The following is a 284,733-nucleotide window of genomic DNA, read 5'->3' as shown; positions in this document are numbered from 1 at the left end:
GGCAACCAAAATGTTGCCAAATCTAGCAATAAAGTCTCCAATTTGGCAAGTATACTGTATCTCAGCATCTGATCTCTGTCTTTTGTTTACATCTTTGACACAGTTAGCAGGAGGTAAGTCTGGACATATCTCACTATTGGGAGAAAAAAATGGATAGACTTGAAATGAGTCTCATAAAAAGACTCATTTGTACTAGTGTGACTGCGAGGCAGAGTTGTGGCTGTAATTGCCTTTTGCCTCACAGGTAATCAAAAAATAGGCCGGAAATCGAGAGAGGGAGAAGATGCGGGTGAAAACGCAGGAGAAGTGGTGGAAACTTTCATAAACACAACAGGCAAAAAAGAGAAAATGATTGTTACTGGGGAGATGAGCATGAGCAGTCTGCCTGAGAGGGAATAAAACACACCCACCCACACACACACACACACACACACACAAAATGAACCCCCTTCTAACACAGCGGATTTAAGAGAGATTACCTGCACGTTCTTCAAATACCTTTTCAATGTGTAGGAGGCTTTCTAGTGGTAAAAATGCAACACTGCAGCTTACGTCCAGACTCCGGCTCAGTCTGAAACCGTCTCCTGCTTAATCACTGACCTTAAGTATGATTAATGTGGTAGACGGACATGCACTCGGGTCGTTAAAGTGTCAACCTCTACTACGCTGTCTTTGGCAGACAGGCCCACATACTGTATGAGAGGCCCTATAGGTTACGTCATGTGTAGGTATTACGCTTCTGAGTGACCAATTTGTCTCCCCAGTGGGAGAGGGAGTGGTGCCATCTCTGCTGTCAAGACAGCGGCTGTGAAAAATCAACTTTGACTGCGCTGTATATGATACTACAGCTAATCCTGCGCATCAGAAAGAATTACAGATGTAGCCTGCAATGCTTCTCTCCCTATTATGATCATACATTAACTGCAAATCCTGCACAGAAGAAATATAAATTGCAATATTACCATGCTACGGCAGGTTTCTTAAATTCAGGGATTTATTTACAACTGCTCTGCTAGAAATAGCCCCGCCCATTTTTCTTAAAAGGCAACCCGTTTAAGCAAAGTGATATTTTTCATGTTATTTTTGCAACTGCAGTTCACTTTACATGCAGCAGTGGGCTCTATAATTCACAAACCGTCCCTTTAAAGCACGACATTACAAGAACAGTGTTGGGAAGGAGGCATTGTTCTGAGAATAGGAACTTTAAACAAGACCAGAAATAAATCTGCAAATAATAATGATTGAATTGAGTGTTAGACAAGATGTGCTAGGGGTTATTTATTAATTATACCCTCCTCCATAAGGAGATGGCAACTGAAGTGCCTAAGAGTTAACAAGAATATAAAAAGAATAAATGAGAGGGGAAAATAGCTAAAGATGTTCATTTAGCAAAAAATAGAAAGAATATAATCAACAACAAGGTTATGTAAAGCAGAGTGACCCCAAAGTGAATTATTTTCCAATACCAGCATGCCCCAAACTGTTTTATTCCTTTTATACTGTACCACGCCAACTTTGGAGACTTTGGAGATTCCTTCCATAAATATGTTCTAATGGAAAACTTTACAATATGATTATCTATAGGTTTTTCTTTTAAGCATCTGCAATACATGTCCCTGTTACTATAGAAACAGTATTAGATCAAGCATGTTAATATAAACCTGTGCCTATAGGTGTTATAAGTTATTAGATGAAAATTATTCTATTATTCTATTATTCTACTACTTCTGACAGTAGTATAAATTTTACTAATAAATTTGTATAGCATTTAGTAATCTAGGAGCCCATTACATGATGTCAGGAAAAAAGTTCGCCTGCGGTAAACAGCAAACTGGTGTTTCAGCCACAGTAGAGCATCAGGTTACGGAAAGTAAATCAGCTTCATGTATGAGAAACAGAAACAGTGTTTTTGCTCATACACGAAGATTATAAAAAGATTACAAATCCTCGTACTGCACTCCGGGTTGCGAGGAAAATAAATGCAGACCGAAGATACTGTTTCATGAGGTATAAATATCTTGTGGCTTACTGATTAATCAGAGGAGCAGGACGAGTGATGAAGAACAAAAGCTGCTGTGAATCACCACATGATGAGGCTGATTAAATAAGTGTAAATGAGCCCTCTTTGTCTTGCTCAGTGTTGGCCTGAGATGTGTTTTCCTCTTGGGGTACAGCTCAGCTTCCTGTTTTTGTTGGAAGGCTGAAGTCAGAAGGTGAAATGATACAGGCATAATAACACTCTGATCTCCTGCAATTCTCCTGCCTCTTCCATTTCTACACCCACTGTTGGCGCTGTTGCCTGCTTAACTGACACAATGTGACTGATTATCTCAGAAAGTGCAATTTCATGCTTCATTGTCTAAGGTCAATGTATAGAGTCATGATGCCTGTGGATTCTGATACACAGTCCATCAGACATTGAGCAAAACATAAACTCGGCCATGCAGCCACACACATACATATATATCTAAGTTCAATGTAAATGCTCAATGATATTGATCAGACTTAGACACAGATGCTCAAAAGTGCCTCCTGGAATCTTCAGGCCTTGGTGAGCCCAGTTGCCTTGATTGTCATTGGTCGGTGTGGTCACTGAGACGGAGAGGAAGACGTCATACTGCTCAACCCTGCTGTGCTTGTAAATAACAGCTGCAGTGCGGAAAGAAACAGCACGTTAAAGCAGTGTAATTATGACTATCATGGTCTGGCTAAACTGCAACATGCACAAGCAGTTTGGAAAAAATGATGCACCATTTAGAAACATTAGAAAAAGATCTAAGATGAGTAGCAAATCAGAGAAACGCGGACGTGCAGGGGCAAAAGTGACTCGCCGCTAATTCTACTGCTATGGAGCTAAGTATTGTCTGTGAGACGGTTTAGTTTAGGAAACCTAAGCCGTCTCATTTATTGTTACGCAGCAGTGAAGGAGGACGTGAATGCCTGGCACGTGTGTCTAATCCACTCCAGTGACCGTCATGAACATCAAAACAAAGACTTAACTCCTTGTGTGTGCACTGTATGTGTGTTTACGGTAAGTCGGGTCAATGTGATGAGCCGAACGCAGTCTTGACATGTAACGGGAGTGTAACTCAAGAATGCAGCATGAAGAGGATCTGGTGCTGAATACATTTAGCTTGTTGCCTTTATTCCCGAGTCCGAGTAAACGTTCAGCCCTTATTCGAGCATGATTAAACACTCTTATATAAACCGCCAAGTTATACCCTCCTTCATCACGGAGAATGCAGCTGAGGTGCCTAAGAGATGACAAGGCCAGGAAGAATATAAAAAGAATAAATGAGAGGAAAAGGGGAAAGAAGCTCAGAAGGAGGTCATATATCAGCTTAAGCAGTCTCCATTTGCCTCCAGCTCTTTGTTAATGTGATTTATATTAAAGCAGCTGGGTCTGATGTTAATTCCTAGAATTAAAACAATATTTACTGACTCGCAGCAGAGTTCTGTAAATGGCACACATAACTGCAGGCTTAGTGCTGATGGAGATGGAGAGGCACTGTCATTTTCCTGTCACTGTCACTGCAGACATCATGAGTGAGCCAGAGGGGATATCATACATGCATAGTTGAGAGCTAAAACAGCGAGAGAGAGAGAGGAGAGAGAGAGAGAGTAGGTGCATTGTTGAAGTTCAGTGAGCGCATGCTGCTACTTTTAGAATGTTTTGTTTGCTTCCGCTTTTATCGTAAAGCAGACGGTGAATTATTATCATGGTCAAATCACTTTCATTGATACGACTCCTCAACTAAAACAACTTCCACCAGATGGTTTGCTAGGTTTTGGTCAGGGAGTTTATTTTTTATATATATATATAATATTCGGTAACATGCTGGCATCTATTCAGAAGACAGAAAACAGTTCTGCTTCATATATTGTCACAGAATTTTAAACTTGGCATATCTAATTGGCTATCCTTTCTATTCCCTCTCAGAGCTGTTTATTTTAGGCATTTTGCCCAAGGCAGTGTATGCTGTGTTTTAGGGAGCGGCTTTGTGAGCACTTAAATTTTTCATTTTCATCTTCCATCAGATGCTCTATCCAGATTAGAATGTGGCAGTTCATAAGAAAGCATCATGTCCATACCCATTCGATACAGATTCACCACTAGTCAGCAGTTTACCTACTGCCATGTCTTTAGGAGGTAGGAGAAAACCGGAGAACATGGAGGAAACCCATGATGTAACCTGAGCTCAGGACCGAACCAGAACCAGGCGTATTCATCTTTACAACTTTACTAAAATCGCTTAGCATGCATTTAATGAGTTGTGAGGCGGCTCTGTTGAAAAAGAAAAGGAGGGCATTTTGTGCTGCCAGTTTTAGTGCACTTTTATTTACCTACGGAACTGCAGTGATGTTTGGCCACAAACTCTACGGAGGTGTGTGTGTGTGTGTGTTGTGTTCTTGGATTCTTAGTTGGATATTACAACCAAATAATCTTCCTTTGTTGTTACTACCAACCACAGTTACATCATACGTCCCACTGTTTTACTGAAGCACACAAAATGTGAGTTCCTCAAAGACAGAATTACAGGGCTTTCAGTAATTGGCTGAAGAATTAAAGGTATACAGCCAGGAGGCTGCAAAAAAGGCAGAGGGACCAAAAGCACAGTGTTTTAATCCTGTTGTTGGAGACGAAGGAATTTTTCTCTGTGGCCCGGTCCCCTACTGTTTCCCAAACCCACGTGCTATACAGTGCATCCATAAAGCATGCCGAATCACCTCAGGAGGCTCACTACACATCTATACACACACAACTAGCTATAAACACACAAGCAGCATTTGTGCTGGGTCTAATGCTCGTACATGTGTGGGGGTTTTTGGTTAAAGGAGTGAGAGGAAAAGCAAAAAGAAGAAAAGAAATAAAGAAAAGAATCCGTAATCAGATGTGCCAGGCATCTGTTGCTCTGGCTGACTGAGAATGTGTGGATGAGACACACATACTCTATGCCCACAAACACACACACACACACACACACACACACACAGCTATGCTTAATCACAAGCGCATGCCCACACTCCATCTCAAGAGGAGAGATAAGGAGAAGGTAGGAGGGCATCTGTCAAAGCGGATTTAAGGCAAAGGAATCTGATGAGAAATGTTTAGGAAATGACTAAAAAGCCAAATAGATGTAGGCTGTACGCTGTTACGATTTCACAAGCAGTCAAAGCACTTTGGTCAAGTTTCAGCCAGCTCTTATTTTACTGTGTGTGTTAAAATAACACCCAGCTCTTTTTCTATTCCTAGCCAGTGCATTTTATTTAAGATATTAAATCAGACGACAACGAGAACCAGAGTCACTGACCTCTGACCCTGGCATAACAGCAGCCACACTTTGCCAGGACTTTTCGGAACAAGTGTTGGCAGGCGCAGCCCCGGTGGTGGTGGGCGCCCTTCATGTTGTATCCCAATCACAGGCAGCCAGTCTACCAGGAACCAGCATGACCCATGGCACCCACACTCTCTACCCCAGATACACACACTCCTGCTCTGTTGAGTTAATCCCAAAGTAAGAACCTTCGGAAGATGACAATGGGAGGGTTGATGATGAAAAAAGAAATCAGTCCAGAAACCAGGTTTAGGTTAAGGTTTAGGTAGTCCAGACTTATAAGTGAAAGAATCAAGATTAGTCGAAAAGCTCAGCTCGCTTTCTGTTTCTTTCTCCACGCCATGTGCAGCAATCTTCCCTCTGCCCTGTTGTCTTCTGCTCAGCGCCTGGTCAAATGATCAGACAGCACCACTGGCTGAGAGCACGAGGTAGAAACAGAGAGAGAGAGACACAAGACGGGAGGGGGGAGAAGGTGGAGCTCAACTCCGCAACTCCACTCACTGGCTAGTGCACAATACAGCTCCCACTCCCCTCTTTTCTTTCTTTTCTCGCCCCCTCGCCTTACAGCTTATGTTTTCTTTTAGGGTCTCACTTCCTGATGCTTTTTTTGTTTGTTTGTTTCGTTTTGTTTCAAATCCTCATTGTATCATTTAGCCTTTGTGTTTAAGCAGATTCCTTATTCGCTGCTTCCAGACCGTCGTCAGTCAGCTGGAAAGTCAGATCCAAAGATAAATACGTGTCAAAAATAGCTGCACATGTGTTTAATGATATAATTATATCTGTAGTGCAAGACAAGAGCTGTCGCTTTTATAGCCAGGCTGAATTCTGAGAGCTAGTGGGGGGTATGGGGTTACTGTATACACAGAAGTGAGCTGATGGCAACAGAAGGACAGTGCCACACACACACACACACACACACACACAACTTGTGGCTAGTTTCTGACTCATTGAACTCTAATAGACTTCTTAAAGTACTGACAGAAGGAATGGAGTGCATTAAGTTGAGGATATTTAAATCCAACATAATCCAAAAATGATGTGCAAACAAGCAAAGTGTATATATGTAAATATTAGAAATTCATGAAAAATGTTTTCCGCTGTAGGTTTGAAACAATTCTTCTGCCACACAATGTAGTCTGTTATCAAGATTTAGATTCGTTGCTAGACAAAGATCGCATGGACATAATAATGATATAAGTGTTTAATGTTGAACTGGTTTAAAACAATTAAATAACAGAATGGATACAGGTACACATATTTCGAGGACTTTACAAAAGCTTTGAACGTGGCTCGGCCAATCAGAATTTCTAATGGTAGTTATATAATATCCAATGAAATCTTACGGGTTATAGGAGGTTTATGGAAGTGTCACTTCACTCCTGTTCGAACTATCTGGAATTTAGGTGTCCTCTATGGCAGTACATGGAAATGCCACACATTTTTCCAGGGATTCCATATATACCCCATGATTTCCCACGAACACACCACAGCATCTCATGGGGGCGCCATTCATGACCCATGGATTCCAATGAAAATCCCATGGGAATTTTCCAATAACGAGACCCAAAGAAGCCAGATTTACTCATCCAGATGAATCATCTTGCTAGCTGGTCTTTATTTCGTTACTAAAATTATGTTTTAAGATTTGTTCAGAAAAAAAAGAACATTTCCATGCTATCAATATGACGCTTGTAGTGACAAACTGAATGATAATGCCAAATAGTTGGGAGCCAAGAAAGCAGTAGGATTCCAGGGCTGCCACCTCTTAAATCTCTGTTTAACCCCTGACCCTGTGTTGAAAGTGACAAAAACGGAGCAAGATAACCAAAGCAACAGTCATATAATAGTAGCCTAGTGATATGGTATGTGCTGATTTTATAGCCTTCAGTTATGAAAAAGCAAAACTTTGTAAAATAGACTGTGTTTAGCAAATGCCTTGAAGCTTAGTGTTGCGTATTTCTGTCTTATTAATAGTAGATAAATAGTTAAAGATAATTATACTACAGCGCTGTTGTGTTCTCAATTCTTGATAGCCAGAAGATGTTGATTCATTTTCTGTAACAGCAGCTCTGATAGCAGTTCTTGTCTGCAAGACAAACTTTTCTATAGTAACATGACTTGCCTAGCTCACATACCTGAATTTTAAAAAGTGTGTAATTGGTCCTATGGCAAGGTTTTCTGGGAGAAGATGTTTATTTAGCATTTGTTTTTTGGTCTCTAGTTTGTCAGTGCTTTGTAATAGTCAGAGCTTAAACCTGAAGACACAGAAAGTTCACCAAGGACTGAAATGAAATCAGAAAAAGTGATGAGAGCGAGATTGGTGAGGGAACAACTGGTTATAGCTTATGTGGAAACGTTAAACTTACCCATTCATGAATTAATAACTGTTTAGTAAGTAATTAATAACTGTTTCTAAGAAGAATGAACCACTCCAGTATGTGTTGATCAACTTCAGACACCATCCCAGTGATTCATTTTCTTTAACAGCACAGCCATTGTGTCTTCTTTGTTTTCTGGGGCTTTTTTTTATGTTTAATGTTTCCACGTTGTTAACTAGGGTTAGGGTTAGGGTTAAATGTAAATGTAGTGATATACATAGTGTATGTGTCTGTCTCATGAAGATTTATTTACATTTACATTTCGGGCATTTGGTAGCCACATTTATCCAGAGCGTGTTAACAGTAGCACTCACTTTCTATCAATGAATACATCCATTCTGGTTCAATACGAATACTGAAGAGTCGCCACGTATTATGGTATATTTGTTATATAGCCCACCCATAAGGACACATGGGTAACAATTCAGTGACATGTCAACACAAACAGTGTGACAGGTTGAGGGGGGAGCAGGTTAGGAGAGAATTCCTGCCTAATTGAGCCAGCATGTGTGCTTGGGGGGAAAAGTGTGTGTGTGTGTGTGTTGGAATGTGGGCTATTGCAAGCTACACCGGGAGAACTTCATGAGACGGAGCATGTCTGTACGTTCTACTCCGAGGACACCATCAGCCAAGGATTGTGCTGAGTGAGTTAATCCTCTCTCTCCTCCTCCTCTCATCCATCTACATCGTCTCTCACTCTCTTGTTTTTTTTTTATCTTTTGTCCTGTTCTCCTTCTCTCTCGCTCACAGCCAAACTAAGACGTTTCATGTATAGGCTAAAGACCATTTTCTCTTCTCGTCCTTTTATAAATGTGTGTGCAATTCTCACTATTAAATCTATCACAGAACAGCAAGTCGTCCAGTGAATTAATCAGATAAGCACGGATTATTAAAGGAACTGTCGGTAACACAGGTACCTGTACAACTACACCCACAAAACAGACTAGCGCAAGCAAAGCTTACAGACTTGACACACAACATGATTGATAGGTCAGCAGAGACGCCACCTTGAGCTGATTGATTGATATCGGTGGTCAATATTGCATGCGTTTTCTCCGGTTTACAGTCTCCTATGTTTATACAGAGACCCGAGTTTCTTCTCTGTGCAGTTACTACCCAAATGTGAGGAGTAACCATTCAACCATAAAGTACTGATCCTCAAATATTTATATTTTTAAGCAATATTTTATGTGAAACATCTCTGATATATTTATTCCTCGTTCATCTTCAGTAGCCGCTTTATCATTCTGGATCCGGAGCCTATCCCATGGTCACTGGCCAGAAAACACCTTGGATGGGCTGCTGATGCACTTATGCAAACATGTTTTCTCACATTTACTGGCAACTAAGGGCAATGTCGCTGAGATATTCCACCGACCAAGATATTTTTTGGATGTTGGAGGAAACCAGAAAACTTGAGGGAAATACATGCAATCAAGATGCAAAGCTCAAGATAAACAGTAACCCGAGCTCAGGTATGAACCAAGGACCATGGGGCTGTGAGATAAATTCAGTAAATGCACCTTATTTTTGAGGAAAGATCAGAAACCTATAATTCCAAATTATAAATGCTCTTTAAGATCATTAAGGAAAATTAAATAAAATAAATAAATAAATTATAAATTTAAAAAAAAAATTATAATAATGAAAAAATAAATAATTGAATGACAGATAAATAAATAAATAAATAAATAAATAAATAAATAAATAAATAAATAAATAAATAAATAAATAAAGGGAAGAAGGAACACATCCAAATTTGAACAAGAATACGCCTTGGTTATTTCATCAAGACATATTGATAGGTTAACCATTTAAATATTCATTCTAACTGTGTTCTTTAACCAAGTTGTAGCAGAAGAGCACTAATCATCTCTGCAAATGTGCTGCTTCAAAACAGTGACATTGCAGAACCTCATTTTTTCAATGGTCAACAACTTCTGCTGTCAATAAGAGAGTCTTGAAAACATCGCATTGTCCGTGGCATCAGAGAGTCGAGGATTCAGTACATTTCAAACAGTCCACCGAATTTCCCAGACCAAATGGAGTCAAGCTGTAAGCAAAAGGTAATCACACACACACACACACACACACACACACATCAGGAACATCTTGTGCATTCTCACATGTTATGATCCTGATGGTAGCTAAAGAAGAAAGAAAGTAAGAAACTGGAATAAATCTTGAGTGAAAGCTCAAAGGATTATGGGTAATGAAAAATTTTCATCATAGAAGAGCGTAGGTAATAAAACATTCCCCCGCCACTGATAGAGATATATAACATAAATCTAGCTCCTACACAGAGGAACCAAATCCACCCACTCTCTCTCTCTCTCTTTCTCTCTCCCTCTCTCTCTCTCTCTCTCTCTACATCATCTTTTTTATCATAGATTCAAACACACACTCGGAGAACACATAAGAATTTAATAAGAAGTTCATAAAACTACTTATGCAGCAGTAATTTGGGGACATGTGTAGGTGATAAATAGGAATCAGTAGTAGTTTATTTTTCCAACTAAGATCATATTACTTCTATGAAGATTGATGATATTAAAGAAAACACACACAAACACACACACACTGAAAGGCCAGACAGATTAAATCAAAGAGATCTGATAGCACAGTAACTCGCTGGTGAATATCATTTAGTAGATGAGAAGAATATCATTTGTTACTAACATCTCAAAGCAATTAATTATTCACATCCTTACATACCATAAGATTATGTCATCTTCATATCATCTGCAGGAGGATGTCTGAAAAGCTTGCATGATGTAATTGAGTGCATTATAAATTGGCATCAGTAGGGGGTGTGTGCCCTATAAAACACACACACACACACACACCCTGCTGATACTGAGGTTGATGCATCTGCTGCTGTTGAAGCCCAAGGCTGAAATCTTCAAAGATATGAATCACACAATGACAGAAATACTGTTTATAAGCTCTTTATTACAGATCCACAGGCCATGATCACCCTGTACATCTGCTCATTCAGGTAATTATCCAATTCAGGCAATCACATGGTATCATGCAGATACAGGGTAAGCACTTCAGTATTTATTGACATTAAAACTTTTATCTCTGTGGATTTAACCATGGCATGGCTGATAGTGGCAGATAGGCTGGTTTGAGTATATTTTTATAAACTGCCGAATTTTCACACACAACAGTCTTATGGTTTATACAGAATGGTGCGAAATACAAAAAAACTATCTATTGAGCTGCAACTCCTTGATGATGAGAGAGGTCAAAGCTGACTGGGAGACTACAGTAACTCAAATAAACACTCTTTACCATCATCTCAGAACACACAACCTGTCAAGCCATGAGGCTACAACAGCACAAGATCACATCAGCTTCCACGCCTGCCCATCAGGAACAGAGGCTACAGAGGGCACGGGCTCACCCAAAACATGGGCTGATTTTTTCTGGTCTAGGAAAATTTGATAAGCTTTACAGTTTACACTTTTAGCTTTAAAACAGCGTATTATTTATAGTGCTCACAAATCAGAAATGAAAAAATAGCAGGAATTAGTCATAATGTTGAGGAGACACTTAATGGACTGCATATGTGACGGTTTTCAGTATATGGAAAATGTTCCTATGCTAGTAGTCAGTAATAAAGCATGTCTGCATTCTGGTGCACTTATTTAATCACCCTGTCTGTCTCTCTCTCTCTCTCTCTCTCTCTCTCACACACACACACACACACACACACACACACACACACACACATATATATATATATATATATATATATATATATATATATATATATATATATATATATATATATATATATATGTTCTCTAAACACAGATGTGCAAACCGCACTAACCACCACCATTTGAGGTGTAAGATGTAAGTATCTGTACAAGCTCCCAGTTCTCAGAAGACTGGATTAACAGCCCTGCTTGTGTGCCCAGTAGTCGAGCAGCATGGCACAGGATGGGATCAGGGCTAGAGGAAAAGCTCTTCTTTTCCTTATCCCTGCGTCTGCTGCATGCATTGAAACCTATTCAATTCAGCTAGACTGCTTGATCCTCAACGGAAATCAAATCCTTAGCCCATAAATCACAAGAGGTCAAGTCCATCTGCACAGAAACGGGCTTCTGGAAAAGCCATAAATGACATGGTGAAGCTGATGTTTTTCGAAACACTGGAGCCTGACACTTCCTGGTTGAATATCAAGGATGTGACAGGTCAAGTCCTAGAACATCTTGAAACATCACTGCTGAGTGAGATAGTCTGCCTGGGCAGAGAGTCAGAGTGAGCCTTACTGTAATTGGCTTGAAGCTTTAGCAATTGTATAGATTAAAGCAGGAAGAAAAGAAAATATTTTGAAGTACTCCTTCTTCATTTTATTTTTTACACATGGTCCATATTTCTGTATTTAAAGATGCAATGTGTCATTTAAGAAAAAATAAACCTTGCATGATCAAAGAATGTCAAAAAATACCGAAAAAAAAATCGAAAAAAACATTGCTCTGCAAAAGGATCTGGCATTATTCTTCATTTTTTCAGCTCTGAAACAGTATGTACTTCAGGCCACAGCACTGCCGAGCCAATGCTCAGTTCACAGGATCTTTTCCTTAAAAGACAAGGTACAAGGCATAAATCATTCCATTCAGTTGCAATTGCAGTTCAATTCATAGCCTGCAGGGGGTGTTAAAATTACAAACTGCTCCTTTAAAGCTATACAATCTGTTCATGATCTGAGAAGAAGGGACTGATGACCATAATTAATACTGCAGTTACCTAATGTACAACTAATAGATCCACTCTAAAATATGATAGCTGGATTAAGTTATGTGAATTTTTCTTTAACTCTAATTATCGTGACATGTTTTGGATGTTGAGCTCAAGTTTTGACAGATGAAACTAATCCATTATCCTGACTACTTTTGAGTTAAAACAAGTTCACTCATGTGTTAAAGGCAGCAGATGACCTTTTGTTTAAGTTTGACCACGTGTGTATGTTCCTATATTAAAGTAAAATAATCAAAATTACAGTCCAACATGAAACTGTTGCGAGCTCAAAGCTACTAAAAAGAAAGTCAGTAGTTCCTGTCCCATCACTGCCAAGCCGGCCTTGACTCTATACGCTCCAGGTCCAGTGTATCATGGCCGAACCCTGCACTCTGACCTCATCCTCCTAACAAGATGGAATATGTGAACAAAAGAATTCCACTCTATTGTAATATACATGTGACAGATAAACTCCTCAATAAATATCTGACCAATTGGATATGGTAGTGTGGTACTTTTATATTTAACATGGAGTCCATGTGATGGACAGCAACCAAACCAAGAGGACATAAACATACGCAGAATGAAAGCACAGACAGTAACACAGATGGCTAGAGGACAGCGTAGGACACAGAAAGACTGTGTGTTTCCTTCACAATCGCTCCTCACCAGAAGGATAAATTCTCCAGCACTATACTGAGGCTGTAAGCCTACTGTGAACCCCAGACATAACAAACTAAGATCCAGATTGAGAACTAGAGAGCTTTTATATTATCCCACTGTCTCGCTTCACTGTCTTTCTTTACTCTCTCTCTCTCTCTCTCTCTGCCTGTTTCTCTTTTTCTTCCATAACTGATGCCCAATTCAGTATTACTTGCACAATAAGCAATAGTAGGAAGGCAAGGTTTGGAGCACTAATCCAGTGCCATGGGCTCCAGCTCATTTTATGTAGTGTAAACTGTTTACTAGCTTGTCTGCCAATGTCATCTGTAAGTCCATAAGATGTATGAATTTTCACACAACCACACCCAACCTTTCAGACACACATACACACAAGTACACGTCTGCCTAAATAAATGTTACTAGGAGTTGGTACCAAGTGGAATCTTTCACAGTTCCTCTTGGGCTCAGTATCTTTCATTCCTATCTACAATCAGCCCCACACACATCAAGGCTCAAACAAGTTTCCACACATGCATTAAATCTACCACCTCTTTTTTCTTCAAACGGTTCAGAAATTTTCTCACAGATGTTATCTCATATAAACACAATCCACACAACTTTCTTGTCTGAATTCTGCAAACCAAATGAAGGCCTCGCAGATTACGTAAGACATTCTGACTCCAACCTTGACCTAGTGTCATTGCCTTATAAAGCATCACTCATATAAGCAGCTCATTAAAGTCCTGCGCTGAGCAACACATCGATTCTTCCGCCTCCTCTCTGCAGCAGTTCACTGCAGTTTGGTCGTTTGGTACATGCTGAAAAAGACCAGTGTGGGCAGAAAGGAGGAAAACATTTTGGGATTCTTTCAAAGACCAGTCCAAGACACCACATTCTCTCTGTGGGCCTGAGGGATGGGTGGTGAACCCTGTGGCTTGTAAAGATGACACCTGGTCAGTGTCAGAAGAGTCAGACAGAAGACAACCCCTCGATCCCAATGACCTGGATCAAAGCTACACCTCCAAATGGAGAGTTCACCGAAAGGACTTGGCTGTGTACTTTGTGAGACACAGCACAGACCATGTTGACTCTATTGAATCATATTTTATGAATTCACATTTATAAAATTAGTCAGAAGCATTTCAAAGAAAAATGCTGCAGTTGAATGTTTTTGACCATTTACATATTTTTGTTTTTTTATTTTATTTTATTTTATTTATTAATTTATAACCATTATTAAAATACAAATGATGAAAGCCTTTATATTTAAGGACAATGAAATCATAAAATGATTAGTGTAAATTAGTGTTTTAGTGAGAAAAAAAATGGAGCGTAAACCAGTTAGACTAGCATTATTTGTAAGACAAATCTATGTTAAGTGCTTGACGTGCCTAATTAGTGTGATCTATGTAGATCTAGGCCTCAAGCTTAGCTCAAGATCCAAAAAAGAAGTGCTCTAAACATTTCAGGGAAGAACTAGAATGTAAGTAAGGAATAAAACACAATGGGCATAGTTATATAGCAAAATAATTAACAACAGGATGTCTTCTAGCATGGCGATTTGCCAGAAATTATATAGATTTTTACTGAATCTTTACTTTATTTATTGAAGAACAACACACTTTGTATCTGTTTATAGTTTAATGTTGTGGCTCTGTGACATGGTGGTTTAGTGGTTAGCACTGTTGCCTCACAGCAAGAAGGTCCTGGGTTCAAATCCTGGGTTCAAATCCCAGGTTCAAACAGGCAGGGGCCTTTCTGTGTGGAGTTTGCATGTTCTCCCTGTGCCTGTGTGGGTTTATTCCGGGTACTCCAGTTTCCTCCCACAGTCCAAAAACATGTACATTAGGTTGATTGGGAATTCTTAATTGCCCGTGTGTGTGTGGTTGTCTGTCTATATGTGGCTCTGTGATGGACTGGTGACCTGTCCAGGGTGTTTGCCCAATGTGTGCTGGGATAGGCTAATTAGGACCCTAATTAGGAATAAAGCGGGTATAGAAAATGGATGGATGGATCTGTGACTCTTCTTAGCACTTCCATTTTAGAAGCTATAAACAGCCAGACTTTCTACAGACTTCCTACTGAAGTTAATAAGACATCAAAATGCAGCTTGTCATGTTACAGAGAAACCAGAATGCCAAATTGCCAAATCCCAAGTCTGATACCGGAGACTACATACTTCCATAAAATGGAAATAAATGGCTCCTTACAGATATCTGATAACGTCATCATATCAGCGATTCCTTTTTTCACCCGCCTGTTTTTAATCTGAGATTATGAGCGACTTCTCCCATACAGGTTCCTTCTGAATTAGCAGTCGCTATAGTAATAATAACATTTTAGACTGAGCGCAATAATATAAACCTCTGATCTGAATTACAGAGATAATGAGATTATAGAAAATGAATCAATGTTTTGGCCAATTAGATTTGAGAATTCCACAGCACTATTGTGTATACTTTGCTGAAAATGTAAAAAAGAAAAAAAAAATGTCTAGGAAACGACTGAAAAGAATTAAAATGTTGAAAATTTGGACCCAAACATTTCCATGGTTTTCTCAAGGACTTTTCCCCTACGGACGCCGCCTACTGAAAGCATATTTCAGTCAATATATAGACCATATATAACAGTTTTATACTTTTTATTTGTTGCCCACTGAATTTTGTGAAGTCTTGTTAAAAGACCCAGCTTGTTAATAACCTTGTAGTTTTTTATCCATCAAGAATTCATTAATTAACGCTTGCAATGAATGTATTTTTAAAGCATAAAATATATATTTTTTTAATCATTGACGCTCAAGTACAAAAAGCTAATTAGTCAAGCCTTAAATTTCTGTTTTGATTTACAGTTTTGAATATATTGATATTGAATTAATGTACATGTGGTGAAAGATAAAAGGAGGAGTCTGGCTTTATGAATTTGACACAGGCTCATCCCCGCTCGTCGAGGCGTCTGGATGCTTTATGGCTGACGTTTCAAGCTGTCTGGTTTGGCCTGCAGCCCAGAGCAGAGGCGCTGAGAACAGCAGTCTATCAAAATGTCATCCACTCAGGAGCAATGACCTGGGAATCTGTCTGCTCTCTACAACAACCCTGGTTTATTTTCAAGCCTAAAAGTTTGCACTTTTATTTTATTTACATACACTCTCATTGTTTTAACACTAACATCTGCTTCTTATTTTCTGACACACAGTTTATGTTGCTAACTGGGACAGCAAGGCAGGTGGTGAATAATAGATTAGTTAGAAGTTAGTCTATGGTCTAATCATGATGGGATAAGTACAGAAATAGCTACGTTCACTTACTTACTCATACAAAAAGATGCAACATTAAAGCCTGACGCACACAAGTGGGATTTCAGGGCAAGCCAGCTGGAAGACTGCTGTTAGCCCTTTTAAGGTCAGGCCTGGCTTAGCCACCAGGTCCGCTGAGAGGCCCAGCTGTAGATTCCCGTAGCTATTTTTTTTTTTTAAGGCAATACAGGGATTTAATGGACCATAAACCTATGAATGACTGAATGTGCCATTAAAGCCGAGTCATGAAAGTATCCTTCAGAGCAGGGATGTCAAACTCTTTTTAGATAACAGGCCACATTACACTTAGTTCGATGTCAAGTGGGCTAGACATCAGTCTTGTTCATGAATATTCTGAAAACACAGATGGGTTGAACATTGGTACATAGGTACGGTGTAAAAACTGAAAAAACCTGCTGAACAGACTGTAATTTATTAGAAAATGAGGGGGAAAATACGGAAGCCCAGAGAGGCCATGTGATATTATTTTTTTTGCTTTTGTTTTCTCGTGATCACGACTTAATTTTCTCGTGATCTCGAGATAACAAAAGTTGTTTTCTCGTGATCTCGACTTAATTTTCTCGTGTCTCGAGATAACAAAAATAGTTTTCTCGTGATCACGACTCAATTTTCTCGTGTCTCGAGATAACAAAAGTTGTTTTCTCGTGATCACGACTTAATTTTCTCGTGTCTCGAGATAACAAAAGTTGTTTTCTCGTGATCACGACATAATCAGAACCGCGGTGAAGTTAGTTTGATATTCGGAAATTAGACAGACATTCGGAAGCGGTAGTTTAGGGACCGTCAACAAATTTCTGTACGACTGAAATGTGGTACTTGTTACTTAACTGACTACGTTCCCCAGTTATTCTAATTTCTTCTTAAATATACATATGGCATGCGGCATTGCAAACAGCATTTGTTTATTTATAAATAAAAATTGAATTAATTGATAGTATTAATTATGTATCATGTGAATTAATTTGCTATTATTAATTTATTTTTTAATAAAAAAAAATATTTCTTCAATAGCTTCTAGGTCATGTGACCCTGTGACCCCAATCTAGTACAAAAATAATCTACTTGGACACCTCCACAAGGTACACCTCTTTGTATCCCAAAGAATCTCTTCTTTTATTTTAATTTTTATTTTTATTCTTAAAAAACACTTTTTCTTCAATAGCTTCTAGGTCATGTGACCCTGTGACCCAAATCTAGTACCAAAATGATCTAATTGGACACCTCCACAAGGTACACCTCTTTGAATCCCAAAGAATCTCTTCTTTTATTTTTATTTTAATTTTTATTAAAAAAACACTATGTCTTTAATAGCTTCTATGTCATGTGATCCTGTGACCCAAAACTAGTACTAAAATAATGGATAATGCTTTTAAATAGCTTTTGTGGTACTTTGATATCTTACGCCAATTGCTCTCTGCAGCGTAATTTAAAAAATAAATTAATAATAGCAAATTAATTCACATGATACATAATTAATATTATCAATTAATTCAATTTTTATTTATAAATAAACAAATGCTGTTTGCAATGCCGCATGCCATACGTATATTTAAGAAGAAATTAGAATAACTGGGGAACGTAGTCAATTAAGTAACAAGTACCACATTTCAGTCGTACAGAAATTTGTTGACGGTCCCTAAACTACCGCTTCCGAATGTCTGTCTAATTTCCGAATATCAAACTAACTTCACCGCGGTTCTGATTATGTCGTGATCACAAGAAAACAACTTTTGTTATCTTGAGATCACGAGAAAATTAAGTCGTGATCACGAGAAAACAAAAGCAAAAAAAAAAAATATCACATGGCCTCTCTGGGCTTCCGTAGGAAAAAATGCAAATTATGCCTTTACTTAATTGGGTTATATGCCATAAACTTATACACTATAGTCTATAATATTTAAATAGAATTATATACTGTATATGTTGCAAAATTACACATTCAAATGCTGTGAAACCCCTTATTTAGATCCATTTTCAAGAGACATAGTTATAGCATCAACTCTGTAGCTTGAAAATGAGGAATTTAGTGCATTTTGTCAGTAGTTTCTGAGTTTTCCCATAAAGGAACAATTTCTTTCTAATTTTTCAATACAAATACGATTTTAGATTCTAAATTCACTTGGTTGGCCAGTTTCCAACCTTTAAAGGGACGGGTTCTGGCTCAAAAATTAACACCGCAGCTAAACATCTGGTCTGGTATCTATTCACTGTTTTGATCAGTGACTCGGCTGCTGAAAGTAATATACAGTAGCCGAGCGGTACAAGTACAAAGGTTTTGTTAATAATTTCTTTCACATATTTTTTTTACACACTGCCAGATTTACATCCACAGTGAAATGGAAAAGAAATGGATCGATTATGCAACATAATACGAACCACACTGGCAAGAGTATGACATGCAAAAGAAAGATTAAAAGGCAGTAACTGATTATAGTGAGTATGAAAATCCCATGGAAAATTGGGACAAGGAAAGATTACGCATCCAGCTTTGGGGAGAAGTCTGCAATTCCCAAAAGCCTTATTGGAAACTACTGAAGATAAAGTCTTATTCCGAACGCATTTCCACAACTCTTCTTCCCTTAAATCCTTCAAGAATTGAAGAATTCGAGAATTCTGCACCTTATAGCCTCTCTTCTCTCACTCACTTCATCCTATTACTCTAGGTTTTGTGATTCTTAGGAAATAGGTAACTTGGTAACAGGCTGTTTCCTGTTGCTGTGTATTTAAGCTTTCCACTCTGACAAAGATCAGCTACCTCTGATGCACTCAGCGCAACCTGGCTTGTTGTGAAAGAGCTGCTAAATGACTCGATCCAAATTTGAGGAGCTGGCTTATTCTGTTCATGGGTGGGCTGTAAAGTGTGCCGAGTGAAAGAGGCGATTTGAGGGAGGAATATAAATATTAAGGAACACCAGCACTATGGGACACTGCATGGGAGTAGGAAATGGTAAAGAATGAGTGCGGGATCAGTGCAATCTCACTTCAAAATACAGCTTCTGCTTGTGATTTAGAGAATACTTGCACAGTCCTGTAATTCCAGCGAAGCCACCAGAAGGCATATTGTTCTTAATCTTTAACAGATGGGTGGTCTCCAGCGCTTCTATCCGTCTCTGAAGTAACGAGAGCCAGCGGCTCCCTATCCTCAGCAAAGCATGGTAACTCCACCCTGACCCTTTCAAATCTTATTAATGGGCCACTTAAATTGCATTACCGCAAAAAAAGAGAGCAAAAGAGAGAGACAGAGAGAAAGAGCGAGAGAGAGAGAGAGAGAGAGAGAAAAAGGCGAATCCAACTAGACTGGTCTTTCGACCTTTCGCTAAAGTAGATACAGTTTGTAAACCATTATACAGTTGTCAGCAATTAAATCCACAACTTAAGCACAGCTTTGAGAAATCTGAACCCACATAATCCTTTGTAATTAGAGTGCAGAGAAAGTCACGTCAGTAGAACACAACACTGGCTGGTTGTGGTATCGTTGAAGGTAATATTTAGTCGATGAAGTTTTGGCAGCATAAACCATATAAAGTTGCCTCGTTTGAAATCAACTTTGTCATCACTTTCGCCCCCACCACGCGCAGCACGTTGTATGTCAGCTCACCATCTGTCCATATGGTGCAAACCTTAGTACCCAGTTCCCTCAAGGCACGTACAAAGCTCCTTTTGTTCCATTGCACTCAAGGAAAGAGCGAATGCACGCAAACAGTTCCTAGGCAAAATAACTATGGCTGCATTCGATAGGCTTTTTTTCCCCGGATTTTAAAGAAAGTCAAGCTTAGCTGCCTTTTCCGGGCATCTGGAAGTTGTTCTCAGCAGCTACTCATCAGATTTTTTTTTTATCAAAAATTAGAGGCCAGTCTGATTATCGGCATAGGCTGTGCAGTTAAAGGGTGTGGTTCATTAACCTCAGGATTACCAGTGTAACAATCCAATCTGATAAAACCCACACTACCGCTACTTATCTCTACAAAGCACAGTCACGCCCACAGCAAAACCAAAACATACGGGTTATCTCTTAATTGTGCGGTTTGTCTGCAAAGCTAGAGTTGCAGGTCAGGAATGAGTTGTACTGAGATACGTAGCGGAAACTATTATAAGAGTCATGGGCGGATTTGGCAGCTTGCGTTCAACACGAGGCTGTCCCGATGACGGAAATGCTGCTCCTAGTGGTGATTAAGAGTATTGATGAGCTTGTCAGTAAGAGCTTTTGCCTGGTCAGGCTAATAGCTTTCGGCTGATCAAAACACTGAATCATGTCATATAGAGTGGAGAGTAGATGACACTAAACTATGGCTATTCTTGACTCATGTACAGAGTAACTTTTCTATTTCTGTTGACTGCAGCATGTCACCATTCTGTTCTCAGCTGAATCTGGAAACTTGACCACTGTCACATAAGATGGATTAAAAATCTTGAGTCTGAGTTGAGCTGAACAGGACCAAATAAGGCCTCTAAATCTTACCTTCTTTGTCTCTTTGCCCTCTCTCAGGGCTTTCCCGAGATGCCTGCTCCCACTCAAGCCTTTCCTGATCCCACTGAGACTGGCTTGCTGCCTTGTGTTCGCCATCCACTGGCAGCTCCTCTGTGCCCTCTGAGTTCTGCAAAATACATATGAGAACATAAATGCAGGGAAAATATCTGCAGAATCAGTTTCCTCAAGTTAATAAAATGCACAACATTAAAGCCAACACTTGCCTCATGTTTGCAGCATCCAGTCAAGGGGCTTAGTAAAGGAAGTAGCCAATCTACTACACTGCAATTTGTGGAACATAAAAGCCCTGCTGAGCTTCAACATCTCATAAATGTCTTTAAAATGTCTCTTGTGTCTATAACAGACTTTATTTTGGCAAAGTGAATGGAACTCTAGTTCACAGTCCAGAAGTTGAGGTTTATTAGATTCTGGGTGTATCTATAGCACAAAAAAAAGTGCCTATAGCAAGCAAGAATCCGAGTCATGCCCAAGGTTAGCACAAAGACCTGACAATGGATCCCTTCTTTAAATGCAGAACCAGCTAGCTGCCTTACGAGCAAACTTAGATAAAGTAAGAATGCTAAACAACCAAAAGAAGTGAACATTAGCTAATCAATAGATAAAGTGTATGCTAGCTAACAGGAAATGAAAGATATTCTATGGTTAGGCATGTAGCTAGCACATTGTTAGCACTTCGTTTATCTATTCTATTTTTTTAATCATCCTTGTAATATTGAATCACATTGTACTAACATCCCAATAAACTGATGGCTGATTTAGACTGCTGGTACTTTCCATCCCTGACCTAGTAAACTAGCATGACAAGGTGTTTTGGATTTTCTTCTTTTGTTTGTTTTTGTTTTGAGATGCTCTGGATAACAACATCTGCTAGAACAAGCTTAGCATTATTTATTTTATGTTCTAGCTAACATGTTTTCCTGTAACTAGTTAGTCGGTTTAATAATTAATATCCTACAAAACTCATCAAGAACTTATGTAAAGTTAGATCGATGTGTGATTTCTTTTCTAGCTATGCTAACCTCCCCCTTTCAGGGATTTAGCTCTATGGTATTCTTAGAGGCTGACATGTTGAACTAGCATGAGGATGCGTTTTGATAAACACTACAAAGCACTTCTGTAAGTCATTCAGGATAACGGGGTCTGCTTAACGTAAAGGTATAAATAGTCACAAAAAAATACATAACTTGGGATTTTGCAAACTGTGCAGAAGAAAACAAAATCCAACCCTAAGCCTCACTAGCTAAACAAGCTGCTTAGCGAACCTCAAAATGTGTTACTTTTTAAAGACTAGCTAACTAGCTACTTGATAAAGATTTTCCTAGTGAAATGTTTATTGCCCTATGTAGTCTTAAACACTTTTCTGGTCCTTTCTAATGCTAACAATTCTAATGCTAGCTGTCAGAATTGCTATACTGCCTCACATGAGATCATTACAATTTACCAAATCTTAGTGTAAGAAAACATATAGGATTGATATTCCTGGTAGGAATTTTTCAAATGGTCAGGTCACCGAGTCTTATTTAGCTTCTTTGCTAGAATCTTAACAGCCAATTCACATCAGGAGCATTGTTGAGGTAAGGAACATTACATTGTGTTTTGTTCTGTCGTCCAGAGCAACATCCTGTTCTAATGTTTTTGTTTTTTTAGTGTCGATTTCCGACATAATGTTGCAGGCCAAAATGGACTCACAATCTGGATTAATAGCAAAGCCCAGGAGGTAGAAGTCACTGAACATATCACAATCTGAGTGATTAGTACCCGACGCTACCAAATGTGAGCATGCCAGCCATCTTCTCAGATTCCAAAAGTAATTCAAAGTCTGAAAGAAAGCCTTAAAAGCTTTGTGGTTACCCAAAATTGGCTGTTGTCAAAGCAGCAATAGGATCCAGTGGGAACACCAGACCAAAAAGTGAAGAGGAAGAGCAGAGCAAATGGAACAATAATGCTATCCCATATGTGGCACGGTGTCAGAGAAACCAAGGAGGATTTTTTCAGTAAACACCACGCTCCAGAGTACGTCAAACCCAGCAACACATTCAGACAGAAACAGTCCAGTGGCGTAAGGAATGCACAGATCAGAACATTACTGAAACAAAACAACCACTTCAGTAGTGCATGTCCCAACACAGGAAGGCAAATTCCTGGACAAGCACAAGGTGCATTGTTTTCGGGATGACAAAGTGCATGTTATGGACAGAGAAGCCAGCTAGTCTGAAAAGTAGACCGAAGAGACCGTTTATGTCAATCTGGCAGAGCGGACCACCTATTAGCCAATAACCGTGCTGTCCTGACACGTTGAACACTGCAGTTTCACACCTCTGACCCTGATGTCGCATCAATCTCATGACCTAACAGGTGAAACAAATACGCTCCTTGGATGAATTTCACCAAGACTTCAGGAAAAACCCTAATCCAAAAAAACTTCTAATTCCTAGTCAGGAAGATGTCTTCAACCCCCAATTTCCTGTTAACATGGCTGCTCACACTGCCGAAATTTAAGCAAAACGTTAATTTAAATGTGTTTATAGTAGCATTAACTTTAGTTCACTCAACACAGACATGTTCATTTGTTAACAGAGTTTTAAACGTAAATATATTATAAATACCTGATTACTAATATTAGCAGGCTAGCTTGTTCCTAACAAAATATGGAGGTTTTTCCACCTCGGAGCTTGAGCTTACTTCCCCTTATTTAAGAAGTCCCACTTTTTAGTTCATTATGAACGCAGCATAATTATTACATGGCATACGACGTGTCCTGAATAATTGTAAACCATTACAGGTATATTGACATCGAGTTGCCAGATTCTTTGATACCACTCTATGAGTGTATCAAATAATGTAGCAGCTGGTATAAATAAAAAAGATATCAATGAAGTTCAGATAATTTGCTATTAGTGTGTTATTATTTATTATTATACCAGCAAGACCTCAGGATATATTGCATTGCTCAACCCCTAGTCTTTTCATTATCGAGCTATTGATAGTTATTGATAGCAGATTTTAGCCTTATCAACATGACCAGCTGTCACTGTGACATTTATTATTTAAAATCTGTTTCATTGCAGTTATTGATCTACCGTAGGTCCTCGTTACACAGAACAAGGGGTTTTGTTTCTTGCTTTAATTAATTTTTTATTACTCATTACTGCTTTTAAAACAGAAAACCAAAATACGAGAAGCACTCAGACAGTCCGATTTTGCTGGGATGCGAGCCTGACGGCTGCGGTGAGGAGCTGGGCCTGCATCGTCTCTATGGTCATGGACCGATGTCTTAATCAGTGTTACTCGGTTTCCTAGGCTTGTAGGACATCCAAAATTCCTCCTAAGCACTGAGGAGAGACTGGCCTCAACATTCGTCATGGTACCCAGCCAGAACCTAATCTCTCATCAGCTTGCCCACTACTCATGTTCAAGCTCGCTCTGTCTCTGAGCCCAATTACAAATGTGTTTTATTTACTTTCCCATTTTTATCCCTCTAAAAAAATCCCTGAAAATGATCTCCTTATTTCTTTTTCTTGAAATAAATCAATACATGTTTGTTCTAGAATTAATGGATTTTGAAATGAATAAGACATGATTATCCTGATGGGCATTTTTGATAATCTATGCTACGAATATATTTTAAAATTCCCTGCTTTTTTCTAATGGACAGGAGAAAGAGGAGGAGGAGGAGGAGGAGGAGGAGGACTTGCTGCACATTTTTGTTTTGATTCCGGATTCGGTCTCCTTATCTTCTTAAGCTCCTCCACACATAACCACACACGCCGAATTTCATCTTGTCTCTGGAATGTGTTTGTAATTACAAATGGTTTCCCTGCAACGAGGTCATGCCAAGTAGGCAAGTGGTAAGGATAAGCAAGGATAGCGATAGCAATTGTTTTTTATTAGGGATTGTTAGTAAAAAAAAATAAATAAATAAATAAAATAAAATAAAGAGAGAGAGATGGTTCACAATTTATCTGATTTGTCCAGATCAGAAATGAAAAATTGGTCAGTGAACGTTATTTGCAAAAACAACTTCCAGTCTCTCTGATATGATGACAGTAATTTTGTGTTGGTTTAATAAGTAAAAAGGGTGTATGTGCTTTATTTACAAGTCATCATCAGGATATACATGTTTAAAAAGTTCTATATTTTGTCGTTTGAAGAAACACACTCATATTTCACTTAACAAGCACCTGGTGTTTATCATTTCACAGTGTCTGTCATTTACTGATTATAATGATGGAAAAAACAAACAGTACATTAAAATGAAGGCCTGGGGTACTTACCCAGTGTTGGCTAGGCATGGCCAGGGAGCTCAGCATGTCTGCCATGGCACCTAAGATATGATCAGTGCGGCCCTGGTTCTTCTGAAGAGGTTTCATTATTGCAGCAGTTCTCCCGTGTCTGTTTCTATCTTCCTCCTGTCTTCCAGAGTCCCTCTTTCTTTCCTCCAGCACAATATGGCACAGCTTTGAGCTGCAGCCCAACTCCTATTTGCCTGGACCTCTGCAACTCTCCTGTACATAAATAATTGATTGTGGAGGAGCTGAGGGTGCTTTTGTCTGGGATGACACGTGCCTTCTTTATTCCAGCACTCCTTTCCTGGCTGCTGCGTCTTGGAGAGATCGCAAGCACAACTCAATTTACTCAGGCCTCGTCCCGAATTTCTGTCCTCCCTCACTGTGAGGTCACTTCACAAAGCATCACGGCATGAGGTTAAATTCATTTCTTTCAATTCTTTATCCGTCACAGTGTCCCATTCCTTTCTCCTCATGCTCTTTGGCTTTTTAGTACCTTTCTTGCTATGTGAGGACTGACTTTCTAAAGTCTGGAGTCTCTGAAGTCTCCGTTTCTCTAGGCTGTTATTGGCTGCACGCATCTACCACCCCTTCAGAAGTCCACTCCTCCCTCTCTCCCCCCATCCATCGCTTGCTCCCTAGTGCTCACTCTTACACAAGACGCTGATTCTGAGTGTGGCTTTTTGTTTCTCCTCCTCTTCTTGGTTTCTTTCTGACATCCACAGATCAGATCTTCTCTCCTTATCTCTCTCCTGAACCCATTTAGCGGCTCATGGATTGTGTAAACACCAAATAAGGTAGCTGGATACTACAACGCTACACTAGGGAACAGGGAACCACAGTCAAATCTGTCATGAGTTATAAACAGCTTCCATATCCGAGGATTTAACTCACTTCAAAACAGGAATCGTTGAACTTTTGCCACTATCTTGCTATAAGCTGGAACAACAAGTGTATGGATATATGTGTGTATGTGTATATGTGTGTGCTACTGCATTCCAGTATCCATTATCTGTTATCAGGACTCAAATGAGTAGACTATGAATTTTGTTTAAACTGCTTCACCTTTTCCTGCACAGAGCAGACATACACATTCCACTGTCTGCAGCTTGTTCCTTCCACATCTGGCCCAGAGTCAGAATAACACCAAAGATTTACAAATGTTAGTGTGATTGCTCATTCTCAGCTGCCAAAGCCACACACAGGAGCATCAAATCTAACTTTTCCTACACATAAATATTCCTAGGATCATGCCCATGATGAGTTAAACTGGATGATTAGGAGGTGCAGAGGAACACATTTTTTTTATAAAAAAAAAAAAGGAAAAGATTTTAAAATAATTTGCTCCAGCCACTCCAAGCTGGAGCGGAGATGTGTTAAAATGGCTCATGGAAACACCACCAAGAGTCTAATAATAGTTTAGCACATGGTTTTGTTTAGAACTGGCACCGTGTCTAAACTTAGAGCTCTTCTTGTTCATCCCCCAGCTCAGCCACGGATCAAACACCAGCCTTTGAGAGGGCAGAAGAGCAAGCAGAGTCAACCCTGTCATGATAAGGCACTCTTTTACACGGACTTTCACTGACAGCTTGCTTTATTTTTCCGTCAATGGCTTTGTAATGGGTTGTAATGGCATTTCGTGTTTTGATAATGTCCTAACTGGAGAAAACAGTTTAGCAGATCTGTGATTGATTTTAGACACGTTTGATTGCTTTGGAATGAGATTCAGTCGCGTTAAACAATCTCTTGCCAGTCTCTGATGGAGGCCTTGCTGTAATACGATGTGGCTCGATGCTGATTCGGTGAACTTAATGGCATTTTGTGACATCGGAATTTCAAGTAAATGAAAACACTGACCTGGTTGTTCGACAAATAGTTCAAATAAAATATATATGTATAAAAATATAATGTATGAAATGCAACAGTTTAGTTGAACATATTGTAAATCTGGATCTGGATTCTATTCAAGTTGGATTTTTTTGATTTCGTAATAGGTTTCAGAACTAGTTTAATCACAAAACAAGATATGTTCAACAACAAAAACTGGAAAAATAACTTAACGTTTTAAATTTGGGGGTTTAATTACAGGTTAGTGGTTCTCATGTTGCTATCATGTAGGTTTGTCCTGGTCATTTGGTCATCACTACTGCAACTAGCGTCTCCCTGCACTCAATCAGACTCTGCTACTCATCAAGAATGCAACTGCATGACGTGTTTTCAACCTCCTCAAGTTCTCCCCATACAACACCATTAGCCCGCACTGGTTCCCGTAACTGTCCGGATCAAATTTAAAGCATTGATGCTTGCCTGTAAAGCCAAAAATGTAGGCACTTCCATTAAGCCTCTAGCACGGTTCGACTTCAACCGCAAGATGCAAAAAAGAGCACGAAGGCTCTCAACTGGCACCCAGATGGTGAAATGACCTTCCCCTGGATGTCCGGACATTTGAGGCACTGTCTGTCTTTAAACGAAGACTGAACACCCATCTGTTTTACCGAAGCACCTAAATAAGCACTAATTACAAATGGTGTGTATTTTTTTTGGACCTGTGACACTATTTGGCTTTCTTAGACCGTGTACTAGCTTGAGGATCTGTTTTTGATGAAGACGCAAGGCACTTCTGTCAGACTCTCTGGATAAAGGCACAAAATCCTCTAAATACAAATGTTCAGCATAAACTATTACACAACGCAATGACATTCTTTTGAAATTAGGTCAACAGAGGCACGATGTTTCAGTACCTTTGTGTTGACTCCCTCTTCTGGCACAACAGTGGAAAGACACAATTAAAGTCTAGACTAGAAAACTGATGATACGGGTTACTACAATTTAGTAATGACAAACAAGGACACATTAAAACATAATAAAGCACATCTATCAATATAGTAGTAGCAGCGCTCTTTTGCTTATTTAAGGATGTAACATCTTGCAAAAACAAACCTAAATATAATGTTTTTTCACTGGACCTGTGAGTTAAACAGCCTCTCTCTATTAAATAGCAGGTCAGCCATACTTCCTTTCTCTCCCTGTCATTTCCTGCTTCAGGTCAGCCATGGGAGAAAAGGGCAGGGGCGTCTTGCTCTCTTCCTGCTCCCTCCTCTTGTTGTCTCCTAAGTTTGGGTGACCCCGGCTGAGCAAGAACACACTCCCCATACACGTTTCCTATCATCCATCATCACGTCTGTTGATCAAGCTGTACCTCCTCGAGCTGAATAATGAGAGGAAGTACAGTGCAGAAGAACTACCCTGAGGGGGGAAACATAAAATAAACAGTAATTAAATTACACTTGCTTGATTTTTAAAGATGGAGAAGAAGAAAATGAAAACAGGGAAGGGGGGTGTGATATACAAGTTATTTAAACAATTATAAATAAAGAAATAAGTTGTTTTTTTTTTTTAAATAATATAATTAGAAGAAATCATTTCTGATGATTAATTAATCAGTACCAGACTAAAAGTACCAAATAAAAGAGAGAGAGAGGAAAATGAACTTATTTTAACTAATATCGTCACTAGTGACTGATGAAAAGTTTATTTTTAAAAAATCCTCAAAAAGACTAAGGCTGAAACATTTTAATAAGAAAATGAATCTCATCGTAGCTGTTACTCAGTTCTTGTTCATCAGAAGAAGAAAAAAAATGTACAAATGTCCGTCACTGTGATAGCAGTAGGGGGCAGTAGGATAGCAGTCTGGTCATCAAGTTAATTTCATAGTTATATATATATATAACTATATAACTATATACATATACCATTTTATTATATAATAATATACATTGTATATTTTCGTATATTTATAAATATTTACATAAGTGTATAAGTGTGTGTGTGTGAGAGAGAGAGAGAGAGAGAGAGAGAGAGAGAGAGACTATAGAGATAAATTGTTTATATCAGAAGCAAACATATTTCCCTGGAGACCCCATGGTCAGTACATTCTCTTTCTCATCTCCTCTCACTGGGATTGAAAGGGAGAAATAATCAGAGACAGATTCTTGCTTTAGCAAGCTATTACACTCAACTTTTACTTGCTAGTCTGGGAACAAATGAAGTGGTTAAGACATTGGAAGATGGAGAATAAGAAGAAAGAAAAATTCAAAGCGCTCCGAACTCCATTGTAACTGCAGAGAGAGGAAAAAAAAAAAGCCTGTTGCTGTTTCGGACAACTAATCCCCAAATCTCTTATAATCAGGATGAGCAGGAGCATGTTGCCTGACTTAAGACAGCATCTATGTAAAGGTTTGGGAAGGTTCTTCAGCTAAGTGACCTGACTGACTCAGAATTGTGGTGGGAATTGGAAACAAACAGGAGCAAAGCCTATTGCTGTGTGAATTACAAGAGACTGCCTCATTTTATCAGGAGGACAAGCAGGGGAAAAGACAAGGCAGCAAAGGGGAGAAGCGTGAGTCCAGCAGAGACACCTGGACCTTCTACTGAGTACATATTATGGTAAGGTAACAAGAGACAAGCTTTCTTTGTTTGTCAGGTAAAGAGAGAGAGAGAGAATGTGTTATTTAAAGCACCCCTTCTTTGTGATTTTTGTGATTTAGTTACCGTGGTGGAACTCTCAACCCACAATTATCAACTTATTATTCTTATTATCGAATTATAGAAGCTATTAGCCTGGCCCCTTAAATTGACAAAATAAATAAATAATCCAAAACTCAATAACTCAGAAATAAACAGAATGCTCGATAATTCTCTAAACACTGTCAACTTGGACCATAAAGTGTTCTGTCAGGGGTAGATTTAGGAATGGAAAGCTGTATGGCTATAATAAAGTATCACGACTGAGCCAGAAAGCCTTTAAAAAGCTAAATTGGAAATATATTTGTTCGAATAAATTAACTTGAATTAATTCAGCTGTCAATCATTCAGTAAGGCTAAGACAGATATTCTGTATATTTCCACACATTATTCAGTTTTAGCATCTTGCCTGAGGAGCACAGCAGGAGGAAAGGCTTGCCTAATGTTTGCTAGAGCTGTGCTGCGTTTGTGCTGCCAGCTGAACAAATCTGTTATTGGAACTGCGAGTCAGTTCTGCAAGAACAGACTGTTTATGGAAATCAACCACAATGTTTTGCCATCTTCACCCGCTGTCCGTCCCCCATCACGACACCCCTCTCCATCACCCTGCAACAGTTACAGCATGTTATCATCAGAAAGAGTTAAACATAGCCAGTCATTGGAACTTGACCAAAGGCTTGATTGGCTTGCAACGCTCTTGGAATATAACTTTCACTGATGAAAAAAACACATTAATTCAGTCCAGATAAAGGGCTTATTGTGTGTTGTGAGCAAACAGCACTTGCTGAGCTATTGCTCGTCATTAGACTTAGCTGTTTGATGTCAAAGAATGCAATTAGAGTAAATTTCATCAAGTCTCCTTGAACTAATACCTACTACTACTACTACTACTACTACTAAGAAGAGAAAGGGAGGAGAGTTGGATCACTGATGATTTTTTTAGTTGCAGAGTCATCGTGATGTGCCTGGTAAACATTTTATTACATTACCTTTTTTAATTTATCAAGAAAAATATACAATTTTTCAGCTGTGACAATCATAACATGTTCTAAGAATCATCCTGTTCATTTATAGTTTTATTCGGGTCACATCTAGGTTACAGCAACAGATTAGCACTTGTCAATCACATCTCCAGTCACCTCATGTGCACCTCAGGCTCTTTTATTCTAAGTCCATAGCACTCTTCGTAGTCTCTAACAGATTGAAAAACAAAAAAAAGCTTCAGGATGCATACCTGCTGTCTGGGCCATTTCTGTATGTTGTAATAAATGAAACTACTCTACATTGGCAAGATGTGATCTATGACTGCTGACAATTCCAACACCATGATTGCAGGTGTCTGGTCTGGCTGCAGCTGGGATACAGACTGGGATGGAGCTCCTGCTCTGTGTGTGATCTGTCATTGGTGGGACCCAGATGGCTAAAGTTAAAGTCATTGTACATGATGATCCAGACCTGGGCTTTGGTCCAGACGAGCATGACTCTGAGTCTATTTCTTGGGATGACTCAGACTCCGGGAGCATACTCTCGGATGACTCTGCCCTCCCGGACTATGAGCTGGAGGACAATATGGAGAGTGTGGTCAACACTCTGTATCAGGCATGTGCTAAGAACCAGGCTTCGTCCCTGTACAAAGTCCTGGAGAGGGGCGTGACTCAGGAAGAAGTCATGGAGCTGGATGCCAACGGCAGGGTAGGAGTTCTGCTGACTTTGTAATATTAATCTAATGACAGCAAATCTCTGAGCATTCATATCACAGTCATAAGACTTTGGGTTGTGTCCTGCTTTTTGACAGAACGGCCTTATGCTGGCAGTTTCCAAAGGCTTCGTAGATATTGTGTACGGCCTGAATCAGTGTCCATTTTTGGATATTAATCATCAAGATAATGACGGAAACACAGCACTCATGATTGCAGCACAAGCCGGTAAGCACACATTTAAATGGTTTCACTTAGAAATAATAAATTCATAAATAATCAGGGGGAAAACTAAAAGCCCCATTGTGTTGTCCACTGCAGGTTTTGTGACTATCCTAACCTACATTCTGAACTACTATTCCGGTGTGGACATTGAGCTCAGAGACCACAGAGGCTTCACTGCTCTCATTAAAGCAGCCTTGCAGGGCAACAACGACTGTGTGGCCTCGCTCCTCATGGCTGGTAAAATTGTTTAACGCATTTTCTCCCTATTTAGTCATTTCCCGTCTCCACCCTCAAGCTAGTTCTCCTTTATCACAGTAGCTATCGAGCCAAGAATTGAAATTCAATTACAATTTATTTATAAAGCATTTTGCAACAATAGGCATCGCCACAAAGCCGTTTTACTGAACTTCTGGTCTAAATCTAGATCTTTATTGAGCAAGCCAGTCACAGCAGCCTCAAGGAAAAAGAAACTCCCTGAGAAACTTTAAGCAAGGAAACCATGTGGGAAACCAGACTCTAAATGGAACTGATTCTCTACTGAATGACATTGGACACTGAGATTTTGATTATAGTTTACAGTCCAGTGAAAAAGCAAATAGTACAACGTGTGAATCTTCTACAGGACTGTTTCTAAACCTTTGGGGACCCTGAGGGACGTTCTGCTTGACATTCACACTACCCACCTCAATCATATCTCCATCTGGAGAACTCAAGGCCCCCTGCAAATCCCCCTAGTTATTTTAATGTGTTAATTACCGTATACTTTATCATTTCTGGAGTAAAAACCCATTTGTAGGAACCGGTGAGGCAGATCTAATCTTATCTGTCTAATCATATAAATCATCTGTCATTAATTCATACATTAAAGTTGTTGAGAAATGACTGTGGTATAAGAGGAATAAAGCACCTCTTACACCACCTAGCTGTTATAGGAAAATAATCCATTTCTCGGTGGTAATGGGGAAAGTGTTTTATTTCTTATTTATATATAAAATCCAGCATTTGTACAGAGCCCCCTGGCAGCCCTGAAGTCCTTAGCAACCACTTATTGTGCTTATTTCTTTCAGAAATTGCCTTACAGTATTTCTTTTGTAGACATGCATCATCATAACAGCATGCTTGAAGAAGAGTGCTAACTTATCTATTTTTTGTACACATGTGCTACTGGACTGTGATTTCCTGTATGTCACAGTTTGATCTAATGACAGGAAGGCCAATTTGATTACTTTCAACACACAGGAAATCTATTCTGGAGAAGAAAATAAATATCTAAGCTACCTTATAGCAGTGCTCTGTAGGTAAAGTTTGAGTGCTTTATGTTTAAAAAGGATATACAAAGTAATGTATCTGGAATTAAGTGCTGTCGTCTGCGTCTGCAAAGCTGAAGAACTTTGCCAAGCATCAGATGATGACACAAACATGGGGAGGTTTAAAAGTCAGATCTAAGGACATTTCTGATCCCTTTTGCTAATCTAGGAGGACTGGATTAAGAATGCGTGGACTTATCGGGACTTTAAAATCCCTCTTCATACCAGCAGGGCCTATTTCGAGCTAGAGTTCAATAAAGGCAGCAGTTTATTTACACTCATCTATTTTGGGCCAGCAGCACAGGCAAGAGAGTTGATTTATATAAACGTTACTTTTACAGAAATGCCAATGCAGTTAATACTAACATAGAATAACAATCGCTAACCCATTTTAAGATCAAATTCTATAAAATTCAACTTCACTTGCGTAACACTATTAACATCATTACACCAGAAGGTTTGCTTTATGTATTTCTGAGACTACTCTGGTGTCTTCACTACAATTTGTGTATAAATACTTATATCTTACCTTGTCTGTTTTGATTTATATTTAAGTCATGTTCTTCAATAAAAAGGCCAGAAGGGGGCGCAATGATGTTGTGTTGCTGCTGTACTATGAGTCTTATCACTACTCATGAGATTTGAAGATCAAAAATAACTGTATGAACTTCTAATATGATCTGTGATAAGGACTCCAGTAAACTTTAGTGTCATTTCTCTCATCACATGTGCTACATTTTCCATGGCATAACATAATACATCGGATGAAAAATCAGGAATAAATAAATAAATCAGTAATAAACAATAAATACCAATAATATATAAAACTATAAAACAGACTACACTATGCTGTAACTATACTGTAAACCTTAAAAACGACAGAAAAACCAAATCTACTGCACAGTAGTAATATTACTAGTTACCACTAGTAAACTTTATAAAGTCCTGAGCGGCAGTATGAACATGTAAAGTGACTTGTGCACAAATTATATATATCTTGTAAAGTGGCTACTAATCCCAATGATTCATTTTAATATAATTATAATGAAACAAAATGAATTCCGATTACTATGTGATAAGATGTACAAAGAAAATTGGGTGAGAGCCAATGTACAATAAAACATGATTTCTCCCAGGAACTTGGCCCTGTCTAACATTTCTCTCTTTTGTATTTCAGGTGCAGATATAAATTCAGTAGATGCGACACAGAGGAAGGATGTAAGAGAATGGGCACTTAAAACAGGACACTTTGAAACTTTTACAAGGCTGAGGCTACTGTCCAGCCGGCCCCGTGCTGAACAGTTCTGTGAAACGTACATCCCGGAGTGGCCAGATCTTAAAGAGCTGGTGAGAAAAGCCACAACCACAAAAAGTGCAGGGCAGAAGGTCGCCTGTCGTTTGAAGTCCACGTTCACTTTCAGTTTCCCACAGGATCCTCAGGACAACGGCGTCCTGGATCACATGGTGCGCATCACCACAAGCATCCACAGTCCACTGGTGGTCACAGGTTGCCGTCCAATTTGTCCCTCGAGCACCCCAGAGATCGGCAAGAGGCCTTTAGCCATGTCTGGACTAGTGCAGCAAAACCCTGAGCAGAAACTTAAGAGCCACATGACACACAACAGCAATGGTTCCATCTTCTCAGCCTCTTCCACCATCAGCTCCGAATCATCTATATCACTGTCCTCATGCTACTCAAACCCAGAACGTAAGAGCAGCATGTTCTCTTTGGCCTCCAGCAGTATGCGTAGACTGGTCCCACGCGGCATAGCACGCCATAACAGCATCTTCCCCACCAGCTGCATCCCTCAAATCAAAGTGACCAAGTCAGCTGACCCGACCCCTAAGAAGGAAAAGAAAAGGAAGATGTCAAAAGGTTACCTGGAACCACCTGTTTGGAAGTACAAGGAGGCGAAAATGGAGAAGAAAAAAGAGAAGAAGCGGCTGGAGAAGGAAAAGGCTCATAAGATGAAGATGGAAAAAGCTGCCAAGAAAAAGTCCAAAAACTGATAAAGAATTTCCACACACACATTTATCTAGAGTTTTAGTTCCCATAATATGTTCTAAAATCTAATGGGACAGATAGTGGCTCTGTGAAATTTAATTTTGTGTTATTTTGGATGTTTCGTTTTGTTTTTTTAACGCTGAAAGTGAAGTATGGCTGCCAGATGTTTGCATAAGTTTATTCTCCAAACAGCCATGAGAAAGAGACCTTTATTACATAAAAAATAGCAGCTCAGAGATATGGGTTTATCATGACTGTTATTTCAGTTCATGAGTAAATCATTTGCAAATGGTGTCCTATTTATTTAAAATGTTATTATTTCAAATGCAATGGGAATATTACAGTTATCATTTATCCTTGTTTGCGTTTTTGCTGATGTTCCTCTTTAAGAAACATATTTTCTTGGGTGTGTATTACAGATGAGGACAATTTCTGTCCTTCCGATCTGTAAGACACCTTCGTGATCTTTCTAGGCCTTGCTCTAAGGGGTTTATAATGTAGGAACGATTTAGAAAAATACACTCTGTGCCGTTTAGCTGTCTTGCTGTGTGTCTCAGGGATGATAGTACATTTATTTGCTGCAGTACTGTTAAAGAGCATGCTGCTCAATCAGCATCTCTATGCAAATGTTTCTACTGTGCATTTGCAATCATTTGTATTTGTAAGCCAAAAAAATGTAAAAAAAAATGTCCTGCATTTTCTTATAGCATTTTTTATAAGAAAATTTTTTTTTGGAGTAATGTGCGTTTTCCATTTTGTTTTCACAAACAATATTTGCAAAAGCTATATTTAAATATTCAATAAGTATGATAAACAAAATATTAAAATTCAAAGCAGTCCTTCGAGGCCCTAGAAACACATTTTCACATGTTTAAAAATCATTAAGATGCATTTTCATGCATGCAGAACCATAAAAATAATTTTTAAAAAATTTGACGTGCATTAACGCTCACATCTTTATCACTCTTTCTTCATGAAATCATCAGGATTGTGAATCTAGTTATTGTACCAGGCATATGTAACAAACAAATCTGTAAAAATAAAATGCGAAATACACATTCACCCAAAAAACTATTGTTTTTCTGTTGTTTTTCCCCGAACCATTGTTTCCCGTTTAGCTAGTTATCCATTTCAATGGTAGACAAAAGTAATACCTAACTTGATATCAGTAGGGGAAAAATGATTTAAAATTATAGCTCATTATTTATAGTAGCTATAGATCTTTCATTTGCTTCAAAATAAGATGTCTGAGACATCAACAATTAAAGCACAGAACAGACATTCGTCCTCCAGGGGGGAAAAAAAAGGAGGGCAGTTTGTGCTGATCACTAGGAAAATAAGATAGTGTGTGCTAATGACTGCACGCATTCATGGGAACAGCAAAGAAAATAAAAAATTCAGATCAAATAATCGTTCTTCCTCTCCTCGTCCCACTGATGTGAGCAGTTCCAGCTGGTCCTGCCACACATCAGCCAAGTGTGCAGATTACAAGCTCTGGGAAAGGAGGAGAGTCCTACTGGGAAAATCAATTCTGCTTTAAAATGCCTCACACTCTATTACACAAACAGTGTGTGCACCATATAGAACTGTTTCGGCGCTATTACACAATGTGATGCTTCACTGTCATTTTAATTGTTTTTGTTTTATTCTCCAGAATCGGACTTTCCCAACTTTGTTTCCCAACAACAATTTTCTTTACCTAATAATAAGCAGAAGTTATGCATCATCCTTGGCTTACCCACATCCTCTTGCTCCTGTCTGAGTACTTTCTTTTCCCCCCGGAGACGTGATATGTAAGCCTGGCTCCCTCACACCATTCCAGCTCTGTCTCCGTGTCTTTCTCTATATCAGACTTTTGACCTGAGAGTTAACTTGATTTAATGAGTGTTATGAAATCCATAACAGGTTTGTCTGAAAAAAATACTGTATGAATGATGCTGTTTACCTAATGAGCAGAGGTTTTACAAGACTCGAGATTTTATATAATGAAATGGAATTAGATGTTTTTAGATCAGGGGCTGATCTTAATAAATAGAGTGCTGAAAACCTACAGCATGAAATGAAGGCATACAGTGTTGAATTACTTAAGCTGTTAAACTTAACTGCAGTTAAACTTAACTGCCTTGTAAGCAGGGTCCTTTGGATAAACTCCAGATCCACCGCAATCCTGAGCAGGATAAAGCAGTTACTGAAAATGTTGATGATATGTTGAGCTCAGTCTTGCAGTCTTATAGATTCTACATAAAAAGAACATTTCCTTATGTTGTGTATTGCTTACAAAGCCCAACAATATTCAATATACGTTTAGTGTTGAATTAGCAGTGTGAATTAACTGTTTTGTAAGGTTAAATTAGCAACTAGTGTTGAATGATGAAGCAGTGTGTATTGCTGCTGCCACACAGCTCCAGGGTCCCAGGATCAATCCTGAGATCAGGTTACTGTTTGTGTTGACATGGAATTCCTGGAGAATTCCTACACTTTCATGCTAGGAGTCTCCCATTCTATCACATCCCAACGGTTTGCTATTAGATTCAGATCAAGTCCTACTGGGAAGCTCACTGAAGAACCCTGAATTCATTGTTATGTTCATAAAGACTGCTTTGGTGCATTATCATGTTGGATTCGTTGATATTGGTACGGGACCAAAGTGTGTCAAGAAAAGATTCCCCACACCATTACAGTTCATGCTGTTACGACAAATTCAGACCCTACCAGCTGTGTGGCTCAGCAAAAATCAAGATTCATGAGACTTGACTGTTTTTTTCAGTCTTCAGATTTGGTGAGACTGTGCCCACTGAGGCTTGGCTTTCTCTACGTAGTTGACAGATTTGGAACCGGATGTGGTCTTCTACTGTTGGTACATATCTGCTAAATCTGCCTCAAGGTTCAATCTGTTGTGCATTCTGAGGTGATCTCTTCTCACCACAATTGTACAGAGTGTTTATATGAGTTACTGTAGCCTTTCTGTCAGCTCCAACCAGTCTGGCCATTCTCAGTTGGCCTCTCTCATCAACAATGTGTTTCTGTCTGCAGAAGTGCTGTTCATTTGACTTTCTTGCACCATGCTGACTAAATGACTTCAAACTGTTGTGTGTGAAAATCCCAGGAGATCAGCAGTTTTAGAAATACTCTAACCAGCCCGTCTGGCACCAACAATCATGCCACGATGAAAATCACTGAGATCACATTTTCCCCAGATGGTTGGTGGGAACATTACATGAAGCTGCTGGCCTGTATGCATGATGTTGCTGTTGCAACACGATTGGCTGATTTGATTATTTCATGAATCATGAATAAGTCTGTGTAAAGGTGTTCCTAATATATTGCTCACTGAGTGCATGGTGTTCATAGATTCATCTCCAAATTTTTCTCTTTATCTAAATTTACATTTCTGGCATTTGTCAAACGCTCTTATCCAGAGCGACGTACAAAAATTATCTCAAGAGATTTCAGCTGTGGGAATGTTTTTGACATAATACAGCTACAATAGGATGCTTTTAGTTGTTTCTCTTTTTTGTGAAATACAGCTTGAAAACCAGACACTGATATCACCAGCACTACTTTCCACTGTCGAATTTATGGAGGTATGATATTGTCATTTTGTCCTTATATTTATGTGAGTTGTGTTTAAGCATGCACTGTAACAAACATAACTTTTAATCACGATAACCTGATCACCAAAAAAATGATAGATTAAAAAAATTTCATCTATCTCTAGCACTTATACTATACAGGGGCTTTGACTTACATGGAAGCAATTATACATAAATTTTTCCCCCTTTTTTTTTTTTGCTGTTGTTGTTTTTGTTTTGGGGACGTTTTCTTTTAACATCATTGTTGAATTCTCTTTGGAAATGGTTAGAAAGAATAGAATTTGAGACCTCAGGTTCATATTAACGGACTCTTTCTCATGCTATCATTTATATAGTAACAACGTTATATAACGAAAGGGCATTTCCTCGTGTTTTATATGGTTTACAAAGCCAAACAATGTTCTATATACCCTAGCAGTGTGAATTAACTGTTGACATTTTGTAAGATTGAATTAACAACTAGTGATAGATAAAAAAGAAATCTAATTTCTCTTAGCACAGGGGCTTTTAGTTACAAGGCACGGGGACACCCTAGACAGGGCGCAATAGACTATTTAGAGATGCCAATCACTACGTCTGGAAGCTAGAGTACCCTGAAAACAGCAAAACACAGAGCACATGGTGGAGGTGGGAATCAAACCCTCAACCTTGTGGGTGTGAGGTAGGCATACTAACCACCAAGCCACATGAAGTAAATGGAAACAGGCACTGGATATGTGGTATACAGAAGGTAATAAAAGTCTTATAGAAGGGTTCCTGTAAGATTGTAATTAAATTCTCATGAATGTGATCCAGTGACTATGAATTTACAATATCATGTGCCTGTTAAAGGGTAAATTGACTCCAATGCAAGTCTTAAATAATGGGACTTTGCTAAATAGGATATGGTTAAAAAAAAAATAAATAAATAAATAAAAAGAACTGTACACAGACTCTTGGTAGAAGTGTACTAAAGCAATGAGCTGCTCGTAGCAACAACACACACTCTCTCTATTCATAGAAAATGACAGACGTGAGGAAAATGAAAGGTTTGTGAGCGACAGGAAAGCAGCACTGAGGGAGCGCATTCCAGCCCTCCGGCCCCACCGGGCTACACAATACGGGGCGGGAACTGCACTGGATATTTAACAAATCAGTTATCTTAACTCTAACATCAGATCGGATCTTGCTTATCAAGAGTGAATCCGAGGAAAGGGGATTGTTTATAGAGGAACGGAAGACTGAGAGCCTGAAAGTCCGGCTGCATGAGCTCCACTTTGCCGCTTCCATTTTATCAGTTTGGAAGATTGAGCTGAAGATACCGCGCCTTGTCCACTCTTGTCCATTTCTTCTCCAGAGCTTCATTTCTTACTCTGCGTTCATTTTTTCCACAAAATGAAGTAGAACTAAAGGCTGTGGAACTGAGACTGGTTTATTTCAACTCGGCTTTATTGTTTTAAAAAGTTTTGTCACCGACGCTGAGCAGCAGGAGGAGGAGGAGGACTGATGTGGTGGTGGTGAAGATCCAGGAGCAGCTCTACGAGGCGTTTTTAATCTGCTGGAAAGGGGGGAGAAAAGTCTAAAGTTATTTTACTTAACCAGGATCAGTAGTAGTATGTGTCTTAAAAGTGCTGTTTCGTGAGCAGATGGATTATTGAAAGGATAAGGAAAGGAAGAGGAGATACGAGGAGCAAATCTTGAGGTAAATCACCAACCAAAACAAAAAAAAAGAGGCATGTTTTCGATTGTCAAATATTTCTATTAAAGATATTTAGGTTCGTATGGTTATTGATGTTGGGGTAGAAGTGGTGGGCTGAACGAAATATTAAAGTAAAACAAGCATTTTTGTTCGTAGGTTAAGATTTAAGGCTGAAGCCTAAATAGCTCCCTACTCCCTATACACGGTCACTATGTAGGGTGGAAGAGAATGGGTTCTACAGCTCGTGCAAGTTCACTGTGTCTCTAATAGGAAGCTATTTGGGCGGGACTCTGTAGCCTATATTCAGGTTTCCACACTGTAATGTTTTCTACAGGTGAGTTACCTGGTTTCATCACCTTGTCTACTTTTTGTACAAGACTACAGTAGGAAAACAACACATTAAAGTATGAGCATTTCAGACAGTAGGCGATCTGCAAGGAATATATACATTGCCTTGCAAAAAATTTTAAGTTGTAATGTGTCATAAAGTGATGTTGATTTTGTGAAATGAGCATCACTTTGTTCTTGCAAGAGAGAATAAGGAAAAAGGAGTCGGCGCCCAACAGACGTGTGGATGAACGCGAGGCTCTTAAACATCTGGTGCACAAGAAGGCAATCATGTCATCCCGGTCCTTCCTAACTGATGTCAAGATGAAGACTGCAAGATGGAGCTACCGATAATGTCCTTAAAACCTTTCGTTAATGTTAATTTTTGAATATTTGGGTTTGGGCACTGAGTCTCAGTATACAACTGAGTTACAAATGCACTCCAATGGTTTTCATGAACTGAGATTCATGGGAGCATTCACCGAATTTCGTACTTTATACCACATGGAATCATGGCAGATGATAATAGCAATCGCTCTGAAAGAGAAAAGTCTCAACAACAACAACAAGAAGAAAAAAAGAAAAGAGGAAGGTCAGAGAGCAAGTGTACAAGTTCCCATGAGTCTGGTGACTGCAGCTTGTGACAATAGTGAGAGGGACAGAGAAAGAGGAATTGCTATCCAAGAAGTCTAAAAAAGAAAAAAAAAATTGTGATTAATTGGATTGCTAGCCTGACCTAGTCTGATCATTTAGCAGTTTTAGTTTGCTGACCCCAGTGCACTCTTAAAGCACATAGCATCCGAAGGATTCTACTGGAAACCTTCTCTAATATGGAATCGCTTTGTTGTAGGATTCTACATTAAACTTTGAACCATTTCAAGGTTCAATGTAGGATGCAGTTGAGGGAAGGCTTTTGCTCAAGGTACAACAGTGGCAGCTTGGTGATGCTGGGATTTCATTTCATGACTTTCTGGTTAGTAGCCCAATGCCTTAACCACTGTGCTACAACAGGTAAATTGCAGCCATAGTTTATCTTACACTACATGGAAACTACATGTGCATTCTCCCACTCTTTGGAAAGGCTCTTTCTACAGGTTTGGGAGGAAGTGGACCTAACCCCCAAATTAGACATTCTCAATGCATTATCATTGCATTTCTCATTACATTATTCTGTTTTGATACTGCTGGATGTTGAAGTTAGCAAATATCACATGTTTAAAACGATTATAGTTTATTCAGGCGACTATAGTTTCTGTCCGTTATTTTTTCTTCTCATATCCAAAAGACTGTTTGACACTAAAAACTGTCACCGTCTCTGATTTGACAGTTTCCGTTTCCTTCTGTCTGTTTGCGACTGACACTGAAACCCGAGGTAAGCTTTGTACAGAGAGTGAGCTTCTGCAAACTGTCTAGATTAAACAGGAAATGCTAATGCAGCCTAGTAGGCTGTCTCTGTAGGCTTTTGCATTCAAATTTAAGATAACACTCCAACATTTGGCCATATATCCATCAGTCAGTACAGTCAGTATTCAGGATTGAAACCTATATCGATGGAAATTGCAGCAATGCCTAGTTAAAGTGTGCACTGAATCGGAAGTAAGCAAATGTTGTGTCCCCAATGTCCTCTATTAAATCAAGCACTGTCAAGTCATTGTTATTTTGCCTAAGTGCAGACCTGAAGTTTGACCTAGGGGGTTTAGAGCATCATTTGGGAAATGAACGGAGTTAGCTCTAATAGTATGATAGTGTAATGGCTGTAACCTGTTCACAAAGTCACACAAATTATTTCTGACGTAATATGGTAAGAATTATACCACTTTAACCTTATCAACGTCATGGTAGAGCTAATGTTCTGGGAACACTGGGTGCGAGGCATCACTGGGCATCACACACAAACACACACACACACATGCGGCATGTCATTGTACATAAATGCACATGATATGGCTGAAGGCTATTTGAAATCATAAACTGAATTGAAAATTCACATTTTACTTCTACTGTAGACCCTTCTGTCACTCCTTTTCCTCAAGTTGCTTTCAGCCATCACTAGGGAACGTAGACGCCTGCTCTAACTGAGGTCATAATATTTGGAAAGATAATAATACATCAAAAGCAACAAGGAGGATAAACTCTGATAACCAAATCTGAAATGCCTCTGATAACAGCCTGAGAGAAAATCTAGCTAAAGGCGCCGGACTGACCAATGTATTGTTAGACTAATGTGCAGCATTAAAGCTTTGTGTAATTAGCTTGAGCTCCAGCACTATCTACATAGGATGTGTCTAATTGTTAGCTGTCTGGGTTTTTTGTTGGTTTTTTTTAGTGTTCATGTGACCACACTGTTTTGGTAGCTACTCTGGGTTGCTTTTGCAAACAGTTTTTTGCGACGAAGTATAGATTTTCTCAGCAGTCAGCGCCTCGGGCTGTATGACAGGAAGATACAGTAAGATATGGTACATGAGATAAATCAACGTAAGTGGAAAAGTCTGCAATGTGATGCACACCGTATACAAAATCAGATGATATGCATCAGCCGTAATCTTGGGTTTAAAAATGTCTAAGTGTAAGGGAAGAAGCCTCTGTAGCAGAGTTAACATTCTGAATAAATGTGGAAAAGATATAACCCAAAGCATATGTTTTATAGAATACATCAAAGCAGAACAATGGCATTTTTGCTGTGTCTTTGGAAGAAAAGATTCAGTTCCAACCCCTGCCTGGCTCTTGATACCCATCTATTTCAAAGCAGTATGGTTGACTCCTTTTTTCCATTACATAAGATGAGTAAACTGTATACTTATGAAATTACAGTCCCAGAGCCACACACAAATGCTTCCTGATGTTTGATGAACCGTTTATGAGCACAGACACACACAAAAAAAATCTAAACCTATAGTGGTTTTCTGTAACCAAAAGCTGCAGAAAGAGCATGACTTAAATCAAACCCAATGCTTATCCGCCATGAGCTAAACGTTATGTGATTCAGGATGTCGTTTTTTCTGTCTCCATGATGTGAAATGTTAACAGCAGCCAGGTCGTCGCCTTTCCAATGTTTTATCATCCGACGATCTCATGGGACAAACAGCTGCATGCGGCCATCTTGTTTGCGTGCCCAGCAGCCTCGTAGTCTTTAAGGAATGAGTGCGGCCCCTGTCTCCGGCTGCCTAGCGCTTCTCAATGGCAGGAAGCATAGCCGTCAATATTTACTCTGCGTGCCGAGCAGCCAGCGTGTCCATTTCTAAAGCCTGTTCCCACCCACTCTGACTACAGCAATTAGAGTGCAGGCAGACTGACTGGACCCACTGCCTGTTGCTTTTTCAGCCCTTTGACTTCCTTTACCACGAGGACAGGGCTGCCTTGCTGCCAAGACCATCTAGGGACCTCGCGTCCGGGTCACATGGCATACCAGCAGGCTGCACATCAGCTTTAAACCACAGCTGGGCAGGACAGGAGAGTAGAGTAGAGGATTCGAAGTTGCAGGGATGAGGGGGGCAAGGTTGACTCTAGCAGATGTGAGCGTAACGTAAGCTACAGCGTCTCACAGGCCTTTGATGTCTTTCTTTTTTGTCTTCCCCACAGAGATGGAGGCTTCTGCAGGATTCCTGCTGCTGCTCACTTCGATGGCTTTAAGTCTAAACACAGTTCACTCCGGTAAGATGAGCTACATCTAGCGTGTAAAGCTATGTTTTCGCTGTAAATTGCTTACATGAAAGGCTATGATTTCGTGTGTTTCTGATCGTAAATCTGCTAGGTACAGATGTAGCGAGTTTGTCTCTCTAGCAGTGAAACAATAGCGCAAAGGAAACGTGCATCTTCCTGCCACGGCCAAGCATGCTGTGCTTGACAGGACACATTTTAATATAAACTCACTTAACCTTAGCTTCTGTGTTGTCTAAATCTACTCCATGTGTTTGTCAGGACACTTCTACACTCACGTGCGCTGATATTTTTCTCGGTGATATTTTAGAAATATACCCCCAACCTTCTCGATTGCTCCAGTGCTCACAGCACAATGTGGACATCTACAGGTTTATATTAAAGTTCACTTTGTTACGACTTGCACATGGACACGTATAATGGATGTAAAGAAACAAAACTGATTTTAAAACGTGTGTAGTTGTGTTGTGATGATAGATAGTTGTGAGGTTTTTTAGCGAGATTTTAGCATTTTTGGAAGGAGTCTCCAGTGTCAGCATTTAAAAGTCCGAGGCTTTCCACCACAGGGAGGAAGTCTTCAGGACACTTGTCTCCTTAACAAGACAAGCTGCAAATTTTTGGTCAGTTTCAGAGAAGAAAAAAAAAAGAGAGAGCGAGAGAGTAGTAGTGAGAGCAGTGAGGAAATGACTGTTAACAGCTGTTAGACAATAAGTGACACAGGAACTAACTTGTTTCTCTGACATTCCACAACAGAGCTATAAATGAATAAAAAACTATATCCTTTAAATAATAACATGTTGTGATATAGCAATTTGCTGCAGAAGAATAATACGTTACAGGACATGCTGTTATTGAAAATAATTTATCACACCTATCACAGTAAACCCCTGTTGGTAATTTTAATTGAATTTTCAGCCTGAAAGAGAACTACAGTTTCAATTAGACCTGTTGAATCTATATGAGCCAGCTATGACTGTCATCATTGTCGTCTCATGCTTTCTCTTTCCCTTCACAGCCCAAAGCAAAAGCAGAAGGGTGAACTGTGCGTGTGAGGATGTGTACACAGACACCTGTATAGGGTATGTCTGCTTCTTCATATGGAACAATGGGCATGTTACGAGGGGCAGCTTTGAGAAGGAGCAAATGGAGCAGTGCATCGTCGGTGGGATTAACAACGTGTTCGTCGAGTGTTGCTACACCGACTACTGCAATGCCAACCTAACATTACCTGTAAAACCAGGTCAGGAATTATGAATGACTTATTAATAAGAAAATGTGTTTGGAGAATCTAATGGTCAAATCATGATGGTTGATCAGAACAGTCATCCTCTGCCTGTTCAGATCCTCAATGGTCATAGCTACATTTCCGGTTAGGGATTTTAATTCTCCTTAATGACTCCTATAGAAATGACAACCAAAAAAAAAAGAAAAAGATGACACTGTTGCCCTCTAGTGGTGTAGTAGTGTTAGCGAATAATACAGTCACATAATTGCATTATTATTGCTTTATTATGCTGCATCTTGTAAATACTGATATCCTGGTGTGTGTTTGTGTGGTTTAGAGAAGCCAGTAGAAGAACCTACTGTGATCGTCCTGGTTGCCGTGCCTCTGCTGGTGCTGTTTTTGTTATCCACAGCAGTGTGCGTCTTTGTGTTGTGGCTTCGCTCCAAACGACAGCACCACCATCTGCAGGAACATGACCCCCCCATGCTTAAACTGCCCAGTGGAGGAGACCCAACTTATGGGGTATGTGCTGCTCATGATCGACAGTATTTCATCCATCCTTCACAAAATATTTATAACTTATATTAACCTATATATATATATATATATATAGTCTAAATATGAAATAGAATCATTGATGGTGATTTATACCTCAGCAGTGCATATTGAGTTGTAAGTTATGTGGAGAAGGTGGTCCTTCATTTCACCATCATGACTCTGACATCATGGCTTGACAAGACCAATCACAGATTTATATTAAAGCCCTTGTTCGAATATGTTATCATTTCGATATTAAAAGCTAACACAGAGAGGACTGTATGACTTGTATGTGTCACGATAAACTGCTAAAACATAATAGATAATGCATCACACCACCTCACGTTAGGACACGTATAACAGCACACGTGTTTTATTCTGTACTTAGAGCAACCATGAGGTTAGATTCTAATAAAATATCTTGAGTTTGATATGTGAATTTTGTTTTATTTTAGGATATTTTTGACGAGTTTTGCACATCAGGCAGTGGGACTGGCCTGCCTTACCTGGTGCAGAGGACCGTGGCTCGGCAGATCTCCTTAGTGGAGTGTGTCGGTGAGTGAGCTACATTTGAAAACGTAATGCTAATATAATGTAAATGAAACTGTCCTAATTTTCCCATTTGGTTAAAGTGTTAAGACTGTATGTTTTGTGGGGCAGGTAAGGGGCGTTATGGAGAGGTGTGGAGGGGAACGTGGATGGGGGAGAACGTGGCTGTGAAAATCTTCTCATCTCGAGATGAACAGTCCTGGTTCAGAGAGAGTGAAATCTACAACACTGTTCAATTAAGACATGAAAACATCTTGGGTAAGATCCACATACAGTACATGAAAAAATTCATGTTCAGTAAGAGCTTACCCCTGATCAAGATCGTGGAGGATCCGGGGTCTGTCCCAGTAACGCTGGGCGTGAGGCAGGAATACACCCTGGATCAGACACCAGTCCATCACCAGCGCAATTTATCTTACCCAATTCACCTGAAAAGTAGTAGGAAACTGAAGAACCCAGATGAGAACAGGCAAATCTCCTTACAAGATGGTTAGGATCAACCCTGGAGCTGTGAGGCGGCAATGCTACAGCTACACTAGTTCAAAAAATTAATATACAGTTTAATGTGCCCTGTTCATTATTGTCTAATATTGCTTCTGTATAGTCATAGATGTAGTCACCAATGGCCCATGGAGCTATATCTCCTATATTTGTAGACTTAGTTGGATAGAAGCTTCAGAATCTCTGCATACATATGCACAAAAATATCATTTTAAAATGTTTGGCATCACACCTTTAAAGTTATTTTTTGCAATACCAGTCAAATAGCATCTTCCCAAGAAAGTAGGCAATTCTTGGCAGTGTAATGAAATGTCTGGCTTGCATGACTGCATGTAGATATTGTTATAGCGTCTGTTTTCCCTCTGTGTAAGTCTAGTGCATTTATCCGGTAGAACTCCCTGTAATTTTGATGGCTGAGTCCTTCAGTAATTGTGTGTTGAGCAGTTTCCAACATGCCAACGATAATTTCTGTACCTAACAAGTACTGGCGCATAAATTGACTCCATTTCCAATTACAGCTCGCAAACCGTAGGAAGCTGAAAATCTCATGCTTTTGACCACACAGTTATGTATTGTCTCTCAACCTTTGTTTTCAGGATTCATTGCTTCAGACATGACATCGAAGAACTCCAGCACTCAGCTCTGGCTGGTGACTCATTTCCACGAATTGGGCTCTCTCTATGACTACCTGCAGTGCATCAAATTGAAACCGGAGGAATGTTTGTGCATGTGCCTGTCAATAGCCAGTGGCCTGGTGCACCTTCACACAGAAATCGTCACCAAACAGAGCAAGCCAGCCATCGCCCACCGTGACCTCAAAAGCCGCAACATCCTGGTGAAGAGGAATGGGCAATGCTGCATCGCTGACCTGGGTAAGGGATCCATTCTTGATGCTTTAACTGAATGTTCACAGTCGGTTCTTATTGAAATCACTGAAGGGGTTCTCTTGGGTGTCCTAATAGGCCTGGCTGTCACTCATTCTCAGTCCAACGACTACCTGGATGTAGGGAACAACCGACGGGTGGGCACCAAACGCTACATGGCCCCTGAGGTCCTAGACGAAAGTATCCGTGTGGACATCTTTGAATCATACAAGCAGACTGATATCTGGGCTTTGGGACTGGTTTTGTGGGAGATCACCCGTCGAACCACTGTAAATGGTTAGTACAGTGCCCGGATTCAGGGTCCAGGCTTTCCCATCATTCTCCATAAGGAGCACTATTAAAAGTCATTTCATTCGAGATTCTACCCATAGGCTTAAAGAAATATGTTTAAAAATCCATAAAAAGCCATCTGCTGCAAAATGTTAGTAATATTTTAGTCGGTAACAAACTCTATCCATTACCTACTTTTGTATATATTGCTAGGATAAGCAGTATAACCCGGTGTCCAGATATTAATATTGTTATTCAGCACATGCTGCTATAGTATCATGATTAAATGCTTTTAACTAAAGCAAAGCCATTATTAAGTTTGTGAATAACATCTTTTGTGCTGTGTTACATCATGGCGTAAATGAAGTCTCTCACATCACTCCACAGAATCAGCATGTCTCACTGTCTTGCCGGCCCAGTCTGTCCTTTTCTTCTATCTGTGTCTGTCTCCACTATCCACCCACGATTAGCAGTCCAGCAATTACAAACAATCTTATCAAGTGTCAGCACTCCAACTCACACAGACCAGATGCTTTTTATCTCTCCCTCTCCGTTTTCTTTCTTTTTTTCAAACACATTATGCTCACACAAATACTCTACATGCTCACCGTGCATGATGGGTAAATCCATTGAAAACAATCTATAGCCACTATCATTTTTTTTATAGCTTTGCCGCTTTGTTGCCAGAAAACTAGTGGCAAGCATATGTCCTTTTATTATGTCCTGTCAAATAGTAAAGGACATACAGTTTTATTGTGTCCTGCCCCCCCCCTTTTTTTTGAAGCAAAATTATGCTCTTGAGTATTTTTTTTTGCCCCGAAATGTCAGCTACCACAAATACACAATCTTTCTGGATGTCATCCAGTCCTCCTCCCACAGAACTATTAGCTGTTCCAAACTCCTTAAAAATTTCAAATGGCTGTATTACAGATACGATATGACCCTCAGTCTCAACAAATATCTGACCTTTTTGTCAGGAAAAAGACCCTGTAGGTGACGGTAAATATATAAACTGAACGCCTCCGAAAATGTTTGACGGAACCTTTCTGGTGTAGGAATTGAAGAGGAGTATCGCCCGCCTTTTTTCGACGTGGTGCCCTCCGACCCCAGTTTTGAAGATATGAAGAAGGTGGTGTGTGTGGACCAGTACAGGCCGTGTCTTCACAACCGACTGCACTCCCATCCGGTACACATTTCTCCTCCGTTAAGCTCGAAAAGTGTCAAGAAATGCAGTTCAGTGAACTGCCTCAGTCAGCTTTATGACAAATTAAATCTTTTTTTAAAAGCTATTTCTGCTGATGGCGTATTCATTTAAGCTATGAACAATGCGTCAGAGGTCCAAAATCCACTTATTGAATCATAATGTCTTTGTGTCCAGATTCTGTCTGCTATAGCTAAAATTATGAAGGAGTGCTGGTTCCAGAGTCCCTCAGCTCGCCTCACTGCCCTGCGTGTGCGTAAGACCCTGGCAAAGCTGGACCAAGACCAAGACTGCAGCACAGACAAACTCAAATTGGATGTCTAGAGGTCTGCTCCTGCTTAATGGACACAAGTTGCAGAACAGGTGCCAGAACCTCTCTTAGCCTCTTGTGTCTTTTAAGAGCAGCATCTGCCCTGAGTTGATTCCTGGTGCTTCAGCCGAGGAGGCCATAAAGCTGATGGACTGACTGAACTCAGAGCTGTTCTTCTCCTCTGGACTGCAATATTGCCTTTGAAGGATTTACTGCGTTTTTCAGCACAGTGACTCAGTTGCAAGTGAAAGTAAGCCATGGCTGAAAGTACTCCTTTGGGTCGAGAGATTTGCACATGTTTTTTCTGTCAGTGTGTTTTTTATGAATGTGTTTGTCAGGATATGAGCCATACTGGACTTCCCAGTGGAGGAGTTTCCTGAAATTCCTTCATGATTTTGTCTCCCTCCTCCTCTTAGGTTCTGAATGTCTTAAATGAGGACACCATGTACTTTGTTCCACCATGTACATTTTATCCATTCCATAGTCATGATGGAAACATTCACAATGACTATATCTTAAATACATATCCATGGATACATAATACTCAAGCAATATTCATTCGAATGTAAGACTTATACTGTATCTTATTGCTAAATAATTATGTTTCAGACTAGAGGATATTTTATACTCTATATCCAGAGCATGCAATATATACATGTCGTCCACAGGGCAATTTGGTGCCCCTTAGCGACTGCTTATACCACTTATGGTCATGGGTATAACTATTAATGTCTCTCTTATTATAGTATATTTTATATAAGACTTCATTTGTACTATTTTTACACAAAAACAAATATAATTCTCACCCAAAATTACAAAAAAATAAATATATTTTGGTTATTCAACATGTCTCATACCTGTTGATGTAATATTTCACTGATATTAAAGTCAGTAATAAGTAAACACCCCAGGCATACATACAGGTAATACATTTTGTTCTGTGTAGCTTTAAAAATTAGAAGACGTTCAAGGCAATTCCATCCTGAAATACATCCATATTGCTGGGTTGGTTGGTGCTGTATTGTTGTTCCTGTGGATAGTTATTCCTGTGTGCTGTACTGTTGTCACAGGGGCCTTTGCAAACACAGTTCCAATGGTGTTTAATTGGAGAAAAGGCGTGTTAATTCCTCGGGACAAAACAGCAAGTGCTCCTTTTCTCACTCACCATTTTTAACGTCATATATGTATGAAAACTCCAGCAGCGTTCGAGACTTTGGTGCAAATGTTAGACTCAGAATCCCACAATGCAATGAAGCTACACATATACTGAGACTCACAATGGCTAGTTAGTAATCTACGAGATGATAAACACAATGGCCTTGACAGTGGCCAAAAGTTTAGAATCCTGATCTGAAGGTACAGGTGAGGAGGGGAGAAAGCTGAACAAGACGAATGCAGCTGCATTGCTGTCTTGGACTGGAGATGAAGCAAAGGCTCCTTGAGACCACTAGACTACCAGGTTGTCAAACAGCATGGTTAGTTATGTATGATTCAATGTAAAAACAGACCATCATGACGATGAAAGGTGTTTAAACTAAAGAAAAAAAACACTAATAAGCTCACTTTAAAATAAAGCATGGAAACCTTTTACAGTCACATGTTTATTATCAAGATTAAGGTGGATTTTCCCGTTAATATAAAAAAGACAAACATGTAGCGCATACTTATCAACACTAGGGGGCATCAGAAGCTCCAGACTTCATCAGAAGGTCTTCAGTTTTTTTTTCTTACTTTGTTCAGCAGTAGACTTCCTGAACTTCCTGAACTCACTGTTATCTTTTTTCTTTCTTTTTTTTTTTTTATGTTATAAAGTGTCAGCCGGCTTATTATTGTCATCACGAATCCATTACATTTTAATCTGATCTATTTGTTTTTTCTTTGTACATGTGGTGTTTGTGCATCATGTTACTGTTCAAAGCAACACAAAAGGCACTCAAGGACCCGATATCCCCAGGGAGTAACCGAGACGCACCTCGGTGCTCCGCAAGCATTCATAGATACAATGTTGAATGCATCCTCCCAGGTAGAGTTTCACCCAGGCCTATATTTACCCTGCACAAACAGATCTCACATCTCTTATTCATGGAAATGTGAATTCCAAATAAGTGTATTTCTAGTATTAAACCCTGGTCATGAGCACTTACACTTGCACACACACACACACACACAAGGCCACGAGATCACACTCTCGATTTCACCCGGACACACTTACACGCAGCGCTGGTTTCACTGTAGCCTGATCTGATCTCAAAGGAAAAGGTTGTTATAATTACAGAAATCACTTATAGATGACTAGACTCGAGTTTTTCCTGAATAGTCATCATTTTTTTAAAAAAACCCTGTACAATTAGTCAAGTCCTCCAACCAGTACTATTAGTCAAAGTGTCCAGTTCCCATTGTCGGTGAAAGAGTATCGCTTTGTGAGTCAGTAAGGGGATGGACATTGATTTCTGTCTGCCTTTTTATCTATATCTGTGCTCGCATGTGTCTGTTCTCTGTATAGCCATCTGTGACGGTGCTCACGCAGACTTTAGGGGAGATAAAGTTCCCCGAATAGCCAGTCTGTCTGTTTGGTCAAATGGAGTGGGGGTTGTGTAAGGAGTGTATCTGTACACTGCTGTACTGGACAAACTTATTTCATACTCTCTTCCTCCACTCTGTTGTCTTAGCATACTACATACCTCTCTGTGTTTCATACGAGCCAGGCTCAAGTGGTCTTGTTCACTTCTTCGGATACGAATCCATGCCTGAAATATGTAGATAAATTTGAAAGTGTAATCTAACAACGTGAAGAGTGCAATAAAAAGCATTTTTTGGGCACCAACCTCAATTAAATTTCCATTTCTACAACAGAGGCTCTAACAGTGTCATGTGGTTAATAAACAGCATGAGGAATGGCATTAAAATGGCTTTTATTGTATGAAATTGAAGTCACAAGCTCCTTCCTCCGCCCTGCCATCTTAGCATCCTGGTAACAAAGAAACATTTAAAACTTTTCTAAGAAACATCAGTTCATTCAGTCCTTAGGGCAAAGGTTTCAGCTGCGTAATAAGTAAATAAGGAGATTTCCATGTGCTTTGATTAATCCTTGGCTACTGAACACCGTCCATAGGTCTCCAAATCTTCATTCCTCAAGATATGACAGGCATCTCTTTGGGTGCCGCTTTGGGGACTAGCAGGGGACCTGTAAGCTCATTACAGTCTCGTTATGTTCACAAAAGTGTTTAGGACAATTCTGGCAGCAGACAAAGAGGAGTAAACAGACAAAGCATCATTCACCAAACTACGTCACAAGCAATATTTCTCTCTTGTACTTGTCCAGAACAGGGCTTTCAACCAATGATTCACTCTGTGCAAGAAATTACAACAAGGAAATCATCCATAACAGAAATGAAGTCCTGGTTATAGTTAATCAGCTACATAAACACATTACGCAAATGCAAAGAGAAACTGTGAAAATGGGTGCAAAGTTTTTTGCGTAATAAAATTTTTAAAAAAAGACACAATGATAGGTACAAAAGAGACAAAACTTTCATTTCTGCCAACATTTGTTCCATTCCATGTTTCACAGATGTTCCTTAATTATAATTTACGATTACTGCAGGTGGTGGTTTGATTCCTGCCTCTCTGAGATTGCATGTTTCTCTGTGCTTCAGGGGTTTCCTCCAGGTACTCTGCTTTCCTCCTCTAATCCAAGTCATGCGTTGTAGGCTGATTGCCATCTCTAAATTGTCTCTAATGAGTTTGTGAGTGTGTTCCCTGCCTTGTGACCCGAGTCCCCGGGGGTAGGACTCATGCTCCCTGTGACTCTGGATGGATGAATAATATTTATTCTCCATTTCTGAATGTTATACAGTCTATATATTATCTAATAATAGACATACCCACCTTTTGCCTTTATAACCTTTATTGCCATGTTTTCTGATCAGCTGATCAGCTTATCCACTTTCTATTTTCCCGAACATGTGTTAGACTGCAGATACTCATTTGGCTTTAGAGCAAAGTCTGGAGATTTAAGAGAAAATGCAAAAAATTTGACTTCTTCTTTCCTTCTTCTTTTTACAGAGTACACCTTTACAGAGTACATTTGCTTTATTTTCATGTAGATAAATGTACTTTTCTTACAACCAGACACCACAGAACTTATACAAATGATATCTCAACGCCTTTGTGTGTGTGTGTGTGTGTGTGTGTGTGTGTGCATTCACCCATGTGTGATCACTTTTGAAAGGGTCTATTTGTTAAGTGTATAGTATCAGGTTTGGGGTGTGTGTGTGTGTGTGTGTGTGTGTATTTAGAAAGAAATGTTTGCAGTAGCCTAGTAAAAGCTATTTCACGAGAACGTTGTTCCTCATTACTCACTCACTATTAATGGGTAGTGCTACATTCATAAATAAATAAATAAAACAAAACAAAACAAAACAAAACAACACACAAATGCATAAGCCACATTTACTTTAAAGGAAGATGCACAAGGACGCGCTCGAGCAACAACAAAGGGAGCGCGCGCGCGCGCGCGGAGTAAAACCCTCCCCTTTAAAAAAAAAAGGAAAAAAAAGGTGCGCGCGCCCCTTTAAGCGCAGCTGTGTGCGCGAGACTTTATTGCCGGAGTGCCTACCTGCTGGTGTGAGAGTGCATGAGTGAGTGAGTGAGTGTGAGAGTGTGAGAGGGACGGAGAGTGAGTGTGTGTATATATATGTATATATGAAGTGTGCTGTGCTCGCACTGTCAATACCATACCACCAATGCGTTAAATGCGAAGCGATGGGAATCTCGCAGTCATGTCTCTGCGAAGAACCGTGTTAGCTTTGCTCGTGCTGATTGGATTAATAGCGCCGGGTGATGGTGAGTACACGGTGGTTGAATTTACGCTACTCCGGTTGTGTGTGTGTGTGTGTGTGTGTGTGTTTATTTAATAGCACTGCTGTGTGTGTGTGTGTGTGTATGAAAGAAAGAGAGCGCGAGAGCGGCGAGGCGCTCATCATGGCGCTGCTTGCGATTTATAGCCTGTTGGCTAACGCGAAAGTATTTTATGTTCGTTTGAGATGTCGCTTTCTCGTGGTCTCCTTTCACTTTGACACAATGTTCCTTGTGTTTTGTAGAAAACACATATCCGGTTTGTTCCGGGTGAAATCTCTTTAATTTACAAGCGAAGTGAAGCGCGGTGTGCGTAAATGTGTTTCCAGGTTGCCTTGGGCTTCTTTTGTGGTCAACGCGACCACGAGCACTTCATAACAAACCTGTAAATATTGTGGATACTAAGTGCTTTCTGGGTTTTTTTTATTATCATTATTATTAAAGATATTTATTTCCAGAACCGTCACCAGGCCTGTATTTTAACCCGACACAATGTGAAGTGGATTAATATCCTACATGTGGTTTATTTAGTCACCCATGTCCCACCACAGACTAACGCCTCTGTAAGGTTGCTAAGCTGAACATAAGGAGAATGTTGTTTTCCGGTTTTGGATGAACAGACACGTTGTTGAAAGGGGTTTTGTTTTTTTTTTTTTTGTTTGCATTTCCCTACCTTATGATCTCAGACTGAACGATACAATTGCAAGTTCATTACAGGGCCACTATGCCATCTGCGTTCATGCGGCTCCAATCAGCGGGTTAAAGATTACTCAGCAAGGCGAGATAGGAAGCTCTTATTTCTAACATATGGTATTTGTTTAGGAGGGTTTGCACGGTTTAATGACACGTTAATTCCTCAAAGTTTCCTTAGCTAGCCATGCATGTATAAATGACTCCTGGTATAAGGAGCTAACACTGAATAATTGCTTATACTTAACCAGATTTTTATCAGAGACATTAGGGCAGGCATTTAAAATGCAGTTCTTCTTGATTGACCACAGTTTGGACACCAACTAAACCTGCTTTAGGTACACACTTTGCTTTTTTGGACACCAAAACCTTTACTAAACCTGTTTAGGTACACCCTTTGTTTTATGGACACTAAAACCTTTAATAAACCTGCTTTTTGGACACCAAAATATCTTCTAAACCTGCTTTAGGTACACGCTTTGCTTTATAGACACCAAAACCTTTACTAAACCTGTTTTAGGTACAAACTTTGCTCTTTGTACACCAAAACCTTTACTAAACCTGCTTTAGGTACAAACTTTGCTCTTTGTACACCAAAACCTTTACTAAACCTGCTTTAGGTACAAACTTTGCTCTTTGTACACCAAAACCTTTACTAAACCTGCTTTAGGTAGACACTTGGCTTTTTTGGACACCAAAACCTTTATTAAACCTGTTTTAGGTACACACTTTGCTTTTTTTGGACATCTAAACCTCTTCTAAACCTGTTTTCGGTACACGCTTTGCTTTTTTTGGACACCAAAACCTTTACTGTTTTATGTACACACTTTGGTTTTTTTGGACACCAAAACCTCTTCTAAACCTGCTTTTGGTACATACTTTGCTTTTCATGTACAAGCAAGGAAATCTCTGGACACACAAGATTAGGTTTCTGAAATTACGGTACCCGTTTCTCGTGATGGACATGTTGTTATATTAGCAAGCTTAAATGGAGATAAAATTTTCTAGCATTTAAACTGCTTTACAGACATGCCCACAATGCACCAGGGCATGACGTGGATTTTATTGCGTTGTGGAGGCGAATTAACAATCATGATTTATTTTTTCCGCTTTATGACAGGCAGTATAACTCCTATCTATTTTTTTATATCTAAAATATACAAAGGTTACTGTTTAGTTTTTGTTGTCGTTGGCATACAGTGTTGATCGACAAAGTCCATAATCCTGCTGTAAACGCTTCTTGTTTTTCTTCTTTTCTGAAGAAACTGATTTATTAATCAGTAGCTGACTGATGTGTTGATACAAGTCGGAGCAGTGAAACATCCCTAAATTATGACAGCCACCCGGGAGAATTTGCCAAGAACAACACGAAGAAGGAATTTTTTTTTTTTTGCAGCGGTGCCACTTTAAACATGGTACAACACTAACCTAGAGATTGTGGTTAATAAGTAAATTCTCAATGTCCATAAAACCGAAGTGCAGTTTTATAACATGTAGGAAGCGTGGGGTGGTGTTTGTATGGGCCAGTTGCAAACTGTTCATTCAACAAACCCAGACAGAAGTCAGAGTTGAAGTCTGGCTCTTTGTGATGGAAATGTGGGCAATGGCCCCCCATTCAGAGGGCTGTCAGAGAAGTCTGCGTCTCCTTTGTAAGGCCAAACGAATGTTGGTTACATTTGGTGCATACATAAACATGGCTGACGTATGGTCAAGCAACGTGGTCTTCTGTGAGCTTTATCTCACTCTCTGAGGACCGTACTGGGCTTTAAAGTTTAAAGACCTGACAATCTGAACCAAATCAGTTTTGGGAAAGCTCAGCCAGTAAGTGAGGCTTGAAAAACAACACTTTCTTGTGCAATTTGAAAGTTTTCCCTTGTTGTTTCAAGCTATGCTAGTGATGCTTGATAAGGCTGAGCAATGAATTTCCCATCATTTTTTAAGTAATAGCTTCTAATCGTTTTGCTTTTTTTAAGGATTACTCATCTAATTTCCAAGAATGTTTCCTCCCTCTGTTCACACAAGGCCATTATGTGCAAAACTCTGGCACATGTTCCAGTACCCGGCTTAAAGGAAAGGTGAAGGCCACATCAGTCCCACCTGCATCCATGCATGCTGCTGATGAGAAACAGCTCAGGGCTACAAGCAAGCGAGTGAAAGGGCCGTTGCTTTTTGAGAGGGGTATCAGGCTGCTCCAGAGCGGTTTGCACAGCTGCTGTGTTTTTGTCCTGGCTGAAGGAGGGGTGAAGGTGCCCAAAGTGTCAGTCCCCCTGCTGAAACCAAAGAAGCTGAGGAACGGTAATGGTGTAGAGCCAGCCCACACTTACCACTTCATTTGGCCCACATGCTGAGAAACCCCAGATCTGGCCACCAGAACATGGCCACAGCTCACACTTTGCGGACCAAGTCTCAGGCATGACTGCTGTCTGGCATCCTTCGGCGAAAAATTAAATGCTGAATAGGAATTAAATATGAATTGGCGGCTTTGTAAATTAAATTTCAAGGAAGTTTATAAACCTTAAATGTAATTATAAACAATATGTGGCCAAATTTTGACCGTCCATGTTTTTATATATTGCTGATTATGTGAGGAAATTGCCATATGTGGCAGCAAAATTGCTCTGTGTATACTGAACTGTATTTTTAGTGTTACATACTGGTCCTAGTTTGTTGGCATCAAATCCCTGCTGCGGTTTTAGTTACACTGCTGTAACTAAACATTTAGGAGTCAAAGCTCTTCATTTAATTAGCTTTTCCACATAGCTGGCTAACTTTGCCCGGTTCCTTATTAGCAGTACAGAGCAGCAGGGATGAGGTACTAGCTAGCTGCATGTATTAGCTATTTAGGTAACTAGCTAGTAGGTACTAGCCCTGAATTACTTAATGCAGCAAGTTTTTGATGAAAAGCTGGTTACTGTTTGTAATTTTTATATATATATATATATATATATATATATATATATATATATATATATATATATATATATATATATATATATATATATATATATATATATATATAATATATATATAATATATATATATATAATATATATATTTTTTTTTATTATTAAAGTAGACTTCTAAATGGTTTCCCTGTTTAAACTTGGATTGCTAGCTAGCAAACATTAGGCATTTGTGCCAACACGTCTTCTCCTGTGTCTCCTGTTAGCTTAAACTTCTTGCACTGGTGAGATGACGAGATATCGAAACGTAAAATTCGAAAATGTTAATGAAAGAAAATAGACTATTTTTATAGTTTCCTTATTGCTGGTTTTACCATAAAGCTACACAGTAATCTCCCTACTGTGTAATCTACTAACGCTTTAAATATTTTGCCATGACGCATTCAAAATATTGGTACCGGTTTGAGCAAAGTCTTGTTTTGTAAGAATTGGAGAAATTCTTTCAAGTGCACGTGTGGGAGAGGAGTGCAGTCCTTACTCTGTTCTCAGCAGCCTTGCTAACTCGATTACTGCGTAATCAGGTTGATGGGCCTGAAAGCAGCCTGTCATGAAGGATCGGAGCTCTTACACGACCGTGTGACGCTTCTCACAGTGCTGTGTGAGAAAACGGCATCAGTGTGATAGAGGAACAGTGAGCCAGGCAAACAGCCTGGAGGCAGGGTGCATCTGTGTTTTCTAGCCGTGTTTCACTCTCCAGCAAACTGAACAAACAGCATAATGCTTGCCTGCATTCCACTGGGCATTGTCTTGTTTAACAGAAGCACTTTCTTTTGTACTGTTATCACATAGTCCAACCGTGAAGAAGAACAGCCAAAAGAAAAGGATTTTCTCCCTGATTCGGTGGTAAAAGTATGATCTATGAGCTGGTCGTGGGCTTGTTGGAAATGGTGTGAAAACCACCGAAAGGGTGTGTCTGGAAAGCTTTGAATTTATAGTGTAATTAAGACCTCAAGGGTGAGACAACTGACAGACAGCATCAAGGCTGAGCCAAAAGCATGGCAGCTGCTGTGAGAGCATGCTAATGTCAGAGTGAAGTTCTGAAAATGAAATGAAGGAGGACATTAAGCTACAGTATATTTTGCATGTGTCTGCTTGTTCAGGAAGTCAGAGCCCGAGCTCCAGAGGAAAGGGATATATGTGGGTTTACGTGGGCGGAGATTTGTGTGTATCCAAGTGTAAGTGTTTTGAATCCGAGGCTGCGGGTTAGCCTTTGTCTAGGGGTTGAGTTCACGGTCACAGCAGACCGAGATCTGTCTTTGCTTCTTTAATGACCTTGCTAATGTCCTGAATGGCCTGCAAGCAGATCGCCCTAACTGCACTTACAGACATGTTAGCCTTTACTTGACCCGACTCGCTCTGTCTGTTCAGAGGCTTTTTGTGTCTTTTGTTTATTTATCATCTTTTTAGCTTAATGACATAATGGCCTGCCTGTTTGGCCTCCAAATTATAGGGATATCACATGCACTCTGAATCAGGGCAAATAAGACGAGCAGCGCTACCGAATCCTGCGAAACTACCCTATTTGCTTGAAAAGATGTAGGCCAGTGGTAATCAGAACAGGCTCTCAGGGCCACATGGGACTCTTTGATTTTGAAAATGTGGCTTTTCCTGATGTAGTATGCATTCGTCATAGTCATGTGTTAAATTTAGCAATACTTGGAGGATGCCTCAGTAATAAAAGAGAAGCAAAATACGGTGCAAATACGGATGCTTAAAAAAGCTGCATCACGCATGCTTGCTTGCACATGAATGTATTGTACTGTGCAATGCTGTTAGGTTTATTGATCCTGAGATGCATATTGAGTGATTTTGCTAACGACATTCACTGAAATGATGTATAATTCTGTATAACACTACGTTATTTCTCGAGTTATACTGAGCAAGATCATGACTGAAACCCCAGGGGATGCATATTGGTTAGATGAGGACTTGCGATTCTGAAGGGAGGAAAAGATTTCTGCTTTTGGACCAGACAGGTAATTTGACCACGAGAACCGAGAGATGCTCCTCCTTCCCCTGTATTGATTTTGTAAGTGTGTGTGCGTTTGCGCACAGGCGTGTGAGAGTGTGCATACTCTGTCTGGTGGCGTCAGCATGTCTTAATCAGCTCCCTGTCTGGGGGCTCTATGGATCTCGTTTCAGCCCTTTGCATCTTGGGTAACAGCACTCTCGTAGTCAGCTTGCTCCCTCTGGCCCCCGGCATCCTGTACTCTACGACACAAAGGAGGATGATGGACTTTAATTATTCTGATGGAGACAGCGCAAGATAACAGCCACAGTTCTAATTGACCGAGAACCTTTTTCTTAAAAAAACAAACAAACAAAAAGTTGTAGTTATAGTTGTGTAGTTTTTCCAAATGTTTATACCCCCAGTTACACCACACATTTTCAGCTAGCTTGCAAGTAAGCTCCGGGGTTGGGGAAATATTTGGCCTGCACACGCCTTAGTCACTTTACCGGTAATATGCAATTATTTATGCCAGATCCATTTGCGGTTTCATCATCTCTCTAAACCCCACTCCGATCGTCCAGACTTGCACTTAATGTTAACAGCCCCCAACCACCCACCTCCCCCCACCTCCACCACTACCCCCACCCCCATGAACACACACCCCTTCTTCCCTGCATGTCTGTATGTCTGTCACTTCCTGTCTGAACAAGAAAGGAATGCTAGGCACTTCACACTACCAGCAAGATTCTGGGCCAGGGCCTTTACTGAATTCCCTCTTTCCTACGGGTTAAGTCAAAGTCTAGACTGGGTTTTAATGACGGTCGCAGCTGGCCCCTTGACCAAAACTCCACTATAATGGCGAGCGCAGTCTGCTCCCTGCCCCCAATCCTGTCCTGCATCTAATCCTTTTCTCCCCCCAGCAGCAGTGAAAAACCTAAGGTGGGGGGAGGTGGGGGGGTCCAGCCCCCTAACAGCCCTTCTCCTCACAGGCCATTCGTGCTCTTTGTTCAGGCACAGTCAGGCCAGTCCCTCCTCATGTCTGCCTAATCTCCAAACAAAGGGCCAGTGTAAGGCCACCAATTATGTGTATACAAGAGCACACTCGTTCACACCCTGCTTGGTCCCCCCCCATCTGATGCCATATTAGACACTTTTAATTGGCACAAATCGAAAATTGTGCTTTTTTTTTTGGACTGACATGTTCTCTAGGTCAACTCTTTCAGCTGGGTGAATTTAATACCATTGTTTATGCTGTGACACTTTTTTTTTATACCAGCATGCTATTTTAGACCTTTGCTCTATTTACTGTCTGTAGTCATTATATGTTAAGAGCTCATACGTTGACATCAGTTATTTGTAACGATGAGAAATTCAATGATCTCATTGCTCCTGTTTACAACATGCTGACAATAACTATATTCTATCTCTGTTATTTAATGAGGTGTTCTTCAGAAAGATGTTTGGCTTAGGGAGAGCTACAGCACTGTGTGTGTGTGTGTGTGTGTGTGTATGGTGTTTTTGAGGAATATCAACCCTGGACCTGACCACAGTCCATTCAGCAGCTGTACCACAGGCCACGTACGGACAACACATATGGCACTATGTTCATGGTGTTCATAACAATTCCTCTGCCAGTTCACTCTACACCACACTCATTTAGTTGTTGACATGCCTACCCTTTGAATCCCTTTTCAATCCAAAGCAATTATTTAAAAAGTGCTTATAATTTTTATAAGAATGCAGCAGTAGCGCTTTTTTTTTTTTTGTGCTGTTCAGAGTAATTGGACCCCAAGCTTGGTTTTGGGTGAGGTAATGTTTCCTCAGTGCTGTGTGTGCAGTTTTAATGGAATTTCATGCACCCAAACACAAGCGTGCCAGTACTTTTAATCTTTAGCAAATATACAACAGAGCAAAATTTCACTTAATGGTTGCCCCGCACCCAAACACAGCCAAGTGTGCCAATACTTTAATCTTTAGCGAAAATACCAAGATGTTCTGAGTGTGAGCCGGGCAACTGTTTCTCAAAGGTCTTTCTACACTATGTGAGAGTGCACTAAATTGTGAGTCCAGGTTCCTTGTAAGCATGCAAGCATCGTGAATTGGGAGCCATTTTGGATTTGGGCTAGAAGGTGGTGGATTTTGCTTGGAGTATGGAAAGAAGTGTAGGATTAGTAGAGATGAATAACAAAAAGATTTATTTTTAAATCGGAAGCATTATAATGTTGTTTCCTTATAAATCTACTAAGAGTGAACCTAGTAATTAAGAAACTTGAGCGTCTTGCCTACTGAAGAATTTTGTGTAGGAGTCATTCATTTGGATGTCTGTGTGATTGCGTTTGACCAGTCAGCTCATAACATGGGGTACTTGGACAAGAACGTTCATCATGGGTACGTGGTGCCGACGTGGAGAATTGTGGGTAATATTCCAAGCTGAATCATGCTGCCTGATGGAAAAGCTCTATACTGGTGCAGGAAATGGCACAGAGTTGTTTTTCCCACTTTATCTGGGCCTGGTCACCTCTGTGCAATTTTCAGGAAATTCCTGGTGCATGTGAACAGTTAACTTGGATCTGCTCCACTGGCAGTTACTGGCAGTACAATTTTTATGCCTTAAAGAATACAGCCATTCAACAATTACTGTGTACTCACTCGCTCTCTCTCATGTTCTCGCTCTCTCACCCTCATCGTTCCTCCGCCTTGAGCGTTATTGACATGACTGTTTAAATATTCAACATTGTCAGAGCTCTCAAATTAGATGAGTCAACAACAATAGTAACAAACACTCTCACTTGAACACATATGGAAGGGTGTGGTCAGGCTGCTTCTGTGTCATGTCTTGTGCAATCCTTGTGAGAGAAATGAAGAGGAAGTGCATTGGGTAAGATCAATTTTAAACCCAGCCTCTGGAGTCCAAAGTGTGAAAGCAAGGATACAACCACGAAGAAGTGAGTACACGTGTGTTTGCTGAGGACATGATCTACTAAATGTAAGGCTTGAACAAACATCACAGAGGCTGGAGCGTGTTGATAAACTGAGACCTAGAAGAAAAGAGAAGTAGGGATTATAGTGTAGCACTTCTGTCAAGAGCTACAGAAATCTTAAGTTTAAAAAAAGGACGTTCTGCATGGTGGTTTTCAAGTCGTGTTGTTTTTGAAAAACCAGTGCAATTTGTCCTAAGTGGCCCACCATTGTTGGTGGCTGAGCTCTGGGGCTGATAAGAGCAGGGTGTGAGTGAAGCATGACAGGCAGGCCTGCTCAACACCCCCCCCGCAATGACCTCAACCTCCCGCCTGTGCCGCCTCCGGGTGCCAGAGACGCCGGGCCCCTCTCTAATCCCAGCCACTTTCAGTCAGCTCTTCTGGTTGGGGAAACAAAATTCACGCCAGTGATGACAGATCAAAAATAGAGTTAGAAAACATGGCTTACATGCCAGGACAATGGAACCAGTCTGTTTGGATGCCCTTGAAAATCAGAGCTCTGCTTGTTAGGTGATCTAGTGAACATGTACATTTAAAAAAGCATGAAGTGGAAATGCTATTATTTATTACTATTATTATTATTATTATTATTATTATTAATAATAATAATAATAATAATTATTATTATTATTATTATTATTATTATTATTATTATTAACACTACTTTTCGCTACTGTGCATGCTGACGTACTGCTCCCTGCCGATAGCAGTGTACTGCAGTGTGTTTCAGCTTCACTCTGTTTGGGTTCATCTGCAGTGGCGGATTCGGTTTCATGTTATGCAGCCCGGTGGTAAACTGGTGCCTGCGTTCATGGCCTCAGCTTGAACTAACAGTGACACCTACTCGCTACTTCACCGCATGCTTCTGACTTTGCTCGCCCCCTGGTGGCGCCCGGCTAGTGCCTGCAACTTGTCTTGCACTGGGATCCATGAATTTACCATCTGTGCCTTAGTATTTGTAACGTCTACTCATGCACTGTTCACATCAACGACAATAAAGCTGTGTGTTTTTAAATCAAAAATGTTTAGCTTGTGGTCATTTTTCTTTCTCTGTTGATGAGCCTTTTGTATAATTTCCTGAGTATTAAAGTCTCTTCCCAGTCATTTGTTTCAAATTTTTAAGGTGGAATTCTGCAGTAGTTGATGAATTTGTTTGTATGATGACTGAATAGTTATCGTTAAATGCAAGATAAAGTGTTCAAGCTGTAGAATAACATCTCTGAATAATATTTCTCTTTCCCTCCGCAGCTTTGAAGTGTAACTGTACCAACTGTGAAAAAAGTGGCTATGAGTGTGAGACAGATGGAGCCTGCATGGCCTCCACCTCCTACATTAAAGGCCAGGAGCAGCATGTGCGCATCTGTATTCCACGCGAGAGTCTAATTCCACCTGGTCAACCCATCTACTGCCTGAGTGCTGAGGGAGTTCTCAACACACACTGCTGCTACACCGACTACTGTAACAGCATCGACCTGCAGGTCCCTAATGGTGAGCAGCTCAGAAAACATTGCTCTGTTACTTGATTAAATGGTTTCTCTTTGTATCTAGCTTGGATCCAGCTTTTAAGTGCTGCACTTTCTTTTTAACAACTATAGTGAGTAACCAAGTCTTCTTTCTCTTTTCCAGGAGTTTCTGAGCCTGAGAGCTGGACAGGTGCACCTAGTAGCTGGGGCCCAGTGGAGTTAGTAGCAGTCATAGCAGGACCAGTGTTCATTTTCTGCCTGTTGCTGATCATCGGCGTCTTCCTGTTCCAGCACCACCAGAGAAATTACAACCACAGGCAGAGGCTGGATGTAGAAGATCCCTCATGTGAACATCTTTACCTTGCCAAAGACAAAACCCTGCAGGACCTCATATTCGATTTGTCCACATCTGGTTCTGGATCTGGTCAGTCCAACCTCATTTCTCCATTCATTATTCCAGTGTGGTTTTATTTTTTTCCCCCCTGTGTGACTTCTGTTTTGCTGCACATCCTGCAGGTCTACCTCTGTTTGTTCAGAGGACGGTGGCGAGGACCATCGTGCTGCAGGAAATCATAGGAAAGGGCCGCTTCGGGGAGGTGTGGAGGGGGAAGTGGAGAGGAGGAGACGTAGCTGTGAAGATCTTCTCTTCCAGAGAGGAACGCTCCTGGTTCCGTGAGGCTGAGATCTATCAGACGATCATGCTCCGGCATGAAAACATATTGGGCTTCATTGCAGCAGACAACAAAGGTAAGTGATTGCATTCAGTTTGCAGATTTAAGTAATGCCAAACAAGATTATTTCCAGTTTGTTCTGATTTTTCCTGATTTTCCTTTTTTCACTCTTACAGACAATGGCACATGGACTCAGCTGTGGCTGGTCTCAGACTATCATGAATATGGCTCTCTTTTCGACTACTTGAACCACTACTCCGTCACCATTGAAGGCATGATCAAGTTATCTCTGTCAGCCGCTAGTGGTCTTGCTCACCTGCATATGGAGATCCTTGGCACACAGGGTAAATACAGATGCATAACCATGCACCTTTTACATAATTAATTGATAAATTTGTATTACATGTGCTAATCTGGTCTTTGATTTGTTCTTGTCCTGTAGGAAAGCCTGGCATTGCACACAGAGACCTCAAATCGAAAAACATCCTGGTAAAGAAGAATGGGACCTGCGCTATAGCGGACTTGGGCCTGGCCGTACGCCACGAGTCCGTCACTGACACTATTGACATCGCCCCTAACCAGAGGGTGGGCACTAAGAGGTACGGCTCCATAGCTGGATAACATGCATGTTTGAATTACACATTTTAAACAGTTTGAATAAACAAACATTGTTTTACAGATATATGGCCCCAGAAGTGCTGGATGAAACTATCAACATGAAGCATTTTGATTCTTTTAAGTGTGCTGATATCTATGCATTAGGACTGGTGTACTGGGAGATAGCAAGACGATGCAACGCTGGAGGTAAGACCTCGTAGTTCAACACAACTGAGAATCAACCCTGAGCCTATATACTGTTTAGAGAGTTGGGCAGTGTGTAAGATCAGGTGTCTCTCATCTATGTGCTGTTCAGCCAAACAAGCAGCCATGCATGCTGTTAAGGATGCTCAATATCCAGTGTGTTCTTTTTAAAATGTCAATGCGTGGTTTCCTGACGAGCACAGTTCATGTCCTCATTATATTTTCACTATATTAGGTTATGTATCCTATTAGATGTTTTTTCCTAGCATAATATTGTATGAAGTTCTCATACTGCAGATGTCAGGATTTGCCAGTTCCAAGCACAGTTAAATCATCACTGACTGTAAATCGTATTGTTTAATAAAAGCTAGTCGTGACTTGTTTCTGATCATTGCTTCATTCCAACAGGCATCCATGAGGAGTACCAGCTGCCTTACTATGACCTCGTGCCCTCTGACCCTTCCATAGAGGAGATGAGGAAGGTTGTGTGTGACCAGAGACTGCGGCCTAATGTGCCCAACTGGTGGCAGAGCTACGAGGTATAGACCCTGTTTAGCACACCGTTATTCTAAATATCTATTCTAAATATATTGATTATAACAATGTCCTTGTTTGTGTGTATCGTGAAGGCTTTGAGGGTGATGGGAAAGATCATGCGCGAGTGCTGGTACGCTAACGGGGCAGCCAGACTCACGGCTCTGCGCATTAAGAAGACGCTCTCGCAGCTCAGCGTGCAGGAGGACGTTAAGATGTGATGCACACACGGGTTGCCGCTTCCCCCCCCCACCCAGAGATGCACACTCGGAGTGACCTGCCAGTTTCAGACACAGTTTTATAACGTTGTGACAGGGACTACCTCACCTTTTTAGCCAAAACTACTGAGCTTAAGGCCACTCCAGCTGTTCTTCAATCCCTCCACGGGCTCCCGGTCCAGTCCGTCTCCATCAAGTCAAAGCTACACACCTCCACTGCATGGACTGTTTTCTTTCTAAGGCAGGATTCATTCATTAACTGTGATGGGACTTATTTTTATTTTTAAAGAAACAGTCTTGCTTTTGAAAATGGACTATTGTGTACTAAAGAGCATGGTTGTATATGTGGTCTTATTTTGTGCGTCTCTTTCATCCCTATACAATACGCAGTGCTTTGAATCATAGCCTGTTCTCTCCACTGTGGAGGCTGGATTGTGTTTCTTGATTTTTATCTGCCGTTAGTATAGCAAAAGCATAAAGATAAGGAGCCGTGAGATTGAGATTTACAGTGGGGGGGGGCAGGTTGCGGTGTAGTTCTTTCGCTGTCACAATATTTAGAAAAAAACAATGAATTAGATTTGGGGAATTAAATGTAAATTGCTGCAAAACTGCTCATTTATTTAACTGATTAATAGTGTGACCTAGACTTAGTTACTGTACAAAAAGGCATGTTTCTTATAAGCATTAAGGTTTATGTGCAGTTGACTGTTTTAACAAGGATGGGGTTTTTTTCCCTTTATCCCCCATGTATTATCCTCCCCCCCCTCTTCTTTATATATGTAATGTAGCTGTTCAGGACACTGTGAGATTAGTGCTCATTCAGGTTATGGCCATTAATGATACTAATAGCATATATACACTATGTAATGCTGTGCAAACACCAGATTCACGGCAAGAAATGTAGCATAACTTTCACTGTTTCCCACCCCCCCTTAAATTTTTAAGCATGCACTATACCCAATTTGTCTTCTGTCGGATTTTATGAACTGCACTATTGCTCCTTCGGGGAAATTGACATTGAAGGTGGCCGTTCACACCACTCTAAGAAGCATCCTGTAAATGGTTCGTGTAAAAAAAAAAAAAATAATAATAATGCATCAGTCTGTCTGCTTATTTATAATGTAATGGTTATAATCTACAACTTTCTATGATATGTTTTCATCTTCTTTCTTTTTTTTTCTTTTTTTAAATTCACTCCAATGGGGAAGGTACTACTGACTGCTCAGTTCCTTGCATGAATGAAAATCTAAGCTTTTAGGTTTATCCGTTTATCTGCCGAGTCGCTTCAAATGCCGGTGTCTGACACACTGCTCTATATCTGAATGCAGGAATCTACACTTGGGCCCCAGTGTGATTTGTAGAATTCTTTAAAAAGGAAAGTGTGTGTGTTTTTTTTTGTTTTTTTTTTTGTCCCCCCCCCCCCCCTCCTCCCTGTCTCTCCTGTCCCCTACAGGCTGTTAACTGGGCTGTTTGGAAAGGCCATGCAAGGTCTATAACAGTCGAATGAGCACAGTGGACGAATGCACACAGTTACATAATGAATCTCGTTAGTCTGGACTAGCGTAGTGGTTCTGATTATAGATTAACACAACAGTATCTATCTGGCTAAAATGAACTTGTCCCGGGATTTGCTCGGTCTTAAACGGGGTGAAAAAAATGTAACAACTATATATATGACACTAATCTTGTAAAGTGAGGAGGTTCGTAATTAAGCCAGCTTTCTTCGTTGCACCAGTCTGGTCAGCCATTTCACCAAGACAACAGTACTGTAAAGAAATAGAAGAACTGTAAAGTATACCGTCAGTAAGTGTTAACTTTATCACTTGATCGAACAATCAACCTGCAACTTTTTTTTTACTTGCATTCTCCGAGTCGAGCACTGGATTCTTTTGTTTTGTCTAATGTAAGGAAAATGGACTCCATCTCTTTCTTTTTTTTATTTTTTTTTTATTTATAACTCTTGTTTTGCAGCAGGAATTCACTTGAGGTCGTGAGACTTAATGCATACTCGTTATATAGCAAATACCTATGATGTAAGGAGGGAGGATCACTGGAAAAATCACACTGGTATGTAGACTAACTGCCCATGTTTGTTTGTTTGGTTTGTCACAATGACTGGATTCCTGTAATTTAATATACCATGTGTTAAACCCGTGCGAAATGCAAATTCTTTGGGGATTCATTGAAATTGTACATAAATAATACATTTTGTTTTCTTATCTTCCATGTCTGTGTTTCGTCATTTATGAGAAAAGATGCACATCTTGTTTCCGCTGGCACTTTAGTTGGACTGAACGTTTGCAATGGGGAATTATTTTTCTTCCACATTACAATGAATTAAGTTTTGGGGAAAATGAAACATGAAAACATTTTTTAAAAAAAAGAGCTAGGATGCATAAAATGTCCCAAACCTATAACCATCCCTGATTATTTTTTCATTTCATTGTCTGTACTGTTGCACTTATCCGATCTATCCTCGGGTCACGGAGAGCCTGTGTCTATCTCAGGTGTCATTAGGCATCAAGGCAGGATACACCCTGGACGGAGTGCCAACCCATCGCAGGACACACACACACACACTATGGGCAATTTAGAGACTCCAATCAGCCTAAAAGCATGCCTTTGGACTAACATGAAAACGCCACACACACAGTGAGCAGGAGTGAGACTCGAACCCAGGACACTGGAAGTGTGAAGTAAACGTGCTAACCACTAAGCCACCATGCCTAATTATTTTGATATATTTATGCATATCTGTCTTTTAATGATAGACATTGTCCAAATGAGCCTTTAATGAGCAAAACAGTGTCAAAAAGAGTTAACTCGGCGCCGGTCCCAAGCCCGGATTAAATGGAAGGGTTGTGTCAGGAAGGGCATCCGGCGTAAAACGTGCCAAATTGAAATGTGTGGACAAACTGATCCACTGTGGCGACCCCGGACAGGGAGAAGCCGGAAGAACAACATGCAAACGAGTTCCGATGAAGCATCAGTTAAAGACACTTGTGATGGAAAAAAGTTGCAATGCATTGCAGTTACAATTCAGGTATGTCATAAACAAGCTTCTAAAACTCCATACTTCCAAACAAGTGCCTGGAAATGAATCACATCCTATCCTGTAAACCGTCACGCTCTCGGATAAGTTGTTATTCTTTAAGCCTTTTAAAATGGTTCGGAACTGAATAAAGACTCAAGTAGACTTTCCTACAACCACCAAAACATCAAGATGACATGATTTATTTTTTTAGAGGGGGGGGGTTGTTTAATTCTCCATAATTGCAAGCTGATTCACTTTGTCATCTTCCTGAGAAGTCTGGAGTTGCCTGCACATGCCACTACGTCAACAGCACCGAGCACTGGTTCCTGACAATTAATAGCAGCAAGAAACCGAGTATGTATTTAAAATGCATTTTTATTTTTCTTTACAAGAAATTAAAAGCAAAGACAAAGAAAAACAGAAGAGGGAAGGGTAATGGGGGCAGCTGTATATAAAGTGATGCAACCTCTGTCATCAAAAAATATGTACAATTCAAAATTATATCCATACAAAACATGCCACATACAATAAAAATGTTTATTTAATCTTCGTCAAAGTAGCTCTGCTGTACAGATGCAGCATCTTTTGTTTGTTTGTTTTTTTTTTTGTGGTTTTTTTATTTAAAAAGTAGGCTGGGCTTAAAAAACAAAACGAAACAAAAACAGCAACGTATTTCTTTTAATTAAATTAAAATGATATGCAGGAAGGCTTTAAATTAATATAGAACAAATCGAAAGATAGGGGTTCGCCTAAAATCCAGTGAGTGTTAAATTTACACACGACACAAGGAGAAAGTTCACCGGTTCTGCTGTTAGTCGTCATAGAGGGGGTGGGGTGGGGGGGCATGAGCACGACTTGGGAGGTGAACTTCTATCTTGAAGATACTTTGGGGATGTATCACTGCCTATACTGCCATTTCACAAGGTCTATAAACACGTTCACTTCTACGGGGGATGGGATAAGACACTCGTCGAATCGTGGACAGTATCGGATCAGGAACCTTTTCTTTCAAATGAAAAAGAAAGAAGGAAGAAAGAAAGAAAGAAAGAAAAACCCCACTGGTAACCCAATGACCAATTTCAGTTATTTCACAAGCAGTAGCATAAATAATATTAAAAAGGAAGTGAACAAATATTACATAAATACACACAGGCTACACACCATTCTACCAATCATCTTCCAAACATGATCTATTTGCAAGAAGGATCAGGATTAATATCAAACATGAATCCGGTCTCCCGATTTCTCATTCACCTCAAACACTCATCCAAGATCATTGGTGAACACATGGTAACCATCACTAATCTGAATATGTCTGTATACGCTTTTTTTTTTTTTAATAGCCAAACAAAATGCTAATAGAAAAATCAGATAACTGCAAAAAAAAAAAAACCAAAAACACTCTGTCATATACATATCAAGATATTACTTCGTTTTTCCATTTTACATATATTTATAGATATATACACATTTAATCTTTCTGATAAAACGATATCCAGTGGTTTCTCTTAATTCCATCGATTTTTTAGTTTTATTTTTTTTCTCTAGAATTTTGATTTTTATTCATTAAAAACGGGTAGGGATAAACAGCTTTAGCCCCGCCTCCCCCCAAACCAATATTTACAGTTTGTACAAGTTGCATTACTTTTTCAAATATGAGGTCATACATCTGGGGAGGAAGGTAACAAAGTTATATGTGATCTGTGGAGACTTTGTTCAACTCCCTTCTCTGAAGATTAACTAGTTTATTTTTTTCGTTTTTAAATTATTTTTTTTAATATGAGTGAAAAAACAAATGCCCTTTTGAGAGAGAGAAAAAAAAAAAAAAAGAAGTCTTTCTCAAGCCTTCGCTTCAGCCTCAAGAAGACAGTGCCGACAGTTCTCACGCCACAAATTATACAGCCTGCCTGTGCTCGGGCAGAGAAAGGCTCACTACAGTATGTTTACAACAGTCCACTAAGTATTACAAAGAGAAATACGAGCTATATGAAGAGTCGCTCGGAGTGATGGGATGGAAATCTATTAAAATAACAAAAAAAAACAAAAAACATTTTCGAATTCCAATGAAGAACACGGCGAACAAAATAGTAGTCTTGCATCATAACTTACGATGTGTTATAAGTCGAGAGCCTCAGGCATCGATCTTTGTCAGTTGAATTGAACATGATCATCTGACAAGAAGAAAGGAAACAAAACAAAAAAAAAAGAAAGAAGAACAGCACCCTGGCTTCACTTGAAAGTCATTCTGTCACTCACTCTGTCTGGGTAAAGAGTGGATTTGGTTTTGCGGTTGTGCGCTTAAATAAGAGAAAGGGGAGAGAGGAAGAAAAAACAAAAAACCAAAAGCATGATTTCTAGATGCAAGTAGGCAGACAGGAAGGAAAAATGGCTACATGAGAACTAGAGAGAATTAGACACCCATTTGTTGGTTTATCTTTTTTTTTTTGATTGCTCTGAATAATGCATGATCGTGCTGAAAGACCGTCATAGAGGCTCTGTCGTTGTGTATTGTGTTAAGTCGCAATGGCTCACTACTGTAAATAATAAGCAACACAGAGAGGAGCAAACCAGCTGCTTAAGTTTCCCTGCTTAACCGAGAAAGGCGACTGCATCGAAAACATTCCTCCCTTTCCCCTTTCCACAGTAGCACTTTAACAGTTTAATACAAAGCAGTCACTTCCCACAAAACTCAATGAGGTAGACTGGGTCAACCAAACCCACCTTTAAACTCAATATAATAAAACATCTGGTGCCTTTTTTTTGAGCCACAGGTCAAATAATATTTAAACTTTATATTATCGTACATCTTGTTCACAATAGGTACATAGTTCTGATCTGAGCCACTCCAGGATTGTCTTGTCAATATCCATTTTGTCAATCTTCATTGCTGACTTGATGGGAGAGAGTGTTGTTCTGGGGTGACGAGGCGGTAGAGAAACAAAAACGGGAAACAAAACAATAAAAGATAGGTCCAAAGATAAAGTATTAGTTCATTTTCGAGTACGTGAATGGCTTTAATCAAACTTTACGTCACTGAGTTCTACCCTAAGTGTATTGATATGATACAGAATCAGACATTTTGGTAGATGTAGAGAGGATTGATTCCAGCCAGCTTATTGGAGAAGAACAGTAGAGGAAGTAGGAAGGAGGTGCTTTTGGCAGAGGCGAGTTTTCAACAAGAAGATTCAAGCAAACAGTTGAGCTCATCGGAAAATGAGTTGTAGCTTTAAATAGACTCTCTTCAAAGCTTTGGCTCCTGATGTAAATAACAAAAGTCTTTTCTTTTAGCTGATGGAGAGTAAAAGTTTGCCCTCCTCTTGTTTCAGAACAGCTTATGATCTGGGTAGTAAATGTTAAAACGAGGCTTTGGCGCAGAAATGTTCTGGCACCAGGGAGCAAAGGCATGTCTTGCACTATCTCTCCCCGTTAGTTCATCCACTTTCGGCAATTCCAGGCTCCGCAATGGCAAGGGATCTTGTGCTGATCGTCCTCAAAGTCAAACTGATAGTCGTACGTCAGCTAAGCGTCATTGGGGACAGGACAGAGAGAGCGCAAAAAAACACTTATTCAGAGATCGATGCAAAACATGTACATGATATAAATAATAGAAAAAGAATGAGTTCCGTCTACCATGCAGGATTCTTACCTCTTCACCCTTGGGGATTCTGCGACTGGAAATGATGATGATCTTGTCCTCTTTGTCAAACGTCACAACTTCCGCAACACAGTTAGGTGCACAGGAATGGTTCACATAACTGGAACAGCACATATACAAGCAAAGTGAAGTACAATAAAATACTCTATAGTGCAAGAGCAAGCATCGTGAGTGTCTTACCGAGCTGGGCCGCCAGTGAGGGTGGCATCTATTACATGCTCGTTATTAATACGGAACATGTAGATCCCACGGTTCTGATTCGGAACAATGATAGAGATGTCAGGTAATGCAAATATATGGGAAAAAGGAACCTATGTTGTATTAAATTCTACAAACCTGCTCTTCATAGATTTTTTCCCGTCGATTTGCCACCTCGTTACGAATGATGGTACCAATGTACTCAATGACCATTGTGTGTTTTTCCAAGTCTTTTGCTGCATACAAGCCCAGTCCTTGGATGCGGGAGCGAGCCAGGTACACGTTGTTCTTCCATTCTGTCTTTAACCGCCTGTACTGTGAGGACTTGGAGTGAACAAACTGCTTGCTGTAGGGTGTGTTGATTTCCCCTGTAAACGTGCTCTGGTAGGCTTTAGACATACTTGTGCTATTCAGTGTATGAGGCCTACAGAGACAGAGAAAAAGCTTCAGATACATGCAGGAGGCAATCTTGCCTCTAAAAAAAAAAAAAAAAAAAAAAAAAAAAAAAAAAAAAAAAACTATATACAGAATAGCCAGCATTAATAACTGCTAAAGCTACAGGCCTTACCGTTTGCAGTGTGTGAGAATCTTGGGCTCAGAGCGAGCACAACCAGTAGGATTAATCATAAGAGGAAGCTCCATGAGAGGATGGCGGCCATATCTGAATGTGTAGTTTTGACAGTTCTCCACTCCTGGAAGCTGTAACATAAGAGGCTTGTTAAATTATCTGCAGGAAAGTGAAATACTCTTATAATCATCACATGTAATCTGCAGTCGGGAAATCAGAGCTAGGAAATCGTGGCATACCGATTCAGTGATGCGCAACACTGCATGGACAGTAAGTCCATACATTTCCTCCCCCTTCACATGATCAGCAAACAGCTTCAGCATGGCTGCCTCATCACGCAGCTTGGCAACTGTCTGCACAATGTTGTTCCATATGCCTAATATTAAAAAAAATAAGAACATTAGAATGTGAACACATGAAGACTCGTGCTCACTTCAAAACATCTGCAATAATACACTTTACGAAGTAGCCAATTACCGTCTGGATTACTGTCCCGGAAATGTAGATCTTCCTGTCCATACTCCAGCACACGCACTTCAAACAAGGGTTTGCCATCCTGCTCACTAATGCGACACCGATAGCGACAACGCCGGTTTGGCACACGGGTGCTCCAGTAGATGCGTGTGGCCTCATAACCTGCGGGGTAGATGGCAGTAGGCGAGTGGAAAGCAGCCATCTGGGAAGGTAGGAGCTGACCCACAGCATGGAAGATGAGCCCACCAACTCGGAAAAGGTGTATGCGGTCACCGCGCTGTAGGATGCTGGCAATCTGCTTTACTTCATCTCGCTCGATGTAAACTCTTCGGAAGACAGCAAAGTTGCTGAGCTCCTCCTCACTGGGGCCTTTCAGCTTATGTTGTGTACACAGCATGGTTTTGTCCTTGAAAAACATACAGCGTGCTCGGATGGCACAGGCAAAATGGTAGACATTGGGGCAGCGGAGACGGTTACAGCTGTTGGTGGCACCAGTCTTCTGGCAGCATGCGCAGCGTGTGCGAAGTCCACGCCTAAGTGCTACTTCTACATTGATGAGTGCACCACCCTGAGTCTCATAGACCTCAGTAGACCACAGAGCACAGTTGAGATGCACCCACAGATCTACGTCAATGTTAAGAAGACGAGCTGGACCGTCAGTAGTGCCATCGCCTTCTTCATGGCAAAAGCAGCATTTGCGCTTATCACGTGGCAGCTTCTCTGGTCTGAGTGTGATACGCAGGCGCTCCATGAGTTCTGAGACCTCTCGACTGTTCTCCTTCTTGGAGCTGCCCTTACGTATGGTGATGACCAAATGAAGGCGCTTCCAGCGCACACCTTTCCACTTCTTGATTTTGGGACGTACTTCCTCTTCCTCCGAGAAAGGCCTGCGCTGTTTAATGGGTTTGGGGCAGACCTCCATTATCAGAGACTCCTGAGAGGCTGAGACAGAAACTGAAACAGAAGCTGCCTCCTCAGGTGGTGCAACTGGAGGGGCTAATACAGCCTCCTCAGGCTCAGTTTTAACAGGAGCGCTCTGAGATTCAGTTGTCAAAGGTTCACTTGTCAGAGGCTCACTTGTCAGAGGCTCACTTGTCAGAGGCTCACTTGTCAGAGGCTCACTTGTCAGAGGCTCACTTGGTGCCTCTGCTTTAATGGGAGCATTGGGGCTAGACGAGGCTGGAGACTTGGGCTGAGCAGGAGCCTCCGGTTCTGATTCTTGTTGAGCGCGAGGATCAGACTGAGCGACAGGTTCCGGTTCAGCACAGACGGATGGCGGTGGTATTGGTGGTGGGGGTGAAGGCGGTGGAGATACCTCAACAGGAATAATGGGAAGATGGCGCACATCGAGGTCTGACACATTGGTCATGTAGCAGTGCTGAGCTGGTTGATCCTCTTGCTCTGTGTATTCCTGGGGAATGAAAAAAGAAAAGTCACTCATTTTTTGAGAATTTATAATCAGATTTTAAAAACCTCATATGGAGTAAAAATAAACCAGACAGCCAACCTGTTTGATCAGAGACAAAATGTCGACTTGCTTCTTTAGAGTACAGCCTGGCAAGGTGACATCAAACTGCTTAAGCCATTCTGCATCTTGGTTTGCTGATGGATCAGTCTTTACAAATATAGGTCCTAAAAAATTTAAATCGAAGAAAATTGTAAAAAAATGTTAAGCAGCATGCTTAAGCTACAACTTCAAGCATATGATTCCACTGTTCAAAGTTTTCATTAAATAATGTTAGGGAACAGAACAGAGAAATGCAATTCAGTTACCTGGGTTGGAGTCAGGTGTTTTCCCAGGGCCAACACCACCTGCTCTACCAGGACTCCGTGGGAAAGCCACTTCATAGGACCCTGGCATACGGGTGTGCAGTAGCTGGGCAACTGCCACCATCACAGAGTTCAGATTCTGTTGAGAGAAAAAATGCACTGGTGTCAAGAACATGACGAGACTCTGCCTGGTAAGCAAATTAAAACAGCCTCAAGTGTAAATACCTTGGCTGCAGCTGCTGACAGAGTAAAGGTTACAGACACTTCATTGCTCTTTGCCTTGTCCCAGGAACCAGATGAGGAACCAGCCTTTCCCTCTCCAGCCTCAAATGGTTTAGTTTCTGCAAAACCTGGACATAAGGGTAAAAAAAAAAAGTTCAGACGGCTCAATTATATGTGGACAGAACAGTAGATCGGTTTTAGCAAAAAAAAAGCAACAAGAGGAACATTGTAATAAAGCATACTAGGAATAGCGGAGCGTGGAATCATTGGAATAACAGGAGAAATAGCTCTATTTTCCTCCTCTTCTTTAAGCTCCAAAAGGTGAGGGAAGCGGGATGTCTCGTCCCCCAACTGGCTCTCAGGTGATGATGCAGGAACAATGGTGTCTGGAACATCACTGTCATCATCACTCTCCATCCTAAAAGTAATTAATCCATGAGTATACCTTCATATGTAACGGAAATTATTTTACAATTCAGTTAATAGCCTTTCTGAATTCTACTGCATACCTGACATCTTCATTCTGATTATGAGGAGGAGTGGGAAGTGCTGCTAGTATGTCTACACTCTTTACCTCTTCAGGAACAGGGTCTACAAGGAGACAGAAAAGGTACATTCAGGTTCATGTCAACATAAATTACAGCATTTTAACTTCATGTTATCTTTACATAGCTTTTAACTTCATGTTATCATGTACATCATTACAATGACCTGTGATGTCTTCTGAAGTCGCTCTCTCTTTTTGGCTTTCTGATAGCTCCTCTACTGCAGTCACTCCATTTAAAAGCTTGTGTTGCACCGAAGGAGGTGGAGTTGGGGGAAGTGATGAAGGTGGTGTTGGGGGATTGCTGAGGTTATTCTAAATGAAGAGGAGAGTTAAATAAACCAGCAAAAAACTCAGCATATACATTTATCTTACAATCAACTAGACACCTGCAGACTCTTATAGGATAGTGGTCGTCATATTCAGAAATTCACAGTAGCATGACAGTAGATTGTACCTTAGTAAGGAGCTGGGAATAGTAGTCTGGAATATTGTCTATTACTGCATTTCCAAAAGAGCCCTTTAACTGTGTTTTGCCATTGGCTGGACTGCTGCCAAAAGGAGCAAACAAATCCAGGCTAGCAGTAATGGAGGGTTCCATTAAAGGAAGAAGAGACAGTCCCTGAGAAGAAAAATTGATTACTGAATACTGCTCAAAACTGGGGTCATAAAGTGCTATATAACAATTATTGCTACAGTATATATTGTATATTAATTGCAAAAATGGTACAAACATTTTTAAGAAATGTGCTCTGATGAATAATTCTTTCAAAGCAAGTCAGCACATATGTATTTATGTATGCAACCAAATATGCACAAATGCATGTCTTTTTACAAAGCAATATAATATTTATGTTTATATTGGAAGAGTGTTCCTTCTCTTGCTTTTGCAGTCCTTACTTGTTTAAGCTGCTTCATTATTGCTTCAGTTTTTCCAGCCTCGTCTTTTTTGTTCTTTTTTCGAGCATTTGTTCCACGCTCTCCAGCTTTTGTAGGCCGCTTAGCTTTTGTTACAGGCGGTCTTTTAGTGATTGATTGGAGATCCTAGTAAACAGTAGATTAAAAAAAAAGGTGAGATTAATTGTTTATTCAAGAATAAATTCTACCACCTTACATTATTGGAAAACTATGTGGACGTTTTACCTCCATGTTGCGCGGTGTCTCCTGAAGCTTCTGCTCCAGCATTGCGAGCTTACTGTTAATATGCCCATTTATTTCATTGTGGATACCATCAGATGTCCTTTGTGATGGCAACTGAAGACTCTTGGTTCGAAGGAGCTTCTGCAGAAGTTGTTGGCCCGTCTCTGTTCTGGGAATTTGGCTCATAGGATCACCTGGAGGATTTCCAGGGCATGAGATATTACTGGTGTTAAGTGAGTCACCAGTGATTTCTCGCTTAATAGTTGCAGAAGAAGCCTCTCCACTATCTCTTGAGTCACAATTAATCTCTCTAGGTTCTTGCTTTATATTTTGTAGGGAGATCTTGCACAAATCCCTTTCATTAGACATTTCACCTTCAACTACAGCTGCTGAAACTGATGGCTGTGGCAGGTTTGATGCTGATTTAGGAGATGGGCCATTAAGTGGAATAAAAGCTGTTGGCTTTTGGGCACCTTGAACATGAGGCTCAGACTTGAGGCCTGCTACTTCCTGTGGGGTCTTAGCTATAGGTGATCTTAACGGAGAGGCTCCTGTCGCTCCAACGTTACTAAACGGACTATTTTTTCCAGGCCCACAGTCTGATCTAGATGCAGGTGAAGGTTGGTTAGAGATAGAAGTAGTGCCAAAATCATGTTTATTAAAAGATGCTGGACTGGAGGCAGATTCTTGAACAGAACCAGCAGGAGAACCAACATGAGAAGGGGAAGCCTGAAAAGGGCTAAGTGCTCTCACGCCAAGACACTGCCCTTGGCCTGGTGGAGTCTGGCGCATACCCATGATTTGTCTTTGCTGGCTAGAATGGGGACTGCCAGGTGATCCCTGGGCCATAAGCTGACGAGGAGACATCGGTCTCGCCATGTGACCTAGAGGTGTTGGGCGAACCTGGCCGATCACTGGTCGTGCCAAAGGTACCTGGCCTCTCATCATTTGGTGCTGCTGCTGCTGCATCATCTGCTGCTGTTGTTGGGTGGTTGTGTTGTATTGAGGCGAGACTCCTTGTGAGGTTTGTTGAGGGTGCAATGATCCAGCATTCTGAAACTGTGGAGCCATGACAGAGGGCTGACATATTACTCCTTGCTGCTGTGATGATCCAACTGGACCTTGCTTAGCAGCAAATGCATAAGGGTGCTGCTGCTGTGCCTCAAGCCCTGGCATTCTTGGACCAACAGGTTGTGGGCCTTGTGGTCGAATCTGGCCCTGTGTCTGTCCCTGCAATTGAAGCATCTGACCCTGCTGTTGAGCCTGCCGCTGAGCAATTATTGCCTGAATTTGCTGTAACTGCTGGTTAGGAGGTAGGTGACATAACTGAGGGTTCTGTGCAATTAAGGCTTGAATGTTAATAGGAGCTCGTATTTGCCCAGGAGGTGCACCTGACCTCTGATTCATCATTATTTGTTGACTTCTATTTAGCTGTTGTTGGGCCAATATATCTTGTTGCTGATTTGGATTACCAGTTATTACAGCCTGATTCTGGCCACTCTGCTGTGCTAGCATGCCCTGAATTTGTGCAACGTTTTGACCTCCCTGCTGTAGCTGCTGAGCAACATAACACATTTGCTGACCTTCCTGTTTAACTTGTTCTGTATTGAGTGAGTTCTGCCGTTGTAAAGCAAGTTGCATCTGTTCTTGAGGTTGTATACCAGTCTGCTGGCTGTTCACATAGCTATGCTGTTGTGCTGGTCCAACATTTTGTCCTGGTTGCTGCTGTGTTGCTTGTTGTTGTGGAACCATATAAGCAACAGTTGCTGGTTGCTGACCAACTGCCCCCTGCAGATCCCCACTTGGCCCTTGTTGAATATGGACTGGAGTTGAGGATCCAGCTTGCTGGGGTGGAGTTTTAGGGCTAAGGATTCCACCATCTTTAGGAGCTGGGCTTTGAACATCTTGAGAGAGGCCTGGAGCTCCCTGCTGCGAAATATCAACATTCCCTTGAGCGCCACTTGAAGGGGATGTTCCCAATGTCCCTTGTTGTTCCGATGCACCCATTTGTGGCAGTTGTCTCTGTTGGGGTATTTGCTGCTGTTGGAGCTGTGCCAGATTCTTTGCTGTATTCTGTTGTTGCTGTGAAAGAAGCATACGCTGTGCCAGGACAGTCTGCTGCTGAGCAGTAAACTGGCCCTGAGGCCCTCTAATAACATGCTGTGGTTCACCAGGAACTTGTTGGCCCATCAAACCCTGAGGTCTCTGTAGCTGCTGCACTGGTTGATTTCCAGCCATGCCTGTTTGACCAGTCATCAAATTCTGATTAGGAGTCATTGGCTGTGCCATTAAATTTGACTGCGTCTGTCCAACTGCCTGGTTTCCCATGATGCCCTGAGGAACCTGCATAAGGCCTTGTTGATGTTGCTGGTTAGTTATTAATCCTGGTTGCAAGTTTGGCTGCTGCTGACCCATTAATGCATTGGTCATCAATGCCTGGGGTGCCTGACCTGCTATCGGTCCAGCCTGCTGATTTATAACACCGGGCTGTTGGCTTTGATGTGTGACAGGCTGCTGTCCCATCATAAACTGCTGTTGCAGTTTTTGAACCATCTGCATCCTTTGTTGCATATGCCTTTCCTGGAGGAGCCTTGGATCTGGTCCTTGTGCACCAGTCGCTTGTGGAAAAAATCCACCAGTTGGGCCAGGTGGTCCAGTGCCAAGTGCCCCAGGGTGAGGAGTCTGGCCTGCTGTAAAGGGATGCACTTGTGGCATTCTAACTGGCAATCCCCCTTGAGGAATGCCTCCAGGTACTTGACCCATCATCAGTCCCCCTTGCTGACCCATTATCATCTGTCCTGGCATCTTAGAGAGCATGTGAGGTCCCTGGTTTGAGGGACCTGGTGCAAGCATGGATGAGCCTTGTTGATGTTGCTGCTGCTTACTTCTGTATTCAGCAATCAGATTGGTGTGCTCCTTTTGTTGCTTACGAACCTAGGAGAAACAAACACTTTGAAAATCTACGAAATATACAACAAACATAAGGCATAGACTGATTAGTATGAAAGAAGGCTTACCTGATCCAGCTGTTTCTGGATTTTACTTTGCTCTTCAGTGACAAGTTTCAACTTTTCAGCATCTGCTTCTGCAAATTCACGTCCTGCTTTCTTAGCCGTACGTTGCTTAGCACAAAGTGCTTTGCGGGATTTACGATGTGCTCCTATCTGTTCCTCCAGACATTTTAGCTGCATCTGCAGCAGTTGCTGGGTGTGTACAAGCCACTCTTCATACTGGTGCTGTTCAGCATCATCTAATGTGCATAGGGATTAGAACATAGATACACTGAAACTTATGCTATATGATAAAGCATGCTCTATAACAAACAGAGAAAAAAAGACCATATTATTTAGCTTTTAAATATTTTAGGGACAGAATGCAGAACATACTAATGATGCCTTGGACAAATTGTGGAGGATTAGGTCGTGGCTGGGCTTTATCACTGCTTTCCCCCTCCTGAAATTAAGAGAGAGTGTGATGATCAATGAAACAACCTTGCAACCAAGCAGGGGGGAAAAAAAAGACAAAATCACACTGACCTTGGATGATCCAGAACTAATGTGGGTCTGAGTGTCTGCACTTCCTGGTGTGGAAGCCAACCTCTGGGCCAGAAGTGAGACCTGTTGCCTGAAAACATAAAGAAACAGGCATAAAGGTCAATCCCTGCTTTAGGGGAGAACAGCAACATTTTATACTGAATCAACAAATTTTACCTATTGATACCAGGCGGTACGTTCATGGGGTCTTGAGTCAACACCCTTTTGATGCCTTTCAAAGCCACCATCTTTGCTTTGGCAATGGGGTCCATTATATCATCAGTCATAAATTTATCCAGATCTGAAAGAACATACCATATAGACATGTGAATATGTACAAGAAATTGCATGTTTTGCAAAAGACCCAGAGATCCACAGACTATTACTCTACCTTTATCTGGGAAGAAGTTGGTAGGTACAGTTTGTGGTTTTGGATGGTGTTGAGGTGGTGTTGCTTGCTGCTGTGGATCAAGAGCTGGGTGAATGCTGCTTGGCTGTCCAGCTCTTATCATGGCTTGTGGTTGCACAACTGCCACATGAGCAGGTGGAGGCATTGGCGCACTAAGCATCCTCTGCTGCTGTGGAGTTAGCATGTGCGGAGGCCTTGGTACCATTCCTGGTTGACTCACAAGAGCCTGAGGAGGACGATGATGGGGTAGTAAGATCTGACCTGGTCCACCAGATGGCTGTTGCTGATTCTGAATATTATGAAGATGACCGCCTAACCCCCCTTGTAGAGCATTCAACTGTTGCTGTTGTTGCTGTTTCTGAAGCTCCTTCTTTTCATGCTCCAATAAGTCCTGAATTAAAAGAGGCAGTTCACTTGCCTCAAGTGAGCTTTCTACTTTGTCAAGATCAACTGCAGGTGAGTGCTGGCCACCCCCATCTGGTAGATCAAGTGGATTGTCAGGTAGGTCTGGATGTGGTGTAGCTGGAGGAAAAGTCAGAGTATTAGCTTGGGTGGGAGGAGGAAATGGAACACCACCTAAGCGGACAGTGCTTAGTGAGGCAGATGAATTCTCTGGCTGAGTTGAGACCTTGGATGGTGCTCCACTAAGAAGCAAAGACACAGCTTCCCCCATTTCATCTTTAACCACATTCTGTGCTGACTGTTGAGAACCAATCAAGCTTTTCTCTTTGAGTTTTACTGTAGCAAGTTCACTGGTATCCGAGGTCTCTGACTTGAGAGGAAGAGAAACATCAGAAGCTGTGGAAGTCTCAGTCTTTAAATGTAGTTGTGTGGAAGCTGTGTGTGACTGCTTGGCAGTTATACCAGCTTTAGGTTTCTCTTCCACCTTAGTGCCTGAACCCTCACCTTCTGCTTCAACAAGCCGTAACTGGTCAGAAAAAACATCCTTGGGATCACCTTGATCAAGCTCAGGATCAGTGTATGCAAGCAGGTCAAACTCATCACTGTTAAGCAGATCATCCAAATGGGGATCATTTGTTTCAAGGTTGTCAAGGTTTCCCAAATCATCATCTCCTTTATCAGGATCCAAATCAAGTGCAAGATCATCCTCATCTTCAACTCCAGCTTCTCCCCCTGTTTCTCCAAGGTCTTTGGCTGCAAATGGATCCTCAAGGTCAGTCTCTGGTAAGTGGACAGTCTCTTCCACAGGCTGCTGTTCTCCCGTAGAATTGTTTTGAGAACTCTGTTGCTGAATAGTTGCATGGGAGACAGAGGTGTTTGAATGGGTAGATGGGACATCCTGTGGCTGTAACTGGGGTTGGGATGGAGGAATATTGCTCTGATTAGTCATTAATTGGCCCAAGTTAGCTTGTGGCAACCCAAGTCTGGGACCTTGCCCACCTTCCCCCTGAGTAGCAAAAGAAGGTGGTAATGATGTTGGGACAAACCCAGCAGACACATCCTGCTGTGGTATAAATAGGCGTGGTCGGGGCGGAGGTGTCCTTGCCAAAAACTGGGGTCCAATTGGTAGCCTCTGGGCATTATGTTTCAATTCTATGAACTGGGGTGGAGGTCCAGACACAGGGTGTTGCATTGTCTCAGGTCTAGGGCCTTGTGACACAGCTAGAGGATTAGGCATGCCTTGCATCCCTTGCATATTAAGAGGGTTGTTCAAAGGAGCATTAAGGTGGTGCCTGGGTCCAATTTCCATCATGGATGGTTGTGGAAACCTACGTGGACCAGCAACCTGACCTTGCCACTGGGTAGGAAGTGGTGGACGAGGATACATCCCCTGGGAAACATTAGCGCCAGGTTGCCTATGGACAAATTTTAAGACATCTTATTGTATTAATGCTGCATATCTTACTTATTAGTCATTCAACTGAAATAATATATGAGATACAAAAGAAACTATAAGAACATACCTTAGCACATTAAGGTCCATTATACCAGGTGTCCCAGGAAGAGGCGGAGGTGGAGGAGGAGGAGGAGGGCGGCATAACTTCTCGTCTACTGTTCCCATAGGTAGAGGTAGCTTTCCTGGGATGGCATCTTGAGCAACAGCTACTCTGTCCTGATAGGCATATTTTTTACAATAAAAAAAAAAAAAAATCAACAACTAATGATACACATCACATTCATACATTAGACAGATACCAAAAAAGAACATGCTAGTTCCCCACATTAGAAATTATTTGCCACACAGATCCTTATCTCAGCGGTCACTGACTGAAAAAGTACCTGTGGATAAGGAGGTGGCGCTCGCTGAGATTTATCTTGTTGAAAAACAGACATTTCAGCTTCTTGCCAATTTGGAGCATTATTAATGGGTGTATTCGCCTCCTTCTCTTGCCGAAGGGAGTTTCTTTGCATTTTCTGTCTTATAAGAAATTCTCTAAGTCTCTGTTTCTGCAGAGAAAGGGCAGAAATAGGAAAAAAAAAAAAGAAAAACAGTTAATGAAACTCAATTCGATCATTTTGGCTCTAATGATTTTATAACACTATGAATTGCTTCTGTACCTGTCTGTGCTTTTCAAGCTCTGATGGACTAAGGCCAATAAGCGACTGGTCCTGTACAGGTGAAAGGTCAGGCAGCTCTTGGGCGCCTGGTATGACTGGTAAATGATCTTGATTTCCAGCTGGTATGTGTGTCTTAGCATTTAAATCAGTAGCCATGGTTGGTGCCATAGATGATGACTGCTGGAGTTGAACCTGAGCTTGCTGGGAAGTTATTACTTGTTTTGAGCCCACTGTTTGTGGCTGGCTAATTTGAAGGGTATCCATGCTGGGGCTGCGACTAAAACCAGGTGGTCCAGGTGGTTTGCCACTTAGTGGATCTCCTACTGATGGTGAACAAGGAGTCTGCTGGTTGGAATGAGGTGATCCTCTAAAGGGAGCCTCTGTGACTGCGGAGGCTGGACGAGGAGGTTTGTGCATTGAGGTGAAAGGGTCTCTGGACTGAGGTCGTGAGGGAGGTCGTGAGGGTGGCCGTGAGTGAGGGTCTGGAGACTGAAAGCGTGGGGTAGCTGGTGACTGCACAGATAGTCCATCATTAGAAAGTGCTCCTGGAGTAAGAGGAGAACTACCCTGTGACTGAGGGCTAGAGGCAACTTTTGGATAAGATTCTTGCTGGGAAATAGGCAGTCTCTGAAGCAAGGGGGATGAACCATCTCCTGACTGGGGCCGAGGCGTAAGAGGAGACTGGACACATGAATCAGAAAAAGCAGAAGGAGACTGACGATAGCTCTCGGGAGGATGATTAGGAGATAGATTAGGGGGGAGTGGTGTAAATGAAGTCCCAGCATCACCCTGATGCATGCGTGGTGTCATAGGAGCTTTGAACAAGCCATCTCCAGAATCCCCCATCCCTGCAGGGGAATTTGTGCCTAGACCAGTAGAGGCTCGGGGAGATGGAGCACTCATCTCCGCCCTGTTTTGCAGCATTCCTCCTGGCGAAGAAGCAACCGTTGAGGGGGACGAAGAGGAAGTGTACTCTTGTCGGGCACGAATTGGGTCTCCGTGGTGAGTTGTGTGAGGGGAAGAAAACAAAGAAGGGTCTCCAGTCCCAACTGCTTTTGGTCGAGGACTCTCAGGTAGGCCAACAGGTTCCTGAGATCCCTGTTGGGGTGAAAAGATCTGCTGCTGAGGTTTAAAGAATGGATCAACCTGCTGAGCCTTGCGAGACATTCCTGGCTGCATATCATGGGAACCAAGACTGGCCGGCCGTACCTGAGGAGCGCCCTGTGGGCCAGGTAAAGGGTAACCTGAGGAGGCCTGCAGAGGGCTAAAGGAAGGCTGTGAATAGGGAGTTGATGGTTGAGACTGTGCATGTGGGGACTGAGATGGAGGCTTGGGAAAAGAGTCGGTATGAATGTCTGTTGAACCTGAAGCCTTCAGAGAATCATCTGGAGAAAAAACTGAAGAAGCAGTATCTGGGGTAAAGGGAAATGCACTTTCAGCAGAGCTAGGCTGAGAGGGAGTGGAAAGAGACCCAGAGGGTGGTGGAATTTGAAGGTGCAGACTTGGGCGCTCCGCTTTTATCCGTACTGGCTCCGTTTTAACAGGCCTTAACACCTGACTCTCTGCTTGCTGTCAATAACAGGGGAGTAGAAAAAGGATCAGTAATGCTTTCTCTGATTCTGGAATTGCATCAAAATCATATTAAAATTATTACCTTCTGTGCCTTGCTGATTCTCTGCGCTGCCCTGTTATCTTTGGCCTTTTGCTAGAGGAATAAAACAGAATGTAAGAACGGAAACATCAATACTTTATATTGAAGATATTGAGGTTATGTTACATACACTACGTCCAAGGTCTTACCAAAAATGGAACCTTGTCAGGAGCCGATACCTTCCTCCATATCTTCATTATCTGCTTGCAGCGGCTTGCCCAATCTGTCAAAATAAAAAAAATAAATATTTTTTATAAAGCGGAGATGAGTTTTATTTTAAACTTGTATGTCCATGATAACTAACCAGGGAACTCCTGTTTGAGATTAGGGCGATTGATGTTAGCATAGAGAACAGGAGAAATCGTGGATAGATTTCCAAGTTCTTCATCTTTTTCCCAGCGCTGTAAGCTACGCTGATTGTATGACAGGCCATCTCCCTCCTGTTCAGTAGGAGTTGGAGGAGTAGTTGGAGTTGCTGGCGTGGAAGGTGTTGCCCAAGGGCTTTCCTCATCCTGTTCTGGACTGAAAATTCCACCACGATCACTAGGTAACAAATATTTATACAGTAAATATATGCATAAATAATGTAGAAAAAATAAATATGAATGCTTTATATCGAGTCAAAATAAGTTATCCTGTCCTTACAGTGGATCAAAAAATGGAGACTGAAAAGGCTCCATCATACTAGCTGAGGGCAATGAGCCAGATGTGGAAGCACCTGTAAAAAGATTTTATCCAATCAAGGTTAAGCTGCACAGGCAACAGTCAGTAATAAATACAGAGTAGCAACTATTCCTTTGGCTTAATCTTACCAGGAAGGTTTCTTAAGGGCAAACCAGTGCGATTACTCTCCCCTTCTTGTAAAGGCCTTGTACTAGTTTGAATTGTCCCACTTAGAGTGCTCCCTTCTGAGGGTCTAAGTACTTTACGGAAGAACTGCTCAGAGTCTTGCTTTTCTGTCCCCTGTGGAAGACCTAAACCAAACCAAAAGGAAAAGAAATCTGTTAAAAAAAAAAAACTATTAGCTCTAAGCGAAAATTTACTGAAAAGTCCATGAGCAGGATTTACCTCCATTTTTCTGAATGTTTGAAGCAGGGGTGTCACCTAAACTCTGATCACTGACAGAGGGCTGCTCACCTGCTCCTGCAGTTACTAAAATATGCCAAATTGCAAATGCAATGTATTAAATATTGAAACATTAAGACTAAAATATTAACATATTTATTCCACTGGTTTCGGAGAACTTCACAGTTGTGCAACTTACGTTTTATATCTTCTTGAGGTTTTAAGCCATCAGCCTCGCGCTTCAGCTGCAGGGTTGCTTCAGGTGCTCGGTTTTCAACCTCTGCTACAACAAAGTGCATTTAAATGTTTATTTTTATGCAATGTGCACATTTCTTAAAGATTAAAAAATTCAGATACCCAAATGCCTACTAAGTATTGCAATACCTGATTCTGAAACGGCAGGTCTACAGCCAGGAGCAGGTAATGAGGGTCTTGGCATGCCCTGAAAATGTCTCTGGGCTGGAGGGGCTAGAAAAGCCCTTTTACTCAGGTCAAGTAATGTCTTTCCAAAAAAAGCTTCTTGCAAGTATGCAGGAAACATGTCTTCTAATTTGCTTTTCTTTCTCCCTCTACGTTTTTTGGCAAGTTCACCATCTCCCTCCGATGCTTTGACATCAGGTGGATCCATATCAGGATGAGGGCCTTAAAAAAAAAAAAAAAAAAAAAAAAAAAAAAAGCACATTTAGCCATTAACACCGTAGTCTAAACATATTAGCCTGTTCATATGATTGGCAGTTAAGAGCTTGGTTTCACTTGCCTTCTTCAAGTTTGGTCTCTGTGGCCTGTCCTTCAGGCACACCATCACCTGATGTAGACAGACTTTTCCTCATCCGTGTGTGACATTTTCTCTGCCGGACCATGAACCCTCCAATGCCTACAAAAGAATTAACAATGTCCATCAGCACGCATATAACCCTTTGTGGTAATAAACAAATACATAACTAATATCAGAGGATCTACAGTCACCTGGTCTGTATGGTTTTCGCTTTCTCTTCTTTCTATCATCTGTATCATCTGCTCCTTTCAGATCACCACAGTCACCCGTCCCCTCTATACCTCCGTCGGCCCCTGGCTCTTTGTCCATACCATCACCACGATCTGGGCTGCCAGGAGCTTCCAGTTTAGACTCACAGTCCATTGATTCAGCACACCCTGAAAATGCAAAGGTAAAGGGATGGACCTATGTTTGAGAATAGTCACCTCAAGAATTATTGCAGGGTGAAAGAATGAATAAGAGCAATTTAATTCTATAATAAAATGTTTGCTTGCTCTCAAACTTAGTGGGTGCGTGTTGCCTAATAATTACATGATTGTACTGTAAACAAGTTAAGTTTCATATACACATTAAGAGGTATTAAAAGCATACCTTTCCCATCCTCTCCTTCACCATCGCCCTCTTTCGGCTCCAGACCTTCAGGAGCTCCATCAATACAGATGGTACCCAGTCGGGAACGCCGCTGTCTACGCTTATGCAGAGGTGACATAGAAATACTTCGCAGTAAAGACATTCCAGCCTCCGTAAGCCAGACACCTTCAAGACGGTAAAACTGTGGCTCTGAAAAGGAAACATTTTAAACTGGATTAGACATTTGTATAGGATGACAATGGCATGTAATTCACCAGGATAAACCGAGTAGAAAATGTACATCTAGCCAGTAAGACATACCAGGCTCTTTTATTTTGAATGCCGACATCATTGGGGACTCCACTATAAAAACAGTAAGATAACAAATCACTCAACAGTAAGAAGGGACTTAAATACATGTTATTTATAAAATCTTCTACAAAACCAGGACTCACCGATGGGTCTGGGAACATATGGAGTACAGGCTGTACAGGCAAAGCCCTCATCAGACGCTTGTTCGACCTCATCTTCAGTATAGAGACTCTCACATACCGCATGCACCCATCTATAAAGAAATAAATATTTAATTCAATGTCCTTCTTTCCAACAGAGAACTACTGCACTCTTCCAGCTATGACTGTATGTACCTGTCACAGTGTTGGCATTGCAGAAGCAGTTCTTCTTCCATGAAATTCTCATGACATACAGGACATGTGACCAGACTGGCACAAGGGCCACAGTGGTTATAGTTATTCTGCCACTCGCAATGAAACCCTGGTGAACTGGCCCCACAGTGCATACAGCATACACACCTAGCACAAACAGTATGGAAACAAAGCCATTGCTCCATTTGTGTCTGCACCAGCAATAACAAAGCAACTAAAACACTCTTAGTGTCGGGCAACTCAGTAGTGCTGGACAAGCATATTATATGTCCAAGCTCTCAATTTTTCATTCGTCATTACCTGACAGACTAGCAACTCAGCTGCTGACCAACCTTGCTTTTTATTAGCTTAAGTTGCCAAACAAAAATGTTTCACTTGCTGGGTGTGTTCAAACTGGTATATGTATTTCTTGACACATGTAGTTACTACAATTTATTAATTGTTTTTGCTCACTAAATTATAGTCACTTGTCAAATAACTTCTTTAAAAAGAAAAACACACAAGTTAGGTACCATTTGCACTTCCAGCCTCCCTTTGGCACCGTGTGCAGTGGTGGATCCAAGCAGTAGGTGTGATAGCTGACATCACAGTCATCACACAGCAGCAACCGTGAAGGATCAGAGGCCTTCCCACACACCTCACAAACAATACACTCAAGACAACGCCAGCCTTTCCTTAGCATCATCTTAGTGATCTAAAGAAGGAATCATTAAAAAATAATAAAGAAATAATCTCACAAATTGCAGCTGAAAATAACATCACAGTTATGACATGCTCACCTTGCTGTTGACACAGTATGGATGGTAACACTGGGAGCACTGAGCACAAGCTAACAACTGGCCCTCTACTCCGCGCCCAAAACTGCCACATACCACACACATGTCCTACGAAGCAGAGAAAGAATTCCCTGAAAAATCGGAAACCTAAAGTGTCATGAACATGCACCAGACAACAAAAAGCCATGTTTTACCTGCAAAAGAACAAATTTATCAGTGTTGGAGAAAAGCACCACTGTATTCTGCATTGTGTCATCTTCCTCCTCCTCATCCTCTTTGTTCAATCCGGTATCTGCATTCATTGTTTGCTAAAGGGATGACAAATAGTGTTTCAATTAGACATTCGAAACCGGGTTTCCTGGTCTCCTGGAGTTTCCTGGAGTCATTTGTGGCTAAGTATATATAATAAAAGTGTCTGGTCTTACAAAGGTATATATCTAATTACTAATATACGATTAATTATACTCAGTGCATTAACCACTGCTGAATCATCTGTACATCAACATCATTGTCATAAGCTAACATAAGCTTTCATACACAAACTGAGTTGCTCATTTGTTTAAACACACAAAGCAGGGACCTGCCGGCACTGCACCAGCTACATGTGCCATAACTGCTTATAACTTAGACATAAGATTCAGTGTTTACTTTAAAGTGAGCCAATCTAGCATAAATGTGCAAGAAACTCACTAAGAAAGCATCAATGCAAGAAGCCATAGCTTTGAGACGTGATCGTCCTCGTCCTCTTCCGCTTCCTCCGCCTCGTGGTCGCCTTCTTCCTGGGAAACCACCACCCCTTCCCTGCTGCGTCATCCATTAAAACAAGCCATAAATGTGTATTTTCATACATGCAAAACTATACTGCCATATGCAAATTGAGAGAAATAATATACAGATAAAAACACACTACCTGTTTCACTCTGGAGCGACCTGGAGATCCTCGCCGCTTTAACTTCTCTCCATCCGACTTGAGGGTGTCAAAGGACAAAAACTCATCACTCTCAGTGAGCAAGGAATCGGAGCGTGCCCTGCCTGCTGGCACAACACTAAGGTCCATGGACAGCATCTGCGAGTCCACCTCTGCTGGTGAGCCTAGGAAGCCACTGCTGCTCTCATCACCGTGGCTCATGTTGGACATCTCATCCAGGAGCAGTTCTGACTTGATGCTCGTTTCTTGAGAATCAGCTTCCTGCTTTATAACATCTTCAGCCTGACTCTCATCCTTACAGTGTGCCTCCTCTAACAGCTCTTCCTCATCCTCATCATCCTCTGACTGACCCACTCGCTCATCTGTGTCTGAGGCAGAGGGTTCCACCTGAGGAACAGGGGGAGAAGTCCTTTCTGAAACATCCTCATTCTGCACCTCTGAGATGTCCATGGCAACAGGCTCTGCCTCATCTAAACCAGCAGGAAGAGGGATCTGAGCAGGAGGTGATGAGGAAGAGAGCAAAGTAGGTTCCATTGCTGTAATGTTCAAATTACTGCTCGATTCCTTTCCCTCCTGTCTGCTGACTTCCTCTTGTAGCTGACCATCCTCTGCATGAGCCTCTGCTACTTTAGATTCTGATTCCAGCATCGTGACAGTGACGGGGTTAGCGAGGCTGTCCACTGTGGCCTGGGCTTTAGGTTCAACCTCTATACTAACAGCACCATCGGCAACAGATTCGCTACAGCCTTGTGTGACTCCGCTGTCATCACTTACACCTATTAAAATGAAGACAGATAACATCCAACACGGTGAGGTCATGTCTGCCAACAAGACAACACCTGATAAATCACTTTACCAAAAAGCAGTCCAGTGGCCTACTACAGAACTTCCTAAGCTTGAAAATTTCACTACAACGTCCACTGTACCAATTGCATTACAAACCATTCTTGCAATCTTGGCCTGTGTGCAATAACGGGAAGACTGCAGTCTCCAAGCACTCAAAAGTATTGACAGCACAATCAATTACATTTTGTTCTACACATATAAAGAATATCCATGGCAGCACACACTACACACAAAGCTCAAAACGTTCTTTAGAAGAGGAAACCATGATTACCTGAAACCCTGACTGCAGGGGTCTGTTCCTTAGTAGAGTCCTGACCATTAAGGTGTGAATCAGTAGAAACCACAGTTTTCTCTTGCTGTGATCCCTCTTCAGTAATGCTCTTGTGAACTTCTTCCATTTCAACAACTTCAGCGTCTGTTTCTAAAGCAGAATAAACACACTATTTACATGGACAGAGCTCAGAAGCTAAAAATACCTAGAATTCCTAGATCATCCGAGAGGAAATATTATAGCTTGTATACACTTCAACAAAACGGTACATACCCAACTCCATGGGCTCCTCCTCTGGTTCTGCTTTTATATCTACTTGTGTAGATGACTGCTCTGTCTCAGAGACAACAGTCTGCGCTTCTCTGCAGATAATGCAGATGCATTTTTCATCTGGAGGTTCCGAGACTGATGCACACTCACTGTGTACCCACCTATAAAGGGAAAGATTTTTTTTTTTTATTATTATTAAAGCATCTTAGGATCAGATTTACCATTTCATTACCTGATCCAATTTTTTTTTGTGTGTGTGTAGCCATGCAGAAGCTGTACAGAATAAAATCCTCCCCTCCCATCTCTCTGTCCAAAGCCACACTAAGATTGCCTATCCAGAGTCTCTAAATTCAAAAAAGTTAAGAGCTTTTGACAGTGTCTAGCATGACTGACAGGCAAGTAGGAACTCCATTTTGTTTTGATTATTTCTTTGTTGCTACACCACATCATGCTATTTCACTTAAATACAAAACCTAAGCACCTCTGAGTAGATATTTTATCATTTTGTCTGCTGCTGGAAAAGTGCCAGACTTAATCAATGACCCCAGCTAATGACTTTGCAAAAGTAATAATAAAAAAGCATACCAAAAATAACACACACACACACACACACACCAAAGCAATAACTCAAATGTGGCTGTAGCTTGAAATTATAGAACCCAAAAAATAAAATTCCCACAAGAGGATGAACACAAAAATGTGTAGTAAGCTATATCCATTGTTCTGGCTGGAGATATAGAGGCACAGACACACCTGTGACAGATGGAACAGTGGTGTTGTAGTGTGACAGATGACTCAGTGACCTTACTGCAAACCCCACAGACAGATATGCGCCGTCGCTGACAGTTTTCACAGACTGAATAGCTTTCAAACCACTGCTCAGAGCCAGGGAGAATAAGACCTCGAGCCCCACAGTCGGTGCACACGCGACACCTCTGCAATCATAACATACAAAATGTTTAAATATAAAATGTTTTTATACTTATGGAGGTTTGCACTATTTTTTATCAGATATTAGAGCATCACAGAGCAGCAAACTGTAGAAAACAAGTTAAAAATGATGCTGGATGGAACTTACTCTGCACTTCCAAGAATCAGGGGGTACAGAGTCCATGGCTGGCTGCAGACAAAATGTGTGATAGCCCTTGTCACATGCATCACAGACCAGCATCTTGTTGTCTTCCCCCGGTTGCCTAAACATGAGACACATTTTAAATTCATTGAAAGGACCCAAATGTAAAACAACCACACCTATTTTTACGGTGGATTGACCGAGCTCTGTCAAACGTACCTGCAGGTTTGGCACACCTTACACTCTGGGCATTGCCAGCCCGAGCGCTGGAGCGGTGTGGCGCTGATTTCGAGACAGGCATCATGGTAGTGTTGCCCACAGCCTGTGCAGTACAGTAACCCTGTCAGCTCTCCTGCAGAGTCACATACCACACAGCGCGCCTCCTCTCCAGCTGAATGAGCAGAAAAAAACAAACAAACAAACATTTAGACAAATCCAACACAATGATGTTGATCTCTTGTTTCTTTGGCAGTGTTCCTTACCCATTTCTTCAGCCTGGTCTATGTGCGCAGGACACAGAAGAGCCAACTGCTTCATGGACTGAAACGATCCACTCGCAGCCGAACAAGGGAAGTGGTAGGACCGTGAGCAACCCGCAGCACGGCACCTGATGGTCGCACCCATCCTTTTACAATAATCACACGGCTGTAAACATAAGAAAAATTGTTCAGGAGACCTTATTATTTTACACTAAACATCCTTGAGTCACCTCTGAATGTATTTTTAGTCCACCTGCTGTATCCCTGAGATGACCGCTTTATCCACATTTTTCAGCTCTTCTCCCTCGCCCTTTTGCACCCCTTCTGACCATACTGCACACCAGTGGTGAACCCAACAGCTCCCTGTATCAAAAGTTATAAGAGGTTTGGAAAAACACTATAGACATGACTTACTCAATGCAAAATAAAGATTATTCTGAGCATACCATTGTCAGCAAAGAGAGACACAGGACTGATGGGTTCAGAGAAGCCAATGGAAGACAGGTCATCATTTCCAGCTAATGGCAGTGAGGAGGTAGACGGCTCCAGATTGGGCCAATGGGAAGAGGGCCCGAAACACCGGAGCTCTCTCTGTCCATGAAGACTTCTCTCAACACAATTGCAAAGCGCACAGGCTCTGACAATCTCCCTGAACACACAAACCAAAATTGAGAAAGTCATCCACCACAGTCATAAGTTAAGGCCTCCAGAAATGTAATTGTGATCTTCTGATCATGGACATCATACTGTGCATAATTTGTTGGTGTCAAGTGAAAATCTCATGAATCGCTTGTGTGTGGAAAAAGTAAAATCGAAATAAAAGACTTGTACATACGCTGGTGTACTGGAAGGGTCCACAGTAGTGCCTGAGATGTCCTCTGCAGCAAAAGGGGCTTCTGATTCCCCCTGAGACGGGACGGTCTTGTTTGAAGAGGCACTGTCATCAGCTGGGAAACACAGGCCACATACAGGTCAAAAAGTACATCGCAAAAGATGCAAGAAAGTGCAAAGACTCGTTCTTTAACGTCACAGAAACTGCTCTCTTCACAGCAGCCTTGAGAATAACTGCTACATAATCATTCAAATAAAAAAAAATAAATAAATCACAAATCCATCAGAAACCTATTGCTGACTTTGCACCTCTCAGAAGTTTGTACAGTGGAAAAAATTACAAATCTATACAATAAAAAGCAATCTACCAACGTACGTTACAGTGAAAAGAAAATCAAGAATATCAGAAAAACCAGCATCTGCATCGCCTGTATAAAACAGGAGACGGACAAAACAACAAACAAGACAAAATAGGTAAACATTCCATTGCTAACCTGCTTTTTCCGAATCATTTTCTTCGCAGTTTGACTTCTGCTCGTCCATTCCTTCTCCTGAAGATGATCTCCCTAGAAGAGACCTAAAACGGGCAGAAAATCATTTGAAACCTATAATGAATGCAAATAATATTTCTAGAAATGGAATTAAGGTTTGAATCTATTAGGTTTAACATGATCTATGATAATATACACATAGATAGGCATCTAAACAGCTAACTGGCTTTCTAACCAGCTGCAAAGTTTACAGATAAACTCTCTACTTTAAAAAGCCAGACTATTTCATGACAGGATTAACTGAACCGTGCATCCAACTAATACGTTTCTCATGCCACATTGCACAGTAATATTGCAACAAGACAATATGTGGGATACAAACCATTAAATCGCATTCGTGTGCTCAGCTCATTCTCTTAGTTTACCAGGGGAGCGACAGTCAGCGACAAAACAAAAGCTAATGATCTGTGACTGTTTGGTCCTAAATACGCTTTATCCGCCAGTTAGCTACAGATTACAGTACATGCAGCTAGTTTAGCTTAGCTCGATCGCTAGCTTGCTAACCGGGGTTAACAAACTCTCTGCACGAAAATCCGGTCACCGCTCACCAACACAAAAATAGAAAGCAACGAATGCATTGCGATACGGTCGCTAAGCGCAACGCCGAGCTAATAAAACATTTAAACTGCGTACATAATTAACACGTAATGCTACTTCCTCCATATAAAACAACACTAAACGGAGATACACAAAGAAAACACAACTTCCGAGTGGCCCGCTTCCTGTGACGGTTCACATCCACTCCGGGCTGAAACAAATCCCGGCTAGTTAGTTCCGTCGGAATCTGCGTGCCACGAAAAAAATAAACTTCTTTACAATCTAAAGTGCAAAAGTGTAAAAATTGAGCAACCTTCAATAGTCTGATGTACGTGTTAATCTGTCCATTCACTAGTAACTTCTGGTCAGTTATCACATTACCCTGTGTATACTGACTATTTGTAAGATGTACAGTGTGCAATTAACAATCCTACTGCTGCTGGATATCTGGAAGTTCCTTCGGGATCAATAAAGAATCTATCTATCTATCTATCTATCTATCTATCTATCTATCTATCTATCTATCTATCTATCAGGATTGTACATTACACTATGGCATTCCTATAGAATATACTGGTCCATCATGTCAACTCTCATCTGAAATGTGCTTAATTGTCATTAATACAATTTTTTTTTTTAATTTTTGTTGCATTAATAATAAAAGATCATTTAGACTGCTAATATAATCACGAATTCGACGAAAACACAAACTTAAACAAGACGTTCTGTTTACGCCGTTGAATTCTTGATTCTTGTTGTTGATAGACTTCCTTCAGCAGCAGCTCTGACAATAGCCATTGTTGGAATTGAAAAGGTTTATATTAATGTGTTCCTTCAAGTATGTTATCATTTCTATAATAACAAGTCATGGCTCTAAATAAATAACGCAAAATGAAACAGTTATAATATGAGTTTATTTAGGGAACATGAAGCTTTATAAAATAAAATAACCATTCACTCTCTTTTTTTTTTGCCAGTACCGTTAAAATCGTTGTTCCCCCACATCCCTTGATTTACATGTGTTTCCTCCTATGACAACACACAGTTGGGTAAAGGAAACTGAAGGGAAGCTGCACTGGTTAGACGTTTTATACTGTTATTTTCTCTCTCTCTCTCTCTCTCTCTCTCCCTCCCTCCCTGTATTTCATATCCTTCATTTCAACCTTCATCACAAAAACCACCTTGATCACAAATAGTTCACCTGTTGGCAATGCTTAAGAAAGATACTGCCTCAATAAAATACATTTTGTGCCTGAAGAGGGTGTGTAGAGAAACCAAAGGTGTTTTAAATATTTCTGCTCCAAAAAATAAATGATAAAAATAAAGAGACCTGATTACAGTATAGTAATATCGGAAGAGATGTGATCTCAGCCTGGCAATGTAAATAAGCTGTAGTACCTGTAACGTGCACATGCAAATGTCTACTCACTGTAGCTCAAAACAACAATCAATAAATAAATAAATAAATAAATACCCAGCGGTCATCATTCCCTTATGTGAGGAAGCTGAAGAAGAACTAGCTTAGATTACAAACCAGACCAATAAAACTAATGCAACGTTAGCTTAATTATAATTAATTAATTAATTCTGAAATGGATATTTATTCAAGGGCAGACGTTTAACTCCAACATTTACCACGTTACAAAAAGACACTTTCAGGAATGAGAAAATGTGAAATACGCAGTTAAACACGACTCTCTCTCTCTCTCTCCTAATCCAAAATAATGGGACAGTATGGACTGCTAGCAAACTTGTTTAACACACACGGCGGGGAAAGTTCCCCTAACTAGCGACGCAGCACTAAACGAGCACCTTAGAAGACCACGAACAACATAAAACACAACAAGTGAACTGCTTAGTGAACTTTAAAAGTAGTCAGGAAAATATATATAAGGGCAAGAAGTGTGATTAAATAGCGAACTCGAGCTAGTTAGCTTTGGACGCATATCCATCCGCGGTTGAAGTGTGTTTGTGTGTTACTCAGAACGTTTCCTCAACATTCAGCAAAACGTTTAATAAACACTGAGGCATTTATCACCTGTAAACCTAAACGGAATGTGTGTGTAGATGCGGACACTGGCTAGTTAAGTTTGCTATTAGAAACACTCCAAAAAAAAAAAAAACTTAACGTGTTAGTTTACAAAGCTACATGTTTAGCGAACGAGGTAACACTTGGAGCACATTAAGCTAGCCAGACTCCTGTCAGTAAAAAAAAAACAGGCCAAAGTTGACCACAAGCAGTGTCCATTTGCCAACCTACGAAGACTCGGTGAGGTGAAACAAGCTAGCCCACTAGCTAAAAGATCCTGCTTGAACTTCATCAGCAGGCAGTTAGCTAGCTTAAGCTAACTTATCGCTAACTTAAACACCAAGGGCAACGCCAGTCGTGCATCTCAGCTATGTAAACGACTCTGAAAACATTTACACTTATGAGATAGCTAGCTAAGATGTGCGGGTTTGTTTGTTTTTTTTTGTGTAAAAACTTGTGAAATAAATGTTTTTTCAAAAAAAAAAAAAGAAGGCTAGCAAGCATCGAATGCGTATACTATCTTGTGATTATAAAGTGTGCCAGCTCAGGTACGAGGTTAACTTAACTCCAGTGAGGTAAACGACACGAATAAGCCACCGTGCACCACGCTAGCTAGCATGGCAACTTAATTTCCAAACTAGCGAAAACAAAAAACCCCCCAGAACAGGTTATAAGAGTTGAACTCACCTTATAGAACGATACTCACGTCCTCATACATCATCAGAAACAGTCCTACGGACACAAATCCGTGTGTATTGGTTTCATTTCATAAAGCTGAGCAGGCTGAGCACTGTGTTGTGGATTGGGGGAAGTGCCCGAAGCCCTTGGCTGCTTGTAACGCCTGCTAACTTGATCATGTATTAGCTAGCGTACAAGATGGCTAACCAAATTAATCATATTGTACTCGTGTAGGCAAAGCCGAATCCGAAAAAAGCTACTCAAATCTCCACACAGGAGGCGGGATGGTACCGTATTTGCTAGTTTAGTCGCTTCTTTGCTCATTTGAAGCAGTTTAAAAGGTTAACTGCGTAGCTGGCTTTTCGCTTTTTCCTGCCCTGAATGTTTTTGTTTTGGTTTGTTTTGGTTTTGTTTAATAAAGCTGCACAGACTCGCATGCGTCGGCTAAGTTTTCCCACCTCGCTCGTCTTTTGTCCAGTAGTAAATAATTCGCTCACTCTTACACGACTAACGTGAGATATTGTAGTTTGTGAATGCTTGGACTCGTAGTAAACTCGTGTAAATTCTTTGTTTTTCAGTTTGGGAGTCATTTTAATTCTCGGTCACCGCCACATCCATTTTAATCAATCCCACCGCGCCGGTGATAAGACTGGGCTTAGCCCGGGTATGCTGCTTTTGTTCGTGCTTCTTCATCACATTTTTTTACACACAGACACGAAGCCAGCAAATATTTGTTTGCCTTTTGTATATCACCAAGGTTTTAAATACGCGTGTGATGATGTGAAAGCGTATGAGGCAGGTCTGCGAGACGTTCATGGCATGCTACGAATTAAATTGCAGCCATTTTCCAGCAAGCTTGTTTAACATCAATAATCATTATGGCGCGCTCCGCTTTCACTTTAGGTGTGCTAGAGTGATCCAGATTTTTGTCTTTTAAATTATTTCCCGGATAAAAAGACAGAAGGTTTTTTAGTATTTGTGTTCGCTTCTTATGAATGGATGCACTGTTCATGGGTAATACTGACTCTAGAGCAGCTGAGACAGATTATTATCTCATGTAACCTTGCGTACATGTTCCCTACCCTATTGTTTTTTTCCCACCCTGCAAACCCACTTCAGCTTAAAATGAGCTGTTGATTAGCTGGTTATTTGTATTTGGTGTTTTTTAAAGGAAAGAAACAGGGTTCTGAAAGACCAGGACCTGCTCCAGTCAGCTGTTGTGTATAATCAAGTGTGGAGGTGATGTGACCTGGAGTGAATACATTCATGTGTTGGGTTAAAATGACCCCAAACCATCCACTCATTAATGCATCTTTAAGTAAGTAGTCTTTGTCGCATATACATTACTGCGCAGTGAAATTCTTTCTTCGTATATCTCATCCCTAGGGGTTGGGGTCAGAGTACAGGGTCAGCCATGATGCAGCACACCTAGAGCAGGCTGGGTTGGTGGGCCTTGCTCAAGGGCCCAACGCTGACAGTTTGGCAATGTTGGGGCTTCTTCCAATCAATGACCCAGAGCCTTAACCACTTGAGATACTACTGCCCTTTTGGTAGGCGCTATAACCTGGAACCTATCCGAGCAACACTGGTCGGAGCATCATCCCATCACAAGGCATCATGCACACACTCATTTCACCTATGAACACATTACATTATTGACCTGTTTTGGGAGGTGGAAGGAAGCTGATGAAGCTAGAGTGGACACTGGGTGAACACGTGATACAGCACAGCACAGATAGTCACTAAGCCCATGAACCTCAAACTAGTAACCCTTGAGTTTTGAGGCTCACCATGCTACCCAAATAACCTTTGTAATAGTAATATAAATTGGGGGTATAGCAGATGCACCTAAGCAACCCCAAACATTTTTAGTATAGTTATACTTTAAGTATAATTACATATTATTAAGAAGTAAAAGAGGTCATTTTGAATCAAATACAAGGATTTAGGGTTCAGAAGTGATTTGAAACTTCTCAAATATTAGCTACTCCAAAGTGATTAAAGAAAGCTTTTAGTGAGCTCTGATACTTCTTGTCCTATTGTCTGAAAGGAAGCAAATAGACATTAACTTAATTAGAGCCATGAATGATGCCATATAACCCTTAAATGTAAAAGCAACCAAACACGAGAAGGCCAGGGATCGGCAAACTAATCTAAATAAATATAGTGATGTATTTCTATAATGTATGCTTCATATGTAGACAATAAATCATAAGAAATAACTATGTATCTCCTCAAACATTACAGATTAAATGTATGTGTATATTTTTCTTACACACAAAACTGTAGCTGTATACAACTTGGGACTAGTAAACTCATACAGGTCTCTCTTCAGGATTAGAATTAACCCTGAAGTCTAGTACCCCAAAGACCTGATTGGTTTGCAGTGATAACTGAGGGTGTGGCTTCCTGATGCAGTGTCTCCTATTGGTCACATGCAGATAAATCACAGAGAGATCTTAGGTGGATTTGTGCCCATCTGCAGCCTCCATCGACAGGATAATCCTCTTTATACATATCTCAACAGCTGTCCAAAATAGTAGAAAAAGAAGCATGGGTTAAAATAAATAGTATTGTAAATATATATTGTAAATTCTGCTACAATGACTTTTTGACTTTCCTCAGGGTGTGCCTAGTGTGTTTGTTAATGTATTCAAATAGAAATAACCTTTCTTTATTCCCATAAATTTTTAGGTTACTGGAGATGCATAAATAGATCTTAGTGACAGGTGTGTTCCAAGAGGAATCTTGAAGAAAAGCTTGAATGTCATTTAATCAGATTAGAAACCAATGCTATTTGTTTTCATGGACAGAGACCTTTAGTTTTTATCATTTAAAGGTCATCTATGGATAACATCTATCACTGTGCCTCTTATTGTTTGTAATTTAGCTTTGTGAAAACTCTCCTTCAAATTGTATGTGGTATGTCGCTAAAGCACAATTCATACTTCCCTGTTTGCTGATTGGTCGAACTTTCTAGTATCATATACATCCTTTAACATTAATAAACCACTTGTTTGGCTTCAACCTCAATGAAGTTAGCACATCTAAAAGATATAATAGCCATGTTAGATTTCATAAGCAGAGATCAGTTAATGACCAGATCAAGACGCCTTGTAAAAGCGCATATTGTCCACAAGGGGGAGCAAAATATTGTCATTATGGTGAATGGATGGCCAAGATCATAAAACATTTCCAAAGCCTAAAAATGATGGACACTTGTGGCAATCTAGACCTTGTTAATTATGAATACTAAATAAACAATGCAGAAGATGATCAAAGAGAAATGGAAGAAGACAAAAAGGAGAAATATCCACAAACTGACCAAATTCTCAACTCAAATATCAACCGACAAAAATGACCATTTCATTTGCAGTTTATTTTTTTAAAGAAACTATTCTATAACAATCCTTGTTTAAGGTTGAGGCTGTGTTTTAATCTTATAATTGTGCTAAAATAGAAGAATTGCATAGGCTGTCTGTAGATTAGCACAATGATTTATTTAAAGCCCAAATCAGAAATGCCTTACAGGGCAGCTGTGTTGCCCCAGGGTTAAGTAATAATAATAATAATAATAATAATAATAATAATTACCAAAATAGTGTCAACAATTATTATTATTATTATTATTATTATTATTATTATTATTATTATTATTGGCCTGCCAGTTAAATTACTTCAGGACTCCAAAGTGAGATGTTTGCAGAAGGACACTAATAAAGTATGGCTAACAAATATAACAAAAGCCCTGTTATATTTTTTGTATAAGTTTTGCATCAGCCAATACAACCCATGGAACATTAGCATAACCTACAGTCCATAATCAAACACATGATTTATCAGTCTAAAGTGCAAGTATAAAAAAAAAGACATGAAGTCATGAGATTAATTACTAAAACATGAAAATGTTTATATATTATAAATCCCATAGTATAAAAATAGCTTTTTTTTTTCTAAGAAATATTCCCTCTTTCGTATAAAAAAATGTTTGCTCTGCATCTGATATTAACATGTGCCACAGTCAAATAACATTCGTTATGCTATACAGTGTACTTGAAATTTATGAATGACCACAACAAAATCATTGAACAGTGAAAGGAATTAATAATACTCTATTACATATAAGTTCATTATATAATTTGTCTTTTAGGTAAGTCGCCTTTATTTGGTTAGAATTTTCTGACCCTAACAGAAGGATATCTCCTGTCTAGGTATCTCCTGTCCTGGATCTTCAGTCACAAATTGAGGTTTCCAAGAAAATCTGAGCAATCGTACATAGCAGCCGTGCATACCAGTGAACCCCTACTTGTGCACCATACACACAATCAGAATATAGCATAGAATGATGTTTTCTAAAACATGTGCTGTTCATTTTGTTTACTGCATTGTGAACTACAGCTGAACTGTTATGTATCACACTCGTATGTCCTCCGGAAAGAATTTGGTTGGATGGAAAGATTGTATGAACTTCAGCAGCACCTTGCATCATCACTGTTAGTGGATTCACTGCCATGAATAGATGTGACAGTCCAACCAGGAAGCGGAGAGGCCCGAATGCCCAGTGTGCCAGCCTTTGATCCTCTATAGATGCGTAACTGGATGCCAGCACACCATCCACAAACAGGTTGCCATGTTCAGTCAATGGAGCATAAACCCCAATTCTTTCTTCCTGCGAGACAGAAACTATTTTGGAAGGATGCACACGGCCATCCTGTCCGTAAATGAGTACATAGGCTCCTCTTCTGACTTGACTAGCAAAGCTAGCATGGTACTCATGGTAGTCTAACTTGAGGTTGGGAGCCATGAAGATGAGGTGATTGGGTGTAATTGTGAGTCTATGCCCATTTTCTGTGCTGAGAATCAAGAACGTGGACCTCTGCTCAGCGTCCAAATGTAGGAACAGGAGGACATGGCTGAAGATTAAGAAACCAGACTCAGACAAAGCAAGCACTGAGTCTCCAGGCTGCAGATGAGACATAGGCTTTTGCACTCCTTCAGCCACAGTCACGAGTGCTGAAGCTGAGAAACAGCCTCCTTTCTCCACTGCAACAGAGTGATCTGAGAAACAGAGCAACAGCATTTATCTTCACAAGGAGTAATTCACAATGTTATAGATATTATAAAATAATATGCAGACATTTGACAAAAAGAATGCTTCTGTTCTGCTGTATGGTGGGTTTTTTTTTTTATAGTGGTGGAATTTCAATCCATTTGAACAGCTATGGAAGATTTAGTGGCTCTCTATCACCATCATCAAAACAACAATTACGGGAATATCTATAAGCAGATGAGGTGTATCCCCCAGTGCAGTTCCAGATATGTAAGCTATTCTGGCTGCTCTCAGTGGTTTGACACCTTACTAAGACACGTGTTTTTTTCCTTCAATTTGTCACTCATGTGCATGGACCAGCCCCCCATTCACCAGCCCAAAAAAAGTACATTCAGATTGAAAGACATTTACCAGCTTTGACAGAACAGTGCACGTGATACTTTGACTCGTAGTATACCCAGTCGAACCCGGCCTCGACGGCCAACTGAGCGAGGAGGCCATACTTTTTTATGTCCCTGTCTGAGGTGGTTATATCCACTGCACGGCCCTCATAATGCAGAGAGCCAGGTGGATGATTATCGTCCTCGTCCCAGGCCTCGGTCACTCGTAGTCGAACACCTGGCCATTGGTTCATAACTGCAATGGCCAGTTTATTTAGGCAATCCTTACAGCGCTGCCAGATGAAAAGAAAGATGTTATTCAGAGATTCAGGTTGAACAATAATAGAGCTATGAAACCACCATAACACCACACCTAGGCATGATTCTTTATTCTCGGCAGATTCCACTTTCACATTGCCTTCAGCAAGCTGCTCAAGTTGAACAAAGACTAAACACCAAAGCATTGGATTGTGTTATGTCTCTCTGCCTCGGTTTTGTTCACTGGTTGACATCAGCAGATTTTGTCTGTACATTCAGCTCCGATAAAGGCCATCTACAACCCCCTCTAAAAAATGCCTCTAACAATCAAAACAAAGCTACTGTAACTAATCTCTAACATTCTTTGGCCATCTTCAGCTATGTTAGAGAGTAAATTCAAGGTCACATTTTTTTTCCTCACAAGATAGAAATATTTTCACACAGCCTTTTATGCATGGTTAGTCAAATGGTGGTATTATCACAGTATCTGTTCTAGCTTCCGTCTAGAGGATGCACAAATTGTGGTTTGGTTTCAGGAAAAATGTGGATTGTCATGAGAAATTTAACGTTTTACAGTGGAGTATATTGAGACCATTCAAAAAGACCGAGAAAGGGCAAGTGAAAGAGACAGGAGGTCACGAAAAGGCAAGCAGAGAAGAAAAGGCGAGACCCAGTCTGAGTAAGAGGGCAGATTGGTGGAATGTTTGGGCATGTATTTGTGAATATGACAGAGAAAAGTGAGAAATTAAGCCAGGGGAAAAACAAACCAGGCCCATTTTTCTCGCAGTGAGGTTCGACAGAGGCGTTTCATTGTCAGAACTACAATAGAGGCTTTTCCGATGCTGACATTACTTCAGCAGGCGGGAATTCTGTACAGACAACCCCGCAGAACTACCAAAACATACACAAAGGACAGCTTTCAGTGCTGGACAAGGAGAGGGCACATGCATACATAGACATATGCCAACACTCAGCCTTGGCATCAGAAAGGTACCTGTGACTCAGCAGGAGACACATAATGTGTAATCAAAGGAATTTAATGTCAAGTTATGACTTGAAGGACCCAAATATTATTTTCTGATTAATATCTTGTGTTTACTGTGTGAACATGTGCAGCACATTACCCAAAGTATGATTCTGCTGCTGAAATATGTCACAGATTTCTGGGAAGACTTTGGGAACCCATTTTAAACATTAATGAAAAAACATTCACTGCACCAACGAGACACTTATCTGTTCAAGTTGGTAATGAGTTTGCACCTTTTTTAATCATTAAAGGAATTTGTTTCATTTGTGCATTTCACAAAGTTCACTGCCTCATCCACTGATTTAATTACATGATCACAGAAGGGAAACAAGAATTTAATAATTTCTTAGCACCAAAGACCCCATTTAAAGATTAATGAATGGCTGCATACTGGGCATAGACTTGTTAATCCATTTTTTATGTGATTAGACCTGGCTTGGTATATTAATAAAAGTTGCGTCTAAACATGTCATTTACATCCAAATTGCCTTGGAAATAACTGTGTGGAGTGTCACTGTGCTTTCTTGTTTCCTAAATCACTCCAAGGCAAGTGCTAAGAACTCTTAGCGACCACTACGGTGTTAAAATGTCACTAAGCCCCCTTTTTTGTTGTTGTTTTCATGAAAACTCTTGATTTAACAAGCAATGTTTGGGTAGAAAGATGGCACGTGCAGTGGATGCAATGGAAGGAAAACTGTAAGGATTATGCAGAAACCATAAACATGAAATAGCAGTGAAAGTTCATTAACCATTACCCAGCTTCCTCATTACCTTGGTCATGAACCGGTCAGCTTTAGTGCGCTCCTCATCTTTAAAGTCAATGTCAGGGTTGTAGTTGCACACCAGCTCGTTGAAGCGCTCCGAGTGGCGCATTATCTTTCCTTCGGCCCTGCCGCTCGCGCCCAGGTTGTTTTCGGAGACGTTGGGCACGTGTTGCTTGTAGGCCAACGGTGTGAGCCTGCGCGGCCTCAAGCGCACGCCGTAACCCGGACCGGGCCCGCAGCCGTGCACCAGCAGCCACGCGCAGGTGCACGCCGCCGCCAGCAGGCCGAAGCGCGGAGCCGGCGTCATTTGGTGCGCGCGCTCAGTACGGCCCGGGACTCCACGGCGCGAGCGCAACAGCACTAAACACCTGCTGGCATTTCAGCGCGAGGCAGTATTTTCCACGACCGTACCACAAGCCCAAATTAGCAATGCACTCTTTCCCTGGGATTGGAGGCTGTAAATCATTAACCAGACTGAGCTGTGCGACGGACCATACTCATTGTTTGCACCCGCACGTAAAGCATTTAAAATGACCTACACAATACTTCAAGATCGAACATTTTAGTAAACCAGTTCGGTTGGAGGATGATAGATATCTATAGAAGCGTTCAAGGGCGACTCCTAAGTCGCTTCCATTTTCATCTCATGCTGACAGCTGGTCAGATACTCTGAGTTACCTGCTTCCTCCTCATCGTTTGAGAGATGTGCACAGCTGCAGGTGTCTCATCCTAAATCTCATCGTTGTGTACTCCACCTTGGACAGCTCCGCACAAAAACAAGTCTCTCCCAGCCGTCCTTAATAATCTACTTCTGTATATCAGCAGGCTGGCGGTGAACGCGCTGCAAATGAAAGTGGAGACTTCCCGCCGGTGCTGGAGTGTCTAGGATTTGCCGGTGTGTCGCCAGCGCTTTTAAACAGCTCCGCTCTGGCTGCATGCTTATGTGAGCGGACAGGACAGGACAGGGCAGGACAGGACCGCCCCCCTGCCTTCCTGCGCGCTGTCCGCACACGCGCCTGTCCACTGTCGCAGTGTGAAGACCTCACCTTAAGAATACGCTATAAGATCACTGATTCATTCTGCAACACTCTCAGAGTGTATACATTTTTATTATTTTATAAAACTTTCAAAGTTTTACAAAGTTCCATGTTTGTACAGTCTCAGAAACAAAAGGGGTACTGTATTCCTGTATACCACTTTTCTAGCTTTGCATCTTGTACCTTAAAATATGCATGCACGGTACCTTTAAAGCTTTACACGAAAAAATAATCATGGAACATTTAAGTGTCAATTTAAAGGTGCACTATCACTGTAAAAAAAAAAAAAGGCTATAAATTTTACAGTAAACTGTAAAACATATTTACTGTAATGTTTTGCAATATGCTACATGGTATAAAATAACACAGTCCAGTATTTTTGGTCATTTGGCTGATGCTTTTAAAAGGAAGCATCTTATGCAGAATAAAAACTGATCTCAAGGTTAAGGGTCTTGCTTGATGACAGTTTGGTGGTGCTGGGATTTAAGCCACCACATCTAGTGCAACTAGTTTGTATCGATTCAGTGCAATGGGAGGAAACCAGAGACCAACACAAATACAGGGAGAACATGTGAAATCCTAGCTCAGGATCCAAGGACCCTTTAGCTGTGAGGCCACATGATGTACATTTTTAGTACTATTTATGAGTGTTTGGCTGCATTGCTGAATGAACAATTTACAGTATCAAACTGATTGTTACCATGTTGAATTAATTCAGGGTTGTAATCTTTAAAGCCAGGCTTTATCCACAAAGGACCAGTGTGTGTGCAGGTTTTTATTCCAACCAAACAGAAGCCACACCTGAACCTATTGAAAGCCAAGATCAGTTGATTAAACAGGTGGAATCAGGTGTGGCTGCTGCTTGATAACTTGGAATGAAAACCTGCACCAGCACTGACCCTTTGTGGAAAAGATTGGACATCCCATACAGTCCAGCTGGACAAAAATAAGATTATATTCAGTGAGTCAAAATTGATAATATTGCTGTGCAAGTCAATACTGTAAGCCTATACATGTTTGTTACAGCAGCTTGAATGAGTGTGAGGAAAGGAATTTTAGACAGGTATAATCATACAGGTGTACATATATTCATAAAAAAATATAGAAGATGTGCATGACTTGTGAATGAACACCTCACTATTAAGCAAATGCTCTGTAGTGCATTATGTAAAGTAACTAAAAATAAAGTTTAAAAGTAAGACTTCCTGCCTAAGGTTATAGACACTATCTGTCTTTCCTTTCCTTTGTTTTGCTCCTTTTCAAAAAAAAGAAAAGAAAAGATGCTAACTAATTGCGGTCCCTGTGTGCTTAAGGCTTCTCAACAGGGAACACCCATCTGCTTTAAAAACATCATATATATTTTTACTTTTCTAGAACAATGGATTTAGATGACCATAAGATTCTTACTGTCACAATATGAACAAGAGGGGGAAGAAAAATAAAGCCAAGCAAGATATTGCAGTGATTTCCGCTGACCTCCAATATGCATCCAGAACTTTGGCAACTAAGATCATTTATTTAGGCACAAAATGACAGAAAGGACAAAGGTTAGGGATTGCCCTGAATATCCCCAGGAAAACTCTCCTTTACTGTCTGTGCAGTGTTTGTGACTTTCCTTTCTGCTGAAAGTCAGAACATTGTGTTGCAAGAGGGAAGAGGGAAAAAAAACAGACTGCAGTTGCAAGAAAACAACATAACTCTTCAAATAGGAATATTCATTCATCTCCAATAACCATTTCATCCTGGTCAGGGTCACGGCGGATCTGGAGCCTTTTCCAGGAACCCTCAGTGTGAAGTAGGAATGCACCCTGATGTGATCACAGTTTATCACACACACACAGGTCCAGTGTACACACACATACACACATAGGTCCAGTATAGATTAACCAATCCATGTACTAACATGTTTTTGGGATGGAAACCCATGTAGACACAGGGAGAACATGCAACATGACACACAGATGGTAACTCAAGCTCAGGATCGACCCGGGGCTCTTGGAGCTGTGAAGCGAGAAACACTATCCACAGCACCACTACACTGCCTGCCAACACGAACAGTCATCAGGAAAATCCAAGATCTAGTAAGGGTGCTGATGTTTATTTATACAAAACATGCATGTGCCTATTGGGAAATCTATCTAGTGTTTAAAATGTGTATTATCTAAACAGTGATACAATGATAAAAAAAAATCGTTGATTTCATCAGTGTTAAGACTTAATGCCAAAATGACATGACAGGAAAGGAAAGCATTCTGCTGGAGGGAAATAATCAACAACTGGGTGGTGTGGTGCAGCCCACCAGAAACCAGACTTAATGTTTCCACCATAGAGTTGATTATTTTCCGTTAACAGATCATCCCAAAGTGTTTTATTCTTCTCATCTTACTGTGATTTGCAATTGGGATACATTTTCTAATTTGCCTTTTCCCATTTATAGTTATATGTAATGGTGTTGAACTTCTACAAGGAATTCTAGCTCCGGTTATCACTTATGTTAAAGCAGCTAAGACAATTTAATTTATAAGTATAAATTTAAAACATATACAACATACACAGCTATCAAATCTATGGATTTTTTTTTTTCACATTTTAATTATTTATTATTTAATGAGACAACAATGAACCATTTTAAACAGTACATTTTTTGGAGAAATAAAGTCCTTATATGGTACTTGCTATTGTCTAGGTATTCATTCATTAGTTAGAAACCAGAAAATAACAACTATGAAACATGAAAAGAATGATATAAAAAAAATAAGGAATTTTTTAAAAATTAAGTTTATTATTATTTGTTCCCCCTCCCTTGATCTTGGCCTGCACCTCTTGTGTTTTACTGACCTCACTCCCCTATTTCAGGATGGGAGTATGTAGTGCCATGAATGGCCATGTTTCCTGAGCAGCCACAGCACAGAAAACGAGATCTTTCCTGCCAGAGTTACTCCGGCTCGCTTTGTTCCCCGTCACAGAGGGCTTGTGACTGCACCTGGGCTCAGAATAGTATGCTGCTGTTGAGCTCATGCCAGCATGCTCAGCTTCAGTAAAATTAGATGCTGAGTCATATATAAAGCTCTTAGTTCCACTGGCTTCTAATCATCTGTCATGAGATGTCCATCAGATAAGGCTCGTAACTGAAATTGTAGCCATAACATACAACTGTGTGTGTATGTAAGTGTATATAACAAGCACTCCAAAACCTAGGACTGATCAGAGGATGTATGTGAGACTAAAAAAAAAAGCTGATTAGACACTGTGAAGGATTTCTATTTCCTGACAGAGAAGCTGATGGCAAGGGCGGTCAAGGAGCAGACTCTCCTCACGAGCAGATCCTGCAGGCCGTTCTAAGCGGTTTCAACTCTGTTATCAGGGCAGGAAAAAGCAGGGTGCTGCATTGCAAGGAGAGGACAAGTTTGGGGTTTGCGTTCGGTCTCGATAGCAACAGCACACAAACTCTGATGACCTCACATAACACCCTTGTCACAGCTTAACGGCATGAGACACAGGATGACAGAAGAGTATGATCTGTAAGTGTGTTTATGACAGTAAGCTGTGATATATGTCGTACCATGATCGTGGCATCCTTTTAGCCCTTATGTCATGCCTTTAATATACAGAGACACTTTTCAACAAGAGATTTAGGTTTGCCATCGTGTGACAGCCGTGATGCTGCAACAGGCCGGACAATAGCTAACCAGGGTGGAACTTCCTGGCCTCGAGGCAAGCAGGTTAGAGGTCAAGAGGAAAAAAATATATACTCAAACCGGCTATCATATTTGCGACAACTTCTGTTGTCTTTCCAAATGATAAACAGTATCACATATGGCCATGAATATAAGTAATAAAGAACCAACTGGATAGTGCCACAATTGTGGCACCAAATTATATATTTCGTATTTACAATTAAATATCAAATATTCGTAAGCTTCAACACTTATAAATGTTATGTGGTCATTCAAAAAAAATTCTATGGTTAACCCATTTCAACTTACAATCCCATTTTTAATAAGGTTTCATTGCTGAACGTGGTTCAATTTAAATAACAGGGTTGAAGTTTTAGCATAGAATTAGCAAACACACACAAACATGGTTAACTAGCATCCATGCTGATTATCATCTCAGGGAGTTTTTCCTTGCCACCGTCGCCACAGGCTTGCTCATTAGGGATAAAATAAAATAAAATATGGATAAAATAGTTTAATAATTTAATTTAATAATTTATTTTTATTTCTAGTTATTTATTTTTATTATTTTTCCCCCTCTCCTTTCTCTGTTTATTTTCTTTTGTAAAGCTGCTTTGAGACAATGTCCATTGTAAAAGGCACTATACAAATAAAATTGAATTGAATTGAATGCTAGTGGAAGGAAGACAGTCAGTGCATTCTTATGATTTAGTTTATTTTCATTAATAATTTGCTTTCAACATAAAACTTTCTGTTGAACATTTAAATTGTACATTAAATGGCTAAATGTATATTTTCCATAGAAGACTAGTGGATAAAATTATGTTTTGTTAATGGGTTCTTAAATGGATCCACACATTATTGCAAATCTAATATGATTTTGAAGCATTATAATGATTGTGTTGAAAATAATGGTAACGTGGGCCTGGAAAGGAATAAGGCAAGGATTGTCTATTAAGTGCTGTAGAGATTTTATTAATGCTTTGGGTTTATCTGATTATATATATATATATATATGCACATAGGTTGTTGTGAATGGCATGTTTCCTGTGAAGGCCATGTCTGAAATGTCTTATACCTTTGCTTAATGTTAATTCTGACACAAAAGTTAGAATCATGAAATTTGTTCCCAGTGCTCACAGTGGTAGTGTTAGTCTCTTTTGAAGTGTGTGAAGTAAGTGTGCTGTGAGTGTGCAGTGAGGGTGTGGGGACACACCGGCAGGCGGACTGTATGGCCCATTATCAGCTGATTAGCAAGAAGTCTCGCCTTTTCCTGCCAGCAGTTTTCGATTTGCCTGTTGGAATAATAGCTCCTAGTGCACTTTGGCTCACACTTCAAAAAGTTAACTGTCAGGAAAGTTAATCTAAGACTTCCCCCCCGCTTCATTCTTGTGTTTTGACAATAAAGATAGTCTATCACATGCCATGAAAAGCCCGACCGTCTCCCACTTCGTGTCTGATATGCTAAACTAAATCTGACCAGTCGAATGTTCTCAGTTACACAAAAGCTGTGATTTGTGTCCACCCTTTACGCCACATACAGGAAGAGAAATACAATGAATTTGTGACAAGGACTTCTGTACCCCCCCTAAGATAAGGCTGATAAGGATAGAACGTACACACAAAGACCAAAAGTTTCCATACTTCTCTAAATAATCTACATTAAATGTTAACCAAGAGGACCTATGCATTTTTATTTCACTTGTTTATAAAGAAAATGGAGCAGCGTTTCCCCTTATCAGCTCCTCCTGCCCAGAGGAAACTCAGAGAGAAAACAGCTGCAAAAATCAAAACTATCCTTAATTAAGACATCCAACAAGAAACAACAATCAGAAGACCGGGGCTTCTTTTTCTGTTCCGAATGACGGACAGAAAGGAAAGGGAAATGAACATTAGCCACAGAAAACGGACGCCGGTGATTTAGGGGGTAAAGGAGAGAGTGCACGTGGCCAAGGCTCTGATGATGATGATGATACAGATGTTTATGTGCCGGGGCCATCTGCGTGGAGGAAAGCAGAGGCTGGACAAGCAGTGGCGTCCCTTTCTACAAGGCGTGCTGACAGACCTGGATACAAAGACGCTGCTGATTAAAGCTGGACAGCTCAGCATAGGGGGTAGGCGTATAAAAAGACACGCAGGCCCAACAAAACAAGGACGCAATCACAGAAGTGGAATAGCGCTAAGCATGACAGGAACTCTAGTCCTTTTACGCAACACTTCTGGAAAGATGTACTTCAACTGCTGCCCTTTACAGTAACTAAAAACTTCACAAAAGGACAAAGAGACAGTGTTTAGAAAAAACAGATGAAAATACATTTATTGTTCTTTTGTGTGATTCAAAAGTTCATTTACAGACAATGTAAACAATGTGAAATTGTGTTCAGAATTCATTACTATTTTTCTACCCATGTCACTGTATAGGTTTTTGTTTTCTTTTCTTTTTTTTTGTTAAAAAACCTTCTTAACAATCTAAGATGATTGGATTTCTGTAGCTCAATGTTTTAATTGAGACAGCTCAAGATGTCTTTCAATCTTTCTACAATCAACCACATGCAAAACAAATGCATATTGTGGGAAAAAAAGTGAGCTCATTAGTGATAGTGTATGAAAGCAAAAAAATAAAATGGCATACCCTATCAGGAGAAATAAATGGCATATTAAAATCACAACCTTGTAGTGTGACTGGAATATACTGTCCCCTTCTGGCCATTACTTGTAGAACGTTTGTTTAAAACATGCTGATACAGCAAATGAAGTAAACGTGATGTGTATAAATAGTTTGTAAAAAATAATAATAACAATAATAATAAAAATTATAAAATAGCCCCAGAGAAGAAAAGTAGTATCAATGTCAGTTAGGCAAGTTCATTTCTCCTGTATATCTGTGATTATAAAGTGTTTGCATTTCACTGACTAGACACTACATGTCATGGCATAGATGGAATCTTATATAATCTTATATCCAGCACACACTTCCAATATATTATTGCACATGGTTAATTACCACATAATAATAAAAAAAAATTCACAGTTACAATGGTCCAAGACAGTTTTAAAACCTGGATATATCAAAGAAGGCAAGATTGAAAATAAGGTGCTTGTGAAAATCATCTGTAAAAGATAATCATGGCTCTGTAGAACTCAGAGCTTTTCCGAACACTGAGGGAAAAATTCCACAAAGAGAAAAACGTACTCTCTATTCACTCTAAAAAGATTGTTTCATCTAACTGTAAGGAGCATCCTGTATCCTCCCTCTCTCAGCAGACTGGGCTTCCTGCAACAGCCTTCCTCCAAAAGTGTCATTAAGACCCATGAGGAACTGCAATGGGATGGATGCACACTAAAAATAGTGGTGGATGGGAGGAAGGCGTCTTGGCTGCTGTACAGAGCTCAACAGGAAAGGGACAGTCGAGTTTAAGAGGTCATTTTCTGAAATAGCTTCAGTGAACGGCTATGTGTCAGTGTGGCACCTCTGACAGCCAGCGCACACTTTCATCAAGGTGTTTGTTCAAAAAATGTAAACACAGGACCTTCAGAGAACATGAAGGCAGCAATTTAAGAACTTCGCGTGTTTCTGGAACCACACACAGTACCTGCAATAAAACCTGCAGTAAAAGCTTAAAGTCCTGTAGGTCAAGATGTGACGATCACTTCCCAAGCAGCTGCTTTGACCTTCACCAGACTGCAAGAAACCTCATTCCTCCACTAGCCTACTGGTGATCTCATCACTCGTAGGCTGAGACTGAACAAGTCTGGTCTGGAATTTTCCACTGGATACGAAAACGCTTCCTCAGCTGATCTACCTGGAAAATCGCCATCATTGGATTTTTGAGAGTCCACTCGCCAACAGGAGCCGGAAATGGACTGCAGATCGGGACACGGTACAAGGCAGGCGATGGAGACCTGTTTATCGAAAGAGGAGGAGAAATGTTAGTTTACTCAAATTACATTCGTTTTATTTTTTAACTTCAATTGTCCAGGTGGGGTGAGTCTGCGCCTGTTGTGCATGATGAGATGCTTTATTGCTTAGCACGGATGAAAGAGTGATTATTCTGGGTTACTATATCAGCCTGAACAAATCTAGCCATTTGCCTCTAAGCATTTATCGTTTTCCTTCCGTGTTTCCGATAACAGAAGAATCAATTACTCAACGTTTTTAAAAAGCCATCCTGCTGAAATTCTACAGGCTAATGTGTGAAACTTCCAGGAGATTCCTAATTTATGAAATACTAAAACCTTCCATCTGGATCAGAGGTCCTTCATTCTGATGTTTGACGTGAACATTACCTGACTGTCTTTGCCTGATTTTTGCATTTTGCTGATGCCAAAGGATTGGATAACGGCACAAATGTTCAGGCATGTATATAAAATAGCATATAACTTTTTCCAACCAATTTCAGGTATTTTTTTTCCAGACCTTTTTCTAGAGTGTATATTAACCCTGATCAAATCAATTAAACCGAAAGTACTATCTCTAACCTCTAACACAATTATAGCTTAAAAGTATTCTTAGACCCTGACCTATTTGTACTAGCAGAAGGAGCACTTCTATATAGCACGCTGGATAAGGGAGTCTGCTAGATGATGTAAACGTAAATGCTAACCCAATACGAGATACCATCGGTCTCATGACTGAGTTTGGGGTGTGTTCATTTGGTTTATTTGTATTTGGTGGAGGGCAGATGGTGTGTCTGTGTGTGTGTGCGCGTGCTGGAGAAGGGGTTTGACATTTAGTCCTCGGCCCTTAGGGAACCCTACTGCCCTGCTGTCCCCTTTCACTTTCCTGAGAGAATTGTCCTCTTTCTATCTGAGGAAAAGAGACCAACCCTTAGGGAAACATGTCCTGCTCTGGAAACACCTAACCCAAAGACCAAATGAAAAAACACACACACAGCAGTCCTAGTTAACACAACCTCCAGCCCTATTGTACATTGTCAGTACATTGCACACATGGACGAAAATCAACTGAAACCAAACTAAGCACAAGTTAGTGGTTAAAAAGTGGGCTACAAGTGACAAACGCTCAAGACTCTAGTGGCATCCTGACATGATTTACAAGCCAAGGGGATATGTAATCACACACACACATTTCCCATGTGATAAAAAAAAGCCACACCCACATCCATCTAAGCAACCTTTGCACACAGGGAGTGAGTGGAAAACTACACAGAGGCATCAGTAATGTCCTAACAAAAAAAAAAAAAGTCATAAAACTAACCAAAGGCACGGATGAGTTCCCTCTGCACAGCCCACGTGACTGTGTTGATTAAACAGGCGGAGGTGAGACCAGCGAACAGCACGTTATACAGGAAGACTATGTGGAAGTTTCCCAGCCAGTTGTACCTTCCAAAGTCCCCAAGCAGATCAAACCTTGTGATTCCTAAACACAATTAAAACCAGGAGGAAAAAGTATGAATTTCATGAAAAAGAAGTGAACCGATACTGTTTGCTAAAACACACTCTTTGTGAACAGAGTGAAACATTACTATGCAGAAGTCTTTAGTTATGAAAATGTCTTTTGGTTTCATGTAACAAATACACAAATCACACCAGTTTTTCTTCATAGCATTGCTCACCCAGAGTACGAGAGAACACAGGCAGGGCTGAACTGAGAACCAGGAGACACACACAGTTCCCTATGATCTGTAGAGACACACACAAGCTCAAAGTGTGAGAATTTGTTCAAAAATGAATATGTGAGCATTTCTACACTGGTGAAACTGTAAGCACATGTAGCGTCTGTACCTGTGTGAGGTTGGTGTCTTGAGCTCGAGGACGAAGGCTGCTGAAAAGAGGAGAGCTGTAGAAACCTACCACTGAGGACACCATCAGATAGCTAGCATTGCCGTTAAGGACCAAAACACATCCAAGACAAAAGCATATGATTTTTATAATTAGACGTAAAATATCACTGCACAGTTCGGCAGCGTGGCCTGGTTCAATTCTGAACTCATTACTGTTACAATGTGGAGTATTGAATTTTCTGTACATGACTGCATCGGTTATCTCTGACTTTTACAGGTTTACACAGAAATAAATCACTTGTATAATTATTAAAAGCATTATGGAAATGACTCACTGGTTGAAGTGTGTTCCCAATGCTGTTATTAAAAAATAAATAAATAAATTGTGACGTACAGTAAAACAACATTTTCATCTCGAGACAAGAACCGACTTTGCAACAGGAACCAAATAGGTTCCTGGAACTACGGTAAAACCAGGCAACAATAGTCAGCCCTGGTATCTCTAGTAAAAAGAAATCCTCTAAACTTCTGATGCAGATCTAAGTGTCGTTGAAGCTAAGCATCACAGCTACACAGCGCCTCCTTGTGGAGAATCTTTAGCTTGCAAAGAGCGAGATTACGAGCAAATAAATGGTTACGGAGGTAGTGGACTCTTGATTAAAGTCTCATTTAGACAGCATTGCACTTCATGTGAGAATGAGAAGTGAGTTTGGAGTCAAAGAGCTACAGCAATAATGATTTTGATCCAAATGATACATGCATGAAGAAAGGATACAGGATAAGAACGACTTGCACTGTGGCCCCCAAAGAGCCAAACATAGAGAACGAAGCTAAGCCCAGGTGAGGGTCCTGTAATTAAAATAAATAAAGAATTTTATACATTAAACATAATACATTAAGCACACATACATACATACATACATAGAAACATAGTCACAGCAGCAGTTTTGCTGCATTCCTTGCTGAGCTGAAAAATCACACTAAATGTCATCTGGATTTGTACTGAGTTATGACAGGTAAGATTTACTGCATTATAAAATATACACACCTAACAAATCAACAGAGGAAAGGGAGGTGGATTAGTACAGGGCTGTGATAAGATGTTCATATTGTGTGTTCATATAAACCTTTGTGTGATACTAAATCATTTGATAGGATTTGCAATTATATGCATCTCATGTCATTTCTCTATACAGCGTGTAAACATTGGAGTGAAAAATTGTTACTCTGGGATGACAGTGCAACATACAATGACAAATTGCAAACACACAATATTGTGAGAGGAACACAGGACAAAAAAAACATTGTTGTACATATACATAAACCTTATGTATGTGTGTGTATACATAAATATGTATATATAATGTGTATGTGTGTCACTGAAAGAAATTTTACCTCCATCCCTCTAGGCATGGCAGACTCATCAAAAAGCAGTTCCAGCACATGGAAACATACCATCAACACGCACACCACCTGAAAAGCAATATCAACAAGCCTCGGCATTATTACAGCATGAATTAATATTATTAGAAAAACCAACCAAAGAAAATTCTCATCCTTACAGTTAACGCTAAGAGCAGTAGCATGACAAGTGGGTAGCCCAGGTTTCGCTGCCATGCAGACGCCTTTCTCCGTGTCTCTGTTGATTAAAAAAAAAAGAAAAGTAGTGATGAATACTGAGTGAAATCCAGTTGGGATTTATGTGAATCTACAGTCCTACATGTGAGTTCTTACCCAGAGCCATGCGCTTGGCCTGTATGCTCACAAACTGCCTCTTCATTGCCTCCATATTTAGGCTCAGCCAGCAGGAGGTGCTGCTACCTAGCAGAGAGAGAGAGAGAGAGTGAGAGACAGAGAGAGAGAATGTTAGTAATAAATACTGCATTTATAGTGCCTCATGTCACCTATAATCCTAAACTTACTTTTAAGTTTCCGGGAGAGAGAAGCCTCCTCAAACACAGCACAGTTCATCGTCTCTTCCACATCCTCCAGCAGCTGTCCAACAACACACAATCATCAGCATCACTTCAACTTTCATCTGCGTCTTACCCGGCTTTCCTAATACAGTTTGTGTTTACATTTTAAAAACTTCCCATGTCACCTTCATACCTTTAGAAAGGTTTGTTCCAAATACCAGTCTTCCCAATTGTTTACTTTGTATATTTTCTTAGACTACTCAGTTTAAGACATTGCTCGTGACAACAGTAAAGCAGAAAGAAAGAAATAGACTTTATCAGGAATGTTTTGACTCTGATGCGTCATCTTGTGGAATGCTGCATTTAATCCTCCAGATGTAAAAGTATATAGGCAAGTATGTGAACAATGCTGCTCACATTGCAACGACTTCTGACACTTCAAATACAACCCAGGCCTCTTTGTTTCACTTCAGACTGTATCAAACAAGCTTATTGTCCTATACCAACAAACCCGGTAGTGTAGTGTTCATTATGAATGGTTTGAATCTGGATGTGACAGCAGAAAGAGCCGCACCCTTTCAAACACGTCTGCTGACGTTGATGTTTTGAAAAGCTACATCAAGGGTGTTAGCTCAGACTGGCAAAAGTAGTCCTAAATTATAAATCTGGAACTTAAAGTGTGGCGTGATCATGGGTTGGGATCTTAGAAAATTTCAATTTGAGGTCATCTGCCCTGAAACTGATATATTGAATGCTTACCCGTGGTTTAACCAAAAAACTTCCAGTGATGCTGAACATGCGTGACATTCCAAAGGGAGTGCATACTGTTGAAGAGAAATACAGAACAGTCAGCATAATACAATTGAAGTATCCAAAAATATGCTCCCATGTACATCTTAAAACAAGAACTAATCCAAGCAGAAACCAGCGAAACTTTAGTTTCTCTAAGAAACCACTAGTCACAGTGTCTGGATGATACATTGACCAGGCATAACATTATGACCACCTGCCTAATATTGTGTTGGTCCCCTTTTTCCTGCCAAAACACAACAAACTGCGATGCACTGTGTATTCTGACACCTTTCTATAAGAACTGGCATTAATTTCTTCAGCAATTTGAGCAACAGTAGCTCGTCTGTTGGATCAGACCACACGGGCCCGCCTTCGCTCCCCACGTGCATCAATGAGCCTTGACACTGTCACCAATTTACCATTGTTCCTTTCTTGGCACACTTTTGATAGATACTGACCACTGCAGACCGGGAACACCCCACAAGAGCTGCAGTTTTGGAGATGCTCTGATCCAGTCATCTAGCCATAAAAATTTGGCCCTTGTCAAACTCGCTCAAATCCTTACGCTTACTGCTTCTAACACATCAACTCTGAGGACAAAATGTTCACTTGCTGCCTAATATATCCCACCCACTAACAGGTACCACGATGAGGAGAGCATCGGTGTTATTCACGGCACCCGTCACTGGTCATAATGTTATGCCTGATCAGTGTAAGTAAACGCGTTAACATTACGACAAACAGACACCACAGACATTTTGATTAGCCAGCTCTTACTCTAGTCTGTATTTGATTTTGAATTCTATCAGTGATAACTAAAACAACTGCACAATTATATATATATATATACAAAAAAAAAAAGAATGTTCACTCCACCCAAAATATGTATACTTACGTAATAGCAGCAGCACTCCGAACAGTGAGATACAAGAATAGAGGTAGGGCAGGTAGTACTCCCACAGGTCTGAAATAACATACAAGTGACTAAGATTAACAGGTGGAGTCAAGAAAACACAAAGAACATGACACTTTATACAAACTTTAGAAGCTTTGTTTACTGCCTTTCCTTTAAGAAATAATGTAACTAAAGAAAAAAGTAGTCCTTTTCTCTTTTAAAAATTATTAGCACAGCGCTGATCAATGCTCAGTTCAATAATTTTCTATTATAGCAGCAAGTTTTATACATCAGTGCATTCATTCTAATATATAATCATACAGAAAATGTTCGTGGCAGATGATCTGTACGAAAGAACGTAGAATTGTTGATATGGCGAGTTTTATCTGAGGACACATTTATTCAGCATATCTGTAAAGAGTATCCAGTGACACTGCTTTGTAAGTCAAAGATACATCTATAATTTGAACTTTTCTGAGTAGCATGACAGGCTGTATTTTTAGTCTTATTAAGAGAGGAAGAGAGGCTGATGAAGACTGTGTATAGCTGCTATAATGGTACAGTGTTTTACGAACGTTCTAAACAACAACATACGTGTTGTTCATCTATCATTAATAAATAAATGCAATTGTCGGTAAATTGTTGCGGTATAAGAAGAATAAAGCAGATCCGATGGTAATCAGCTTCATGGTGGTAAGAGAATCTCGTTTTTGTGTTGTTGATTCATTTCTTGTATACATGCGTCATAAATACACAACAAACTATTTTTGTTAAAGTGCATCAGAAAGAAATGTGTTCTCTAACACACACACACCATAGAGACTTTCCCTGGCGATGTTATCATGGAGGAGCGCTGATGCCACCCACACAATGCCGAGCACCAGCAGACTGAGCAGAACCAGCATCACGGTGGTCTCGTACACCCGGGCCATGACACCCTGTAACCCAATCAATCAAATCAATCAATCAATCACTACATACACAGGCATATTGACATAACATGCAGAATTCCACAAGACTCATAAATCAATGGGCATAACAATCAATGCATTTAAGACATATAACTGAGGAGTTACATATATATATAAATTAGAAATGCTGATTACCTTTCTGGAGCCAACAAAGCCTTCTGACTCTGTAAAGAAGTAAGCGAAGGGCATAAGGAAGACCAAGGAGATGTTGGAAAAGAGAAAGACCAAGTTCCAGAGACCTGCATAACAAAAGAATGATATAATGTGTCAGTAAAAATTGTGTAGTAACCATGGGAGTGCACTGTGCTTTAGTGTATTCTATAAAACTCTAATATTTTGTCTGCGAGTACATTAACTGATTGTATTATAGGAATACAGCGTCTTTAATAAGGTTCTTAAGAAACTTTTGAGCCATGGTGAAGTAACAGAAAATTACTTTGCACATGCTGTCTAAATTTCCCACATAACTCCTAAGTACCACTGTTATTACTAACACCTTGGCTCTGGTGGTTCGTGCCAGTGCTCACAAGTGATTGTCAATCATGATTTGTATGAGCACACACCTGGCCTGATACCAAGAAAACAGGCCTATAATGTCAATCATCGCCTTTTATGTTTCTGTTTTCGGCTTTTACATCAATCAAAGCTGAACACAGTCATTAACTGGCGTTGAAGATGCTTGTCTGTGTGTTTTTTGTACCGTGGATAAGCGACCCATTGAGCCACTGCATGTAGTAGTTGTGCGGAAAAGAGAGCAGGACTTCATTGGACAGGATGGAGATGGGCAGGAGGAGAACTGCACCCACGGCTACGGAGAGAGTGAACGTACACAACCACAACCTAGAGAGGACACAAAGCCAAAGAAAGAGGAGCGGCGTGCGTCAGTGACACGAGTCCAGCTATAAAATGAGATTGACCACGATGGAGGGCCAAAGGGCAAACCAGTGCAGACATTAACAATCAGAACACAGAGATAATCAGAGAAATCACACACGAGTCTTTTTATTACTTCAACACACTAGTTCCAATAGTCCATGTGAAGCGGTTCGGTACTTACGCGATTTTATTCACAGTAGCATCCTCAACGTCATCTGGAGAGATAAAACAGAGAGAGAGAACAAAAATCACATTGATGTGGTCAGCGTGCATCAGTAAGGAATACTTCATTTTGTATGTTGAGGTCAAATCAACAAGCTTCTGCAAGCTTCCTACTTTTACTAAAGCATTATGACTAAATTTGTTACAGGATTGTAAGACAGACAGTAACAGACAGGCAGACAAATATAACCAGACAGAGACATACAGACCCAAAGAACAACAGGAAAAGACAAAGACAGACAGACAGACAGAAAGACACAAATAGCAAGACAGCCAGTCTGACACAGACAGTCAAGGACAGAAAGGCAAAAAATAAGACACCACCACAGACAGTGGAAGAATGAAAGAAAGAAACATGCCACGAATCACAGACATTAAGATACAGACACACAATTACAGACAGGAAGGAAGAGAAGGAAGACCATGAAATGCTAGCTAAATATGACAAAACAGTGATATAAAAGTAACAACTTCTCTTTTTTGGAAAAGATGATGTAACAAAAAGCTGTAGGCCAGAGAAATAAATGGAAAACAAAAATTCTGATATACCTGGTAACTAAGAACTGAGACTAACAAAGTTTGCGCAATTCAATTCTGCCGCAAGGCAAAACGTGTGAGAACGTTGAAACAGCAAAACAAACTTCTGCAGATTTCTGGATGAGCTCCTGCCAAAATGCCAATCAATCCGGAAAATCTCTAGACAATCCAACCACTCAAGCTTTTCAAAAGTGTCATAAAGTATATAAACATCATTCTGTGCCTCAATTGTAATTGAGGCAAAACCTGCTGTTATTGATAGAGCAAACAAGTGGTGCTTTGTGTCTTGATAAAACAGAATAAGTGGACGCATGTTGTCAGACTTGGAGGTAAGGAGCCGTGTGTTTATTATCTCACGGAAACATTCTTCACAACCCCCAACCCCTTCATGTTGACAGGGACATTGCGTAAAAAGCCCTTCCACTGGCATCTGCAACACTGATCCTGGCATATCATCTTAACAACCCTGAGATAGAAATGCCAACATGCAGAAAACCCTGCTCTATATGCAAGGCTATCTATCATGTCTAAGCAGCAAGTAAGGTAAAAATGATCCAAAATGTTTTAGACTTAAGCGAAGGATCCTAGTGTTTTTTTTTTTTACTGCTTTGGCATTGGAAATAAATTATATTGCACCTTGAAATAGGCTGCAATGCATGTGCAACAGATAAAACAGCATTTATGATGAGAAGGTGCCCAAGGTGACTATACTTACCCGTAACAAACTCGGCATTCTTCTTGAAGTGTGTCAGAATGAAGTAGGACAAGATGTATAGGCAGACAAAGAGCTGCACGCAAATCTGTAAGAAAAATTAAGGAAGAATAATTACTAGGTTTGAAAGATGCCTGTAGAATGACTAAATTAACTGAACTAAAATAATTCACATATATTGCCTGACAGGAAAGATTGCTTATGCATATAAAGATTCATCCATCTGCCTTCAAACTACAGGTTGTCAAAAGAAAAGCATGTAAATTGCATTAAATGGAACTGGGAAAAGAAAGTTGCCTTTAGTACATGATCAGTCTTAGAAATAAGCTCCACTACCATCCAGAGTACAAAAGTCTCCCATCACACTGTACCCACACCCATACAATCGCAGGCTTATCGCTCCTGCACCATGCTGTGCTTATTCACAGCTGACCATACACCCGGGCAGCTTATCGATAGAGAACGTGCATAAATGTGGAGCTAATAACGAACTCAGCAGGTCGGTAAAGGCATCTTGGCTGTAATGGAGTGTGACGAACACAATGCAGCCATGACGTTACAAAGTCAGAGTGGAATACATACTTACCCAGGGCAAGGGGTTAGAACATGGGAGATAGATAGCATTGTGTAACTGATCGTGCACCAATATATACTTTGTGTGGGTGATTACAAAACACAATACTAAACCTATTATTAGCTCCGTCAGACTTGGCTAACTGAATTGAATGTAATCGATAGCTGGTGTACAATTGATTAGTACACCTAACATGGGCTAAGGATTCCACTATTTAGCTAACTCTGCTATAAAAATGACAAAGCTACTGCTAGAGAGCTACTTAGCTTCCTACCCTTTGACACAGAGGTACATTCATTAGCCTTATCAGGGTTTAACACGCCTAATACACATGCTCCCTTTTTGTGTCTAATAGTGCAAATAAATGTTACCATGTGGCTAATACAATGTTCCCCATACAACAAGTTTAATTAGAAAGAGGGAAAATTTGTGATTGGAAACAGTATTATATTTTAATAATAAATACTTGATTAGATATTACTGTTGTATGGTGCTAAGCAAATACTAAACATTAAATACCTACCAATAAACTAAACCACTCTGTAAAACAGCTCTGCATATTCGATCATTAATATGGATAAGTTCCAGTCGATATTTACATGCATGGTTGACTAATTAAGAGCTGAATGATTGATTATTCCACTAGCACATACAGCAAAAAAATAATCATGAATCACGGGATGAACTGTTTTTCTTTCCAAGGGTTTTCCACTGGCATAACTGCCAGTACTTATCACTGTTCCGACATGGAACAAACTGACACGGGTCAAAACACCCTACAACCCGCCTAAGTCTGTTTTGTTCGTTAAGAAAACATCATGTAATTAATTTCATCTAACAAAAAACGGTAAAGAGGAAAAGAGCAATTCAGGAATTGTCAGGAATCTGTGCTAAAACTTCATGAATGACAAAGAGGAAATGAAAAAGCAGCAACACATGGTGGAAGACAGACGATTGCAGCTCAAATCCCAGTGGATAGTAAAAACAGATGAAAGTGGCTGACCAGGGTTAAAAGAATGAGCGCACATGAGCTTAAACTAATGTCTATTTGTCTGACGAAGCTGTAACATTTAGTCTGATGTTGACCAACACATTACAGTTTCCCTACAAATACGTCTTTAAATATTGCGAGAGGCTTTTCATCAGCACTGTATTCTTCATTTCTGGTATTTGGTCATTGTTCTCTAGCCTGCAATGCATGTTTCAACACATTCATCCACTAAGCAGTGAGAAAAGAAGAACCACTTCAACATCCTTTTGCTGTTCTTTAACCCTTTGATTATCAAACACGATGGCATGATTAACTTTAAACCTGTTTCAGTTTTCATTTCATTTGTACACTTCAAGATTAATTACATGTATGAACACAACATCTGGTTTTGGTTTTTGGGGCAATGTCAAGCAACACAAAGAGAGACTGCATAACAAAATCACATCCTGCCACTCCAAATGACACCGGATTAAGAGTTCAGAGACAAGAAGAAGGGCAGGAAACAGGAATTTAAACCCTGTGCAAACATCAGCAAAAAAAAGAAATAAAAACATGTGACTGGTAAAGCACGTGTTCGAACCCACAACTGTGTAACTAGAATATCGCTCTCTTTACCTGAGGTCAAAATAAGAGCCTATACTTCCACCCTATAGTGACAGATGGCTTTAGGAGACACAATAAGCCACAACCGTCATCACCCATCCACCCTGTTCTTATTGGCAATATGACAAAGCCTTTAAGGAGGTGCAGTTTATGTATTCTACTAGCTATTTACATTGGAGGAGAAGTAGCTTAGAAACCAAACAAAAAAATGTTTTCTCCTAATTCAGGATTTCACGCAATCGCACTGAACTGGAACAGGGGGAAAAAATACCTGCAGTAAACTGAACTAGACAAAAAAAATCTTTATTTCTGATACTCGGTGAGCTAAATGGAAATTATAAGCTAGAAAGCAACTACACTCAGACTGTCTACCAAATAGTGTTGTAATGTATTATTTGCCTTTGTAATACTGATCTCAAGGATTCTGTATAAGATATCTGAAAGCATTTTGACAAATTATGGCTTTACTGCATTCTTAAAGACGAAAAAAAAACCTGTCCACAATCACAGTCACTGATATTATCTAACTTCTTCAAGGTCTTGGCTGCTGTTGTTAAATTACAGTAGTTATCTTATTGTTAGACAAAATTAGTTAGAATTACACAATAGATAGCTCAAAGCACATGCTTGGTTTATTTTACCCAATACAATAATTAACATGATATGAGCTACCTTGTGAGCTAACATTGTTATAAGTAACATTTTATTATTATTAAATGTATAATAGCTATTGCAAGAGAGATTGCATTAGCTAAGGTCACTGCACTGCAGTATGGTGGTTTAGCAGGTAGATTTGCCTCTTTACAGCTCCAGGGTCTTCCAATTCAGTCCTGAGCTCAGATTACTGTTTGTTTGAGGACTAAGATGATGTCCCTGGGCTCACCATGATCCTCCCCCTCCCAAAATATGGTGGTTAGTGGATTGACTAGTTGTTATAACCCCTCTTGTTTTGAAAGTGTGTGCATGTTGCACTGCAATGGAGTTCTATCCAGAGTGCATTTCTGCCTCATATCCAGTCTTTCTGGGATGGTTTCTGGATCCATCATGACTCTGACCGAGATAAAACAGTCACTGAATAGATAAGATAAAAGGATTTTTACTGTAACAAATCATAGGTTTGCTTACTTGTTAATAACATTGAAAAGCAAAGCAAAATCTTTTAATATAATCTCCTTATTCTCATATTTTAAATATTTAAAGTTGTCGTTTGCCAAAATAGTAAAAATCAATTGAACCAACACAACGAGGAAGGCCTACACTGTGGTGTGAACATGTTCTGGGGCAGATTATCTGTTCACCAAGACAAACATGAGACAAAGACTGGGTTTATAACTAAGCTAAACTGAAAAGGTCAGAGATCTTGCTCACCAACCCCAACCCCATGTATGTAAAGTCTCTTTTTATTGAGGTTTCTTGCTAGATATACAAACAACGGAACCCATAAATGAAGACGATCGCCGCTCACTAAACTACCTGAAACAAGTTGTTCAGGCTGGATCATACAACAGCACACTATAAAGAGAATATAGAGGAGAACCACATGCTCCTATGAAGCACAACAAAATACAACACGTACCTCAACAAACACTCGATCATGAGGTTACGATTACCCCACTCTTTTACTCCATCCTGTCTCAAGTGTGTAATTTCCAAAAACAAATTCTACAAATAGGCACAACTGTTTCATCACACCATTAGTAAGCAGTAAGCAGGCTGCGTTATAGGTTTGACAGGATGCTATGGTACAGACATTTCCAAAACTTGTGACACAGAATTCTGACGCCATACATAGAATTTCTGACTTGCATTAACACAGATGTGTAAAAAAAGTGGTCCTTTATATCATCTGGTTAAGTTTCCTTCACCATTGTTTCTCAAATAAACTGGTCAAATTTCTACACATTTGAAAAGGTTTAGATGAGTGTTTCCAATATGGGGTCCATTACTTTTAATTCAATTGCAATGGTGGAAACATACTTTTATCAAGGTCTGATTGACGTGTCTGTTTGTCTCTTTAATTGAATCAGTATAATCCAAATCCTTTAGAAACAATGCCTATAAATAATGTCAACTTGATAGAAAACATATTATTCACGTTATATATTGCACACATTTAAATAATGTTCATAAAATAAACAAGTAGAATGTCTGTGTAATTTCTATCACAAATAATGTGTGCCTGTCAACAAACAATTTAAGAAACCCCCCCACAAAAAAAACCTTAAACACATGATGTCCCAAAAAGTAGTATCTGGACCTACCCCCTTCCCCATTATTATTTATTTTCCTTGTAGAAACCCTGTCCAATTCCTACAGTGGCATATTGCAGATCACAACACAGAACAATTTTAGTGCAGACCTTGCAGTATTACGATTATGGAAAAAATATTCCACATCCAGCAGGAATGTGACTCAAGAGAGCACAAGAGAACTGTGTGCATAAAAAGTGCATGTTCACGTGGCTAGTAAAAACAAATACAGCTCAGTTTTACATAACCACACAGGCCAGGTCATGATTATAAAACTGACAGCAGACCTTCAGCTGTGGAGTTCATTAGACACTGATCTGCTCCTGCAAACAGCTGAGTCAAGATACAGGTTGAATTTCTCAACTGACCCGGCTCTATCCATTAACAATGTGATGTTATTTCAACCTGATTCGTGTGTGAAATTGCTGGATATGCATGTCTCGAAGTATTCTCTCCGGTTATCGGAAAGTTGCTGAAGTGTAAGATTTGTGCCGTCCAAGTGTAAAGGTCAGCATCATTGCCTCGTTGTAAGTTTCTTCATGACTGAAGTTCACTTTGCGTTATACAAGTCCAATAAAGACATAATCATAACACAACGTGGCTGATTATCTCACGAATTTGCAAGTCTCCGAAATCTTCTTGACATGTGGCTGTGTTTAATATTCCATTTAGATATCTAGTAAAAGATATGTTATGCAGCAGTTCCATGATGCTTGAATAAATACAGGTTCACAGAGCTTAACTAACAAAATATGGTATACAAAATGAATATTAAGAAAGGTTTATCCCAGGAGCTTCTGTATTATTAAACATAGTAAAATGTTTAGGGTTTTAAATCAAGACTAGGTTCAAACAAAGCACATGATGTCCCAAAATGTAGTCTCTAGACCAACCCCCTGCCCTTAATTATTTATTTTTCTTGTATTTCACAATCATTAGGCTCAAATCAATCAACATGATAGCAAACACCTTCTTTTTAGTGTTGGCTTTGTTGGTGAATGTTAACCATGAGCTCTCTCATTATGTTAAATAACCAAGATCAAAGTTTGGATAGTTAAACTTACGATGATCTCTCGGACCCGGTCGTGGAAGAGCTGCTCTCTAACCGACACGTCGTCGTTCGTTTCCATCCTCCGAAATCATATCCTGAGGAACTGAGATTAAGATATTGGCATTTAAACTAAAGCCAACAACAACAAAAAAAGGAAGTTGCAGTTTGTTCTAATGCAGGCGGTCTCTCTGATCAGAGCGTTACATGTAACAGCTAATGTCCCTGTAATGTCCCTTTCCGGAGAAGTTACAAGCGAAGTCGAGCCTAAACTACATTTCTACAGCTTTAAAGACAATATTGTGCGCGATCGGAAAACACGAATGCATTAATCGTGAGGAGCCACAACACAGCACACTGCAAACATTCTAGCCCACGCTATCCTACACCTTCTATGGGGGGTTGCGTTAGAATGGGAGGAGAGTGGGCGGGGTTATTGCGTTTAAAATAAAATTGGGCGCGGCTTTCCCTGAGACAAAGGTTCTCGCTTCTCTGTAGATCTCTTTTTTCAGGGTCCTATTTATTTATTTTGAAGAGAAGAAATATCTTCATATACATATATACAGGCATATGACCCATGACAGGTGAAGTGAACAACACTGATGATCTCCTGTTAGTGGGTGGGATATATTAGGCAGCAAGTGAACATTTTGTCCTCAAAGTTGATGTGTTAGAAGCAGGAAAAATGGGCAAGCATAAGGATTTGAGCGAGTTCGACCAAGGCCAAATTGTGATGGCTAGATGACTGGATCAGAGCATCTCCAAAACTGCAGCCCTTTTTGGGATGTTCCTGGTCAGCATCTATCAAAACTGGTCCAAAGAAGGTGAACCGGCGACAGGGTCATGGGCGGCCAAGGCTCATTGATGGGGATGAAGGCTGGCCCGTGTGATCTGATCCAACAGACGAGCTACTGTTGCTCAAATTGCTGAAGAAGTTAATGCTGGTTCTGATAGAAAGGTGTCAGAATACACAGTGCATGATGGGTCATGGCATTTGTCGCAGCAATAGGGGGATCAACATAATATTAGGTAGGTAGTCATAATGTTATGCTTGATCAGTGTACATATCAATATATCACAGTATACAGTATATGGGGGTGGTAGCTCAAGTGGCTAAGGCTCTGGGTTGTTGACTGGAAGATCATGGTTCAAGCCCCAGCACCGCCCAGCTGCCACTGTTGGGCACTCCTTGAGCAAGGCCCCCAGTCCCCAGTGCTCCTGCATCATGGCTGACCCTGTGCTCTGACCCCAACCCCCAAGGATGGGCTATGCAAAGAAAGAATTTCACTGTGCAGTAATGTATATGTGACAAATAAAGACTACTTAACAATATAATGTGTCAAGTCCAGCCTTCAAATGATTCATATATTTAGCTTGAATGAAGCGTGCTAGGGTCGCTCAGGCACCACACAGGTAACATACGTGATCTGTACAGTGTATAAAAATAAAGAGAGCTGTTCTCAACTTTCCAAGGTCCATAGAGCATTTCGGATTCATAAACAGGGCATCACTGCATGACAGATGTCTGATCTCTGTGAAGTCTGTCATTGCTTAATTTAAATTGCTGAGCCAGACAGCACTATTGAACACCTGCCTTGTTGAGCCTGTGGTATGCTAAGAATCTTCTTCCTGGAAGAAAACAAGCACCTGGGGTCTAGACCTTGTCTAGGCCATGTAAGTATGCATACAGCCCCCTCTGAAATTATTGGAATGGCAAGGCATTCAACATAGAATACATTTTGTATCAGACCACCCAAAATGTAACACAAGCAAAAATATTGGAACCTGTGACTGGTGTTTCTATGTTACCAACATGTGTCCTGTTAGACTGATTGTTTAAACAATGAATAGCTATGAACAACTACTCTTGGTTTTAGCCATCAGATTGAAATAAACAGCAATTGAAAGGCGGTGTTAAAGGTGTGGAGATGCAACACATCAGAAGAAACTAACAATTTGGTGTTGTCAGTGATTGACAGGCATGTTAAACCTATTCCAAGCAAAGGATATGCAATCCTATATTATTGTTTTGTTTTGTTTTGACTTTATTTTACTTCTAGACATATCTGTTCCTTTACTTTTGCTCACCTCAAAATTGGATGGTCCCTGGTTCCATGTCAGGGTGTTTAACACATCTAGATATCAATTCCAGGAAATAAATCTCATCTCGAGTTTATGAATTCAATTATCCATCTTTCCCTATTTTTCTCTAAGATGGATATCTCTATCCATCTTTGGATCTCAAACCCTAATGAAAAAAGTCATTTTGTGCGAAACACAAAAAAAAAGGACTTGGCCTTGCTGTTCCAATAGTTATGGATGGGACTGTAAATGAGACTTGAAATGTAATCATGTCTGCAATAAGGTAGCATATTTATTACCACTATGACAAAGTTAGGAATATGCTACTTTTCCCTTATCTTTTGGAGTTTTCTGTGTAGAATGTAGTCATTTGGGGGATTCAGAATGTCATAAATTGTGCCTAATGTGATGATGTTAAGCAGCAGGATGCAGATGATGTTAGGCAGCGGGTCACATTGCCAGGATGTCACATTTCCCACCATTCAAAATCACGACAGTTATTCTCGTTTCCAATGATCCTGGGGTAGGCTCCAGAGCCGCCAAAAGCCTGACCAGGATACTGAAGGTGTTAAAAGTAGCATTAAAAGTAAAACAAGATATTACTTGAATAAAAGTATCACACACAACAAGCCAGAAAAAAGTGCATGCTCCAGACCTTGAAATAAAAAGCCTGCATGTTGTTTTTTAAAAATAAGTTCAGTTTTAGCACTGAACTCTAGTCTAATCAATACATAATGTGTTTTGGAAGACCAATAATTTATTTATTCAAAGTATTAATTCTGCCTAAGTATAGCCTACTTATGAATTAGTTCACCAGGGAAGCTGTACAGACACGTTAAAGTTCTGCCAAACCTTTAATGCTTGATCAGTAAGTGTGTATTACGTTAACATTACAAAGACTGCTGCAATTTCATCTTCCAAAGTCCAAAGTCTAAACTGACACCAATATGGAAGCTATCCATTTCAGGAGAGTTTGGAGCAGATTTGAGGGTGAAGCGCCTACAAACGTCTCCATTTAACTGCATTTATTTGTTTTTCTCCGGAATATGACTGAGCAACTTTGAATCCATGTGTGTTATTTTGTGTTTCCGCCAGTAGTAAAACTGAAGGAAGTCGCTTGCTGTTTTTACAAGCCATCTTCACGTAGGTAAGGTGAGTCGTGACTCGAGTCAAAAGGTTTTGTGGAAACATATTTGCATGTTAACTCACAGAAAATTACAAATAGTTGGGATTTATCCGTTTGTAGGTTTGTTTGTAGTGGTAAAAGAAGTTTAATCATGTTAAAACATTTGTAATTGTGTTATTGTAGTGGTTTATTTATCCTGATTTGGATTTAGTGAGTTAAGGTGCTCTCTTCCTCAGGCAAAATAAGTAAAATGTGACCGGTGGAGTTGAGTTACAATTACAGATACTATCAGTCATGTCACTCAACGTGAATGTTAAAAATAAAATGCAATAATAATGCTTTGACTTCACATTGACATCTTTGTACTTTATTATTTTAGCTTTTTTGTTGTTTGTCTGTGTGCAGATTTCTAGCAAAATTACTCTATAAAATTAGCAGTGAAGAGAAGTGTTTTCCTCTGCTAGATGGACTTCTGAGGATGCTCTTATGCCTAAGAGTCTAATAACAACCTACGCCCTCTGGGCAGTGGGAGGCCCACTGGGACTTCATCACCTGTACCTGAGAAGGGACAGCCATGCTCTCTTGTGGATGCTCACTTTGGGTGGTTTTGGGTTCGGTTGGCTCAGAGAGTTCTTCCGAATCCCAGCTTACGTGAGCGAAGCCAACAAAGAGGCTGAGAGAGTCAGACGCCCGTCCAACAATCCTCCACCAATCGGCTTGGTTCGCGTTGCTGGTCAGGTTTGCGTCGGCATTTACTTTGGATCGCTTGCTTTGATCAGTCTGAACTCTCTGAACTTTTTCTACCTGCTTGTGCTGCCATTGAGTGTTGGTGCAGGGGTGCACCTGGTGTCCAGCGTTGGTCAGCAGACTTCTGACCCGCAGAAGATCCTCACAGCATGTATCATGACCTCGGCCATATTCTACGGCAGCAAACTTTCACCTCTTCCCATAAGCTTAGCAGCTAGTGTCACTGCCGCACAGCATAGAAAGTTTAAACTTCCTCAACATGTAAGATCTACACCAGAGCCATTGGGTAAGTCTTATACACATACAACTAAACACAGTCCAGATCATATATTTGATCTAAAATATGAGAAAATAAACATATCAGTGTTCTTGTGATGTCTTTATTTTATTCTTCACTGTTGTGTATTTTTATTTCTGTGTTTCCTAGGACCTCGTGTCTATCGCCTTAGCCTAGCTCTGCTGGCTTTCTCAGCTCCTCTCGGATACTGCGTTTTTCACAACACCACAGCTACTTTATACTACATTTCAGACTGTGTGGCAGCATTTCTTGACATGTTTTGGTTCTTTCCTTGGCTCAGAGGGGTTGTGGAGTACTTTCTGCTGTTGCCATACCGGATCTTGTGCGCGATGACTGGAGGGAGTTATTATGAGGAGAGCTGGAAGAAGGTTCTGGAAATACTTCTCAATGAATACAGCAAAAGAGAGATCGAGGCAATGAAGGTGAGGCCAAATGAACAGATGTCAAATCAGTTGCTTTAAATCTCATCTCAAAGCCCACATGTTTAGCTTGAACAGCTTGCACAAACTAAAGATCCAGATTTACGAGGCTGCTGCACAAACACTTCACACCCTCAGCCGGTATGAAGTAAGGATGGAAGTGGGTTGTATTTTAATGCCCTGATTCTCAGTCTTGGTGTTGAAGCACCCATGCTCTGCATGTTTTAGTGTTTTCTCTGCTCTAACACACAGTTATATATATAAATAATATATATATATATAAATATATGGTATATATGGATGGTGAAAATGTGCATGGAACAACAGACATACTCAAGCAACCTAACTGAGAATTTTTTAAACCATCAAATTTTAATATTCATTAAGAAAAAAGAAACACTGATTGATTTTTTTCTATAGCAGCATGTCCCACAATGTTTATCCTTCTTATACCACAATTCATCAACCATTACAATGTTTAATGTATTCTTAAACAACATACTTTTTATTAACGCAGCTAGAGAAATCATACCCTTTTTTAATTAACTTAATAAGACGAAAAAGATGCAACGTTCTATGTCACTAAGACACCGGAAGGTGCATAGTCCTCTTTCCTATGAAGAAAAACGTACCGATTGTAAAAAAACACTGACATTTCTTCCATTAACCATATATAAACTGTTATAAATAACAGTAGAGTATATTTCCTATTGTCAGCTGCTGTTCTTCTTCTTCTTGGCCACAGGGGACGCCACAGTGAATAATCTCTCTCCACCTATCCCTATCTTCTGCATCCTCAACAGTTGCACCCACTAGCTTCACATCCTCATTTATTACATCCATATACCTCCTCTTTGGCCCTCCTCTTTGCCTCCTGCCTGGCAGCTCCATGTCTAACATTCTCCTACCAATATACTCACTCTCCCTCCTCTGGACATGTCCAAACCATCTTAGTCTGGCCTCCCTAACTTTGTCTCCCAAACATCCAACATGAGCTGTCCCTCTGATGTACTCGTTCCTAATCCTGTCCAACCTTGTCACTCCCAAAGAGAACCTCAACATCTTCAGCTCTGCTATCTCCAGCTCTGACTTCTCAGTGACACTGTCTCTAAACCATACAGCATGGCCGGTCTCACCACTGTCTTGTACACCTTCCCCTTGATTTTCGCTATTATAGATAATTAATCAACATCTTCTGACCAGTTAACTGATCAGTCAGTAGTGCTGTGGTATAATATGTTTTGCGACAATAAACATTTCACAGACCATTATATACATTCTCGATTAAAATGCACTACACATTAAAGGACTAATTCTAAACACAATTTTCAGTCAAAACTATTTAAATATTATCCAATATGCATCTATGCATTCTCTTTGCCTTTATAAATATCTCAAACCTCTTTGTATGTCCCCTGCTTGGATGCCAGTTAACACACATGTACACCCCCCTCACAAACAAACACACACACACACACACACTGACTCTTTCATCCTAATAAACTTCCTACAACTGTGCCAGATGTCCTCCACAGCTCTTTAAATTCTTCGTATGAAGCCTTCTTATGATATGTATTAATGCCTTGCTGTATATATTCTATCTTTGTAAAGTAGAGGCACATCTTTCTCTCTCTTTTTAATTCAAAGACTATACATAATACACTGTACATTAAGGAATAAGATACTAATGCTTGCTTTATGCTTTATCTTAGAATAATTTCACTATGAAAATGAGTACTTGAATAATTTATGACTGTTGGAACAAAGAACTCAAGCCCTAGATGTATCCAAGATCTGAGTCCTCTCCTCTGTTGTAGGTGCTGTCAGTGTCTGAGGGAGCCACGCTGGAGGAGATCTCTCACAGCTACAGGGAGCTCGCTAAATTATGGCACCCAGACCGGAACCCCAAGAAGAAACAAGAAGCAGAGGAAATGTTCATTAAAATCAATGATGCATATGAGACTCTGCTCCACAGATATAAGCCTCAAAGCAGGAAATGACTTCAGACTGCATGTCTGTAGTAGTCTACCATCCAGTGGTCATAAAGTGTACTTTCTGGAATGTAACTTTTGCATTAGTTACATTAGTTACGAGGGCATTGTATAATTAATTTGACTGTTGGTCACAATGCAAATTGTATCCATACGGAATGATTGAGCTAATTTTGGGCAGCACTTTGACTCATGTGCCATTTTTTCTGTGTCTATGTGGGTTTTCTCCAGATTCTTGGGTTTCCTCCCACCTCTGCAAAACATGTTGGTAGGTAGTTTCATGACACTAAATTGTCTTGAGACCGTCTGTGTTTGTGTGTTGTGTCCAGATCCACCATGACCTTAACCAGGATTAAACAATTACTGATATTAAGTCAAGTAGATCTTTATTAACATCCCAGTCATATACAATATACAGCACACAGCTGAGAGTGTTTCTCCTGGACCCATGGCTCACTGAACGAATCAAGAAATATTCAGCCAAATTTTCCTTTTTGGAGAGAAAATTTTTTGCTAATTTTTCCATTATTTGGAAGAGAATCACTATGTTTATTTTTCTGTTAAATCATTTAGCAGATGCCTTTTATTCAAACTAACTTCAAGAAGTAGATTCACTGCTGCAACCAATCAACCAAAGATAAATCCTTGATAGTTATAAAATAAATTATTAAATAGATCATTTGGAGTAAATGATCAATTAGATTTATTGAGGAAATTTTGCTGTTTTTATATTTTCTATACTATTGTCCTTTTTTAAATAAAAGTAATACTACTACTACTACTACTAATAATAATAATAATAAGTATTATTATATATGTGCAATAATAATAATAATTATTATTATTATTATTATTATTATTATTATTACCCTAGTTCCCTTTTTTGCTTCAGTTTAGTTGATTAGCCTACTGATCTGTTTATTATTTATAATATTAGTTTATATATTGAAACGTTTAATACTTTAAGGCAGTATTTAAGGCAGGTTGAGCATAAGACATCATATAAATTATAACTTCAATACTAGTTAGACTGTATACATGTAGACTATTATCAATAGAATATGTCTAATAAACATATAAAAGAATGTATATATTTTTTTTAAACAAATGTGCAGATTTTGCCTTAGCTAAAGTTGGCTAAAAGATATAAAACTTAAAGCAAAATACTACTATGTATTATTTACTGTGTAATTCATCATAATATTATTTGTCAGCCTTCTCCAGCACAATCTAGTGCTTTGTATTTCACAATCAGGCTGTTGATTTTTCATTTTGAAGAATGAAAACTAAAATTGAATATCTTATTGAATATCCTATATAGAGTAGTGATCACTATCTTATACTTGATATTATGATATAAAAGCTAACAGATTTCATAACATTTAATTAGACCATGCAGGACAGTATACACCTAACAGCCATAACATTATGAGCAGTGACAGGTGAAGTGAACTCCTGATCATGGCACCTGTTAGTGGGTGGGATATATTAGGCAGCAAGTGAACATTTTGTTCTCAAAGTTGATGTGTTAGAAGCAGGAAAAATGGGCAAGCAAAAGGATTTGAGTGAGTTTGACAAGGACCAAACTGTGATGGCTAGACGACTGGATCAGAGCATCTCCAAAACTGCAGCTCTTGTGGGGTGTTCCTGGTCTGCAGTGGTAGGTATCTATCAAAAGTATATTTTAAGTCCTGTAAGTTGTGAGGTGGGGACTGCTAACATCTTGGTGCCCGATACCACAGCCATGGTCATGCCTTTACAGGTCAGGGCTGTTTTGGCAGCGAAAAGAGCACCAACACAATATTAGGCGGGTGGTCATAATGTTATGCCTGATCAGTGTAGATATAGTCAAAGCTTTGTTACTTGACTTTTCACCACAGCATTGTTCAGTCTTCAAATCTGATTGATCAGATGGAGGTCATTGGTAGGGTTGCAAAATTCCGGGAATTTTCAAGGCCGGAAACTTTCCATGGGAATTAATGGGAATTAACGAGAATTAATGGGAATAAAGTGGGAATTTAAAAGATTGCAGGTTAGCCTATAACAGGGAACTTAAATGTAGTTGAAATAAAATATCTTGCAGTATAATCATGGTTAAAAGAACCAGATTTAATGCAATTTCAGTTGAATTTCTATCCTGTATATTCCTCAATCACATGCACACAGCACTGCAGGGCTACTGAAGCCAAACCTCCACATGCACTGTCCATACCTCCATATCCCGCACACAAAATAATTAAAAAAAATATCCACCTTGGTCAGTAGTCATGTAAATTACATAAATAGTACATAAATTTATATTTAAAACTTTCTTGTGCTATGTGTAAGCTAAAACACCCCACCACACACATGCAATCCCCCTCAGTTAAGGAGGGAATTCCCCTTAGGGGAATCTGACCATCACAAGAATATTGAAGCCACAGGCTCTGACCATCACAAGAATATCGAAGCCACAGGCTCTGACCATCACAAGAATATCAAAGCCACAGTCTCTGACCATCACAAGAATATCGAAGCCACAGGCTCTGACCATCACAAGAATATCGAAGCCACAGTCTCTGACCATCACAAGAATATCGAAGCCACAGTCTCTGACCATCACAAGAATATCGAAGCCACAGTCTCTGACCATCACAAGACTATTGAAGCCGCAGTTCTGCATTTGAACCATTGAACCATACAATTTTGAATAGGTCTTTTTCTGGAAGGAAATGGGTGGGGGATGCTTTCGTTTTACAGCAAACAGAAGGAAATATGTGGGGTTTTTTTCCACATTCAACATTTATGCTTTTGTGTTGTTCAATGAAAGAAGGAATTAAAGTTCTACTTACAATTAAATCAAAGACAAAAATCTCATTTATGCATTAATTTGCTTGCATGTCAGCTTATGACCAAACAAAATGTTTGTTTGTATATACAGTTTATATAAATTTCCCCAAATTTCTAAATTATTTAAATAAATTCCCATTCATTCCCATCAAGTTTCCAACTTGGAATATCTCTAAAATTCCCGAGATGAAGTTCCCATTGAAATTTTCCGCTCCTTCGCAACCCTAGTCATTAATATTCACTGAAAGCACAGCTTTTATAGAAGTGTGGCTGTACTTCCAATCAGAGACTAACAACTTATACACAGGGTATGGTGGACACTCCACATAAGACTAATAATAAATATTTAAAAATGATCTTAGGAAGAAAAGTGTAAAATCATTATGGCTACACTTTCTGTGAACAGAAGCTTATTTAACTTTTATAAAAAGAAGACTTTAGTAGTCAGTAAGAGAATCGTAAAGATTCCAGGTTTTCTGTAAGATGACAAGCATGCATTTTAGTATTATTAACTGCGAGAGAGAGAGAGAGAGAGAGAGAGAGAGAGAGGCTGGTGAGAGAACGATCATTTTATTCTGGCTGTTCTAACAAGCATCATCATGAACTATGAACATCATGAACTCTCAAAGACGTTCCACAATATTACGTTAAATGTAACTATAAACAGACAAAAGGTATGACATGGTGTTATAATTGTATTCATAGGCAAACTGCTGCGGCAGTGCAGACACAAAACACTTCACGATATGCTGCTATAAGAAAATAATCAGTTTTGGAATTGCAGCACCCCACCCCGTCGTTGGTTACTTTCCTGGAACAGCACACCCGCTCGTCTTTTTATTTCTTACTTAACGTCTGTATCTGCCACCTCTACGAGACATCCTGTCCATTCCTCACTTTCAAAACAAAGGATCGATGCTCTCGGTGTGACGATTTGTTGATCGTGAAAGCCAGAGTTGGATTAGTCAGGTCTGAATCCCAGCACAGGCCCGGAAGTTGTTTGGGGTTTCAGGTAAAAGATCCCGGAGATGCTGCCTTCGCTGGAGAAAACAAACAGTGCTCCTGTTATATAAATACAGCAACCAGAGTCGATCGCCAGGTAAGGGAAATAACTCAACAGGTGCGTGCCATATTGCTGGTTAACGGAAGGTGACACTAGGTGATTGAACTAGCTGCCCCTGGTGTGTTTGAGCGAGTTTATGTAGCCGGCTAACGTTAGCTAAGCTAAACGGCATCTGGCGAGTGGTGGCTGCCATAGCAACGCCGACGGGCTCTTGAGAAACATTATCCCGCTTTAGCTTGTCACATCCAAATATCGAGTATTTTGCTAGTCATGATCAGGTCTTTCCATTTACACACCTTATAACTTTCGTTATCTTAGTTTGTTCTGTCAGTTTAAACATGTCTTTACCTTATTTCTGCTCTGTCGCGTTTTGTTAGCTCCTTAGCTTTCCAAGCTAGCTGGTTCGGCTCAACCAGACGGGGGCTGAATCCCAAATGGCACCCTACTCCCTATGCAAGTTCACTACATAGGTGTTTAAACAACGACTTCCACACTTTAAGTAGTGCACTATACGTCCCATAGGGAGTTATTTGGATTTTAGCCAGAATGTCAGCGAAGGTGTTGCGGACGTGACACATGTCACTGGTGTTTTTGTCTACAAAACAGTTTTCTGGTTCTTTTAAATCTGGACATTTTGTTTGACTTCCAACAACCAAGAGCTAAAATTCCTCTTCACAGTAACGTTCATGTCTTTGACATTCCACGTTCGTCATATCTGTGCCCTCGAGTTAACTTCATGCGTTAAACACTTACTCACTTACTTTTAGTATCCACTTTATTCTGGTCTATTCTGGGAACACTGGGCAGTATACCCTTAATGGGAGGCCAGTCCATCGTAGAGGATCACACACCTCACCACACCTGGGGCAATTTATTATTAATCCCAGAGGAAACCCAGAATGTGCAAAAAGGCAACACAGATGATAACCCAAGGCTCAGGATCAAACCAGGGTTCCTGGTGCTTGAGATGTTAAAGGCACAGCAGCTCTAATGGAACTTGTAGAATGAAGAAAAGAAGCTGTAATAACTAATGTCATATTGAAATTAGTCATTTTTTCACCCCTAAGTGATCCTTCCCGAAGTTTAATCCATAAACCTAAACACAAAAATTCCCTCTTTTGTGTGATCTGATAATCGCTCTATTAATTCTAGGGTTTCTTCAATATATGAGACTGAATGATTTTCATATGCTAAGGCAGGTTTCTGTGAATATCTGCCTGTCACAACGTTCAGCTCGGCTCTTTGATTCTTTGATCACATCTGAAGGGGAGGGCATCTTCCAATACACTGCTTATTTTCTTTATTTCTCACTCTGCTCTTCGATAGGTCACACGTGAAGGGGAGGGCGCCTTGTACTACCCTGCTTCTTTATGTTTTTTTTATAACAAAAATCTTTGTAGAAGTCAGAGACTTGGGTCCATGGTTGAAACTTGGAGATATTTACTTATGGTAGGATTTAGGATTTCTGATAAGGACTTGAAAGATTGGCTAATCATATAGCAAAGCTACAAGGCTCAATATGAACAATGCTTTCCTCTAGTTGCTGAGAAGAGACAAATAGATTATAAGGTTTAAAACAACAGAATGATCAGGTTTCCATGTCTTGAAACTTCTAGACCATCTGAGAGTAATGCGATTTTATAACTATATTTTGTGGCAGTTGTTATGCTGCTGATAAAATCAAACTGCTCAGATCTCTTGTGGCTTCTTTTTTCATTTCCAGGCAGCTGGTGTGAGAATGAATGCTGACGATTGCAATGGCCGTTCTTACATGTCAGGTATTAAGTGCTCCTGCTGATTTAATCTGGTACAGTTCTCTGCTTGGTTGCATCATTTGATTTGTATGTCTTTGTATGCTTGTTTTGCAGGCAGCGGAGACTCTTCGACAGAACGGGAGTTTTTCGCAGGGCTAAGGGGACCTACAGTGAGCACTCCCAACAGTCAGCACTCCTCTCCCAGTCGCTCCGTCAGTGGTCCGTATTCTAGCTACATAATGTGCTTGTGTATTGCTTGCAATGAGTATTTTTGTGAAGAGTTTATTCTGCTTTCTGTCTAGCAAATTCCATCAAAGTGGAGCTCTACAGCGATGAAGAAGTAGGTAGTGCCCCACTTGCAGAGAGAGGAGGAGGAGGAGTAGGAGAGAGGGATGAAGGATGGAAGCAGGATAAGGGGGACATTGCAGAGGAGGTTGGCGGAGAGGTTGGAGGAGATGCGGGTGGAGGGCTCAGTCAAGGAGGGAGCGGTTCACCTGGACCCATTCGGCTTCCTAATGGGAAATTGAAGTGCGATATATGCGGGATGATCTGTATTGGCCCTAATGTTCTGATGGTACACAAACGCAGCCATACAGGTGAGGTTCATGAAATTATTTAAATGTATATTCACTTTATAGTCTGTACAATTTGAAACCTAGAGTTGTTAGTTTACGAGTGTTGCTTTCATGATTGCAAATGTCTTATAGATGGGATTAATCTCGGTGCCTTTGCTAAAAAATGGTTGATAGGTGAGCGGCCATTCCAGTGTAACCAGTGCGGTGCGTCCTTCACGCAGAAGGGCAACCTGCTGCGCCACATCAAGCTCCACTCCGGCGAAAAGCCCTTCAAATGCCCCTTCTGTAACTACGCCTGCCGCCGCCGTGACGCACTCACAGGACACCTCCGCACACACTCCGGTGAGTGAACACACACCACACAGACAAGACAACAAGATGTGAGGAAATCTTTTAATGCAGCACTGAACCTTTATAGTGTTGGGCATAATGAGACGCCTGTGTGGGAATGTACTATTGATTTGGAGCCTGATTAATTCCTTTAAAGATTCAGCCGCTCTGCCTTAGGATAGAATTCTGCGGGTTATTTCTAAACTGAATAGAAAATGACCTCACAGCATGTTTTAGTCATATATTCATGACATTTAGAATATTATGAAAACAGGATATCCTGCTCGTGCTCTCAAAATGTTGATGCACATTCTCCTAAGTGAACGTGCAGCAGGCCAATTTTTCTGAATCTTTTTTTTTTTTTCTGCTCTTCTGAATGGCGTGGTTCGGAGAAATGATGGCCAAGTGTCATGAAGTTCTCTGAAATGACGCAAATACCTCCAACTGTTGCGGTTTATCTCATCATTTTTACTGATGTCAAACATCGTTGATAAGAAACTTCTAGGTACATTCAAACGTTTCTGGAAAGTAAAGAGAAAGTGTTTCTTTCTAGTAAAGGTGTCCATCTGTCATCGAATCTTTTGTTTTAAAAGCTTAGCCAAATTATTGGCATGTACTATATTCACTCTTCTATAAATAAGTTTAAAAACACTATTTTTTTTTATTCTGGTCAATCTCAGATTATATAGTAGCTGAAAATAAAAGATACTACATATACTATGGATTACGTGTGGCAAGAAGATACATTGTGCAGATTTGCATGATTATTAAAAATGTGAAACATCATATTTATAGGAGACACTGTTATGGCTCTGAAAATTGAGCCCTACTTGCCCTACCTTCTGTTTCCATTTTATTGTGAGAGGTTTGTTCAACAAGACATGAGTTTAAAGAAATTTTCTCTAAACTCCTGGGACAGAATTGTGTCAAGGCACCCGGCTTTCTGCAGCTTTAAAGCTCCTGAGGAACACAGTGGCTTTCATCATAGGTAAATGAAAGAGGTCTGGAATCATAGAGGCTTTTCCTTGCCAAACCAGGCAAACATACTTCACCTTAGGGACAGAACTGGGCATGTAATGAGCAGCGCCTGGTTTCCTCCAGATGTAATATTTGGCATCAGGCCAAAGAGTTTAGTTTTGGCTTCATCAGACCATAGATTTCTATAGCCATAGAGTGCTTCAGATACATTTTGGCAAACAAGATCAAGTGATCGTGTACATTTTACTGAGGAGTGGCTTCCATCTGGCCACTCTAACATAACAGACTGCTTGGTTGAGTGATGCAAAGATGGTTGTCTTTCTGACAGGTTCTCCCATCTCTGTTTTATCTCTACTTTCATCCACAGCAGTGACCATAAATATTTCAGTGCTATTAATATTTCATTTTTTTAAAATAAAATTGCAAAAACAAGTTTGCAAAACTTTGCAAAAACAATGAAAAGAATTTGAGTATTTCTAAGCATGAATGTTACCCATTATAGAGCAGCAAAAATCAATAAATAGTAAAATTATGTACATTTCATAACTTTTTCAAGGCTGTTATATTTATCACATTTAAGCAAAATAAAAAAAAAGTGCATAAGCTTGTTGTAATTTGAGACCTTGTGTATGGAATGCATGTATGGAGGCCCGGGTTAACAACGACCGCCGTTGACCTACAGGACGCTGGTGGAAATTGGGCTACTGTTGGTCGAAGAAGTAGAGGAGGGAGAAGAGTGTGTAGACAGAGAGGGAAGAGGAAAGGTAAGAGTGTAGGACTGAGAATAGGAACTCTGAATGTTGGTACTATGACAGGGAAAGGTAGAGAGCAGGTGGAAGGGCTGCAAGGCTTGTAGTATAGGAGCAGTATTCAAGCTATTTTATTATGGTGTGGATAGTAAGAGAAATGGGGTAGGTGTGGTCCTGAAGGAGGAGTCTGTGAGGAATGTTGTGGAGGTGAAGAGAGTGTCAGACAGGGTGATGAGTCTGAAGTTAGAGGTTGAAGGGGTGATGGTGAATGTTGTTTGTGGTTATACCCTGCAGGTAGGTTGTGAGTTAGAGGAGGAAGAGAGATTCTGGAGTGAATTAGATGAGGTGATGGAGAGTATTCCCATGGGTGAGAGAGTGGTGATAGGGGCAGATTTTAATGGACATGTTGGTGAGGGGAACACAGGTGATGAGGAGGTGATGGGCAAGTTTGGAGTTAAGGAAAGGAACCTGATCAGGGAGACAGGAAGAAAGTTGTTGGGTGTGTCATCTGCAAGGAGGAAAGAAGGTAAGGAGACTTGGTGGTGGAATGAGGAAGTTCAGGATAGTATTCAGAGGAAGAGGTTAGCCAAGAAGAAGTGGTACATGGACGGGACTGAAGAGAATAGACAGGAATACAAGGAGTTACAGCACAGGGTGAAGAGGGAGGTGTCTAAGGTCAAGCAGAAGGCATATGAGTTAAGTTAATAAAGAGTTATTAAGGAGAGAGATGGAAAGGTGCTCACAAGTAAGGAGAGTGTAAAGAGAGGATGGAATGAGTATTTTGAAGAGCTGATGAATGAGGTACATGAGAGGGGAAAAAAAGAGTAGAAGGGTGAAATCTGGAACAGAAAGTAGAGAAAGGATGAAATCAGGAAGGCTTTGAAGAGGATGAAAAGTGGAAAGGCAGTTGGTCCTGGCGACATCCCGGTGGAGGTCTGGACGTGTCTAGGAGAGGCAGCAGTGGAATTTTTAACTAGTTTGTTTAACAGGGTTTTAGAGAGTGAGAAGATGCCTGAGGAATGGAGAAGAAGTGTATTAGTGCCGATCTTTAAGAATAAGGGTGACGTGCAGAGTTGCAGCAACTATAGGGGGATAAAGTTGATGAGCCATACAATGAAGCTATGGGAAAGAGTAGTGGAAGCTAGGTTAAGGAAGGTAGTGGAAATTTGTGAGCAGCAGTATGGCTTCATGCCCAGAAATAGCACAATAGATAGCAGGGACAGCTCTTGTTGGACGTTTGGGGGACAAAGTTAGGGAGGCCAGATTAAGATGGTTTGTTCAGAGGAGGGAGAGTGAGTATATTGGTAGGAGAATGTTGGCCAGGCAGGAGGCAAAGAGGAAGGCCAAAGAGGAGGTAATAAATGAGGATATGAAGCTAGTGGGTACAAGTGTTGAGGATGCAGAAGATAGGGATAGGTGGAGAAAGATTATTCAATGTGGCCACCCCTGAAGGGAAAAGCCGAAAGAAGTGTATGGAATGCATGTACTACCCGTGTAGTAAATTTTTCAAATATAATTTTTTTTTTTTTTTAGAAAAAAAAAATAACACCCATAATCAGTCAAGTTATGTCATCCTTAAATTTTAATGCTTTAATTTCTCAGATCACCAGCAATAATGTACACATACACACATTAAACATTAACATTGCTTCTGATAAAGTAGAGTTTATGGAACAATTATATATTGCCCCATAATCAAGAATGACATAAATCATTTCTCTTTCTTTGGTAGCACTCACAAGGCTTTAGTCATCTAATATCATCAGGCTTTGTCGTTCTGCATCATTTCAGTTTCCTCTCCAACTGTGGGGAAGCCCTATAAGTGCAGTTACTGTGGTCGCAGCTACAAGCAGCAGAGCACACTAGAGGAGCATCGTGAGCGCTGCCACAGCTACCTTCAGAGTCTGGACCACCAGCCTGCCCACAGCACGCAGTCTGCACAGGGTAAATCATAAACAACTCCTGACTCTTGCTGTATGTGTGTTTGTGAGTGTTGTTCTTATTATATTGCCTTGTGCAGGTGAGGAATGTCGTAATATGGATGTGATGGCTGACCCTCTGATTCAACCCTTGTCAGAAAAGATGACCTTCATCGAACGGGTGGCTAACAGCATCACTAAAAGGAAGCGCTCCACACCTCAAAAGTTTCTGGGTAGGCTTCTTTCAGTCCATCAGTTGTGGGTTTATATTAGGCAGACTCTGTTAATCCTTAAATGCAATAATGGCTTCTGCAATATTGATACGAAGTAAAAGCCACACTGCAAATAACCCAAGTGTAATACCACAAGCTTCTGTGTAAGCAGTATAATCGCAAGGATCCTCCAACGTCCATGAAACGTCCTGTTTCAAACACCCACACAATACTATTACTAGTAACGTTAGATTTTTAATGAGAATTGTGTGGGTGTTTAAACAAATCAAAGCATGTAATTTAACAAGTAATTACAAACAAATTATTAATAATAAGTAGAGTTTACATTTAGACTGCAGCAAAGTGATTGGTATATGATTTCTTTTTTTTTTGCATCATATGTTATTGATTATAGCTGGGGGTGTATCTCTCCTTCTGAGGTGATATAATGCATATCCTGATATGTGATTAATCATACAATGTATAAAAATGTTCAAAGTGTTCAAAAGTAAGTAAAAGACAGCATCTCAAATATTAAGGCTGCAAGACAAGGTCATGCCTTGGTCAGTTTCACTCGACTGAACGGGAGGTTAAAATCAGATCAGATTGTGTTTGTCTCCTATATTTTTCTACTTTTTATATTTAAGAATAAACAAGGACAACAGTTTGCTTTGGTGAATCTTTAAATGCCTAATTGTTCCCTGACTGTGTCTGCGCAGGAGAAAAGCACATGCGCTTGAACATGTCCGATGCACCTTATGAGATCAACTCCAGCCCAGAGAAAGAGCGGGATGCGATGGGTTCTCATGCTGGAAGTGACCCTGCTGCTTTAGCTGTTATGGGAAGCCACTACCTCCGTACTCCCCGGGGAGGAAGCGAAGACATTGAGTCTCCTCGCTCCCTGCGCCTTCCTCCTACTCACCCGGCTTGTGTGTCCGAGTATACCCCTGTCATCAGCTCCGTCTATGGCCACATCACACCTCTTGGCCAGCGGCTGAACTGTGCAGGGGGTATCAACATGGTACTGCCTGGCCGAGAGGCAGGGGAGGGCCATGAAGATGTGCCCTCAGGGCGCAGCCATGCTGCCTCACCCAGCAATGGCTGCCAGGACTCCACAGATAACGAGAGCACGACAGAAGAGCAAGGCATCGGCCCTGGCGCTGCCAACCACCGAGGACGCGAGCGCCACAGTCCTAGTCACGCCAAAGAAACAGAAGTGGAAGGGGAGCGAGACAGAGTGGGCTTACCGGCTAAGGGGGGCCCTCGTTCTCCGCCCTCGTCCAGTTTGGCCGTGCAGGTGGTGGACGGCGAGGGGCGGCCGGTGCGCTCGTTCCGTTGTGAGCACTGTCGCATCTTCTTCCTGGACCACGTCATGTTCACCATCCACATGGGCTGCCATGGCTTCCGCCAGCCTTTCGAATGCAACATCTGCGGCCACCGCAGCCAGGACCGCTACGAGTTCTCCTCGCACATCGTCCGAGGAGAGCACCAAGTGGGCTGAACCACTTGGGAGTAGGGGTGGGAGGGTTGGCACGCAGGCAGGACGGGTATTTCAAAGTGGGAAAGAAGGAGGTAAGGAGGGACAGACGCTGCTTTCAGATGATACGGAGTCCAGTTTGGTCTGCACCAGATGAGGGGGGACATACTGAGCACTTGCTTTTAGTATTAGTGAACAGCAGGCTTTCAATTTCGAAGGCTAACTGGCATAGGTGCACAGGGAGTATTGCCTGTGCTTAATAGAAATCAAATTTAAAGGAGTTTGATTAGAACCGTGGGACTGAATCCCACTCTGATTCAACTCCCAAATCAATTCATTTGGCAAGACGCAGCTGTTTTGCTTTAGAAGTGCCTTTCTTCAGTGGGGTTTACCTTTTCTGGGTTAGATAGAGAAACTTGGTGCTCGAGCATGCTGCAGCAGGAGGCAGGGGTCAGCGAAATCTTGCTAGCAGCATTTCCGTACTGCATTTTAGAGGTTGTGATGAGTGTATGAGTTTGTGTGAGTGACCTGAGAGAGTGAAATGAGATCCACAGCTGTAGTATAGTCTAAAGTGTACAGACTTTGTGTTTGGACTCCTTTTATGGTCATTTTAAGGGTCTGTGGAATTTAGAGGACTCAGGGAGGACACAGGGGACTAAAGAAAAGAACTATGAAGTAGCAGCACCAGCTGCAGGCCTCTATAAGACTAGAGAGAGAGAGAGAGGAGATCTGTGTGTTAGCCATATAAACGGAGCACACACACACATTGCCTTAAGTAGTTGCTTTATATTAACCCTGCGTTATTTAGTAGAATTGAGTATGCTGTTTAATGTTGTGGTTTCAGAAGGCACCACAAATCATGTCTTTAAACCTGAGACGGCACAGCTCTCATTAGGTGGTTTTAAAAATTAGGCCAGGTCTTAGACAGTATCTATATCTAAAATTGTTCATGCTAAATGTCTTATTAGTAGAAATTAACTTGAAGAAAAATTTTGCCTTAGTTTTGGAGCGTTCCGCAGTGGATAACCTTGGTCCTGCTCAATTCCTGGACTTGCTGGTTTCCTTTGTGCCTCAGAACTCGATTGTTGTTTTTATCTAGAAGACCTCACCTCAGTGGCGATGATACAGTTCATTGCAATTGCTCTTCAGGACTATAGAGGAGCGTTTTGCATCATTCTTGCAGTACGAAGTCCCCCTTATATCCAGCCTGTGTGACAAACCTGTTGATGAAACGATTGCCTAGCTTTAGTTAATAAGGTACGTTTGTTAGTGTTTTTCACACACACACACACACACACACACAAAAATGGGCTAAATGCTGCACACTAGGCGATTGCAAACGGGTGAAACAAACCACAGCGCAGTAAATGGAGCCTTAACCTGCTGGTGCAGATCAAACAAAGACCCATATTGCATTCTGTGACTCTGATGAACGATAAGGAGGGGTTGGTACCTTGGAGGAAGTTTGCACTTTTCTAACTCTCTGCTTAAATGTGAGTGTTTTCGCTGGGGCTGTCGGGTTGGGCAGGCAGATGGGGTAAGGGTGGGGTGGGTTCAGGTTTGGTGGGGCTCTTCTTAAAGGCTTTAGGAGATCCTGCTGTACTCAATGGTGACTGAGCTTTGGAACATATTCTTTTGCTTTCTGAAATTGCTCGATTGCACTGACTTCTGATAAAAAATGCTATTTAGGGAAAATAAGTACAAATTTGATACTATGTAGGTTATAAAGACAAACAGTGTGTTGTTTTTAAAGTTCTATAAATACTATTTTCCTAACGAAAGGAATCGTCACAAAGGGTTTCAGAGCAGAAAAATTCTCCTTGTGTTGTAAAATCGGTGCTTGGTTGTTTGTGTGGCTTCTGCCCTTAATATTGGCCTTGTATCCTGTACGCTTGTCCTGTGTGAACATGTCGCATATGAATTAAACATTATCAAGGTACACTTCATTCCCAAAGGCGACAGACTGCTGCGGGACAGGAGTAAAACTACGATTGCAGAATTTTGTACCGTCCTGCCAAGATATTGTGGCCTGTTTTAGTCCTTTCTTGCACAAAGTGAGATAAAGCACCAATGAACAAATTTTGAGAATATCAAAGAGTTTATCGTTTCGAGGTTCGTTCCTGTACCGCCTTTTCAATCGTGGACAGTGCTTAAGGATACTTGGATGTTGTAGCATGTTTGTCACTCGGCGTTCGTGAAGATGGTCGGCTATTTCCCAAACCTGCTTATGTGTGATCCCCTGATCTAGTGTTAGACTTTCTGCTAGCTAAAATGCATCCGGAGACCTCTTAATCTTAATGTGTGTTTGGATCCATGCCAGTGAAAGCCTCCAGAGTGAACGAGTTTCTGAAGTAGACTCTAAACGAGACCAAAACCAGTATTTCCTCTACAACGTTAAGTCGATAGCTTTGCACCCTTCATAGCTGAAGAGAATTCATCCTCCTCCTCCTCCTACCAAACGTAAAAATGTACTTGAAGATATTTAAGAAACAAAACTTCAAATATATGATACTTAACAATGCACTTAATGGTTAATGAAATGAATTTATGTAAATAGGTACATGGTATGTATGAGTGAGAAGGTAGCATGTGTGCTTATTTTGTTTTGCTGGAAATCTGGAACTGTTCAGCTTGTATATCGGCTGCGGATTTTCCCCCTCCGTTCCTCCACCAACAGCCTCTCTGTTTGTTTTTTCTCCCCTCGAAAGTTTCTTTCCCTGACCCTTAAGTGTGATGAACTTAAATGAATATTTTTAAATGAACTGTGAAGCAACCATCACAAGCAAGTGCGAGAGTGTGAGCATTTTCGTGAGGCAGGGATTACACTCCCTTTCATACTTACAGGCTTTCTCCTGGGCTCAATGTTTTTAAAGGCTTTGTGAAAAAAAAAATGTATATGACAAAGAAAAAACTCTTTACCTCAAATTTGTTAAAATAAAAAAACTGCCTCATGTTCTTTAAAAAGGTGTGTTGGTTTCAAGAAAAGGTGTTGTTTGGTTTTGTTTTTGAAGGAGTGACCCAGCATTCAGTTGAAGTAATTTTTCATGTCCAATAAAGTAATGTTTGTCGTATCTCCTGTCCACTTAAACATCTCCGCTATTGTTTTCCACTTTTGTGCTGTTGTGAACTTTGAACTCCGTGAGATATGCGGGAAAGTGTGAAGTCGCCGAATATCGTCATTTGCGAAACTGGAAATTACGTTTCGCTGTCTCTCTAAATCGCAGATGGACAGATAAAACGAGGTTCTCCCAGCCAGGCGTGGACATGTGATTCGATCTTATTTTTTTCCCTTTGATTCTATATTCAAGATGGAAAAAGAAAAGCTCATAATGCTAAAAATTGCATTAATATCCCAGTGTTAAAGGGTAAAAGTTCTTCCTCCAGGAAATTTGATTACTGCCAATTAAAAAAAGAAAGCGAATTTAATGGAAATGAGGTTCAGCAGATTTTTTAAAGAAGCCAATGGTCACGAGTTAAACGACGTGATCTAGTTTATATCATGATTTTAGCTTTAGACAAAAAAAAAAAAAGTCTCACTCGGCTCCCAGTGCCGGTAAGCAGGACAACCGTCACGGTAATACAGTCATCAACTTTTTGCTGATTAAACCTTAGTCACCTCTAAACCTGATGGAATCGGACAAGGATCCAGACAATCATGCAGTCATATCCAAAAGAAAACATCCCTTACAGTCAGTCAGCGTTATTCAATTACTATGTAATGCTTTATTACATAGTAATTACATATCCAGGATATTTGGATTTTACCTCCATTTATGGGCATGGAGTGTATGAATCATTCTGAATATCAAGAGGAGCCTCCTAGTTTTTTTATGGCACCTTGTGCATCTTTGGAGTCAGTGATCATTTCTTGGAGCTTAAAAGATTTAAAGTAGAGGATTTGGCTATAGCATAGTCGTCTTTTTTCGTCTTTTCCCTTCAGGGGTGGCCACAGCGAATCATGTCTCTGTCTCACCTATCCCTATCTTCTGTATCCTCAACACTTGCACCCACTAGCTTTATATCCTCATTTATTACATCCATATACCTCCTCTTTGGCCTTCCTCTTTTCCTCCTGCCTGGCAGCTCCATGTCCAACATTCTCCTACCAATATACTCGGTCTCCCTCCTCTGGACATGTCCAAACCATCTTAATCTGTCCTCCCTAACTTTGTCTCCCAAACGTCGAACATGAGCTGTCCCTCTGATGTACTCGTTCCTAATCCTGTCCAACCTTGTCACTCCCAAAGAGAACCTCAACATCTTCAGCTCTGCAACCTCCAGCTCTGACTCCTGTCTCTTCCTTAGTGATACTGCCTCTAAACCATACAGCATGGCCGGTCTCACCACTGTCTTGTACACCTTCCCCTTGATTCTCGCCGATATTTTTCTAGCACACAGAACTCCCGACACCTTTCTAACCTGTACAAGTCTTCTCTCCTTCTCTAGTGTCTAGCCTAGTGCACAACTCATCGTACGCCTTCTGCTTGGCCTTAGACACCTCCCTCTTCACTCTGCGCTGTAATTCCTTGTATTCCTGTCTATTCTTTTCAGTCCTTTCCATGTACCACATCTTCTTGGCTAACCTCTTCCTCTGAATACTATCCTGAACTTCCTCAATCCACCACCAAGTCTCATCTTCATTCCTCCTTCCAGAAGACACACCCAGCACCTTCCTTCCAGTCTCCCTGATCACTTCTGCTGTGGTTTCCCAGTCATCTGGCAGCACTACCTGACCACAATTCCTCACAACATTCCTCCTCTTTCAGCTTCCACCACTATCTCCATCTTTCACCTCTTCTTCTTACAGACCATCAAAGTCATCCTACACACCACCATCCTATGCTGTCTGGCTACACTCTCTCCCACTACCACTTTACAGTCACTAATCTCTTTCAGATTGCCTCTTCTACATAGGATGTAGTCTACCTGTGTGCTCCTACCTCCACTTAGCTATAACATAGTAATTAATGCTATTTAAAACAACAACATACCAGGACAAACTGCCCAGAAAGTGATGACTTCATGACGAACAGATACAAAGCTTAACACTTATTGAAGGTCATTTTTAAAAGAAATAATGAGGATTCTTCACTGCATGCTCCAGTTTCTCTCCTTGTCATCATCCTTTTCTATGGGAGCCTTTTGGCTCATTGTGAAATGTGGAGAAGGGAAAAAAAAAAAAATCATTCCACATCGTCTTAAGGGGTTATTATTTATTTACGTACAAACATCAGCAAAACGCTCCAGTTCACATGGGCTTAGCAGGAACTCTTGGGGCAGCACCCTAAACAAAAACAAAAATGAGCAGTGTGATTAAAAACTTACTAGCCGAACCCTTTAGGGTCATTAACACTAAGCAAAATTCAAATTCTCTAAATTCTCTTCAGTCTGTGTGTGTGTGTGTGTGTTAAACTTACGGCAGGTCTGAAGCGAGGAGGCGGTGTGCGGTCCTTCCTGGCCTCACGTGATCGGTTCCTCACAACTTTGCTGTGGATGGCGCAGCTCACGCAGTAATGCAGCTTAACATACAACTTTGGCAACACGTAAGCTGGTAAGAGAGAGAGAGAATGTTAGCTTGCTCATAAGTATTCTGGATCGTTTACATGTTTAACATATTTGGCTTTAGTGAATGGTGTGTGGAAAAATACTGATCATTTGATATTTTTAGGTTTGCTCCAAGTCACAGCAAATATTTGTCTAAAAACCTACAGTGCTATTATAAGGAAAATAAATAAAACTAATTCCAGAGACATTCTGGGCATTACAAATCCTACTTGCCTCATAACACAGCCTTAGTAGTTAGCATTGGTCTACATTTCACCCTTTATCGCCCAATCAGCTTGGCAAGTAATAAAAGATTTTTTTGGGACAAGTCTACAGTACCAACATCGATCACAATATCTCAGAAGACGCATCTTTCATTTCATACTGACCCTGAAGATTTTAAAGGGACATAACTAAAGCATGTTAGATACGCACAGCATCAACTAGCCACTAGCTTTCGATCTGCAGGCATTTGATAAAAGCTGAAGATTTTTCTTTATTAGTATTGTGACAGGTGTGGAATAGCTTCATAATTCTACTCACAATCAAACACACTGGCCTCAGAGATGTCCCTCACAGCTGCTGCCTCGACGATGTTCCTGATGACAAACTTCTTGATGGCCTTGTCTTTGGGCACGCAACGGGCACAGTTGGTGCAGCGGATGGGCTGAACGTGACCACGGCCCTTCTTGGCACGACCGTTATTCCTCCTTTTCTTGGTCTGGGGGAAACAAGTTGACTGTTAATCACACTAGAAAGTCTTTAGAGACTATCTGTGCATCAAGAAGGAGTGAAAGACAGAGCTAATGAGGGATAGGTTGGTCCCTATATGAACATCTGCAATTAAGTTCTGACAGTCGTCGATACAGTAAATTTGACACTTTTCAATTTTTTAAAGGAGTCTACATTGTCAGCGCATATTAACAGTCAGTCTGATGAAGAAGCCACATTACTACATACACCAACCAGGCATAACATTATGACCACCTGATCAATATTGTGTTGGTCCCCCGTTTTTGCTGCCAAAACAGCCCTGACCCGTCATGCACTGTGTATTCTGTCACCTTTCTATCAGAACCAGCATTAAATTCTTCAGCAATTTGAGCAACAGTAGCTCATCTGGATCGGATCACACGGGTCAGCCTTCGCTCCTCATGTGCATCAATGAGCCTTGGTCGCCCATGACCCTGTCACCGGTTCACAACTGTTCCTTCCTTGGACCACTTTTGATAGATACTGACCACTGCAGACCGGGAAAGAGCTGCAGTTTTGGAGATGCTCTGATCCAGTCGTCTAGCCATCACCTCATCAAACTCGCTCAAATCCTTACGCTTGTCCATTTTTCCTGCTTCAACTTTCACATTTTAACAAAGTGTTCACTTGCTGCCTAATATATCCCACCCACTAACAGGAGCCATGATGCTCCATGATCATGTCAGTGTTATTCACTTCACCTGTCAGGGGTCTTAATGATACGCCCTAAAGGGTTAAAAAGTATGTGATGTTCATTAATAAACTACATGTTATTGTGGGGAGGTTGATGTGGTCTAAGAGGAACACAACACTTAGGTAGGTGATGTTATTAGCAAAATAATCAGCTTTGGGGTGGCTTCATGTACATTGGTATTTCCACCGAGACAAAACTACACAGATTCCTCCAGACTGTTATTACCGGTAATGTGTAACTGGTTAAAGAACCCCAGTGATGCCGCACATTACCTTCCGTTCTCATGCAGAAAGAACGCTAGCTCAGATTAGTGCTATATAATCATACACCATATTAACCTATCTAATGATATATTAGTGATATTAACCCTTCATTTCCCAGACTCCGGCCTCCTAAACAAGCGCAAAATCCGTTAAAATTCTCCGGAACTGTCCGAACTGCGCTTTACCGAGAAAACACACTCACCATCTTGACTTTAAGTGGCACGCGAGAGAGCCGGAAGCGGTATTACGTAGCTTATAAAGCCGGTGTGATACCTTGTTTTACATCCCATGCACATCCTGCATGCCTAAGGCCCCTTTGGTATCCGTCGTGTCCGCCTGACTAAAAAAAAAGTAAATATATTCAGAAAATCATTTCTATCGCTCAACGTGTAAAACTTTTCAAATAGTGATTTCGGACAAAATGGAAAATTTTTGATCATCAGTTCGGTTAACTAGTAAGTTCGTGTATTCTACGAGCATGATTTTTACTCTTTAGTTCATTTCACTGGCACCGAAGCACTCTAGTATCCCTTTAACGATACAGTGACTCTTTGAATCGATTCTTTGAATCAGTCACTAAACGAAGCCGTACTCTGGTTCATACAAGTCCAGTACCGGAAACTAAGGGATGCTGAAATTACCAAAGGCGTTTATATTACAGTTCACTGGACTTCTTGAATCTGATTGGTCAGAAGGTGTTGATTTATTTTCTATAGCAGCACTTGGACAATAATTCCGGGTGCCAGGCAAATCACATGTGTATATTAACATGCTGTTTATAACGCGTTTCTATAGTAACAACCTACACAGGATTAGTATGGCGGACGCTTCACATATTTCTTAGAGCCACATCACACCATTCTCTCTGGTTCCTGGTTCTATAATGAATTGTTTGGAAAGAGTTTTCCATTAAACATAACCCTCAAATAATTAAGTGCCTTGTTTACACGTTTGTTTTACTTGCAGTTTTTTATTACTCTTCATTAGTCACGTAAAGTTAATCTTTAACAATGAATATTGATATTAATATTAACACAAATAAAGGCGGTTTAGAGAACAGAAGGTTGGTTTGTAACGAAAGAATAATAACCAGGCATATAATTTATAATAATAGAACCAATGCAGTTACTAAACTTCACCACTAGAGGTCAGCAGATGGCTTTTCTTTTTTTAATGAGACCCTGAAAACTTCACTCACTGCCAGGTGGAGTTAGAATACTATACTGTCACATTCACAGAGATTAGTGAATTTTGTGTTATTTTTATTAATTTTTATTAATTTATTATTTAATTTTTTATGCTATATCTGTTGACATGTTATTGGGAATTTTCATATGGGAATTCCGCCTCTTTTCAGGGAGTCGGATCACCAATAGGAGTCGGTTCATCTATTCGACTCTTTGACTCATTATCTTTTTGAATATACCTGACAACGTTGCGATGTTTTTGATTCTTCTTTACCCAACTAAAAAAGTGTTTAAACAAATCGTATATAAACATTTGTAAAATCAGTAAGGCACTATATATTTGCAATGACAAAACAGTAATCATCTCTGGATTAACGTTACTGTACGTGTCTCACAAACTGCGAACGAAGATATGCGAGTCGATTCTCACCTTAAAGAGTCGACTCAAAGAGTCATCTCATTAGTGTGTTACTCCTGGAGATTTTCCGGCTTTACTATACAAACCATACCTGCTGAATAGCTGGTGAGTTGGTGAATTTGTTCTGTTTCAGCCAAAAAACAGCAATGTGCGGGGTAATAATGCGTTTAAAATAATATAGATCACTGAAAATTGACTTCTATACCACCAGCTTAATCTCAGGGACCTGAAAGTGTGTGTAATTGCTGATATAGTTAAGTTTTATGTAAGAAGATTCAGGTTCAGATTTAGGTTCTTTGTGGTTTATTTTAAGCTTCAAGAGGGAAGAGAGGATGGTGAGGGACTGAGTGTCTGTAGCTCAGTGATACAGGAACTAACTCGTCTTATGGATGTTCCACAGCTTTAAATGTACTACAGATAGTTTGGGAAAAGGCACTACATTGCTGTGGTGTGAGTGGAATAAAACTCTGGATATGATGAGGTCATAACTGCATCACAACATTGCGTCATTGATTATTTTACCACAACAGAATAATAGGAAAACCACAGGTTATTCAACATTGAGGTGGTTAGGCTGGTTACAGTAACTCAGCACCATGTCTGGATGCATTACATCACCCTCGTACTTTAACAGATCCTACCGAGTGATTATGACCTAGGTAGTGCGGTTGCAAAATATAGATAAAATTGACAAGTATGAAAATGATAATGCTGTAACAGCTTAACTTGTGAAATCACTCAGTGGTGTGACTGAAACAGTCCTCTTACAAGTTGAGGTGCTGGTTCTTCTAGAGCAGAACGATGACATTTTTATTGATGAAGCTTTAACTCTTGTGTTTGTTTAAAATATGAACCGCAAAAACAAGACCAGACGATCGACACGGACCTGAAGATTTTACACCATTCTTTTAGGTTGCATGGTGGGAAAGTGAAAAAGCTGAAATAGAAATGAAAAAGAAACTAAAATGAACATAGTTAAGAATAGAGTAGTTCTGTACTTGCAGGTTTTTTCCACATTAAGGCTGACATTTACACAGAATCGCTCAGGACTAGAGTCGGAGTCGGGCAAATCAGGTCTAAAAGAAGCATGGAAATGATGTGCTGTGTGAAACAAGTTGCTTCTGGAAGTCTTCATACTGTGCGATGAGCAAGTGGGTGACCGGGACAAGTTGAGGTATGTTTGTCATGTGGTGTGTCCACAGAGGAGAAAGTTTTTTTAATGCAAGTGGATATGACTCCTGTGGTCGGTTGTTAGCATGCAGGTGCCTGAGAAACCTTTTCCTTGACTGCGTTGGTTCAGCTTCCAGATGCTGAATGGTTCATGGCTGGGACAAGCACATGTTTAAAAGATCCTTGCAATCAAATTCTCATCCACTCATGTACTACTCATGCAGAGTTAATGTGTAGTTGTGGTACCAATCCTTCCACCCCCTGCAGTAGTCAGCTCATTCTCATCGAGGTTAGTCACTTCACCAGGGATGAAACGTGTAATTGCTTCAAGCCGCATGATTATGATGTCAGTGTCATTTCAGCTCATAATGTGTCAGGCAGTAGCACTGCAGTGGCCTGAGAGAGAGATACACACACTCACACACGCACGCATACGGAGAAAGAGAGCGATGGTGACATGGGAATGTGTCAGTGTTCCTGTAAGCCACTATGCTCCTAAACTGCAGCAAATAAACATTCTTCTGCTCGTGTGTCACAGTTGAGAACTCGCCCACTGTGCTGTAAAAACCAGCAGTAATTAAAACCAAAACACACAGCACTGTTTTCCCTTGTGTTTGACTTTTCTTGTTGCATGAATTGCATTTAGTCAAAGGCGACATATCCTCATCTTCATTTTCATGCCTGTGTGCAGAAAATCAGTCGGCCAGGCTCAGAGTCCAGCACTATTTGTCATGTTTCCTGCTGAAAGATTACTGATACAGCAGCCTGGTTGAGTAAAGTCAGCAAACTGTGCTGGGAATAAAATTGATCTAGATGAGCTAGATAAATTACTGTATGGCTATGACACAGGCTCCTGAGTAGTGCAACAGAAATGCATATCAGGAGATCACAAGTTGCTGCTTCAGACATGAGAGAAGATAGCAGCTTCATCTGAGGAGGTTAAAGTCACTCTCCTTAGTTTATAGGGGTTCACGGAGCCGGCTGTTGGGTTTAGGTTAAAGTTAAAAACCTTTAATGGCGCTCAAACTCAGCACTGTTTGACTTAGTATACAGTTATGCAAGAGAGATTGCTTACTTTCCAGCGTTACTCTGGTGTGTCTGGGTTCAGTCTGGTTCCTCTAAAGGTTTCTTTCTCTAGTCACCTCAAGAAGTATTTCCTTGCCACCATCACCTCTGGCTTACTCATTAGGGATACATTCAAATTAAAATATCTATCTATCTATCTATCTATCTATCTATCTATCTATCTATCTATCTATCTATCTATCTATCTATCTATCTGTCTATCTGTCTATCTGTCTGTCTGTCTGTCTGTCTGTCTGTCTGTCTGTCTGTCTGTCTCTCGATCTGTCTGTCTATCTTTCTGTCTGTCTGTCTATCTTTCTGTCTGTCTGTCTGTCTGTCTGTCTGTCTCTCGATCTGTCTGTCTATCTTTCTGTCTGTCTGTCTATCTTTCTGTCTGTCTGTCTGTCTGTTTTATAAATGGTGGAATGTGTGGGTGAAATAAGAAGGGGAAGTAAACTCGTGCATTCCTTAGTCTAAATGACATTACGCGAGGATTGTTTGCTAATTGTGAAGTCCTAAACGTTTACATTTACAGAATTTGACAGACGCCCCTTTTCCCAGAGAAGCGCTTTGTGGTCTTCATCAAAAACAGATCCTCATGAAAATACAAATAGTCTGAGTCAAGCTAAAAGCCAGTCAGAAAGGAAATACTATGAGTTAATATATGTCAACCCAAAAAAAAAAAAAAAGTACACGTCAGTGTTTATCTTTTTTAAATGAAATTAGTTTGGACAGCCAGGGGAAGTTCATTCCTCCATCTGGGTGCCTGGATAGAGAAGACAGAGAAGAGTCTTGTTTGCGTGTCTTTCTTGTATCGTGAAGGATAGATTTAGATTTACACAGTCAACACACATGGATAACAGTTCAAGTTAAAGCGACAAAAAAGCAGTTGGATAAATAAGAATATAGCAGATGTATGAGAATAGACCAATATGAAAAAGTAGAGAAGATGGAGTTAGTTGGGAAGGGGATGTATATAGTGCAGTAGTGAAGTGCACACTGTACACTAGACTACATGAGAAATTAGCTCAGGTCAAACTGTGCCTTTAAGGGAATGTGATGCTGGACAGGATTTTATAAGTACACAACCCCTTTTTTAATCATCTGCTATGATTTGATAGTGTCAGTGTTGTTAGACATCGCCCCCTATTGGTGATGATTTAGGGTCTTCAATCTGCCCACTCTTTTACTCCAGGTACTCCGGTTTCCTCCCACAGTCCAAAAACATGTACATTAGGTTGATTGGTAATTCTAAATTGCCCATAGGCGTGAGTGTGTGGTTGTCTGTCTATATGTGTGGCCCTGTGATGGACTGGTGACCTGTTTGGGGTGTACCCCTGCCTTTCGCCCAATGTGTGCTGAAATAGGCTCCAGCAGATCCCCGTGACCCTAATTAGGAATAAAGCGGGTATAGAAAATGGATGGATGGAATCTACCCGCTCTCACCTTGAGATAAGCTTTTAGTTCCTTCATGCAACTTTTCTTCTGTGATTAATAACGGCAGAACCTACTTTCTGGACTTTGTTTAGCTGCTAAAATGACTGACTACAATCAGCATGGGAATAAATATTTAAACTTGTCTAAAGCTATAAAAAGATCAAAGACAAGTATTGCTATCGTGTGTGTGTGTGTGTGTGAGAGAGAGAGAGAGAGAGAGAGAGAGAGAGGGAGAGAGAAAACCATATTTAAACTACCAAGCACCATTTAGTCCACTGAATTTTTCAGCGATTCACACTTCACTCTGCTGAAACTCAGTATTCATGACAGTTTATTTCACGCTCAAAATGCAATACAACTATCATACAGCATGAACACGTCTCAAAATAAACTCATACCATCCGAAAGCCAGTCCCGGGTTTACTCAAATGAGAACTGTAAAAGAAAACAGAAGAAAACCCATGATTGTCTGGTTACGTTATATAAACCTCCTCTATCAAGAACACTGTATCCATCAGAGCACGAAGCAGTAACTGGTTACGGTACAGCAGATGACATATGAAATGGTTTTGCACATTTTTTACTTCATAGAGCAGGCGTCTGTATATACAAGAGGACTCCAGTGTTCTGTTACTGAACAAATTATGTTGTTTACTGTAAACCTGGTTAACTCGGTCTGCGTAGGATTGCCACTCTTCCGAACATCAAAAGTGTGTGGTATCCTTTCTGGCCACAACACAGCCTGATCTTTATCTGATCACATGGATCTTTGTAAAGCTGATTTGCTCTCCATTTAAACATGAAGTCACTTTTTAACCTTATTCCCTTTTTCCCTAACCCCATAGAAGAGTGGAAAGTGTATCAGAAAGGGTTTTTATTACAAAGGGTGCACGTCACTTTTCTGTAACTACAACAGAGTCTGTTTATAGCTGCTATGATGTAAGTGATAATCCATCCATTTTCTATACCCACTTTATTCCTAACACATTGGGCGAAAGGTCACCAGCCATCACAGGGCCACATATAGACAGACAATCACTCCTATGTGCAATTTAGAATTACCAAACATATATGTTTTTGGACTGTGGGAGGAAACCAGAGTAAACCTACAGAGGCACAGGGAGAACATGCAAACTCCACACACAAAGGCACCCGGGATTCAAACCCAGGACCTTCTTGCTGTGAGGTAATAGTGCTAACCACTAAGCCACCATGCTGCCCCTGCAAGTGATAATAGAAACTAAATTGTCTCATGAATGTTACATAAGTTTACCCTAGTCTAAAAGCACAATGTTTCATTTATTAAGAACTGAAACGTTTAGATCACTGGAAAATAAGCGAAATAACACACTTTAACATCGGAAAATAATCTGCTTCATGTCAGATAGTATCACACCACCCAGGCCTGGATTATTTTCAGCCTGGCACATTGTGTATTATTTCTTCACTAAATTATAGCATAAGTCCACAGACACCTTCACACACACTCGCACAAAAAGGCCAAGCTCTTTACGCTGGGTTTATCCAGGGAAGTCGTGCAGCAGTTTGGGCAGCGTTTATGCAGTGGTCCTCAGGGTGTTGAGGCTAAACCACAGACGTCAGCATGGTCGCTCGGTGTGGTCCAGCGGTCTGTCCACATCCCCCACTCATTCCCAAAGCCCAGCAAGCACATCCACGGGAAAGCAACAGTTTGAGAGTTTCTGGACTCGCGTATCCGAATGAGAATTCTCTTTTTCTGTCTCTCTCACACTGAATTTTAAACGTCTTTTGGTGTCGTTAATCAGAGACATGCAGCATAACGGTAAAATGTTTTATTTTTGAGCTTCATCTCTGAAGTCTTGTGGATGTGGAAAATGTTTTATGATTTTTTTTATAGCTTCGAATTCTCGAATGGTCACCACGAATATTAAAACAACACTCTCTTGCCACAATTATGCTTGAAATTCTCCTCATCTGCTCATTCTCATAATTATCGACATAACTCAGTAGTGTTATAGGGCCAGTATTATTATGGAGATGAAAATGCTAAATTGTTTTCTGTGTTGATTTATTCATTTGGTTTATTAACAACCAAAAACAGATGACATGCATTTCTCATTTGAGACTTTAGTTGTTATTGAATGGCATTTTAAATACATTCTCATGCCTGCTATGCGTGCTGGGTGTTTCTCGGCAGCGTGGCGGAGAGTCTGAGAGAATGATGGAGATGTTACAAGGGCAAAGCCATTGTGCTGTGTGGTGGCAGTTTCTTTGGAGCCACCATCTGCTGAGAGGGTCAGGCAGTCTGTAGAGTTCAGCTCTCCTGGACCCGGCCTATTGCCCAGCTGCTGTGCCTGGGCACTCCCCAACCCACGCACCACAGCACTTCCACACCTCCCAATTATCACTGCCTCACAAATTATACATAACATAATCCAGAGCGCACTGTGCCACCGAAACCCCTCTCGTCAAAGGGGTGAAACCACAGAGCGTCAGGATTTTGCGTCTCACTGCCTCCAGGCTTTTCCTTTCCCGCAGGCCTTGGGAGGAAACACCAGCTCTGCTAAAACCGACTTCGCCACACTTCTGATCAGCCCTCTTCGACCGCTGCACAGCGTGTGTTATTCAGTGTGGTGACACAAAATGTGGTCACATTCCACACACCCTGTTTGGCCCATTTCTACCCAGCAGCCCCTCAACTCCTGCGACAAACCAGTGCCTCACCAGGAAAAAACAATCTTTCAGGGTTTTCATGGAATTTTAATAAGAAGTCTTGGCCTGGTCATCACGACTACTCTTGCGAAAGATCAATGTGATTAACTAATGTCTGCATCCATCCCTGTTATAACTGAAGTGCTTTCTCCCCTGGGATAAGTCCTGAAAAATCTCTGCTCATACAGGCACCAGTGGAAACTCTGAAGAAAAGTAGTCTTCTGAAATATATTCAGTCAACATCTACTCAGTCCAGAGTAATGTGGTTTTGTCGTTTGGCACATACAAAGTGATTTAATTTATGCAATTATTCAATTAGCACCAAACCACTGCTGGCTCTTTTGGTTAAGTTGCTTCTCAAGTTAAAGGCTCCTTTGAGACACGTATTAAATCGAGGTTTTATTGTTTTTTTGAAGTAAAAAAAAAGTTTGCACTCTGCAGACTGGCTAGTTAATAAATCTTCTCCTTCACTCCAACAAATATACGTGAACAAAATTAGCATTTTTGACATCTTCTATCCTTACATCTCTGGTGTCTGAATCTAAACTTCCTTCTTTCGCTCTCCATCTTTATTTTTCTTCACTGGTCTCATCACTCTCCTTGCACTGAGAGAAATGATGAATTTATGAATTTTTTTGAAGGCTTGTTTTCTTGTGCTTCGGTTCAGCACATCTCTCTTTCCCAGCCTCCCTCCCTGCTTGCCGCCTGGCAGGCCTACGTGTCAAAGGTGGCTGCAGGAGAGCAGACTGTGGGAACAGCCGGTCAGCCTCGCTCGATCCCCTGCTCCCCAAGCAGAGGGGCAGCCATCAATCCCAGCCTACGTGAACCCCCTCGTCTCCCCTCCCTGTCCCCGCAACCCACACACTTGCTCCCCAATAATCCGCGGAAGCAATTTCATCTCGACTCGGGTGGCGGCCCATTGTCGCCAGCCCCTTCAATCTTTCCTAATTAACTCTCGCTTTGTCCCGTATCCGAGCTTCTGGACTCATCTCTCTGACATTCCGATCGGGGCTGGTCTCCGCACTCCCAGGCAACCCTCGGACCCTAATCCCACCAAGAACCCAACCCCTCCCTCCTTCTAAGAAACTCTTTCCATTTTTTTCCTTCCCAACCTGCCGATCACCTACTTACGGAGTTAGGTAGGGGCATTAACTCCTCGGGTTTTTGTGAAAGGAGAGAACGAAGGAGGGGGTAAGGAGAAGAGGGCCAGAAAGCGACTCCAACCCAGACAATTAGAACAATGGCCGAAGCCAGTAGGGGGCTAACTCGCAGCGTCACGCCTGGACGGTGGGGTATTTTGTCGGTTTAATGAATTGTCCATCAGTCCCTGGCTGCATCACAAACCGTGCAGCGAGAGGACAGCAGGGACCCAGACACTAAGTCGGTATTTATTACACTGCCTTTGTCACTAATTGAGCTAATTATCACTGACTCCTCAGCACTCCCACAATGACAGTACCCCTCCACTGCCTCCCTCATCCCTCCAGTGCCTGGGAATGCCGCCTTATTTAGTCTCTTTATCCCTTTTCCCAATCATCTCTTTTCCTCACACTCATGGCTAATGCTTAGTATTTGTGCACGTTCAGCCTTCCAAAGTATATCTGTGTACCCATCAACCTCTTAGGCTCAGGCGCTTGGACTTAAAATCCATTTTTGGCCTGTGCGGCATTGCTTCCTGCTAGCTCACAGTTCATTTTTTCCCCTTTCAAGCAAGGCTATTAGGATGTACTTAACAGCACATCTTTGGTTAACGGAATAATAAATTTCAGCCTTGGCACACTTTTAAAAATATATAAATATAATTATAGAGCCAGAGGATATGTCTGTCATTAGTCTCATATCTCCTAGGCTTTTCGTCTCTGCATCACTCCAACCCTCACCCTCATATCTCCTAGGCTTTTCGTCTCGGCATCACTTCAGCCCTCATTTGACCGCTGTTTTACGCTTTGTGCAAGTCTTTCTTGAGATTCTTCTCACTCTCTGAACTGTCTCTGACGTTTGGCTTCCTGTCAATACTTTGCGCCACTTCTCTGCGTCTTTCAGACATGTCCCTCTGTCACTTCTCTACTTCCTTCTATCACCGTCCCTCTGTTTGTTTCTGTGTATTGGGTGTGCGAGTTGTTGGATAAGCATGGTTTTTCGGTTCTCTGGCTGGCCGACCCACATCGGACTGAGAGAGGACTGTCTCCCGGTATCCAAACTCCTGTGGTCACACTCGTCCGCCAGTTGGATGGGGGGAAAAATGTACTGTCATTATTTCTTTATTTTTACCGACATTAAGTAAATGAAGCAAAACCTTTGGTGTTGTAAAAACATATAGAATCGACGCTGTGTTTTGGCACCGCTCACTTTCTCTCTGCGGTTCGTGTGGATTTGGGGTGGAGTGGCATGCTCATGTGCTGTCAGCAGTGACTTTCGGTTTAAGGGATCTAATCGATCTGTGCACTTGCAGTGTGGATTTATCTTAAAGAAGGCAATTTGCTGTGTTTTTATGACATGATGTGAGTGACAGCAATTAAAGTGAATGTTCTCTGCATTAAACTGAGTAACCAAATCTGTCAGTCAATATATCAAGACGTATATCAATATATATATATATATATATATATATATATATATATATATATATTATTCAAAAGAAAGGACACTTTTTATTTGAAAATATAAACTTTATTTAACTATTTCTCTATTTCACAACATGAACATTTGATCTAAATCTTAAACTGTGAAGCCCTAGTACTAAAATATTTTGTTTCTTACTGCCCGTCTCTATCATTTCCATACGACGAAAAATAAATATTTTATTTTTATTCAAACACACCAATGTTCAGTGCATGTAAAACATTTTGTTTTCAGAGAAAAAGAAAGAAATCCAGGGCAGTTGTTATGTGTTGTGTATATATTCATCAATTTGTGTTCTAGCAAAAACTCAGTGAATGAAAATACACATGAAAATATCGATAGCTTTTTCACTCTTTTATCACTCTTTTTTAGCTTTTGGATTATATCATTTCTTTTAATAATTTCTAGGTTTCGTCAGCATAAATATATATTTATCTATGTTTAATATTTACAACAATTTGGTTTTGCCAGCTGATATACAAAACAGTTGTGGTTTCACACTCCACGCTTCACTGTAAACTAGGTAGCAGGTCATTTACAAGATTATCTCATATCTTAGAATCATCATTTTATTTTACATAGTGGTACAGGTGCCCCGTTTTTCTTGTGCGTGGTCTGCTCCGACTTCTCTGGATAACTTTCGCTTCTTACACAGTTACTACATTTTTTAGTGCTACTCCATATGCCCACGAGAAGCGGATCAATTCAGAAGTGTCGTTCAGTGTTTGGTCACTACATTCATTCATTTTACGAGAAACGTATGGTCTCTCTGTTGATGTTTGTTTGCAGCCATTCTTTATCAGTACCACGGTGTGGTATACCACATAGTAGTGATTACGAATACAAAATGACAGGACATCGTTAGCCAGGTCGGGAAGTACGCAGAGTTTGAGTGGGAAATCTTAAGAATTTGGATGAAGTCCAGAATTCCTGCACTATACAGAAATCGAGAAACAGCACATGCTTGAGATGTACTTGACAAAATGTTTTTTTGTTTTTTTTTTGTAAGAAAAGTTGAGCTGCAGCTAAAGAAAACAACACACTGATATTTTAAAGTACTATCCTGCAGTAGGAGTTTTTCACCGTTTATGAGAGAACATGCTTGTGGTTCCCTGGCCACAGAAACATCTGTCAGAGTTTGTGTCCAGTTCCTGCTTTCCAGTTTCTTGCTCCTTGGAGAATCATAGCGCAAAGAGAGGGAGGAGATGGCAGAACCCAGAGACTGGTGGTTCTGGCCTCCAAATCCATACGTATTTTTGGACTGTATCCTTCTCAGTAACTGCCTAGTTTCTCTGTGTGCCATAGTGGATAGCAGTGCATAGTAGTCTCCATCGCATCTCATTCATCTGATGCACTCGCTCTAAATCTACTATTATAATGTTTAGAGTAAACGCTTAAACATAGGGTTTGTGCCCAAGCACTTTAGAAATGCACAGCTTTTTAGGATGTCTCTCACAGTACAATTTTTAATGACAGCTCGGTTTGACGTAGAAAAATAATATCAAGGAAATGGCTGATTATCATATGTCTCGCCATAGTCAGGTCAGTTGCTTTTTGTTTCGATCCACGTTAAAACAAAATCTCTGCCAGTTTCTCTATTTTCTGTCACCTGGTCCATCACTGACCACTTCCAAGCCCAATTGATGATCTCAGGGACAATGCCAGCTGCCACAGCCGTTATAGACACTGGTGCAGTGTCTGCGTACTGGTGCAGTTGAGGCAGCTCACGTGGCAGCACCAGTGGAAAGTGCAGTGACATCTCTCAGTGACCTTCTCAATCCGGGTCTTATACCCTCTCCCGCAGCACAGCAACTCGCATCCATCCAACGCTGGTGAAGAACTGTTGCAGGTGCGCCCAGATGTGCCGAGCGTACCCGTTTTGCTGTTGTAGGAGCAGAAGTTGGGTGATTTTTCAAAGTAGACGAGGTCTTTTACAGAAGGGAGTTTGTGAGCAGGGTTCTCGGGCTGCAGGTGGCGAGGGTCGGCTCGATGAGACGCTCGGTTGCTGCCTTTATTGGCATACACCACTCTGGAAGCACCATCAAAACGGTCTTTTAATAAGTCTCCAACCGTCCTGAAGCTGGGCAGACGCATCCAGCAGGTGCGAATAGTGCAGGAGCCCGACATCCCATGACACTTACACTCCTGACGCATCTCTGAAGAAACGGTCTGTAGAAAAAGAGGAAGGAGAAATGTTAGACTTGTTAGATTTATATAACTATATGTTACCATTTTTAATAACTGATTACTGGTGTCTTACAATTCTCCCTGCCTCATTATTGTGTACGTTAATGAGGTATCGCAGGTCTCGGCCCCTCTCACTGGAGTCCACAAACTCTCGTGTAAACATCCTGCCAAAGTCGACGTTGTCGCTACAACCTCCCCAGTGCCAATCTGGACCTCCAGGCCCTCGTCTCCGGTAGTCACAGGTGCATGACTCAATAGAGCCTTCAGAACAGGACCGTGCCACCGCATGGGTAATGCCGGCACTTGTGATGGCAAACACAAAAGCCGTCTCTCGGCAGCCTAACAAAACAAGACCCACAGCATTTTTTTTAGGGATTCCATGTGTACTTTTAGAAACAGCATTTAGTCAAAGCAGCTGTTGCATTTAAATTCCACATTACAATAGCCATATAATAAAATAGCTTACAAGTGTGTGGGGAAAATAGCCTTTATGTAAGAGTGCAGAGTGAAATAAAAGATAAGCTTACCTCTGTTGATGATTTTGCCGAACACCGTAGGGCTATGGGATGTCGGACAGTTCCAACGGCGGTTGCGGAACTGCCACTTACACTCCTTGATGGCCGAGTGAAGACCGGCAGCGATGGCATGGAGGATGCCGGGGTTTTGCCGAATCAGCCTCCTCTGCCGACGGCTTAGTAAAGCAAGGCTAGGGTCCAGGGCTAATTGTACATTCTTGCTATTGGTGAGGAGGTTGGTGGATGATGCTACATTCACAATCCCCCTGGAAGAGGAGAGACAATGATAAGCCTGACGACGTAATGCTCTCAAAGTCACAAGAATTGTTTGTTTCAGTCATTATGTAGAACGACAAGGAAACATTAAATCATTTGTCACAGTTCATTCTTTCACATGTTCTCTCCCTGATATAACATGCTCTACTTATTGTGTACAATTAAATGTGTAGCAAAATACAGTGAATTATTTGTGGTGATGTTCAAATTACAGAGCATCGTTACATCCAAGACGGCCAGACGTAAGGCTTCTAAGATCCTCCACATAAAACAGGAAATATTTTCTTAACCTTGACCTAATAAATAAATGTTGCTATAACTGTAGGCTATAATTACTCAGAACAGAAACCACTAAGTTAGACTTGACTGGAGATGGGCCAGTGCTATACCCAGTCTTAAATAATATCAAGTGACACCAAATATTAATCACAAATTAGTTTATTAAAGGCTTTTGACCACAAAGGCTGCGTTTAGCTCTGAGCATCTCATTTTCTTTGCATGTTATTTAAAGCCAATTCGTATTGGTAATAAGAATAGATGTCCATGTTTTTTAATGTGGCTAAGGTACAAGGTTTATTAGTTAAACAATTAAAAGGATTATTACTAAAGCTTTGGTGTCTATTTTATAATGCATATTAAACCAATTTTCCGTAAATCTTATCTTTATGGGTGTGACAGCCTTAATTTTCACTCTTCAGTTTTCTTAAATCCGGGTTTTTCCACTTTTCCTCTCCTTCCAGCTCCAGCGCACATTTACCAGTGCTCCCACAGAGCGAAAAGATTAAATATACAGGAACTATTGTTCTTAATCTATTCATGGAAAGCCACAAGATGCTCTTCCTACATAATGAGGCATTAGAATTGAGCAGCTTACTTTGAGCTTCAGAATAAATGTGCAGTTCTAGGTAAAATTATCTGCAATAGTGAGATATATGATGTATCGTCTTCCTCTTATACTGCAGTGATTTGCAATGATTACTTATTAAAAAGGTTTTAAATGGTAATATGCTATGCTTTTTAATCATTTATAGTGACTCTTATTTTCTCTCAGAATTAATAAGAGAAATCTTCTCATGAAACCAAAGAGTTTCCCATGGTGCAAAACATTTCAGGGTATTGATACTGGAGACTCCTTCCATAAATTTTAAATAAATGTCTCCTTACAGAACACATCACAATATCAACAATTATACGGGGTTTTTTTAGTTTGTATAGTGTTGGATTATACAGATCGCCTGGCATACAAATCTATGTGAATGAGTTACTATAGAAACTCTAGCACATTAATATCACACTGTGATTTGCCTGGTAGTATGCACTATCGTCAAAGCTGCTATTGTAGAAAATTAATCATCACTTTCTGACCAATCAGACCCGAGCGATGTGATAGTACAACGTAATATTAAACACCTAGTTTATAACAGCGTGGGCAAGGGCTCACCCTTATACAGGAATATCCACGAGAGAGAATATGGACATGAATCGGATCTGGAAGAGATCTGATATATATCACTCATGATATAAATCCACTTTTAATTTAGCCCATATTGGAGAGAAATTTTTGTCACACGTTCAAGCCGCACTGTCAAAATGACAAGGAGAGATACAGGAGAGAGACAGAGAGAGAGAGAGAGAGAGCGCAATGACCTCTGTTCTGTGTACTTTATTTGGCTGAATTCTTTTACTCCTACATGCAGGAGAAAGTAAGGTTTCGGAAGGTTGTAACAGATTAACGAGCGCAAAAAGAAAACGAATAAAATTTCAGATTTCTACAACAGGGCCTAGAATAAGGTTTGGTAACGTCTTGGCGTTTTTAGCCCACTAATAAGTTTAAAAACCTATTAATCTAGTTTACACAATAGACCAAGGACAGACTAGACTAGACTAGTCTAGAAAGAATAGACTTCAATTCAGGGGTACTATATTAAATATAGTTTAGGTTGTTAAAAAAAAAGTCCGCGTCCGCCCTACTCAAGAATCTTCATCATCCTCCCCATCACCATCGTCACTTTCATTATCATCATTATTATATACATCATAATTATCATAAACATAATCATCACCAGGAATAGTTATTTAGAGAGAGAGAGAGAGAGAGAGAGAGCTCACCACCACCGGCCGCTGCTGTTGGCCGCCGCTGAACTGGAGATGCGGGAGGAGAGCAGCAGCACGCAGGCTGCTTTCAGTGCGGTGAACAGCGCGAGAAACTGCATGGCACCTTCAAAAGAGAAGAGTGTTAAACTACACGTGTGTTTATTTCTGTTTATATGGCTTTAGCTGGTCATATAAATAAAACATAATATAAAAACTATCTATCTATCTATACATATATATATATATATATATATATATATATATATATATATATATATATATATAATATGTAAATGCTTGCACTTACCACTCCACATTCCACAGAGAGACACGTGTTGAAAAGCTCACACCGTTTATGTCCGTTTCTGTGATTGAAATGATGCAGGACACCGTTGGAAGCTGATGATGATGATGGTGATGATGATGATGATGATAAGTGATGCTGCTCCGCTCAGCTCCTCTCAGTGTGCTGCTCTCAGTCCCGCACACTTGATCCCCTCGGTGAGTGATAGACGACACATTCTTCACTTATTGAGCGCTATGAGATGAACAAAAAAAGGGGGATTTGCTGCACTCATCTCCCTCAGTTTTCCTCCTCCTCCTCCTCCCACCCTCCTTTGAAAAAAGGACTGAAAAGATGGATAGGTTAATTCTCTTCATAGGCACCAATGAATGAAGAAAAAACACTCAGAGAATGAGGAGAGGAGGACGAATAAGGAAGGGGAAAAAAAACCCTTTGCAGGTTTAGCAACCCGGCATATCAGTCGAAAAAAAAAATTATCCGTAAGATCCATTTAAGGGTCAGCTGATGCGTGCAGTTGCGAAATGTTTATTTCCCACTTCGTCTTTGCGTCTTCCATTTGTAATTTAGCAGGATTTATTCCATGAGCAGAGTAAAAGGCTGTGTGTGCAGAGTGCGGTGGGTGTGTAGCATCTCTCTCTCTCTCTCTCTCTCTCTCAGGACAGTACAGACAGAGCGCAATATGAACCATCTAATCTGGCCCGTTTTTGCCCACAGTGTTTGGATTACTCCCTTTAACCGCGTCTCCTCCCTCTCTCACACCCAGAAAATAAAGTTTTCATGAAGTCTTCATGAACTCCAGCTAATGTTCATCAACCCTTATTTTATTTTTCCACGTGAGTTATGGATACTAGGGCTACTCCGGTTATAATTCCAAAAGTCAGTCCCATGTGGAAATTCATACTTTGTTTTTGGTAACAAATTTTAGGTGAACAAGAGGTAAATTATGCAGGATCTGGGGGAAATACCTATTAAAGATACAGTTTATCAGCCTAACAGTATTTTTCTAAACATTTATCGAATGTTTCGGGGAACATTTTTATGGGTTGTTTCGAGGGGTATGGATGAAAGGGCAGTTGTTTTAGGAGGATTAATAACTCTTTGGATTAAAAAAAAAGTTTCAGGGGTGACACGAACTAGAGAAGGGAACTAAGTGGAGATACGGCTTCCAACATCTGGACGGCAGACGTTTGTTCATGCAGCGCATGGCCACTGAAGCCGTGGCAGCAGTCAGACAGCGCTGGATATATCAAAAATCTTTTGCACTGAGAACAACCCCTGGGGAAATATTGTGCCGTCTTGCTTTTGTTTAACTTCTTCTTCTTTTTTTTGTTAGGGTGTTGACGAAAAAAGGGTGGTGTCCTCCTACATTCTTCGGAGTTCACATCCTCATCCACGGGTGCGCAATTTTATCGTTTGTCCATTTTATCACGATTCTAATATTGCATATGCTGTGTTAGAATGCAAATATCGTGATATGCAAATGCTGTCTCTCTATCATAATAATAATAATAATAATAATAATAATAATAATAAATGTTTTATAGTGTGCTGTGATCAGTGTGGCAAACCTCAGACGCTCCACATTTGAATCTACTTAAATCGCAGCATGCACATGGAAATCATTTTGCTCAAATATAAAAACAATATTTAGTTATGGTCAGATCAGTGCACTTTTATTGCAAGCAAACTTCAGCTACATCGCCAGCATAGTGCAATGGGAATTTGGTATTTAATTCACGTCGCACGGTCCTGTAGGCTCAGTGGTTTCTCTGAGGGTTTGCACCAAATGGCCAACTGAAGGAAATGCTCTTTTTGTTTGCGGGTGTTTCATTCTGCTCTTCCCTCTTAGCTCTTGAAGGCGCTTAGACTGGTTTCCTGGTGCACTCATGCGACTCGGAGCAGATTAGCGGCAATCCGGTTAAAGGGATATGTGCCTTTTATACACAAATCAACTTCAAATCACTTTTTAAGCCACTTAGAATTTACACGCCATAGCAACAAAAATGCTAATGCACTTTTTATTGCTTGAGATTAAGGAATGAAACAGAGGAGATTAGAGGAGGAATTGTCAGTGTCTCTTGTTACTAGTAGTTATAGCTGGCTTTAACTTAATTTTATTAAATTAATCCGACTAGTTCGGGGCTTAGTTTTCACATTAAGAAAATAAGCCGATTCTCAGATATGTCGTGGCCTCTATGTGCGTAAAACCTATAGGGTCTAGAGTACTCTGAAGGTTATGACAATAACAGAGCGAAGATGTACGCTGTTTGTTTTGTCGTATGTATCTTTCAGGACGGTGCAAATTATGTACCTTTAGGTCATAGGGATCTACCATAATTTTTTTCCAGGTTAAATATGCAAAAGGTTCCAAATATTCTTTCGACAGGGTAATTGTACCTTTATTTGCACGAGAATATGTGCTATTTTTGTGCAATTTGGTACCTTTATTTCCGATTTTTATGTGCGCAAAGTTTATCTGAATTGTATATACGCAAAATCATACAATGCTACATGTGAAATTTGTGACACCTTTTCGTTTTTTATTCGTTTCATAGGTAAAACCTAATATGCGCTCAACATCTAAGCAGTATGAATTGTATTATAAATAAAAATGTAATACCCATATTGTTTTTATGAGTAGACTTGATTGTCCAGTAGCCTATAATGCATCCCTGCACCCACAAAAATGCACCAATAAAAATCATTTTTATCCCGATTACAAAATAGGCTGATAAGCGGACGACTGTCAGTATCTCGCGCGAGCGTGTGCAGTCACAGAAGTGTCTGTGGGTGGGTGGAGTGGTGCATCAGCCGCTTATTGTTAGCAGAAGTACACGCCTGCCTGCTGCTGCTATTCGGGTTAATGCACACATTTCCACCTTCAGCACCTTTCATTGCCCCCAAAAAAGTGTTAAACTAAATGCATGTAATCCTACACTTTTCTTCTCTCTCTCTCTCTTTTTTTTTTTAGATCTCATGCTACTCCCGTACAGAACATCCACATGAACTATATTTACGCATGCGTTCTTTAGCCAGTGTTTCACATATTATTCCCATGTTGCGTGTGTTTTTATTTTCACATGGCATATGGTTTTATTTTTGACACGTGGGTATTTTTTCGTGCGATTCATTATTCCCATGTCTGATTTTTTTTATATGTATTGTACGTTTTATTTTAATTCTTATGTATATCTTTGCATGTGTTTTTTTCTCTTGCAATTCATTTTATTTTCAGCATATTTATTTGTACACAGGATCTCGCCCGTTTCACATGATGCTACATGTCAGGATATATAACCTGTTAAATTGCACCTTTACACGTTTACCACTTGTGATCGCATATATTATTCATGCAATCACGTGGGGGGGGGATGAGCACGCGTAAATAGTATTGTAATTTTCCGTGCATATTTGTGCCTGATGTTAATTCCAAAGCGGCCATTTGTTCTTGTGTGGATCCGTTCTATTCTCCTTTTATTCCCCCAATTAATTATTTAATCGGATATGGGTCAATTAAGCGGAAAATGATCAATCTATAGGCTGTTTCGCTATTGATATTGGCTTTGTGTAGAAATTGCTGTTAAATAAAAACAGCATGCGTCACAACTATTTGTGCTTTACGCATGTTACGCAGTATACTTAGCTTATTTTTTAACAAAGACTTAACGACTTTTCTAAAATCATTAGTGCACTTAAATTCCTTGCTTAATAGTGTAACCGGATCCTTTCAATAGTTCAGTGGAAATCTGTGGAAATAGCCGCCCACCCGTGCATGGCCCCCTCCTCCTGCTTCTCCTCCTCCTCAGTGCAATGCGCTCCTTGAGCTCACCACTCAACTCCGCACTATAGTATTGAGCTCGGCTTCTCTCCTTTAATTCTCCGTTAATTGCTAATTATCGCCAAGGCGTTTTAATGTCCCGTCTGGAAAAGCGCTTCCTGCGATGGCCGTGTCCTATAAAGCTGCTCTGGGCCGAACGCTGATGCTGGCGCTCGCGCTCCTCTCACCTGCCTTCACGTAAGTGCTTAAGGATGCAACTCCCTGTTTTCATCTGGAAAGTTCCCTTTAACGTGTGTGTGTGTGTGTGTGTGTGTGTGTTTTGATATTTTGTTGAGAATCAAATAGGGAATATCTGACAGTTTTGACCTTGTGGGGACATTTGGTTGGTCTCTACAATTTTACAAGAATTGCAGCTTTTATTATTTTTTATTTTTTTAAAACCTAGATCCAAAAGTTGACATTTGGCTACTGAGGATAAGGTCAGGGTTACATTTTGGAGTAAGCTAGCTTTTATTATCTGCATTCTGTAATCGTCTTTGTGTGAAAATTTGATAGGAAGCTTGACTATTCACTTCCTACCTAACCTGCATGACAGATAAAGCTATATACAGATAACCTACATAACCTATGTATATTTATAAAGTGTGTAAAGTTGTTTTAGTTTCACCAGTGTGATATCTAAAGTTAGTTTGAGCCATACTTATCAGACACACACACACACACACACACGTTCATACTAATCAAAACCAGTAATGCACATGCCAGGGAAAACTGCACTAAAATATCCTTTGTAATGCCATAGCCTTGACTCTATCTTGGGGGCTGGAGTGGGAGGAAGCACAAGTTAAAGGTCATTAATAATTGCTTTTGAATGGTTCCACTTTTGGGCAGAATTAATGTCAATGAGTAAATTGGAAAGTCCATGTCCATATAGGATTCCCATGTGTTGTGTATGCTCGAAAAGCATTTTTAGATTTCTAGGATTCTACTTTTCAAAACCATTTCTTGATTAAAGGTTATAACTAAGCTACCCATGATTGGCTCAAATGCTTTGAGAGTTTGCTCAGACATCCTTATTACCATGTAGATAATTATCTATATTATGGGGATACATTTGATATAAATTTTAGCAGACATATTTCTTTATTTCTATGCATACTATGAATGAAAATTGGCCATCACAGGGATTGCTTGCTGTACTTAAAGGAATGCTGCAGAGCTTCGACACTGATTAGCAGCATCACATTTTTCCATTCGCTGGACATCTGTCGAATTTTCTAGTCTTTTCAGCAGCTTGAAATAAATAAAAGTACCTTTTGTGGGTCATATAATCAGAATGCTTTGTATTAAGTTTAAATATATAAGAAGCATGTGGGCTTGAGCCTTTCCATCCATTAACCAGACAAAGCAGTAATCATTTCTGAAACAGAAAATATGGAGCTTTTCATCAGTGCCATACATCACAGTCAGAAATTATAGTGATCTCTTTTTGGAAGCGCTCCCATGTTGCTCTATTGGCGAGTGTGATTAATTACTTGCCCTCTTTCCCAGTGTGTTGTGCAACGACATCCTTGGCCTGAAGGTGGCAGGAGATCCAGTTTTGACCCCCAATGCAGTGTGTTTAAGACTGGCAGGCTTGAGTAAGCGGCAGATGAGGTTGTGCGTCCGAAATCCCGATGTGACGGCCTCTGCCTTGCAGGGCATACAAGTGGCCATTCACGAATGCCAACACCAGCTCAAAAACCAACGCTGGAACTGCTCTACACTGGAGAACCACGGCAAGGTGCCACACCAAAGCACCATCCTCAACAGGGGTGAGTGGGGGGTCAGTACTTTGAAAATGAATGATCACTAGTTGCTGCTGGAGAACTTGTTCCCTTCCAGGTCAGAAATGTTTCAGAAACCAGTTTTCTTTTCCTTGAAAATCCAGGTAGAATGTTTCCTTCAGAACTTGCACAAGCAGCCTCACTGTGTTGCTCAGGTATAGTCTACAATACCTATCCTCTCTCTGTCTCAACAATAGGTTTCAGAGAGAGTGCCTTCTCCCTGGCTCTGCTGGCAGCTGGTGTGGCCCACTCCGTGGCTTCAGCCTGCAGCATGGGCAAGCTGCGTGGCTGTGGCTGTGATGCTAAGCGCCGTATAGATGATGACAAAATCCGCCTCAAGCTAACTCAGCTTCAGCTGCAGACCTTACAGAGGAATGGCCTAAGGCATACACCTGAGTTTAAAGCAAACCACAGCAAGCTACCGTCTTACCTGCACTCCTCTCATCCTGGTACAGTCCTCAAACCAGAGGAACTCACGACACTGCAGGACACCTGGGAGTGGGGAGGCTGTAGCCATGACCTTCGCTTTGGTGTCCGCTTTTCCAGGGACTGGCTGGACTCCAGAGGTTCATCTCGTGATATACATGCCCGAATGAAGATGCACAACAATCGTGTTGGCAGACAGGTATGGTGACAGGATGGAAACAGTATTACGCCTATGTTTTAGTACAGTGTAATTATAACAGTCTGTCAAGCCAATTAAAATGACATTGTACAACAAGTTAAGAAGGTTAAGAAACTTTAAAAAAAAAAAAACTGTTCTTTTCTCTCTCAACTTTCCCTATTAGTTTCACTTCAGTAATAATATAATAGTTACTGAATAATGTGCTTTGAATGATTAAATAACAAGAATAATCTGTTAATAACATGCTGTTAAAGATGTACACCATTATCGATCATTAGATTTTAGCTGATTAATCAATAAAATCAGGTCATTTTCATTTTATTATGGAATTGTCCAGTAGCCAACTTTAATAAATAGAATGTAACAATTGCCATTGTTTCCAAATTCTTTTGGAAAGCAGTCTACTTTAAGGACAGAATTGCTTAATACTGATGCAGATATCACTTTTTTTTAACAGATAGTGACAGACAACATGAAAAGGAAGTGCAAATGTCATGGCACCTCAGGAAGCTGCCAGTTCAAGACCTGCTGGTATGTGTCTCCTGAGTTCCGGCTGGTGGGCTCCCTGCTGCGACAAAAGTTCCAATCTGCCGTCTTCATCAACTCCCAGAACAAGAACAGTGGTGTGTTTAACCCACGTGTAGCAGCAGGGGCAGCAGGGTCGGAGCATGGCAGGCCTCGGCGGCGCAGTCTCTCCAGGGAGTTGGTTTACTTTGAAAAATCCCCTGACTTCTGTGAACGCGACGCATCCGTGGACTCGCCTGGCACTCAGGGCCGCATCTGCAACAAGAGTAGTCCAGGGATGGACGCATGTGACTCGCTGTGCTGTGGTCGTGGACACAACATCCTGAGGCAGACACGAAGTGAACGCTGCCACTGCCGCTTCCACTGGTGTTGCTACGTGCTGTGTGATGAGTGCAGGGTCACAGAGTGGGTCAACGTGTGCAAGTGAACGTCCCACTCCTTTGACCTAATCATCGGCTGGAGGTACTGGGCAAGTGGGGGCAAACGGCATAAGCCTACTTTTCTCACACCAAGTGTGTGTTCAACAGTATCAATTTAGCCACTTCTCCTTTCAGCCCTCTCATCTGGGTTCCATTTGCTTTGTGTGGCTGTTGTTATTCTCCAAATGCCAAGTCAACAGACTGAGGAGAGGAGTGACTCATGTCATTTGTCTTTGTTTCCCCTGTTTGGGCTCTTCAGCCATGAAAATGCCCCGAACGCCATCTGTGTTCTTCACAATAACGAGGCACAACAGCAGGAATGCATTACTGCTGAAAAGCAAAGTCAATGCCACCATATACAGTTATGTGTATATTTGGAAATGTGTGCTTAATGAAATGATCTCGCCATGACAAATCTTTGCAAGTTGTGCTTATGCTCTTTTAGATGACAAAACTGGTGCCATAAGCCAGGCAGTTTCAGAGAGAAAAGAAAATGTGCCTTTTTTGCCCACTTGGTTGAATTTAATGTAAACCAGGACGGCGGTGAAGTGAATATAACCTGTACCAATGGCGGTTGGACAGTAACGACTTGAATGCTTGTGCTTCCCATAGTTTTGCCTTCAATCTGATTAGAAACAGCAATGTTTAATCTCTTTGGGGATCTGCTTTACTGTATTTGAGACTAAAATTCAAGTTCAAAATTCAAGTGCAATGAATAAAACATTGCATAAGGCCGTGTGGAGAAAATTGCCGAAATGATAATCATTTTCCAATGACACTGAGACATTTTTTTTTTCCACTTTTAACTTTTATATAAATTATGTTTAGTAAAAGTAATTATAATATGACATGAATTGTCCCTTTGTCCCACTTCAGAAAACGGTTCTGTGTTCAAATTTACTTCAGAAAGCTATTGTTTTTGGCAGGAGATTTCATGCTGGAAGTTTTGTTCTTGTACAGTGGCTCCAGAACCAAGAATGTGTCTAGAGAACTGAGATGAATGAAAAATTCAGGAATTAATCAGTATCTTGCAGAGAGTGGCTCAAAGCGGGCAGCCTGGTTTCCTTCGAGGCTGACGATTATAAGAGTGAACAAGATTGAAGAGGGGAACGACACCAGATCAGCTGTATGAACTTAACAGCTAGTTGACACTGCACCATGTGACTCTGAGGACATTTGGTGCTTGTTTTTGCCTCTGTCACTAAAAAAAGACTGGAAGGAACACTGTGCTTTAACTCAACACAGACCCAGCTAATGTCAAGGCAGAACTGAGACTTTGGACAGTGCACGCTTCAAATGCTGTAAAAATGTGAATAAACTATATGCTATTTTATAACATTTACCACTTTATATTGTGGTTTATGCCACTGCAGGTCTGGCTGATCAAAGTGGATTGTTCGACATGCCCATGACACTGTCAAGCTGACCTTGTGTGGTATTTAGCATCACAGTCAAGGAGACAGAGTGGTGTAGAATGATAAAGTGCTGGATCTCTGGTTTGCATTTCTTCATTCCTGTATCATTTCACCCTGGAGCTGCTGCAAAAGGGAATTTCCTGTCGCTGTTTCTCCCATGTGTGAGACAGAGAGGCTCAATAGCTTTAGACCCCCCTCCCACCCTGGCAGCGCTGCGCAGCCACTTACACACACAAAGCAGCATACTGACAGCATCTAGAATAATGACAACCAGATACTCCGAAATCAAAAGGAGAACGGGGAAAACACAGGGTACAGATCTGATACTGGGTACGAATGTTGTTCAATTTGCCACCAGGGAAGAGGTATGTAAGGGCAGACAGACACGCAGATAGGTAGATATATTGATATGTACATTCGTGTTGCTTATACAGTACATCAAAAGGGAGGGACACGGCTGCAAACATCTGCTTCTGGGCTCGGTGTCCAGCCTACCCTTATGCTTTTTTGATGTGGGACAAGGATAAAGAGAGAAAGGCAGAGAAAAAAAACAAGGAGCCAGCTACCCAGAACATCAAAGCGATCGCCTCAACGTGCAAGTCCTCATTAGTTCTGCAAGCCTAACCAACCCGACTTGTGATTGTGTTTGCCGGGGTTCACTTTGGCAAACACTTCAGAGGAAAGGTTCCTTTAAATTATAACTCCCACCCCCACCACAAGCCGTATGCACTGTAAGTCCCCTGCCATAACCCCCACAAACTCCCAGCGCCCAGAATCACCACGCGCTCCCCCACTCACCACTCCACCCCATAATCTGGTGTGCAGCTGCAAACATCTGCTCCGGGCTCTCTCTCCTCTCTGAAACCACCAAACTGATCAACACATCTATCACAGAGCCTCTGACAGACGGTGCAGCATGTGAAACGACACTGGAAAAGACACTTTTGATTACATCAGAGCAATGTTTATTCAGGCACTGATGATTCTCTTACGGTAATGTGCCACTGTGTGATCATGCATAGGCTACTAGTTTTCAGTAGCCTACAAATGCAAATAAAATACACCTATCATATCTATAATCTACACTTCTTAGTCATTTATTGCATGGAGAATTCAAACAAAGATACCCCATATTAAATCGAATGCACTGCGATACGGTGTAAATATATTTCGAAATATAAATATAATTACAAGCTCCATCATCAGGCTCTATAAGGTTTCATAGCAAATCCTAAAAAAAAAAAAAAAAAAGAGTCCACACAAAGAGGCTCTTTTGCTCTCCTTCTAATGACTGAACACACTTCAGCCTGCCAAGTCCTGTCATTATTTATTTATTCAGTTCAGTCTTGGCTGAATAATTAAACACAGTGGATATGTCTGAGTCTATTTGCTTCAGAGATGACCTACTACATAGATCTGATTCTATAAAATCCACTCTTTCCAATACAACCTTTACAAAATAAATGCACCCAGCTGAAATGTTCTATAATTTTGCTTTTACTATTTTATTATTACATTGCCACAAACCATTTCACGTCCTCTTTGATATTAAATGCGTCCTGGGTACCATCCTTCGCGTGTAATTAACAACACGGATGCAGAAGCATCACTCGAAGGGGTTACACTGATGCTTTGGGTTATCTCGCGAGATCATAAGACAACCCAGCTCTAAGACACGCTGCATTGTGCGTTGTAGCCCTGTTATCGCGAGACTTGCGCGAGGCTATTGGACTTGTCCGGCGTCGCTGTCAGAGGTGAGTAGCTCAAAGGATTTAATTTAAACAAGATGGATATGATGGATTGAAACGCTGCATATTAACATACTCGCATGTTTTATACAATAGGATTATAAATAGCAGAAGAAAGGAGACTGAGGGGTCTGTGTGCACCTTACCGGCAGGCTGTTTAGGCCATTAGAGCTGTCATTGCACGGTATCAGGAAAGGTGTGAAATGTTTGGCGATTAATAATCTAAAAACTGGTTATCTACTGGGTGTAAAGGTGGTAACGTGTTAAAATGTCGACTAACAATAAACCGGCGTCATTTCTCTGAATAACAATGTCCTATCAAGCATTGTAGCATCATTTCTAAGAGCCTTTTATTACAGGAATAGCTTTAAAAACCTTTTAAATACAAAAAGAGCTACAGTCTCAGGAATAAATAGTCCCAAAATATTTATATATTTGCTTCTGACCATGGTGATGGCCAGAAGACTACTCCTTTTGTCCACTATTATTGTCCACGTTTCTAAATTATCTAGAAACGTGGATATACTGTATATTTTAATTGCTTTATGGTATATAAATGTGGGTTTTTTGGGGGGGGTACCATAAATCAGTGCTTCTGAAAGATGCTGATCCCCAGATCTGAGATTATTTTACATTTTGTTAAATGTAAGGAGACGTTCACATCCCATTATTATCAACGTTGTTATTTATTATCGAGTCCTCGTAGTTACTGTTTGACTGGTCACTTGAATTAAATGAACTTAATCCAAAGCTCAATGACAGAAAAATTAGTCGTCCTGTAGTCTCTAAGCTCTAAGACTACAACAAATAGCCAAACAATTATCGTAGACATTTTAAATAATGAGCCTAACATTTATAGTTGTATTATGTTCATTTATTAAATTAATTTTACAGTGAAAGTCATGCGTGACTGCACGATTATTAGGAAGCCTGCACTACATGTAAATATCCAGGTAAAAGATACATACAAAAAAGTCATCCTTTGAGTCTGAGTATATAGGCTATAATGTAGAGGCCAGATTCTGTTCTTGTTTTTCCATCCACTATATTTTCCATTCTAGTAACACAGCTAGCCTATCTAGTTACTGTCTGTCCTGTTAGATGAACATTTGAAGTAAAATCACAGCACTTGCGTTTTGTCAGCATATAATTCAACGCAAAAAGTGATGGACTTCAGTGTTCTTTAGTTTAAAGAAATAGCCTCAGAGCTCAGGCTCATCGTGGTGACACTCTTATGAGTCATATGAGGCTCACATTTTGGGTCATTTCTTACTGTAAAGATTAAGACAGCGAGTAATAATGTTACACTAAATCATTCCAGATGAGCTCACTGCTCTTTTCTTGCACTTCTGTTGCTATGGCGATCAGAAATGCTGCTGAAAAGGACCACGACTTGAAATGATTTGTGGCCTTACTTTATTGTTTTAGCATATTTACCCAGCCATATACTATCATCAGATATATGTGCAATTCCTTCTGTCTCGTCACGCTCGCAACGCTTTCAAGAAAAAGTACTGAAGCTTATTTCCAATTTCATGTCTTTAGGCATATAAACATCTTCCACACAAGGTTCTGCTTGCTTTAAATCAGTTGTACACAGAATGTAAAGTGTGCCTTCGTTTTTCTTCATCCTCTAGCAGGTTGTTGATGGCAGTAAATGGGGTCGTCTGTGTCCTGCTTGCACTCAAAGCTAACTTTGCCATTAAAGCTCTCTAACTACAAACCAAGATGTAGAGCTGACATCAGGAAAAATTGATGCCCAGAACACCACATTATAAAGTGTGGTCATCCCAGTTCAAGAAATAAAAGGTCTAACCAATGTAACCTTCTGCATGTACGTTCTTTATTCTGTCTTGCCATTTTGTGTTATGTCCAGTAAAATGATTTAGTAAAGAGGGTTTTATCTTTGGTTTTGAGTTTGAAATTCCTGCATAATGAGAAACAATCTTTAGTTAAAAATATCAGGACTGTTAAGCACTTTGCATAGTTTCATGATTTGCTCATTTTCAGTATCCATATGGGGGATACATGTTTTGCCTGGAGCTCCCTTGGTGTGAAGATCCACAGCAGTGTAAGACAATGGGCAGTTAAAGTTCCGAGTTAGTCCATGGACATTTGTGAGTTCCATTCCAAGGATTGACATTTTGACAGGAAGGAAACATGTTCTCTGTGTCACACATGGGGGAGAAATGCAACAGCAACACCTTATTAAACATGCATGTATATTATCTCTCCAAGGTCCAATCTTGTAGTTGTATCTGAGACCATGCAGCCTGTCAGATTGACCACAGAATGCAGACCACAGAATGTCCTCTATACTAAAGGCCTCCTCGTGCCTGTATGTCACAAACTGCTGAGTATGGAGACTCCTTCCATGAATACTAAACAAACATGGAAAATATTGTTTACAGAAAACCTCACCATATTAGCAATTTCTTAAATAAATAAGTTTAAATCACTATATCTGGAGCGTATGCCATACATGTCCATGTCTAACTACAGGAATGGTAATTAATGTTCATATAAATATAATAATAACTACTATCAGAGCATCTCTAATAGAAAATCTTTTCCATATTTAAGCACTCAACAGTGCTAGGGATCTAAGGATGAATTTTATTGTAAATGTAAGAACTTTTGTATTTTACTCGTTCTACCTAAATGCATTAAATCAGTAAGGCTCATTTTTAGTACTTTAGTGATGCACGGAAAACAAAAATCTACCATGAATATGCTTGTAATATATTTTCGAATTAAAAAAGCTTTCATTTGTCCAAACTTTTTCATGTGTCTAAAAGCAGACCTTTGTAGGTCTCCCTGTAATAAGGACAGTATTTGACATCTTATTTTAGCAGGACTGTGGCTCTACAAATGAATATTTGACATAAGCTCATGATTGCTATTTAGTGACTCTTCATCTGATATCTTTTTTCAAGGAAAGGCCAGCCAGCTGCCATGGGGAACATTTTTGGCAACCTCCTAAAGAGTCTCATAGGGAAAAAAGAGATGCGGATTTTGATGGTCGGCCTGGATGCAGCTGGGAAAACCACAATCCTGTACAAACTGAAGCTTGGAGAGATAGTCACAACGATTCCCACCATCGGTACATTCACTTCTCAGACAACATAATTATGGTCAATATTCGTTACACGCAGTATATCTGATTAATTAATAAATCTTTCAGGAATTAGAGTGGGTTTTTTTAAAGCAGAGATTCTCTTTAACATTTTTCAGGGTTTAATGTGGAGACTGTGGAGTACAAGAACATCAGTTTCACAGTGTGGGATGTCGGTGGTCAGGACAAAATCAGGCCTTTGTGGCGACATTACTTCCAAAACACACAGGGTGAGTTCATTGTACCTGCAGACCTCACATCATCTCTACAATCCCTGGAATAATCACCAAGAATAATCTACACCACTTTCTAATCATATTATATAAGCACTACTTGTGTGTGATAGAGCAACAGTGTGCTTTCTTTTTCATTATATATATATGCACATATGACATGTAATGCTTGTTGTGTATAACAATGTTAATAGAGCAAGGAAGAAGAGCATTCATACTTTGGCTAGGTTTAATTACAGCATCAGCTGAAAATGTGAAACATACATTACACTGACACTCTTGTTATCTACATGGTGTCATGTATCATTACTGTTAAAACATTTCTCATCTACAGGGTCATTTAAAATTATTATTTGAAGAAACACTGACAGTGTATTGTCTCTCTGTATTTGGTCAGGCCTGATCTTCGTGGTGGACAGTAATGACCGGGAGAGGGTGAATGAAGCTAGAGAAGAGCTGATGAGGATGCTAGCTGAAGATGAACTGAGAGATGCAGTGCTGCTGGTGTTTGCCAACAAGCAGGCAAGAGACTTTTCTCCTCTCACCTAGAGATGGCACTGTTCGAGTCCCAGACAAAACTATTTCAGGACTGTCAAAGTTTTCCTAGACATTTTTTTGTTCACGTTGCTCACAGGATGGCACAACATTAAACACATGGCATACAGATACAAATAGAAACAATTGAGAGGTTATTCTTTTATGCGAATACGAGCAAACCATCGCAGGGCAAAGGAACAGCACATTCCCGCACAATGTATTTACAGCATTCATTCTTTCATTCTTAGTAATTGTTGGTCAGGGTCATGTAGGTTTATATTTCGCTTCTATTGCAGGCAGGACAAAAACAAAAAGATTAACTGTGCAAACAGCATTCAAAATGAAACCAGCCATGAACTCAAACTATGTAGCTGAGGTTGAGGAATTGTCAGAGCCAGAATTCACACACCATGGTGACAGTGCTGCTGTTTGTACCTCTGTTTTTGTTTTGTTTTGTTTTTTTCTTTTTCTAAATTGTGCTGCTTTGTGCTTTATGCCACATCCACTTTGGGTTTAAATCAGATACAGATAGATGGAACACGAGACATTTATAGATATCGATATGTTTTATCACTATGCGTAAACCGACGCTGATCAAAATGATATGAAAGTTGATATTCATGTAAGCCATATTAGTACTCATCTCTCTGATTTTCACTTCATAGAAAATATATTTCTGTAAACAATTCCACCATATTCAGGTATATCACTAAAGTGGTTGCCCACCCACTTTAGTTCTGAAGATCCCTGATATCTTATTTGTTTCAAATATCAACTATCCCCGGACATTTACTCCTGTCTCACCCACTTTTCTCTTCACTCTGGTATCTAGGATCTGCCAAACGCCATGAACGCAGCAGAAATCACCGACAAACTCGGCCTCCACTCACTCCGCCACCGCAACTGGTACATCCAGGCCACTTGCGCCACCAGCGGCGACGGTCTGTACGAGGGCCTTGACTGGTTGGCCAACCAGCTGAAGAACAAGAAGTGAGGCGAATCTGTGGACAACTGAGCTGCAGCTCATCAGGGAGCACCAGTGGGGTTTCTTTTATTGTGTTTACAAAATGAGAATGAAGAGAGCAGGCGGGCTCAGAGTCTAGCTGCGTCGCCTGTACTTTTCACAAATTTGTAAAAATGTCACTTTTAATCCCCTTACTCCCATTCTGATGATTATATAATGATAGGAAATCAGTAGCACATCTCCATATCTTGTTTTTTTCTGTTTTGTCAATGGCAAGGAAGCCGGTTGAAGGATGTAGAAGTGAAGCGATTGAGTAAACAATAGTAAGAGATTACGCTGAATTTTGTTATTATTGTGGTATAGAGTCTGTAGTGTTAAATGCAGGTCATTTAAACTATTCTAATGTGCTGCCCTAATGGCTCAGAGGTCCTAGGTATTGTGGGGAAATAAATGACGTGAACATTCTTTCGGAGACCGATCCAAGAGTGCTAGACATGTTTCTATTTTATATGTTTTTGCTAGAGTAATGCTATTGAGGTTTTACAGTAACATTCTGTGTTTTATTAGCATTTAGATCTGTGGTGAAACAGTATTACCTTTTGACTGCTTTGCGTACATTGCCCTGCTCTGAGCGGGCCTCTGCGAATTTGTTGCACAGATAGAAGACCCGATCACTACATTACACATTTGTTATTGTTTCGTTTTTTGTTTGTTATTTATTTTTCTGCATGCAGACATTGACTAGACAGAATACAGTGGCTGCACATTTCTTGGCTCATCAGTTATATCTCCGTCGGAACAATGTGCTGTTTTTGCATGTTGCCTCTCTAGCATGGTAGTGTGTGTGCTCTGCTTTTCTCATTCAATCTGTTGCATGTGTTTATTAGATGCTGTGCATTAGACAAGAGTATAGCTCCCTGTAGCGCCATCAGTGGTCTAGATGTCCTTTGAGTTTGTTTGAAGCCACTGTATTTATATCTCTCATCATATATCGGTGGATGAGAAGAAGGCGTTTGAAAAGATATTTATCGTGTGCGCTTCTGATTCAAGCATTTTCTAAAGCATTATCCACAATTTCTGTAGTGTTGCTGAGATTTGAATGGTTTTAATCCATCTTTTTCACTCAGTAATGCTGTGTTATAACACAGCATCCCACAATACCTCAACTTGTCTCTCTTTGCTCGACTGTTTACTTCCTCACTGAACTGCCCACAAAGACGTGAGCTTCTGAACTCGTACTGCTGCCCCATTTCTTTCCACTAAAGCATTCTCAGCCATTCCACTCATGACACCACAAAACTGCATTTTCTTTATTTATTTATTAGTGATTTCTTTTCTTTCTTTTTTTTATTTGTACCAATTGTGCAAACCAGGTTAGAACCACTTACTAGTTCACATGTTGCAAAGATGATTGACTGCCATTAATACGATGTATCTACCTGTGTGAATATACCCAATCAATTATTGAACAAAACTGTCCAATAAACTATCTGTGACAAAAAAAAAGGAGTTATTATGGAGAAAGATTTCCATGAAACACAATATAAATTACAATATTTAATTATAATAATCATTGGTATGTAAATATTTTTACGTTTTTGCTAATGTAGAATACTGCATTTTAAAAACCTTTTAAATGCCTTTAAAAACTAGGGTGTAAAAGATATTTTTATTAATTGTCCACAAAAAAAAAAACATGACTCCAACGATATCTCAGAGATGTTTTTTGATTTTGCTTGTTTGTTTAATATATCATATTGCTCAGCCGTATGTTTTAGTGTTACTGCATTTATTATTTATCAGGTTATTTGTAGCATTCAGTTTGTGGGCTGTGGAGCTTGGTTAGCGTGTAATTTCATTCATCACTCATGGTTCAGTATTCAATTATAAAATGTGCCTCTTTTTATCATCATAACATCGTGTGACACCACAGAAAGCTATAAATCTTTTCTTAAAGTATGCTGCCATGGATACAGAAAGAGTAGCTATATACCTGCACTTCTCATTTCTTTTTAAACCTTTTTTAACTACACTCTCTGCCAACATTAATCACTAACTTGGAAAATTCTAGCAGTGGGAATTGTGAAAATCCTCTCACCAAGGTGCCCAGTGTCTCGCCTTCTCTGTTTTCCCTGGCTTATCCCACACACACACACACACACACTCACACACCTCCCTGCTTGCCCTCACAGTGTGTCTCCAGGGGTGTGACAGCAGTATGTGGGTCAGGGCAGCTCACTCCGGGCTGCCAGCCCCCGATGCCCCCTGCAGGCGGCGCACAATAGCGGCACCGCGGCGGGTGCCATTGCTGGGATTCCCTTTCGTAACCGGGGCGCTCTCGGCCAGGGCACAGACACACTGGCAGCAGTGCAGCAATCAATTCATCAATGCATGATGGGAGCGCGGGGTGCTGAAGCTCAGCCAGCCCACCCCCATAGCCAGACCCTGGCCACCAGCGCTGAGCCTGCGATACAGACCTGGAGTGGTATGTTAGTGCATGGAAATGCAGATCGTTTAGAGGGCAAGGGGGGCCAGCATGGAGCTGATTGCTCTAATAGTACTGCAATATTCCACTTTAACGATCGTTGAGGGTTAAAGAAGCAGGATGAATTAGCAGACATGGGGGTGAACGTGGTGGAAAGCACAAACTCAACTGATTCATTTGACAACAGGGTTGACAATATTTCAAAGTTGGTAGATGTATATTTTGTTAACAAGCTTAATTTAATGGTGTTAAAAAATCGGTAACATAAGATGTGACAAAGATCATTACATATTAACTGTCAAACCTGTCTTTTCCCCCCACAGTGCTTGATAGAGAAAAAAAAGCATCTTTCATTTGTACTTTTTGTAAAAGTTGAATTCAGATTTGATTTATTTTTGAAAATGTTTTATTTAAATTTAACGTCGCAAAAATGTTGTGTGCACAGCCATAAAAATGTATAAGAGATTACTGAAATTCTTAAGTTGCACAGAGTTCCGACAACAAAGGAAATAAAAAGCATTGGTAAAATAAAAAATAAAACACACTGTATGCTGTGTGGAAAAAAAAAAATCTCCATAATATAACCCTATACCTAACTCTACAGTCTGTTGTAAGAATTCTGGTATCAGGATTTATGTAATATTTGGTGTGTGAAACTGGAAATTAATTCAGGAGTACTTTTGGTAAAACTCCAGCTAGTGAACATGAACAGTTGAAAAACTATTAGTAATAAAATATTACACAATATTCAAACCACAATGAATTGCACATAAGATCTATTAAGGCATTTTGTGTGTATTCCATATAATATAACAGAAGGTCTACAACGTGCCAAAGGTAATATTGTAAGTGCTGTTAAAATGATCCACCGATCAGGCATAACCTTATGACCACCTGCCTAACATTGTGTTGGTCCCCCTTTTGCAGCCAAAACAGCCCTGACCCATCGAGGCATGGACTCCACTAGATTCCTGAAGGTGTGCTGCGGTTTCTGGCACGAAGATGTTAGCAGCAGGTCCTTTAAGACCTGGAGGCCCTACCTCACAATTTAGAGGACCTAAAGGATACTTACAGGAATTAAAGGATACTTTTGATAGATACTGACCACTGCACAACACAAGAGCTGCAGTTTTGGAGATGCTCTGATCCAGTCGTCTAGCCATCACAATCTGGCCCTTGTCAAACTCACTCAAATCCTTACTCTTTCCCATTTTTCCTGCTTCAACTTTGAGAACAAAATGTTCACTTCCTGTCTAATATATCCCACCCACTAACAGGTGCCATGATGAGGAGATAATCAGTGTTATTCACTTCATCTGTCAGTAGTCATAATGTTATGCCTGATCGGTGAATACTGCCATACTGATGGATAGATCTTTCAGGTCATGTGTTCTCAGTGGACTGCTATTTTAATGCCTATTGACAGAACTACAGTGCCAATAGCGCCATCTTGTGGACAGATTGGTGTATGACATACATCTTAAACACATTTTAAGGGGAAATTCTTTTTCATACTGTGGGAATATGACACATTATAAACCAGTTGATTGTTTATGGTATTTAAGCAGGGGTTTTTTTTGTTTTGTTTTGTTTTATTTTAATAACCAAAGACGAATCTTGAACTAGTGCACTAGCAACTTTTCTCCTAAGGACAACATGTCTTCAAGTCTTAATTGTCTTTATTCATGTTATTATAGAACATTTTTTAAATTATTAAGAAAATAACGATTAAAGATAATATGCTTAAACTGTATAAAGCCTTCCTGAAATTTACGGATAATATTAGAGAAATAGGTCTGACTTTTTTCTTTCTTTTTTTTTATCTAAAGGATTAATGTTTTTGGATACTTTGCTTCATTGAATATAGATTAAATAACTGATGTGATTTTAAAGAATGAAATAATACATGTACTTTTGTTCATTTCATTTGAACAATTGCTAAAAAGTTAATCACCATAAAAAGCTTTACAAGTTAATCCCTATTGGAGCCTAATAAATTTTTTAGCGATTTTATAGCGTAGCGTATGACCTCTCTTTAAATTTATAAGATTGTTTAATGTAAAAATGACAGACCTTATGTAAAAGACACTACAAAAAGAAAGCTATATTATTAATGCCGTGTATTCAGGGATGGTGAACTGGGCCCGTTAATCCGAAATGAAGCTAAACCCATATTGTTCCTTCTACTACAGACAGCGGTCGCTGCACGGACAGTGTTGACATGGATAACTCTCTACCGTCAATGTTTATATAGTAAACTGGATATAATTGTTGTTTTTTGCACTCCGTGCGTCACATTTCGGTGCAGTTTGCTTTAAATATTCACAAACCTCCATTTTTAACTAGCCAAAAATGCAAATATTACGAATGGAGCGCGTGGTAATATTTGTAAACTAGGCCTTGCGGCGCCTCGGGTTTTCCTACGGACTCAATACGGCATGACGCTCCCGGGCCTCGGACACCAGCGACACTCCACACTCGGTAAGACCCGACAGCGACTGCGCCTTCTTCGCGCTTTGTCTTTTGCAAGACCTTGACACCTATTGCTACTCCAATAATCGTTGCCGCGATAAAGCAATAGCATATACCGTGAGTTTCTGTAGCGTTAGTTTAAAAGTTGCACAGCTAACTTTAATGTGAAACATCAACTTAGCTAGCAGCGCGGCTAATTAATAGCTTAGCTTACGTCAGTGCGCAATGTTAGCCTGATAGCTAGCTGTGTCAGTTTCTTCGCCTTAGTATTTAGCTAACTAGAAAAGTATTTTAAGTATCATTAAACTAACCTATTGAATCCAATATAGATGTAACATTCAGATGCATGCGAATATATATATAAATATATACCGTGTAGTTAGCATATACTACTAGCGAGTGGCCAGAATGCTAATTGTTTGCTAGCCGGGTTCCCAGTATTTATTGTTTACAGTTTAGGCTAACGTAAGCGGGTTAGCTACTTAGGTCTATTTGTAGGTTAGATAAACAAGTATCCGTTTTAAAATATAAATGCATATAAACTTACTGCATTATAGTTTTGTTTTACGTTGTACTTGTTATTGCAGATTTTAATTGTTCTATTGATAGTTACCGTCCCGCGCGCGGTCTTGTTATAAGTCGGTTATTAATGAACACGACTGCTAGCTAGCACGAGTAGAAGTTAGAGTTTTGCACAACTTGTTCATTAAAATGGAAATATACAAATTGCAAATGCCTCAAGCGCGCAAAACGACGTCTGAAATGATCTTTTTAATAAGTCCGTTCTAATAAGAGGCTTCTGTGTGATTCAGTGAGGTTTGTAAAAGGAAAGCAGACAAACAGCTGATCAGCTCAGTGTTTTGGTTCCTTTTGCAGATGTGCTTGCGAGTGTAGGAAAGTGTGTAAATGATTTAATCATGCAGTACAGCTTGAGGGAGAACTGTGCGAACATGATCTTTAATGATGTCTCGTTACTTTCTCAACAGGTGCTAAATAGTGGCATTAGACGCTGAGGTCATCTAAACTGGTGGGGAGAAAACCCAGCTTTGTGATCTGCCTTCATTTGTGTAACACATTGCAGTGTATCTGACTCGATACAGTCAGTCTGAGGTGGGATATTGAAGTGGAACTGGATACACTGAAGTTCCACCGCTGAAAACATCGAATTTAAGGATTCTGGTGCTGAAATAGGCTATCCACATCTTCATCATGGCCTCGGTTCCAGTGTATTGCTTGTGCCGACTCCCTTATGATGTCACACGCTTCATGATCGAGTGTGATGTTTGTCAGGACTGGTTTCATGGAAGGTGGGTGACATGTTTTTAATTAATTCATCAGATATGTTCATCTGTATTAAGCATGTCTTACCGAAGTGTTGTTTTGGCTATAGCTGTGTTGGCGTGGAAGAAGATAAAGCAGCAGACATTGACCTGTACCACTGCCCTAACTGTCAAGTGACACATGGACCCTCTGTCAGTAAGTAGCTTGATTCCCCTGCCTGTTTTCTTTGCATAATTCACAAAAACACACACACTAATTCATTATTTCCGTTTCTTTTCTAGTGCGTAAGCGGCGTGGGGGTTCTAAGCAGGCAGATGGTTCAGGGAGCAGGAGAGATTCAGGGCGACCTGTGAAGACTGGGAGTGCTCAGTTTGTTCGTGAGTTGCGCAGCCGCACTTTCCCCAGGTAATTTATGCTCACTGCGTTACCCCTTATCCTGAGAAATCAAAGCAGGGATGAGCAAAAGTACACATTTTCAAAATAAATGATTTTCTGTATAATGGTGGCTGGCTTAAAGCCACAACCTGTGTGTGACAAGTTTTATCGTTGAATGAATTTCTAAATTATCAATATTGTAGCGTTAAAATATTTAACAATATCCACCAGCCTGAGGACAGTTTTTGGATTTTCTCCACAGAACAAGAGATGATGCAGATATAGTGTATTAAGTAAATAAATATATTATTATTATAAATATAGTTACAGATCAGCACTGCTCTCTCACCATAGAGTGAGTAATAACTAAAGAAACTGATAAAGAAAGTGATTTTGTGTGTTTTAGTGCTGATGAGGTCCTGCTGAAGCCAACAGGAGCCCAGCTCACAGTGGACTTTCTGGAGGAGCGCTCCTTCAGTGTTCCAGTGCTTGTCTTGAGGCGGGATGGGTTAGGAATGAGTCTGCCTCCTCCATCATTCTCTGTGTCTGATGTTGAGCACTTCATTGGTAATTAGCCTTAGTCAGTCCAGTGCTGTTAACTGATGTCAGATAAGCTATATGGCCATTTTATGAAATGTTGCTCATGCGCGTTCTATTGTAGGAAGCGATAAAGAAATCGATGTGATTGACGTAATACGTCAGGCAGACCTGAAGATGAAACTTGGGGATTTTGTCGAGTACTATAATAGCACCAACCGCGACAGAGTGCTCAATGTGATAAGCCTGGAGTTTTCAGATACCAGGTATGGAAATTTCTTTGGTATTTCTGGAAATTCATGATGTATATTTATACACTTAATAATATGTATACTTATATTAAATTATATTTATAGTTTGTGTACAATTAGGTGCCGTTTAAATAATCACTTTTGCCCGGAACCTCATATTTATTTGTGTTCTAGGTTGTCTAACCTTGTAGAGACCCCAAAGATTGTGAGGAAACTATCATGGGTGGAAAACCTCTGGCCAGAAGAGTCTGTGTTTGAGAGGCCAAATGTGCAGAAGTACTGTCTGATGGGGGTGAAGGATAGCTACACTGACTTCCACATTGATTTCGGAGGAACTTCGGTGTGGTACCATGTACTGCGGGTGAGGCCCATTAGATTTTCAAGCCTTAGAGCAGTTCAGGTGTTCCTAAAAATAGTTTTAAAGTGATTTAAAGAATTGCTGTGTGTTTTTGTGTTTCAGGGTGAGAAGATTTTCTACCTGATCCGTCCGACTCCTGCTAACCTGGCACTGTTTGAGCGCTGGAGCTCCTCTTCCAATCAGAATGAGCTCTTCTTTGGGGACCAAGTGGACATGTGCTACAAGTGCTCACTTAAGCAAGGAAACACTCTGTTTATTCCGACTGGTATAACGCATTCTTTTACTGTGTAATTTAGTGTGACTGCTGATCTGTGGACATTTTCTAATTAATGCAGTTGTTCAGTTCTTCAGTAGAAACTTTTATGTAGGCTCAAAGCTATAAACAGTGTAACCGAGCTTGCTTTTTCATCAACACATTAAATAGAAATAGTTTTCTGATGCAATATAGCAGTGTGCTGACATTATCACCTCAGTGTTAAATAGGAAAGGTTTTTATACGATGTCTTGATATTTTGTCTTCCATCAGGATGGATCCATGCAGTTCTTACTCCAGTTGACTGCCTGGCATTTGGTGGAAATTTTCTTCACAGCCTCAACATCGACATGCAGCTTCGGTAAGGTGTTAATGTAGCTCACTGAAGAATTTAGTTGGCTAAACTACTGTTAATAACATGATTTAACATATGTAATCAACGTCTGGTGTTATTTTATTTCTTTCCCAGAGCATATGAAATAGAGAAGAGACTCAGCACAGCAGACTTGTTTAAGTTTCCTAACTTTGAAACTGTGTGCTGGTATGTTGGCAAGCACCTCCTTGATACTTTCAGAGGTAAGACATTGCAGAAATATGTTAAATATCTGTTAAGACAAACGTATATAGAGCACTGCCTTTCCCTGCTGGATATATTACAGCAAAAATAAACTAAAGGGGATGATTTCTACTGTAGTCATTTGAGCAAGTGAACCATTTAAGAAGCTGAACCAGTTCCATCGAATAGTTGTCCTTATATTGCTGTTGTTGTTATTAAGGTCTGAGGGAAAATCGACGGCATCCTGCCTCTTACCTGGTCAATGGAGCCAAGGCGCTTAATAATGCTTTCAGAAGTTGGACTCGCAAAGAGGTGATCAGTCACTTTAAACTGATTTATTTGTTTAATTTTTATTACTAGGCTTATAAATTGAAGAACTCCACTACACCACACATCCATCAATCCAATAAATCTTTACTCAGTGCCTGTGGCGTAGTTCCACAATCACAAATTGACACTGTTGCCCAAAACACAGGTGAAGCTATAAAGTTAACACTCACTTATTCTCAACCACCAAAAAAGATCAGTGTTCAGCAGGCTGTTATAGTATTGTTAGCATTTTTAAATGAGCATCAATTTTTTTTAGACAAACAGATTGACTTTGATTGACAGCGGTATTTGTTTCTGTTACTGTTTTCTCATCAAGTCCTTGGCTGAGCATGAAGATGAGATTCCAGAAACCATTAATACCCAACAACTGGTAAAGGACCTGGCTAAAGAGATACGACTTGTAGAGGTGAGGATCACTCAGTGTTTGGTTAATGTGGAGTTTAAATGCTTGATTTTTTTTCCCCCACCTTGAATTAAGAACAGATTGAAAATGTTTTAAAATCTCTTGACAGGACATCTTCCAGCAGAATATAAACAGGAGTGGGGCTCCCTTCGGTGGATCACAGGCCCTTCCGCCTGCTCACCCAAAACCTCCATTAACCACTCCTCTCAACCCTGGCAGACCTCCGGGTAAAAAAAGAGGCCCTAAACCCAAGGAAGGACCCGGTGGTGGAGGCATAGGACCTCCGGGGGTCAAGAAAAAAGGCCAGAAAGGGAAGGAGATGAAGATGGAGGCAGGAGAACTGGATCTGCTTGAGATTCATACTAAACACACCCTGAAGAAATTTCAACCAGGAAATAAATCGAAAAACAAGAGCAAGGTAGAATCCAAATCATGTACAAAACAGACCTAGAGAGACTTTAACAAACATCTTCAGATGTCCTGTAGGTTGTCAGTTTTTCAATGTTTCTTCTTTCCCCCCAAAAGATGGACCTGCCAGGTGCCTGTGTAGAAGAGTTTGAAGGGAAAATAAATAAGAGCAAGCTTAAACTTGTTCTCACCAATGGGAAGATCCAAGGGTAGGACTGGACTTTTATGTACATCTCTATCTCTTTTGCACTGCTTTCTATTCTATAACTTTCTCATTTTTTGTTCTTTTAGGAAGAAGGGAGGTTGCTCTCGCAACACAAATGGAGCAGGACGTACTGCTCAGTTCCAGCCTCTAACCAGCAGCTCAGCTCTTTCATCAGACTTTGATTCTGAAGACGAGCTTCAAATAGACGAAAGTCCTCCTCCTCGCCGCAGGCCAGTTGTACCCACCAAAAAGAAACTGGCTGGTAGGATAATGTGTTTTTATTTTTGATTATTATGATACAATTATTTCTGTTTATCTAGCACATGTTTGGTGTCCAAGTATAAAGCAATATTTTTCTGCAGTAGGTCTTCCCAGGAAACTACCACGAGCAAAACCATGCTCAGATCCACACCGCGTCAGAGAGCCCGGGGAGGTGGATTTTGACATCGAGGTAAACCTTAGCTCAGTCCTTTTGCATAAGATATTCCATAACATGGTAAACCTGCAATAGAGATATTACCTGGAGTAAATCTTTTGTTGTGTCACTCAGGAGGATTACACCACAGATGAAGAGATGCTCACTGTGCAAGGATTAAAGGCAGGAGCAGGTGGCATCTTGGACTTGCTTAAGGCTAGCAAACAGGTAGCTGGCTTGGACCACGCTGTCAGGTACAGAATATAACTATAGATTTTACACACTAATGCAGTTTTATTTTGTAAAATGAGATCCAAAAATTACTACAGAGCTGTTCCTTGTGCATTTAAGCTTCTACAAAACAGTATTATATTATAAAATACATGATTGATTTTATAATATTTATTTAAATATGAACATGAGAGAACAAATATATAAAATGAACGTTTGTTGGTAACAGTAGTACTGGACGATATCTAACAATGCTTAGAATCTAATGTTATGTTAAATAAAATTGTCTGTAATAGGTTACAGTAATTGTGACGGTAACCTGTGTCTCATTAATCATGCTGGTGTCCTGTTTTCCTATTGGTATCTCATCCCCAAATATCAATACTCTGAATGATAAACCACCAACAATTCACCAAGTGATTTAAAATAAATTTCACCACAGTTTGGTGTACCAGAAGCTTTTGTGTAAGCATTTGAAGGGTGGGAACTAAATGCAAACTGATTAAATGATGTCACTGTTTCTTTCTTTTTTTTGTGACTTGAAGTGAGGAAGCACCAGCCTCTCCTAGCACCCGTGATGCCATCCAGGGCATGCTATCCATGGCCAATCCGCCGTCTTCTTCTTCTTCTTCATCCTCTTCTTCTTCTTCTCCCTCGTCCTCTCCTTTGTCTTTGTCTGGAGGGGGCGAAAGGATGGCAACAATAAAGGATAAATCCAGGAGGGCCATGTGGGTTGGTGGTGCAGAGAAGAAGAGTGAGAAGAAGGCGATCATTCAAAGGCCAGGCAAGCGGCCCATCAAACGGCCTGCCAGACACCTCAGTGATGACGACAGTCCTGATGAGCAGGAGACACTGGGAACCTGTTTTAAAGACTCTGATTATGGTGGGTACAGACCTCCAAAGTACACTCCTTCTTTTGTTTAGATTCTATCTGATGACAAAAAAATGCAAGAATTCAGCACTTCTACTTGATATATTGTGCAGACAAGTGATATTACTAGTGTGAAATCTGGACTGAATTAATCCTCATTAATGCTCACGAATTGAAGAGTATAGTGTTGTGGTTGTAGCATTGTTTCTGGTGTTGTATAGGCTTTTTTATCTTCGTCACATACGGATACTCGTGTACTGCAGTGTTCGCATTCATAACAGCCTTTCTGATTCCTGTTTCAATTGTTTCATTTGACTTCCTTTTCTGTAAACGCTTTTATATTCTTTCTTTAGTGTACCCTTCATTAGAGTCAGATGAGGAAGAACACACACTGAAGTCCAAAATGAAGAGAAAGAGAAACTGGGATGATACACCCTGGAGTCCTAAAGGTACTAGACTGCAATAATAACAATAGTATGTTTTATAATTGTATTAGGATTTTCTTCTAGCTGCACAAGATTACACGTAATTTGACATGATTTTTGTTTGCTGCTTCCTTGATATCAGCTCGCGTGACTCCCACCCTACCTAAGCAGGAGCGGCCAGTCAGGGAGGGGGCCCGAGTCGCATCTGTTGAGACTGGGCTTGCTGCTGCTGCTGCCAAACTGGCACAACAGGTGAGCACAAAGCAGCCAAGCAGGCACTGGATTTACAAATCAAATGCTGTATACTGATTTTCTTTCTTTGATTTTAGGAGCAACAGAAGACTACAACAAAGAGAAAATACACAAAAAAGAAGATTCCTCAAGAGAAAGGGCAGTCAGTAGCATCCCATCTCCAGATACAGCCAGACTCAATGTCACCACCGCTGCCCCCCGAGCCTCTGGTGGACTGCATCACAGAGGAGAGGAGAGGAGAGACGTACTCGGCCAGCCTGCTGGACCATGAATACACAGCAGGTCCAGGCCCGTTTGGCCCAGGTGGCCCCAGAGGGAGTGCCGCCATGGCTCCGGGCGTTTTCCTCACCTCAAGACGACCCTCTCTCTCTCCGCAGAACAGCAGCAGCTATTCCCCTTCTGCACCCTCACCTGCTGGGATGGCAAGTCCTGGGGCTGCTGGGGTAGCACAAGGTAAACAGAGTTCAAATCTGAGCGATGCAAGACTGCCACTAATGGGCCCATGAGAAATGAGAAGTCCTTCCTGATAACATGTAAATGTAATCAGGACTCATTTTAAAGTCCTTTTGGATAAAAGTGCCTGAAATTCAAACTAGTGGAAAATAATGCAAATAATCATTCTCTCTCCCTGCAGGGAAACGCCCAAAGAAAGGACTTGCCACAGCTAAACAGAGACTGGGAAAGATTTTGAAAATACACCGCAATGGCAAACTTCTTCTGTAGAGATCACTGGGAAAGGTGAGATGTGGTGATGTTCTCAGGAGGAGAAGAAGGAGAGCAAAGGGACAAACATGGAGGAAAAGGGGGAAGAAAAACAGCTGAAGGATAATGTTGGAGAACAAAGAACAGACTGATTTTTTTTTTTTTTTTTTTTTTTTTTTTTAAATATTATAATTGTGACTTGTTTCATGTAAAATACTCTGTTCAACATTTGTAAGCTCAATACCTCTTTTTAGCGCGCATTTTATTACCCTTTTATTTAACATATTAGCCTTTGTTTGTCAACATTTAATGAATTATTACAAATATTCATTCTGAAAAAGAAGTAGAAGCACTTCAGGGGTTAGTGTGTATATGGCTTCAGTCTTTATTGCTGTAATATGGGTTACTTTTGGGTTACATAACTGCTATGTAAAATGAGTGAATTGGTGGAAATGAGACCTCTAATTGTGCAAGGTTCTATTTTACAGTGGACTAAACAGCTGTGAGTCAAAGTACAGTGAAATTTGGGGAAAGGGGACTGTGATTTAAAAGGAAGTGCAGCATTTTCATGTAATGAGGCAAGTAATTAAACGGATAACATATAAGGCAGGATTAACTACCTTTTTTTTTTTTTTTTTTTACCTGTGATACAATTTAACCATTCCAAATTTCTCAATTCAGTCATTCATTCAGAACCACACTGGATCTGTAGAGTAGTTGGATATTATGAGGAACCCTACGGTAGCAATGAGTCCTAAAAACTGCATCAGGGCTGAGGATTGGTCTGATCTTTTTATCTGCAAAAGCCTGTGAGACTGCTGGTTTTTAATTCCAGCCAAATAAGTCGCACACTAATAGTCATCTGAGGTCCACGGTTGATTATGTGTAAAGCAGAGAAATCTGTTGACTACCATTCACTTCTGGCCATGAAGAGTTAAATTTAGAAAAGGTGAATTTTAAAAACACACACATTAAATATCTCCTATATAGCTATCTCTTTGCCTCGAACAAAGATGTTTGATGTTAAAATGTTGTGGCTGGGAGACTGACTGAGAGATACGGTGGTTCTTGGATAACTTTATAACAACGAGCAGAAGCATCAAAGAGCTAGTTATCACTTACCAGTGGTGGTCTGTTTTTTTTTACTGCGTATTATCCTTCTATTTTGGTCTCATTCAAGAACATGTGTTATGATTTGGACATCTTAGTGCTAGTAAAGCTCTATAATGACTAGACTTGTACAAAAGCCTTCACAAATCCTTTTAAACATTAGTCTAAGTTTTATTTTGTTACCCGTGTTGACTTTTAAATACATTTATTGTAAGTGTCCTATACATCGTCAATACATCATCTCCTGACCACGCCAAGCATTTTCAGCTTTTGCTTTGCAATTCTGGGTTGAAATTTGTTGTCTTTTGCTCACGTAGACAGGACGGTAATTGAGCGATTAAGGGATCTTGTCATGTTTGATGTCTGGATTATCCAAACATAATATCTCACTGTGAATGTTGTTCTCCTGCACGAGAATCCTTCACGGAGTCGTCGGTGCACATAACGTGTATAGATAAGGTCGATAGTTGTATTCAATAGTGTCACTTGGTAGCAGCTGATTTGCCATGATCTTATAACGAACAGGAAGTCATTCTACCCTCAGCACCTTGTAATGCTTTTAGTTCGAGTGCTCGCTTCTCACTGCTTGCTCCCATGTTTTAACACAGTCATGTAATGCATTTCTACTGATAATGGATGACAGCTTTGTAAATATATCTATTTTTAGTCACTCAGCGCAGACCGTAGGACGTCTTGATGTCTTGTTCTTAGGGTTCACCTGTTTGCATTCATGTATTTAAATGTAGTGTCTACTGGCTGATTTCAGCAGGAGTGGTGTGGTACATTCTAGTAAAATGGTAATGCATCTAATACTGAATTAGGCTAGGTGTGATGAGGAAGGCTTGAGGCTTAGTGTACATACATCGGTGTAATTTTGTTATAGTTACAGTTGAAAGGTTTGTTGCATTGAAATCTTTCTTAACATATCTTGTACAAAGATACCTAAATGTCTTGGGGGGTGGGGGGGTGTGTGTGAGATAGTTTAACTGCATCTGTTTAGTCATTTTTATTTGTATAGGATAAATATGTTATTAGTTTTGGTTTCGTTGGAAGGTGATGATGAAGTTAATGTGTTCATAATGTTGCTAGTTTACGTTTTCATTTCCTGCTCTCTGCATTACAAATGTAAACTCTTGAGTCAGTATGTTTTTTTTGTTTGTTTGTTTTTTTTTTTTTTTTGCTTTTTAATATTCAGATGAATAGAATCGTTTCTTAGTAAATCCGATTATTATGGATATTTGGCGAATATGGCTGTAAAGATGGAAAATACCAATGAGATAAGGACCTTGAATGAATTGCCCTCTACCATGTTCAAATTTTATCATGCGATGAATGTTATTAAAGTGATATTAAAAAAGGACTGTACTTTAAAAAAAAAAAAAAAAAATGAATGAAAAGCAAATGGGTGAGCAGCCCAGTGAATCGGAGAAATATTCTTTTGTTGCATTTGTTTTTTTTTTTCCCTGTTGGCCTTTTTAACGTCGGTTCAGTTTTCCATTTGTATTTTAGTCCGTTGCTTTCTTTTTAATCTGTCCGTCACCTTTCCCCGGTTTTTTTCTATGTCTGTCTTGAGGAAAAAACACAGTTTCTCTCAGGGTTCATTTTCTATTTCTAACATTTACTTGGAATACATTTAAAAAAAAAACAAAAAAAAAAACCTGTTCAAAACAAAAAAATAAATGTCACACACACGGTCACCACTTTAAAGCAGACGCAAGTTGAATCCACTGCATATTATTGGAAATTAGACACATTTGACCTTGTCCTTGCCAGCTGTTGTACATTATGATCTGGTTTTGTTTTTGTTTGTTTTTTTGGAAGGTTGATTTTTCTTTTTTTTCTTTTTTCCAAATGAACTCAATTAAAGAATATTTTTTAAAGTTGTAGGCTTCTGCTTGCGATTTATTTACTTTTGCATGCTTGTTCTGTGTGGGAGAGTGGAAAACAGGTTCAATCCTGTGCATGGGTTTCCTCTGGGTGCTCTGGTTACCTCCCTATTTCAGAAAACATGCTTGGAGGAGGATTGGCTACTCTAAATTGCCCCAAGTGGGGTGTGTGAGTGAATGAGACTTTGTATGCATGGTGCCCTGCAATGGTCTGGTGTCCATTTTCCGCTGTGTCTCTGCCTCACACACACTGTTCCAGTGAATCCGTCATGACCTGATACGCGTGAAGCATTTAGTGCAGATCATCATATAAAATCTCACTGAAGGGCAGATCTGTTATTATCGTTGTTGTGAGCAGAAGTTTTTATTAAATTATGTGAGGGTATAGAGTAATACCCAGTAATAATATAGTACTGCACAGAATTGGATCTTATGTCATTGTGTGCTTTAGAATTGCGATTTCACCCATCTTCTCTCCCTTGTGTACAAAGTAAGCTTCATGAAGACACGGTTTGTGGAAGAACTGGAGTGTCCAGCATATAGCCCTGACCTGACTGAACACCTTCAGGATGAACTGAATCGCCCAAGACCTCCTCGCCTGACACCAGCACCTGTCTTCACTATATTTATGTGGCTGAAAGAACAAAAATCCCATCAGACAAACTTTCTAGAAGAGAAAATAGGGTTCAACAAGCACTGATGGGATGGTGATGTGTCCTCAAAATTTTTCCTATATTGTGTATTTGTATTTTATTCCATGGTGTTCAAAAGCCTGATAAGACCTGCCATAAAAAAATGACTCCCTCTAGGAGTTTAAATTGTTTAAATACAACAATGTTTATGGTACTATGGCGCTCTCTTTTCTGTTTCTTATTTTGGATCTTGACATTTTTTGGGGTGTCAGTACAAATGGATAACGTACACTATCAGTCAAACGTTTGGACACATCTTCTAATTCCATGGTCTTTCCTGATGTTTATTTCTTTCTACATTGTAAAACAATGCTGAAGACGGCTGAAGTACACAATAATCTCGTTTGAACAGTTGATATTGAGATATGTCTGCTACATACTGCTCTGTAAAGCCTTCATAACGGCTCTAATCTGAGGTGCTGTTAATTGGTGATTTCTGAGGCTGGTAACTCTAAATGAACTTCTCCTCTGCAGCAGAGGTAAGTTTTGGTCTTGCTTTCCTGGGATGGTCTTCATGTGAGCCAGTTTCATCATGGTGCTTGATGGGTTTTGCAAATGCACTTGACAATATTGTTCTTGCAAGAACTATTCCAGAACACCTGACCTTCGTGTCTTAAAATAACAACTGACTGTTGTTTTTTGTCATTACATATGGATTACTTAAGTCCATGTGTGTTATTTCATAGTTTTGAAATCTAATTTGTCTGGATAAGAGCGTCTGCGAAATGCCAGAAATGTTCTAGAATGTCGAAAATAAATCCCTAAACAAAAAACATTGAATTAAAAGGTGTGTCCAAACTTTCGACTGGTAGTGTATAAATGAACCCAAATGGCCCTGCATGGTGTACATATTAAAAAAAAAAGTACAAATGAAACAAGTGCTGCATCTCTATTTGCCTAATATCCAAAATCATCATTGGTGTGTCCTAAACCGTAATATGATTATACTAGTATCCCAAAGGTACCCAGATGGTCTACTATTTCCATTAGATTTTCAAAGTGTGAAACTGTGCACACTTTTAACTAATATTGCCCTTGCGCGAGGGAGGGTTTTTTTTTAATAGTCTGCTTTACAGCATTTTAGATGCATTTTAAGAGAGGTGAAAATGAGTTGTGATGAATGAATTAGAGCAGAAACTGTGAGTCAGGCCAAAACTGGGACGTGCACGTGAATTTAAAATGGAGTTGGCCCACACTTTGCAGCTATAACAACTTCAAATCTTCTTTCCACAAGGTTTAGGAGTGTGTTTAGGGGAATTTTTGACCATTCCCCTAGAAGCGCGTTTATGAGGTCAGACACTGATGTTGGATGACAAGGCCTGGCTCGCAGTGTCTGCTTAATTCATCCCAAAGGTGTTCTATCAGGTTGAGGTCAGGACTCTGTGAAGTTCCTCCACACCAAACTCCCTCATCCATGTCTTTATGGACCTTGCTTTGTGCACTGGTGTGCAGTCATGTTGGAACAGGAAGGGGTCATCCCCAAACTGTTCCCACAAAGTTGGGAGCATTAAATTGTCCAAAATGTCTTGGTATGTTAAAGCATTAAGAGTTCCTTTCACTGGAATTTAGGGCCCAAGCCCAACCCCAACCCCTGAAAAACAACACCTGAATTCAATGATTTGAAGGGGTGTCCCAAAACTTTTGGCAATATAGTGTATAATGAAGGCAAAAAAAAGCTTTAATTCAACGAAGACTTGTGTTTGTACGGTAACTAGGCAACAAAGTGTCCCAGTACTTGCGTACTATTTTCCTGCACACTCTAAAGTCTTTAACAAAACGAGGACATGTTTTTAAGTGCACGCGAATTTGGGACAGAGCACAAGAGCGCGCTTAACGTCACGTGGTTTAAAGCGGCATCTTGGTTTCCATAACAGTGCTGACTGAGCTCCGTGATTGGTTAAAGGAAGGTACGTTTTAGCCAATAGAAATGCGTGCTTTTTTACAAATCGCTGTATACCCCGGAAATCACCAGGCTGGTGTTTGGTGTGTTGGGGAAAGGAGTACTACTTTTATGTATTTCATACTTCACAATAAAACGCGGAAAAAAAATCATTTTGAGTTCACATTAACTGGTATGTATGAAAGGGTTTGGGGAATTGAATTACTGTATAATTTACTGATGTAACGAGCAAGTTATGGATCTGTAACAGTTAGCGGTCAGGCTAGGTTTCAGTTAGGGGTTGTTCCACTTAGGACTATAACGGAAGAGTCAGAAAGTATAAATAACCAGTTATTTTATGATCGGATCTATAATTCATAAAGATGCCAAAACTGTAATGTGACACCTTTTTGCATTATAATATCTTGCTATTATTTTTGGTGTAGTTTGTTAACTGTGTACAAACATCTCTGTGCTATTTCTGTTGTGTTTGTGCATCATAATTTTCTATTAACCTCTAATTTGTGCTGAAATAAATGTACTTTCTTTCTTTCCAAACAGAAGTGTGAAACCTGTTACTACTCGTCAAATGGCCTCCTCACCAACAGCACTGCGTCCCCAAAACAAAAGCCAGAAGGATCCTGTGGGGTAAATGATCTGATAATGTGAAGAGGACACATTTGCCTTGTGTTATGTTATTTTATTTGTTGTCGTACAAACCTCAACGTGTCGTTACGTATCTCTTTCGATCTCTGAACCACACAGGATTTTGAAGCATCGGGAATTACATAAAAATTCAAGAGCCAAGCTGCACATGGCTCAGTCATCCAAAAGAGGAGCTGAAAACAAAGACCCCAATGAACCTGCCAAACCTGCGAAGGGAGTAAATAAACTCATGGGGGTCAGTCGGCTTCCCGTACTTGCAAAATCGCTACAGTCGGCTGTAACAAACGTATCTCCAAATCCGGCTCATAAGAGATGGGAAGAGAGGCCTCTCCTGGTATGTTCGGATTTAGTTTGGTAAACTGTGGAAGTTGGTTGTGAAACTGCATTTAGAGGAAATTAACCCTCCAAATATATTTATTTTATCCCTTACTATTTTCCAGTGATGTTCTTTGTCACATTAATGAAAAGTCCAGTGTAGAAGAAGAGACAGCAGAATGTGAAGGAGCAATACGACACATTTGTGCTGAGTTACAGCAGAGACTTGACTTGGCTAGATAGTGATCTATACGTTGAAGAGCACACTGACGGCAGTATTAGCGTGGAAAATTTAAGTTTTAGTTGCTGATCTGTTTGAGCAGTGTGTATATATGAGCAGGTGAGAGAAGTGGACAGACTAAAGGAATAAAACACAGCTGTTTCACTCTCTTTAGATAGAGATGAAGTTATGGTGAAATCCCACTGGAATGATTAGCAACAGTCAGTCACCTGGCATTGTGGGTACAGTAGGAAGCTTTTAACCCATGAATAGGATTTTTCTTTTAAGCACTTTATCTGGAGATTAAGACTAAATCTCTAGTGCATGTTTTTCTATTTCTTAAGTTTACCTTCAGACGTTTTGTTTGGAATATATGTAATGCACACATAAGGAAGTATTTGAATTGGATCGCAATGTTTAGCGCACATATAAACAAAACTTTCAGAATCTGCAATCAGACTGAATTCTTTTGGATTGCATGTAAATATATATGAGTTGTTAAGTTCTCATTTACTTTTTGGTGCCTGTAGGGTAAAGCACAGAAGAGGAAGACCTGCACCAAGCCTGTCCCTTTCAATTTCTCACAGTCTCGGACCCGCAACAAGAAGGGCACCGAAGCTGTCTCTGAACCATCGACCGAGTCTGGAAATCCTACGACCCATCTGACTCGTATACCGGCAAAGACGCTGAGTGTCTCTCGACACGAAACTAAAACTGGAGCTGCTGCTCAAAATGCTGCTTCAGGAGGAAATATATCAGAACATGCCAACACTGCAGTTACTGATAATGTCTCTGTAAGCACAGGGAAAGGAAATGATATAATCTCAGCCATTCAGAAGGACTTGAGCACAAAACTGGGAAATATCACACTTGCACACACACAGCATACCAAAGATGAAAGATTTTCTTTTAAAGCTAGTGGGTTTGAAGACCAAGCTGATTGCCATCCAAACACTAAAAAGACTATACAGACTCTTTTATCTGCTGATTGTAAAACAGGTGAGTGCTATGATACTGCACAACAGGGAGGGATAATTCGCTTCTCTTTGTTCAATTCAAAGTTTTCTGACACTGGTAAGTCTTCATATATAGCATTTATATTAAGAGATGCATAAATATTTAGGTGACCTTAGACTCTTTGAAAAGCTGTTAAATTGTGCCTCTCTTGTTTTCTATCCGTTTCCAAATTAAGTGATTATGGTTCGTCATGGATTAGTGCAGATTATATTAATTAGCCAGTACTGAATGTGTGACTGTGATAATTACATATGAAACTTGGACCTTAAAAAATGCTTTAGCCACCATTTAGTAATAATTGATGCTTTCTTGAATCCACAGGTTTGTCTGAAGGAGTGGGTAATGTAGCAGCTAATAGTCAGACTCCACGTGTTTCCACGTGTCCATCTGGACCAGGCTCCAGCGTTTACCTGGTTAGTATTTAAATGAATTCTCATCATGGATGTACAAGCTGAATTGAACTGACTATAGCTGCCTTTGTAGCACTATACAGGGTGTCCTAAAAGTCTCTGTACAAAGGGGGAATTTTTTTTCATGCATAGCTTCAGGCATTATGAGCACTGGCAGGTGAAGTGAATAACACTGATCATCTCCTCATCATGGCACCTGTTAGTGGGTGGGATATATTAGGCAGCAAGTAAACATTTTGTCCTCAAAGTTGATGTGTTAGAAGCAGGAAAAATGGACAAGCGTAAGGATTTGAGCGAGTTTGACGAAGGGCCAAATTGTGATGGCTAGACCACTGGATCAGAGCATCTCCAAAACTGCAGCTCTTGTGGGGTGTTCCCGGTCTGCAGTGGTCAGTATCTATCAAAAGTGGTCCAAGGAAGGAACAGTGGTGAACCAGAGACAGGGTCATGGGCGGCCAAGGCTCATTGATGCCCGTGGTGAGCGAAGGCTGGCCCGTGTGGTCCGATCCAACAGACAAGCTACTGTTGCTCAAATTGCTGAAGAAGTTAATGCTGGTTCTGATAGAAAGGTGTCAGAATACACAGTGCATGATGGGTCAGGGCTGTTTTAGCAGCAAAAGGGGGAACAGCACAATATTAGGCAGGTGGTCATAATGTTATGCCTGATCAGTGTATATATCACAGAGGATGTTTTTGTAAAGAGAGTTTTTGCTAAAAAGGATTTTGCACATCCTGTAACCTGGACAAAAGTAACTCGCATCTATTAGCAATTCGTCACATAGTGCAAAACTGTACTGAGTTTATAGTGAGAGAATTTCAGTCTGCCTCACATGCTTCATCTCCACACAACACTGATGCTCTCATATCACTGATGCTCCTCTGGCAGAGTAGGCACACTTCAACAGGAATCTCATGTCACTGATGTCCTTACCTGATTATGATCGGTGCTGCTGTTATTAAGGCAAGCGGAGGCTTACCCAAGAATTAACAATAAAATGACGGTCATTATTTTATGCTGAGATGTTGAGTGTAACCTAACAGCTCCATTGCTGTAATGTAAAATTAACAAAAATGATGTTTTAGCCACAGAGAGTCTCTGTGAAGAAGAAGAAAAATGGCTGTGGTCCTGAGGCCATATCAGGTTAGTGATAAAGAATATTCTCTCTATCTATCTATCTGTCTGTCTCTCTCTCCCTTTCTCACTCTCTCTCTCTCTCTCTCTCTCTCTCTCTCTCTCTCTCTCTCTCTCTCTCTCTTTCTCTCTCTATGTCTCTGTTTCTATTGCTTTGTGTCTCTCTCTCTCTGTCTCTCTCTCTGTCTCTCTTTGTCCCTTTCTTCCCACAAAGTAATTTGTTGTTCAGAGAAGTCAGGAAGCTTTCACAACATAGTAACATGGTCATCTGTTGTGTTTTTAGAAAATACCATGCCATTCTCCCCTGACCCCTCAGCCCTTCGCAGTATTCAGCTGAATGAGGGAATTAAAGTCAGAGATTTTGATGGAGCGACACCTCGTGTGTCTACCTGCCCCTCAGGCAGAGGCACCTCCATTTACTCGGTGTGTATAGTTCAGCAGATTTATTTTATTTGTGTTTTGCCTCAAACCCACACCCCCCACAAAAAAAACATAATTTTTCTTTTCTACTTTGTTATTCAGGCTCAGAGAGTACCCATGAGAAAGCCTCAGACACACACGGTTGGAGAACCTGCAGGTAAATTGTTCTTTTACTGTCTGTCTCTCTCGCTCTCTATTTCTGTCTGTCTGTCTGTCTGTCTTTCTCTCTCTCTCTCTCCAAAGTAATTTGTTGTTCAGAGAAGTCAGGAAGCTTTCACAACACAGTAACATGGTCATCTGTTGTGTTTTTAGAAAATACCATGCCATTCTCCCCTGACCCCTCAGCCCTTCGCAGTATTCTGCTGAATGAGGGAATTAAAGTCAGAGATTTTGATGGAGTGACACCTCATGTGTCTACCTGCCCCTCAGGCAGAGGCACCTCCATTTACTTGGTGTGTATACTTCAGCAGATTTGTTTTATTTGTGTTTGGGCCCCTAAACACCCCCCACCCACCCACACACATGCGCACACACACGCGCGCACACACACACACACACACACACACACTGCAAAAAATGATTTAATCTTTCTTTTCTACTTTGTTATTCAGGCTCAGAGAGTACCCATGAGAAAGCCTCAGACACACACAGCAGCATCAGTTGGAGAACCTGCAGGTAAATTGCTCTTTTACTTCTGAGTTTCTGGCCTCAGCTATCATAACTGGTATTAGTATTAATGGTTAGTAATAATTAAATAAAACAAAATCTCCTGCAGGGGTTTTGCTCCAGCTTTTGCTAGAGAGACTTAAGCGCTATCAGGTAATTAGTTAAACCCCACAGAGTGGATATGACTAAATGAAAAAGGATTTCAATCAATCAGTCCATCAGGCTCAGAGAGTAACCGTTATAAAAGCTTCATCAGAAACCTCTACATTGGGTTTTCTTTGCTTTAAGAGCAATCATTATTCTTACCGCAGCATAACTGACCATTATTACCGATACGCATTCTCTTCTCATCGCTGTTGAAAAAGAAATGAAAGTCTCGTCTGAAAGAGCAGGAATGGCAAAGATTACCATATAACTAAAATGTTCTGAATTTGTATTGAAAGATGACGTAGGCATATACACTGACGTATGCGTTTTAGCAGGGACAGTGTCCTTCTCCCCTGACCCATCAGCACTTCGTAGTATTCTGCACAATGAGGGCATTAAAGCGGGCAGTTCTGATGTAATGACGCCTAGAGTGCCTCTCTGCCCCTCAAGAAAAGCCACCTCCATGTACACAGTGAGTTAAAGATTCAAGTATGTTCTTGAAATGCTGAGCAGATTTTCTACATTTATTTCATCCATTTAAAACAACTCATCTTGTCTGCTCTAGGCTCAGAGAGTACCGGTGAAGAAAGCTAAAGCAGAAGAGGCAGCACAGACTGGTAAAGGGTTTTTGGTTTTAAAATAAATTGATATAACTCATGGTTTCTTTGATTATGTTCTATGAGGATGCAACTCTTCCTGTAATACAGGTATCAGCCAAACTCCCGTCAGGAAGTGGACGCCGCAGCGGGTTCCCGCCTCCCAGTCGCACTCTGTGGTCAGTTCACATCAGGGTTTGGTTCATTTAAATTTTCCCGGATAAGTATACAAGGCTTAATGTGCGTGTGTACGTGCGTGTGTGTTTTTAGAAGAGGCTAAACTCTACACATAAGACAAACCTCCTCAACATCTCCCCTGGATTTGGTGAAACACATGACCCCAGCACGGCCAGTTCCTCCCAGCAGGATGTAAGAAACTTACAAACTTGTTAGTTATCAATGTGAAAGACATAAGTATGGAATAAAACATGATGGGATGTGCTGTTTTAGGAAAACAATCGATCATGGTGGTGTTTTGCAATTCATTGTGAAGCGGCTTTAATTTCATCACCCCAAAGTTTAATGGTAAATTTCCAGTAATGGCACATCAGGTATTTTTATCTGTTTACAGTCATATTTAACATTGTGGAATGTCCACAAACCAAGCTTTTTTATCACTTACAGTACATCAGTTGTAACAACTCATCCCTCACCAGCCTCCGTTTTGTTTTTATTCTTGTTCTCTCTTGACGTTAAACATGACAAAAAACAGACAGCTTGTTTTGTTCCAGAGAAACGAAAAAGCTCTCCACCCTGAAGACTTTCCAGGGTCAAAAAAAATAAAAAATTGACACTGGAAACTCCTTTCATAAATGCTAAATAAACCTTTCCTTTCAGAAAGTTTTCCATAAGTGGGCTAGCGGTTAGCATGCTTTCCTCACACCTCAGAAGTTAGGGGTTTGAATTCCAATTTCCAATGCTCTGTTTGGATGTGCTTCAGGGGTTTCCTCCGGTTTCCTTTTCCAGTCCGAAGACATGCATGTGCATTGTAGGCTGATTGTCTTCTGTAGTGTGTGTGATTGTTCCCTGGCCATCTAGGGTGTCCCCCTCTAGGTGCCTGGAGGCTCCTAGAATAGGCTCGGTGTGACCCTAGGTCGGATAAGCGTTACAGAAAATAGACGGATAGATTGAGTGAACATAAGGAGAAGGAACAGTTAAAGCTCTTGCATCACCAAGCATTTTGATCATCCACAGGTTTCACTACCGGCTCAGAAGCACTATCTATCTATTTATCCTAACAACCAGTCGTGTTTTCTGTTTATGTGGAGCGTCGACCGAACAAGTACCTCTGTAACTATAGGATATAAACCAGTTATTTGTCTTGCAGCGATCGGAGTGACCGCTATAGAGAATTAATCAACTCGGGTTTGAGTTCAGTTCGGTGCTCTGTTATAAAAGGACGTTAAACTTGTTAACACAGAAATGTGAATCTGTGGCAGGAGGAAGTGGTTCAGAGGTTATTTCAGGAAGAACCAGAGCATGAAGAGAACGAGCAGATGGAGGACAGTGGAGACGAGGTTACTTCGGGTCAATCGCTGCAGCATCACCAGTCTGTAAGACACAAAACATCTTTTGGTTCTTGCTGTGTTGCCACGTGATGATTGTGAGTTATGATCTACCTGCTTTACTCTTCCTGCTTAGTGATGTATTTGTTTTCTCTCAGGCTGAACATGAATTAAAGCATGGAGGTGAAACAGAAACAGCAGAAACAGAGCGTTACCATTCAGAAAAGGAGAAGCTCCCAGCAGAGCAGCCGTTCATCCAGGCACCACACAGGCAGTCAGTCATCGTGTTTTCATCTGGTCAGAAGCTGCTGCCTCGGAATGGTGCCTCAATTCAGACCTCTCAGCATGCAGCACAGCTACAGCCATTCGCAGACCAAACCAGCAGATCACAGAGTGAATTGAACTCTCGAACAGATAGAACAGCGTCTCCTGGCAAGCAATGCAAGACAAAAGGTAAAGTTACACTGGGTGAATTGAGTACGATCCGATATGTTTTGCTTTTATGTGTGAATATTTATGGGTTTTGCTGCAGCTTCAAGCGTCAGCTTGGCCGTGTGTGCTCTGAGACGCCGTCTGCCACCCCTGGAAGAGATGTTTCTGGATGAAGAATGCGCTATGTACACTTCCCGCCAACGGTCATGGCCGACTCAGCCCCGCTGCTACAACCCCGTGGCCTCAACACTCCTCTTTCAGGACTCTACTGTGAGTTGTGATCATTCAACACGATTCGGTATTAGAGAGACAAAGCACCCAGAGTTTGCACCACACTGTTTCGTGCATTCAGACCCTGCAAACTTTTTCAGCAGACCAAACCAAGCGCTAATAAATTATTATTTTTTTTGTTTGGGTTCTGCCAGTCACAAGACAATTACAATGGCGTTAATTATTTAACTGAAGGCAGCATTGAGAAAAGGGATGTGGTTCTCACCTTTCAGTTTCTTCTCTCTTGTCTGATTAGATAAGTGACAAGCAGGATGTTTATTGATATTAATCTCAGAGTGTGGGTTTATTCTCTGCTGCAGAGTCTAAGGTGCCAGTCAAAAGTGGTAATGTGAAGCAGCACTACAAAAGCAAAATGAAACATAACCTCTTCTAACGTGTGTTTTATTTATTAGCCATGAACTAATCACTGATGGTTTAACATTTAAAAAAGGAATTGATGAGTATGTGTTAAGTTGTTTATCTGGACATTATGTAATTGGACCTTCACAAATTTTAACTTAATAGGACTAGCATTAGAGCATCATGTATAACAATGACTATTAGACTAATTAGTTCGCTTTCACTTTTCTGTCTCCTTCTCCGCAGTGCTTTGTGCCCATTATCGTGACCAGTCCAAGCCTCAGCCCTGTTCCACAAATCTCCAAACCAATCAAAGTGTGAAGACTTAATACAAGCATCTGAGTGTTTGTGTAGATTTCCTTCAATTTGTCCCACTTGAAATTTGACAGTTTTGTTCTTCATGCCACTCGTTCAGTCTGAATAGTTAGACTGTTGACAAGAGGCATCAGAAAATCTTAAACCAAAAGAAATGAGTGAATCAGGTCAGCGTCACTACATACTGAATACATGAAGCAAAATTAATTGACCTCCAAATGTTATTCTATTGTAATATGTTTTCCAGACCATGTTTAATATTAGTGTTTTCCAGACAGTATTATTTTTTAGATTGTTTTTTTTTTTTTTTAAACTACTCCCATATGCTCACTGACACCCTTAAATGTAGTTTCCTAACATTTATACACACCAATGATTAAGTCTTCTAACGTCTAACCGCATTTTTAAATGAAGCTTGCAAGATGGCTTTGTATTATGTGTTGTGTTAACACTAAAGCTGCCCAGCTTTCAGCGCTTTGTTTCGCTCACCGAGTGACTCGAGTCATCGAGGATCATTCCAAAAGGCAGAACGCATTCAGCACATTGTTACTTATGGAAGCAAATTTGCCTGTTTTACAGCTCAGTTATTGCTCAGGCAATTATCTTTGTAATTATATTGTCTATATTTAATAAAAAATGTATATCAAGGACTTCAAGATGTTTTGTTGGGTGACTTTTTTTTTTTTACCAAACCAAATCTGAGGAGAATTTATCAGTCAAAAGTTTTCCTAAGTTCATGACATTTTCCAGGCAGGGAAAAGTAAATAATAATATATTTTTTAGTGTCTTTAAAATGTTGTTGTGGTTAAAGGTCTATCAACAGGTGTGTACAAATGATAAATTCATGAGCTAGCCTACAGAAACAATTTAAAGCTACCGTGTGTGGATTCCTAACTGTCTAGACATAATGTAATGCTAGTTAAGTGCATTAAAACTGAATAAGGGAGCAGCATTGTGGCTTAGTGGTTAGCACTGTTGCCTAACAGCAAGAAGGTCCTGGGTTAGAATCCTGGCTTTGAACAGGCAGGGACCTTTCTGTGTGGAGTTTGCATGTTTTCCCCATGCCTGTGTGGGTTTACTCTGGGTACTCCGGTTTCCTCCCACAGGTTGATTGGTAATTCTAAATTGCCCATAGGAGTGAATGTGAGTGTGTGTGTGGTTGTCTGTCTATATGTGTGGCCCTGCGATATCCAGGGTATACTTCTGCCTTTCGCCCAATGTGTGCTGGGATAGGCTCCAGCAGACCCCCTTGACCATAATTAGGAATAAAGCGGGTATGGAAAATGGATAGATGGAAAACTGAATAAGGGAGAAATTACCTTAAAGCAGCTTCGGAAGCTGACATCAGTGCCATACCTGCTCTGTAAATGCTAGACTACCATCTTATTCGGTGTACATAAGTGATATATAAGTTACATTGTTCGAGAGGTAAACTGAAAAAGATGCACCTTTCAGTATCCCTATCTCTATGTGAAGAGAAATGTCCAGAAGAGAAATGTGTTCTGTTTAAATATACGCACTAAATACAGTTTATTTTATTTCTCCTGTTATTGAATCTGTGTGCCAATCAGGCAACAGCAAATAAAAGATGTCTGCGCATGAAATCTACTTAAAGATAAATGTATTTCAGTTGCAGACTGCGTCTTTAAAATATACGGTATAAGGTAAAGAATATACTATAGTGTGTAGAATTGGAAGTCATGCATTATAGTAATGTAGAGCTTATGTATGTTCATTAAGGATGTTTTTAAAATAGTATATACCTTTAAACCTGCATGATTGACCTTTAATCATGTGACATGAAGTAGATCATATGTTGTTCAAGCTTTTATTTTGATCACGAGTCTGTTGATTTAGGCAGTAATGCCCCATTTATATTTAGTTGTGCAGGAGGTGGTGGTGGGGGGGGGTGTTTGTGTGTGTGTGTGAGGGGAGGGGGGAAAGGGGGAGAAAGCTGTACTATAAAAACTTCTCTCCACAAGAGTCTTCTCCTGGGAAAGTAGCACAATCATCGGGTTCGGACTGTCTTTCCCTGGACGCTCAGCTCTCGGGTGCAGCTGTTTATCATGTCCCACACGCAGGCGTCAGGAGTGGACCCCACTAAGATGGGTGTCGGACGGGCAATCGCAGTCCTGACTTCAGGAGGTGATGCTCAAGGTAGGTAAAGACATGTGAATGTTGTAGCAGGAAGCACAGGGGGTCTAGTAGTTCCTTTGTGCTAAGTTCCAGTGAAAGGCCAGCCGTCATTAAGGGTAGTCAAAGACGTGAGATTTGACAGGTCTTATGCTTTCTAAAAAACTCATTATATTTTGAAAAGTAATTTTTGTTTCAGTTTTCGAAGATCATTCATTAAAAACTACTTACAATTTTATACATAGTTCAGTTTATAGATAAAGTTTTAAACAAATGACTTCTGTCCTATGATCACAAGCAGTCTTGTGGTCACTCACATGATGTATGATCCTTTCAGTGCTCTATAACCTTTAGCTTCTCTTGTCCTGGGCTTCAGACTCTCTGTGATACATTGCTTAATTTAGCTTCCGTGACCTTTTTCTGGAATGAGACAAAGTTGTAATGGGAACACTGGATCAACAGCTGTTCACTTCTGAAACCGGAGAAGCTGCGTCACCTTTAACACAACAGGGCCCATGTTTCCTGGCCTTTGCAGACTTTGAAGGAGATACCGAAAAAGGATTAAGTGATCCCATAGCTCGTCCGTTTGACCCCTCCTTAAATGTGTCGTGGTCATATCTCCAGATTCATCGGATAACAATTTTCAGAAGGCTTGAGATAATTTGCACAAATTGAATAACCTTCACAGTATATATATATATATATATATATATATATATATATATATATATATATATATATATATATATATATATATATATATATATATATATATATATATATATATATATATATACACACACACACACACACACACACACACACACACACACACTCACTGTCCATTTTATTAAGGACACCTACACACTAGTACATTCATCCAATCATCAATTCTCTCTAGTTTTGATGAGCCTGTGCCCATTGTAGCCTCAGAATCCTTGGTTTGTGTCTGACCAGAGTGGAACCCGATGTGGTCTCCTGCTGTTGCAGCCCATCCGTCTCAAGATATTGTGTAGGTGCTTTTTTACTCACTGTGGTTGTACAGAGTGGACATTTGAGCTACTGTAGCCTTCCTGTAAACTCTATCCATTCTCCTCTGACCTCATATCAACAAGGCAAAAGTGCTGCTCACTGGAGGTTTTTTTGTAGGTTAGTTTATCGCTTTATTCTGTGTAAAACGCTTGAGACTGAATTGTATAAAAATCCCACAAGATTAGCACTTTCTGAAATACTCAAACCAGAGTCTGACCCCAACAACCATTTTCTCCTTCCTGACATCTGTGCATCATTTTTATGTATCGCACTGCTGTCACATGATTGGATAACTGAATGAATGAACGGGTGTACAGGGGCTTCTATTAAAATAAACTTTACTGTGCATCGTACATATACTTAAATATATACTGTTTGTTACTGATAATGCTGAATGCGGTGTGTTTTTTGGCTCCAGTTTGTCAAAAATCAATGCCGGGTCATGATGTAGATGTCATGTCATGCTCCAGGTCTATTATATAAAGGAATTCAAATCATGTGTAATCGTATAGTTAACATACTTCTGGTTTCATAACTCATACGATACATGAACAAGACATTTACCCGTAAACATAATACAGTTACAGTAAAGTTAAACATTTAGAACCGAATAAAGAAGACATTTTGGTGACATATCTTCTGGCATTTGTTTCTTTTTCTGGAGCTTGTATTTCTGAATTGATGATATTCACATTCTCTCATATATACACACAGTAATGATCTATCTGTTGTAAGTCATGTGTGTTTATTCTATATTTTGCAATCACATGTATTTTGGTGTGCTTAACTGAACAAGTGTGGTTCTGCCAGACAACACATAGCCAACATATACACAATATGGTGTGAAAAATATAAAAGGTATACTTAGTTATTATTACTAGTCATGGTTTTCTTTACACCGTGAGGCTTTTTTACTTTATTTCTATTAGTCGAAGGTTATCTGTAATCATCAGAGAATATAAATATTCTCTGTGAAGCTCACACTTTGTCTGTTTTCAGGCATGAACGCTGCAGTGAGGGCCACAGTGCGAGTTGGCCTGTACACCGGCGCTAAAGTCTTCTTCGTTTATGAGGTCAGGAATACATGCAGCTCTGTATATATGATATAACATGGACTGCGACTTGTAGTGACCTGTATGTTAAGTGTTTGTGAGATAAAATGATAGATAATTGAAACATGATTGAGGCAATCCCAACATCTAATCTCAACGGATCATTATTTGTTACCAGGGCTACCAGGGGCTGGTTGATGGGGGTGATAATATTCGCCCAGCTACATGGGAGAGCGTATCCATGATGCTCCAGCTGGTGAGTTACTATTTTGATATATTAATTTTTATAATATTTTTTTTATTTTATTTAACATGGATGCTTTTTAGGGGGGAACAGTCATCGGAAGTGCTCGCTGTAAAGATTTCCAGACAAGGGAGGGCCGCATAAAGGCTGCGTACAACCTGGTCAAAAGGGGCATCACTAACTTGTGTGTTATTGGTGGAGATGGGAGTTTGACTGGAGCCAATCAGTTCCGCACAGAGTGGAGCGATTTGTTGGGGCACCTGGTCAGTACAGGTGAGTCTCTACTCGTGTCTCTATAGGTGACTTCTCTATCAGATTCACAGAAAGTATTTTGAGATCTGGTGATAATGTAGTTGCACGCAGATGGACACCATTTAAGTAATTATATGATGATAGTAGTGGTTTCACAGACAATTTTTACATTTAAAATATATATTTGTATTGTGAATAATTTTGTTAAGTATAGTTTTATGGTCTAGGCTGTAGGTAGATTCATGAGATTCAGCCAAAGTCCATTTCAGGTCCAGGTTATAACATAGCCACAGAACGCTAACTTCATATTCTCCTTCAGGCAAGATAACTAAAGACGAGGCTCAGTCAGCGTCACATCTTCACATCGTGGGCATGGTTGGATCCATCGATAATGACTTCTGCGGCACAGACATGACCATCGGCACAGACTCTGCTCTTCATCGCATCATGGAGGTGGTGGACAGCATCACCACTACAGCTCAAAGGTAGGCTATATGGAAAAACTATGATCATGTCCTGCTTTTAATCTACCTTGTTGTGTTCATTTTGTATCTGAGTGGGTTTTTAAACTTGTATTTGTTTTTTGGTTTATAGTCACCAGCGTGCCTTCATTTTGGAGGTCATGGGAAGGCATTGTGGGTAAGAGCACAGAAAGAAATGTCTCAATGACATTTACTGTAATATGACATGAGGAAAATGAGCTCTAAATACCGTGTTGTATATGTGTGTTTGTTTCAGTTACCTAGCTCTGGTTACTGCGCTGGCATGTGGTGCTGACTGGGTGTTTATTCCTGAGATGCCCCCAGACGATGGCTGGGAAGAACACTTGTGCAGGAGGCTGAGAGATGTATGTCCCCAAGCGCACACACACACACACACACACATTTTCATTTTAAAATAAGCAATATAACTAGCCATGACTAACCTATAATCATAATTTTTGTCATTTGTAGTTCATTTTTAGATTATGTAGATTTGTATTATAAACAGAACCTATTTCCTGCATGTTGCACGATTTTTCTTAGACCAGAAACAGAGGATCTCGTCTAAATGTGATCATTGTGGCTGAGGGAGCCATGGATCGTTCTGGCAAGCCCATTACTTGTGATCAAATCAAAGAGGTAGGTGACTAATCATTAGATTTATACCTTATTTGAATACAAACAAGAAAGAAAAGCACAAAATCTGTTAATATAGACATTAAATATTCACTGCTACAGGATCTTTAGTCCTCATTAGAGAGCCTGTAATGGATCTAACTGTATGTGATACGTTGGAATTCCCTCTATGTGTAGTTAGTGTCCAAGAAGTTGGGCTATGACACCCGTGCCACTATCCTTGGCCATGTACAGCGAGGAGGCACACCTTCAGCCTTCGACAGGATCCTGGTGGGTTTTCTTAACATTGTTCAGGTCTCACTCATATTATTTATTGTCTAGAACATTCTGTGTTTTATTTTAATCTCTTTTGTTCAATATTTGTACATATGTGCTTCTCTCTCTCTCTCTCTCTCTCTCTGTGTGTGTGGCCAAATGTAACAGGGCAGCAGGATGGGTGTGGAGGCTGTGATGGCCCTGCTGGAGGCCACTCCTGACACACCAGCCTGTGTGGTCTCACTCTCAGGGAATCAAGCAGTCAGACTGCCCCTTATGGAGTGTGTACAAGTGGTACGTACCTCCAGTGATCAAGGTGTCATGACTAGAAATCCACATAAATCAGCATTTACCTAAATGTCGATAACTAATTAGATTCTGGTCACTGTGTGTAAATACTGGAAGTTTCTTTATGGCCACAAATGTAATGAAGGTGTAATGAAAGTTATTCTCTCCAACAGACCAAAGACGTCACTGTGGCTATGAAAGAGGGCAGATATGATGAGGCTTTGAAACTCAGAGGGAGGTGTGTGTTTGACTTTAGTTCCTTGGCTCCAGGCATTTGATTAGTGGGATGATCCTGTATGTTGCTGCGTAATAGTTTATTAAGTACATCCTTTTCTTAAATTATCTTTTTATTGGCTTTATGCAGTGACACAATAATATTTCTGTCTCCAGGAGCTTTGAGAATAATTGGAACACATACAAACTGCTGGCCCATGTACATATCCCTGAGGTCAAAGTAAGTCTCCTTCTAGGCCATGCCAGTTCAGTCACCTTGCAAATTGTGCCATGAGAACTACTGATGGAAGGCACACACTATACCTGTCTTTCTTTCTATCTCCCAATCATATATTCTTTTCTTTGCAGAGCAACATTAATGTGGCCATTCTGAATGTGGGCGCACCCTGTGCAGGCATGAACACTGCTGTGAGAGCTGCAGTCAGGATTGGTATCCTGCAAGGCCACAGCATGCTGGCAGTGCATGATGGTTTCGAGGGTTTGGCAGAAGGAAAGGTGATGAACGGCACTGTGCACTTCATCGTCACACATCACAGACTATCATGTAGCGAATACTGCAATCTTGTTGGATGAGAAAAGTCATACACCATCAAGGGTGATGTCTGTGTCTCAATACCGATGTTCTCGTTCCATCTCTTAGATTGAGCCTATCACTTGGAACAGTGTTGGCGGCTGGACAGGAAAAGGAGGCTCTGTTTTGGGAACTAAAAGGTACTCATGATTAATTCCACGTCTTCTTTTTGCCACTTTCCAGCTATCATCACTTTCTATCATCGCCTTCTCTTTGTGGAGTTCTCTCATTTCTGTCCTTACTTTGACAGAACACTTCCAGCAAAGTACATCGAAGACATAAGCCTGAACATTGCCAAGTACAACATTCACGCTCTGGTCATTATAGGAGGTTTTGAGGTGTGTAATATGAAGACACGCCATCTATTAGCCAAGCACAATATAATCAAGACATAATTCTCGTCTTATTCTATTTGTAGTTCATTAATGGATTATCTTCCCACACAGGCGTTCTCAGGTGGTCTGGAGCTGGTCCAAGCCAGAGAGAAGTACGAGGAGTTGTGTATCCCCATGGTGGTCATTCCAGCTACCGTCTCAAACAATGTTCCTGGATCAGACTTCAGCATCGGAACTGATACTGCCCTGAACACCATCACCACGGTCAGAGCTGTAGCTAACACAAATATGTTATGCTTGTGTCAGCTAAAAAGACTGAATTTTTGTAGCTTTTGTGACTCCTGACGAAGAAACCACTGATTTCTTTATGTCTTTGCCTCATAGACAGAACTACTTTCTTTAAATACAGTTTAAAAGGCAACATGGCTTCAAGGCATGTGTAGTAACACACGGTTATCCATGTTATTAACTGCTGAATATTCACCAGCATTTTCATCTAAATTAGCCAATACCACACACAATCATTTTAATGTCATGCCAATGTTGAAATCCACTCTCAGAAAACACTGCAAGTTACTAAAATGGATACCTCGAACTACAGTCCTCAGCACATCTCCCCACTGGCAGACACTGCTTCATTTGCTGCACATAGATATACACCAAACCAGGCATAACATTATGACCACCTGCCTAATATTGTGCTGGTCCCCCCTTTTGCTGCCAAAACAGCTCTGACCCATCATGCACTGTGTATTCTGACACATTACTATCAGAACCAGCATTAACTTCTCCAGCAATCTGAGCAACAGTAGCTCGTCTGTTGGATCGGATCACACGGGCCAGCCTTCACTTTCCACATGCATCAATGAGCCTTGGCTGCCCATGACCCTGTCACCGGGTCACCACTGTTCATTCCTTGGACCACTTTTGATAGATACTGACTGTTATTCACTTCACCTGTCAGTGCTCAAAATGTTATGCCTGATTGGTTCATAAGTCTTTGTGTCCTTATGCCAAGGCCCATCTTACAGTGAAGACAGTAATACAATTGTACAATTCTAAATACAAGACAGACAGAATATTTAAGATCACCATTTTGTTTCATATATAATGTCATATTTAGCACTTTTATTTCACCTTGTTGTGGCCCTGTGATGGACTGGTGACCTGTCTAGGGTGTTCCCCTGCCTTTTGCCTAATGTGCGCTGGGATAGCTTCCAGCAGATCCCTGTGACCCTAATTAGGAATAAAGCGGGTATAGAAAATGGATGGATGGATTTCATCTTGTTGCTTCACCTCACTGTAATTTCTGTAATTAATCTGTGATTAATCTTTTATGCATGTGTGTTTGATTATGTAGACCTGTGACAGGATCAAGCAGTCAGCCGCTGGCACTAAGCGCCGTGTGTTCATCATTGAGACTATGGGAGGTTACTGCGGCTACCTGGCCACCATGTCAGGTCTGGCTGCAGGTGCCGACGCTGCCTATATCTATGAAGAGAGATTCGGCATTCATGATTTGGAGGTAAATATACGAAACTTAACAGGGCAGAACCTAAAATGATTTCAAGTGGGTTAAAGTCTTTTGTATGGACTGATTTGTTTCACCGGTGCTTTCAGACCAACGTAGAGCATCTTGTAGAGAAAATGAAGACGACAGTAAAGAGAGGTCTGATTCTCAGGTTGGTGTCAGTTGATACTACTAGATAAGAGAAATGAGTTTATAATGATAAACTGTTGGACTGAATATGTGCATTTATTTGATTTGTATTGATTGTAATTGCTGCCTGCACTGTTGCTTTTTATAGAAAATGAATCAACAGCTGCTGAATAGCACTGTAGCATCATTATAATGAGGTACTTTTGGGATAAATCCCTTTTGAATGTCTTTTTTTTTGTAGAAATGAGAACTGTAATGCCAACTATACAACTGACTTCATCTTCAACCTGTACTCAGAGGAAGGAAAGGGGGTTTTTGACTGCCGTAAAAATGTCCTTGGACACATGCAGCAGGTGAGTTATCAACAAGCTTTCCTGACCAACATTCTCTCCGATTCTTTCGATTTGACTTGAAAATCGATTTGTTTCTAGGGTGGTACTCCAACTCCATTTGACAGAAACTTTGCCACTAAGATGGGTGCTAAGGCGGTTCTTTGGCTAACTGAGAAGTTGAAGGAGTGTTACAGACATGGTGAGAGTCAAATTCAAGCTCTAATAGTCTGGGGAATTATATATATATATATATATATATATATATATATATATATATATATATATATATATATATATTTATTTATATATATATATATATATATATATTTATTTATTTATTTATTTTTTTTTTTTTCCAAATATTAATTTAGCTTTAGAACCTATGGAGCATTTATATCTGTGTCATTATATACCAGATATGTATTTTTATTTTATGTTTTTACATTATTTAGTTTAGTGTTAGGTCATGTTAGAGACAAAACATGCAAATTAAATGAAGCGAGTGCAAAAAAATAGCATGCCCTCAGGCTCTTCCTTTTCCACTCCAGCTTCTATCTGGTGCAATTTTAATATCCAGAGAAGTAACAGAACATATTCTTAAGTTTTCAAAATGGATGTTTGAATGGATCTGAACCATTTTTGTAACCTGTTCTCCACACATACGACAAATTAAATACACAGATCAGGCATAACATTATCACCACCTGCCTAATATTGTGTTGGTCCCCCTTTTGCTGCCAAAACAGCCCTGACCCATTATGCACTGTGTATTCTGACACCTTTCTATCAGAACCAGCATTAACTTCTTCAGCGATCTGAGCAACGGTAGCTCGTCTGGATCGGAAAAAAATGTTCACTTGCTGCCTAATATATCCCACCCACTAACAGGTGCCATGATGAGGAGATACTCAGTATTATTCACGTCACCTGGCAGTGGTCGTAATGTTATGCCTGATCTGTGTATATTGGTATAATATAAAATATATATAATTGGTGCCTTATTTGCTGACTTTTTCTTTATCTTGTTTTCCGTCCATGCTGCAGTATGCTTGTGGTCAGTCACTGCTCCTTCACCTTCACGTGAAGTAGAATCATTTTACAAATTTAAATCGTAGATGTTTAAACATTTAGACTTTGCTGCCCATTATGCTCCCATTCAAGCTTAGTGTTTATGAAGAAGCTTCCTTGCCAGGTAGAAAATCATTTGCTTCAGGGGAAATCTGTGAAATGTAATACAAAAGCTCTTATGTTGCATGAAGCACTTATACGAGAAGACATTATATTAGAAGTGAATATTTTTCCTGTTGCATTGCATTAGACTTTCGTCAGTGTGATGCAGTGGTGCTACACTGAAACGCAATCACTGTCCAGTCACAGCCCTGAGCCAGACTCGGGCATGTTTATAATCAGAGATGAGACCTGAAAATGTCAGTGTGGTTTGTTACTTTGCTTTATCATTTTTCCTTTACTTAAACCGATAATGGTTAAGCTTTTCAGAATCACTGTTAATAAATAATTAGTACATGAAGAAAGTGTTAAAATGACTGAATATACAGCTCCCTGCAGGACCTAGGGGTTAGATGTTTGGGATTGCTGGCATTGAACGATCTCAGTCAGGTGAAGAATGATGAATAAGCGTTATAGCTGCATGCACATAAGCACAGACTCTTAATATGTTCATAGGAATTTGTTCTTTGTCCTTCCCTGGTTTTGATTGCAACGTCACTTCATCTGTGCAGGGCGCATTTTTGCCAACACTCCAGACTCAGCTTGTGTGTTAGGCATGAGAAAGAGAGGACTGATGCTCCAAGCCTTGGGTGAACTCAAGCAGCACACTGATTTTGAGTAAGAGTCTAGATTTCTATGTTGAACAAAAGCATGCCTTCATTATAGAACCCTAAAAACTGGTCATTCTCTTGTAAGCACTGTCTCTCTCTCTCTCTCTCTCTCTCTCTCTCTCTCTGTCTTGCATCTTCTCCTGGTCAGTCACCGTCTTCCAAAGGATCAGTGGTGGCTGAAGTTGAGGCCCATTCTGAAGATCTTGGCCAAGTACAAGATAAATCTGGACACCTCAGAGCATGCTCATATGGAGCATGTTATCAGCAAGAGAGCTCCAGTCTCAATGCCTGGTAAAATGTTATAAGGACTGAGAATGGAGAAGTACAAAATACATTATGTGGTTTGCATAGTGAATCATTATGCTGTTTTGTAAATGATTGAAAATCCACAATTGACAAATGATTATACTAGTCATTACATGTTTATTACTGCTATGTAATAAATTAATCAATGTCTTACTTTGACTATTAACTGATCATTTAGTTTATCAATACTTACCTGTTTAGATGCTCATTAACATTTTAACTCATTAAGTTCAGTGGCATTATAAGATCCAGTGGTTAGTGAATATATAAGCTATTAAGTATTGATTGACTCATTAACCCGTTACTAAATATCTGATATCATATTTGATACTGATTAATACATAATAAACAGTTAACTATTATATAATTCAATAACGGAGAATCGATGATTAACCAACAGCATACATTAATAATGTGTAACCCTTAATGTAACTTGTTATGAGAAGGATTAATATAGAAATTCAACTTATTTACTGTCTCATCTTTCGTCTTCCCCTCTTTGTTTAACTCATCCATTATAATCATACCACCTACAATTTGTGAAATATCAATTAAAAGTAGAAAAACAAAAAAACACACAATCTTGTCTGGATCTTTTTTAACTTTTACAATTCTCTGTGAGCAGAATTAGGCAATAAATACAGATGATGGAAGAAATTGCCTGATATTATTATTTTTTTTTGTGTAGTTGGAGCTTGGTGATTATGGGTTTTTTTCTGCTGTCTAAAAGATGGTGTTCAAATCCCAGCTCTGAAATATTGCCACTGTTGTAATCCTGAGAGAAATATGTAATCGTATTCAATGACGAAGAAACAAGACTCTTAGGATATCAGCAATTTTCAAATATTACACGAGGTGTAGACACCACCTTACTATGTAATTTAGATTCTGATGGTAATTTGTTGGATAATGCTTTTTTTTTTGTTATCTCTGTGAAAAGCTATTAGTTTTCTGCCATGCTGATGTCACATTGCTAGTGCAGTAAAATGATTCAATTCAATCAATTTATTTGTATAGCTCTTTTAACAATGGACCTTGTCTTAAAGCAGTTTAACAGAAGTATAGAAACATGGAGGGAAGAAAATGATAAAGTTAAGTTAATATTTTATCCCTAATGAGCAAGCCTGAGATGACAGTGGAAAGAAAAAACTCCCTGAGATGATATGAGGAAGAAACCTTGAAAAGAACCAGACTCAGAAGGGAACCTCATCCTCATTTGGGTGACACTCAATGCAAGAATGTAAATAATGTCTTTTCTACAACAGCAACTTGAGGAACTATTGGGTCAGTGTAGTTTCTGAGTTCATAATAGACATAACACTAATTTCTTGCTGTCACAAGCTGACAGATGATGAGACTGGACAGATTAAAAGACACAAATACAGCATGGCTCATTAGATACCATTTATAATGCAGCTAATGCTCAAAATGTTATTTAATTGAAATATACATCCTTTACTGATGGTCATAAAAGGTCATGGTTTCATGAAAAGGTTATTATAAGGTTATTAACTGGACTTTCTGTAAAGAATTTGGCAATCTGTGGGCTGTAACTGTTACTCATGTATGTGATGTCTGCATTATGCAAGCAACTGGTGGAGGAATGATCTAGTCTTTAATGCAGTGAACATTATTTCTGATGCCTGCACTGTGAGTAGGCCAAATTTCATGATTGTCACAGAATATATTGGTTTGTTGGTTATTTAAATGGTCTAATCCGGCGATAAATAATCCATTTAAACATTTCACATCTTCAGTAATGACCTGTTCACCCTTTGTCACGGGTCTTACTGCAAAGCTTTCATCGTAAATAAAAATATATAACTTTTGCTTCTCATATAAAATGAGTCAGCGTGGAAATGACTTATATAAACTGTTCCTTATTTGGAGGAAGAAGAAAACCCCCAAAATGCGCTCAGCTGTTACTGTTAGTGGTGCTTTTATTGTAGGAAATGTCTCTGGCAGTCATTTTTGTTAAGAAGACGGACAAACGCATGCGTTTATAAATAGTGTGCACTACACATGGCGCGTAAAAGCCATTGGTTTCTATGCTATGTAAGTGCACCTAAGTAGGGTACATGGCGCTATTTGGGATTGGACCTTGGTCAAAAAAAACGGTCGCCGTTAACCGGAAGTTAAAAGAAGCCTTCAGAGGGCATCAAGAGGTCGCGGTGGAAGTCGGGACGGCGGCGGATCGCATTAATGTCTGCCCACTCGTAGGCAAAGTGCGTGTCCCCTGCGTGTCCGCTTCGGGTTGTCCGTAATCGGAATGCACCGCACGGCATTCGCGCTTGTATTGTTTGCGAGAAAGACCGCTTCGAATTAAACTCGGGAGTTTGTCGAGCTTGCTTTTGTCGTCGTCTTCGTCGTCCGTTTCACAACCAGTCTTAGCTTGCTTCATATTATCGATGCATTGATAGTCAGCTAGCTAGCTAAGCTAGCAAGACAGCTAGCCCATACGGTGGCTCCTAGTCTTAGCTAGCCAGGTAGCGCGCGAGCTAGCTAGCATATGTCCCAGAATTAGCCGAATAAGTCAAAGCAGATAAAGTATCCCGTTAAACACCGGAGTGCTGTATATATTGGCTGCTTGGCATTTTTTTAAAGTTCGTTCGCTGATTATCGAGAGAACTAAAGGCGGTAACACACGTGGGAGAGGCCGGAGAGAGAGAAGGACGGAGGAGAATCAGTGACGCCAGGAGCGGCCGATGAATTCAGACCAGGGCGGAGAGCCGCTGCAGGAGGAGGCCGAGCCGGGACTGAAAGCCCGCGGGGAGGCTGAACCGGGACCGAGAGCCCGAGAGGAGGTCGGGGCTTCAGAGTCGGGAAGTATGGTGAGTCAGGGCCTGACATTTCATTTCTCTAATCATAGCAGCTCCTCTTCTCTCTGCCTCACAGAGCCATCATCACCGCCAAATGATACATGAGGATTTAAAAAAAGCTTGCGTAGAAAGTGTACCGTGCGACACTTAGCCAAGTTAGCATAAGCCGAGCTAAATAAGGCCAGGTGTTAATTTCGGCTGGCTTGCTTGCTAACCTGGTTAGCACACACGGCTAGGTCGTTGGTCATGGCGTGAAGGCGTCACTCGCTAGTCAGGTTATTTATTGGGTTCTGCTTGCTAGCCTGGCTATCGATGACTCATTTATTTTCTGTTATGAACTTTACACCTATAAAGAAGACCACGAGCGTGTGCGGGTTTTTTTTATATTATCCCTACTGACAGACATGGAGCCCGTCGCTTCTGCACACTTTTATGCGTCAGTTTAATGAATTAAAACGCCAGCAGTCAGTCAGACGTCTAACCTTTAGCGGGTCTGATCGCATGTGCTTTTCACTACACTTTAACTGTGTGCTCTCTGGTTTTTATTCGCGAGCAGGATTATCAGCGAGTTAAGTCGAACAGTTATCGTTTTTGTTTTGCAATTTGTGAGTTAGCTAGCTAGCAGGCTAATGTCAGGTCGGCCATCATTAGAGGCCTGTGAGATGCTAATAACGCTTTCCTGAGTCAATCATATGACACACGGGTCTCATGGACTAACCTTCATTTAGACTGATAAAACCATAGAGGCTAGCTTTTTTTTTTATTGAGACGCATTTAAATCTGGATTATACTGCTGTATTATGTGTGAATGGCGTATATATACATATCAATTTACTGAAATCTGCAGTGTGACGAGGCCTGAGGTTTGGGGTTATTTATTTTTTCCGGGGGGGGGGGCACACGACTGAAATGCTGCATTCAGTGTGTCACATTTCTCCCAAAACGATCGTCAAATGAAACGATGAAAGTCTTTTAACCGTGACATGGTTGCAATTAAAGGTGATCGTGTGCAACAGCTGTTTTTGAAGCGACTTGTTATGGAGGAGGAGCTGAAGCGGTTTTTGGAGCAGGTGCCTGCTCGCTACTGCGCCCCCACTGCCATGTGACATGTGCCGGCTACTAAATATTTCAGCATCACAAGCTGGAGCCGTGCTGAAAAACCAGGCTGATTTTCTCAAATGAATTAGTCCCGACTCGAAACGCCTGCAGTTTGTTTGTAATGAGGAGAGAGAGCGAGGAAAACTAACTGGTGTGTTAGGATCAGTGGTCTTGCAGCAGAGTTGAATATCACAAGATGATGCTTCATGAATCCGCACTTCTGCTTCTGAACAGAGCAGAGCCGAGGAACAGACGTCTAGGTCACCGTGTCTCTTAAATCCTTAATGGGTTAACATCAGGACTAGTGTTGCTTCACGTATCTCAGGTGGTGTACTTACTTATTACTCCAGTGTCGACTCAATACTCGTTAAATAAAGACTGGGAGGATGCATTTAAAAAAAAAAAAAAAAAAACAAGCTGGGAGATACAGTATAGTGCCAAAAGTTTTGGGACACCCCTCCAAATGATTGCATTCCAGTGTTTTTCAGGTGTTGGGCTTGGCCCTTTAGTTCCAGTGAAAGGAACTCTTAATGCTTCAGCATACCAAGACATTTTGGACAATTTCATGCTCCCAACTTTGTAGGGAACAGTTTGCGCATGACCCCTTACTGTTCCAACATGACTGCACACCAGTGCACAATGCAAGGTCCATAAAGACATGGTTGAGTGAGTTTGGTGTGGAGGAACTTCTCAAAGTCCCGACCACAACCTGATAGAGCACCTTTGGGATGAATTGGAGCGGAAACTGCGAGCCAGGCCTTCTTGTCCAACACCAGCGCCTGACCTCACAAATGTGCTTCTAGAGGAATGGTCAAAAATTCCCATAAACACACACCTAAACCTTGTGGAAAGCCTTCCTGGAAGAGGTGAAGCTGTTCTAGCTGCAGAGTGGGATAGCTCCATATTACAGTCATGTGCATGTAAAGGCAGCTCTCACAGTTTTGGCAGCTTTCATCCTAAAGGTGTTTTATCGGGTTGAGGTCAGGACTCAGGCCTGTCAAGTTCCTCCACGGGGCCAAGCCCAACCCCTAAAGACAGCACCTGAATTTAACTGTATGGAGGAGTGTCCCAAAACTTTTGTCCATTTAGTGTATGTAGAATATGATATGAAGTATTTGCTAATGCCACAGCTTCATGTGGAAAAAGTTACTCAAAAAACCTGTTTGAAACATACTTCCCCTCTGGGATGCCTGTGCGTCCTGATGTACTTGTCATCCTGACATGACTGACCTGTCCTGATGTGCCTTATTTTTTTGTTTGTTTTTTTAGATCCTATAGGAATCACTCAAATATCAGACCCACCTAACTGTTAGAGACATAATCTTCTGGGCTGGGAGTGTTGGTGACAGATACAACTAATCTTACCTAATGCAACTTTAAATAGGCTGAGTCTTTGTTAACGTAATGCATCAATAGACGATCTGTGTGTTAATTTAACTCATGAGCAAGCTCAGTATTTGTTTGTCATCCACCACAATGGAAATTGTCCCAAAGCACCTTAACTCATATTTGGATATAGATGTGGGCTTAGGTTTATTCCTAATAAACAAGTTGGCGGTCGAACTCCCTGAGACAACACGAGGCAGAAAGCGTGAGAGAAAGCAGAGACAAAAGGGGAACCCATCTTCATCTGGGTAACACTAGCTAGTGCGGTTATAAATGTTACGCTTCTGCAGTGTGTACTGTAGAATCAAGCCGTGCTAACTGGAATTCGAGGCATGGTTGTCCAGCTGAAATCTGTCAAGTTCTGTATAAGCAACTAATTATTGAGTGGAGACGAGGGTTAACTTTTAAATGCTTTTGAGTGCCATGGGTGATGAAACGGAGGTGTGAGCAAGACTTTCCTGCGTGAGCACTTTATCAGACGTGTGAATTTCCCTTTGGGATGAATAAAGTATCGATCTATCTATCGTTCTTAGCCCCTGCTCTTTTTTTTTTTCTTTTTTTTTTTAAGCAAGTTCCCAAAATATCAAATTAGTTAAGTCACCATGACTCAGCTCCTGAAAGTGAGTAAATGAATGCTTCAAATATGTCACACTAAGAGACCATGGTCATGTACATGACATTTCTTTATATCTGTGTAACTGTAACAAACTATATTTATTCATTGTGTCCTGATGCCACTTTCTCTAAACAAATGAGATTGCGTATTGAGCTTGAAGCAGGGGGTGATAAGCACACTTTTTTTTCCATTTATCTATTTCTGGCATCAGCGTTTCAAACAAGCCATGTCATCACTTCACTAGCCAGACCATAAAAGGTCAATAAAGTTAAAAAAAAGTGTTGAAACACCTTAAGTCATTGGTCCTAAGAGACAAAAATGTGCTTCAGAAACTGTGATTGATCCTGTATAGAAAACTAGTTAATTTTTTTTTTTTTTTTTTTTTTTTAAAGAGAACCGTCCTCTACCCCACATTTGTTCACATTTTGTGATGGTCTCAGACAAGACATGTTAACCATATTAATACACTTTATGGGTTGGGGGTGTTGAGTCAACTTGGTCTCACCTTTGTACAGAAATTTGCAGTGCAATGATGCTGCTCTTGGTGTCTGTGTAGGTGACAGTCATGTCCAAAAAAAAAAAATCTAATGTGACACTTTTTTTGGCTATAGAGTCTGACCATTTATTCGCAACGTGTCCCTTTTTAATCATACGCTGCATGTTGACCGGTGAAACCCGTTCCACTAAATTAAACCCTTAAACTGTAGGACAGAAAAATAGGAGGCGTGGTGTAACGCTATATAGAGAATGCTTTACGTGAATGAGTGCACCGGCAGGTATAAGCTGTGTGTGTTCGGCAGCAGCGTGTCTGATGGGGAATTTTGTGGCCAAATAAAATCGGTGCCCTCTGACAGAATGCTGGTTAATAACTTTAGTCACCGTTGGAGTTAATGGACCAGTTAAGAACATTACGATCCTAATTAACTTTGGCTAAATAGTTTTCCCTGGTTTATATGCGTCGCTATGTTTAAACATGATTCACTTCACGGTTATGTGGTCACACCTCAACAGTTATCACCACAGTAACATGAGAACAAAGCTTACGAATCCACTTTGTTGCTCTACTAGATGTCTTTTTACAAAACAGACACCTCAAGCATTGTTCGTCACCGTGTATACGGAGACAAACACCACGTCAAAAATCGAATGGGGGAGAAATGTGCCGTAGGTAGAAAGTGTAGGGCAGAGCAGAAACTGTATGGATTTTTAGGTAAGGCCTGTATTTTAAGCTTCAAACCTATTAGCCGATTCATTTCATCCAGTGTGAAGTCCACTTCTTTCAGTTGGTATCTTGTCTATTCATTTAATGTGAGTTTGAGGTTAATATTCAAGCCATTCCTTTACATACAAGACAACAGTGCTGTACTTTTGTTAGGCATGTCAAGGGTCGTAATGAACTTCTGTCCATCTCGCGCTTTATCATTTAAGCAAATGTGCTCAGGTAGTGAGTTATAATAAGTGATTATCTTGGCATATAGAAGCTATCTGAAGTGCTTATCTTGATGGGGGAAATGTTCGTAACCTAGTAACACAAAATCTAGTTATTTAGAGATGACTGCAAACTGTGCCAGACCAGTGTGGTTTACTACATGAATAGTTTCCTGTTTGAGTTCGAACTGCAAAATCAGAGCATGAGGGTGTGTGCAGAAGATGACTTGTGTATGCGGGAGGTGGGGGGATCAGTCCCGTGGATTATCTGCTTTAATGAAATTTGCACTTTTGTCTAAAACGGATCGAAACAAAGCCAGTGTGACTCAAATGTAAATGTGGAACACTAAATTAAAGAGGAAGCTGATGTTCCAGACATTTATTCATCTAAAGATCACGCTGGAAGGCCTTGGTGAGTGTCGTACAGTGAAATTGAAGCAAATAATTGTCTCTCCTGAGTTTCTCACATGGGTCTTTCAGTTTTCCTAAGCGTGCTCTGATTCAGCAAACAAGCCACACTGTTTAATTTTACTCTTAGATTTATACAGAGAGGATTGTCCTGGGATTATGATGAATTTGTAGCTCCTTAAATACCACTTTAATAGCTTGTGGTCATCATATGTTTTTTCCTTTTCATCAGTTACAGGGAAAAGCTCATGAGGTTAAGTCCAGGTCAGTATCAGGATTTGCAGCTGGCATTGGTGCTCATTAGAGGAAGATGACTGTGTGTGATTACGATCAGGAGTGTGTAAGTGTAGAAGGTGTTAAAATCATTCAGGTATTTCTGGGTTTTTGTTACAGGCCATGTAATTGATTCTACTTTAAATATACGTACGACATGGCGTTCTGGTTGTTCTTGTGTACTGAAGCAAAATTTGGTGCATTTCCTGATAAGCATATTTTAATGCTGTGTGTTGGTGAGTGTTTTGTAGTTATAAACCCGATGATTCGGTGTAGTTTGTACTGTTCGGTTAACTGCTGACTGATCAAATGAGACGCGTTATAAATTTGACACAGGGAGATTAAATGCACTTTTTGTTAACAGGCCATGTCGGTTTGCAAATCAGACAAGAATGGGTGAATGTTTTTACCCTCTAAGCTGCATGTGAAACCAATGCCCCTTTTGGTCTAGCCCTGTAGCTGTTCTCTGGTCTAATGAGCTGCCTTCAGCTAGAACATTCAAATAAATACATGTGACTGGATAAACTGCATCAGATGATCAAGTCAGTATTTGAAAGCTGTTAATCCGTAGCCAGTAACTTCGTTTAGTCCACTAATATACTTTGCTGTAGTTGATGATCACTAGTTTGGGGTAACAAGCAACAGTGAGACATAAGGCTAACTTGGTATTATTGCTCATCCTTGTGTGGGATCTGACAGTCACATATAGATAAATTTAAAGCATTAATAATGGGTTTGTTTGGGGTTTTTTTTACAGACAGATAATGTGCTTTATAATGAATAAACTGTTCCTGCATATTGCAACCTTGCTTTAATCATTTTTCACCAACTTCACTTACATAAATAGTACAAAATTACAAGTGTGTGAGTGGTCTCTGACCATGTAGTCCTTAGTGCTCAAAAATAGTGTTTAAAAAAAACGCCTACATCTGTACTGCCGTGGAACTAAAACGGCTTTAGCTCTGTGGCTTTCCTTTTTTTTTTTTTTTTTTAGGGAAAAATATAAACAATGATCATTTTCTGAGAATTTAACAACTGTTGAACACAAACAAAACAATTCTGAGTATTATTTTAGGTTGTGTTCTTAGTCACTGGGCCTATACATACTGTTTTTCTTATTTGAAAGTGGAGTGTTGGTAAAGGTGTCCTATCTGGGCATAAATAAATGTTAAAAGTACAGACGGTAACACAGTCATGGCACGGTTCATCATAAGACCGTCATGACCAGCTCAGTTGACGGAGAACATTTGGTCAAAGATGTAATAAGGATAAGAACCACAGCCGTATCCAAAGGGAGAATGTTGACTACTGTTTAGAGATCCAGAGTTTGAACCAAGTATTAAGACCCAAATGAGCTGTTAAAAATGTGTTGAGTCACTGTTGTCACTATGGTAGAAGTCGGTGATAAGTGCTCATTTAATCTTATTTAACATTTAGTTATCTTTTTAAATCAGTTTACTCTGATTATTTATTCCTTAGGTGCATTTAGGTCATTTTGATGTTCAGGCCTCTGGTTGTTTTAGTCCAGGGTTTATTACAATTGTTATATCGATGACATTTTCTGATCCCATGACCAGTTTAGGGTTTGGTTCAGCTGAACCTTTGAGCGGTCCACAGCAGGTGCAAAAGATGTGTGTGAGTAAGTAGCACAATAGCATCATCTACCTATTTCTACTTTTGTGATGCTGGGGAGAGAGGTGCTATTGTTACTGCTGTATAAAGCCAGAATTTCACACGACTGGAGCACTGTAATTAACTTGGCTGTATGGTGCGAGGGCTTGCAGTGAGAAATAAACGAATAGCTGCACATCTGACCTTCAAAGTGGAAACAGTCTTGTACTATAATGCCTCAATGACACATCATGCATTCAAAATGCACTGTACTTTGTACCACTTGGGTTTTGCTACTAAAGGAAACAAACAAATGAATCTTTTCACGGTTTAGAAGGAAATTGTCCGTGCGAACACAAACCTCTGATTCTGTCCCGGGTTTGCATTCGAGTAGGTGTACAGTTGGGAGACTATAACCTTTTTTTTTTTAAGATGCATTGTGTTTTAATAATCCACTCTTTATTGTTGGTTTCTGACCACAGCACAGTTCTCAAACCAAATGAAACTGAGGTGTTTTTAAAAGCCTTGTTGCCATTCCTGGTGCTCTCGTATCACAGCAGCATCCCCCTTTGAGAATGGCCCACCACTGAAATAACATCTAATCAGCACTGGTTCTTTTGTTCGTCAGAGAAGGGGGAGCTGTCGCGTGGTACATAGCAACAGATGTTAACTACAGCCAGTACCTGTATACCTGCAAGGTGACCTTCATGGTTGCTACCTGATAAAATTGTGTAGCTGATAAACTGGAAAATGAATGTAGTGCAAAATATGATTAACCCTTTCAGTATTTTTTATTTTTAAAAGTCTGTGCAATCCTTCTATAGTCTCCATTCACCTCGTGCAACTTGAGGGCTTATTTTTGTAGCTTGGGTAAAAGTGTGATTCAGGATTATAAAGGGAAACGCTGGGAATGGCTATCTGGTTGCTGGTGTACTATTTTATCTTCCTAGTGTGAATAGTCAGGATAAGCCGGCTCTCCGTGGGCTCCGGCAGTGGGGCAGCTCTTACGCAATCGGTAATCTGCTCCATCAGTTTAGTAGGAGTACCACTGTGCACCATGTGACTCTTCTCCATCTGTTTATTGGTAACAGTTTACCACTGCTGGTGAAATATGATGCTCTTACTTATAGTTTGTTGCAATGTCAAATGGTAAGGGATAAAATGAGACAATTTATCTATTTTAATGTTGCATGGCTTGGTTTGCAGTCCTGTTTTCTATTTTGTATTAATATAATATAATTTTCACCTCAGACTGCCCTGTTGTGTTTCCAGGTGACCTCGAAGGGAGCGGGTCTGAACCCTAATGCCAAAGTGTGGCAGGAGATGCCTGCTGTGCCCAGTGAGGCTCCTGTGGATGCCACTGAGGCTTCCCCCTGGTCCCAGTCGAATATAACTGAAGGTAATGGTTTGATCAGAAGTATTGTGAAGAATGATGTATGCTGTGTCTTGGGTTGACTTCTTCCTCCTCCTCTTTCTCCAGAGTCCACTGGATGTAAAGCATACACACCTGGCTTCCCAGTTCTCATGGACAACAGCACCACGGCCACAGCAGATGGTGTGGTCAACGGCATGGACCCCTCTGATCCAAACCCTCTGACTAATGGTCAGTGAAACATTCAACACTGTTTCCATTCACCTTGGGGGTAAAGGGGGGGGTTTAGTGGCTGGGAGGGGAGTATAGGATTACAGAATTACAGAATTGTGCTATTGGACAATAATGGCCAAACTCTGCTCTGCATGTTTTTCTTGTACAGAATCCAAACTGTCTGAAGATCAGCCCCTCTCTGCAGAAAGCTTGCGTGAGTCTCTGAAAAAAGAGCTGGAATTCTGCTTCAGCAGGTACGAGCAACTTCTAAAGGCTTTGCAGTCGATTCTGAGTGGCCGAGTGTGCAGGTTTCAGCTTCAGCTTCTGTCTCTCTCTCTGACAGGGAGAACTTATCGAAGGATCTTTACCTGATTTCTCAAATGGACAGCGACCAGTTTGTGCCAATATGGACTATTGCCAGCATGGAAGGAATTAAAGTCCTTACTACGGATTTGGATCTTATCTTGGATGTGTTGAGATGTAAGTGTCTGTGCTGCAATTAAATTTGAGAGGAAATCCTTTACACCTTGATCACTAATGTTCTATATAGATGGTTAATCTGGTAAGTTGCATTGGGTTATTTTTAGCGGCTTATTCATTAGATACCTTCCTGTGACAAATGTAACAAGTTACACTGTAAAATAGACTCAATAAAGTGATTATTAACCCACTGTTAACCCCCATATTGTCAAATAAGCAGAAATTTGCCAAATTCATGCATTGAAATTATTAAACCATCTACTGCTTATATGTTTTAAATATATCCCCATTGTCATAATGCTGACAGTTTTGGCCTTCTTGCCAGCTGCTTACTCTCCTTCATACATCTGTGATCATGGTGTGCGGTCATCCATTCACTAACTGTTTGGCCTAGTCTTTTTTTTTTTTCCACCAACTGTATGTTGTCTAATTTGACCTTGTAATGCCTTTTCATTTTTAACAGTACACCAAAAACATTTTCATGAGTCTGGACAGCAGTCAAACTTGCAAATGACAACTATGTATAGGCAAAACATTTTAATTGGGATAAAGCAGTTGCCGAAGATGACACTAGGCAGTTTGGGTGAAGGCACATCCACCAGAAAGTGGCGCATCATTGAGAATGAAATAAACTTGGCATTGTGGTCTTGTAGGAAAACAATCAGTGACCAGGTGGCGTGATGCAGCGCAACCCTAAAGTCAATTGTTTTTCTATAAAAAAAAAAAAAAAGTGCTTCATCCTTCTACCACAGCGATTTATTAGTAGTCGATTTATTTTATAGCAGCTATAAACAGCAGCTTCATTTCTTTCTCTCAAACTTAGTCTTTGGGATAGAAAGCCTTCAGGAACCTCTTTGAACCTTTGATTCCTTCCAAAGTGTTAAACATTACGTTACATCTGTAGGTTGGTTTATTATTAGCTTTAGTTTGTCAAGTCCCTGTGAATGTGTGATTATTGTACAGCCATAACCTTGGATATTTAGCCGTGGTGTAATTATATAAAAGGTGTTTATTTGAAGCACGAGTTGTATGACTCATTAATTTGCCTGCGTTCTCTCTGCTCAGCATCTCCTATGGTTCAAGTGGATGAAAAAGGAGAGAAAGTGCGGCCAAATCACAAACGCTGCATCATCATCCTGCGAGAGGTTCCAGAAACGACCCCTGTGGAGGTATTCATGTTTTGGATACTATGGGGGGGTAAAATTCATGGCGTTTCTGAATAAGCTTCATGTGTATCTAATTCCACTATCATTCTGAATTTGGGAAATCTTTTCAGGAAGTGGAGGCCCTTTTTAAGAACGACAACTGTCCGAAGGTCATTAGCGTGGAGTTTGCGCACAACAATAACTGGTACATTACGTTCCAATCGGATACGGATGCTCAACAGGTGAGTCTTGCTTTAAAGGGTGTGCCTTTTGCTCCCATATAACATGTTTTTTCCAACTTCATTAACTCATTTCTGTTTTTCTCCAGGCGTATAAATACTTAAGGGAAGAAGTCAAAACATTTCAGGGAAAACCCATTATGGTGAGTTAGTGTGTAATTAGGTTCATGTATATTTTTTTTAAAAAAGAAAATGAATTGCACAATAAATTTTGTTTATTGACTCTGCTTTTGTTCACAGGCTAGAATAAAAGCCATCAATACCTTCTTTGCAAAGAATGGTTACCGCAGCCTGGACTGCAGCGTCTATCAGCAGCAATCTCACACACAGTCCCAGTACAGCTCGCCGCTCTTCATGCAGCCTATATACAGCCCTCAGCAGCAGTATCTCTACGGCATCGTCCCTCCCACCTGGACTCCATCTCCAACTCCATACTTCGAGACTCCTCTGGTGAGTCCTTGATCAAACTTTTTATCAAGTTTATTTGCATGATTATGTTGGCTGACATGCCTTCTTGTTTCACAGGCACCTTTTCCTAACAGCGGGTTCGTCAATGGATTTGGCACGACTGCACACTACAAAACTGGTTCAAATTCTCTCAACATTGGACGCCCCTTCAACAGAAACCGGTTCGTCATTTTGAAGCTCCTTTATTTAGGCGTACAGCATGCTGTAGTTGCAAGACGACTAGTTCAACGTTTCGCACTGTGCCAAGTGCAATGCGATTATCGTGCATGTTTTGTTTAAAATAATTCTGATTTTCATAAATTCATGACTGTCTTGAATTTTTAACTATATTGTAAATCTTAAAGTATATCTGCAGAGGTGGACAAATCATAAATCTTTAACCTAGCCCACTGGGCCAGTGAAAATTGCACTTTGCTGCCCAGGCCTGTTTTGGTTGCCTGGAAACCTTAACGCCTGTGACTAAAAAGTGGTAGCTCACATTACCTTACATATGGCCATTGCTAATTTAAATACATCAGTACAGACTAAGGAAACTGGGGAAGGCGTGTGTGTGTGTGTGTGTGTGTGTGTGTATAATCCTTATACTTACTCAATAAAGTTTTTGATATAGCATGTTTTTGCAACTATAAAGTTCATTGTTCATTCATTTGTCACGGAGATGTGTTCTGTCTTCACATAGCAAGTAAAAATGTATTTGTGCCTGCCTAGTATTTTACATTTTCCCCCTTTTTAACATGAGGTATTAGTAAGTAGGAGGGTTATATTACTGCAAATACCTTTTCCCTAAAAGCCATAGAGAAAAGTAGAAATTAGCTCAGAACCAAAATCTGCTAGTCGTAGGCTTGTGATTTGTCCACCCCTTAACTAGTTGTTCAGGTGGGAGGTTTATTTTATTTTTTTAAATATAAATACATCCTATTAGTTTTACACTCTTTACCTTGGCTTTCTTTATTGTCCCCACAGTGTCCCACTCTATTCAAGAAAGAATGTAATAAATGCCTTCAGGTACAGCTGTTAAAGTTTGAAATATTTTTTGTCTAATCATCACTTCATCCTTCTCATGTCTCAGACCATCAAAACATGTTCAAAATAAAACAATCTTTCATTTTTTCTAATGAAATGACCTCAGTGATTTAAGTGATCGTACTTAGACTGTGAGGTTTACATTGGTGTGGCGATGAACTTCGATTCTAGCCGAACATCACACCAGTCCTAATTTTTTTTTTTTTTTTTTTTTTTTTAAGTATCATTCGACTCAATTGGCAACGTCTTATTTCCTGAATTTCTACCATTGCAACTAACAGTTTGTTTTCTGTCTGTGTTACTGTGCTTTAAGAGAAAGTGGAACTCTCAAAGTAACAGGCTAACAATTTTTTGGGACGTAGTAACCTCCCTGGCCAGTGTGTTAACATTTGACTTGAAGAGCATCAAATTATGACGTGTATAATAGCATCAAATAAAATTACTCTAATCCTTGCCATATAAAGCGTTTGGAAATGAATTTTGCTCTCTGTCAAAGTTAGCCCACTGCCAGAGAACAGCTTGCTAACTAGATGCCATTCCATACTTGCTTGCAAACATGATTATTTTGTGTAGTTTGTGCATGTTGCCCCAGTTCCTTGTCCCCTGTCCGAATTCTTCTTTTTAAATATTGCAAGAACTTGGTACCGTTTCTCATTCAATCCTGTGTTTTTAAGCAGGAACCACGTGAAGCCCCAGACAAGGAATGACGGACTGGCCTCCACGGTCACCCCTGTATCTGTGGTAGACGGGCTCCGCAGTCCACAGCCTCCCGCCAGCAGTACCTCAGTGCTGGCCACCTCAGAGCTGAGCTCCTCTTTCCCACACCTGACCACCTCCACTGAGCCTAACGATGACGGCACCGTGGCTGGACGGGGACGGTACGATTTCATGATCCGTATTTAGAAGTAGTGCCTAAATTTGACACACAGGAATCTGTAATGCTGAAGGAGTTAAACCTCTCTTCACAGGAGGAATACATACAGAGCAACAAGGAGGAGGAGAGAGGACGAACGAACCACAGTAATGCACATATTCCTGAAGCTTTTATTCTTTCATTATAAGGCTCTGTGCTTTTTATTTACTCTCCCTATGCGATCTCTTCCACAGAGGCCAGTTCCGCTCACTGAAGTTAAGGTTTCGCCACCTAAATTTGACCTGGCTCCTTCTAATTTCCCTCCACTCCCTGGATGCTCAGGCAGCCCACAGGGAGAGCCAGTTTTAGAGAACCGCATGTCTGACGTGGTACGGGGTCTCAACAGAGATAAGGTAAGTTCTCGAGTTTGCACCCAGGAATGAGTTTATAGCTCATTTTGTAGAAGCTTGGTTGGCTTTTGAGCCATGGCTCATGCACAAGAGAAATGATTAATAATTAAAGCTGTGTCACGTCTGTGTGTGAGATCTCAGTGCAGGCATTCACACCACATAGGTTCAACATGTCAGTGTTACTGTAATAAGCTGGCCTGCCACTTTATTCTGTTCAGTCCTAAGAGTACAACAGATTGTTTTCATGCTCATACACAGGTTGGAAAAGAAAACTAAACAAGCCATGTGATCTTGCACCATAAACTGCACTATAAAAATACACAGTTGTGGGTTTTTATTGTCTTTTTTCTCATGAGAAGTTCTTGGATTTGATTTTGATGTGACTATCTCTTTCCAGCAGTCAGACTCGAACAAGGAATCCACTGTGAGCGCTGCTGCTTCAGCTTCTGAGGAGACAGTCCCCAGACCTGCACTGACTGCAAGCAAACCCACTGTTCACGCTGCAGATCCTGCTAGCTACAGGTAAGCCTGAAGAGGATGACATGGGTCATGGTATTAATTCTTGATTCTGCATTATTACACACACTTATGGCCCCTTATTTAGCATTGTGTATTATTAGCCTTTATTGTACATGACTTTATAAGTCTAAACCCTGTATGTGTGTATTATACCGGATGCAGAAATTTATGGATGATATTTATTCTGTTTTTCTTGTGCCCTGCTTAGCGCAAGCGCAACCCCTCAGGAGAAGAAACTGGATAAAGCTGACCCCTTGGTCCATAAAGACATGCCTGTGAACCCGAGCGCCACCTCAGCCATTCCGGCGTGTCCGGCTCAGCCAGCTCCCGTCTCCAAGACTCCGCCAAGTCCCGCCAACCCCGCAACCCCACAGGCCAATGCTGGCCACTCCAACCCTGCCCCACTGGTAAATGCATTCATTATCTACAGAACCTGAATTGATTATATTGAACACCTTAATCTGGACGACGAATAATCTTCATTTACTGCAGCCATGTCGTCCACATTCTGGTCAATCTGTTTCAACCTCTTTGCTTGTCGAAGAGTCATAAATTCTATGGTATTCTATGCATGATATGAAACAAGTCTTTTATATAGTTGCATGTTGGTTTAGAGTATGTTGCCGTATTGCCATAAGCAGACAATGCATGCTATCTGGCTAAACACCTTATCAGTGTATGTCAGTCTTATTTGCATTTTTCAGCTCATGATGATTAGTTGCCCACTGAGAATAAGTTTTATTTCGGCTTCAGGGATAAAATGGTGTCTCTTGTTATCTTAGGAGCCTCGGAAACTGAGCTACGCTGAGGTGTGCCAGCGCCCCCCCAAGGATCCCCCTCCTCCTCCACCGCCACCTGTGGTCAGCCCCAGTCCTGCCAGCTCTACCTCACAGCCTCTGAGGGAGCTGCGTGTGAATAAGGTGGACGAGCAGTCGGGCGGCAGTGAAAGGCCCGAGCGGCCACAGGATCGTGGGGGGGACTGTAAGAGCCGAGAGGGCAGGCCGGCTCGCGACTCACAGGGTTTCTACCGTAGCAACGGCCCTCCCAGAGCCAGCACGGGAGGCTTCAAACTCCGCGAGCAGCAGAGGCGTCCTCAGTTCACCCGCCGCACTTCACCCCAAGGAGCCTCCAGACACACTGGCAAAGAGCAGAACATCCCCCCTATATCGCCAAAGTAAAGACTAAATCCTTACAATGTATGAATATATACACATATACATATATATATAAAAATATATATATATATATATAAAAAGAGATGAAATATAAAAAGTTTAAAGATCTAAAATAATAGCCACCTCTTTTGCCTGGAGCACATCCACAGGAAAATCTTATGAAATGACAATGCACAGATGGAGACGTCGTGGCATACGGGCATCAGAAAAAATAAAAAATTGAAGCTAGTTATAAGCTTGTTGAAGGAAGTCATCAAATAGGAAAACGTGTGCTTCTAAACTTGACAATGCCCCTCAGAATGTAATTTTGTTTTGGGTTTTTTTTTTTGGCGCTTTCTTTCCCCACTTGCTCGTTTTACCCAGGAGGCGGTGGGACGGAGGGCGTCGTAACCGCCGAGTGCTCAGTGCTGCTGTTGAGCTGAAACAATGATGGCAGTCTGCAAAGAACATATGCACTAAGAAGAAAAGGAACATGAATGCTATCATGTACCTAAACAAATATCACTTTGACATGCAAGGATTCTACTAATATTTTACTTTTTTTTTTTTCTTTTTTTTTTTGCTTCTTCCTTCTCTTATTATTTTTTTTTAATTCATTCGCATTGGCAGGTGACTGGGGGGTGTGGTGTTATGGAGTGAGTGAACGATGTACACGGACTTTGCCCTTTTGAGTGGAAGGATGTATTTTACGGTAGTGTTGATAAATCAGTTTTGGGATCTAGCTCCCATTTAGAAAATGCGAAGCCTGCTTAAGTGGATTGGCAGATAGCTAGGAACAGCAGTGACGCTTGCTGTTTTGATCTGGAATTCTGCATCGTTTTTTGCTCGACATGGCGGATCTAAGCTCGCTGATTGAGAAGAGCTGGTGTTTAGAAATGTCTTAAAGATGCGTTTGCTTGTGGAGCTTCAGTAGTTATTCATATACATCACTTCATGAGGATGGAGCCTGCCAATTATAATGCTGGATCACTGGTCTGCTTTTATTTTCTCTTTTTTCCTCGCTCTTTAATTATTGTTTTTAGTTAGATTGTGTAACCAACAGCCTGTGAAAAGATCACAATATCAGTCAGGTACATAGACACTCAAGTATTTTGTCATTTCAGTTGTTTTATGTTTGGGGGGGGGGGTTGTTTGTGCATTATTCTCCCAAAATTGCTTTTGAGAAAGCATCAGTCAGGCATTTGACTGTGTTTACAAGATTGTCAGCTTGGGCTCACTAAGAGGGCAAAGATGAAGCTGCTTTCGTTTGCATTTTGGGCCCACACACTATTTAAAAAAAAAAAAAAAAAAAAAAAAAAATCAGGACCCTCGCTATAATGATTAGTAGCTATTCTGCATAGGGGTGTGATGTATACTTATTTAGGTCAGGAAAACCACAAGGCCTATTTTATCCACTAGTGATCTCACTACACTGGATAGTTTCAACTGTACAGAGACTGATTTTCAGCGAAGAAGAAAACGTTTCAGTCGGGTTAGATTTTGCTACAGTGATCGTTTTTGGTTCATTCCTCCTTAGCCTTGAGATATATAGTGCAAAGCACAATAGATACAGGATGAAAGGCTGAAAGTGTGTGGTGTTTCCTTCCTTCCTTCCTTCTTTCCTTCCTTGTGATTGTCCACAAATCCTGATTCATCTGCTAATTTAACTACAATCGTGTGTTAAATGGCTTTGTGGGCAGTATAGAGATTTTTTTTTTTTCCCCTGGTCAATATAAGTGAGACATTTAGTGCAGGCCATTGAAATGTTAGCAAATGATTTGGTTTTTTTTTTTTTTTTTTTTAAATTAAATAAAAACAAAGCTTGTTTTTGTTGGACCCTGTTGCATATTGATGGTCTTGGGCATTTTATCATACACCAGAGTCATATATTTCATGCAATTTGCCAGATCAGCAAATTCTTTAAGAAACCTCTCCACATGCTTATTGTGTCCTCCTTGATTATCTCCCCAGTGAAAGACTCATCTCAATGTTTAAATGGTTTGCATCAGTGACATTCGGGGGGGAAAGTATAGATCTAGAATGACTCTCGCTCTCGGCACCCATACCAAAACTCAAGTCGCATCTGCGTGTATGAGCCATCGCTCTTGGATGCTCGCATGTGCTTTACAAAGCAGCAAAATGGGGGGGTGGATAGAAGCAATGTGAAAGTGAACTGGTGCTGTTTAACTTAACAAATTGTAATCGGAGGAAGATGCAGTATTGCTGTTTGAATTCATTGTAAGTATTGTGTGGGATTTATTTTAATTGAATTTTTTTTTTCATTTTATTTTAATCCTCTCGCCCATCCCTGCCCTCATCACCCTCCCCAGTCGTCCATGTAGGCCACGTTCCTGACTTGTGTACAAAAAAAAAAAAAAATGACATTGGGAGAGAATCACAGATTTAACATTTGTATATTTTTGAGATTTCAGCAAAGAAAATACTTGACGCATTTACTAGAGGCTTAGTAATGCAGTAAATAACGAATCACTGGGGCTTTTATTGTTTTCTCTTTTCTTTTTTTTTCTTTTTTTCATTTTGTTTTCATTAATGAATTTGAGCAGCTAGTGGTTTAGTGTAATGGAACAAAATGCACTAACTTGTTTAAAAAAAAAAAAAAAAAAAAATCTTACTGTTTAATGTAATGTGAAATTATATTAGAAGCATAAGATAATGACATTTGATGTTGAGCGGCTTGCAGAAATCTACAGGAATAGCATTCTCCTTAATGTTTGGGTTCTCACTGTTAATTGGTTTTAGGGCTGCTGTGGCAAAGGGAAGAATTAATTTAACAATGGATTTGAGTGTTGGAGACGGCACATTCGAGCCGTCTGCGTAAAATGTCATTAAAAAAAAATAAATTATTTTGTTTTGGCCTTGGAGTTCCACTTCTTTCATTGCTGTTTTGTTCTGTTCCATTTTAAGCACCTGACTTATTAACTCAATTAGAATTCTAAATTGTTTTGTTTGTGTATTGTACCACTTCCTGCTACACACACACACACACACACACACACGCACGCACACGTTTCGGCTCACGTAAAGCCAGACCTGTGCCACGGGATGCCTATATTTGGAATCCACGGCTCGGTATGTAAAAAATGACAAGCAGCCATTTTGAAACTATTTATAGCTGTTCTTGTGGGTGTTTGTAGATAATCAATCAGGTTACACTTGTAAAAATAAAGGGCATCCCCCCCCCAACTTTTTTCACCTTGATGCTTTTTAGAAGGAATCCCACACACTTTCTACTAAATATTAACTTAAAATTGTGTTTTGTCTTTTGGGGGTTTTTTTTCCATTTTTCTCTTCATTGTCAACAGACAACAGACTATGGAGGAAGAAATGCACAAATTTTCTCTACACTTTTTTTTTTTTTTTTTTTTTTTTTAACACATAAAGATGCGTGACAAGTACATTTTGAAAAATTAGTAAATATTTTTCAACGTCTGTTTTTTTTTTTTTTTGGTAATATGAAGCATATGGTATTACCTGCCCCTACTGGTAGTAGTAGTAATAATGCTCTCAAATAAAAGCAACTGGCTTCTTTCAGAGGGGGAAAAAAAATTCATTTTTATACCTTTAGGGTTTGTCCATCTAGGGTTCTGTGTAGAACCCTGCCACACTGGGTCTAACCGTGTCGTGTGTTTCAATTAAGCATGGTTAAGCAAGGGGATTGATTTCTATAATCTGGAGTGTGTGTGAATAGGTTGTGTGTTTTGAGTATTTTTTTTTGTGTGTGTATTTGAGTGAGAGAGTGATTGTGTTAGAGAGAGAGACTGTGTGTGTCTATTTGTGAGATAGAGAGAGAGTGATTGTGAGAGAGAGAAGAGAGACTGTGTGTATTGTGAAAGAGAGAGAGAGACTGTGTGTGTGTGTGTTAGGGAGAGAGAGAGAGAGAGAGAGAGACTGACTGTGTGTATTTGTGAGATAGAGAGAGAGATACTTTGTGTGTGTGTTGGAGAGAGAGAGACTCTGTGTTTTTGTGTATTTGTGAGTGAGAGAGAGAGAGACTGTGTGTATTGTGAAAGAGAGAGACTCTGTGTGTGTTAGGGAGAGAGAGAGACTGACTCTGTGTGTGTATTTGTGTGAGAGAGTGTGTGTTAGGGAGAGAGAGATACTTTGTGTGTGTGTGTGTTGGAGAGAGAGAGACTCTGTGTATTTGTGAGAGAGAGTGATTGTGTTTGTGAGTGAGAGGGGAGACTGTGTTAGGGAGAGAGAGAGAGAGAGAGAGAGAGAGATACTTTGTGTGTGTTAGAGAGAGAGAGACAGACACTGTGTGTGTTAGAGAGACAGACACTGTGTGAGAGAGAGAGAGAGACAGACAGACACTGTGTGTGTTAGAGAGAGAGACAGACACTGTGTGAGAGAGAGAGAGAGAGAGAGAGAGAGAGAGACAGACACTGTGTGTGAGAGAGAGAGAGAGAGAGAGAGACAGACAGACACTGTGTGTGTTAGAGAGAGAGACAGACACTGTGTGAGAGAGAGAGAGAGAGAGAGAGAGAGACAGACACTGTGTGTGTTAGAGAGAGAGACAGACACTGTGTGAGAGAGAGAGAGAGAGAGAGAGAGAGAGAGAGAGACAGACACTGTGTGTGTTAGAGAGAGAGACAGACACTGTGTGAGAGAGAGAGAGAGAGAGAGAGAGAGAGACAGACACTGTGTGTGTTAGAGAGAGAGAGAGACAGACAGACAGACACTGTGTGTGTTAGAGAGAGAGAGAGAGAGACAGACACTGTGTGTGTGTGTGAGATAAAGTCTCTCCCCTACAGTGCCGTGTTTGTGTTTATTACGGAAGGCTGCTGCTGTTTTGGACTAAATCACCGGTAAAACTCAAAGGTATCGCTGCTCCGTGAGTTTATTTGGTTGTTTCTCATATTTCATATGCATTGCCAGTGAAATGTAGATAAATGCGTTTGTTTATCGAATAAAGAACTATAATGTCTGACACACTTGCGCTTTATATGTGAAAACAAGTTGCTCAGATCAGGAATGTTGAGAAGCTAACACCTGTCACAGACCTGTGTCCATAAACCACTTTATTGTTTCATCTCTACTAGGCTTAACAGGAATATTCACCAGGTTTAATTTGACCGAATGACCGAAAAGCACAGCTAAAAATAGTTTAAAGCTTTTTCCATGCATTAGCCGGCTAGCCACGGAAGACTAGCTAGCGAAAACAAACCGAGCTAAAAACACGCAGGCAGCTGAATTTGTGTTTATTTCGCATGACATGGTGTTCAGGTCATTAATTACTCAGGTATGGTTAGTGACCTTAATAACTGACATATTAACAAATTTTGTACAAAATGTGGTGGCTAAAAAAATATGCACAGGTATCTAGCTAGCTAACTAGCAGTCATGTAGCGTAGCTGTTGCTACTGTATTCGTACAGGTTTGACTCGTTTTTATTTGTGTTAATAGATATGGAAGTAATAACCTGTTTGTGTGTGAGAGAGAGAGAGAGAGAGAGAGAGAGAGATTAGCTGTAAATTTGTTAAACAAGGCTTTGCTTTTGCTCTGAAGCTAAGGGCTCTTGCAGGGTTTGCTAATTCTCTACAATAGACGTGTAGCTCAAAAACAATACAGAAAAACCTCTTATTAACTCTCTTCAGGGGAAAATCATCTAATGCTCGCTGAGAACACTCCAGATGACGTCACACGACGGCTTATTTGCATATTCATGAAATCGTCGCGATCATTTGCATACCAAAAAAATACCCAGTGTTTTATAGTGTGTATTTATTGAAGAAGTTAGTTCCTGCTACACTATATTGCCAAAAGTTTTGGGACACCGCTACAAATCATCAAATTCCTTCGTTCCAGTGAAAGGAACTCTTAATGCTTCAGCTTCATACCAAGACATTTTGGACAATTTCATGCTCCCAACTTTGTGGGAACAGTTTGGGGATGACCCCTTCCTGTTCCAACATGACTGGACACCAGTGCACAAAGCAAGGACCAAAGACATAGATGAGAGAGTTTGGTGTGAAGGAACTGCACCTCCTGAACCTGATAGAACACCTTTGGGATGAATTAGAGCGGAGACTGCGAGCCAGACCTTATCGTCCAGCATCAGTGCCTGACCTCACAAATGTGCTTCTAGAGGAATGGTCAAAAAATTCCCATAAACACACTCCTAAACGTTGTGGAAAGCCTTCCCAGAAGAGTTGAAGCTGTTATAGCTGCAAAGGGTGGGATAACTTCATATTACATTCATGTGCATGTAAAGGCAGATCTCCCAGTTTTGGCCTGGCTCAGAGTCTCCGCTCTAATTTATCCTAAAGATGTTCTATCGGGTTGAGGTCAGGACTCGCTCATCCATGTCTTTATGGACCTTGCTTTGTGCACTGGTGTGCAGTCATGTTGGAACAGGAAGGGGTCATCCCCAAACTGTTCCCACAAAGTTGGGAGCATGAAATTGTCCAAAATGTCTTGATATGCTGAAGCATTAAGAGTTCCTGAAAAACAACACAATGATTCAATTGAAACAACAATTCAATGATTTGGAGGGGTGTCCCAAAACTTTTGGCAGTATAAAGTAACCTGTTTAAACGTGATATAAATGCTTTTCTTAGCAACCCTTCTTTCCAAAATTTCAAGAGTGTAAGCCTGAAACCATATTTTTAAAACGTTCTTTCCTCCAAAGTTTTCTAATCCAGCGTGCTCTGCGTAACATTTGGTTAGAAGTCCTTCATTTTAATAATTTCTTATACATCATCGTTAGCGTTTTGCCGCTCACACATCAAATGAAAGGATAAGAAATGTTCTAAAGTTATGAATTTGTCATGAGCATGTATTTGTGCTGCTTGCTTTCATATCATTTGATATAATGCCATTTATTTATTTGCTTATTTTTCTTTTTTAGCTTGTTAAAGACCTAAGGCGTCACCCGGCCCGGGTGCAATGTCCTTTCGCTCCACATGAGCTCGACTATGTGGTACATCATGCAGAGTATTCAGAGTAAATACTCCCTTTCGGAAAGGCTTATCCGAACAATCGCTGCCATTCGTTCGTTCCCGCACGATAATGTGGAGGATCTTATCCGCAAGGTAACGTTTTTTATAAAGGTACACGTTAACTACTAGCGCAGTCATGTTTATTTGGAGGTTTCTCATAACTCGTCTTCTGCAGGGAGCCGACGTGAACAGGATGCATGGCACTCTGAAGCCCCTGCACTGCGCCTGCATGGTGGCTGACGCAGACTGTGTGGAGCTTTTACTGGAGAAAGGTGCAGAGGTATGACACTGGAGGCTAATAAAATGCAGCACTTTAGGTCAAGAGTGTGTTTTCTTTCACAGAATTATCAGATTTAGGCAGATTATTGTCAGGTTACTTCATGCATGTATTTTAAACTCTTTTGCATGTGATAGTGTAACTAGATTGAGTGATTGAGGTCAGTTTAGTATATATCGGTTTAATTTAGTAAATCTCAGCATATTAGTTTGTGTCGTCTGTTTAAGGTTTTTTAGTCATGCTTGTATCATGCACACAGGTAAACGCTTTGGACGGCTACAATCGCACAGCGCTACATTACGCGGCAGAGAAGGACGAGGGTTGCGTGGAGCTTCTGTTGGAATATGGAGCTCAGCCCAATGCGCTGGATGGCAACAAGGACACGCCGCTACACTGGGCTGCCTTCAAAGATAACCCCGAGTGTGTCCGTGCTCTGCTGGATAGCGGCGCCCATCCTAACGCGCGTGACTACAACAATGACACGCCGCTCAGCTGGGCCGCCATGAAAGGCAACCTGGATAGTGTGCGTGTGCTGCTGGACTACGGCGCCCAAGTACACGTGACCAACCTGAAGGGCCAGACTCCCATTTCACGGCTGGTGGCACTGCTGGCACGTGGCCTGGGCTCCGAGCAGGAGGAAGAGTGTCTGGAGCTTCTGTGCAGCGCTGCGGGAAGGCTGGAGATGCGTCGGGCCGATGGTTCCATGCCGCACGAGCTTAGTAAACATCCACAGCTTCTGGCACGCCTCACTAGCATGATGGCTCAGCCGGCATTGCTGAAAGATCTGGCCCGCTGCGCTGTACGTAACAGTCTTGGGGTGCAGTACCTCCCCACAGCTGTGAAGCAGCTTCCACTGCCCGAGTCTGTTAAACAGTACGTACTCCTCAGAAACATTGGGTATATACAAGGCAAAGAAAGCGAGAGAGAGGGAGAACAGACTGTCTGCAATGCACTGCAGAGCAATTAGTGATGTACTAAAACAAAGGCACACAAATCTGTATATTAATATACATCCACCAGTCACTTTAATAGGAACACTTGTCCACCCGATCATCATCAGCCAATCACGCGGCAGCAGCACAATGCACAAAATCTTGCAGAGCTTGAGTGATCTCAGTGACTTTGAACATGGCATATCGACGGTTCCAGATAGGTTGGTGTGAGCATTTCAGATACTGCTGATATAATAGGAATTTCATGCACAACAGTCTCTAAAGTATACAAAAAACAAAACAACAACTAGTAAGCAGCATGTCTCTGGTATAAATAGCAAGAATAGAACAGCCAGACTTGTTTGAGATGACAGGAAGGAAACAGCAACTCAAATAACCACTCTTTATGACCACGGTGAGGGGAAAACCTTCTCACAACACGCGTCATGTTAAAACCTGAGGTGAATGGGTGACAGGAGGGGGGAGGATTGCATAATATTTGCATGAATGATCGATACAGGTGTTTCTGTTAAAGTGGCTGATGAGTGGAATAGAGATTTAGTGATACCCACGTTTTTATTCTCCTAATTACTTTCCCATAAATTGAATGATTAGAATCACGACTCTTGTGCACAAATGAACAAGATGGTTTGAAATCCTCAATACTAAAACAAAAAATTCTTTCAATGCAAAGAAGCAAAAAAATGAGGAATATTATAAGTGATAGAAATTGCTAATATATTGTAAAATTCCTCACAAGCATTTTTTTACCACGACACTTGCTTTTGGCCTTTGTATAATTTTAATTTAAATTGAATTATTGTGTGGATGATATTTTAGTTTAGAGATTATTGTGAAATATATTTGTACCTGAGGATTCTACGAGAAGTCAAATGGCATGCGATTAGATCTTTCAATTTAATATATACTATCAGATTAAAAGGAAAAAGTACTACTGTATAATTTACAGGCTACAAATACTGGTGCTACCCTCAAGGCTGTGTTTCTTTTCTTTCTTTCCCTTAAGTGACAGCCCTCTAGAGCATGCAGTGTACTTTTACACCTTAAGGCGTAACAAGGACCACCGTCTCACCCTTTGAGGGTAGCTTGTACTCTGAGGGAACAAATCATGTACCGGATAAGTAGTTGTGAATGCTTCCTGTTTGGGATCTGTTCAGATTTAACAGCGGTAGAACACTAGCACCTTTGCGATATCTTGCGTTTCCAGATCTAATAAGCTCTTCGGTTTCACTTGTCCATCTTTCCCCCCCGAGAGTTTTTTTTTTCCCTTCTCGTGTTTCTGCTGTAATTTATGTTTGTACAGCGATAATCTGAGTAGGAAATTTAGCCAGTGTGATGTTTTATTGTCTGTATTGTGTGCAGCCAACCACTTAACACACTTTTTCCTTGTGAAATACAAGTAAAAATCCATCCTGCATCACATGAAGTAGCAGTTCATTCCTTGTGTGTGTGTTTCATTGCAAATTGCATGGGGTAAAATCGGCATGGGGGTAAGAGCAGCTTGTTGGCCAGAAGGGGGCGATATTTCATGAAACATACGGTACATGTGGTATAGAAAAGAATAGAATAACTTTATTATTCCCTGGAGGGAAATTAAATTGTCGTAGCCGCTCAGCACATTTAAAATACACCAAGGATACAAAAGACAGAGGAAAAAAAGGCATGAGAAAAGCAGAGAGTGCAGTGGGGATGCAATACACGGTGTGAAACCTGTACAGTAAAATATAATAGTACATAAATACTGAGAAAAATGGACATATGTGCAACAAAGCAGGTGAAATTATGCAAAATATCTAATAAACCACTGACAAATAAAACTACTGAAGGACAAGAGGTGTGTCGAATAAAGGTAGGTCAGTCCAGTTTAGTTCTGACCTGCGCAGATGAGATGTAAAGTCTGATAGCACTGGGCAGGAACGATTTCCTATATGGTTCCTTCAAGCAGCGGGATTGAATGAGTCTGTTGCTAAAGCTGCTTTTAAGCTTGTCCAGTGTTTTATGAAGGGGGTGAGAATAATTTTCTCTAACTTCAGTACTCTGCATTTTTAATATAATGTACATACACTATATTGCCAAATGTTTTGGACCATCTGCCTTTACATGAATGTAATATGCAGTTGGCTCGCCCTTTGCAACTTTAATAGCTTTAAGTCTTCTGGGAAGGCTTTCCACAACGTTTAGGAGTGTGTTTATGGAAATTTTTGACCGTTCCCCTAGAAGCGCATTTGTGAGGTCAGGCACTGATGTTGGACGAGAAGGCCTGGCTCATAGTATCTATTCAAATTCATCCCAAAGGTGTTGAGTTCAGGATTCCACACCAAACTCACTCATCCGTGTCTTTATGGACCTTGCTTTGGTCACTGGTGTGCAGTCATGTTGGAACTAGAAGCGGTCATCCCCAAACTGTTCCCACAAAGTTGGGAGCATAAAATTGTCCAAAATGTCTTGGTATGCTGAAGCGTTAAGAGTTCCTTTCACTGGAACTAAGGGGCCGAGCCCAACATCTGAATTCAGTGATTTGGAGGGGTGTCCCAAAACCTTTGGCAATATAGTGTATTATATACATAATTCCATTCCAGTTGTTTCATTTTTTTTTAAGCATTACATATTTCCCAATATGGTGTAAATGGCGACTGTTGTATTTCTCAGATCTTGAATCTAATCATTTTTATAATTGTGAATAACTTCTATCTAAATCTTATCCTGACAAGAGCCAAAACAATAGGCTCTGTTCGGATGACTTTAAAAATTGGCTTTCCTCTATTAACACGTGCTCATACATCTGTACACAAAGTCTAATCCGCCTTACTCCAGACCTTTGTTCAGTATGAAGCAGGTCTTGTTTATTTCCCCATCATTTGTATTGTGCTTAAGCTGCTGACTTTTCTCGACAAAGTACAGGACGTCCTTTTAAAGTGGCCGCAAAAAAGAAATTGCCCAGGAAGGAAACCATGCTACGGTTAAATAAAGACCTTTTCTCTCCATCAACTTCCGCTGTTCTCTACACCTCCATTTTGCTGTGAGAACCTGAACGTATCTCCATATTTGGGAACAAACAGATGCTTCTGTGCTTCAGTGTCAGAAAAATATTACAGCTGGTTTTACAGTCAAGGAGGGAGATGGAGGTTTCTCAGCAAAAGGAATGAGCGTAAAAATAATTCAACAGTGTTCCGAAAATGCGAGGGCTAACGTGTAACAATATAGTATTTATGTCGGTCTTCTTATTTCCCTATCCAAGCTATGCAGAATAGCCCTCACAACCACTTTGTCTTGTTTCACTCTTCAACTCCTGCTTCTGAGAAGGTTTTAATAACAAGACATCCTGAAGTGGTCCACTGCAGCGATGGATGGATGGATAGATGTTTACCATTAGACAAAACAGACGGAGTATCTGCTATACCAGTCCCTATGCATTAACTGTTACTATGGAAACTATAATGTTTTTAAAACAAGTCCTTTAATATAAACCTGTGCTAACGGTCAGAACTGGTGTTGTAGGAAATGAATCAACACCTTGATCAGATTCCTTCCACCCATATACTTCTCCTCGGTCCACTCCATACTAAGGTCCATGAAGGAAGCTGGACAGAATGCTGTAAAACACCTGTAATGCTCTTTCTATGCCTCGCAGATCTGATCTAACATCTAACACAAAGGTGGGTAACAAACCTGAGCTTCTACATGAGCTCTATCTGGCTCCCTTTACTCATTGCAGTGACTTTCTTTAATATCACCAAACCAAAATTACTAGACTGTAGCACATATCAGCTTCCATCCCTTACCCCACCTAGATTAACACCTTTTACATCATTCAGTAGCTTTAACCCCTGACCCAGCCCGTCAACAGCATCTCTACTCGCTCATTTGATCCAACAGATGCATCTATTATTAAAGCACGGCTCTGACATCCATGCTGAACAGGAACAGTTTCATTAGCATCTGGTCTGGTTTCCTTTGAGAATGCCATTGCTTTCCGTAATTACACAGTAATTCATTCATCTACTCCGGCTAATGTTCCTTTACTTTCAACTTTCAGTCTCAAACTTTTGACCACTGGGGTTCAGGAACATATGTATAGTAATGATTTATGTAGTTATGAGTCTCTCCAGCAGCACGGTGGCTTAATGGTTAGCACTGTTGCCTCACAGAAAGAAGGTCCAGGGTTCGAATCGCAGGTTCGAACAGGCAGGGGCTTTTCTGTGTGGAGTTTGCATGTTCTCCCTATGCCTGCGTGGATTTACTCTGGGTATGCCGGTTTCCTCCCACAGTCCAAAAGCATGTACATTAGTTTGATTGGTAATTCTAAATTGCCCATAGGTGTGAGTGTGTGTGGTTGTCTGTCTATATGTGTGGCCGTGATGGGTCGGCGACCTGTCCAGGGTGTACCCCTACCTTTCGCCCCTAATTAGGAATAAGGTGGGTATAGAAATGGATAGAGTCTCTCCAGTTCTCATGTTGGTAAGGAAACTGTCCTTCTTTGCCTCATAGCTGCTTTTGATACTGTCATTTACAGTCTGTATTAGTGCTCTAATTCATTCATTCATCTCCAGTGACCAGTTTATCCATGTCAGTGTCACAGCAGATCCAGAGTCTCTGGTGGAAACACTGGGCTTCAGGTGTGAATACACCCAGGATAGGATGGTAGTATAGCACCGTACACACACTCATTCATGCCAAGAGGCAAATTTGCAGAAACAATCCACTGGATCCAGTTGCAAGCCTGCCTGAACATGGAGAGAACATATGAAACTCCATAAAGACCGCAACCCAAGCTCAGGATTGAAACTTAGAGCTGTTAGGTGATGTTACTCACTGCATCAGAGTTAAGATTAGTGAGAAAAAAAAGATAGCTAATTTGAATTTCTAAAACCAGAAATGCAAAAGCATGTGTGGTGTTACACATGGTCCTAATCATTGAAATCCATGCAACATAATATCTGAACAAAAGCTCCTTTTTTCCCCACAGACATCATTTTATCACCACCAGTGTGTCCCACAGGGTTCTGTCTTAGGCCCATTTCTATTTACCATCTTACACAAACATCCCCGGTTCTTTTATGCATCGCCATGGTATACTATTTTATTTGCATGCACTTGTACAAGTAGATTTTCCTCATTCCTCAACAAAGATGTTTTCTCTCACTGTCTTCATAAACCGGATGGATTGAAAATCCTTGAAGTTTAATGCTAACTCAGAGTGTGTGTACAGTCCAAAGCTGGCGATAGATGACACTAAAATCACACAGTTTAAATAGAGTTCTTATTCACAGCCTCACATGTTCTTTACAGACACATAACTAACACGGGTTTCATTTTCATCTATGAAGTGCTGCCTGCTTTCCTTGAGTTCCTTTCTTTGTTTCCAGGAAGCACCAGTCCATTTATTTATAAACTCTCACCTACATATTTCTTCCAGCCTCCCTGTCAGATCCTTCAAGAAACTACAATATGCACAATACCCAGCAGCCTGGTTCCCAGCTCACAAGGAAATGTAGACGTAATACCACATTGTACATACTGAAATATTTACACTGTCAGTTAAGTTTGTTACACTGCTAGGGAAGACGTTCCTGGAAATCCATTATATTCACCATGACCATGACCAGGATAAGGTGACCACTGTAGATGGATGAATGAAACATATATATTTTTTGCATTAGACTCTGGAGAAGATATGGTATGAGCATGTGATTTCTGGGTGAATTATTTTTCCAGTTGCCATGCATTTGTTCTTGATATTCTTCACACTGGTCATTTCACACTTTTAATTACTCTTTAGGTAGAGGGACATGACGCAGCGTGACGTTTAATCTCGCGATACTTGAGGGGGAGGGGCGTGTCAGATTCCAAAGGAGAACAGAGTGAAGAGAGAGAGAGGGGCGCTTAGGTGAGGTAAGTTTGTAAACATTTCTGCTTACTGTCAGAAGCAACAATTAACTCGAAATACAGCTAAACAAGCATGAACCGACCGCTCATACGTTTCGAAAACATATACCAAGGATTAAAAGTTACTTTGCGGGACATCTGTTGTGTTGTCAACTTGTAGCTAGTTAGCTACGACCGAAGTCTGAGCGCAAGGCCGCCCGTATTACGACAAGACCCGCCTTGTCTCCTACGATTGGCTAGTTCAGCATCCTCACGCACGAGTATGGCAGCAAGTTAACCAATCACAATCGTGTGTATGAACTGTAAACCAATCCGAGTGAAGAGGGTGGGATTTGTCAGAATGTGGGTAGGTTTGGGAAAAATAACAGAGCTAGCATGGTAGCAAAAGCTAGTTAGCCAATTAACGAGCTTTACTGACAAGCAAGGTTGGTCGGTAAAAGAAGTCAGGGAGAGATTGACGGTATTCGTGCCCCGTCTATTATAGCGAATCATTGGTCAGAAAGAGCTGAGCTGTGACTCTGGACAGCGAGTTGGCAGGACAACTGATGAGAAACTACAGCCATCACAAGTTTTATCGACTTAAGCTGCATATTTATTCCGGCAGCCACGGAAAGAGTTTTAAAAGATGTGAAACTCGAAAGATTAAAACTGTCCCTGTAATCTAGCTCGCCTTTGATGAAGGAGCTAATTAATAAACGCGAAATTTATTTGAGCGCGAGCGACGGAGAGCCGAGACGCAGCCTCACGGCCAAAAAGGCAGAAAGTTTTTAGGGCGGGCGCGTGCGGGAAAAGGCAGCGGAATATCGATGCTGTATCCTAAACCGCGTCTCGTGCACTATGGAAGTCCACTAGGCGGACGAGGAAAGAGTTGGTTTAAAACACTAAGTAGTGTACACTTTGTGTCCCGGTGGGAGCGGTTTGGCATTCACATCGAGTTAGTTGTGGCCTTGTAAGCGTATAATTGCTTAGGAAAAGTCACAATGTTAAAAATAATTAAATAAATAAATAAATGATTTATGTATGTAATCTACTTAAATAAAATATAAAGGAAAGTTTTATATATATATATAATATTATTTATGCTTTTGGGATAATGTTTGAAATTATTCAGTGCTTTATGGTTGAAATAAAAACTGTGAATAAATACATTTATTAATATTTATGAATTTATGCATTTATTTTTGATAGACTTTTTATGAAATTTTAAGAGGTTGCTGAGCGTATAAAACTTCATCAGGAATACCTTACCATATAAAATGATTATTTAACGCTAAGCATGTGTTATATCACTTTGACACAGCATTAATATCTGTATTATTATCATTCTAAAATAGTAATATCTATGAAGACACCTTTTGTGTGTGTGTGTGTTCTTGTGTGTGAGAGTCCACATGCTCGTCTGTACAGACGTCTGGGCTGTAATATATATATGTTCGGTGAAATTGTGTACATCATTACAGACACGTAGTAATCAGTTCTGCTCTTCACACTAACATGTCCTGTAACAGTTGGTTATCAGAATGATTAATCATCCTACCAAAAATAATCTGGTGTTGAAATAGTGGCTGAAAATTCTTCCCTTGTCAGTTGAGGTGTGAAAGTGTCTCGTTTCGTGTTTGTCCCCTTTCACCAACTTTCACTCTACATGTAAGCAAAACCAAGGCATCTTCTTGTCAGCAGAACGAGACTTAAACCGCAGCGCTCTTTAGTTCTCCATTCTCATTGGTCAGATCTTCCGGTGTTGAGCTCTGATGGTAGTCTGGGCTGAAAGGCAAATCGGAGGTTTAAGTCGGCGCGAAACGTCATCGTTTCTATAGCAACAGCCTCATTCACATGGACTTTTAACCACAGATGCTCGTGTCATTTGAGAGTAGCGGCAATAAACCCAATTAACTTCAAGAGAAGGGGGGAGAAAGAGAGAGGCTGGTGAAGGATTGTTTTTAGCTTTTACAAAGTAACTAAACAGGAACTTTCAGATATTTCGCAACCTTAAATAAGTAACATGGTGATCATTAATCAATAAGAAATTATTGGGAAATCGCTTTATGATTATAAGGAATAAAGCTCTTCATGGGAATTCAGTACCGAAAATAGAAATAGCTTTTATTTGTCACATATACATTACTGCACAGTGAAATTCTTTCTTCGCATAACCCATCCTTGGAAGGTTGGGGTCAGAGCGCAGGGTCAGCCATGATACAACACCCCTGGAGCAGAGAGGGTTAAGGGCCTTACTCAAGGGCCCAACAGTGGCAACTTGAACCCTGATCTCCCGGTCAACAACCCAGAGCTTTAACCACTTGAGCCGCCACCATCTTGTTGTTGATGATTTTACTAGAAGCGCATGTTCCGTCTTGCTTTATTGTTTTTATAATACGTGTTCCTTTGTGTAGAAGATTGTGTGCATGTGTGTGTGTTTACAGGTGCCGCTATAAACTTTAGCAGATGTTGGAGTAACTAACTGAACTTTAATGAACTGAGTACTCCTGAGCCGTGTCTGCGGCTCCGGCATTAAAAAAAAACTGAAGCCGTGTTAAAGGAAGGAAGTTTATGGGTCAGTTTGTGGTCTCTTACTTTTTCTAGACTGGTGTTGCCCATGACACCAGCTGTTAGCGGGGTTTTTTTCCCCCTCGATTAGTGTACTTGTATAATGTGTGTAATGTACAGCTCCTCTCAAATGCTGCTGCTTATTTGTCATTGACCTTTTTAACAGTACAGGCTTTCAGACTGTCATGTGCTCTAGTTTTGAATTGTAACATGGTTACAAAGGTTTAATAAGTGGTGGAACTATGAATAAAAAAAATAAATACAGCTGTTTATAATGTTCTTTCAAACACACACACACACACATGCTCATGCACACAAACAAACTCTCCCACACTAGGCAGTGTAAATGAACAGGAAGTAGAGGTGTGTTCTTGTCTTGATTGGTTTGCGTAAGCTCTGGGACACCTACCTTTAAAGGTGAATTACGTAAAATTAATCTCTCATGATTAAGTCCGTTAGATCGGGTTTGATGTGTGAATAATTCCCGCCCGGATTCCCAAAGATCCGCTCCTCAGGATCTACAGTGGCACATCCAAACACAAACAAGCATCCCAGACCAGAAGGTTTTCCTTATATCAGTTTATTATAACACGTTAATCTGATATTTCATTTTATTGCTATTATTAATATTTTTTTAAACATTCAATTCAATAAATGATCTAATAAACTATAAAATAAAACATAAAATGGCATAAATAAAATACAGTTGTTGTATGATGAATGGGATAAGTCCGTTAGTGCAAAAAGCTTTGAGTACACATCTGTATAAAATATCTGTAAAAGTAAACATCTGTATAGATTAAATATAAGCTGTTTAAACTGTGAAAATGCTTAAAAGCCGAAACGAAAGTAGCAGAAGGTGAAATAGATTGATGCATATATTAATAAATTAAACTTAGTGAGATCATCTTCTACATATCGTGTATGTGTCTTTCTCTCGCTCTATAGACCCCTTTGCTGAAGTTCTCATTCTACCACTATCAAACAACAAGTCAAAAGATCCACGTATAAATATAAATAGTTACTAGATTGTTTCCGATTTCATAAGCAGAAAGCGACCTTGGGTCTTGCAGTGAGCAGCTTTGTCTACTGCCTTGGCACAGATTTAATGCCGGGCACACTGCAGCTATGCAGACACGCATATAGAGTTTCATTTGTTCCGTATACCAAAGCTCGGGTTCACTAAGGTCACTCCGATCCATATTGGCCCCGTACATAGAGAAGATCTCTCAGCGGCAATAAGTCTGGTTCGGTCTGCTGCGCATAGTCTTTACCTGTTAACAAATGCCCTTCATAACTGTTCATTTCTTACACACACACATGCATACACACTTTGTGGGGTCTCCCCTACCCTCTGGCAACTCAAGCTCCAGATTCCTCATTCCTGGCTGCAGCAGGAGCTATTAATACAGTTTGTTTAGACAGTTTCCTAGCAGGAGGCATCAAACAGTGCACTGATTATAGACGGGGCCGCTCTGCTCTCCACCTGCTGAGTCGGAGAAATCCAAGTTAACAGACACATCGCAGGTCCTCTCTCTCTCTCTCTCCCTCTCTCCCTCTCCCTCTCTCCCTCTCTCTCTCTCCCTCGCCCTCGCCCTCCTGTCGCCTGGACAGAACCCCGTGCAGCGAGGATAGTGCCGATACAAACCAGTACACAAATCCATGACCTGGTTCACATCACAGCATTACTAATTCCTAGTGTCAACATGTTAATGACACGTGCAAACACAGCTGTTCAGCTCACCTTAAAAGCATAGACGAGATGGAATGCGGCGAGGTGTAAATTGAATTCCTGCCCTAACAGTTCTGTATCTCCAACCTGTTGGTTAGCCGTAGTCCGGGCGAAAGTCTACGAGGATACTGGATAAATGTGGATTTGTTATATTAATATATTGTGGTGTTTTATCAGTATGCGATACAGTGTTTTCACGGCACTCAGGTTTGCTAACAGCACTCACAAATTTAAATGTGTTCACAAAGGTTATTCAGGTTCGCTAATACAGTGTTTAATTAGAAAATTCAGAATTGACTCAGAAACAGATTTAAACGTCTATGTCGACTGTTTTGCGGTGATGCTGTAGTGTGAACTTGAGTGCAAATGTAACCTACAGTACACTGTGAACGTGTCCACTATTAGATTTGTGACAAATTGGCAAGCGTAAGGATTTGAGCGAGTTTGATGAGGGCCAAATTGTGATGGCTAGACAACTGGATCAGAGCATCTCCAAAACTGCAGCTCTTGTGGGGTGTTCCCAGTGTGCAGTGGTCAGTATCTATGAAAAGTGGTCCAAGGAAGGAACAGTGGTGAACCGGCGACGGGGTCATGGGCGGCCAAGGCTCATTGATGCATGTGGGGAGCGAAGGCTGGCCCGTGTGATCCGATCCAGACGAGCTACTGTTGCTCAAATTGCCGAAGAAGTTAATGCTGGTTCTGATAGAAAGGTGTCAGAATACACAGTGCATAATGGGTCAGGGCTGTTTTGGCAGCAAAAGGGGGACCAACACAATATTAATCAGGTGGTCATAATGTTATGCCTGATCAGTGTATATTCACAAATAATCTTGCCAGCAAAAGGCAAACGTCGGGGCATTTCAAGATTCAAGAAGCTTTATTGTCATTTCAACCACATATAGCTGACGCAGTACATAGTGAAATGAAACAACGTTTCTCCAGGACCTGGTGCTACATAAACATACAACAACAAAGTTCAACATAAAAACAACACCACAGAGCTAGGACAGAAGATTGTCTTAGCCACGTAAAGTGCACAGTGTGCAGCTAGGTGCAAACAGAGCATAGACAAGACAGTGCAAGACACAATACATACAAGAAAGACAACACGAACACAGGACACTTAGCGCCGAAAAGAACGTGTACTGGAATGTAAGTGAAATAAGATAAGATAAAGTGAAATGATGTAAAAAAAAAAAAAAAAAAAAAAAAAGTATTGTGCAAAAATACACAGCAGCGGTTGAGGTAGTGCAAATAGAATAAACATAAATATAACTATAGCAGCGGATGACAGGTTGAGGTAGTGCAATAAGTATGAACAATATAAATTGTGTGTGTGCGTGTTCACATAGTCAAGAGAGAGTATGTGTGTATCTGTGTGTGAATCAATTCAATTCAGTTTGATTTGCATAGCTTTTATAACAGTGAACATTGTCACAAATCAGGATGCTGATTTAGATCTCTAATGAGCAATCCAGAGGCGAGAGTGGCAAAGAAAAACTTGAAAAACAGGGTCAGATCTGAATGGTTAGACAAAGAAAGTCCATTGGAGAGGCCATTACAATGGCCAGTTCAACCAGCCTGCCTTCTTTGATTTACTATCCTTATCCTTCTAAGATTTTTAAAGATGGACTTTCCAAATTTCTCGTCATTTCATGCCTGGTTTAAATAAGCCGCCATTCAGGTACTTTCACATTTGGATATTGTTGTCAGGAGAAGTGATGGGGCAGGGCACAGTTTTTGTTCAAATGAAAAAGAAAAGAGCTCGTCCGACGTGCAAACAGTAAGGACGAGTTTCATTAATATGTATTTGTTGTCTCTTATCCAGTCATGAGGAGGTGAATGCTGGTTTGTTGGCACAGAGCTGCGATCGGTTGCGTAGCTGGATATATTGGGGTTTACTCAAATTCCAATTACACTAATATTGTTCCAAAAGCATTCGGTGTAAACAATAAAACATTAAAAAATAAAGTATAAGCCATAGAATCTTCTTTTATCGCATTCAGTGCTTTCGTCTTCTATAAGGTGAATTTATTCTCTACGAAATTGTTGGTTGTTGTTGTGGTCTCTGTTTTGTAAATTCTTCTTTTATTAAATATCATTTAATTTTTTTAATCGTATTCATGCGTATACATATTACCCTTACAGAAATATAAATCAGCCCTAGCTATAAAATCTCTTTTAGTTAGTATCAGCCTAGCATGCTTTTTCAGTCATTATTACGAGTCTGTTTTTTTATATCTCTGGCAACCAGCAGGCGGAACGCCTGTTGGCGACTTGCAGTGATGAAAAGAGTGTGTATGTATGAAAATAGTGTAAAGTATGCGTCAGAGTTCCACCAGTGATGGATTTGTCCTGGTCAGAATTGTTTTAATGATATACCTAGTTGTACACCATGTGCAGTTTTGTTACCGTGTGTGTAAAATAGTGTATCACCATTATTATATCCATGACACAATGGCTCACGTGGCACTGCTGGAAACTTGTCATCTTATGATAGCAGTGTGTTTGTTGATATGAAAGTGTAAAGGTTGGTTTCATTTTTTTTTTGTGTGTGTAGATGAGGACAAGGCAAGGTTGCTGAAGGGCAGGAGGCGTATGTAGTGTGCACGTTGCACTAGAAATGAAGACACATGATGATCAGTGTTGGGTAATAACGGACTTGATGTAGTCTGGATTAAGTAATCTTATTACAAAAGTCAGGTACTTGTAATTCATTTCGAATTAATTTCAAAGCGAACAGATAGCTCTCTTTAGCATTCCTCGATTACGTTCTTGTGTTCCAAGAATGATGATCTTTTCAATGATCATTTAATAAATATTTTTAAAGTTGTGTTTAAATGCCAAATGTGAGCCTTTACTGTTAATAGATGCCAAATGGAGACGGGACTGTTAGCTAAACATAGCTAGCCGGCTAGTTACGCTCAGAACAGCTACTAGGCTTTATAGAAAACATGTCCTTACAGTGGAACCTGTTGCCTAACATTTCTCTGAACAGAGCTTTTGTGCAAGTTCATGATTCGACATTTTTTTCGACGGGTATAGAACGCTTGATGCTACGTTCTTAGTAATAAAGGGAATAGGCCGTGAAGTCTGTTCCTCTTTCTTTTTCTAGCTTTATTAAACCTGAACCAGATTATTCTGCACTGAAATGTCAAACCGCAAAGACAGCCAGTCAGAAGAGAAGTGGACTGAATCCTGTAGCTATATAGAAAACCTGTCAACATCTATGAATCTTGAGTAGAGGCTGTGCATTTTTGGTGCTACAAGGAGTTAGCACTAAAATAAAACAAAAAAAGAGCAAATAAAATGATGTGAATCTGGAATGATTGACAGCTGATTGGAAGCCCCGCCCCCTTCACCTCCATCCACATGCTTAAATCCACATGGTTGTGGGATTTTTGTGATTTTAGGATATTTACGATTTGGTAGTCGTATTTTTGTGATAATGATTTTGGTCTCGCTTAAAGCGGTCAAACCAAACAACAGTGAAATTCACCTGATACAAAAGGTGATTCACGGAAGGGGAAAGGACGTGGGTGGTGAAAGACGCGTTTGCTTCCTGTAGCAGTTGCTTTCCCTTTGTTCGTATTTCTCGTGAACCTCAGGCTTTTGTGAGCCAAGAGAAAACATGAAGGCAGAGCTGCGGTCTCTTTCTGGTCCATGAAGTTGGAAAATGCAGGAGCTGCTTGTTACTTTGCTGTTTTTCACATTTGCTTTGGAGCATAGGCTATTTGTTAAAAACCTCTCCAAAAATCATGCTCCTCAGATCAGTTAGTGTAGACGCAGCCAAAAATATGGAAATCAAAGAACTATTTTTCATTTCTGTATATCAGTAGAGAGTAACAGAAGAGCAGGGTAAGGATGTGTGGTGTGTCGGCGTTTAATATTTTCTTTCAGCAACCAGGATGTTATAATTTGATATAGTTTCTTTGGTTTTTCTTTGCAGCATTTGGCAGATACACTTACAAAGTGTCTTACATTTCAGTATCTTGTTTATAGAAATGAGCAGTTGAGGATTAAGGGCCTCGCTCAGGGACCCAGCAGTGGCAGCTTGATGGTGGGATTTGAACTCACAACCTTCTGTACAGACTAATGTCTTAACCACTGAGTTGCTGCTTTGTTTACCTGTCTTATTAAGACTCAGCTTTATTGCCACTGGGTACTGTGAGTTTTACACGTACAAGGAATTCACCTTGGTGTATTGGTGCACAAGAAAATATAAAGAAAAATCTAAGAATTAAGTTAGATTAACTGTGTAGAAAATATAGAAAAATACACTATATTGCCAAAAGTTTTTTTTCTGCCTTTACATGCACATGAATGTAATATGGAGTTAGCCAACCCTTTGTAGCTATAACAGCTTCAACTCTTCTTGGAAGGCTTTCCACAAGGTTTAGGAGTGTGTTTAGGGGAATTTTTTGACTCTTTCTCTAGAATTTGTGAGGTCAGGCACTGATGTTGGGTAATAAGGCCTGGCTCACAGTTTCCATTCTAATTTATCCCAAAGGTGTTCTATGGGGTTGATGTCAGGACACCAAACTCACTCATCCATGTCTTTATGGACCTTGCTTTGTGCACTGGTGTGCAGTCATGTTGGAACAGGAAGGGGTCATCCCCAAACTGTTCCCACAAAGTTTGGAGCATGAAATTGTCCAAAATGTCTCGGTATGAAGCTGAAGCATTAAGAGTTCCTTTCACTGGAACCAAGAGGCCAAGCACAACCTCTGAAAAACAACACCTGAATTCAATGATTCGGAGGGGTGTCCCAAAACTTTTGGCAGTATAGTGTATGTACTCTGTGTAATAGTGCAGTATTATAATGTATAAAAGGTGAATTAAATTAAATGAATTGTACAAAACTCTCAGTTTGAGATTTGATTTATTAAGATTTGCAGGACAATATGGACACGGACCGGACTGTAGAACAAGCTGCACTTGTGATTATTTTGTAATAATTGTGTAAAGAAAGCTTATGGACATTTCTGCAGCTTGCGGTTAAGCGTCAGTTTTACCAGTGCATGTTTTGTTATGCTGGAGCCATCCTGTCCACGCTAGGGTTTCTGTGGTAAACTTCTGCCTGCTAAGATTTTCTTGTTACCAGTGTCTGCATCATTTCTTCACCCTCAGTAATCTGCCACTGCTGATACTTTACAACTTTATATTTTAATACTTATATAACAGTCTTGGAATCTCGAAGTTTTGTTTCCAACATTGCAAACGTGACGTCTGTCACGGTTCGTTTTATGCTGCTATGGTAACCGTGATGAAAATATCATGAAATGAAACAGATTTTTTTGGGGTTTTTTTTTTTTTATTTTGGAAGGATGGAATGGTACAGTCCTGGTGAACTAAACTCAGTCTGTCACACTGACCGCTGTCCGGATACAGACTCTGCAAAATATTTCAGCGGACTGGCGTGAGCACTTGCGAAAACATGCCGGGGGAAAAAAAAGGTTAAACGGGTATAGCGTTTTAAAACATAATCCGCTAGCAGATCCTCTGTTGCTGTATTTTATTTTTTACAATTCTATAAATGAAGGCAGATTGGTCCAGAGATTAGTTACAAGGCTGGAGATATTAGGCTGGCACAGATTTTTTATTTTATTTATTCTCTCTGGTCAGATCAGCAATTATATAATATTTAATCATTTAAAAATAAATGTCTCAGTTCAGCCATTTTATCTGCAAACTTTTTGGAACCAAGGGATTTTCTGTAACTGGATCTTCACTTCAGGTCTAACAGATCTGTTCTAGTGAATGATGTTCATTAAATCAAACACAAGGCTCCGTTGGACGAAGCACCTCACCTAGGGTATAACGAGCACGGGTTTGTGGCTCATTTGTAAATGAATTTGTCACACTTGACTGTCCATGTTGGTTGAGAAGGCCTGGCACCATGCTGTTGTCCCACTCCGAGAGTCTGTAAGGAACAGAGCCGCTTGGCTCGTGTTGACCTCCGTCGAGAGGGAGGGGTCTCTCGCTGGCAAACAAGACACCGCTATTTTACTTTGTGACAAATAAAACCTGGCATCTTTCGCACTGGCTGCTAATTTCGACTTGGATCGCAGAGCTGAAGCTGTCAGTGACGTTGTGGAATTATGAGGCACAGTTGCTAAGGGGGAGGGTGGGATTGTTTGGGAACTGATTGTTGTTTAGCTCTTCTGATCTTTTTTATCCTTACGGTTCAGCCAGTAGCTTAGGGCTGAGGGGTGGAAAGATCATCATCCTTCATTTGTAGGGGAGGTGGAGTGTTACGGTTTGAAGATCTGGACGATAAACTACAAAAAATTGGAGAGTTTTATGGTATTGTGGAATAAATGTACCATTCAAACAAATGATTCTGTAATAAAAATGAAAGGAAATAAAATATTTATTGCGTGTGTGTACACCGATCAGGCATAACATTATGACCATCTGCCTAATATTGTGTGGGTCCCCCTTTTGCTGCCAAAACAGCCCTGACCCGTCATGCACTGTGTATTCTGACCCCTTTCTATCAGAACCAGCATTAACAACTTCAGCAATTTGAGCAACAGTAGCTCGTCTGTTGGATCAGATCACACGGGTCAGCCTTCTCTCCCCACGTGCATCAATGAGCCTTGTGGCCGTCCATGACCCTGTCGCCGGTTCACCACTTTTGATAGATACTGACCACTGCAGACCAGGAACACCCCACAAGAGCTGCAGTTTTGGAGATGCTCTGATCCAGTCGTCTAGCCATCACAATTTGGCCCTTCATCAAACTCGCTCAAATCCTTACGCTGGTCCATTTTTCCTGCTTCTAATACATCAACTTTGAGGACAAAATGTTCACTTGCTGCCTAATATATCCCACCCACTAACAGGTGCCATGATGAGGAGATAATGAGTGTTATTCACGGCACCTCTGAGTGGTCATAATATTATGCCTGATCGGTGTATTATTTACACACTGGTCAGCCAAAAATAAATAATTAAAACCACTGACAGTTAAAATAAATAACACTGATTTCTTTGTTATTATGGCGCGAAGCAAGTGAGCAGTTGGTTCTCAAACTTGGTTTGTTGGAAGCAGGAAAAATGGTTGAGTGAGAATAAGAGTAAGAATCTGAGTCACTTTGACGAGGGCCGAATTGTGATGGCGAGAAGACTGGGTCAGTGCATCTCCAAAACAGCGGGTCTTCCCAGTATGCTGTAGTTAGTATCCACCAAAAGTGGACTAAGTAAGGACAGTCGGTAAACCCAGTGACAGGGTCATGGCCACCCAAGGCTCATTAATACACGTGGGCAGCGAATGCTCCGATCACACAGTGTGATGTCCTGAGCAATGTTCTGCTGGGAAATCTTGGATCCTGGCATTCCTGTGGATGTTAATTTGACACGTACCACCTACACTTTTGTACACAGACCAAATAACACCGCTTCGTGGCAGCGGGGTTAACTAATGGCAGTGGTCTCTTAGGCTGGTGGATCTAAACGTTATCCTTTAGAGAATTTCCATCCTCCCGTTCATGCACTGAAGAGAGCGACGTGCTCCAGATTATCATCTCCACAAACGCATTAAAGCTATGAGTACATTTCAAACATAAAAGCTGCGTCAGAGTGCCTGGAAACTTGTTTAGTGCGAGTGGAAATTGTGGTCCCGTAGCTCATGTTGCTCTCTGGACTAAAAGGAGAGGAGGGGTTTTAGGAAAGCAGGCAGGCAATGCACATGCAAGTCATTCTCCTGGACCGGCGCAGCTCATTGCAGAAATGTCTCTCTAGGATTAGCGTCGGTATGCCGTCCAGCCCGAATGATATCACTTACTCTCGTTACATTCCTCACGGTGCATGTTGAGTTCGCTTGTCATCAATGGGTTCATTGATCAGTTCTGGTCAATTTTGGCTGTGGTATTGGTCAGTAATCCTGCTGAGAAGAAGGTGCTGGTTAAGATGTTTAGGGATGAAGTGAAAAGACACAGTGGCAGTGGAAGGAGGAGGAAACCTCCAGTGATAAACACAAACCCGTTGCCTTGTGGGATGTTTGTGTTTGTGGAGCGAGGGAGGAACACAATGAAGAGCAGGGGTGGGGTTAAAGCAGTAGGGGTGGAGAAACAGGCAGATCTACTGAAATAGGGAAAGGGGTATTGGCATGCTTTGTGCAAATCCCTGCTACTGACTCGAGTGTAAACTATTCTTCATTGGCCGCTCAGATGGCCCCAGTGTGAAGGAAGTATCACTAGGGAAACTTCTTGCTTTGTATCATCTGCGTGAGCGTACAAGAGTGTGTGTTTTCTTCTCCTCTCGTGATATTTTTAACCCGGCTTCCTGCACCGCTGACGGATACGACCAGCCAAGCAGCACCGCTTTAGTCGAAGCAACTGGAGGCCTAGCATAGGCTTTTTTTTTTTTTTTTTTTTTTTACATCAGGCTTGAACATTTTCAACAATGTTCTTCTCTTCTGCTCTTCCACAGCTGTATTGCAAGCCGTTTGCAAAAATGGGGGACGACAAACCTTTTGTGTGCAACGCTCCCGGCTGCGGGCAGGTAAGTCTGCTTTTCTGTCTCCACCTATCTTAGGTTTCGTGTGTGTGTGTGTGTGTTCTGTTCCCATGTTTGTCCCAAGGCTTCTTTGAGTTTTGTAGTGCTCTCCGTACAAGGGCCAGGCGCTCAGCTCTGTTACTTCTGCCCTGCTTTGTACACACTCTTGTTTTATTTCAGCATGCTGGTCGCCGGCATTTCCTTGAATTCGTGTTAACTTTATATGATTCAGCAGACGAATAAGCTCTGACTAATCGGCGTCCCACTGCGTTCCGAACACGTCCCGATTGACTCAGCGCATGCGGCGTCCTGTAATTAAAACAAACAGCTCGAGAAAAAAAAAAAAGGAAGAACGCAGATTAAGCAAAGAAACCCTTGAGCTTGTGGCTGCACGCACAGCCAAGAGATCTTTTGAAAACTGAAAGCGGAAGTGATTAATGCAACCCCTCGCACTTGGCGCCAGGGCAGCAGAGTTCACACTGAGGTTTTGATTGGTATATTCTGTTTTCAAGAGACTTTAGTGTGAAAGTAAAGCTACCACAACACTTAAACAGTAACGCATCTGGATCTAGAATTGTTTCTTCATGGGTGTGTGTGTGTGAGTCTTCAGTTTAATAATGCGTCCATGATCATTTCCAACGTCGTTCTTTGATAGGAGAAGTAGTTAATGTCAACAAGTTGTAAGATTCAGTTGCTCTCAAACTATTCAGGCCTTGAATCGGATCTTCTATCATGATGTTTACTTTGTTGTGTCTGTAAATAAAGGCTTGGAGTTGTTGAATTGTGTGTATTCCTAGATAAACCGCAATGCTATTCTTACAAACATATCTGGCAAGGACGTTGAAAAGAGGCTGTGTGTGTGACTGGTGTCGCTCTTTTGTTTGTAAGTAGGCCTGTAGTAGGTGTTGCATCATATACGTCTCCAGGGATCTGCGCTGTTTTTGCTCAGGCATGTCCCACTGAAATGGTTACAGTCCCAGTGAAGTTTGCTGTTGTAGCCTTGCTTTTATACATTTTCATTGTACGTTAGCATGTGTTGTGTGTTTAATGCCATATATATTTGTGTGTTATTACAGGGTGGACCAATCATTACTTTATTTGTAGCCGGTCAGAGATCCAGACTAATATTTTGGTTGTCTAGAATTTATAGAGGCTAAAAAACAGCTGAAAATTGTAGCTATTCTTAGAATTGATAGAACTTGGCAAGCTAGTTTTTTTTTTTTAGAAAAACTGTGTGGACTTGACTGAATCCCTGTTATAATAACCTACACTCTTCTCTAAAGGCTTTCCACTAGATTTAGGAGCATGGCTGTGGCATCGTTAAAGAGGTTAGGCTCTGATGTCAGGCGAGGAGATCTGAGGTGCAGTCAGTGTTCTGGTTCATCCCAAAAATGTTCAGTGGGGTTGAGGTCAGGGCTTTGTGCAGGACACTCCACTACTACCTTAGCAAAACATGTCTTCATGGAGCTAGGTTCGAACAGGTTTGAACCTTAGTTTCAGTGAAGTGTTATTGTTAAGCTACGTTTTAAAGACATTATTGCATGCTTCCGAATATGTAGCAACCGTCCTACAGTTTGGAGAAGAACCACATATGGGTGTGATGGTCAGGTGTACACAGACTTTTTTTTTTACCTTGTAGTGTGTACAAAGAACCTTATAGTCAGTGTTAGAGATTTAACAAGCGAATATCTCTGTATGATGATTGATTTAAAATAAATACGTGTATATACAGTATGACTAATTTAAAGGTAAGAAGTGTTGCTGTTGATGCTCCGAGCAGCCATGTTGATTTGGCGTCACTCAATGAACTCAGAATCGAGGAGACCTTCCCAAGTTGAGGGGCAAGGAACTACGAATAAACACAGTTGATTTGTGTTTGAATTCTGATTATGATTATTTCGCATCATTGAAAGGTTCGTCTTTTTGTTTAATTGGTGTATTCAACCATAAGTACTGTAGGAACTCAATGATTCTGTGGTAATGTATAAAGAGTTTTTTATATTTAGCATTGCAAAAATAATTCCTGTAACCTTAATCAGATTCAAAAGCAAGAAGAAATATGTGTTTATTATATACAGGGTACAGGGTGTCTGTTTTATCTGAATTGATGCATGTTTGTTTAAAGTGTGCATTCTCGCATTTAGACGTTCCTTCGATATTCATTTGTAATTGTAATATAAGGTATATGACATAATCTAATCTAGCGTAGCTGATATGTGTAGCGGGAGAAGGCTGTGAGATCGGTGCATCTCTCCGCACCGAGGTTGCTTTACAGTGACTAACGGACTGCCAGGCAGTAATGGTAACACAATACCACCCCATTTATACCATCTAGAATAACCCATTTGTTCCATTTCCCGAAAGTCATGTTGTCCTTTCTTAGCAACAGGCCGACTCATTAAATATGGTTTTGAGTTCTGAGAAGAGGAAGTTGTAGGGAAGTGCGCTGGTGAGCAGTGGGGAAGATTTCCTCTGGCACTGCACTTTGTTCTTTACCGAGTCCCGAATATAAGAGCTCTACTGTAACCTCGGAGTCAGAGGAGAGCCCCCGAGCCACGCAGTTGTTGTACTGGTGATTCTGGTGCATCTAAAAATACGCCTCCGACACTTGACTGTGTTTCCACCTCGTTCTTTCGCGACCGGGCCGTGACGGGAACGAGGTGCCAGAAATAGACCGAAGAAGATGGCAACGGCCAGAGACCGACGATTCCTCCCAGAGCTCAGAGCTCGGCCCGGATCGCCACCACGCATGACCGAGAGACACCGGGCAAAGGCTTAGCTGGAAATAGTAGCACTTCCATCTTGACCTTTGGCATTGTTGAAGAGCTCAACATTCTGCAGCTCTGACATTCCCAGCTTCAGTGCTGTGCTCCAACACACACACACACACACAGTTTATTATATTGATTCACTATAACTTGACTGGTAAAGCTGCATAATGATAATGGCTCAGATCAGTTATTCATTACTTAAGTGTAAACTAATTAAATTACGTAAAAATATGATCTTAGGCCATTTATTTCTGGCCAGCTGACTATGATGACTGATGTATATTTTCTTTTTCAAACCAACAAGCTGTACAGTCACAGTTACAGATTTAACATGCCCGTGTATTGGTCCAAAGCAAATGCTTGTATATACAGTGTAATTCATTTGAAGTAAGAAGTGTTCATTTGTTTACTGTCTGTACTGTGAGCAGCCATGTCCATTTGTCGTCACTCACTGACCTCAGGGTCAAGGAGACCCGTGTAGGAATTGCTCCTAGTTGATCGACGTTGGAAATTCCAAGTTATGACCTTTCGACACTGAGCATGCGTCTTATATTGAGTATATATGTATTATAGTGTTCTAGTAATGTTGTGTTTATTTTGTAAAATACCCTACCCAGTGGCACATTTACTAAAACGCAGCATTGTCTTGCAGCCATGCTATTTAGGGATCTCCATAACTCAAGCCTCGTAAGTGGGCACTTCTGCTGTGGTACGAATCTCATTGTGATTGTTCCCAGGATCCTGAAGTGTAGGTCTGGTTCAGACTCACTTGATTCTGTTGAACCTTGTTCATTTGGGTTCACCTTACGTCATCGCAAATGTGCATGGAGAACCTAACAGTAGTCACCATTTTCCTGAAGAAGTTTACTATAACTAGGTTACTATACTTCCTGAAGAAGTTTACTATAACAAGGTTACTATACTACCTGAACAAGGTTACTATACTTCCTGTGGACCCGAGTACGAGTTGCGTTCGCGTTCTGTGGAATCTCGGCGCAGTTCCAGTACAACCCGAACTCGCACCACCTCCTACAGATAGTCTCGTTTTTACTACTGAGCTGCACTTACTGGTCCACACAACTGGTTTCACTTTACCAATTTCTTGTGCAAAAGCTCAGACTACACACGTGTGAAAGCGTACTTGGAGACCAGCAGGTAGTTTGTCAGTAAGCTATAAATGATCTTGTTTCCACTGCCACTGATTTGCATATTTTCATAACCGCTGTTGACATGCGCCTGTGGTTCCCAAATCTGGAATTTTTTGTTGCCTGTTTTCTATCGGTTTATTTTGTTTTCATGAATGCCACGTGTGTAGAACTTGGAGGTAGGGCACCGAGTGTCGAGTAAAATCTCCATGGAACACGTTTAACAATAAGTCCAGCACCAAACAATCAAGAAAACAAATCTTTTCTTTAACACTAGCTGTTAGTCATTCACTGAGTTTGTCTCCTCATTCATTCAGTGCACACTGGCCTGGATGTTATTCAGTAATCGGTACATGGAGGTTTATTTCCGTGCTTTCTTTCAATGAGTAAGTAAATACCGTAAATAGTGTCAGATAAAGTGATCCATGTGTGTGTGTCTGTGGGGCTGGGGGGTACGAGAAGGTGCTTTCCTGATTCCTAATTCTTGATGAATAAATGACTCATATTTTCTGCGGAGTGTATTTCTGCATAGTATGTACAAACCTTGATTATATAATCCACTGGCAAATAAATACCAAGTTTTAGAAATGTGTTAATGTCAATATTTGATGTATAAAAATAATACTTGTAATGCTGGGATTCTGGTAGCTTCCAGAATCCCAGCACTACAAGTATTCTTTTTTACCAAGGTTGCATCAATCAATGCCATATTACAAGAATTACAGTTACAATTTTTAAGAGTGCTACAAAAGCTTAACTTCTTGATAGTTTGTGCTGATTACAGGTAATACCTACTATTCTTTGCTACTTGTTACATAAATCACTCATAAAGACACTCTTTGCTCATTCATGTGATTATCCATTCAGCCAGTCATGTTGCAGCTCTGCTCCACATAGAGCAAGATCTTCAGTTGATTTTCAGATCAAAAATGTGATTGCATTGATTTTGACCATGATATGGTTGCCTGTGCCAGACTAGCTGGTTTGAGCATTTCAAAGACTGCTGATCTCCTGATATGTTCACGCACACCGGTCTCTTCAGTTTACACACAATGGTTCGAAAAACAACAAACATTCGGCGTCAACTCCGATCTGTTTCGTGGAAACGCCTCGATCATCAGAGAGGTAGCTCAAATGATCACTCTGTAACTGAAAAGCGTCTCAGACCGCACTTATACCGTGAGGTAGATGGTCTACAGCAACAGAAAACCACATCAGAGTGTGCTTCGATCAGTCTCAGAAACTCTCTGGATAAGAATATGAATGTAACTACATCTTCAGATCCTCGTCAGGTATAATCAGCTTGAGATCTTTTACTGTAACCAAGATGGTTGCAGTGCAGCATCAGCAGTTCACACACCAGCACTCAACATTGTTACTAACACTTCTGCAAAAGGAAATGTAGTGCAGCAGCAACACAGAGCCAAAACAGACATTGTTGTCTATCTACTGATCTCACAGAAAGCAGAAAACAAAGTTTCCTCACTGGAAAGCCTCTCTGTCTGCAGCTTTTATCTGAGCCCGATTACTTTGACATTGACATTGTAAGCTGCCTTTGTCGTACCATGTGCTCCGTACAGGATTTCAAGTTTCTCGGCTGTCTGGTCATTTTCCTAGACAGGAAAATCATCTCTTTGTCCCCTCCCTCTTGTTTGTTGTCATTTTTCAAATCTCCTTTTTCAATCCTCATTCTTCTGCCTGTTTTCTCTCCTTTGTGTCCGCGCATGTAGAGGTTCACCAACGAGGACCACCTCGCCGTCCACAAACATAAGCACGAGATGACGCTGAAGTTTGGACCTGCCCGGACAGATTCGGTCATCATCGCAGGTATTTGTCCATCAACACTGTTTATCTTGTAGAGATCTCTCTTAGTCATCCGAGCATATGTCTGCTCACAGATTCCGGATCGTGTGCTGGAATTTGGCGTGGAAAAATTTCCGATTATTTATTTAGAAAAAGGAAAAATGAGCATTTCCACCTTTTTAGGTTTAAGGGGAGGAGAAGATGGTGTTAAAATGTTATTAGCTCTGCAGGCAGGCAGTGGCATCTGGATGGTGGACTGTTCCGTATGCAGTGAAGAGCTAAAACAATGTGCTGACATTTTCACTGATGACCTGCTAAAGTGTTTTAAATTCTCTGATCACCTCTCTTTTAGCCAGAAAAAAAATAAAAATAAATAAATATCACTGACTGATGTTTACCGTATGCTTGTCTAATGCTAAGTTGAACATATAGTCACAGATTTCAGGTGACTAAACTTTCTCCATTTACCGTGACAAAAATCACAGCCTCCTACGGGCGTACTTGAGAAGATGTAGGACGATGTGAAACGGGCGGGACTTACAGGAATTGTCGGTTAATATTAGAAAGTTAAAAACACTTTATCTGTGTATCTGTTAACCATTCTAGATTCATGTGTCAGTTGGCTCATTTCCTGTTTTTGTTAGAGGGTTAAAAAAAAAAATTTTGGGTGGATTTTTGAATGATAACTCGTGCTAACGTACTACGGTGCATCGTGCTTAAAAAGTTAGAAAAGGTTTTATATATATATAAATATATATATATATATATATATATATATATATATATATATATATATATATATATATATATATATATAATATAATATATAATATAATATAATATAATATAATATAATATAATATAATGGTGTAATATATATGTATAATGGTGTAATATATAATATAATGGTAATATAAACGCTATAATGGTGACGTTTACTCTGGTTGTATTAATTAATTATATATATATATATATATAATTAATACAACCAGAGTAAACGTCACCATTATAGCGTGACTGTGAATAACTGTGTATGGATTATTAAAATATTATATCACGCAAGCCTTCTGTAACAACGGTGCAAATATAGTGACTGTTGAAGCACTATAATGCCTGTAAGGGCGATAATATAGCAAAAATATTTTGAATAGTTATATATTCATATATGGAAAAAAATACATGACGTGTCTGGTGTTTAGGTTTAGATGAAACAGCAAAAATGAAAGTGCGAAAAATCCCAAACCAAACCAAAACTACCTAATAGATTCAGTTAGAGCTCCAACCGTAACATGGAGGAAATATGTAACAAAACTTTTAATCGTCACTTTTAACATCCACTGCTTGTCATCGGGAGCTACAGTGAAATCAGTTATAGTGATTTAAAGGTAGTGTATAATGTGTAGGTTTTATGTGATCTGCCCTGATCACTCAGTAGCTCTGCTCTCGCCTGTAATGAAAGTCCCTTAAAATTTTTTATGCAAAAATAGCCCAACATGCTGAGTTATAACCCAACTGTAAACGTATCCGCCTGATCACTCTATACTGCCTTTAGTTGGCGGATTTTTAGAACAGCTTATTTCAAGAACTTTGGCTGTTCAGTCTTCCTTCGCTTATGTAATATTTCTAACACTTTTAGCTGTGCACTGAATAGAGGAATTGTACATATAGGTATTATACGTAATGAGATCTGTTTTCCTCTCCAGACCAGACGCCAACTCCCACTCGTTTCCTGAAGAACTGTGAAGAAGTGGGCCTGTTCAACGACCTAACCATGCCCTTCGAGCAGGAATTCCGTAAAGCCCAGGAAGATGATGACAAGAGAGCCAAGAACCCTGTGAGCATTGGGATTGGGTGGAGGGCTTCACTCGCTCAGGCAGAGCTGCTCCAAAGCTGAGCAACTTCACTGTCTGCAGCCAAAATGTGGGGATTTATGGTTTGTGGACTGCTGTCTGCTCCCATGTCTCACACGCTCTCTCCCTTCCCCCCTCTCTTCTCCTCGCCCCTCTCTCTCTCTGTCTCTCTTTCTCTCTTTCTTTTTTTCTCTGTCTCACATTTTCTTCACACTGCAGCTGCCTGCCCCTGGCTCTTCAGTTCTGGACATGAGTCTGCAGACGCCCTCGGACGTAGTTCGAGTGAAGGAAGAGGAGCCTGTCGAGGTGGACTCCTCCCCACCTACTAGTCCAGACTCCATCTCTAGCAAGTCAGATAGCAACAAGGAGGCCACAACCAGGGGAATGGTAGAGTACAACACAAACACACACGAACAGAATGTACAATTCTCCTGAATTCTCTTTTGAGAAAACACAAAACCTAGAGCGTTGTGCAAATCATTATACAGATAAGAAGATGAATAGATAGATATTTGATTTCTTTTCTTCTTCTTTTTCTTTTTTACATAATTCTCACATTTCCTTTCTTAATTGTCTTTCAATTTTTTTTTAAATGACTTTGTTCCTGTCCTCTGTTCTTCTTAATTTAGCATCAGGCATATTTCCTTTCTTCCTTTCCTAAAGCAAATTTGCTATTTCTTTTTTACCTTCCTTTCATTATTTCCCTTCTTCCTCTTTCTTTCCTTATTTATTCAGTACTTCAATTCTTGCTTTCCTCTGTATTTCAGTCCTTCTTTCTTTTCTTTCATCAATGCTTTCATAATTACTTCCTTCCTTCTTTTACTTACTGTAAATATGCATCTCTATTCCTTTCTTCTTTCGTGACTTTCTGTACTCCTTACCTCTTTCTTTCCTTCGTTACTTGTTCACTCAGACGTTGCCTCAAATCCTTCCCGTCTAACCTCAGCATTGAATCTGCACTGGTTTGCTGTAGGCATGATTGATGTGTGGCTTAACATATTTCTGCGTCTGTACCGTGTCGTCACGCAGCTGCGATAAGCAAAGCCATGAATACACTTTCACGGAGTCGTGCCAGTTTTGACGTACAGCTTGTCCCCGAAGTCAGGACGGTCATAAATGACACTTTCAAGCCGAACTAATGTTGGCGGTGTACGCTCAGGCCGTAATATTTATTGCAAAATGAAACAGAAGCTTTGTGTTACGCATCACGCTTATTTTCCATTTCCCTAAAATAATCTCTCAATGACCCACTTTGTTCAGATTAAATTGGAAATTGGGGTTCTCCCCACTGCTGTACAAAGGCATTATTTATTCAACACATTGGCTGGACACTTACGAACTGTGGGACCTATTTGGAAATGATTTGGGAATTTTCTCAGTTTCTGTGGTGTGCCTTTGTTGAAATAAACAAGCAAAAAGCTTGAAATAATTGTAGTAATAATGATTTTTTTATTAATTGCTTCATCTACCATTTCTGTAATGATGCTAATGCTTAGGAAACTAGTAATTTTCTTCTGTTTTCATCTTTATTATGGCTCATGGGTGAGTAGCATTGCTTTAACCACCAACATGTTTTTCTTCTCAGGACTCTCCTTCTAAACCACCAGTAAGCTCTGCTCCTATGCCCACCATCGTCCGTCCTGGCTCTCTTCCCCTGCACCTCGGCTACGACCCCCTGCATCCCACCATGCCTTCACCCACCTCGGTCATCACACAGGCCCCGCCCTCTAACCGCACCCTTGGGTAAGTGCACTGCCCACATACCCTATTTAATTCTGTTTAGTTTGGTATGTAGGGTTAATGTGATTACGGTCTTTCTGAGTCATTTGCTCTTGCTATGGATTTTGGGACTGTTTGGTTAGGGAATATGTCCGACGAAATAAGAATCCTTTTCGCATTGCTTGATTTACGCATAATCGGCCTCCACCCTTACGAGACCTGCTCCCATCCACCTATTATTCTGTTTCATCATTTTTTCCACCCCGTTAAACGTTTCCAGCAGCTCAAACAGAGTCGTGCATGTCTTCACTAATTTGTCACTTCTGTGGCTTGTGGACGGTAGAGAGAGTTGCATTATATCATTACCAAGGGGAAAAAAGGAGAAGTGACATGGGCTTGGAAAGTACATGGAAACTCCTTGTACTTGTATATTAAGGATGTAACTGAATATGAATAAAGTTTTCACAGATAATGTGTACTAACGAATACAGACAGCATTTACGACGTACTTTGTAACAAGGGTGCAAGTGGTTGAAATAAAGTGCCCCTTGTGACGTAGCTGAAGTTGAGGAACTATCAGAGTCTTTGTTTTTTTTTTTTGTTTTTTTTTGAGGAACTGTTCCACCTCTGTATATTTTTATTCACAGGGTATTCATAGTGTATCTAGGAGTTTGTTTTTAAATGGAAGCTAATAAAATACAACTCTTCCTAATCCCTATACTCTGCCTGAAGGTCTCCAACTGGTCCGTACCCAATGATGATGCTCCCCAATGGCCAACCAGTACCCGTGCTCCCAGGCCCAGTGCAGATGTCTTCTGTAATATCCGTAAGTATTTCGTTTACAGTGAACGGAACCTGTTTTCTTTTAGACCCTACTGTGTACGTGATATATTCAGCATTTTGTTTTCTAGCTGGCTCGGCCCATGTGTATGGTGCCCAACATTCCAGGAATCCCAGGTCCTCCGCTCGGTGGAAGCAGCAGCGGCTCCTCCTCTCCATCTGGTTACAACCCCCATACTGAGGCAAAGATGGTGAGCGAAACGCATGTTGTGTGTTGACGCTGTGAGGCAGGCAGACATGCTCTGAAATTTGTAGCCTGTCTGTGAGGGTATCTCATCTGGGTGCCACTTTTCACAACAAACAGACAAGCACTGACTGCAGTACTGGCTGTAGTTTGAAAAAGTGAAGCTTGGCTTGTACTTCATACATTTATTGAAGTTGAACTCTAAAAAGACTACATTACAGATTCCAACACAGAGTATATCTGAATGTAGATTTACACGCAGCTGGGATCCACTGTTAGTTAACAGGTTGATGGATGTTTATGAGGTGTTTATAACAGTCTGGATCGTGTTCTGCTCGTGCCCCCTCAGCGGCTCAAGGCGGCGTTGTCTCATCAGACCACAGCGGCCTGTGTCAGTGTTGCAATGGGCTCCAGTGCCATGGTACCACAGAAAATGGAGCAGAGTCAACTGCTGGTGCAGCAGCCTGATGCCCCATCTCCAGCACAGCCCCAGGTCCTCCATTTACCATCATACCTCATAGTACTGCACATAGTCCAATACTATCTGTCTACACCGTACCTTCCTAGTAGGGTTTTTCAGTTCTTATTAATCACAGAATACATTGTTGTTTTTTATTGTACAGTTTATTCTTGCTTCTGTAAGTACAAACTGTCCTGCTTTCCTAAGCAAAGAAATCAACATATAAACTCCAGGTTTATTAGTTATATCAAATAAAATCTCTGGCATCTTTATTTTCCCTCAAAACATTGAACTTCAGGAGAGATGTATGACAGCTAAACATTTATTTTGGTGTGTTTTATCAGTATTTTCCAGCTATTTTGTCACTATTTGTGTGTGTTGCTGATATTGGTAACAGTCAGTCATTGGTAGTCATGAATTAATTTGCACTGTAGTCAAGGCCGATTTGGAAAGAGTGGTCGTTTCCGTTTGTCATTATTATGCAGCGTATTGTTTTTTAATACGCACACCCCATACATTTTTTTCCTATATCACATGAAATGGGGGTTTTAAATGGACTATAAGTATTTGGTATTTGAGGTGTTTGAATTGTGAAACGAGTTCTCGTGATAACTACACATAGTTTAGAGATGGATTGTTGTTTTTTTCGGGGACCAGGTTTCTCCAGCTCAACCAACAGGCGGACGGCGGCGACGCACGATGGACGACGACCCAGATGAACGGAGACAGCGCTTTCTGGAGCGCAATCGAGCGGCTGCGTCCCGCTGCAGGCAGAAGCGCAAGCTCTGGGTGAACTCTCTGGAGAAGAAGGCAGAGGAGCTGACGTCCATGAACGTCTCCCTCACGGTAAGCGCAATACACACGGCTTTCTTAAACCTGGGTTATGCTACAGCACTGAAATATCATTCAGAACCGAATGTTGGTACAAATGATCCAGTGATGTAAGTTTAACGCAATTCAAGGAACCAAAGTCATTTCATGCCAAATCTTAACTCCACCTTGAAGTTTGTCTTATTCACAGAGAACATCTGGAAATGGCAGAAGTTTCTGTTTAATCAACATTTAACTGAGTCTCTTTGTTTGCACACTTGCTCATGTGTTCCTGTTTGTACGTGTGTGTGTGTGTGTCAGAATGAGGTGTCTCTGTTACGAAACGAAGTGGCTCATCTGAAGCAGCTGCTGTTGGCTCATAAGGACTGTCCCGTCACCACCTTACAGAAGAAGGCTGCCTACTTAGGTGAGTCACTCCATGAGAAAAAGGATCCTGTAAAAACAAGTGTGTTTGTGTATGTGTGTGTTTAGATAACATAAAACTGCTTTTGCCAGAAGTGAAGAGATCCCATACACAAACGGGAGTTGAAATGTAACTCGATTGTAATGTAGTGATACAAGTGATACTTTTGTGATTGAGCAACACATTACCACTGCATTAGTTTGGTAGATGGGTCGTATTGTATGCTCTGAAAATTCACTGGGCAAAAAAAAAAAAAAAATTCCCTGGACTGGGTTTTGCACTATGGGTGCAGCACAAAATTTAGGAGGAACACACAGAAGGTCATGCAAAGGTTATGTTTTGCTTAACTTTGGTGTAGCCCTCTGGAAGCAAATCCTTCCCCAGTCAAAAGTGCAATAGGCGTGACAGTTTAGTAATTTAGTTCTTGTATTTTTGTTGCTTCAGCAAAGCTGACAAGATGACCAGTGAAACGGTAAAATCACGTTTATATCTTTCAGATCTAGTGTATAATGTATGTAGAAACTATATTCTGTATACGCTATACACACATCTACCGTAATGTTTGATGTTAGCATTATATATACATATAGATATAAAGATGTATTTGTATAGAGATCATTTGTTTAGCTGCCCATCTTTCAGTAATAATAATGATTTTTGGATTGGATTTAGAAGTGTTTTATTCAGGTGCGTCACTGATCTGTGCATGTTGTGTCCTCCAGGAGAAGAATCCATGAAGGAGGTGTGTGAGGCCACAGGTTCTCCAGCTCCGGTGATCCAGCACAGCTCTGTGGCGCTGAGTCCCTCAGGATCGTCAGGGCCCAACGGCGTGAGCTCGAGAGCAGCTGCCGAGGCCGTAGCCATGTCCGTGCTGGCCGGCATGGGCAACCAGAGGGCAGAGAGCGGGCCCTCACACGTCATCATGACCACACAGGCCCAGCCCTCGGCCAGATGATGAGCCCAGCACTAGGAGAGGAGAGGAGCAAGGGAATAGAGGCCAGATCCTCCCTATCCTCTTTTTCTCCTCTACTCGGCCCTCTCTCACACTGTCATGCTCTTCTGGCCCGGAGCTGGCCCAGAGAATTTTGGGGAAAAAACTTTGGAGAACGAAAGAGCTTCCTGTTCACTATGCCATAGACTACGGGGGCTGGACTCCGATTCTCATCCTTACTCTCATCCAAAATCCTTACTAAGTCCACTTTCGCGCCATCATCCCTGCCCTCCTCGTACTCATTGCCTTTCATCTTCACTCTCATTCTTCAGCTGAACTGTAGAGCAGAACAGTGCTTCCTGAAGGACTGACAATGGTGACTGTGATCTGATGCATAGGTATTATGCACACGTGTGTCTCATTTACACGTTCATAGAGCATTGTGGATGGCTGATCAGTGGCAGTAATTGAAAAGGAAGTGCTGTCACGGAGTGTGTGTGTGTCTGTGTGTGTGTGCACGTGTGAAGGGGTGGACGATATGGCAAAAATATCATATCATATAGAATACTTGAAGTGATGTGTACCTAGGCTTTAAGTGCGGTTGAGTACTAGCAAAAAGCCTTTTTATGTAAAATAATGAGCTCACAGATTTTCATCCCACATTTCAAACAGATCAGAATGAGGAAAAAAAAAAAACTATATATATTTATAAATGATGCAGAAAAAGGTTTAATCAGGTACATGCTTCAGTGAGTAACTACAGTATGTAGTTATAAAAGCACTGACAATTTCTGGGTCTGTGGAGAAGGCGTTCGTTCATATTTCCTTTCAAAATGATTTTTAATTACATTTTTATATTTTATTTTTCATTTTTTTTGGCACACAAAAATAGGAAATTTTTATAATAAGAAGAATTTTTTTTTAAATAGTAATTTTGTTTTTCCTTCAGTTTTATTTGTTTCCACTAGTTTCATCACACAAAGCCTAGAAATTAAATATTTATGAATCCAGATATAAAAGATGAGACTCTTCAGGATGGAATTTTCTGGAAATTATGATTTTTTTAAAAAATTTTTTAAAAATGCGATCAAGACTGCAGTAATGCATTTTTGTGCATTTTTAAAATATTCTGAAATGAATGCACCTGGCGAAAAAAACAACGGATCCTCCTTGCACCTGAATGAATGAAGTAAGCACCTACTTCATTCATTTTCTCCACATAATGAGTCTGAAATACTTAAAAACAAGCAAAAGAAAAACACAAGAGCTTTTTTTTAATGTCATATTTATTACTGTAAACCCAGAAACCTTCATCATTTTGAAATGAAAAGCGAATGAACGCAGCATAAGCAGGGTCCTAAAGCCGGGTTTACTCGCTAAACTGTATTGCGATGCCTTAATATCGTGGCCTTGATATTGATATTATGTGACCATATTGACCAGCCCGAGCATGGGGTGTGTTGGTGTGCATGCTCATACTTACTTACTGCCGTTCACATTTTTCTCGCATGAACCACAACAACTCTGCAATACTTTTTGTTTTATATGAAATGAAAAAAAAAGAAAATTCCTGTGTGTGTGTGTTCGATTTTGTCCCTCTCATTCTGGCTCGGTTTTCATTTCAAGGAGACCAAGAGAAAGCCTCGGCTGAACTTCACCAAGATCTGACCTCATTTCTATCCCTTTATAATATAATATGTTTCATATGCAAAGCGTTTATAATCAGTGAGAATATAGTATGCTTGTGTGTGTGTGTGTCTCTGTATGTGTACAGGAATATACATCAGAGTTTATAATTCATGGGACTGATACACTAATGTTGGCAAGCTTTGTTTTTATGCTGTTTGCTATATTTCTGGCACATCCTCCTTAAACACGTTGCTCAGTCACGTCGTTTGGGTTTTTGTCGTAGCCTTGTGCCCCCCCCCTTTTCCCTGTTCATGCCATAAACTCATGGCTCATGGTTACATTTCATTGTTAATCGAAATCTCCTTGCTGGGATTCCTGTGTTGCGTCAGAGTTAAACGATGGTGCCAGCGTGTCTGGTGCGCTTTTTGTTTTTGTTTTTTCCTTCTTGTAAAGTTCTCAGTTATTAGCTCTACTGTATGTTCAGGCTGAGAGTCAAACCGTTTGCTTATTTTCTTTGTGATAGTTTTAAATGGAACGTGGCCTTAAAAACCCAAAACGATCGTCGTCTCTTCAGGCAATTCCGAACGAATGAACGCATCTCGTCTCTATAGAAGGCATGTGCCGACGATCAGAAAAAACGATATATCGCAAAAACATCGATATCGTGGATGCTTCAGGGTATCGTGAAGATCTCTACATTCCGTTTGGGAAAAGACTACCTATGTGGCTAAATTACAATTTAGCATTCCTTCTATTGGTAATTATTTTCTAGTGATGCAGCGGATATTGGCAGTAATGCTGCATTTCTGTTTACTATTAAATCCCACATATGAAATCTTATTCATAAGCAGAAAAGGAATATAATATTATAATATATTTATTATTAATATGTAATTTATAATATATAACACAGGCATTTGTTTTTTATTTCTTAACCCACAGTACATGTGATCATATATTTACCTAAAACTCTTGCACAGTCTGAGGTTCAACGTAAACGTCCTTACAACATCGTGAACTAATAAAATAATTCATCAGGAAAAGAGTCAAAAGGCCAAAGTTTATAGCAATGGCATTCTTTGCTATAACGGATTTGTTTGGATCTCGGCACATGCCTGCTATACCTA

The 284,733-nt window shown here is 40.5% G+C and overlaps 19 protein-coding genes across 41 annotated transcripts in view; 13 read left to right on the top strand and 6 right to left on the bottom strand.

Moving 5' to 3' along the window:
- Positions 1-25,770, bottom strand: part of arhgef25a (Rho guanine nucleotide exchange factor (GEF) 25a) — a 70,431-nt gene extending 44,661 nt beyond the window's left edge. The window contains exons 1-2 of one of the 3 annotated variants that reach the window (XM_058409589.1): positions 25,206-25,770; positions 20,902-21,037 (exon numbers count right to left, since the gene is read on the bottom strand). In XM_058409589.1, coding sequence (XP_058265572.1) covers positions 20,902-21,037; positions 25,206-25,301 — 232 coding nt within the window. In that variant the 5' untranslated portion in view covers positions 25,302-25,770. Of the gene's footprint in view, positions 1-5,312; positions 5,741-20,901; positions 21,038-25,205 lie in introns of those variants that run through there. The other 2 variants (XM_058409588.1, XM_058409590.1) reach the window with 2 other exon arrangements.
- Positions 25,771-29,161: 3,391 nt separating this feature from the next.
- ankrd33aa (ankyrin repeat domain 33Aa) lies at positions 29,162-36,058 on the top strand. The gene is made up of 5 exons (XM_058409381.1): positions 29,162-29,663; positions 31,077-31,433; positions 31,537-31,666; positions 31,760-31,900; positions 34,148-36,058. Exons 2-5 carry the CDS (start codon positions 31,158-31,160, stop codon positions 34,978-34,980), a joined length of 1,380 nt encoding a protein of 459 aa, XP_058265364.1. The 5' UTR covers positions 29,162-29,663; positions 31,077-31,157; the 3' UTR covers positions 34,981-36,058.
- Positions 36,059-39,588: 3,530 nt separating this feature from the next.
- acvrl1 (activin A receptor like type 1) lies at positions 39,589-50,552 on the top strand. Its single transcript, XM_058410209.1, has 10 exons — positions 39,589-40,249; positions 44,153-44,224; positions 45,246-45,470; positions 45,793-45,977; positions 46,448-46,547; positions 46,653-46,799; positions 47,639-47,914; positions 48,005-48,202; positions 49,252-49,382; positions 49,575-50,552. The coding sequence occupies exons 2-10, from the start codon at positions 44,155-44,157 to the stop codon at positions 49,719-49,721; spliced, it is 1,479 nt and encodes a 492-aa protein (XP_058266192.1). The 5' UTR covers positions 39,589-40,249; positions 44,153-44,154; the 3' UTR covers positions 49,722-50,552.
- A 3,737-nt stretch (positions 50,553-54,289) lies between these two features.
- acvr1ba (activin A receptor type 1Ba) lies at positions 54,290-69,253 on the top strand. Its single transcript, XM_058409819.1, has 9 exons — positions 54,290-54,552; positions 64,395-64,634; positions 64,773-65,033; positions 65,126-65,356; positions 65,457-65,624; positions 65,723-65,879; positions 65,960-66,084; positions 66,490-66,620; positions 66,711-69,253. Exons 1-9 carry the CDS (start codon positions 54,462-54,464, stop codon positions 66,834-66,836), a joined length of 1,530 nt encoding a protein of 509 aa, XP_058265802.1. The 5' UTR covers positions 54,290-54,461; the 3' UTR covers positions 66,837-69,253.
- Positions 69,254-70,224: 971 nt separating this feature from the next.
- On the bottom strand, positions 70,225-99,294 carry kmt2d (lysine (K)-specific methyltransferase 2D). 5 transcript variants are annotated; one of them, XM_058409818.1, is made up of 55 exons: positions 98,904-99,294; positions 95,594-95,676; positions 95,104-95,215; positions 94,715-94,917; positions 94,522-94,631; positions 94,272-94,434; positions 94,009-94,180; positions 93,796-93,910; positions 93,471-93,652; positions 92,721-92,878; positions 92,448-92,597; positions 91,313-92,106; positions 91,093-91,206; positions 90,597-90,710; positions 90,406-90,510; positions 90,139-90,320; positions 89,609-89,773; positions 89,417-89,526; positions 89,283-89,324; positions 88,983-89,171; positions 88,583-88,768; positions 88,374-88,490; positions 88,001-88,258; positions 87,816-87,899; positions 87,620-87,703; positions 87,364-87,525; positions 87,197-87,269; positions 86,856-87,094; positions 86,701-86,774; positions 86,555-86,605; positions 84,901-86,469; positions 84,622-84,789; positions 84,306-84,454; positions 82,363-84,197; positions 82,149-82,272; positions 81,975-82,062; positions 81,825-81,891; positions 81,456-81,688; positions 78,442-81,372; positions 78,199-78,342; positions 77,756-77,920; positions 77,466-77,613; positions 77,264-77,345; positions 76,997-77,172; positions 76,758-76,882; positions 76,536-76,671; positions 76,270-76,394; positions 75,849-76,173; positions 74,766-75,818; positions 74,528-74,664; positions 74,289-74,419; positions 73,859-74,144; positions 73,703-73,776; positions 73,514-73,622; positions 70,225-73,386 (listed from the first exon to the last, which is right to left on the bottom strand). In XM_058409818.1, the coding sequence occupies exons 2-55, from the start codon at positions 95,640-95,642 to the stop codon at positions 73,294-73,296; spliced, it is 15,030 nt and encodes a 5,009-aa protein (XP_058265801.1). In that variant the 5' UTR covers positions 95,643-95,676; positions 98,904-99,294; the 3' UTR covers positions 70,225-73,293. The 5 variants fall into 5 exon arrangements, with proteins under 5 accessions (XP_058265801.1, XP_058265800.1, XP_058265798.1 ...); XM_058409817.1 differs by having other exon boundaries at positions 74,766-76,173; positions 87,816-87,896; XM_058409815.1 differs by having other exon boundaries at positions 74,766-76,173; positions 91,093-91,203.
- Positions 99,295-102,258: 2,964 nt separating this feature from the next.
- dhh (desert hedgehog signaling molecule) lies at positions 102,259-107,309 on the bottom strand. The gene is made up of 3 exons (XM_058410812.1): positions 106,381-107,309; positions 104,356-104,617; positions 102,259-103,952 (listed from the first exon to the last, which is right to left on the bottom strand). Exons 1-3 carry the CDS (start codon positions 106,678-106,680, stop codon positions 103,126-103,128), a joined length of 1,389 nt encoding a protein of 462 aa, XP_058266795.1. The 5' UTR covers positions 106,681-107,309; the 3' UTR covers positions 102,259-103,125.
- Positions 107,310-113,377: 6,068 nt separating this feature from the next.
- On the bottom strand, positions 113,378-129,611 carry lmbr1l (limb development membrane protein 1-like). Its single transcript, XM_058410667.1, has 17 exons — positions 129,234-129,611; positions 123,756-123,840; positions 122,463-122,496; positions 122,106-122,245; positions 121,541-121,644; positions 121,249-121,372; positions 120,435-120,503; positions 119,507-119,571; positions 118,754-118,826; positions 118,566-118,652; positions 118,394-118,470; positions 118,227-118,304; positions 117,607-117,680; positions 116,833-116,923; positions 116,664-116,730; positions 116,306-116,467; positions 113,378-114,990 (listed from the first exon to the last, which is right to left on the bottom strand). The coding sequence occupies exons 1-17, from the start codon at positions 129,297-129,299 to the stop codon at positions 114,905-114,907; spliced, it is 1,482 nt and encodes a 493-aa protein (XP_058266650.1). The 5' UTR covers positions 129,300-129,611; the 3' UTR covers positions 113,378-114,904.
- Positions 129,612-132,228: 2,617 nt separating this feature from the next.
- dnajc22 (DnaJ (Hsp40) homolog, subfamily C, member 22) lies at positions 132,229-135,970 on the top strand. Of its 6 annotated transcripts, none has more exons than XM_058409888.1 (5): positions 132,229-132,289; positions 132,395-132,451; positions 132,831-133,458; positions 133,600-133,892; positions 135,707-135,968. In XM_058409888.1, exons 3-5 carry the CDS (start codon positions 132,912-132,914, stop codon positions 135,887-135,889), a joined length of 1,023 nt encoding a protein of 340 aa, XP_058265871.1. In that variant the 5' UTR covers positions 132,229-132,289; positions 132,395-132,451; positions 132,831-132,911; the 3' UTR covers positions 135,890-135,968. The 6 variants fall into 6 exon arrangements, with proteins under 6 accessions (XP_058265871.1, XP_058265869.1, XP_058265873.1 ...); XM_058409886.1 differs by having other exon boundaries at positions 132,235-132,289; positions 132,398-132,451; XM_058409887.1 differs by having other exon boundaries at positions 132,236-132,289; positions 132,398-132,446.
- A 3,722-nt stretch (positions 135,971-139,692) lies between these two features.
- On the top strand, positions 139,693-152,831 carry ikzf4 (IKAROS family zinc finger 4). 3 transcript variants are annotated; one of them, XM_058409882.1, is made up of 8 exons: positions 139,693-139,808; positions 141,496-141,550; positions 141,641-141,745; positions 141,829-142,122; positions 142,234-142,443; positions 145,950-146,102; positions 146,236-146,310; positions 147,009-152,831. In XM_058409882.1, exons 2-8 carry the CDS (start codon positions 141,511-141,513, stop codon positions 147,788-147,790), a joined length of 1,659 nt encoding a protein of 552 aa, XP_058265865.1. In that variant the 5' UTR covers positions 139,693-139,808; positions 141,496-141,510; the 3' UTR covers positions 147,791-152,831. The 3 variants fall into 3 exon arrangements, with proteins under 3 accessions (XP_058265865.1, XP_058265866.1, XP_058265864.1); XM_058409883.1 differs by having other exon boundaries at positions 146,179-146,310; XM_058409881.1 differs by having other exon boundaries at positions 141,829-142,127; positions 142,281-142,443; positions 146,179-146,310.
- Positions 152,832-152,964: 133 nt separating this feature from the next.
- Positions 152,965-155,380, bottom strand: rps26 (ribosomal protein S26). Its single transcript, XM_058409891.1, has 4 exons — positions 155,223-155,380; positions 153,854-154,031; positions 153,184-153,314; positions 152,965-153,050 (listed from the first exon to the last, which is right to left on the bottom strand). Exons 1-4 carry the CDS (start codon positions 155,223-155,225, stop codon positions 153,015-153,017), a joined length of 348 nt encoding a protein of 115 aa, XP_058265874.1. The 5' UTR covers positions 155,226-155,380; the 3' UTR covers positions 152,965-153,014.
- Positions 155,381-166,695: 11,315 nt separating this feature from the next.
- wnt1 (wingless-type MMTV integration site family, member 1) lies at positions 166,696-171,144 on the bottom strand. The gene is made up of 5 exons (XM_058410760.1): positions 170,990-171,144; positions 170,698-170,806; positions 168,325-168,578; positions 167,871-168,136; positions 166,696-167,779 (listed from the first exon to the last, which is right to left on the bottom strand). Exons 1-5 carry the CDS (start codon positions 170,997-170,999, stop codon positions 167,288-167,290), a joined length of 1,131 nt encoding a protein of 376 aa, XP_058266743.1. The 5' UTR covers positions 171,000-171,144; the 3' UTR covers positions 166,696-167,287.
- Positions 171,145-174,092: 2,948 nt separating this feature from the next.
- Positions 174,093-180,634, top strand: wnt10b (wingless-type MMTV integration site family, member 10b). The gene is made up of 4 exons (XM_058410758.1): positions 174,093-175,001; positions 176,316-176,578; positions 176,788-177,215; positions 177,673-180,634. Exons 1-4 carry the CDS (start codon positions 174,928-174,930, stop codon positions 178,165-178,167), a joined length of 1,260 nt encoding a protein of 419 aa, XP_058266741.1. The 5' UTR covers positions 174,093-174,927; the 3' UTR covers positions 178,168-180,634.
- A 562-nt stretch (positions 180,635-181,196) lies between these two features.
- On the top strand, positions 181,197-187,692 carry arf3a (ADP-ribosylation factor 3a). The gene is made up of 5 exons (XM_058410761.1): positions 181,197-181,328; positions 184,259-184,425; positions 184,557-184,667; positions 185,068-185,192; positions 186,040-187,692. The coding sequence occupies exons 2-5, from the start codon at positions 184,278-184,280 to the stop codon at positions 186,199-186,201; spliced, it is 546 nt and encodes a 181-aa protein (XP_058266744.1). The 5' UTR covers positions 181,197-181,328; positions 184,259-184,277; the 3' UTR covers positions 186,202-187,692.
- Positions 187,693-190,835: 3,143 nt separating this feature from the next.
- Positions 190,836-201,972, top strand: phf8 (PHD finger protein 8). Of its 3 annotated transcripts, none has more exons than XM_058410252.1 (22): positions 190,836-191,137; positions 192,115-192,435; positions 192,519-192,604; positions 192,691-192,814; positions 193,191-193,351; positions 193,446-193,587; positions 193,747-193,933; positions 194,033-194,195; positions 194,457-194,544; positions 194,653-194,759; positions 194,960-195,051; positions 195,386-195,475; positions 195,582-195,890; positions 195,998-196,089; positions 196,172-196,347; positions 196,451-196,536; positions 196,636-196,754; positions 197,277-197,614; positions 197,956-198,051; positions 198,170-198,279; positions 198,357-198,732; positions 198,914-201,972. In XM_058410252.1, the coding sequence occupies exons 2-22, from the start codon at positions 192,338-192,340 to the stop codon at positions 199,000-199,002; spliced, it is 3,129 nt and encodes a 1,042-aa protein (XP_058266235.1). In that variant the 5' UTR covers positions 190,836-191,137; positions 192,115-192,337; the 3' UTR covers positions 199,003-201,972. The 3 variants fall into 3 exon arrangements, with proteins under 3 accessions (XP_058266235.1, XP_058266234.1, XP_058266236.1); XM_058410251.1 differs by having other exon boundaries at positions 196,448-196,536; XM_058410253.1 differs by lacking the exons at positions 190,836-191,137; positions 192,115-192,435; positions 192,519-192,604 and adding an exon at positions 193,047-193,077 and having other exon boundaries at positions 192,705-192,814; positions 196,448-196,536.
- Positions 201,973-204,620: 2,648 nt separating this feature from the next.
- troap (trophinin associated protein) lies at positions 204,621-213,326 on the top strand. The gene is made up of 18 exons (XM_058410903.1): positions 204,621-204,741; positions 205,110-205,196; positions 205,314-205,548; positions 206,280-206,748; positions 207,088-207,179; positions 208,260-208,317; positions 208,592-208,731; positions 208,831-208,885; positions 209,041-209,180; positions 209,340-209,403; positions 209,874-210,013; positions 210,107-210,158; positions 210,249-210,316; positions 210,408-210,506; positions 211,577-211,690; positions 211,801-212,095; positions 212,175-212,344; positions 212,951-213,326. The coding sequence occupies exons 2-18, from the start codon at positions 205,138-205,140 to the stop codon at positions 213,023-213,025; spliced, it is 2,325 nt and encodes a 774-aa protein (XP_058266886.1). The 5' UTR covers positions 204,621-204,741; positions 205,110-205,137; the 3' UTR covers positions 213,026-213,326.
- Positions 213,327-214,992: 1,666 nt separating this feature from the next.
- Positions 214,993-225,272, top strand: pfkma (phosphofructokinase, muscle a). The gene is made up of 22 exons (XM_058409229.1): positions 214,993-215,176; positions 217,184-217,257; positions 217,415-217,492; positions 217,564-217,753; positions 218,052-218,217; positions 218,327-218,371; positions 218,471-218,579; positions 218,758-218,853; positions 219,028-219,120; positions 219,274-219,399; positions 219,567-219,631; positions 219,784-219,847; positions 219,976-220,122; positions 220,268-220,338; positions 220,449-220,536; positions 220,645-220,797; positions 221,894-222,058; positions 222,154-222,215; positions 222,435-222,546; positions 222,625-222,724; positions 224,265-224,370; positions 224,512-225,272. Exons 1-22 carry the CDS (start codon positions 215,086-215,088, stop codon positions 224,666-224,668), a joined length of 2,358 nt encoding a protein of 785 aa, XP_058265212.1. The 5' UTR covers positions 214,993-215,085; the 3' UTR covers positions 224,669-225,272.
- A 1,535-nt stretch (positions 225,273-226,807) lies between these two features.
- LOC131365908 (la-related protein 4) lies at positions 226,808-245,066 on the top strand. 4 transcript variants are annotated; one of them, XM_058409848.1, is made up of 17 exons: positions 226,808-227,500; positions 235,581-235,707; positions 235,789-235,911; positions 236,063-236,147; positions 236,237-236,373; positions 237,439-237,542; positions 237,650-237,760; positions 237,847-237,900; positions 237,998-238,207; positions 238,283-238,386; positions 239,189-239,230; positions 239,926-240,126; positions 240,217-240,268; positions 240,356-240,514; positions 240,909-241,033; positions 241,239-241,437; positions 241,813-245,066. In XM_058409848.1, exons 1-17 carry the CDS (start codon positions 227,375-227,377, stop codon positions 242,206-242,208), a joined length of 2,355 nt encoding a protein of 784 aa, XP_058265831.1. In that variant the 5' UTR covers positions 226,808-227,374; the 3' UTR covers positions 242,209-245,066. The 4 variants fall into 4 exon arrangements, with proteins under 4 accessions (XP_058265831.1, XP_058265830.1, XP_058265833.1 ...); XM_058409847.1 differs by having other exon boundaries at positions 239,923-240,126; XM_058409850.1 differs by lacking the exon at positions 239,189-239,230.
- A 1,787-nt stretch (positions 245,067-246,853) lies between these two features.
- On the top strand, positions 246,854-251,810 carry asb8 (ankyrin repeat and SOCS box containing 8). Of its 2 annotated transcripts, none has more exons than XM_058410805.1 (4): positions 246,854-247,036; positions 249,053-249,236; positions 249,319-249,423; positions 249,680-251,810. In XM_058410805.1, exons 2-4 carry the CDS (start codon positions 249,108-249,110, stop codon positions 250,385-250,387), a joined length of 942 nt encoding a protein of 313 aa, XP_058266788.1. In that variant the 5' UTR covers positions 246,854-247,036; positions 249,053-249,107; the 3' UTR covers positions 250,388-251,810. The 2 variants fall into 2 exon arrangements, with proteins under 2 accessions (XP_058266788.1, XP_058266787.1); XM_058410804.1 differs by having other exon boundaries at positions 246,855-247,023.
- A 4,370-nt stretch (positions 251,811-256,180) lies between these two features.
- atf7a (activating transcription factor 7a) overlaps positions 256,181-284,733 on the top strand; it is a 30,371-nt gene continuing 1,818 nt past the window's right edge. Inside the window, exons 1-12 of one of the 4 annotated variants that reach the window (XM_058409830.1) lie at positions 256,181-256,265; positions 268,975-269,046; positions 274,687-274,783; positions 276,463-276,593; positions 276,829-276,996; positions 278,195-278,352; positions 279,061-279,154; positions 279,240-279,359; positions 279,702-279,845; positions 280,470-280,658; positions 280,944-281,049; positions 281,769-284,733. The exon at positions 281,769-284,733 is cut by the window's right edge and continues 1,818 nt beyond it. In XM_058409830.1, coding sequence (XP_058265813.1) covers positions 268,999-269,046; positions 274,687-274,783; positions 276,463-276,593; positions 276,829-276,996; positions 278,195-278,352; positions 279,061-279,154; positions 279,240-279,359; positions 279,702-279,845; positions 280,470-280,658; positions 280,944-281,049; positions 281,769-282,001 — 1,488 coding nt within the window. In that variant the 5' untranslated portion in view covers positions 256,181-256,265; positions 268,975-268,998 and the 3' untranslated portion in view covers positions 282,002-284,733. The other 3 variants (XM_058409832.1, XM_058409831.1, XM_058409829.1) reach the window with 3 other exon arrangements.

The sequence above is a fragment of the Hemibagrus wyckioides genome, linkage group LG15 (assembly GCF_019097595.1).
Source record: "Hemibagrus wyckioides isolate EC202008001 linkage group LG15, SWU_Hwy_1.0, whole genome shotgun sequence".
Lineage (NCBI taxonomy): Eukaryota > Metazoa > Chordata > Actinopteri > Siluriformes > Bagridae > Hemibagrus > Hemibagrus wyckioides.
This window is presented reverse-complemented; position numbering and strand designations above follow the sequence as displayed.

Bases quoted from the DNA above. Each gene is read 5' to 3' on its own strand.
- troap (XM_058410903.1), top strand. From the start codon at position 205,138: ATGGCCTCCTCACCAACAGCACTGCGTCCCCAAAACAAAAGCCAGAAG. The intron at 208,886-209,040 runs GTAAATTGTTCT...TTGTGTTTTTAG, and splicing joins CACGGTTGGAGAACCTGCAG to AAAATACCATGCCATTCTCC. The intron at 211,691-211,800 runs GTAAGACACAAA...GTTTTCTCTCAG, and splicing joins CGCTGCAGCATCACCAGTCT to GCTGAACATGAATTAAAGCA.
- lmbr1l (XM_058410667.1), bottom strand. From the start codon at position 129,299: ATGGAAACGAACGACGACGTGTCGGTTAGAGAGCAGCTCTTCCACGAC. The intron at 121,645-122,105 runs GTACAAAAAACA...TTTGTTATGCAG, and splicing joins CAATGGGTCGCTTATCCACG to GTCTCTGGAACTTGGTCTTT. The intron at 117,681-118,226 runs GTAAAATTTCTT...TTTTAATTACAG, and splicing joins CCATGCCTAGAGGGATGGAG to GACCCTCACCTGGGCTTAGC.
- kmt2d (XM_058409813.1), bottom strand. From the start codon at position 95,642: ATGGACGAGCAGAAGTCAAACTGCGAAGAAAATGATTCGGAAAAAGCA. The intron at 91,207-91,312 runs GTAGTGTGTTTT...TGGATGACGCAG, and splicing joins GTCGCTCCAGAGTGAAACAG to CAGGGAAGGGGTGGTGGTTT. The intron at 89,172-89,282 runs GTATGTCTTACT...TTTCCTTTTCAG, and splicing joins ATTCAAAATAAAAGAGCCTG to AGCCACAGTTTTACCGTCTT.
- acvr1ba (XM_058409819.1), top strand. From the start codon at position 54,462: ATGCGAAGCGATGGGAATCTCGCAGTCATGTCTCTGCGAAGAACCGTG. The intron at 64,635-64,772 runs GTGAGCAGCTCA...TCTCTTTTCCAG, and splicing joins CGACCTGCAGGTCCCTAATG to GAGTTTCTGAGCCTGAGAGC. The intron at 65,625-65,722 runs GTAAATACAGAT...CTTGTCCTGTAG, and splicing joins GGAGATCCTTGGCACACAGG to GAAAGCCTGGCATTGCACAC.
- phf8 (XM_058410251.1), top strand. From the start codon at position 192,338: ATGGCCTCGGTTCCAGTGTATTGCTTGTGCCGACTCCCTTATGATGTC. The intron at 193,588-193,746 runs GTATGGAAATTT...TTTGTGTTCTAG, and splicing joins CTGGAGTTTTCAGATACCAG to GTTGTCTAACCTTGTAGAGA. The intron at 193,934-194,032 runs GTGAGGCCCATT...TTTGTGTTTCAG, and splicing joins TGTGGTACCATGTACTGCGG to GGTGAGAAGATTTTCTACCT.
- dnajc22 (XM_058409890.1), top strand. From the start codon at position 132,912: ATGCCTAAGAGTCTAATAACAACCTACGCCCTCTGGGCAGTGGGAGGC. The intron at 133,459-133,599 runs GTAAGTCTTATA...TGTGTTTCCTAG, and splicing joins ATCTACACCAGAGCCATTGG to GACCTCGTGTCTATCGCCTT. The intron at 133,893-135,706 runs GTGAGGCCAAAT...CCTCTGTTGTAG, and splicing joins GAGAGATCGAGGCAATGAAG to GTGCTGTCAGTGTCTGAGGG.
- LOC131365908 (XM_058409847.1), top strand. From the start codon at position 227,375: ATGAATTCAGACCAGGGCGGAGAGCCGCTGCAGGAGGAGGCCGAGCCG. The intron at 236,374-237,438 runs GTAAGTGTCTGT...CTCTCTGCTCAG, and splicing joins TATCTTGGATGTGTTGAGAT to CATCTCCTATGGTTCAAGTG. The intron at 240,515-240,908 runs GTAAGTTCTCGA...ATCTCTTTCCAG, and splicing joins GGGGTCTCAACAGAGATAAG to CAGTCAGACTCGAACAAGGA.
- rps26 (XM_058409891.1), bottom strand. The intron at 153,315-153,853 runs GTGAGTAGAATT...CTCTCTTACCAG, and splicing joins TGAGGCCAGTGTGTTTGATT to CTTACGTGTTGCCAAAGTTG. The intron at 153,051-153,183 runs GTAAGTTTAACA...GTTTTTGTTTAG, and splicing joins CTCCTCGCTTCAGACCTGCC to GGTGCTGCCCCAAGAGTTCC.
- acvrl1 (XM_058410209.1), top strand. From the start codon at position 44,155: ATGGAGGCTTCTGCAGGATTCCTGCTGCTGCTCACTTCGATGGCTTTA. The intron at 44,225-45,245 runs GTAAGATGAGCT...TTCCCTTCACAG, and splicing joins TCTAAACACAGTTCACTCCG to CCCAAAGCAAAAGCAGAAGG. The intron at 46,800-47,638 runs GTAAGATCCACA...CTTTGTTTTCAG, and splicing joins AAGACATGAAAACATCTTGG to GATTCATTGCTTCAGACATG.
- pfkma (XM_058409229.1), top strand. From the start codon at position 215,086: ATGTCCCACACGCAGGCGTCAGGAGTGGACCCCACTAAGATGGGTGTC. The intron at 222,059-222,153 runs GTAAATATACGA...CGGTGCTTTCAG, and splicing joins TCGGCATTCATGATTTGGAG to ACCAACGTAGAGCATCTTGT. The intron at 222,725-224,264 runs GTGAGAGTCAAA...TCATCTGTGCAG, and splicing joins GAAGGAGTGTTACAGACATG to GGCGCATTTTTGCCAACACT.
- ankrd33aa (XM_058409381.1), top strand. From the start codon at position 31,158: ATGGCTAAAGTTAAAGTCATTGTACATGATGATCCAGACCTGGGCTTT. The intron at 31,434-31,536 runs GTAGGAGTTCTG...GCTTTTTGACAG, and splicing joins AGCTGGATGCCAACGGCAGG to AACGGCCTTATGCTGGCAGT. The intron at 31,901-34,147 runs GTAAAATTGTTT...TTTGTATTTCAG, and splicing joins GGCCTCGCTCCTCATGGCTG to GTGCAGATATAAATTCAGTA.
- wnt10b (XM_058410758.1), top strand. From the start codon at position 174,928: ATGGCCGTGTCCTATAAAGCTGCTCTGGGCCGAACGCTGATGCTGGCG. The intron at 175,002-176,315 runs GTAAGTGCTTAA...CCTCTTTCCCAG, and splicing joins CTCCTCTCACCTGCCTTCAC to TGTGTTGTGCAACGACATCC. The intron at 176,579-176,787 runs GTGAGTGGGGGG...TCTCAACAATAG, and splicing joins AAGCACCATCCTCAACAGGG to GTTTCAGAGAGAGTGCCTTC.
- arf3a (XM_058410761.1), top strand. From the start codon at position 184,278: ATGGGGAACATTTTTGGCAACCTCCTAAAGAGTCTCATAGGGAAAAAA. The intron at 184,668-185,067 runs GTGAGTTCATTG...GTATTTGGTCAG, and splicing joins TTACTTCCAAAACACACAGG to GCCTGATCTTCGTGGTGGAC. The intron at 185,193-186,039 runs GCAAGAGACTTT...TCTGGTATCTAG, and splicing joins TGGTGTTTGCCAACAAGCAG to GATCTGCCAAACGCCATGAA.
- asb8 (XM_058410805.1), top strand. From the start codon at position 249,108: ATGAGCTCGACTATGTGGTACATCATGCAGAGTATTCAGAGTAAATAC. The intron at 249,237-249,318 runs GTAACGTTTTTT...CGTCTTCTGCAG, and splicing joins TGGAGGATCTTATCCGCAAG to GGAGCCGACGTGAACAGGAT. The intron at 249,424-249,679 runs GTATGACACTGG...TCATGCACACAG, and splicing joins TACTGGAGAAAGGTGCAGAG to GTAAACGCTTTGGACGGCTA.
- ikzf4 (XM_058409883.1), top strand. From the start codon at position 141,511: ATGAATGCTGACGATTGCAATGGCCGTTCTTACATGTCAG. The intron at 142,444-145,949 runs GTGAGTGAACAC...GCATCATTTCAG, and splicing joins ACACCTCCGCACACACTCCG to TTTCCTCTCCAACTGTGGGG. The intron at 146,311-147,008 runs GTAGGCTTCTTT...GTGTCTGCGCAG, and splicing joins CACACCTCAAAAGTTTCTGG to GAGAAAAGCACATGCGCTTG.
- wnt1 (XM_058410760.1), bottom strand. The intron at 168,579-170,697 runs GTGAGCTCTCTC...CTCCTCTTCCAG, and splicing joins AACAGCAGCGGCCGGTGGTG to GGGGATTGTGAATGTAGCAT. The intron at 167,780-167,870 runs GTAAGACACCAG...CTTTTTCTACAG, and splicing joins ATAATGAGGCAGGGAGAATT to ACCGTTTCTTCAGAGATGCG.
- dhh (XM_058410812.1), bottom strand. From the start codon at position 106,680: ATGACGCCGGCTCCGCGCTTCGGCCTGCTGGCGGCGGCGTGCACCTGC. The intron at 104,618-106,380 runs GTAATGAGGAAG...TTCATCTGGCAG, and splicing joins CTGACCGGTTCATGACCAAG to CGCTGTAAGGATTGCCTAAA. The intron at 103,953-104,355 runs GTAAATGTCTTT...TCTGTTTCTCAG, and splicing joins GCACTGTTCTGTCAAAGCTG to ATCACTCTGTTGCAGTGGAG.